The sequence below is a fragment of the Amphiura filiformis genome, chromosome 13 (genome assembly GCF_039555335.1).
Source record: "Amphiura filiformis chromosome 13, Afil_fr2py, whole genome shotgun sequence".
NCBI classification, from domain to species: domain Eukaryota; kingdom Metazoa; phylum Echinodermata; class Ophiuroidea; order Amphilepidida; family Amphiuridae; genus Amphiura; species Amphiura filiformis.
The window spans coordinates 51,008,914-51,297,271 of NC_092640.1; the positions used below are offsets into that span (position 1 = coordinate 51,008,914).

A 288,358-nucleotide genomic window follows, 5' to 3' on the forward strand; every position below is an offset into this window, starting at 1 on the left:
ACGAAAAAGGAGCGCTCCGAAATTGCGGTTATCGCGACTGGACCTTTTTCAGAGCCTAGGAGAAGCGTTAAAAATCAGCTTCACAGGACGAACCGGATAGTGAAACTTCCAGGGGGTACACAATAACTTATTTGGAAGGAACTTCGGAGCAGCTTCGCCGAGCATTCAAAACAGCAGGTGTTCCCACAGCCTTCAAACCATACCGCACACCGGCAAACACTTGTGTCACCGAAAGATAATGTGAGGGCGCCCATGCAAATTTTGGAAATTCTGCTGTCTTTGTAAAAAGTATAGGCAAAACTGATTTTCGGCCAAAATTCTACGAACATGTGATGACTGAATGTTTTCCTAAATACAAAAGGCAATGACTATTTTAGCCTATTAGCCTAACTGTTAAGTAAAAAGTCAGTTGTTCTTGAATCATTTTACAAGAGCGAAATGAAAATCATGGATTTTACTATAGAGACCAATGGTGGGCCTCACCACCGCCCTCTATGGTCTTCCTTTATGGTCGGTTCTATTCCCGGGTAAGGTGCTGGGGTAAAAATATTTTCACTAAATTCAGCGCAAAGGATGGATCTTCGATTAGCTTAGGTTGTTAGGGCGTAAGCGAGTGAGTTGTATTATTGCATATGCGCAGTGCTTTTGGGTGCGTTCACGTCTCGTTTGTTCATTTGTCTTGAGGGTTGATGCATTTATATATATTGCTCGTATTTTCATACAAAATATTTAGTGACAATATTGGTAGAACTAGCAAATGTCACGGAATATTCGCTTCTTGTATGAAATAAGGAAATGCGTATTATAAAATACTTGTTACTCAAGAAATGTTTGCACTGAAATATTAATGTGTCTAATATATTCCTCCTCCGGCTCGTGCATAAGACGCATCATCTGTCTCTGTACGCCTACATTGTTTTGTACAATTTTACTATCAATAAGTAATGCGCATTTATTAACCTACAATTATTATGCCAATATTTATACAGTAAGCCAAAGAATTAAGGTACCAGTTATCCTAAATAAAGACAAATATGTCAAATTTAAAACAAGCAGCCAATACCTTTACTCTTTAGCTCTGATTTAAGACCTTTGTTGAAATTGGTTGAGAATTAAAGAAACGGAGATCGCAAACCTAATGAAGAAACGAAATCAAAAGTTGCACTTTTGTGTTCTAATCAATGAAAGCACGACGCTAGTTGTAACGTGCTAATCAATGGAAGCGCAGCGCTAGTTCTCTTGTTCACCAACGCTTTGTGTACAAATCGATAGGGCATTTAATGCAGCAAACTGCAACTTTTAAATTGGTATCTTCCTTGGGTTTTGGGATCGCCGTGTCTTTATTTCTTGAACAATTTCAACGAATGAAGTCTTGAATTAGAGCTAAAAGATGCAGCTATTGGCTGCTGGTTCCAAATATGACATATCCTTCTTTGTTTAGGATATACAGGAGGTGGACATAACTGGTACCTTAATTTTTTGGCTTACTGTAGTTGTCCATTAAACATATAGAATTGTACAATGGTGTCATCATGAATAAAGTGTTTACATGCATGGGATACAATATAATTAGCTGACATTATATAGTCAAAAGAATGTGAAGACCTGAGCGCAAGAAGACTGTAAGTCCACTTTTGACGAAATTCAGTTACAGGTGGTTTTTGGATGAAGACAAACATTTTGACATTTTTTCACATTTGGCCCCCTCCCCATAGGGTCACGTGAGGGATCAAGAGTGGTCAAAAAAATAAAAAGTTGTCCAATGTCGTCAAGAGACATGTCAAATTACTCGTCTCATCACAACGATTACGAATATATATAATTTATCATACATTTTGAGCTCAGTTAGAGGGTCACTTCCGGTTAAAGGTCAACTGAGGTCAAATTTTAAAACAACCTTCAAATTCAACAAACAAGGTGTCAAAATGTTCGTCTTTGCACATAGATTACCAATATAGATTACCAAATATTTCCAACATCTGCATTCAGTTGTGAGTTATAAGCTTTTGTTTCAATCCAAGCGATCCAAAAATGATAAATCGATCAATATCGATCAATATTACAAATATTTGCTTGGTTGATATACAAAATGATTCTTCTAACCTATACCCATGAACCTGAGAAGTATCAATAATATGGCTTTTTGGTTTCCAAATTATCTTATTTTAAAAAGTTTAAACGATCTCAAAATGCCAAATGAGGACTTACGGTCTTCTTGCGCTCAGGTCTTCATGTGTACATAATTATCATATCTTAAGATATTAACACGAGTGACGTAAGTGGTTATTGTACGGTAAATGTATGAATATTTATACATCGTTCGTTGTTTTAGCATTTCATATTCAACTAACATAATAGGCATAGACATAATTATCATCCTATTTCAACACACTGATTCTAAGGCACACCCGTACGATTAGCTCGCCCTCGATGAGGAGGCGAAAATCTTTCCCGCCTCTTGCTTAAATTTAGCACTAGAATGGACAATGAGGCGGCAATTCAATTTATAATAGCGCCACCAATTTTGTCATTAATAGATACATTTTATATCCGAAAAGCTTTAAAATGCTATAAAAGTGAATAATTTTGTAAAAGATGGGAAATTAAAGTTGAGAATGACTCAAAAGCATCTGTATACATATACATTAGCTTGATATCACTTTTAGCTGTTTAATAAATGATCCCATCAAACAACCGTGACAAGGTTTGTTTTTCTGCATATTTAGTATGGGAGTGCGAAAAGTCTCTGAGCATTTTTTTTGCTCTGAAGTTTTTTCCCAGTAATTTTATTTTTCCCAGCCAATGACATAATGGTCCTCCGCCACATTATTTGCAATGGCAGATTTATTTACCTCTCCGGTTACTGTAGGTTTCTGCTGTGCTCTGGTGCAAGACAGAGAGCATAACAGAAACGGAACACACATAAAAGAAGCGATTTGGATACGGAAAAAGGTGGACAACACACTAAACCGAGACGAAGGAAACTACTTCTTGTCGCATATCTATGACCAGCTCCTAAAGCCTAATATATCACCACCAACGTCAGGCTCCAACAAGAAGCAGACGAGTAGGATTGGAAGATTAGGTCAGTCAGTATCTTATTTTACCCAATATTCACTTGGATTTGTTTCCAAATTTAACAAATGATCTGAATATAATATGTACTTGTTACTACAATAATAAACACAACACGTAAAGCAACCACTCCCTTCATTACGAATAATGTTAAAACTGAAATACCAAAAAGAAACCCACTTAGTTTTGTTTTGCAAATTTTGATGCCTCATAAACCAAACGTTGTCGCCGTGGTGACCACTGACCACTTGAATGAAAAAGATCATGATTCCGAAGTTGCACCAAAACCCACTGAAAAATAATGTTGATTTTGTTAGTTCATAGAGTGTCTGGTCGTCACTGGTCACCGTAGGGCATCCTTGTCCAGTCATGTAGAGAATGCAGTGGTACACTGGCTTGAGTAACTTAGTGGTGCAACATTGGAATAATTTTATCCATCTATTTCATTCAAATAGTTATCATGGCTAAAAATGTTAAGCTATACAGACAAATGTGGTATCAAAATTTGCAGAACTAAAATGGATTTAATTTTGCCCTTAAACTTTATTGATGCATACAATTTGAGGTACGTTTTGTCTCGTAATTAAGGGCCGTGATTACTTACATCATGAAAGACCGCGTGATCCTCGAATAACGCTACTGATGTTGTGTGTGAAATTATTGATTAGCTCCAAACAAAGGATTTGAACCGGTATCCTTCACCGTAATCATGGCGCAGTGCAGTCCATTCAATCAAATGTTGTCATCAATCTATTTGATCGTAGTGTATTTGTTATATGTGCGAGACGAAATGTCGCGGTAGATTACAATCGTGATTTTGTAGTCCGCCATATTTACGGTATGATACGTCATATGCACAACCTCTATATATGGGACTAAAATTGTACCGCCTAGATCATGTTACATCAAGATCACACTTTATTATATAATTATATTATAATCCGCGGATTACTCACTCCCCAAGGTGCTTAGTTACCAAAACATTTCGGGAGTTTAGGACAAACAGGTCCTATCTGCAATAGCTGCCAGATGTTATATTTTGAGATGGTGCACGATATAGAATGCAGAAATTGTCAAATGTCTATAGGGCAGCTATTGTAGATAGGGAGTTCTTTCAGGAGAGAAGAAATCTCACTGCATTATAATATCATCATAGGACAATGGCTGTGTTGAGTTAATTATCTCCTCCCATGGCTGGACCAGGAAATCCAGATGCACGTGACCGTATTCAGTACATGTGCCCTGTCGTTTACTGCGGCAGACAACTTTTCGGTTTGTTTAATTTCAAATGGATACGGTCAATATTCGAAAGATTTACTTAATAGAAAGAGGAAATTAAATTAGATTACTAAATTACATGTATGTTGGCATCGTGATGTGTACAGTTTCCCATTACATGATCACATGCTGCTGTACAGGTCAAAAGTCATACTGTTCTAAAACTGGTTATGTACAATCCTCTCCAAGGCTATGAAGACAAAGAAGGGACAACCACAGGGATTAATGGATAATAGACACTTTAAACTGTGAGGTATGAGGATCGATGAACTGTGTATACTTTGATGCATCGCTGAGATTCATAAAGCTGAATTTAAACTCCATCGCTGAGCGACGAGCGATTGGTATTTAACCAATGAGGTAGCGCGCGTTTCCCAACGCAACAAAATGCACTTTACCTCAGCGATGTAGTATAAACTCAGCTCATTAAAGTTAGAGATAACTATTACATAGTCTATATACCTTTCTCGAGTCAGTAATTTAGATATTGTTTTTATTTTATCTCAGTATAATGAGAAGTATATAAAAGTATACATTAAATATAAGGAAATGATGCAAGGAATCCAACTAGCATAGCGGATTCCTGCAAAAAGTAACAGTAAGTTGCTGAGAATTTTTCAAAATTTGATTTTCTTTACTGACTCTAGGAAGGTATACGGACTATAGAAAAGCAGGTGCCGTTTCATGGTGCTCACGTGACACCTAAAGTATATCCTTATTGATTCGGTTGTGATAAATTTTGTAACAACTGAGATACATTTTTACTCTTGCCTCAACCCAACCTCTCTATAAGTATGCTTCGTAAGGAATAACATTAGAATATTACACTCTTCATCAGATGATGCATTACTGTCATGCTTTTCTCCGCAACGATGTTCAACAACAAGTGTCATCAACATAAAGATCCCGTAGGCGGATGGCCAACAACAGTTTTAGATCGCGGTTTTCTCCATAATAGCGTGAGCAGGTGGTACATATGGTGGTGGTGGTTTAGATCGGAGCCTCTTCCACACATTATAACGCTTCGGCATCAAAGTATACAGAAATGGATTCACCATGCTGTTGAGATACGTTAACAACTGTGAGATTAAACCAAAAAGCCCATTTTCATCATATGATACACGTGGAGGGAGATACTTAAAGAGATAGCTATGAAGCCAATATGGGATGAAGCAACATAACCAGACGGTAACGATCAGAAACACAATCTTGAAGGCTTTTCGAGATGAGGTCTTCAGCTGCAACGTGTCAGGGTTACCACTCTCGCGAATACGAATGTTCCCACCAAAAATATGAGTGAACATTTTGATGTAAACAGCTATCATCAAAATCGAAGGAATGAAGAATGTAATCACGGAAATAGCAGCGTAGTAGTTATCTAAGGCTTTGATACCCAACTGAAACTTGCAGGCCGTCTTGGTGACCGTTAATGTCGATGATATTCGTACTGCCACGGCCTCTGCCTTCATGAAGATTATGGGTGGTAAGGCAATCACAAAAGCCGTGACCCAAACTATGATACTGATATTACGAGCTACACTGACGTTACGGCATCGTAAAGATGTCATTGGGTACGTTATAACCAGATATCTGCAATGAAAGAGTGGGGAAATATTTTATTAATAACTTAACTTTTAGCCTCCAGGAAAACCAAGAGGTCCACCACTTCGGTTTTAACTTTTTCTTCCTTTTACCTGATTTACACTTAGTATTTAAGAATTCTCGAATGTATTATGGTAAAGGGGGCACAGTACATGTCTGACTGATCTAAACAATGAGGTAAAACAACGAGTACCCACATCACCATGTTTCTTTGTCACTCATGGAGTGCCACCTCCTGATTATTTTGCCCGGTGCATAATGAAATAATCCAGAGGATGTGCACTATTTTGCTCTCAGTGAGCAGGTGAAGTTGATACTCTTTGTCGTCCCTCTGGTTGTACCCGTTGTTCATACGGGTCTTAGACGGGCCTTAGAGCTAAAAAATAATCAATGCCGTTGTTGCGTTGCGCATCCAGTTGGTTCAAATAGCGGATACTCGTTTCGCACACGTCATATCACACTGCTAAGAATCAATAAGGAACAGGAACTTTCTCAAATATTTAAGAATTGTAGCCCGATAAATGGATACGTAAACGAGAAAAAGCCTAGGATGTGTGGCAGTTGAGTTACTTTTGGGCAAGACCCGGGAAATAAAGGATACATTTATTAGACGAATAAAGTAAGAAATGAGCTTTGACATTAGGACCTGCTTCAACGAAATAAGTATAAAGCCGCAAGTTGGTAGTTTCGAGACAACCTGCCTGACTGAAAAGATTTTCTTCGTTTGTCGCGCAGCTGTGCACGTCAGGGTTTTGTGAATGGCCCATTGTGCCCCATTCACAAATGGAATACAGACAAACTTTTGGCTTGAACAGGTGAGTGTGAATTAACAAAGAACACCAGCGTAATAGCCAGGGGTTTCGAAACTACTAACTTGCGACTGTACTCTCATTTCTTGGTAACACTAGGTCACATTTACCTCTCTATTGTCATGACAGTGAGCGTGTACGCACTGGCGTGTAACGTTATGAAATCTAAGCCGAGATATACGGTACGGCACCCAATTTCACCAAACCTGCAGAATATAAATAATAATTACAGAATGAAAATAATAACATTATTAACAACAACATGATACAAATATTGTGGCTGTCCAGTGTGAAAACAGACTTTATACTGGCGTACACTATCATACCTTTTGTAATTATATATTTGTCATACAGCCAAAAAAAAAAAAAAAAAAATAAACAGAACCCTCATTGCGCCATTCTCATATTTCTGCAAAGTTAATCAAATATAATTTGGTATGCGAAGAAACCTTTTTTTGTTAGCTTTAATAAACCGAAAGAAATATTTCAATCGGCTAAAAACTCTTGAAGATCTGCTCTTTTATAGAAATGTACCCGTTTTTCACTCTGTCCACGGAGGAAGTTTGGCTACTTCAAAGATTGAAATGGAGTACGCGTTTAAAAATAAGGAACTTTATTTAGGTAATGGGCTTTACCGGTGGGCCTATGGGCCATGGATTGTGTTAAATGTCATTAACTTGTCGGCAAAATGTATGTGGGATGGGACTTCTATTGCTATACTTGCAATCAAACTTATTTTTTCTTGGTTATTTATGCCTTTTTGTTTTATTATGTATCTTACTTTCTTACTTGTTTCTTGCTTTCTTTTTATTTACAACATGTCGTTTTCTCTTTTGGGGATAAATGGTAGCCTGATAAAGCCTGTTTGGTATGTCCTTTGTTCTCCAACTTCTTCTCATGGCAATATTGCACTTAATTTCAAACCCAGAACTGAAGCTGGTAGACGCTCATTCTTATTCAGAGGGGCTAAGGCCTGGAATTCACCTGAAATCACCTCTCCCAATTAGCACAGCAACTTTCAAAACAATATACAACTCTCAATTTTATGATTCTTTGTAGTCTTTAAATTTGTTTCATATTTTGGCTTCATTCGTTTATTTTGCAAAACAAGATTTGTTTGAGTTGTATTTATACTATCATGCTAGGCCTTACTACTATTGTGTGCCATCAGTTTCCATATTGAATTATTTGTATTTGACATTAAATGAATTATTTAGTTTGTATTTTGGTGCAATCGATAGTTTTGAATAATATTAATGTTTTATAGCTATGCTGGTTCATAGGTTGATTTTTTGTAGTGTTTTACCTTTTAAGTAGTTTTAATGCTTATTGGGTCCCATATATTATTTGATCCTTTATTCTATATGCTATGCCTATGTATGTAGTATTAATAGTATTTTAAACATGTTGTTAAGGGATCCAAAATGAACGTTTATTGCGTTTCGACAGTATTTTTTGTGGGACATGAGAGCACCTCAGACCTATCGAATTGCATTCTGAATACGAAGCATGTCTTTCTGATATCAAATAATTTTCATTTTTTTAAATCACAATATAATACAAATTTTATGACAAATTATAAAAATTTGATATTTTTCAAATTTTTGATATATAACAGTCCTCGAAGTAAATTATATAAATCTAATGATATATTCTTTAAGTGTATGTAGCAGGGAGGAAAAGCCGACGGTCAATTGAACATTTTGACCTTTCATATTGAAGATATGGATTTTTTTCCCAAAAGACCTAATTTTTTTGGTGTTTTGGGAAAAAAATCCATATCTTCAATACGAAAGGTCAAATTATTCAATTGATCGTCGGCTTTTCATCCCACCTACATACACTTTAAGTATAAATCATCAGATTTATAAAGTTTACTTCAAGTACTGTTAAATATCAAAAATATCCATTTTAATGATTTGCCATAAAATGTGTATTAAATTGCGAATTTCAAAAATCAAAATTATTTGATATCAGAATGACATTCTTCGTATTCAGAATGCAATTCGATATGTCTGATGTGCTCTAATGTCCCAAAATAAATACTGTCCAAACGTTCATACCCCAGCCCTTAAGTTATATTGTAATTTGATTTATTTTGTAAGCATTGTATTTATCTAAATTTGCAATATTATCGTGTATTTGAATGTATGTATTTTTAAAACCTTATTAATTGTGTTATGTAAATGTTGTATTGATCCCTGGACCTCAAGGAAGAACAGATGATTAATTGTGTTTTCAACTGATTGAGTGTCCCAGGTTAAAGAAGAAATAAAACAAAACAAACAAACAAAAGTGAGTTAACAGTGCTGCTTTTTTTTTTTGCCCTCTACCTGGTTGTCTCCTTTACGAATACAGGTTTCAGCCCTGGTCCTCATTGCATCAATTGCATTGCGTACCCTCCTTGTGCGCCTTATACTTACGAATGCAGCAGTAATACGGTTGTGAAGATGTTGGAGGCTAGCTAGTGATCCTCGCTCATAGTGAATGCGTTCCAAAGCCTAATGCTATTATCTATCCATGTAATTAACCGTGTGTATCGTTTTAATCGTTGATGTAGCCAAACCTCATCCGTGGACAGAGTGAAAAACGGGAACATTTCTTAAAGAGGGCATATCTTCAAAACATTTGAGCCGATTGAAACATTATTGTTTTGGTTTATTAAAACTAACGATTTAAGGTTTCTTTACATACCAAAATACATTTGATAAACGTTTCAGAAATAGGAGAAAAAGAGGGCACAATGGGGGTTCTGTTTTTATTGGGACACCCTGTAGTTCGGTCCGCCCTTATGTCCGGTTTGCTCTAAGCATATTTATCACTATAGTTAAAGCCCCGTCAGCCTTTGCCCTCAGGATTACTTGCTATGAATGTTCTTAAGGCATACACGCTGTAAACATTCTCCAGCCATTTTAGTTTTCTTGTAGTGTGGACAGACGTGTGTCTTGAGGAATTTAAAGAACCACAAACTTCAGAGAAGTTAAAAATGGCGTCCAAAAAAACCGACTATGGCTTGTTCAAGGAGAGAGAAATTGCTAGATAATGGAGGAAGAATGCCTTAACCCAATAGAGAAATATTGTGGTCTATTCTAAAAGAATGGTTTTTTAAAACTCCTTATTGCAAAATCGTAAGACCACTAATACAGATAGAGTCCAGAGTGCATGGCAAAGTCTAGACAAGAATAAGGAATTTCTTGTGCCATTAGTCGACGGTAAATGGGGAAAGCGTGCTTCGGAGGTGACCATGGTGATTGACCACCAAGGATACTATGACTTCAAATAAATTTGTTTAACATCTCTACTAATGTAAGAACATAACAATAACAAATAGCCTTGAAATGCACTGTGTGTGTTTCATTTTAAACACGTTATAAATACTTTTTGGAAGGGGCAGGAACGAACTTATTGCACACGGTATACATCGCTATACCATAGTAATAAGATAATTTTTTTATATATCGCACTGCACTACAAGCAGGTTGCACTCATCGCCTGTGTATGTCTGCACTCATAGATTGAATACGATACCGCTCTTTTCAAAGATACTAATCGTACAGGTGCAAGTGATCAGTGATCAGTATGATATGGTTCAATGCAGATGTACCATGCCAGAGCCTTTAACACCCAAGAGGTAATCCTGTCGGTACCGCGATCCTTTGGGGGGATTAGTCATTTTTGTTTCTTTTTAGCAATATGTTCTGACAATTTATACAGTTCAGCAAATTACTTCAGCGGTGTTCGCCTGCTCTGTCTGATTATCGCGTAAAAAGAGCTACAATGCTGGCCATAAATGTTGGGACGGTTTTGATAGGGTTATGTAAATAAGCCCCCACTCCCCCGGTCAATGTTGAATCCAACGTTTTTGGTCACGCGCGCCTAGTGGCACCCAACATTGATTGGTGGGGAAGGGGGAGGGTTGGGGTGTTAGAAAAGGGTTTAGGCTTGACACTGAAGAAACCCCACTTTATCACGTTAAAAATAACGGAAATACAGCCATAATATAGTGTACGTTTTCCATAAGTGTCCCAACACATTTTGGCCATGGTTGTATTTGAAAAGTTGAAAAAAATCATCTAATTTCAGTTTTTTGCTTATAACTCCAAAAGTAACAAAGATATTGACGCCAAATTTGGAACCGTAAATGTTTTTATCATTGTGCTTTACTACAAAAAATTTGAAATTTAGGGACTGGTCACTTAAAAAATCAGAAAACCATATTTTTGGCCCTTTTAAGTTCACTTATCATCACTGTAACTGTCAAAAGTGAGTTTGAAATGTGTAAATTATTGTTTTCACCTAAAGTATCTTGTATTTACTCCATAGAAGAAAATAAAAGTAAACACAACATCTCTTGATTAGAAAACAAACAAAGAATGGAACCCGTGCAGACTTTGTTTTTAATTTAAAAGAACGCGGTCTACCTCAATTATAAGAGTACATCATTATCATCATCGTACATATTATACATATTGCATAGGCCTGGGCTTAATTTAATACTATTATTTACAAAACACATCCGTATGCCAGTTAACGCATCATAAAAGAATTCCTCCACAATCACTCAAGCAAGTCCTTCTTTGAGTCTCGTTCCAAAAGTAAAACTAATCATGAAATTATTTAAATACATTTTATGGACTTTGAATTGTAGGATGCGCATATTGTTGACGGTATTCCAACGGTAATCCATACACAAATGAATGCTAACCCATCGATAAACCATTGCTATAAAGTCTGATCACAGTCCATCTCTTTTATTCTAAGAATACGGTGGTATACCGTGAATTTATGGCTTTATGTTCTACAAATCGACACAATATTTTCACATCAATATGGATTACCGATATGATCATTTCAGAAATTCAATTTTTAGCACAATATTGTCAATTCAAATAACGTGATTAATAATGACACTTGTCAATGGACAAAACCAAACGAAAACCACTGGTCTTAAATAGCTCAATTGGTTAGCGCGCCGTTGACGGCGCAGGTTCGACTCCGCCCCGTGTTTTTTTTCCTATTTGTTAATTGTTATAATTATTTCATGACAATTTTCTACCAAATAACTTTGCAGACCAACTGTTGCCAAACTCTTTTTTTTTTTTCATCTAAAATGCAAAATGACACTACTCCCTACACGAGCACCACAAAACACCCTCCCATATACACCACACACATCCACCCCCCCCACACACACACACACACAAACAAACAAACACCGCCCCGCCCAAGCCACATACACACTACAGGACGGCCATACGTTTAAAATTCACGAATCACATAGGCATGATAGGGTATGCAAATGAATAGCCAAATGATGTTTACTATCTTCTGAAGATCAAATTCTGATTTAGGATTTATGTATAATAATTATAATAATTATGTTTTGATGTGCTATGTTACTTTTCAAAAGTAAGTTTCTATGAAAGCACTTTTAATAAATTCCAGTCATAAATGTAATTTAAGCATATTCCTGCCAACTATATTATATTTACACGAATGATACGTTACAAATACCACAGTTTTGATGCAAATTATTAAAGTTTGTTATTTTTACTAAAAATCATTATTTTTTATTAAATTTAAGTTTTTTTTTTTCCAAAGTCAATTTTTTAAAATACTTCAATCAATTCCTGTCAACAAATATCATGTATTTCAGGCGACTAAATCCGTACTCTTTCAAAATACAACGCCATTTTAAGCGAAATACGTAGTTCGCATAGGCTAAAAATGCACAACACGCACTGTAAAATACATGATATTGGGTATAAAAAGTGACCGTACCCTTATATCACGTGATGAAAAATCCAATATTTTCATATGAGTGACAAGATAAATAGTTTCTGCCTTTTCATGTAAAATTTGACGAAAATCCAAGCTATGGTTGAAGAGATATGGGCAAAAACACATCTTAAAATTTGGTTTTTTTTTTTTTTTTAGACAATGCTGGCCATAAATGTTGGGACGGTTTTGATAGGGTTATGTAAATAAGCCCCCACCCCCCGGTCAATGTTGAATCCAACGTTTTTGGTCACGCGCGCCTAGTGGCACCCAACATTGATTGGTGGGGAAGGGGAGGGTTGGGGTGTTAGAAAAGGGTTTAGGCTTGACACTGAAGAAACCCCACTTTATCACGTTAAAAATAACGGAAATACAGCCATAATATAGTGTACGTTTTCCATAAGTGTCCCAACACATTTTGGCCATGGTTGTATTTGAAAAGTTGAAAAAAAAATCATCTAATTTCAGTTTTTTGCTTATAACTCCAAAAGTAACAAAGATATTGACGCCAAATTTGGAACCGTAAATGTTTTTATCATTGTGCTTTACTACAAAAAAATTTGAAATTTAGGGACTGGTCACTTAAAAAAATCAGAAAACCATATTTTTGGCCCTTTTTAAGTTCACTTATCATCACTGTAACTGTCAAAAAGTGAGTTTGAAATGTGTAAATTATTGTTTTCACCTAAAGTATCTTGTATTTACTCCATAGAAGAAAATAAAAGTAAACACAACATCTCTTGATTAGAAAACAAACAAAGAATGGAACCCGTGCAGACTTTGTTTTTAATTTAAAAGAACGCGGTCTACCTCAATTATAAGAGTACATCATTATCATCATCGTACATATTATACATATTGCATAGGCCTGGGCTTAATTTAATACTATTATTTACAAAACACATCCGTATGCCAGTTAACGCATCATAAAAGAATTCCTCCACAATCACTCAAGCAAGTCCTTCTTTGAGTCTCGTTCCAAAAGTAAAACTAATCATGAAATTATTTAAATACATTTTATGGACTTTGAATTGTAGGATGCGCATATTGTTGACGGTATTCCAACGGTAATCCATACACAAATGAATGCTAACCCATCGATAAACCATTGCTATAAAGTCTGATCACAGTCCATCTCTTTTATTCTAAGAATACGGTGGTATACCGTGAATTTATGGCTTTATGTTCTACAAATCGACACAATATTTTCACATCAATATGGATTACCGATATGATCATTTCAGAAATTCAATTTTAGCACAATATTGTCAATTCAAATAACGTGATTAATAATGACACTTGTCAATGGACAAAACCAAACGAAAACCACTGGTCTTAAATAGCTCAATTGGTTAGGCGCCGTTGATTTGGCGCAGGTTCGACTCCGCCCCGTGTTTTTTTTTTCCTATTTGTTAATTGTTATAATTATTTCATGACAATTTTCTACCAAATAACTTTGCAGACCAACTGTTGCCAAACTCTTTTTTTTTTTTTTTCTAAAATGCAAAATGACACTACTCCCTACACGAGCACCACAAAACACCCTCCCATATACACCACACACATACACACACACACAAACAAACAAACACCGCCCCGCCCAAGCCACATACACACTACAGGACGGCCATACGTTTAAAATTCACGAATCACATAGGCATGATAGGGTATGCAAATGAATAGCCAAATGATGTTTACTATCTTCTGAAGATCAAATTCTGATTTAGGATTTATGTATAATAATTATAATAATTATGTTTTGATGTGCTATGTTACTTTTCAAAAGTAAGTTTCTATGAAAGCACTTTAATAAATTCCAGTCATAAATGTAATTTAAGCATATTCCTGCCAACTATATTATATTTACACGAATGATACGTTACAAATACCACAGTTTTGATGCAAATTATTAAAGTTTGTTATTTTTACTAAAAATCATTATTTTTTATTAAATTTAAGTTTTTTTTTTCCAAAGTCAATTTTTTAAAATACTTCAATCAATTCCTGTCAACAAATATCATGTATTTCAGGCGACTAAATCCGTACTCTTTCAAAATACAACGCCATTTTAAGCGAAATACGTAGTTCGCATAGGCTAAAAATGCACAACACGCACTGTAAAATACATGATATTGGGTATAAAAAGTGACCGTACCCTTATATCACGTGATGAAAAATCCAATATTTTCATATGAGTGACAAGATAAATAGTTTCTGCCTTTTCATGTAAAATTTGACGAAAATCCAAGCTATGGTTGAAGAGATATGGGCAAAAACACATCTTAAAATTTGGTTTTTTTATACCTTTCAGACAATGCTGGCCATAAATGTTGGGACGGTTTTGATAGGGTTATGTAAATAAGCCCCCACTCCCCCGGTCAATGTTGAATCCAACGTTTTTGGTCACGCGCGCCTAGTGGCACCCAACATTGATTGGTGGGGAAGGGGGAGGGTTGGGGTGTTAGAAAAGGGTTTAGGCTTGACACTGAAGAAACCCCACTTTATCACGTTAAAAATAACGGAAATACAGCCATAATATAGTGTACGTTTTCCATAAGTGTCCCAACACATTTTGGCCATGGTTGTATTTAAAAAAAAAAAAAAAAAATCATCTAATTTCAGTTTTTTGCTTATAACTCCAAAAGTAACAAAGATATTGACGCCAAATTTGGAACCGTAAATGTTTTTATCATTGTGCTTTACTACAAAAAAATTTGAAATTTAGGGACTGGTCACTTAAAAAAATCAGAAAACCATATTTTTGGCCCTTTTTAAGTTCACTTATCATCACTGTAACTGTCAAAAAGTGAGTTTGAAATGTGTAAATTATTGTTTTCACCTAAAGTATCTTGTATTTACTCCATAGAAGAAAATAAAAGTAAACACAACATCTCTTGATTAGAAAACAAACAAAGAATGGAACCCGTGCAGACTTTGTTTTTAATTTAAAAGAACGCGGTCTACCTCAATTATAGTAGGGATGACCAATGAACCATCAACTTGATTAGAACGCTCCCATAGACATGCAGGGAGCTCAACTGTGCACTGCTTGCACAGACATTTCTAAATTGATCTCATTCTTTTATTTTTCAATATTTTTCTGTAACAATTGGGGAAGTGAATGCCAATTATATTTTGTAACTATCTTGCAAATTACAGCAACACAACTTATTTCATTTTTCTGTAAGTGCGAGTCAAAATTGGTCCATCGCCACAGTTTGTTTAATTGCCAGTGGCTGAGTTCAAAATGTGAGGCACAAAATATTCATGTCAATAATTTCAGGTGAAAAACGTAGTTTACTGAGCTGTAATTTGGCAGAGTTGCCAGTAATACCTCTATCATACCCTCTGTAAAAAGGAAAAAAATTGAACAAGTAGATCTCGAGTTACAAATTAAATCACCAGCTTCCCTTTAGAATTTCCATACTCCTTTCGAATCTGAACATAAATGTGAAGTTTCGTGCTTATTCGATGTATTTTTCACCTGATTTCAACCCTAAACATTTTCTTATATTTAGGCCTATACCATCTACAACTTGCTGCTGGCTATACCTTGTTTAGAACTTTCAAAAGAAGTACCTGAATGTGCAGACATAACTGTTTCAAAATAGCCCGCGAAAGTCATGCAGGTGACTCTGAGGTCATGCATTGAATTGGTTTGAATGAAGAATACTATGGGAACCAGCACCTTTTGTTAGAAGTCACACATGAGCATGATGAGTGAAGTGGATTTAACCTCTATTGTTGTGAATGAGTCAATGACCTTCAATGACACTGAAGATTTTGTTTGCATACACCTACTAATTGGTCATATTAAACCCAATAACATTGAAATTTTTGGTTGTGAAAAAAAAAGTTCACCTGGACTTAGTGCAATTTTGATTTTGTGCCCTATCGGCCATCTTGGATGATTTTTGGCAAATGTTCTCTAAATGCATGATTTCAATGCCTCAGTTTGAAAAAATAATTTATGCCATTGACTAGTAAAGTGCCATTTCACAAGAAACCCTTTGATACTTTCACAATATGCTTGTTTCATGTTTGCATATATGTTAAAATAAAGAAATATATAAAGGTAAATATATGCTTATGCCAATTTTGCTCCCAATTGCTATTTTTGGACCTTGTCATTTTATTTCGTTCCAATGACCGGTCAGAATGGGAAACTTTGAAAATTCATAATTCGAAAAGTTTTTGTCCGATTTTGACCATTTAACCACCAAAATACTTCTGTTGATGAGTTCTATCCAGAAAACGATCTTTTGTAGCAATAGGGGCAACATGAAATTTTGATGGTTATCCCTAATTATAGTAACAGAGTACATCATTATCATCATCGTACATATTATACATATTGCATAGGCCTGGGCTTAATTTAATACTATTATTTACAAAACACATCCGTATGCCAGTTAACGCATCATAAAAGAATTCCTCCACAATCACTCAAGCAAGTCCTTCTTTGAGTCTCGTTCCAAAAGTAAAACTAATCATGAAATTATTTAAATACATTTTATGGACTTTGAATTGTAGGATGCGCATATTGTTGACGGTATTCCAACGGTAATCCATACACAAATGAATGCTAACCCATCGATAAACCATTGCTATAAAGTCTGATCACAGTCCATCTCTTTTATTCTAAGAATACGGTGGTATACCGTGAATTTATGGCTTTATGTTCTACAAATCGACACAATATTTTCACATCAATATGGATTACCGATATGATCATTTCAGAAATTCAATTTTTAGCACAATATTGTCAATTCAAATAACGTGATTAATAATGACACTTGTTTTTATCATTGTGCTTTACTACAAAAAAATTTGAAATTTAGGGACTGGTCACTTAAAAAAATCAGAAAACCATATTTTTGGCCCTTTTTAAGTTCACTTATCATCACTGTAACTGTCAAAAAGTGAGTTTGAAATGTGTAAATTATTGTTTTCACCTAAAGTATCTTGTATTTACTCCATAGAAGAAAATAAAAGTAAACACAACATCTCTTGATTAGAAAACAAACAAAGAATGGAACCCGTGCAGACTTTGTTTTTAATTTAAAAGAACGCGGTCTACCTCAATTATAGTAGGGATGACCAATGAACCATCAACTTGATTAGAACGCTCCCATAGACATGCAGGGAGCTCAACTGTGCACTGCTTGCACAGACATTTCTAAATTGATCTCATTCTTTTATTTTTCAATATTTTTCTGTAACAATTGGGGAAGTGAATGCCAATTATATTTTGTAACTATCTTGCAAATTACAGCAACACAACTTATTTCATTTTTCTGTAAGTGCGAGTCAAAATTGGTCCATCGCCACAGTTTGTTTAATTGCCAGTGGCTGAGTTCAGCACTGCTCAAGAATGGCACAAAATATTCATGTCAATAATTTCAGGTGAAAAACGTAGTTTACTGAGCTGTAATTTGGCAGAGTTGCCAGTAATACCTCTATCATACCCTCTGTAAAAAGGAAAAAAAATTGAACAAGTAGATCTCGAGTTACAAATTAAATCACCAGCTTCCCTTTAGAATTTCCATACTCCTTTCGAATCTGAACATAAATGTGAAGTTTCGTGCTTATTCGATGTATTTTTCACCTGATTTCAACCCTAAACATTTTCTTATATTTAGGCCTATACCATCTACAACTTGCTGCTGGCTATACCTTGTTTAGAACTTTCAAAAGAAGTACCTGAATGTGCAGACATAACTGTTTCAAAATAGCCCGCGAAAGTCATGCAGGTGACTCCGAGGTCATGCATTGAATTGGTTTGAATGAAGAATACTATGGGAACCAGCACCTTTGTTAGAAGTCACACATGAGCATGATGAGTGAAGTGGATTTAACCTCTATTGTTGTGAATGAGTCAATGACCTTCAATGACACTGAAGATTTTGTTTGCATACACCTACTAATTGGTCATATTAAACCCAATAACATTGAAATTTTTGGTTGTGAAAAAAAAAGTTCACCTGGACTTAGTGCAATTTTGATTTTGTGCCCTATCGGCCATCTTGGATGATTTTTGGCAAATGTTCTCTAAATGCATGATTTCAATGCCTCAGTTTGAAAAAATAATTTATGCCATTGACTAGTAAAGTGCCATTTCACAAGAAACCCCTTTAATACTTTCACAATATGCTTGTTTCATGTTTGCATATATGTTAAAATAAAGAAATATATAAAGGTAAATATATGCTTATGCCAATTTTGCTCCCAATTGCTATTTTTGGACCTTGTCATTTTATTTCGTTCCAATGACCGGTCAGAATGGGAAACTTTGAAAATTCATAATTCGAAAAGTTTTTGTCCGATTTTGACCATTTAACCACCAAAATACTTCTGTTGATGAGTTCTATCCAGAAAACAATCTTTTGTAGCAATAGGGGCAACATGAAATTTTGATGGTTATCCCTAATTATAGTAACAGAGTACATCATTATCATCATCGTACATATTATACATATTGCATAGGCCTGGGCTTAATTTAATACTATTATTTACAAAACACATCCGTATGCCAGTTAACGCATCATAAAAGAATTCCTCCACAATCACTCAAGCAAGTCCTTCTTTGAGTCTCGTTCCAAAAGTAAAACTAATCATGAAATTATTTAAATACATTTTATGGACTTTGAATTGTAGGATGCGCATATTGTTGACGGTATTCCAACGGTAATCCATACACAAATGAATGCTAACCCATCGATAAACCATTGCTATAAAGTCTGATCACAGTCCATCTCTTTTATTCTAAGAATACGGTGGTATACCGTGAATTTATGGCTTTATGTTCTACAAATCGACACAATATTTTCACATCAATATGGATTACCGATATGATCATTTCAGAAATTCAATTTTTAGCACAATATTGTCAATTCAAATAACGTGATTAATAATGACACTTGTCAATGGACAAAACCAAACGAAAACCACTGGTCTTAAATAGCTCAATTGGTTAGCGCGCCGTTGACGGCGCAGGTTCGACTCCGCCCCGTGTTTTTTTTCCTATTTGTTAATTGTTATGATTATTTCATGACAATTTTCTACCAAATAACTTTGCAGACCAACTGTTGCCAAACTCTTTTTTTTTTTCATCTAAAATGCAAAATGACACTACTCCCTACACGAGCACCACAAAACACCCTCCCATATACACCACACACATCCACCCCCCCACACACACACACACAAACAAACAAACACCGCCCCGCCCAAGCCACATACACACTACAGGACGGCCATACGTTTAAAATTCACGAATCACATAGGCATGATAGGGTATGCAAATGAATAGCCAAATGATGTTTACTATCTTCTGAAGATCAAATTCTGATTTAGGATTTATGTATAATAATTATAATAATTATGTTTTGATGTGCTATGTTACTTTTCAAAAGTAAGTTTCTATGAAAGCACTTTAATAAATTCCAGTCATAAATGTAATTTAAGCATATTCCTGCCAACTATATTATATTTACACGAATGATACGTTACAAATACCACAGTTTTGATGCAAAGTATTAAAGTTTGTTATTTTTACTAAAAATCATTATTTTTTATTAAATTTAAGTTTTTTTTTTCCAAAGTCAATTTTTTAAAATACTTCAATCAATTCCTGTCAACAAATATCATGTATTTCAGGCGACTAAATCCGTACTCTTTCAAAATACAACGCCATTTTAAGCGAAATACGTAGTTCGCATAGGCTAAAAATGCACAACACGCACTGTAAAATACATGATATTGGGTATAAAAAGTGACCGTACCCTTATATCACGTGATGAAAAATCCAATATTTTCATATGAGTGACAAGATAAATAGTTTCTGCCTTTTCATGTAAAATTTGACGAAAATCCAAGCTATGGTTGAAGAGATATGGGCAAAAACACATCTTAAAATTTGGTTTTTATACCTTTCAGACAATGCTGGCCATAAATGTTGGGACGGTTTTGATAGGGTTATGTAAATAAGCCCCCACTCCCCGGTCAATGTTGAATCCAACGTTTTTGGTCACGCGCGCCTAGTGGCACCCAACATTGATTGGTGGGGAAGGGGAGGTTGGGGTGTTAGAAAAGGGTTTAGGCTTGACACTGAAGAAACCCCACTTTATCACGTTAAAAATAACGGAAATACAGCCATAATATAGTGTACGTTTTCCATAAGTGTCCCAACACATTTTGGCCATGGTTGTATTTGAAAAGTTGAAAAAAAAATCATCTAATTTCAGTTTTTTGCTTATAACTCCAAAAGTAACAAAGATATTGACGCCAAATTTGGAACCGTAAATGTTTTTATCATTGTGCTTTACTACAAAAAAATTTGAAATTTAGGGACTGGTCACTTAAAAAAATCAGAAAACCATATTTTTGGCCCTTTTTAAGTTCACTTATCATCACTGTAACTGTCAAAAAGTGAGTTTGAAATGTGTAAATTATTGTTTTCACCTAAAGTATCTTGTATTTACTCCATAGAAGAAAATAAAAGTAAACACAACATCTCTTGATTAGAAAACAAACAAAGAATGGAACCCGTGCAGACTTTGTTTTTAATTTAAAAGAACGCGGTCTACCTCAATTATAGTAGGGATGACCAATGAACCATCAACTTGATTAGAACGCTCCCATAGACATGCAGGGAGCTCAACTGTGCACTGCTTGCACAGACATTTCTAAATTGATCTCATTCTTTTATTTTTCAATATTTTTCTGTAACAATTGGGGAAGTGAATGCCAATTATATTTTGTAACTATCTTGCAAATTACAGCAACACAACTTATTTCATTTTTCTGTAAGTGCGAGTCAAAATTGGTCCATCGCCACAGTTTGTTTAATTGCCAGTGGCTGAGTTCAGCACTGCTCAAGAATGGCACAAAATATTCATGTCAATAATTTCAGGTGAAAAACGTAGTTTACTGAGCTGTAATTTGGCAGAGTTGCCAGTAATACCTCTATCATACCCTCTGTAAAAAGGAAAAAAAATTGAACAAGTAGATCTCGAGTTACAAATTAAATCACCAGCTTCCCTTTAGAATTTCCATACTCCTTTCGAATCTGAACATAAATGTGAAGTTTCGTGCTTATTCGATGTATTTTTCACCTGATTTCAACCCTAAACATTTTCTTATATTTAGGCCTATACCATCTACAACTTGCTGCTGGCTATACCTTGTTTAGAACTTTCAAAAGAAGTACCTGAATGTGCAGACATAACTGTTTCAAAATAGTGCGCGAAAGTCATGCAGGTGACTCCGAGGTCATGCATTGAATTGGTTTGAATGAAGAATACTATGGGAACCAGCACCTTTTGTTAGAAGTCACACATGAGCATGATGAGTGAAGTGGATTTAACCTCTATTGTTGTGAATGAGTCAATGACCTTCAATGACACTGAAGATTTTGTTTGCATACACCTACTAATTGGTCATATTAAACCCAATAACATTGAAATTTTTGGTTGTGAAAAAAAAAAAAGTTCACCTGGACTTAGTGCAATTTTGATTTTGTGCCCTATCGGCCATCTTGGATGATTTTTGGCAAATGTTCTCTAAATGCATGATTTCAATGCCTCAGTTTGAAAAAATAATTTATGCCATTGACTAGTAAAGTGCCATTTCACAAGAAACCCCTTTGATACTTTCACAATATGCTTGTTTCATGTTTGCATATATGTTAAAATAAAGAAATATATAAAGGTAAATATATGCTTATGCCAATTTTGCTCCCAATTGCTATTTTTGGACCTTGTCATTTTATTTCGTTCCAATGACCGGTCAGAATGGGAAACTTTGAAAATTCATAATTCGAAAAGTTTTTGTCCGATTTTGACCATTTAACCACCAAAATACTTCTGTTGATGAGTTCTATCCAGAAAACAATCTTTTGTAGCAATAGGGGCAACATGAAATTTTGATGGTTATCCTAATTATAGTAACAGAGTACATCATTATCATCATCGTACATATTATACATATTGCATAGGCCTGGGCTTAATTTAATACTATTATTTACAAAACACATCCGTATGCCAGTTAACGCATCATAAAAGAATTCCTCCACAATCACTCAAGCAAGTCCTTCTTTGAGTCTCGTTCCAAAAGTAAAACTAATCATGAAATTATTTAAATACATTTTATGGACTTTGAATTGTAGGATGCGCATATTGTTGACGGTATTCCAACGGTAATCCATACACAAATGAATGCTAACCCATCGATAAACCATTGCTATAAAGTCTGATCACAGTCCATCTCTTTTATTCTAAGAATACGGTGGTATACCGTGAATTTATGGCTTTATGTTCTACAAATCGACACAATATTTTCACATCAATATGGATTACCGATATGATCATTTCAGAAATTCAATTTTAGCACAATATTGTCAATTCAAATAACGTGATTAATAATGACACTTGTCAATGGACAAAACCAAACGAAAACCACTGGTCTTAAATAGCTCAATTGGTTAGCGCGCCGTTGACGGCGCAGGTTCGACTCCGCCCCGTGTTTTTTTTTCCTATTTGTTAATTGTTATGATTATTTCATGACAATTTTCTACCAAATAACTTTGCAGACCAACTGTTGCCAAACTCTTTTTTTTTTTCATCTAAAATGCAAAATGACACTACTCCCTACACGAGCACCACAAAACACCCTCCCATATACACCACACACATCCACCCCCCCACACACACACACACAAACAAACAAACACCGCCCCGCCCAAGCCACATACACACTACAGGACGGCCATACGTTTAAAATTCACGAATCACATAGGCATGATAGGGTATGCAAATGAATAGCCAAATGATGTTTACTATCTTCTGAAGATCAAATTCTGATTTAGGATTTATGTATAATAATTATAATAATTATGTTTTGATGTGCTATGTTACTTTTCAAAAGTAAGTTTCTATGAAAGCACTTTAATAAATTCCAGTCATAAATGTAATTTAAGCATATTCCTGCCAACTATATTATATTTACACGAATGATACGTTACAAATACCACAGTTTTGATGCAAAGTATTAAAGTTTGTTATTTTTACTAAAAATCATTATTTTTTATTAAATTTAAGTTTTTTTTTCCAAAGTCAATTTTTAAAATACTTCAATCAATTCCTGTCAACAAATATCATGTATTTCAGGCGACTAAATCCGTACTCTTTCAAAATACAACGCCATTTTAAGCGAAATACGTAGTTCGCATAGGCTAAAAATGCACAACACGCACTGTAAAATACATGATATTGGGTATAAAAAGTGACCGTACCCTTATATCACGTGATGAAAAATCCAATATTTTCATATGAGTGACAAGATAAATAGTTTCTGCCTTTTCATGTAAAATTTGACGAAAATCCAAGCTATGGTTGAAGAGATATGGGCAAAAACACATCTTAAAATTTGGTTTTTTATACCTTTCAGACAATGCTGGCCATAAATGTTGGGACGGTTTTGATAGGGTTATGTAAATAAGCCCCCACTCCCCGGTCAATGTTGAATCCAACGTTTTTGGTCACGCGCCTAGTGGCACCCAACATTGATTGGTGGGGAAGGGGAGGGTTGGGGTGTTAGAAAAGGGTTTAGGCTTGACACTGAAGAAACCCCCACTTTATCACGTTAAAAATAACGGAAATACAGCCATAATATAGTGTACGTTTTCCATAAGTGTCCCAACACATTTTGGCCATGGTTGTATTTGAAAAGTTGAAAAAAAAATCATCTAATTTCAGTTTTTGCTTATAACTCCAAAAGTAACAAAGATATTGACGCCAAATTTGGAACCGTAAATGTTTTTATCATTGTGCTTTACTACAAAAAAATTTGAAATTTAGGGACTGGTCACTTAAAAAAATCAGAAAACCATATTTTTGGCCCTTTTTAAGTTCACTTATCATCACTGTAACTGTCAAAAGTGAGTTTGAAATGTGTAAATTATTGTTTTCACCTAAAGTATCTTGTATTTACTCCATAGAAGAAAATAAAAGTAAACACAACATCTCTTGATTAGAAAACAAACAAAGAATGGAACCCGTGCAGACTTTGTTTTTAATTTAAAAGAACGCGGTCTACCTCAATTATAGTAGGGATGACCAATGAACCATCAACTTGATTAGAACGCTCCCATAGACATGCAGGGAGCTCAACTGTGCACTGCTTGCACAGACATTTCTAAATTGATCTCATTCTTTTATTTTTCAATATTTTTTTTTTACATTTTGGGAAGTGAATGCCAATTATATTTTGTAACTATCTTGCAAATTACAGCAACACAACTTATTTCATTTTTCTGTAAGTGCGAGTCAAAATTGGTCCATCGCCACAGTTTGTTTAATTGCCAGTGGCTGAGTTCAGCACTGCTCAAGAATGGCACAAAATATTCATGTCAATAATTTCAGGTGAAAAACGTAGTTTACTGAGCTGTAATTTGGCAGAGTTGCCAGTAATACCTCTATCATACCCTCTGTAAAAAGGAAAAAAAATTGAACAAGTAGATCTCGAGTTACAAATTAAATCACCAGCTTCCCTTTAGAATTTCCATACTCCTTTCGAATCTGAACATAAATGTGAAGTTTCGTGCTTATTCGATGTATTTTTCACCTGATTTCAACCCTAAACATTTTCTTATATTTAGGCCTATACCATCTACAACTTGCTGCTGGCTATACCTTGTTTAGAACTTTCAAAAGAAGTACCTGAATGTGCAGACATAACTGTTTCAAAATAGCCCGCGAAAGTCATGCAGGTGACTCGAGGTCATGCATTGAATTGGTTTGAATGAAGAATACTATGGGAACCAGCACCTTTTGTTAGAAGTCACACATGAGCATGATGAGTGAAGTGGATTTAACCTCTATTGTTGTGAATGAGTCAATGACCTTCAATGACACTGAAGATTTTGTTTGCATACACCTACTAATTGGTCATATTAAACCCAATAACATTGAAATTTTTAAAAAAAAAAAAAAAAAAGTTCACCTGGACTTAGTGCAATTTTGATTTTGTGCCCTATCGGCCATCTTGGATGATTTTTGGCAAATGTTCTCTAAATGCATGATTTCAATGCCTCAGTTTGAAAAAATAATTTATGCCATTGACTAGTAAAGTGCCATTTCACAAGAAACCCTTTGATACTTTCACAATATGCTTGTTTCATGTTTGCATATATGTTAAAATAAAGAAATATATAAAGGTAAATATATGCTTATGCCAATTTTGCTCCCAATTGCTATTTTTGGACCTTGTCATTTTATTTCGTTCCAATGACCGGTCAGAATGGGAAACTTTGAAAATTCATAATTCGAAAAGTTTTTGTCCGATTTTGACCATTTAACCACCAAAATACTTCTGTTGATGAGTTCTATCCAGAAAACAATCTTTTGTAGCAATAGGGGCAACATGAAATTTTGATGGTTATCCCTAATTATAGTAACAGAGTACATCATTATCATCATCGTACATATTATACATATTGCATAGGCCTGGGCTTAATTTAATACTATTATTTACAAAACACATCCGTATGCCAGTTAACGCATCATAAAAGAATTCCTCCACAATCACTCAAGCAAGTCCTTCTTTGAGTCTCGTTCCAAAAGTAAAACTAATCATGAAATTATTTAAATACATTTTATGGACTTTGAATTGTAGGATGCGCATATTGTTGACGGTATTCCAACGGTAATCCATACACAAATGAATGCTAACCCATCGATAAACCATTGCTATAAAGTCTGATCACAGTCCATCTCTTTTATTCTAAGAATACGGTGGTATACCGTGAATTTATGGCTTTATGTTCTACAAATCGACACAATATTTTCACATCAATATGGATTACCGATATGATCATTTCAGAAATTCAATTTTTAGCACAATATTGTCAATTCAAATAACGTGATTAATAATGACACTTGTCAATGGACAAAACCAAACGAAAACCACTGGTCTTAAATAGCTCAATTGGTTAGCGCGCCGTTGACGGCTGCAGGTTCGACTCCGCCCGTGTTTTTTTTCCTATTTGTTAATTGTTATGATTATTTCATGACAATTTTCTACCAAATAACTTTGCAGACCAACTGTTGCCAAACTCTTTTTTTTTTTTTCATCTAAAATGCAAAATGACACTACTCCCTACACGAGCACCACAAAACACCCTCCCATATACACCACACACATCCACCCCCCCACACACACACACACAAACAAACAAACACCGCCCCGCCCAAGCCACATACACACTACAGGACGGCCATACGTTTAAAATTCACGAATCACATAGGCATGATAGGGTATGCAAATGAATAGCCAAATGATGTTTACTATCTTCTGAAGATCAAATTCTGATTTAGGATTTATGTATAATAATTATAATAATTATGTTTTGATGTGCTATGTTACTTTTCAAAAGTAAGTTTCTATGAAAGCACTTTAATAAATTCCAGTCATAAATGTAATTTAAGCATATTCCTGCCAACTATATTATATTTACACGAATGATACGTTACAAATACCACAGTTTTGATGCAAAGTATTAAAGTTTGTTATTTTACTAAAAATCATTATTTTTATTAAATTTAAGTTTTTTTTTCCAAAGTCAATTTTTAAAATACTTCAATCAATTCCTGTCAACAAATATCATGTATTTCAGGCGACTAAATCCGTACTCTTTCAAAATACAACGCCATTTTAAGCGAAATACGTAGTTCGCATAGGCTAAAAATGCACAACACGCACTGTAAAATACATGATATTGGGTATAAAAAGTGACCGTACCCTTATATCACGTGATGAAAAATCCAATATTTTCATATGGTGACAAGATAAATAGTTTCTGCCTTTTCATGTAAAATTTGACGAAAATCAAGCTATGGTTGAAGAGATATGGGCAAAAACACATCTTAAAATTTGGTTTTTATACCTTTCAGACAATGCTGGCCATAAATGTTGGGACGGTTTTGATAGGGTTATGTAAATAAGCCCCCACTCCCCCTGTCAATGTTGAATCCAACGTTTTTGGTCACGCGCGCCTAGTGGCACCCAACATTGATTGGTGGGGAAGGGGAGGGTTGGGGTGTTAGAAAAGGGTTTAGGCTTGACACTGAAGAAACCCCACTTTATCACGTTAAAAATAACGGAAATACAGCCATAATATAGTGTACGTTTTCCATAAGTGTCCCAACACATTTTGGCCATGGTTGTATTTGAAAAGTTGAAAAAAAAAATCATCTAATTTCAGTTTTTTGCTTATAACTCCAAAAGTAACAAAGATATTGACGCCAAATTTGGAACCGTAAATGTTTTTATCATTGTGCTTTACTACAAAAAATTTGAAATTTAGGGACTGGTCACTTAAAAAAATCAGAAAACCATATTTTTGGCCCTTTTTAAGTTCACTTATCATCACTGTAACTGTCAAAAAGTGAGTTTGAAATGTGTAAATTATTGTTTTCACCTAAAGTATCTTGTATTTACTCCATAGAAGAAAATAAAAGTAAACACAACATCTCTTGATTAGAAAACAAACAAAGAATGGAACCCGTGCAGACTTTGTTTTAATTTAAAAGAACGCGGTCTACCTCAATTATAGTAGGGATGACCAATGAACCATCAACTTGATTAGAACGCTCCCATAGACATGCAGGGAGCTCAACTGTGCACTGCTTGCACAGACATTTCTAAATTGATCTCATTCTTTTATTTTTCAATATTTTTCTGTAACAATTGGGGAAGTGAATGCCAATTATATTTTGTAACTATCTTGCAAATTACAGCAACACAACTTATTTCATTTTTCTGTAAGTGCGAGTCAAAATTGGTCCATCGCCACAGTTTGTTTAATTGCCAGTGGCTGAGTTCAGCACTGCTCAAGAATGGCACAAAATATTCATGTCAATAATTTCAGGTGAAAAACGTAGTTTACTGAGCTGTAATTTGGCAGAGTTGCCAGTAATACCTCTATCATACCCTCTGTAAAAAGGAAAAAAAATTGAACAAGTAGATCTCGAGTTACAAATTAAATCACCAGCTTCCCTTTAGAATTTCCATACTCCTTTCGAATCTGAACATAAATGTGAAGTTTCGTGCTTATTCGATGTATTTTTCACCTGATTTCAACCCTAAACATTTTCTTATATTTAGGCCTATACCATCTACAACTTGCTGCTGGCTATACCTTGTTTAGAACTTTCAAAAGAAGTACCTGAATGTGCAGACATAACTGTTTCAAAATAGCCCGCGAAAGTCATGCAGGTGACTCGAGGTCATGCATTGAATTGGTTTGAATGAAGAATACTATGGGAACCAGCACCTTTTGTTAGAAGTCACACATGAGCATGATGAGTGAAGTGGATTTAACCTCTATTGTTGTGAATGAGTCAATGACCTTCAATGACACTGAAGATTTTGTTTGCATACACCTACTAATTGGTCATATTAAACCCAATAACATTGAAATTTTTGGTTGTGAAAAAAAAAAGTTCACCTGGACTTAGTGCAATTTTGATTTTGTGCCCTATCGGCCATCTTGGATGATTTTTGGCAAATGTTCTCTAAATGCATGATTTCAATGCCTCAGTTTGAAAAAATAATTTATGCCATTGACTAGTAAAGTGCCATTTCACAAGAAACCCTTTGATACTTTCACAATATGCTTGTTTCATGTTTGCATATATGTTAAAATAAAGAAATATATAAAGGTAAATATATGCTTATGCCAATTTTGCTCCCAATTGCTATTTTGGACCTTGTCATTTTATTTCGTTCCAATGACCGGTCAGAATGGGAAACTTTGAAAATTCATAATTCGAAAAGTTTTTGTCCGATTTTGACCATTTAACCACCAAAATACTTCTGTTGATGAGTTCTATCCAGAAAACAATCTTTTGTAGCAATAGGGCAACATGAAATTTTGATGGTTATCCCTAATTATAGTAACAGAGTACATCATTATCATCATCGTACATATTATACATATTGCATAGGCCTGGGCTTAATTTAATACTATTATTTACAAAACACATCCGTATGCCAGTTAACGCATCATAAAAGAATTCCTCCACAATCACTCAAGCAAGTCCTTCTTTGAGTCTCGTTCCAAAAGTAAAACTAATCATGAAATTATTTAAATACATTTTATGGACTTTGAATTGTAGGATGCGCATATTGTTGACGGTATTCCAACGGTAATCCATACACAAATGAATGCTAACCCATCGATAAACCATTGCTATAAAGTCTGATCACAGTCCATCTCTTTTATTCTAAGAATACGGTGGTATACCGTGAATTTATGGCTTTATGTTCTACAAATCGACACAATATTTTCACATCAATATGGATTACCGATATGATCATTTCAGAAATTCAATTTTTAGCACAATATTGTCAATTCAAATAACGTGATTAATAATGACACTTGTCAATGGACAAAACCAAACGAAAACCACTGGTCTTAAATAGCTCAATTGGTTAGCGCGCCGTTGACGGCGCAGGTTCGACTCCGCCCCGTGTTTTTTTTCCTATTTGTTAATTGTTATGATTATTTCATGACAATTTTCTACCAAATAACTTTGCAGACCAACTGTTGCCAAACTCTTTTTTTTTTTCATCTAAAATGCAAAATGACACTACTCCCTACACGAGCACCACAAAACACCCTCCCATATACACCACACACATCCACCCCCCCACACACACACACACAAACAAACAAACACCGCCCTGCCCAAGCCACATACACACTACAGGACGGCCATACGTTTAAAATTCACGAATCACATAGGCATGATAGGGTATGCAAATGAATAGCCAAATGATGTTTACTATCTTCTGAAGATCAAATTCTGATTTAGGATTTATGTATAATAATTATAATAATTATGTTTTGATGTGCTATGTTACTTTTCAAAAGTAAGTTTCTATGAAAGCACTTTAATAAATTCCAGTCATAAATGTAATTTAAGCATATTCCTGCCAACTATATTATATTTACACGAATGATACGTTACAAATACCACAGTTTTGATGCAAAGTATTAAAGTTTGTTATTTTTACTAAAATCATTATTTTTATTAAATTTAAGTTTTTTTTCCAAAGTCAATTTTTAAAATACTTCAATCAATTCCTGTCAACAAATATCATGTATTTCAGGCGACTAAATCCGTACTCTTTCAAAATACAACGCCATTTTAAGCGAAATACGTAGTTCGCATAGGCTAAAAATGCACAACACGCACTGTAAAATACATGATATTGGGTATAAAAAGTGACCGTACCCTTATATCACGTGATGAAAAATCCAATATTTTCATATGAGTGACAAGATAAATAGTTTCTGCCTTTTCATGTAAAATTTGACGAAAATCCAAGCTATGGTTGAAGAGATATGGGCAAAAACACATCTTAAAATTTGGTTATTTTATACCTTTCAGACAATGCTGGCCATAAATGTTGGGACGGTTTTGATAGGGTTATGTAAATAAGCCCCCACTCCCCCGGTCAATGTTGAATCCAACGTTTTTGGTCACGCGCGCCTAGTGGCACCCAACATTGATTGGTGGGGAAGGGGGAGGGTTGGGGTGTTAGAAAAGGGTTTAGGCTTGACACTGAAGAAACCCCCACTTTATCACGTTAAAAATAACGGAAATACAGCCATAATATAGTGTACGTTTTCCATAAGTGTCCCAACACATTTTGGCCATGGTTGTAGGTCACGCGTAGCTACACAGCTTGACCAGCGAATAAGGTGCCGATGTGATGATGACATGAATCAATTAGCCAATCAGAACCTAACTGCCGTATATGCCATAAACTGCACCAAATGGCAGACCGCTGAAGTTCTCTGCTGAAAACTATATAGGCGGAATATCAGGCCTCTTGTCATGATGGATTGGCACTTCTGTGTGAATGAAACTATTTAGGAACCGTAACACTTGTAACAGAGAGGACCTGATGCAAAAATAAAAATTCACTTATTTTTTTCATGCCCCCCCCTTCTGACCTAAAGTTATTTTCAGCCCCCCCTTTTTTTTTTTTGGCCACGGAAAATGAACGTCAACCCCATTGAAAATAGTGTAAACTAAAAAAAAAAAAAATGTCCATTGTCCCCCTTTGCATCAGCCCCCCTTTACAAGTGTGTGTGAACGGTCCCTTACAAAGATGTACGGCCGAACAATGAATGGATACCTTTTAGACATTGAAAGCGTTTTTGCAATAAGAGAATTATAAACCTCCTACAAATCGTTTGACGATAACAAATTTGTAATTATGAAGAAGGAAGCGGCCTATAATGATTCACCCTAGCAGGGTGTAAGACAATGAGGGACATAATTACAATAAGCGAGGATCGGAAATAATGCCCGAGAAATTGTGATTAAATGACACTTTTCGGGCTAGAGCAAACTGACACGTGAAAATTTTGAGAGAAAAAAAAATTAGGACTAAACTGGGATTGAACCCGGTAGCTGATGGATTACCGGTCCAGAGTTTTAACCACTGTACTACTTGAGTTCACACTTGGTACCCCAGCATTCCCGCAACCTCAACTGAAGTCCCCGTGATAACTATATATACTGCAATATTCAAGCTTAATTCAGTGATTAAATCGAATGTGTAAACAAAATGAAATTGTGCAGAAATTTCCAAAAAAAGATGGCTAAGTCATCAGATTAAAAAAAGTTATAAGATTAAAAAGTTGGCAGAAAAAACAACGAGAAAAATAGTAGCATTGACAAAGTTGAAGCCCCATGTAGCTAATTTCTCTACTTAAGTAGAGAAATTACAGATTCATATAACATTATGTGTTTAATACGTGGCGTTTGCAGTGGTAGAGTGGTAGAGACATTTTGGATACAGCATAAAGCCGAATAGCTATTAAAACGCGTTTTGAGGGATATATCGATTGTTTCAGAACATGCAAGTATTGCAAATATTTCGTGTACATTCACTTCTATAATATACATTTCAAATGAGTGCTCACGAATGTTCTAAATTTTTAGAAGGACCAATGGAATGGTACCAAGATTTTCAAACACCGTTTACTCAGAACAGCAATTTTGCGTATTCGGCACTCTGCCGTGTTCATAACGATATGCTGGATCGGAAAGAAACGATGCAAATTGTGATTAAATGATGTTTGCTCGAGCCCATATATATTGTGCCTCACATTGTCTTTTAAAAGCATATAGGCCGCCTTATTCGTCATTATGTAATATTATACAGTGAGAGAGTTGCCTTGGGAATTTTTTTTTTATCTTTGCATATTTTTATTACACAAATATATATCAATACAAGATTTATATTACAGAACACTGGATTATTTTTTAACCTTGGGACTTTAGTTGAAATTTTTTTACACTCACAATTTTTATATGTCAGTTCGCTGAAGCCCCCTCCCACAAACATCATTTAATAAAATTGTGTTTACGTTTTAGTTCTTTGTTTTAGTAACAAGCAACAATTAAAGTTTTAACTTACTTCCATTCCCGATCGTAATTTGCCCATGCCCAAAAAATCGCCCCGAAGATGTAAAGCAGATCTGCTGAAGCCAAATTGGCAATATAAGTGCTGATAGTATTCTGAGCCATATTCGAGGAGTTACATACAGTGATTCCCAAGACCAATGCATTCGCTGGTAAACCGACGATGATGATTAGCAAGTATCCACATAGTAAAATAGTCCTGTACCAAGTTGGTGCACCACCACCACCACCACCACCATCGGGGTTGGAATCAGACGCGAGAGGATCATCGGTGATGTTGATCATATCCAGGAACGAAGATGGCGAAGCCATGGTTAAATTCACTGCTTCTTCAATTGAACTTGAATAATGTCCCTCTGAATACAAAGAATACTCCGTAAATTCGGTTGTAAACATGCTGCTATGAGTATTGTAGTTGGTCTCGACAGAATCTCAGGTACACTTTTCGCCGTGCTGATAACTTGCTGGTTTGCATACACACACGGCGTATCTATAAATGACAAGGGCAGAAAAAGTACAACGTTGAAAAGTGTAGGATGTTGATACCTTATAATGGCACTTTTTGTGTCATTATTTGAAAAGCGTGTTCAAACATTCAGGTTTAATGTTACAATGTTGACGCTAACAACTAAAACACGTGGGTTGTTCACCTCTTTACAAGCAGCAAATACATATATGCGAATTTATATTAAGGGTACACGTTTATATAATAATTGAATCACCAGCGAACAGTGATCGGGCGATTTACTGTCACTGATGGTACTCTCTACCAATGAAATGCGTCGTATTTTACAACATGGAGTAATGGTGACGACTGAGCTCTATTATAATTGGTTAATTTGTCGCTCTAATCGTACCACAATATTAGTGCGAGATACAGTGATCATCTAAAACATTGGCTCAGTTGAAATCTTTTGTAATGCCTAACAACAGTTTTTGTTTATTCCTTGAGCTCATTTTTATAGCGAAGTAGTTTTTGGCCTACCACATTACCCATAGGGTTACTGATCAAACTTCGAGGATTTGGATTTCTAAGTCTGCAATTTTGTTCCTCAAAATTTATATTTATATTTGATTAGTGATTTCTATTTTTCCTTAATGTGAACCAAAAATACCCTTTTGTATGATTAATTGCTACGATGTTTGACCTTTGTTTCGTGTTTATTATGTCATTACATGACATTATATGACATTAATTATAGCGCCATATAATTGACAATGTTTGATGCTTATTTTGGTATCACTGGGTAAAGGAAAAAAGCGCAGTGATTTATATCATAGACTCTCAAGCCTTAGTACAGGAAATTACTAACCACTGCCAAAAACACACCATAGTAAACCATTCAGCAACAATCAGTGATTGGCAAGCTAGAAGCGCACTCTCTATATACATACAATAATAAGTTATTAATAACTTCCATCGCAGCCAGGATCAGAAGACCCATAGCTATCCATTGGTACCAAATACGAGTAGAACGGCATTTAAGGGGATGGTAACCAAATAATTATACAGTAAGCCAAAGAATTAAGGTACCAGTTATGTTCGCCCCTGTATATCCTAAACCAAGGCAAATATGTCAAAATTACAACAAGCAGCCATTACCTGTACTCTTTAGCCATGATTTAAGACCTCATTTGTTGATATTGGTTGAGAATTAAAGAAACGGTGATCTAAAACCTAAGAAATAAACGAAATCAAAAGTTGCAATTTTGTGTTCTAATCAATGAAAGCACGACGCTAGTTTTATTGTGCTAATCAATGGAAGCACGACATTAGTTTTCTTGTTCGAGAACGCTTTGTGTACAAATCAATAGGGCTTGCAATGGACCAAACTGCATTTTTTAAATTGGCATCTTCCTTGAGTTTTTGGATGTCGTGCCTTTATTTCTTGAACGATTCGAGCTAAAAGACGAAGACTGCTGGTTGCAATTATGACATATCTGTCTTTGTTTAGGATTCACAAAGGTAAACATGGTACCTTAATATTTTGGCTTACTGTAGAACAGCATAGCGGATTGGTATAATATTATACAACACCCCCTTTGGTTGGTATAGCTCGGGCCCACATACAGCATGTAGGTCATTCGTGAATTAGTATGGACATTAGTAAGATCTAGTTGACACTTGATTTTGATTGGCCAGTTAATTTTGACCAACGTCATCGATATCCTCTGTAACTTTATCACCAATTGAACAATAACAGAACAACATAAATCGACTGTGAAGGACGCTATGGTAAGTAAAGCTTGCAATCAAACCTATCAGTACTTGTCAGTAAGACCCTGGTTAAAAGTTGTTTACAAATGAAGCTGAATACTATTTTCTCTATCCAGGCAGCAGTAGATTCCCGCCATTTCCGTCACAGCCGGACTGATGATTTCTATAATTCCCTTCTTGTCTAATTCCTAAGGTTATGGTCCACCTAACCAAATGATGTCCCCAGTTAAATTGTTTTTAGTTTGTTTTCTGTTTTAGGCGACGTAAAAAACCCGTCTTATGTGCGGATGGACTTTTCAAGTATGGTCGGTCGGTCGGGATTTTTTTTCTTTGGGCTATGATAGCCCTAAAATATCACCGAAAGCTTGAAAATGTTTTTTCTGTAAACATTTTGTGAAAACGTCGTGATTTTTTTTTTGTCAAAATTTTTCATTCAAAATCTGTACATTGTAGTAAAAAAACCCACTAATTTTACATAATTTGACGAAAAAAGATGTATGCACTTTTATCGTTAATTGTTGTGTATTTGTCTTTTTGGATTATTTTAAATATTTCTTTTTTCGTCAACGGGATGTTGGAGACCCATTTTAAAGTAGATCGCTATTAGGGAATCTGCCAGGGACCTCTATGTGTTGCCTTGTCTGCTTGCTTTTTGTATGTTTGCTTGATTATCAATAAATCAAATCAATCAAATCAAAATTAGGCATAATTATTTTATACTTTCATAAAAATAAAAACGATGTGAGAGTTATAGTTTATTTTATCGGGATACTCTATATAAACACAGACAATGACGCACACAAGGGACCAATTATTGCTTGCTCCTGACAACACTTTATATAAACTACTAACATACCCCTTAACATTTGTATTAGCATTCAGACTATAAAAATGACTACCATGATTACTATTTTCTTTCTGTAAAATCAAATGAAGGCATGAGAAGGGTAAGAAAATCCTACTTGAAGCAGTTTTACCCCCGGGGGTTCTTCCTGGTTGAAGCTATACGGGGATGTGCCACGGTTTTGGGGTACCTTTTCAGCGATTTTGGTATATCGATGGGTGGGTTTTCAGTGGATACCAATGCGCCCAATTGGGCGCATTTGGGCAAAAATGCCATTAAAGCGCCCAATTATGGCAAATTTGGGTGCTTTTTGGGTGCTTTTTCTTGAAAATTGGTATACTGATGGGTAGCAAAAACAGCAAAAAGTAGGTATAGAGAAAGTCACCATCCGAAAGTCTGCGTGGCACACCCCCGTACAAATTTTTTCGAAGAACCCCCCCCCCGGAGTTTTACATCCATTATTTTGTAACTCTCACATTTCTGTTCTGTCTGAGGTACCTACTTGACACAAAATGCCCCTTCACATCCCGGGTTCATAGCCCATGGAAATGATTACCTAAATAAACTATAACTCTCAACTTCAAGGGTCTGTCTGAGGTTCCCACTTGACACAAAATGCCCCTTCATATCCCGGGCTCATACTCATCCCGGGGTCATCTACTGTTGGAACACTGGGTAAAACATTATAAGTGCATTTGAGTCATACTTTAATAATACATGGACTTCTTTTTACTTCATGTATTTTTTTTTTATTAATTGCAACAACAAAAAAGTCCTAGATATTATAATCGAATTAATATAAAATATTTTTGGACCCAAGAATTGTTTTTGTTATGCGGTCCGAAAATGTTTCGGCCAAAAAACCCGTTTTTGTTTGGATTTTCTCCACAAATGAGCATTTTGGCCATAATTTGACTTCGCAGATAAATTTATCAAGTTTTACCCATTCTAAATATGTATACTTTTATACACTTTAGACCAATAATTTAGCAGTCATGAGGACCAAATGTTGACATAACTCCAGGGTCAAGATCACACTTAATTACTAGTATTATCTTATGTATATGCAAACGATCTTTAAATAAACAGCGCCCTCAATGTTCCATTGTTCCATTTAGACATGTTAGATGTTACATATTTTGTACATCAAAACACACGTGTTGATCAATCGAGGCATACACAATGATATCCCAGCAAACACAAAAACGTTTTAAAAACGTTTTTAATAAGTTATATTTTTGCTTTTGGTTTAGATAAAAACGTTTTAATAACATTAAAATGTCGGGTTATATAAAGGTCATGAAAACGTTTTAAAACGTTTTGTATAAAAACACACTACAACAATATTTAAAAAATGTTTTTAAAAATGTTATTGTAAACTATTTTTTGCCATATATTTTGACAACACTTAAATAACATTATGTTAAAATATTTGCACCCTGCAAGCACAGAAATGTTCTTAAAATATTTCTTTCAAAACGTTTTAATAACATTTAAATGTCGGGTTATATAAAGGTCATGAAAACGTTTTTAAAACGTTATTGCAAATATTTTGGGCAAACATTTTTCGCAAAATATTTTTCAACCCCAAAATAACATTCTGTTTAGAATGTTTCGTATCAAGTTTTCAAAAATGTTTTTGGAATGTTATTAAAACGTTTTTATGCCCTTTATATAACCCGACATTTAAACGTTTTCTGTAAAACATTTTTATTTTTTGAGCAGTAGATTATCAGAAAATGATTTTTAATGTTATGAAAACGTTTTATACCCTTAATATACCCTTTATATAACCCGACATTTAAGCGTTTTCTGACAACCTTTTATAACCTTTTGGGAATGATGTCGAAAACGTGTTGTGTTTGCTGGGATACGTCGCTAAATGCTATTTTATTAAGAACTGAATAATATATTTAACCCAAACAAAACAACAGCAACAAACATGACAAACGTTTGAGCTTTAGTTCATTTATGACTTCGAGATATTTTACCATATTCAGAAGGACCAAATTACGTATTATTTTTAATATTATATTTCAATATTAATGTCTTCATAAAGTCATTTTCCAAAACTCAAGTTAACTACGGTATTCACTATGCCTTACAATGGAAAATGTGTGCTAAGCGATTGTCATTCAAGGGTAATTCCTATTTACCTTGCAAATTTAATACATTTTGTGTAATACTATTTATACAGCAATCAATATAAAATGATAATAAATACTTGATGATGCTAATAAAATACGACTTCATATTTATTTGCTCTGTAATGTGCCTCTGGTGTATTCAATAAAGTAAGTATACTGCAATGTAATAATATTTATAGTTAGTTCGTGATTCAGTCGCACTAGCAATGAGCGATAGTCCCTGACCAATGATATATTTGTTACCTTTCACGCCATATGCATCAATTCAGTTAGAAGTCGTAAGCAAAGATATTTAAAAATCTTTCTGATGACTTACAATGTAGCCGGTAAATCGTGAAAAATTATTCATTTTTATCAGAATCCTTCATTTTATACTTCAAATATTGTCATTTGTAAATTTAAAATGTGATGTTCAACTGAATACAGATTCATTAGGAAACGAATTTTGAGAAAACCTTCTGTTAATAAAAAACTATGCTGAGCCACCAGCCTGGGTGGCTCACGCTCCAGTAATTTCAGATGATTGAGCTCAGCAATACATCAAAGAATGTCTTCTAATTCATGAAAACAAATAGATAATCAGCTTATCGGATTAAAAGCTTAGAGGGAAGGTCTTGCTGCTCAGCGAGTGTTTGTAATCAGAAGGTTTTCTCCAAATTCATTCTCTAATGTTGTACACTCTTAAACGATCTACTGTCAACATTGCATTTTTTTCGATTCGTTTGCATTATTTTGTAAAGTTTGTCCTCTACCCATGAAAAACAATTTGAAATATCAGGCCAGCATCCCATATGGGGCAAGGGGCAAGACTTTTCACAGGAGGGGCAGCTGCCTCTTTCGCCCCTACACTACTGTTCCGATTTTACCCCCCTCTTATCTACAGACACGATAGAGAGGATTATTGTAATTTGTAGTGTTATTTTATATTTTGTACACACTTCGTTTTTGAGTTGATATACCACATTTCGACTGTTCAGTGTTACAAGTGGATAAGTGCAATAACTGCCCTGTGAACATTTGGTAATTTGCACACATTATATTGGGCTATTCCCAAATTCATGCTACTTATTATTAGCTTTTGACAAAATAATGAATATACAATGATACATATGGCAGCCTTTGGCAAAATATCGCCTTTTGAATCTGAACTTATCACATATATATATTGAGTCAATTTGATTTGCCTCCGGCATCTCCGGTAGAATGTGCAATTATTATAAAGCAATTAAAATCATGTCGTTCAATAAAAATCATTGCATTTTACAAGTATGAATTGTGTTTAACTTCCTTTTTTTGGTTACCTTATATATATGTTTGTCGTCTGGTAACTAATTATTACTTCTACCTGATTTAATCAATTTATCAATAATGTTTATACATTCTGTAATTTACAATAAGGTTACTGTTAGAGGCAGCCCGTCACCCTTGCTTTGTAACTCACTAGGAGTGTTTAGTCGTCGCATAGGAGTCGCCAGCCTCAGGCCTGCCGGCTCTGCGGCCTTGGATGTTTTTTGTTGATGGGTCATATGTGTGTTTGGGGGTGGGTGGGGGTGCTGTGACAGTACAAAATATGACTGCTGTCGGATAGACATGCTCAATGGTGGTGAGGTCAAAGTTTCCACCACGAATGGCCAACCGATTTCTAAATGAGAGAAAAAACTTATAGAAATAAAAGTGGATATGTTAAACAAAGGAAAGTTATAAAAAGAATAAAAGATTCATGTTGCTTAATTATCAGACTTTCAATGGTCTTTATTATATCCCAGGTCAAAGTTCCAGTTAAACTGGTTTGATATCAATTGGGAATTTTGAACTGGGATTGAACGCATTGCTACACATATTTTGCACATTAATAGCGATTGTACGATTCTAGCTCTCCTACGAATAATAATAATAATAATAATAATAATAATAATAATAATAATAATAATAATAATAATAATAATAATAATAATAATAATAATAATAATAATAATAATGTGAATTTCTAATGCGCACATCTCCACCAAATCAATGGCGCTCAAGGTGCGTACAGAGATTAACTTAAACTACATAGTAAAAATTAATTTACATTACAACTTAATCTACACATGAATAACAATCAATAGGTGAACAAAATATGGTGATGCACATCAGTAAAATGCTTCTTTCATTAAATGAGTTTTTAAAGAACTTTTAAACTGTGTTAAAGATGTACTTAGTTTAATGTGGGTTGGCAGAGTATTCCAGAAACGTGGTGAAGCAATTGAAAAAGCCCTGTCCCCCCATGAATGTTTTGAACGGGGTTCGCAGAGAAGCGATTTGTCACTGGAACGGAGCATACGAGGAGGGTTATAATGGTTGGAGGAGACATTTGATATATTCTGGTGCAAGATCCCCATTGCGTCTCACCAATCTAAAAATCCTGTATAATTTTTAACCAATCTTTGCCTGTCACCTTAGCCGATATTTCTACCTTAAGGGGGTACTACACCCCTGCCCAATTGTGTGCCTATTTTTGCATTTTTCTCAAAAATTATAGCACATGCGTGACAAGTAAGATATGTATATTATAGGGGCAAGGACTGGGCAAGGACTACAACTACTGCACTGGAAATTTTATTTCAGCACAGACAACAGTTGTGGAGTTACAGTCAAAAATGAGGGAAAACCAATATTTGATGATTAAATCAATAACTACTTGCCTTGAGTTGCTGAATTTTCAGTGCAGTAGTTGTAGTCTTTGCCCCTATAATATGCATATCTTACCTGTCACCAATGCGCTATAATTTTTGAGAAAAATGTAAAAATAGGCAAAAAATTGGCCAGGGGTGTAGTACCCCCTTAAAGCTAACAGTTCTTAAATTTAGTTAGTTCATATGAGTTCTGCTATCCTCCAAACAAAAACAAACAAAGTAAGCTGCTACACCCGCTCTGCTTAAAGTGCTATATGTAGCATATTATTGTCTTTTACCTGTAGAGGCAGAATGATTCAAACTATCTACCTAGTGTACAATAGGGGCCTATCTGCTGTGTTATTCACCGCTCTACGGGCTAGCCATGGGCTTCAACATTTTAAAAAGACCATGTTTTGAGATATTTTCTCATAATATCAAGAGCTAACTAGAGAACAATTGAGCCAATACTAGGTTTGTTTGTACTCATTTTAATGCATTTTACATGCTGATTCCAAATGTGGTCAAGAAAATGAATTAATTTCTGAAATTTTTGAATATTTTTAAAAATTTGGAATCTGTCGTCTGCAATCGACACCCGAGTGGAGGAGGTTAAATGTAGATACAGTATTTTGACTTTACAGTGAACTGATTCAAGAACACCTCTTTCCAAAGTAAGAAGGCAGTATCTGTTTTATAACATGTTTGTAGATACTACATTGTTACTTTGGAGTGCAGGGTATTGGAACCTGTCAGATCTTATTTAGAACAGTAAATAGATGACGCTCCAAACACTCCTCTAATTTGTACTCCAATCATGGTCTTAAATCCCATATGAACACATTTACCCGATCCCTGGGACGGCACACTTACTAAACAGAAAGTGTATTTTCATTCCCCTTTGTCAGATTTATAAAGCCTATCATCTAGATCTTATACACTCGCATCTTTATGTACACTGTTCTTGAACTCCAATAGGCTTCCACATGTACAAATGAACTTTTAAGTATGTTGGGTACAAAAACCCGTACTCCACAAGTTAAGGTCAACTTTTGAGCTATGCTCGTACAATGGAGGTTATTGAACTACGCCATCGGCAGATGAGATCGTTCTGGCCCACGGTATTTCTTAACATAACCCTTTGCGTTGTGAATATTGGTGCATGCTGCAGAAACCATGAACTATGTATAAACTTTATCCAAAAGTCTCATGCTTGAAATAATTCGTACAAAATTGCATTTCTAAGAATTTACCAAGTTCCAAATTTTCAAAAATTCAAATATTTCAGAATTCTACATTTTCATGATCATATTTGGAATCAACATGAACAATGCATTAAAATGAGTACAAACAAACCTAGTATTGGTTCAATGATGCTTATGATTGCGCTTGATATTTGGAGAAAATATATCAAAACTTTACTCAAAAATTTACTATGCCTGTATGCTCACCGTTTGGTCTGTAGTTCTTCAGACAAAGGCTTGTTGAACAATGTCAAAGTTAAGTTTAGGTGTGATACAGCCTATACACCATGTACACGAAGCTAGTTTCCGGCCGAGTTCCCTGCGCTATATATAGTCTTGTTTACCATTGACTAACATAAATGTAGGTCTTCACTTCTAGAGGTGACAAAACAGTGTCATCACAAACTCCTAAAAGCTCTTGACATCAAAACCCGACCTATTAAACTCGTATTGTATCATAACTTGTAGAAACTACTAAGTGTTAGTAAAAATATTTGTAGATTTGACATGATCCTGATGATAATTTATCTCCAATTGCAAAAGAGAGTGTCAAATTTGAAAGGCGTGTATTTAATTAACATTGGACCTAGCCTATTATGTTGCATGCGGTGTGCATTTCAACGGCACGCTATACTAAGTAGGCTACGGAGGCTTTCAGTCATAAAGGGTAATTCTAATACATTATTTTTTGTTGGGGTAGGGGTGGCCTAGTTCATGGAATATTTCAAAATCGCTGTAAATGAAATCCTTTATTTAACTTTAAACAATATTATTGTAAGGCTAATTCTTAAGCATTTGAGAATGTTCTTGCATCTTTTAGTACCGTCTGATATAACACGATATCACACACTTTAGCGTATGCGTGTCGATCATCGATGCGATACTCGTACGCGCTATTTGAACCAATAGCGAGCACGAGAACGCATAGCAACAACAGGACTGATCGATTTTTAGCCCTAGGTAATTCCTTGTAAAATGTAGGGTTTAATTTGATTAAAATTTGGCATATTCATGATTAATATATTTATTTGAATTGTAGTGTTTAAGAATTAGAACAAAGGTATTGTTTTTAGCCGCTGTCGTGCATCTATCGTTTCATATAACACGCGACATCATTATTTCTGGCGTAAACTCAGCTTCGCCTCATTGTTTTACTTAAAATAATGATGTCGCCCGTCTTATATGAGACGATAGATGCACTCCAGCGGTATTAAACAATACCTTTATTCTTTATGTATAAATGATTTGCGGCTGATAATAGCTATATTATGTTATCACCCATGATACTTGTATATAAAATATTGTCATCAGTGAGAAAAAATTTCGAAAATTATCACGTTTTTCTGCTGCCATTACATGATTACTGGTCGACAGTCCGAAAGGTCATAAAACACAATATCCGAAAACACAATATCTTAGTTTTAAACCCTAGCTATTATTCTAACTCTAAACTTCACCCTAACCTATAACCTAAGCTCTAATCCTAACCTAACTATAACCTTTAACCTTATAACCATAACCCAATTAAACCTATACCACAACTCTAATCCGAACACTAACCAAACTTTATTCCCAATACTATAGACCACTTGGCATCACTGTTTATCAACAAAGGCGAGGGACTCGTCTATCGATATGCTCGAACGAGCCGCTACACTGTTCAATGGCTTTCCTGTACTATATGAAATGTGGCGGGCGATTTAAAATGCACGTGCCCTTAGCAGACTAAGATGCGTACGCACACTGCAGGGCAAAGAACAATGGAAATTGCCATAATGCGCGCGCATACTGCCGGGCAATGACGTCACATGCCAAGTGGTCTATACCTAACCTATGCTAAAACCCTATCCTAACATAATGCCCTAAACCTTAACTCCATCCTTTCGGCTAAGGGAGGACAGCCAAAATGGTTCACTGAACTCAGCTCAGCCAACTAGCGCATTCTAGCGAAGGAGTACCCGGCTTTTTACTAAGCCCAAACCGATCAAATCCTGTAGGAAACTCTCGAAAGGCTTCGCTGAATACCATCGTTGAACAAAAATCGATCAAAGCTGTTTTACGACCATGCTTGAATTGACAATCCCACTTAAAAATTGACCGCAGACAACGACCCGAGACATGCTTGTTTAATGACCACTTGAACATTTGATGAGTGGGTCGTTATGTGCTTACTTAACACTATAAATTGTTTATGGTTGTGTCATCGACCCGTGTTTATAATCCTGGTGATTTGCCCAAGGCTCTGATACATAACAGCAAACTGCTGGATAATGTTCGCTTCTTAGTATCGAAGGCTCTAGTGAATGGCGCTCATTAAAATACCACTAATTTTGGTTATAATGAAGCTATTCGGTCTTAAATCGATCTTTCAAATAGCTATTTGTGCTGAATATGTGCGAAAATTTTGACTTTCATTGCTTGGAGGGGCACAGAATGACTTGGTCAATTCAGCACCCCCTTAGGTGGTGCCCAGAGCACGCGCCCCCTTGTTATTCCACTGTTTATTTTGCCCCACTGACCAAGAAAGTTAGCTACGCCCCTGCTACACACCATGTACACCTGATAATGAAATTGCTTGAAAACGAGGTGAGATATACATTGCATCGTAGTGTGTCTGATCTTCATTATCTAAATCAATATACTTTTGAAAAATAACACTTTGATGTTTTGCAAAACTTCATTCTGCATATCATATACTTTGAAAAATTGCTTGATTTATTGTTGTTAATGAGTTTTACAAAAGTGTTGTTTTTGAGGCCTCTTTACAACATAACTCAAGAACCATAGGACCTACAAAAGTATACCTGTGATGTTTGAATTCTTCTATACTCGCTATGAAATGATCAATGCGATTTGTGCCATTTCGCAAGATGCTGCGAACTACCAAATCGCAACAGTTTAAACTAGTTGCCGACCTTAAGCCCTATCGAAAACAAGTTTCTATTTTTAAGAACTGCCTTTAATTTTGACAAACTTTTTCAGTCATATAGGCTACCGAGCTCGCCGGACATGTCAAAACACGGAGTGATACTCGCAACACGCCGACTCGACGGCGTGACTTTCTCATATCGGGCTATTTTTAGAAATATCATACAACATTAGAGTTGATTGTTAGTGTCTGTGCCGAACGACTTGTTGATTGCGGGAAAGCTTTGGAACATGATTAATGAAATTGTCTTTGCAAAAAGGCACGTCTATGCTATATTGCGTGACAAGCATAATGCGTCTTATTAGAGATCTCTAAAAAAATCAACATTTTTGCCAGCTTTAATATATGGAATGTATGCCCATTTGGAAGCATGCGTGCAACGGGGTTCACGATCACGTTTCAAATCAACTCGCACTAGCACATGAATATTCCAACATGTAGATACCATGATAGTTCACTAATTGCCCGCTAGAATTTCAAATTGCCTAGATATTTAAAAAAAATGAGTATGAGGAAAAGTTAACAATGTTTCAATTTACCTAAAGATACAAGAGCAACTTGTTCGTGTGTCTTTTTGTGCAAGCAAAAGCCGCAACACGATTTGCGCGGAGCGTTTACAATATAGGCCGCATCTGTCTGATCTAGTTCAAATTTTCGTCCAACATTTTTAGACAAAGCTTCTAACGGCCTTAAAATTGATCTAAATACGCTAATCTTTTACCTGGCTAATGTTTCAATTTACAAAAAGACACACGGGCAACTTGTTCGTGTGTCATTTTGTGCAAGAAAAAGCCGTAACACGATTTGCGCGGAGCGTTTACAATAGAGGCCGCATCTGTCTGATCTAGTTAAAATTTTCGTGCAACATTTTTAGACAAAGCTTCTAACGGTGTTAAAATTGATCTAAATACGCTAATCTTTTACCTGGCTGATGTTTCAATCTACAAAAAGACACACGGACAACTTGTTCGTGTGTCCTTTTTGTGCAAGCAAAAGCCGCAAAACGATTTGCCCGGAGCGTTAACAATAGAGACCGCATCTGTCTGCTCCAGTTTTCGTGCAACATGTTTAGACAAAGCTTCTAACGGTGTTAAAATTTATCTTATAATACGCTATTTTATTTTCATTTTACCTGGCTGTCAAATCTGAACAAAAGTGACGTGAGTTGAAATAATTTAGGTCGAAAAATACATTTTTGTGTCATTTTACAATTCTTACCAAAAATGTCGATATCAAAATACCTATAACTCTGAAGGTAAAGAAGCTTTATATTTGCTGTGGAGAATAGATGTCACATGCATATTTGTGTTTTATATGCCTATAATTGAGTGATTTTTGTCCAATTTTAACCAAAAAAGTAAAGGTTACATGGCAAGTCATGATACAAATGACAATTGAGTAAAATGTCAACGAAATGCTGACCATGCACTCGCACCTGTATGATAAGTATATTTGAAAAGAGCGGTATTGTATTCAATCTATTATTGCATACATACAGAGGTGATGAGTGCAATTTGCCTGCAGGCATGGCGATCTATTGCTATGGTAGTAAATCTCATCACTTATACGATGAATCATGCATCAGTTGCCAACACGAAGTACATGTATCTAATCAGAGCCATTGAGTACATGTTTATACCGGGGTATGTTAGGATGGGGTTGTTGGTTTGGTGGGGTGGGTGCAAATGGGGTACGTGTATTTGCGTTAAAAATCACACCATTCAAGATTCTTCGATTAAAAATAACTGTGACTCCAAATACTAATTTCCCGCAGCTGTTTTACAACACATTGCCTATTGTTATTTTTAATGGGACCTAATATGAAATTTATGTTGGAGAAGATATAAATGCAAAACAATTTATTTGACACAAACTTGGTAATAGTTTGCAAATCGTTACGGAAGATCACCAACATAATATCACATTTCGATTTGGATTTGGAAGATACCTTCTCTTAAATAACAGTATTGCGAACCACCAGCATACATAACTCGATGTAGAGAGTCTTTCCTATTCAGAGGAAATATTGTAATTACACACTTTATTGCCTTTTAACAATAACCATTGACACTAGCACATATCAGAGAAGATGTAAGAAAAGGAGGGAGAACATAATTATATCCTTGAGATAATCCCGTAGGTAATCCTGTTGCACCTATCCATAGTCCTTTATTCTCAAGTGGTGGGTTAACCAACAATTAACAATGAGAGGACATTCCTGTACCTCGCACACCGACATCGCCTGGCTAATAATTATTTGATGCAGCAGAGATATTAAAATAAATACACGGGATCGATACACATGAATTGCTATGCACGATTTTGATATCAGACGAAAATCTTCGGATACCGGGTTGGAAAATGATGAATATCTCCCGTAAATGATTTTTTCTTAAGAAACTAGATGTGGTCTCATACACTTGTAAATACGTGTTGAACAGATATGATAGTCGTTAGTTTGCGCTTTGAGAGTGTAGCTTGCGTCTTGAGCTGAAAAAGTAACCAAAATTCAAGATTTTAAATAGCGCAGCGTAGAACCTCGTGGAGGTAGTCTCAGGCCAGACTATATGTGGCTATCACGAACATACAGGATCGACGAGTGTCGGACCGACTGACACAAACTGGCTGTGTAGGAGACTGTCGTAGAGACAGTCTATAAGCATATGACAATGGCGAATGTATGCTCGCTGACCGTACAGAGGTCAGTCACAGGCTAATGTCATTAGCCTTAGTCGGATGTCCTTCAGCCCACTATGCATTTAAAAACTATTCAACAGGTGGGAATACAATGGCCATCCGTGGCTGTGGATTCAACCTACCATGGCATTTTCTGCCATGAAGATATCGGGCCGATGACACTGTGCCTCGTTCAGTTGGGGATGATTTGAAGTGACCGCCAATTATGACTATTTGATATTTAATACCAGCAATGTGAAAAAAAAGAAGAAATAATGTAGTGCTAAAATAATGTACCCTTTTACGGAAGGAGCAAAGTTTAACAAGTTATAACTCCGCTTCTGCAGTACGAATGTCAGCGGCGAATGTCAGGTTAATATTTCCCAGTCTTTAAAAAAATTTGCAGGCAGAGGTGGGAATCGATCTCGGTACCTCCCGGTTAAACAGCACTGTGCAAAACCACTAAGCCAACTAAAAATCTGTTGTGAGATGTGTGACATTAATCTTTGATATTGCTTAATGAAACAAATTGCGGAATTAAATCAGTAATAAAAGAAGTAGATTCTTATAGCGGTCAAATTGGATAAAAGGGAAATATTTGTCCCTGCTCTAAAGAAAATATAGGTTAGAAAATTATCAAATAAATTTAAATTAAAAATTGAGATTTTATATTTATTTCTTTCACGAGGCGGCATTATCACAGACAAACACTGTATAAGCTAAAAACTCGATCCGCATCACTATGCTTTCATAGCTCAATGGTAGAGCATCAGACTGCTGATATAAATATCGTTGGTTCGAGTCCTCCTGCCAGCAATGGTTATATTTATGATTTTAATGCTACGCTAAAATTTGTTCAATTTTTTTCGTTTATTTATTTATTTATTTATTTATTTATTTATTTATTTATTTATTTATTTATTTATTTATTTATTTATTTATTTATTTATTTATTTATTTATTTATTTGTTTTGTTTATTTATGTAAATAATTTGATATATTTGAAAGAGGTATTTGAGCAATTCGAAATTTTGATTTTATAATCCTATGGGGTCATTTTGAACCCCCACCCCCTCCCAAATTGCCAAACGCACAACACCTTTGAGTTTGCATCATGCATAATGATCAGTACGTCCATGTCATCATCATAAAAAAAAAATCATTTTATGTATACCTGACGCCGACAACTAGACTAGGCCTACTATAAAAAAATAGTATCACATCTTTCCTGCTCAATCAAAATAATACTTGCAAATAGATCATAGTTTACTAATCTAAACCTGTAATATATAGACCTGTAATATCACCTGTAATATAGGTGATCATTGTTTACATGGTTTGTTATGGTTGGGATTAGTGTGCGATCTCTGTAATGTAATGTAAATGAAGCATATTGATATGCAGGAAGAATCGATCAGGGCGCTAGCTTTATTGTCCTGTGAGATGTAGGGCCTAGTGCGAACTGTCCGAGCTGATTGTTCATAATCTATTAGGGAAAGATAAACACTATTCAAAATATCAATAGATAAGAAGAAAGGGATTTAGAGATTTGTAATTGAGTCATGCATGATTTAACAGAAGGTTCTTTCCAAAACCCAAACGTAATGAGGTTATAATATTTCAAATTGAATGTAATTATGATAAGGAAAAAGTGCAACATTTGTGACAGAAACATGGCATACATTAATAGTCAGATTAATGTTTTGGGAGCAGAGAAGCAATGATAGATCACAGTCGTGACTAACGATAACCTTTGACCTCTTTAGTCATGTTGTTGGTGTAAAATAACCCTTCCCCCAAGTCACGATTTGGCATTGTTTTTACAACAATTAACCACCACCCGGAGCTTTTGTTATTTAACTATATATTATGAAGTTATTTGTTAAACTATACCAAGCTCTAATTCTAGACCTATATAATAATGGTGTTTGTTTGAAAGCTGAATAGTATGCTGCAGTGCCTAATATTTTAAGAAAAAGTCTTGTTTTGATGGGCCAGATATCACTTTCTCTCATGAAATTCATTTTGATCTATGATGTTAAAAATTCAATTTCTTGATTTATAACGATCATGACGACGACGACGATGTTGATGATAATGATAACGACAACGACTATGTTAATGTTGAGGATGATAATGATGTTGATCATGATTGGTTGATACACTCAATTATCCAAGAACCACAATACTTTTGAAACATTAAGTGTTTCCTTTAAATATTTTCCTGTAATACATTTCCATAAAGACCACGCACGACTTTGTTTAAATTATAAATTTAAATCCAGTGTCTGTCTAGACTGCTCTGCATTCCTTTTTTAAACAATTCATACCATTCCATGCAATACACACCCCCAGTGACTGCCCTGCCCAGATAAAACATTTGTTGGATCAGAACAGGAATGGTGGATTTTCCATGGTCAGAGGGATTAGAGGGATGATAAATTAAAATGGTCTACTACAGTAGACTAGTGTCTGTCATGTATTTACTTTAAGGAGACTCCACTGCCTGGTTCCACTGGCACATGCTTTGATTACTTGTCCATGTATGTTCCCTTGATTTAACAAATGAAGTGGTCAGCGATACCTTAAAGTACTTTCATTCATTCAGTAATTTCACGTTATGGAAAGTCAATGTAGCTGAATTTTGTGGATTGATCCATTCCACTGAAGACATGGCGCTATCGGATTTCAAACGATGCTTTTTTAATCCAGTTTTAATTCAGTATTAATGTATAATGTTATATAAAAGTGGAGGAATCTATGACTGGGGGTAAGTAATGGATGATCAAAAATGTTATGCATATTAATTACCTAATTTGCATACTTAATTAGCGCACATCACGCAAAACAAGAAAAACATAGCCCTACAATTAAAGATCGCAGAAAGTTGAAGTGTCAAATGAAAGATTTTGAAAGATCTAGAGAATGGACCTACGTTAAAAACACTCAAACTACGGAGGGGTATAATGTCTAGAAACAGTCTACTCTAGCTGGTAGTTTAAGATTAGGGTCTTTAAAATACTGTTTTTATTTTAAGTATACGTATACTTTTTTCTGCGTAGTATTCATACTCTTGTTCCTGATCCCCCGATCTTTATCATCAACAGGAGCATTTTGAAAATAAAACTATACTAGGATTTGTATCCTATATTGTGGATTTTGAGTTCGTACTAGGCAGCACACCACTAAATCCTTCCGCATTTGGTGTAACCCTTGATAGTCCCGGTAAACATAGGTCGGTAGTGCAAACAAGTGGGTGTCCCTTGGGAGCAAGATGAGTAGCCATGATTGTTTATTATAATTAAATTAAAAGATATGCAATTGGTAAATGTTCAGAATATCACAAAATGATGCATCTTGATCTGGTCAAAAGTTTGGCTCCCAAAACTAATCCGCGTACGGACATGGTAAGGAGGCATTCGTGCAAGCTGAAAATAAGGGTGGCGCTGTTCAGGTCCCCGTAGCTTAAAAGTTAGTCTCAACTTGTGTCATAAAACCCATTTTAAATTAAATTTTAATCTTTATTTAAGACATTGGTGCTACCAAAATATGAAAAATGGTTTTACATGGGGTAGAAAAACAAACTTACTTTCATGTATATTTACACGTATTTCAATGGGAGTTTATTTAGTGGTGTGCGCCCACTATATGGATTCATAGCAGCGTCTAGCCTTGCTTGTATATTGTGGATTTTGAGTTCGCATTTATATGGATTCATAGCGGCGTCGAGACTACCCTCGTGTATATCAACTTACAGTGAAGAAAACTGGGTCACTCAGATTCCTAACATTCGGATAAAAATGTTACAAATACCAGGTCGTTCAGTGTGTGCATTAATCAACTCATGCATGTTTTATGATCAGTGTCTCTTCCATGCTGTATGTAATAAATGAATTGCCCTTATATTTACCGACATATATACAGCAATTTGAAAACAAAGAGACTCTTTGGAAATGCTTGGTATGTATATAGAATTATTTAAAGCCATGTTGTAACATTTCCATAAAAAATAGATTAGTATTTCTTTTTCATAAAATGTTAGCTTTTACTGTCAGATATGTCCACGGTTAAGTTTGAGCTGAACAAGTGAGGTAAAGAAAAGAGAATTGGAATTTACAACCATTAACGATCCTTTGATGTGTGTATGAGTGTTCCGCAATTTCTTTCTGCCACCATAATGGGCCGCAATCCTAACCGTATAGTCCGAGTGTTAGGGGCTAGGATTAGGGTTAGGGTTATAATATGTTCACGGTTTAGGGTTTAGGGTTAGAGTTAGGATTAAAGGTAGGGTTACGGTAAGGGTTACAGGGTTTAGCTCGCAGCGCAAGGGTGGGGGGGGGGGGGGTACAAACCCCATTCTTTTAGGGTTAATGAAAAATAAAATAAAAAGATGAATAACTGATCGAATCTTGTAAGTCATGTCACAATTGACCTTTTCGGTAAATCCCATAAGCCTTTGCGAGTACACCTAAGAACTCGTCATTCTGCGTCACGCCGCTGTGCGCCAATGCGCACATCGTTTATCGAACATCGTTACTGCGCATTGCAAGTCGGCGTGACGTAAAATGACGAGTTCTCAGGTGTACTCGCAAAGGGTTATGGGATTTACCGAAAAGGTGAATCCGGAATATCATGTAGACTCCGAAACCACGTGTTCAAACTTTTAAATTGGTTTGTGATTTCGTGTGGATGATTGTTATACTCACAAACTGTCACATTCAAATAATAACATAAGAAGATCCACCTAATTTTTAGAGTTGTGTTATAAAGGATCAATAACTATACAATCGGTCATTTTAGATACGCTACACACCTCTTAACAAATCTGTGCTATTTTACCAACGTAATAGCTGAAGGAAGCGTGTTCAGACGGCTATAGAATTCTCAAGGATCTGCTTTTTCCACATGACTTCATACAAGTATAAAATCCTCGAGTTTTGCTATGCCTGATGACATCAGCTTTGGAATTAAGCTCACGGTGACCTATCTAGTAGCGCGCCGAATTGAACCATATTAAATACAATCAAGGTTATAGGTTAAGCGCAGCACTCCAGATGGCTTGTTCACACGACAGTAGCACTCAAGGACCATCCGAGAATCCCCTAAATTTCTTGGGGATAGATTTGGGGACGAACTACGAGATTGTAATCCTCAAGACAGTTCACATGGCGGATCCCACCAAGTGTTTACTCCAAAAGCCATCCGTGTGGACATGGGGGAGGAGGGTAATAACTCATTTAGTCATACGAAGACAGAAAACATGCTTTCGGCAAGACACCTATGACCAATATCCTCCGTTGAATGAAAGTTACTTCCTGGATAGCTGGACTGAATATACCCTAGTTACTGAAGAGAAATGGAGCAAAACCACAAATTGCTCACAACTTTTTAAACTTATTCATTGTATTTCTATTCTACGTGCATACTGAATTATACGGCCGAGCACACAAGGTCATTTAAATTAAGAGCCGCGGCGGATCCAATGTTTCAGCTATAGTTATTCGCTAAATATTTAGGCCAAAACGGTAAAACCTACTTATTAGCTAGCTTTACATTACCCAATCATTCTTGTATATTACAGTCATTCGTGGAAAAAGTAATATTTAATAGTATTTTTAGAATCATACGTTTTTCAACAAACATTTTTATAGTGTTGTTTACAGGTACCAAACGATAACTGGGTCATTCGGCGTACTTTTTAACTTCACCTCTAAAGCTGTGATTTATTAATGTTGATAATGATTAAAGCCGTGAATCGTGCATCATTTATAATGTTAACGTTTGAACTAGACTTGAACTTAAAGATAATTAGCAAGGGAATCACATTCATTTGATATTGAAATTCACCATTAAAGCCATATTGTAACATTTCTTTAAAAAATAAATTAGTATTCATTTTCAATAAAACATTAGCATTTACTGTCAGATATGTCCCCTTTTAATTTTGAACCAAAAAAGTGAGGTAAAGCAAAGAAAATGGGAATTTACTACTAGCGCCCATGCATATTACTCCGGCATTTGTAATATGGTACGATCCTCTGGCGTGTGTGTGGGCGTGTTTGTGCCCCGCACGCCGTGTACGCAGGGGTGTGTTGACATCGCATACGCGTTCGACTAATATTTATATCGTAATAATAAAACGACGGTTCCGGCGGTTTATTCAAAATCTCGGATTTTGACAAAACTACGGCACCTAAAGTCTTGATTTTTGCAGAGAATCTTTGTTTACTAAAGTCCATTACAATCGTGTAAAAACCTGAATTAAAAATGTTTTTGAGGGCGTTCTCCTCAGCAAATGTTATAATATGGCTTTAAAAGTAAAAACATTGGGCTATTTCCGAAAAAAGATGCACACCCCCTGTAAAGGAGTTCGGATTTCAGGACTTTTTGTCTATGGTGATTGTCGGAAATCCAGACTTTTGAAGTGTCCAATTGTATAAAAAACCCAGCAGAAAAATAGTTAAAAACCGGAAATCCTCAATTTGAGAGATCATTTTGGATATTTCCGTGATTTTTCATTCATCTAATTACATTTCCAAGCTTTTTCAAGTGACATTGGCAACTGGAATTCCAGTCGTTTTCAGAAAGCAAACCTAGAAATCAAGACTTCTTTTTTATTGAAAGTTACTCCTCTATAGGGTGTGCACTTATTTTCTGGAATAACACATTAGTTACATGACTCTGAATAGGTTTCAACTTTGTTAACGGTGCTGTTTTACTTGTTTTTTGTTTTAATCCTGAAATTATCCTGAACTTTTAGCAATTTATTTTAATGCTTTTACACATTCGCTGGGATCATTAAACAGCTGGTCCTACGCAGGGGTGTGTTCGTTGAATGCACAAAACTTGAAATGGAGTGTGCCGAATACACATGTTCGGTAGTGGTCCAATATTACGTGTGTTCGTATTGTCCTGAATATTTCCTTAGTTTGTACCTTATTCTTTCGTTTATCATTATGCTACAGGTCTGTGGGAGAGTCGCTGGTGCTAACGATGGATGCATTACTGGCGAACATGGGAGGGTTGACGCTTGCATGATTATTATCGCGATACCTGTCACAACGCATAGAGAAACGAACGGAAATCGGACGAAAACGGTCATTTTCGTTGCACGTACGTTCCTGTGAGGCACCGACTCCAAATCTTCTGCCGGAGAGGTGATTTCACCGAATAAAATATTTGCGTATACGGCGATGTACGCCCGGGATGTACGTTGACCCAGTTCGTCTATGTCGTCTATGTGAGTGTGACAGAGGCATTATATACCCAATGTACTGACATATGAAACTACAGTAATGGGGCAGTGTGACACCCATTATTCCATAGAGGAGACCTATTCAATGAGTGTAAAGTATTATTGCAGATATCGCATCTATTGTAAGTCTATTCAGCGAAATCAGCGAAGAAGACTTTCTTGATTCTTCTCGCAGTTCATTCCAAGTGGCCTATATTCATATCGAGTCCCGGACCGAGTATAGTAATGAGTTGGTACGAACTGAACACAAAATGACATTAATGTTCTTTTTTGTCAAAATAAAGTGGCCATTTTAGTGAGTGTGTTTTACATTAGGTGGTTTTTACATTTATAGTCATGGATTTATGTGTGATAATATGATTGCAATTTCAATACCCAGGAGTGTAAAAATGATAATCATTAGTGACACCAGCATGTTGTTTTGAACATCACGTGCGAGAACATCATGCATCATCATCATCAATTCAACGACAGCATTAAGGTGGTACTGAAAATCGCATTTTTGTAGAATTTATAGCCGATGATCAATTTTGCCTACACTTTTGTACATAGCCAGAATTTCCCAAATTTGCAGGGGCGCCCTCACATTATGACGTCATAGCGACATTATGTGGGGAATGTTTGTACTTATTGTGATATCACTAGATAGAAGAGACCCACAGCTATACTTTACTACCAAATGTAGCGGTATGTGGCGTTTATAATTGAAAATTAGGGGGGGGGGTGCAAGAATCCCCTTCTTCGTAGTCCGTGTTACAAAATATGGCCCAGTATATCTAGGTTAACATGAGTCGTAAGAGTTACCCGTCCTTCGGAGGTAACTAACTAACTATCTAGATAACTAACTTTTTATTAACTAACTATCAAATTATTATTTCTCAATATTTCTTAAGTCGCAAAATACAAATTCTTGAAAAGAATATTAATCAAAATGTACACCCTAGAAAAAAAGTTAATTCTCACCGTGAGTGGCAATTGAATGTCTTATTCCGGGAGGATTTAAATGAGTTCAAAATAGCAATTCAGATATTTGACACGCCAATGTAATTTTTTTGAAATTGACTGTCACTGCAGCTGCATCACACAAGAAGCAAACAAAAAGTAGCGAAATTAGAATTTTCTTTTGTCAAACAGGTGTATTTGATTTTAATTAAAGACGGCTTAGTCCGATTGCCTACTTTCTGTTACAGACAGGTCCGTCACTATTATTTAGATCAAGGAAGGGCCTGATATATGGAAGCTGTTTGACCTGTTAACCCCGTTAGTATAGCAGGTAGATGGCTATAAGAAACCCATCAACACGTTAAACTCAAATCTTGCAATCAGAGGGCGAGGTGGCCGAGCGGTTAAGACGTTGCGCTGTCGGCTGGACGATTACGATCGGAGAGGGTTCGAGCCTTGGGCTTGCCTTGGTGAGAATTTTCTTCCTCTCCCAAAATGTTCCTAGTAAAGGGTCGGAAATCCTATAATTGTTTCTTCTCACCCCAGACTTTTTTCTTCTCACCCCCATATACACTGCTTAGCACGTGTAGATATAGGTAGTGTTACATGTGCCACGCCTCGTGGTTCGGAAGTCACGTACAGCCGTTGGTCTCAAACCATGTGTACGTTAAGTGTCAGACCTATTTGAAAAGAAAAGGGGAACCATCCCCGGTTCTGATATCTGCAATCAATCCTAGGTTCCAGCATCGTGCATAGGTAAACTGTGCACGTTAAGCCCGTGGTGCAACAATGCTCAATAATGAGGTGTGCACGTATATAGGAAGAAGAAGATAGTACAGATCAAAATATACCTGATGCTAGTTTCATACTTTCTGCCGTTTCGAGCGGCGTGACGCTTCATCATCGCTTGAACTTGTCTGCAAGCGGAGAGGCACACCGCTGAGCGGCAGCGGCACGAATATGAAAGCCACTGTTGCCGCTCAGCATCGTTACAAAATCGTATTTTGTTCTCATACGTCAGAACGGCACCGCTTCGAGTTAATCTCCCAGCGGTGCTGCCGCCGCGGCAAAGCGGTGGCGTGATCGATATGAATCCAACTAAAGGCAGCGTAAGAGTGAATGACGTCACTCTCCAAATATGGTCAACACACTTCAGCGGGGTCTTCAACTTTGTTTACAAATATTGAACAGCGTACTTTGGCGATGCCGTGTTGTGTGCCTGGTTGTGTGGTGAGTATAGCAATAACTTTCCACGTAATTTGTGTGTTAATTTATGACCAAAGTCGCCAGATTGCTACGGATTTGTGTTGTCAGTTCTGGTAAGATCAAGAAGATCGTAGTACTTTTGTTTACCAATGTTTACGAACTGAACTTATTTAGACAGCGTGTGAGTGAGTATTAAAGCACGGTAAGCTTAAGCTTACTCAACTCAATACAATTTGTGTATACACATTAACATTGTACACGTGAAAATTCGATGGTTTGGTGCCCACAGTCATGCAGTAATTCCGAAAGTACTGCTTTTTAATCAATTCTATGACTTTTATAAAATCTAGAGTGGTAAAATCCTAAAGTACATGCATATGCATATAACTGGAACCCATGTCCCAAGTTTTTGGCACATTCTCAATCTTTTATTATCGTAAAAAAACAAAAACAAAAAAAACAAAAAAACGCATCGAATGCGTAACTATCGTGTGCAAATTTGAAGCTAGAATTCTCGAGTACATTAATAAGGCGTAGCTCATGGCCGTTGGTTTATCTGGCTGTCGGTAAACAAAGGGCGTTGGTGAAAAAAAAATTGTCAACAATAGACAAGTTTTGTGTGTACTGCTTATGCAGAGTGATGAAATAAAGAGTACCGTATTCATTCTAATAAGCACCCAGGACGCTTAACAAAGTCATTATGGGTGGGCGCTTATTTTTTACATGGTTTTATTTATACCCAATTTTTTCCTAACGGGCGTTTATTAGAGACAAATTTACATGTTATAAAAGGGTCCTGAGACGTTCCAGTAGCAGGGGGTAATTTTTTTAAACAGTGAATGCCGCCACGGCCGCTACAAACAAATATTGGACCTTTCTTTCATCTAAGTTTTTGAAATCACCCAGAAGTAAAGCGCTATATCAATGAAATTATGTCATTGTAATCACTGGTCCTTATGTATATTATGGTACCATGATCAAACTGTCATCTTTTTTGGAATTGCTATCTTCAGTAGACATGTCTTACTACCTACATTGTACAGTAGAATTGCTATCATGCTAAGCCATCTACAGTAGACAGCAAGTTATATGCTGTGCTACATACATATCTTCAGTAGGCAACACATGATATGCTTTCTTTCTTCAGTAGACAGGAAGCTGGTATGCCTTGCTATCTACAATAGATAGCAAGTTGTACACCTTGCTATCTTCAATAGACAGCAACTTGTATACCTTACTATCTTCACTCTTCAGTAGACAGCAAGTTGTACAGTGTATGTCTTGCTTCTTACAGTAGAGTTAGGGATTCAATCATGTTTCATCGTTGTTCATCACCGATTAACAACGATGTGTCCGCGTCGTCTGCGTGGTTTACTCGCGAGTTGTTAATCGGTCTTAATACACACCTATGACGTCGCGCTATTGTTTTACCGCTCCATTATTTTCCACGAATGGAGCGATGATTATAATAACACGCCATTCGTAAATGCCTTTCTCTTTTTTCTGAAAAGCAAATACTTTTCAGGGAAAAAGTACTGGCATTTACGAATGTAATGTTAATAACAATTGCACTTTCGAAAAGCATGTATTTGCGTAAAGTGCAGTATTGTTATCATCACTTCATTCATGCAAAACAATGATACGAAAAACAACAAAACTATGATTTTCATTAATACAATAAATTAAGGAAGCGGATAGCAACATTTGCACATTATTGTTATGGGACATGAGAGCACATCAGACATATCGAATTACATGCTGAATACGAGGATTGTCCTTCTGATATAAAAAAAAAATAATAATTTTGATTTTGTGAAATTCGTGATATAATACAAATTTTATGGCAAATTATTAAAATGTCATATTTTTTAATTTACCAGCCCTCGAAGTAAACTTTATAAATCTAATAAATGATATGTAATGAAACTGTAGGCCTATGTAGGCCTAGCTGGGATGAAAAGCCGAATTGAAAATTTTGACCTTTCATATTGAACATAAACATTTTGTCCAAAAAGACCTACATTTTTAGTGTTTTGAGAAAAAAAATCTGTAATAATGAAGGTCAAAATTTTCATATGATGGACAGCTGTTCATCCCAACTTCATAATCTTTAGGTGCATATCGTTAGATTTATACAATTTACTTTTTTACAATTTACAATTTTTAATAATTTGCCATAAAATGTGTAATGTATATATCGCGAATTTAATAAAATCAGAATTATTTGATATCAGAAGGACATTCCTCGTGTTCAAAATCCAATTCGATGTGTCTGATTTGCTCTCAGGTCCCTCAAATATATTATATAGGCCTACACGTGAAAACGTCGCTATCCGAGCCCTTAAACATAAATTTACAATGCAATCTGTGAAAAGTAAGGCAAGATCAAAACGGGCAGGTTAAAAGTTGTATATACTTATTATGCAAGATGTGTTTTACCCTCACTTTGGTGGAAAATGCTTATTTAGGCTTAACTTAGTAAGCCCGTAACTTTAAATTATTTGGACCTTTCTTTCTACGCTTAGTGTTTTTATATCATTTTTTTTTTTGTTCTTTATATTTTTATACGTTTTCAGTGGCTTGGGACCAACGTTTAATTTGTTACATTTTGGGCAACATTGCTACATAATACACATTATGTATCATGTATTTAGGCCTATGTATCTGTTTATTTTTAAATCGTTTGCTTTGGGCATGTTTAATAATGATAAAAGCCACAGTAGGTCTATTTTCGGTATAATCTTTATTTCACTTTAGTACATCTGATGTTTCATCTGATAGTATTTTGGCATGTTTGAATATTTACTTACATCGATCAGTAGGCCTATCCGATAATTAAATATTATAATGTTAGGGACGCTCCAGTTGATTTCGGGAGGGGACTGGAAGTTGAGCTTTTATTTCGCGTAGGAAGCGGCGAAGTTTGTTTGTTGTTTTTTTGCCGCCGAAGTTCAGGGACATAATAGGCCTAGGTAAAATGGGTTGCAATAAGGCCAACCAAATAAAACAAAGTTTACACATTTAAAATTTTCGTACCTTACTTCGGCTTAAAGTAGAATCATACCTGATTTAGGTCCTTGCTGCGAATCAACGATATATATCCTCGGAATGATTCCATCACAAATTATAATTACTAGTATCCAAGATAAATAAATAGTGTCCATAATTGCAAGGTTGTCCAAAATCGAACACTCGATTCATAGAGAAGAATATCATTGCTCATGATAGCGGCAGGTCTACCTTTCTTGAGGTACAAAACTGCAATGATCTGCATTTAACTATTTCATATTAACCTATGACCAGTTTGCCAATTTTCTTTATTATGCAAAATACAGACCTAAACGCAACTACTTCAATCATGTCAATAGTTAACACATTAGAAGTGGGCATAAAGAACTATTGATTGTACTTCTAATCACTTTAATGATTTTACGAATCTACGTTTATTCAATTTGGGTAACAAACATTTTAGATCTTTATAATTCAAGAACGTGGTTACGGATGATTTAAACTAAACACCTGGATCGTGATATGATGGGTAATTCTATAGAAATTTTACATAAAGCTGAGTCCGTGTATTTTTCACCTGCAACTAGTACGATCATTCTATTAGTGTATTTGATAGTGTATTCAGTGTGAGCAATTGATCAATTTGTAAAGAGCATCAAATTTCAATAACACTCCATTCGTGGAAAATAATGGAGCGGTAAAACAATAGCGCGACGTCATAAGTGTGTATTAAGTCGGTTAATGGCCACGGATTAGAACGTGAGTGGCTAAGAATGGCCTAGGGCCTCCGGCCCACGGCCATTCTTAGCCACTCACGTTCTAATCCTTGGCCATTATCCTATACATAAACAACGGTGAAACAACGGCGAAAACAAGCTAAATATCGTCTAATTCACATGATTCTTCCCATTCGGAATATCCGTTTGTCATTGCCACTCAACCTTACAAGATGATCAGTGATTTCTCTGTTGATATTGATATCAGCAATAAAACTAAAAGTGGTAAAGTTAGCTGCTACTTTCATAACAATGAACATTACGAAAGTGTTTACACATAAGTTCCAAAATGATGAATTTTATGCACTCACACGTAACACGTACGCGCAACCTGGTGTATACGGTACTGGAAAAGTGTGGATTCATCACGGATTAATAACGCTTGGCTTCTGTACAAAGGTACAGGAAGAGTTGTTGAAAACAAGAGGTATGCTTTGTTATTATGAGTAGATACTATGCCAAGTTGTATGCCTACTCTTGCTATCTACAGTATGTATACAACAAGATGTATGCATTGCTATTATCAGTAGATGGCAAGTTGTATGCCTGCCCTTGCTATCTACAGTATACAACAAGTTTTTTATTTTATTTTTATTAAGTTTTTATTTTTAGTAGCTAACATGTTATATGTTTGTAAATAGTCAGAAGACAGCAAGCTGGTAAGCAATTAAGTTGTACACCTTACTATCTTCAGCAAACAGCAATGTGTATGCTTTGCTATCTTCAGTTTGTATGCCTTGCTATCTTCAGTAGACAGTAAGTTGTATACCTTGCTGTCTTTGCAGTTGATTGCAAGTTGTATGCAACAAAATCTGTGCTTGCTTGCTTCAGTAGACAAGTTGCCTGTAGATTGCCGATACATGTAGCAAGGCATCTAGAACTTCCTGTGTACGAAAAATCAAGTATAGAATGTGAGCTAATATGTTGTCTACCAAAGATACATGTAGCAAAATAACAAACAACTTGCTGTCAGGGAGGTAAATAACATGTTAACTGGGTGGGCAAATGCCCACCCAGTAAATTATTTTGCCCACCCAGTAAATTCAACTTGCCCATTGCCCAAAAGTGCCCACCCAGTAAATTATTTTGCCCACAACAAATTGGACACCATAATAATAATCAAAAAACTAGTACCAACGTTCATTTTGAAAGTGATGACAGTAAATGTATCTTTTCTTAACATTTGCCAATTTATTCATTTACCATGTTTACATCTTCGGAGTACTAATGATCACACAGTACAAAATGGTATATAAGAAGCCAAAAATTAATATAATTTTGAGCAATTTCCACACAAAACCTGAAAAGATTCTTATCATGCTTTAATATGAGCCCATAAATTTGAATATTCTTGAATAAGGTGTGTTTTTAATAGACTTGGAACATTATAATTATTTGAAACTTTGAATCTAACTTTACTACTTTTTCCTGCCTAGGTGTAATGGTGAGTGAAAATTTAGTGTAAGATTTTTAAATGTCCAAAGTGAAATATAATATGATATACAATTTGTCTTGAATGTTGCAACATATGCTAATAAGATGCATTTAGGCCAAAAAAAAAAAAAAAATGCTTGCTTGCCCTCAACAACCGACCGATCCTAATTTTGGAAATCAGAAAAAAGGGTTTGTTTTTCTATTTACTGTACAAAAGAAAATTTTTGCATTCTGAAGATGAAAAAAATGTATTTTAGAGCTTGTGTTCAACATTTTAGTTCTTTGTAATGTTAGTTGATTCATTTTGAAAACAAAATTGTCTGATTTTTCATATTTTGAGCCTTGATTAATACAAACAGTAGAGTTTGCTAGTAATTAAAAAAAAGAAGATATCCCGACCGACCGACCCAATTGTTAAAATTCATTTGAGGGCAAGGAAATAATTTCTTTCTTGGCCTTATGGAGAGGGTAAAGTCCACTTTTTACATCAAAGCCAACTTCCACGCAAAACCAGGTCTACATTTCCGAAAATCCAAAGGCCTTTATGAAATTAATTATCGCTGCCCACCCAGTAAATGATTTTCCCTAATTTGAGGGCAAAAATAAATTAAATTGCCCAGTGCCCACCCAGTAAATTATCCTTATTTACCTCCCTGCTTGCTGTCTACTTTACATAGCAAGACATACAAATTGGACAAACTCCAAAAGTCTGCATGAGATATACTTTTTAATGTAAAACTTACCATTTCTGTTCTTGAGAACAAATATCATGTATTTAAAGAATTTTGTTGCTGTGCAACATGTCATATTTAAAAACTGCAATATGTTTGATATATAACTTATGTACCTTGATTCTTAATTTACAGAGACAGAATTGTCACCACAGTGTTATGTTGAAGGGGGTGTTAGTGCCTACATCATTGTACATAGGAACAATTGATGTGGTCCTCATGATGAAGGAAAGTGTTATGGTCCATTTTCCAAAATTTAATGGCGCAGATGTTATCATTATGGAGGTGAAACAGGAGGTAAGTGAAGATTCTATGGAATATCTATAGCATTTTTCAGTATTCAGCCTAAAACTAATACCCCCATAAAAATGATGATGCGTATTGGATGAATAGGGGAAGTGGCATATCTGGTTGCATACCAGATATTCATGAGAAATAAATATTTACATCGAATAACCAGGGGCGTAGCAAGTGCTTCAGGGCTCATGCATGGACAAGGAGCAGTGCGGGTCCTTTAACATCTGCTTTATCAGCCCTAACCCTCTTTATTTTTGCTATTACTTGGGGCCCCTGAACCCTCAGGGCCCATGGACTTTGTCCACCCTATCCACCCGCTTGCTACGCCCCTGCAAATAACTCAATTGAGAATGAACACATACATGTATGAATGGCATAAGGACCTTCTTGGAAAAAACTGCATTAAGGGGTACTACACCCTGGCCAATTTTGTGCCTATTTTTGCATTTTTCTCAAAATTATATCGCATTGGTGACAAGTAAGATATGTATTTTATATGGGCAAAGACTACAACTAGTGCACTGAAAATTCAGCAACTCAAGGCAAGTAGTTATTGATTTATTGATCAAATATTGGTTTTCCCTCATTTTTTTGACTGTAACCCCACAAATGTTGTCTGTACTGAAATAAAATTTCCAGTGCAGTAGTTGTAGTCCTTGCCCCTATAATATACATATCTTACTTGTCACCAATGCACTATAATTTATGAGAAAATGCAAAAATAGGCACAAAATTGTGCAGGGATGTAGTACCCTCTTAACATAATCATAAATCCATTTCTTTCTATTAACCACTAAACCAAATTCAAACAAATTTCGGAACAAATTGTGCTACATATTTTATTTTTTAATTGTGTGATTTTAATGTTGACTTTTAGAGTACAAAATAAAGCATCATTTTATTTTTTATTGGGACACATTGTGTATTTGTGTGGCAATGTTTGTACTTTGTTGAGGTTAAGAAATTCTATGATATATTGCATTTGTATTTTTCTTATTTTGACAAAATGAAATGGTGTTTTGTTTTTATCTGCCCTAGGAAGTTGACTCTTTCCAATTAGAGATGTTATTTCTCTTAACCTGGACATGGATAAGAATAGCTTCATGGTGCTGATATGAGTGGATGACTGTGTGTGGAAGTTGTTCACAAGATGAAAAAAATTAATATATAGGCCTACATGTGGAGGTTGAAAATACTAATGTTCTTCCAGGCAGAGTGAAAGGAGGTAGGCTATCTTTGTTTGACTTATTTTGGTTTTACCTCATTTGGTAGTGATATCAGAGAGCTTGAGAGTGCTTACATGGCAAGTGCTATCGCCCTTTTACCTATGCGCTGTAAGAGTGTAGGTAGCACACACAATTTAGTACTGTGACAGCACACCTAAGAGTGAAAACCATTATTAAGAGGAATCTATGATACCCTTGTATGATAAATCGGTTTCGCTTCGTTATTCCGAAGGGTCGTTATTCCGAAGGTTCATTACTCCGAATTAACGATAAGGTTCGTTATTCCGAAGGACCGTTATTCCGAAGGGTCATTACTCCGAATTTACAACAAGGTTCGGTATTCCGAAGGGTCGTTATTCCGAAGGGTCGTTATTCCGAAGGGTCATTACTCGAATTTAAAACAGGGCTCGTTATTCCGAATTTACAACTAGCCTCGTTATTCCGAATTTAAAACCAGGCTCGTTATTCCGAATTTAAAACAAGGCTCGTTATTCCGAAGGGTCATTACGCCGAGCTTAAAACAGGGCTCGTTATTCCGAATTTACAACTAGGCTCATTATTCCGAATTTAAAACCAGGCTCGTTATTCCGAATTTAAAGCAAGGCTCGTTATTCCGAAGGGTCATTACTCCGAATTTAAAACAGGGCTCGTTATTCCGAATTTACAACTAGGCTCGTTATTCAGAATTTAAAATAAGGCTCGTTATTCCGAATTTAAAACTAGGCTCGTTATTCCGAAGGGTCATACTTCCGAATTTAAAACCACGCTCGTTATTCCGAATTTAAAACAAGGGTCGTTATTCCGAAGGGTCATTACTCCGAATTTAAAACCAGGCTCGTTATTCCGAATTTAAAACCATGCTCGTTATTCCGAATTTAAAACAAGGGTCGTTATTCCGAAGGGTCATTACTCGAATTTAAAGCAAGGTTCGATATTCCGAATTTAAAATAAGGCTCGTTATTCCGAATTTAAAACAAGGGTCGTTATTCCGAAGGGTCATTACTCGAATTTAAAACCAGGCTCGTTATTCCGAATTTAAAACCATGCTCGTTATTCCGAATTTAAAACAAGGGTCGTTATTCCGAAGGGTCATTACTCGAATTTAAAGCAAGGTTCGATATTCCGAATTGAAAATAAGGCTCGTTATTCCGAATTTAAAACAAGGGTCGTTATTCCGAAGGGTCATTACTCCGAATTTAAAACCAGGCTCGTTATTCCGAATTTAAAACAAGGGTCGATATTCCGAAGGGTCATTACTCCGAATTTATATTAAGGTTCATTATTCCGAAGGGTCGTTACTCCGAATTTAATATGAGACTCGTTATTCCGAAGGGTCATTACTCCGAATTAAAAAGTAGGCTCGTTATTCCGAATTTAAAACTAGGTTCGTTATTCCGAATTTAAAACAAGGGTCGTTATTCCGAAGGGTCATTACTCCGAATTTCGGAGTATGACCCTTCGAAATGAACCCTTCGGAATAACGAACCTGGTTGTAAATTCGATTCAATAGGGTTCGTTATTCCGAAGGGTCATTACTCCGAAATGACAATAATGGGCCTTATAGGTAAAAAAGAAAGAAAGAAACAAAGAAACAAAGAAAGAAAGAAAGAAAGAAGAGGAATGGAGAGAGAGAGAGAGATAAAAATATAGACAAAATGAAAGGATATAAAGAGAGGAATAAAAGAAAGAACGAAGAAAGGGGAGGGCGAGAGAGAGAAGAGAGACAAAGAAAGACAAATAGAAAAAAGACAAAAAGCAGACAATAAATAAAGAAAGTAATAAAAGAAAGTAATAAAAGAAAGTATTAAAAGAAAGAAGGAAAGAAAGAAAGAAAGAGACAGACAGAAAAAAGAATCAAAGAAAAAAATGACGAAAGTCAGAAAGGCAGGCAGACAGACAAAACATAAAAAAATACAAAATTAAAAAAAATTACGGATAGAGAGAGAGAGAGAGAGGAAGACAGACAGAAATATAAAAAGAAAGAAAGACATACAGACACACAGACACAGAAAGAAAGAAAGAACGAAAGAAAGAAAAAAAGAAAGAATGAGAAGAAAGAAAATAAGTAAGCAAGTAAATAAGAAAGAAAGAAAAAAAAAGAATGGCCAAAACTTGCAAAAAATATAGTCAGTCAAATATTAAAAAGTAACACAGAAAGCTCATAAACAGTACCACACAACTTAAGTTATAATGAATCATTCAACACATTTTTTGTCTCATTTGATATGATGACACATTTCAGTGAAGTGCACTTGTGAGCAATGACACCCAATGCCTTTAATTTCTTATACTTATAATTGCAAAATCTGGCCTTATTAGGCCTACAGTCAGAAATATTTTTTGTTACATAATAATTAGTTTTGAGATGAAAAAAATGAAACATTTATCACTTATTTACAAATGCAAATTGAATCACAAAACATGGCTTGGCTATTTGCAATAATAAAAAAGATACAAAAACAAAATTTTCTGTAATAAAATAGGTTTAATAACCAGTTTAACTACAAGTTTGTCAAAATTGCCTCATAAAAACAATAAAATACAAAAGAAATTGCATACGTGCATTAGTAAAGGAATGATTAGTCTCGGTCCCAGCCGGTTTGTGCTCCTCCGTCACTTTGTTTAGTGACGGAGGAGCACAAACCGGCTGGTACTGAGACAAAGGAATGATAAGTGGTTTCAATTTTGCGTTATCTTGTCCACGTCTATGACCATAATGAGAACCGAATATCCGATATCTTTCAAATAAAAAAGCCAATTGAAGCTGCAATTTCAAAGAAATTAAATATGAGAAAACCCGAATATGACTTAATTATAGGTTAATACATGCGTATCACTTGTTGGGAGTGAAATTATACAAAATAATGCACGCGTACTGAGATGTTGATGCGTCTAATGCACGAGCCTCGAAGAGGGAGTGCATTAGACGCATCAACATCTCAGTACAAGTGCATTATTTTGTACAATTCTCGAGCAACAAGTGATACGCATTTATTAACCTATTTCACTACACGAGAAAAAAAATCCTGTTACTTTTTCACTGCGAGTACTACGCGGAGTGCGCGCCCGTGCAATTATACAACATTTATGCACGGCTAGTAATTTACTAAAGCTGGTTTCATACTTTCTGCCGCTTGCCGCTGAGCGGCATGACGCTTCATCATGCCGCTTGTACTTTTCTGCAAGCGGAGCGGCACACCGCTAAGCGGCAGCGGCATGACTCTGAAAGCTACTCTTGCCGCTCAGCACCGCTCCAAAATCGTATTTTGTTCTCATACGTCAGAGCGGCACCGCTCCGAGTTGACTTGAATTCAACTCCCAGCGGTGCTGCCGCCGCGGCAAAGCGGTGGAGTAATCGATATATCGGCTTGCCGCTGGTCACCGCTATCGTTTTTAGTGAGATTGCGCAGTGAAGTAAAATCATCTTCAGAGCGGCAAAGCGGCAAGCGGCAGGAAAGTATGAAACCAGCATTACGGAGGCTTTGATTGGTTCTCACTATCTAGGAGTGTAGGCCTATACAATATCATCATTTCGCCATTTGCCCACTTCAGTGCCCCCTTTGTTTTTGGGGTTTTTTTGTTTCTTTGCATTCCGTACCCATTCAAATCTTCGAGGTGTAACTTTTCATTAATCTCCTAATCTATACAATGAAAATTGAGTTTCTGCATGACTATTCCGACACGCCTTAAGGTTATTATGATGTTGCGATTATAAAATTTGAAAACAAAATTTGATTAGCAAGCTAGCCAGAGCTGCATCATCTTTTCTTCCATAATATAGTACATGAAAATACAATGCGTTTGGTGAATTGTAATTCATTATGGAAATATAATAGACATATTAATATTGAATAGCAAAAACTTGTTGCATCGAATATTCGACGTGGACCAAAAAGTGACACTAACAATACCAAATCCTTTTATCTAAAAACATTGAAAATCTCACCGTATTATCAAACTTTTGATAACATTTTCAAACATATTTTCTCATTTTTAAATAGGCCTATATCACATTCTCAAAGATCATAGTTTGCCAATACCATGTTCCTGGTTTTGAGGGAGCGATTGACATATTTTGATACAGTTTTCTTATAATTGACACCCTTCCTGACGTTGATGACGTTTTGGGCGCTTTGGCTCGGCTAACTCTAATCAGCCGGAATCAGTGGACCGGAAAATTCAGGGCAACTTTCATTGCATCAAAAAATGCGTCATTAAAGGGAAAAACCCCGGGAAAAACATATCAAGTACTGAGTAAAATGAAATCATTTACTAAGATATATTATTACTGACTTTTCCTTGGTCTCACATGAAATTTCTTAACATATCCAAACTGAATGTAGAACGTAGCCTTTAAAGTGTAGGCCTATACCGGGGCCTATACGAGGGATCCAACATGAAAGCTTACATCGGCTTTGCCATTTCAAGCAGCTTTTGATGACATAATGGTAATCTAGCTGAAACTTAACCAGGTATTTTCTTGTTTTGAAAGGTCCAGTAGTTCTAGTGACAGAATTTAAACTTCTGAAGTCCAAAATCAAATATCTACAGTTGGTAAACATCATTAGCAAACATTCCTGACTTGAATATCTAAAAGTTGATATCCATGGTTTAAAAAGGGCACCTGAGTTTGAGAATAATTGTACAAGTGTGCTCTTTTCAAATATGTATTTGGATTTCCTTTACGATAATACATGTGAGAGATATAAAGGCTCGAAATGGTAAAGAGACTTTCGAGATAACCTATACTTAGAATGTCATGTACGTAGAACTATAATAAAAAGGGTTATGCAAGGGCCAGAAAGAACCATTTTAGGCATGAGAAGCCAGGTTCTGTTAAAGCCAGAAGGAACCATTTTGAGTTCTTGCAATTTCCTAGAACCCCTAGTTGTCCTGTATGTAGAACCCCTACAACCTGTTTGTTTCTAAGATTGTGTCATCAGTTGATTAATAGGCCTACTCTGTCTTCGTGTTCATGGATTTCAACCCTAAAAGTTCAGTGAGAGCACTCAACTTTTGAATAGACGGGTATAATGTGCCTGTCAAGAGTTATCTTATAACTGGCACCCATCCTGACGTTGATGGCGTTTTGGGCGTATTTGGCTCGACTAACTCCAATCAGCTGGAATTAGCGGACCGGAAAACTGCCAGCGAGATAGCTAGATCTCACACCACTCTTCGCCATACATAGGCCTACATTCTCCCAGCCACATTTCCCTAACATAATATGAAATGAAAAAAAAGGGAAATTTAGTTCGGCAGAGGCGCCATCCAGTTTTCCGGTCCGCTAATTCCGGCTGATTGGAATTAGCCGAATAATAAGAAAAGACCCCTTTTTTAAAGTCAATATGCTAGATGAGACCCTCCTTCTTTTTTACATTCTACCCAATTTTATCATAAAAATGCCATGAAGTAATTAATGAAGAAACTTAAAATCAAACTATTGGCATCTATATTTCTATTGCAAATTTGCAAAAATTAAAACTTTTGAAATTTGTTCCATATTTATTGAAATTTCTCTACCCGATAACTCCCTTTTTCAAGTCTTATACCCAATAAACCCATTTTGTCAAAAATTTACACGCAATTACCCTTTTTTCATTTTTATAATACCCAATAAACCCTTTTAATCACCATTTATTACCGACAGGCCCCTACTACCCAACGCCTGTCGGCACTATACCCCAACCACCCCCCGAGTTCAGTAGGGCATACATGTTTAGAAAATGAACGCTTTTCCAGTTTTTTGGCCACATAGGGGCCAAAACTTACTTTATGGCCAATTTTGTCAATAACGAAGCATTTTAGACAGTGCAAACAAATCCTTCTTTGACTTGCTTTTGCATGACGAGCAATTTGAGACCATTTGCGTTGAAATCGGAGCATTTTTAATTTTTGGCCCCTGTGTGGCCAAAAAAACTGACCACCGCCCAAAATTTGACCTTTTTGCTTATAACTCAAGAACGGTAAGTCGCAGGTAGGTCAAACTATACTTTTTCTGAATCCTTGCAATGAGAGGAATAATTTGTTAACCAGATTTGAGCAAATTTGAAATTTGACCACTGTGTTGACCTTTAACCTTGAATATGGCCGGAGTGCCGGGACATATTTTTGTTAACATCTTGAATGTGTTATAGGGAATTATAAGCGAAAACAAACATTTAAATAGGAATCTATTCTTTATGCAAATCACACATTATTGCTTTAAATGTGTTTATCGTTAGAGCCATAGACCTAGGGGCTATAGTTAGCCCTTAGTGTTTTTGAGTATTTACGTGACTGTTTAATTTACTGTTTAATTTGGTTAATTTAGTCTTTACCTCATGTACCTTAACTGTAATCATGGTAACCTTTAAAGGTATTACAAAGTAAACGTATTGAAGTGTTTAAACAAGTATTTAAAACCCAAACATTTTAATTTTCGGTGCATTAATGGGGAACGCTATTATTATACCAATTCATGTTTAACAAAAATCTAACTCCATACTTTTTTATCGTTCATTAAAAAAAGTTAGGTTTCTAGCATGTTTCGTTTTGTACCTTTACTCTGTTGAAATCCCGACATCTAAAAACCCAAGATGGCCGCCAATTAAATATGCAAATTAGGTTATTTTTGTATTTTTCGCTTTTATTTAACCAAAGTATTAATTAATTAGTTAATTGATTAATTAGTTTCTTTTTCTTTCTTTCTTTCTTTCTTTCTTTCTTTCTTTCTTTCTTTCTTTTTCTTTCTTTCTTTCTTTCTTTCTTTCTTTCTTTCTTTCTTTCTTTCTTTCTTTCTTTCTTTCTTTCTTTCTTTCTTTCTTTCTTTCTTTCTTTCTTTCTTTCTTTCTTTCTTTCTTTCTTTCTTCCTTTCTTTCTTTCTTTCTTTTGTATTGGTTTTTTTACCTATAAGACCCATTATTGTCATTTCGGAGTAATGACCCTTCGGAATAACGAACCCTATTGAATCGAATTTACAACCAGGTTCGTTATTCCGAAGGGTCAATACTCCGAAGGGTCATTACTCCAAAATTCGGAGTAATGACCCTTCGGAATAACGACCCTTGTTTTAAATTCGGAATAACGAGCATGGTTTTAAATTCGGAATAACGAGCCTGGATTTAAATTCGGAGTAATGACCCTTCGGAATAACGAGCCTTGTTTTAAATTCGGAATAACGAGCATGGTTTTAAATTCGGAATAACGAGCCTGGTTTTAAATTCGAGTAATGACCCTTCGGAATAACGACCCTTGTTTTAAATTCGGAATAACGACCCTTGTTTTAAATTCGGAATATCGAACCTTGCTTTAAATTCGGAGTAATGACCCTTCGGAATAACAACCCTTGTTTTAAATTCGGAATAACGACCCTTGTTTTCAATTCGGAATATCGAACCTTGCTTTAAATTCGGAGTAATGATCCTTCGGAATAACGAGCATGGTTTTAAATTCGGAATAACGAACCTAGTTTTAAATTCGGAATAACGAGCCTACTTTTTAATTCGGAGTAATGACCCTTCGGAATAATTAGTCTCATATTAAATTCGGAGTAACGACCCTTCGGAATAATGAACCTTAATATAAATTCGGAGTAATGACCCTTCGGAATAACGACCCTTGTTTTAAATTCGGAATAACGAGCCTGGTTTTAAATTCGGAGTAATGACCCTTCGGAATAACGACCCTTGTTTTAAATTCGGAATAACGAGCCTTATTTTCAATTCGGAATATCGAACCTTGCTTTAAATTCGGAGTAATGACCCTTCGGAATAACGACCCTTGTTTTAAATTCGGAATAACGAGCATGGTTTTAAATTCGGAATATCGAACCTTGCTTTAAATTCGGAGTAATGACCCTTCGGAATAACGACCCTTGTTTTAAATTCGGAATAACGAGCCTTATTTTAAATTCGGAATATCGAACCTTGCTTTAAATTCGAGTAATGACCCTTCGGAATAACGACCCTTGTTTTAAATTCGGAATAACGAGCGTGGTTTTAAATTCGGAGTAATGACCCTTCGGAATAACGAGCCTAGTTTTAAATTCGGAATAACGAGCCTTATTTTAAATTCGGAATAATGAGCCTACTTGTAAATTCGGAATAACGAGCCCTGTTTTAAATTCGGAGTAATGACCCTTCGGAATAACGAGCCTAGTTTTAAATTCGGAATAACGAGCCTTATTTTAAATTCGGAATAATGAGCCTACTTGTAAATTCGGAATAACGAGCCCTGTTTTAAATTCGGAGTAATGACCCTTCGGAATAACGAGCCTTGTTTTAAATTCGGAATAACGAGCCTTGTTTTAAATTCGGAATAACGAGCCTAGTTGTAAATTCGGAATAACGAGCCCTGTTTTAAATTCAGAGTAATGACCCTTCGGAATAACGACCCTTCGGAATAACGACCCTTCGGAATAATGACCCTTCGGAGTAATGACCCTTCGGAATAGTGAACCTTCGGAGTAATGACCCTTCGGAATAATGAGCCTTGTTGTAAATTCGGAGTAATGACCCTTCGGAATAACGGTCCTTCGGAATAACGACATGACCCCGATAAATCATTGTGTTTCAAAAGAGGGAAAATGCCATGGAACTTAAAGTACGGCAATGCATTAGAAAAGGCTGAAAACCCAACTATTAGGCCCTGAATCATATTTAATCCTCATTTAGGCCTAGGAATTAGATTGTCTATGAAAAATGAGCATGATCTGACTTTTTATGAAGATTTGGCTAAGCTTTCAAAATGTGTGACATTTCAGAAATGAGAAACACCATGCTATTTTCAATCTTATGTAAGCTGTATGGCATATAGGGCGATCTAGTCGGCAATATCCTGCAAAAAGTCACTGGACTCTCTGTTTCCTCTGCACAAGCTGTCTTTATCTGACCTTCAGCTTGCAGAAAGTGTAAGTTTTAAAGAGCTGAGTCGCTCTCATGTCAAGAAAATTATTTTTTCCCGGACCCTGTTTGTACAGAATGCCAATGGAGACTATTTACCAATGTGCACCCCTCTTGTAGTGGGCAGGAATTATTTGTTTTTTGTAATGTTGTGTGTTTAGCGCATGCAATACATAGTGCACTTTGTGTTGGTGCTGTATGTACATCATGCTATTCTATATCAATCCACAATGTTATAAGTCTTGACTATTACCAGCTGAACAAAGTATACCAAATTGTAAGGTGAAACAAATCAAATGATATTGAGAACTTTGTGGTTGTGAAATCAGTAGCTTCAGTAAATTATACATATATAATAGTTATATTTCCCCTGAAGAAAGCCAGTAGGGTATGATGAAGGCATGTGTTAAGGTATGAGGAAGACATGATTCAAGCAGAATAGATAGCTGTACTTGTCGCATATGCATATGTATGGAGGAATCCTGTGGTTGCCTGCTCTTCAGCCTAAGGATGTCAACTTGTAAAATAGGCTGAAAAATAAAATAATATTCAAATCCAATTGTAATCATTATCAAGTGTGTGAAAATATTGTATCAAACACAAAATAATGATAAAATTGGATGCTTTATGCCCAATATTTATTGATCTCGTTATGAGTTTTAATTTTAAAATATTAGATTCGACTACGTCTCGTCCAATATTCTAAAACTCGGCTCGACCAATAAATATGGGCTCAAATGATCCAATTTTATATCAAACCTGGGCATAGCTGCACTATATAATATAGGGTGCTCACTATTTATATCTTTGGATGACCTATTTTGGATATGCTGTCCCAATTTTTTTAAATCGTCAACAACGAGTGTTCCTTTTCTTCTTGCAGCTGTGACTGCCTACTTGGATTGAATGAGGAATTGTAGCCAGTTGGTAAAGACAAAGGAGAGGGCAAATAATGAAGAGCCAAATTTTCAATGGAAAAAAGCTTTAAAAACAAGAAATACAACCTACTTCCAGTTCGAATCCAAGATGATGGTGTCTACAACAAGAGTTGACAAGCAGCAAGTCATCGGTAAATACTACATCATTTATGCAAGAATGTGATTCTACTATAATTTGGCAATGGACTGGATGGAAATTGAAGTTTTGTCCATGTAATTTAGCATTATCAAATACATTGTATGCGGCAAATGCCAGTTTTAAGCTTGTTCTCATGACATGGCATGTAAATATTTGCATTTCGGTCACTTTTTCAGGGAAAAAAATATGGGGGGTATTTTAGAGCTGATGGGGTATTTATTAGGAACAAGACAGTATTTATAAGAAACAAGACTTAATTGGATGGAGGTTACTGTATGGGATAAGGAAACATAAGGAATCATCAATTTTTGTCTTTTAAAGCAAAATATCTAAAGAAAAATAGGTAACAATTGATGAACAAAATAAGATTGAATAAATTCTTTTTATTACAGTAAGCCTTTTGAGAGCATTGATCATGAATCTGGATCTGGATTGGTATATCCCAGCACTGATGATAATAGTGGTTCTACAACATCTGCTACTGATCCCAATGAAGTTCAAATGGGAAATGGAGAGAGGTAAATTGAAAGATGTTTGTCAATCCAGTTTAACATGAAAAAGTGGTCATATTTGTAAATTTGGACCTTGTAGGATATTGTTATCATTGGGGAGAGGGTGCATTTTTAGTCTAGTCATGCTTTCTGTAACACTCATGTTAGATACTGTTTTCTGCCCACCAACGTTTTTTATAGTATTTTACGGTTATTAACGCTTCAGAGACACACATTCACAAAACAATATTTAAAATCCATATAAAAAAATTTGACTGCTTAACTAAGAGATATTACAAGCATGCAATTAAATAATACATACATTTGATGTGTATTCCAATTAGACCATTGGCATTTGTTCAGTTACATTCACTCAGTTTCGTCTTTTATTCTCTACAGTGGAGAAGAATCAGTAACACAAATGGAAGGACAGGAATGCTGAGGCATTCATTATGTGGTTGGATGTGTTGCTGTGAAAAAGGTCCTAACTGTGAAACATGGACTTGCATGCTATGGAGCATGAAAAAAACCTGCCGTAAATCACAAAATTTGACGCATATATGGGGATCGCCATTGGGGTGCCGAGAACCACCAGCAAAGCAACATTTGCTGCTTAACTAAAAGATATTACATCGCATCACAAGCACCCTGACTTTGTGTCGGCAACAGGTACAGTACACGTTCATGGAGTCACGGTCATGATGACGATGCCTGAATAGACATTTCCAAGTCTTATATACTAGAATCAGCAGGACATAATTGAGAGCAGTAAACAGTATTTTCTTTGTATTCTTGGAACTTCAGGTTATGCATATATATACATGCATACAAAGCATACAACTTACTGCCTACTGAAGAGAGCAAATCATACAACCTGTACTAATGATAGCAATGCATTACTTTTAATACTGCCTACTGTAGATAGCAATGCATACAACTTACTGTCTACTGTAGATAGCAATGCATGCAACTTACTGTCTACTATAGATAGCAATGCATACAACATGTGCTGTAGATAGCAATAAATAAATAAAATAAATTCTGGTGTTTTATATAGCCTCTTTTCCCAGATCTCAGAGGATCAAAGCGCTGTAAGTTCGCTGCCATGGTTAATCATCACAATCAGATCGCATCAATTAGGCTGGTTGCAGCTGAACTTGGCGCAAACCTATCCGCACTTGAACTGTAACATCCACCAATTATCTATGCAGCTCCCCAAATTCCATTGGGTGAAGGAAGTTTTTGATAACCAAGCAACTAATCACCGATTTTGAAAGCGGGAGGAAACCAGAGATCCTGGTGAAAACCTACGAGAGCAAGCATGGAATCGGGATAAACCAAGTGCACATGAGTCCTTGGGCTGCGCAGGAGCTTGAACCAGGACCTTAGTGGTGCAAGGTGAGGGAATAACCGCTGCTCCAACTTGCAATGCATACAACTTGAACTTACTGTCTACTGTAGATACCAATGCATACAACTTGCTGTCTACTGAAGAAAGCAATGCATTCAACTTACTGTCTACTGTGGATAGCAATGCATAGAACCTGCAGTCTACTGTAGATAACAATGCATACAACTTTCTGTGTACTGAAGACAGCAATGCATACTTCTTGCTGTCTACTGTATACAACTTACTCTCTACTGTAGATAGCAGTACAGACAACTTGCTGTCTACTGTAGATAGCAATGCATACAAATTGATGTCTACTGTATACAACTTATTGTGCAACGTATACAACTGTCTACTGAAGATAGCAATGTATACAACCTACTGTCTACTGTAGATACCAATGCATACAACTTGCTGTCTACTGTAGATAGCAATGCATACAACTTACTGTCTACTGAAGATAACAATGTATACAACTTGCTGTGTACTGTAGATAGCAATGTATACAATCTACTGTCTACTGAAGATAGCAATGTATACAACTTGCTGTGTACTGTAGATAGCAATGTATACAATCTACTGTCTACTGAAGATAGCAATGTATACAACTTGCTGTCTACTGTATAGCATTGTATATATCCTACTGTCTACTGAAGATAGCAATGTATGTAACCTACTGTCTACTGAAGATAGCAATGTACATAACCTACTGTCTACTGTAGATAGCAATACATACAATTTACTGTCTACTGAAGATAACAATGTATACAACTTGCTGGGTACTGTAGATAGCGATGTATACAATCAACTGTCTACTGAAGATAGCAATGTATGCAACCTACTGTCTACTATAGATAGCAATACATACAATTTACTGTCTACTGTAGATATAGTGTTGGTCTACTGTATATAGCATTGTATACAACCTACTGTCTACTGTAGATAGCAATGTATACAACCTTCTGTCTACAGAAGATAGCAATGTATACAACCTACTGTCAACTGAAGATAGCAATGTACATAACCTACTGTCTACTATAGATAGCAATATATACAATTTACTGTCTACTGTAGATAGTAATGCATACAACCCACTGTCTACTGTTGATATCAATGTATACAACTTGCTGTCTACTGTAGATAGCAATGTACACAACTTACTGTCTACTGTAGATATCAATACAACTTGTTGTCTACTGTAGATAGCAATGTATACAACCTACTGGCTACTGAAGATAACAATGTATACAACCTACTGTCTACTGTAAATAGCAATACATACAATTTACAGTCTACTGTAGATAGCAATGCATACGACCTACTGTCTACTGAAGATAGTAGTGTATACAACTTGCTGTCTACTGGAGATATCAATGTACACAACCTGCTGTCTACTATAGATAGCAATACATACAATTTATTGTCTACTGTAGATAGCAATGCATACAAATTGATGTCTACTGTATACAACTTACTGTCTACTAACGATAGCAATGTATACAACCTACTGTCTACTGAAGATAGCAATGTACATAACCTATTGTCTACTATAGATAGCAATACATACAACTTGTTGTCTACTGTAGATAGCAATGCATACAAATTGATGTATACTGTATACAACTTACTGTCTACTGTAGATAGCAATGTATACAACTTACTGTCAACTGTAGATAGCAATACAGACAACTTACTGTCTACTGTAGATAGCAATGCATACAACTTACTGCCTACTGTAGATATGAATGCATACGACTTGCTGTCTCCTGTATATAGCAATACATACAACTTGCTGTCTACTGCATACAACTTACTGCCTACTAATATAGATAGCAATGCATAGAAACTGCTGTCTACTGTAGATAGCAATGCATACAACTTACTGTCTACTGAAGATAGCAATGCATACAACTTACTGTCTACTGAAGATAGCAATGTATACAACTTGCTGTGTACTGGAGATAGCAATGTATGCAACCTACTGTCTACTATAGATAGCAATACATACAATTTACTGTCTACTGTAGATCTAGTGTTGGTCTACTGTATATAGCATTGTATACAACCTACTGTCTACTGTAGATAGTATACAAATATATACTGCCATGAGAAGTTCTGGTTAAAACTATGGGCCCGAGGTGAGATCAATAGTACTATTATTAGTAATAGTATTAATTGATCTCAACGAGGGACCATAGTTTTAACCAGAACTTCGAATAAAGGCAGTATATATTTGTTTTATATACTTCATTAATATGTTCTTTGTTAATTGATTTGTTAAAAGAAAATCATTTGACATTTTGACTCTCCCGCTTCTATCTTGAGTGAACAGCACGACCAATTTAAGCACAACCTACCCTTCAAAAAATCGAATAGCCTAAAATCGGGCTAACCAATTACAGCAGCGCGAAATGACGCTATGGCAGTTTCGCGTGCGTGAACTGTTCCGTCGCATCGAATGCGCGCACGCGGAAGGCATGGTCAAAAGTACTATTTACGGCTTGGAGGTACTATTTACGGCTTATCCGGGACATTAAAAATACTATTTACGGCTTAGAGGTACTATTTACGGATAGCAGTACTGATGGTAGAACTATTTTTGGTCATGTGATCCGCTTTTAACCAATCAATGAACAAGAATATATTAATGAAGTATATAACAATGTATACAACCTTCTGTCTACAGAAGATAGCAATGTATACAACCTACTGTCAACTGAAGATAGCAATGTACATAACCTACTGTCTACTATAGATAGCAATATATACAATTTACTGTCTACTGTAGATAGTAATGCATACAACCCACTGTCTACTGTTGATATCAATGTATACAACTTGCTGTCTACTGTAGATAGCAATGTACACAACTTACTGTCTACTGTAGATATCAATACAACTTGTTGTCTACTGTAGATAGCAATGTATACAACCTACTAGCTACTGAAGATAGCAATGTATACAACCTACTGTCTACTGTAAATAGCAATACATACAATTTACAGTCTACTGTAGATAGCAATGCATACAACCTACTGTCTACTCAAAGATAGTAGTGTATACAACTTGCTGTCTACTGGAGATATCAATGTAGACAACCTGCCCTCTAAGCGTGTCTACTATAGATAGCAATATATACAATTTACTGTCTACTGTTGATATTAATGCATGCAACCTACTGTCTGCTGTTGATAGCAATGTATACAACTTGCTGTCTACTGTATATATCAATACTACTGTAGATAGCAATGCATACAACATACTGTCTACTGTAGATAGCAATGTATACAACTTGTTGTCTACTGTAGATAGCAATGTATACAACCTACTGTCTACTGAAGATAACAATGTACACAACCTACTGTAGATAGCAATACATTCCAACCTCTTTTATTCCAAGCACTGTCCGGATAAGTGAAAATCTGGATAAGTGAATTGCATGTAATTCTGCATTGACTGTCCCAAGTACTGAAATTGTGACAACAAAAGATTGTTTTAACATGGAGGAAACTAATAAACACTAAAAGATGGCTTTAGAGTGCTCTATGCGACATAGATGTCATTCAAAAATCATCAAAAACATGTTTTCCTGTGAAGATTTCACAGCCAGATAACAGATAGATCCATATAAAAGAGATCCGGATAAGAGAGGTTGGACTATACATACAAACTACTGTCTACTGAAGATAGCAACGTATACAACCAACTGTTTACTGGAGATAGCAATGCATAGAATTGGCTGTTTACTGTAGATAGCAATGTATATAACTTGCTGTCTACTGTATACAACTTGCTGTCTGCTGTAGATAGCAATACATACAGCTTGCTGTCTACTGTAGATACAAAATGCATGCAACTTGCTGTCTAGTGTACTACCATATATGTCAACACTTTTATAGGTCATTTGCAAGTTCATTTGAAGTCATATAACATATACCATATTTTAAATTCATTTTTACTGAGCAAAGGGTTTGTGGGTGATGCAAGGTAATACGCAATAATGATCACAGTGGATCGGGTGAAGTGGGATACTGGGTATGGGTGACCATTTATTGTGTGATACTGGAATTCACTTAAATTGAGGCAAGTTAGTGTATGCGATCCAAATCTGACCCCGGGTGGGGAAAGTCATTAAGGTAACCACACAAAAGATAATCTCCCGGCCCCTCCTCACATGTCTGAGGGTAGGGGTCATAATTGAGCTCCCTTATAGTGCAACATAATGCATAAATGAATACTCTATGTTCTGTACCATTTAATGATCACAATTAATACCCCTACCCTCAGAGAAATGAGGAGGGGGCTGGGTGGTCATCTTTTGTACGGTTACATTAATGACTTTCTCCACCCCCAATGTGTGACTTTACCTTGACGTTGGTGACGTTTGAAAAATGGCTTCAAAATAGAAATTTTGCCTCCATTTTCCTCCCTCCCTTCACGATGTGGGTGATGGCAGAAATTTGTAATCAGTGAATTTTGTATGCAGCTTAGGGAACAAGTGATGTAATGAAAGATCAAGCACAATTATCAATAATAATATCATCATATCCAATGTTTTCAAAAATGCGCTGATATGCATCTGATGCTTTAATTCTTTTGAGGAGTATATTTCACGATCAGAGGGAAGGGGCAGTCACAGGACTAATTCCCCATTTTTCTTATTCAGATGGTATTAGAAGGAAGATCATACTTTTCTCATTACCCCAGTAAAATTGAACATCTGAGATATGTTTTGTTTAGATGATGTGAACAAAAATATGGTGGATTGTGGTTGAAGTATGTATGGTGCATTGGTATACATATTTTTGCTTGTTTGGAAACATCGTTTTAATGGTAGGCATCATATCATGTATGATAGAAAACATAACATAAAAAATCAAACCTTGCCCCTTTAAAGTCATAAGGGGTGAAATATTGGATTCTCATGAAACTAGGATGTATATTATGTGCTCCCAAGTTTTTGAAGTCGGATATCTGAGGTCAAATAAGGCTATTTTTTTAAATGGAACTATATAGCATGGGGGAGTTAGCGCCGCGGTAGTTCCCTCGCTTTGCACCACTTAGGTCCCGGGTTCAAGCTCCGGCGTGGCCCAAGGACTCATGTGCACTTGGTTTATTCCGATTCCATGCTCGCTCTCGCAGGTTTTCTCCGGGATCCCCGGTTTCCTCGTGCTTTCAAAAAATTGGTGATATTTGTTTGGTTATCAAAAACTTCCTTCACCCAATGGAATTTGTGCAGCCGGAATAGCGCAAACCTATCCGCACTTAGATTGTAACATCCACCATTGTGCAGCCGGAATAGCGCAAACCTATCCGCACTTAGATTGTAACATCCACCATTTATCTGTGCAGCTCCCCAATGCCTAGTTGATGCAATCTGATTGTGATGATTTACAGTGGCAGCGAAATTACAGCGCTTTGCACACTCCGTGATCTGTGGTAAGGCGCTATATAAATACCGAAATTTATTTTATTTATTTATAGCAGAAATTATTGTAGAAATTTTGTTAGGGTATGTTTTTTATAGAAATCTTGCTAGGGGTATGTTTTTATAGAAATGTGGTACCGCTAGACAGTAGGGGTTACCTCCAGTAACCCCAAATCTAGCATGGCTCTCCAGAAAATCTTTGTAGACTAGAAGAGGTGAATTTGATATCCAAGGGAATGCTAAATTTGTGTTGACCAGTTTTTGTAATTTTATAGGAATGTGTTGACTACCCTGAGTGACCCAACACATAAAAATTTGTTTTCTTGTTAAAGCCATTTTGTAACAATTCCATGAAAATATATTAGTATTTCTTTTCTATAAAATGTTAGCTTTTACTGTCAGATATATGTCCTTTTAATTTTGAGCCGAACAACTGAGGTGATCAAAGCAAAGAATCTTCCATTTTGACAAAACTGCAACACCTAAAGTCTTGAATTTTGCATGGTAGGTTAGTTTACAAAAGTACATTACAATCGTATAAAAAACAGAATTAAAAAAAATATTGAGGGCATCCTCAGCAACTGTTACAATATGGCTGCAATTATGTGGGCTGCCAATACTACTTGGCTAAACCAAAAAGATGGGATTTACTTGGTTGTCAATTGCTTAATTTTGCAGGAGAAAATATTGAAAAAGCTAGGCCAGTAAATTTTTACTGGGCCAGTAGCTTTATAATCTCACTGGCCCAGAGGGATAGTATAATACAGAAATCAAAGTCATTTTGTAAATATTTAATTTAAGATATTACTCTTGCCTGTATTTCTTGTTTTCTGAAATTCTGACCAATTGTCGGTACCAAGGTGTAGAACATTGCGTTGTCAGAAAAGCCCTCTGGTGTACATGGCCAATATGTGGAATAAAAAGACTCCTAGTTTTTAGCTTTTTAATTATTTTACAAGGCTATTGGCATTTTCACTCCCATCTCCACCAAATTTTATAAACATTATTATGTGCAATATATTTTCTGTTTCTCTCATTTAATATGATCTTAATATTCATTTATGAAAGTATGTGTGTGCCGAGAAGGAGTTTGAGTATGTAGTCACTAGTGCATGAGTAGAAAAAGAGTTTGAATAAGTGGTGTGTAAGGTCAGTGGGTGTGATCTTGTGGTAGTGATAGTTTATGAGTGGATATGGGATGCAGAGGTGTGTGTGGGGGTGTACATGTGGATGAATGGGTGAAAATGAATGTGTGGATGTTTTACTATGTAATTTGCCTTTTTCTTCATGTTTTTGCTGTATTTATATGTACATTGTATTTTAGCATTTATACTTATGTATTTTAATATTTTATATGTGTGTACTTTTGTAAAATTGTTGCATTTCAGTTTTTATACTGCTATGACAATTGTGTAATTTTTTCAATTCGCTGTAAGCATGTTATATAAATTCTCTGTTTGTTGGACAAAAGTGGAAACTAAAATTACTGTATAAATGTAAAATTAGCTGTTTTGGTCAAAATGTAGATTTGTCTAAAAATGAAAAATGTGTGAAGTAAATTACCAATGAATTGCACTTTATTTAATGATTTTTGTGATTTTCAGAGAAAGGAAATAAATCCGCCTGACTGACCCTCCATACTTGAAGGGTTTGTTTGTTTGCCTGTAGAACAGGTTTTTTCCATCACCTGATGGTATTGTTATTTTTTTTTTTTTTGGATTTGTTTGCAATGAAATAAAAGCTCGGTTTGGGCATGAAATGCAAAAAACAGACCCTGGTTTTCAGTTTATAATACTTTTAAAATGGACAATAAGTGTGTTTTTTCATCAATTAATCGTGAAACAGGCTAATTACTTGTAGTTCACAAATTTCATTCAGTATTTCAGCCAACCTTATGGCATGGGGAAGTGCTTTTATCTGGGAAGATTAACTTGCATTGAATTTTATTTGTTTAATTATGTGTGTAATATGTGACCGTACAGCACGAATGAGCCGTAAATGTCCTCAATTGTATTCTGAGTTACAGTGTAAAATGGGCATGAAGGTCGTATTCATAGGTACCTCAATTTGGTGCTACGTGTACCTCATTTAATTAGATGCACGTAGCACCAAATTGAAATACCTATGAATATGACCTTCATGCCCATTTTACACTGTAACTCAGAATACAATTGAGGACATTTACGGCTCATTCGTGCTGTACGGTCACATATGGGGTACGTGGTTCTAATCAACATGATGATATAAACTGAAAATGTTCAAACAGTAAAGATGCACATATCATTTGCAATGAACAAGAAATTTTGTTTGGGGAAAAAAAGTATAACAAACTTTCAATCGGCTGAAAACAAGAAAATCGAAATTGAGTGGAAATTGATGTAGCATCATACAATATAAAGCAATAAGAGTTCAGAAGTAAGCACAGCGGATTGTGGCAGGTTAAATGTAATCATTCCTCTCTCTTTCCCCCACATTAGAGGGGAACCTCCCGCCCCCTCCCCTGCCATCATTTATCATCTGTCGTTATAGACGAATCCAATTTCACGCATTCCTGCTCCTCAATGGCAGCCATTAGCCGCAACGGGTACCCAACTATCCCACCTAGAATGTGGGATGATGCGGCCTTGAAGGGTATTATAAACCGCATTCTATCACCGTGTTACACGTAGACAAAAGAATGATGACAGTTTACAACACAAAAGAATCCAACATTGAATTTTAAGCGGGTTTAATCCACCCAATTGGGTACTCACAACGCCTGTTTGGTGCATGCGGGTATATGGCTGACCAAATCCTGACCATGACTTGGGTTGTTGGATTCGTCTATTTGATAACGATGTCAGCAACAGTAAACCTAGGCCTCATGCTAAACAAGCCTGACTATATATGATTGACAAAATTGTCAGATTTTATTTTATATCTGTCACTAGTTTGCAGTGCAAACTTAAACAAATCAGGCAAAACAGGTGTGTCATTTATCGGTATGACATTTTCATTTATATTGATACTACCATATTTTAAAGCCATAATGTGTGATTTGCATACAGAATAGGATTCCTATTTAAATGTTAGTTTTCACTGATCACATTGTCCCCTTTTAATTTTGAGCCAAACAAATGAGGTAAAACGAAGAAAATTGCTATTTTCCAGCGCCTTCAATGCGTGTATTAGCTCGCTGATTGAATTATTATCATGAATATTGGCATAGCTTCACACAGCTAGGACGAACAAGCAAATAGTGATATGCACACAGTTTATACGTCAAGATGTAAGACGAATAGCGATATGCAAACAGTTTATAAGATTCAATACACATGCAAGCGATATGTTTAGCCACCACTCGATTGGTGAACTCTAAATAAATCTCCGGTTTTATATTATAAAAACTTATTCATAACCTCATTAATATACGCAGCAAAGTGCGATCCAATCACAGAGAATAACTTTTAAATACGCGGACGCAAATGCAGGTCATTGAAAAAGTATAATGACCGCGTCTCGTGACGTAGCTAAAAGTACGCTCTACAATGACCGCGTTACGTGATGTGTTACGCGTTCGAACAATTTACACTGGCTGCCGTATTTGGACTAGACTAATTCCAATCAGCCGTCTACACTTCGCATGTACTGTCATGCTTCGTAGTGACGACTGATTATCTTACAGCCCAAATCATGACGGACTTCTGAAAACTATTCAATGCGACTTTGGTTATGCACCGTAGCGCGACTGACTAGCGGCGCCCTTGTACTGCGTCGCTGTACCGCGCCGCTGTGACAAGATCGCGCTCTGAACTTCTAAAAACAACAAACTCGGTCAAAAGGTCAATTTGGACACAACTGCGCACGCTCTATGCCACAGGAATCCTGTTGCAAAATCCGTCACTTTTTTTCCACGTAGTTTTCTCAGTCGTCAATCCAGACGGTTGAAGACTAAGGGCAGCAGTCTATATTTGGACATCGCATGATTGTGTGCTAGTATGATTGGTCGCTAGCCGTATTTCCTTAATGAGCTAATCGATATTTTACAGGGAAAACGACAGATAAAGTTAAGAGTTCTGTTTTCAAATTAAAAGAAGAAAATGCGACGTAAATTGATTTAAAAAAAGTGAAAAGTGTCGTTGCTTATTACTAACTTGCAGTAATAAACTGAAAGTAAACAACATCTATTTAGTTAGAGGATGATAGGGGGAGCCTACAGACTTTGGAAGAAAAAAAAATCACAGCTGTTTGGTAATCTCGGAATACAGGGTGTCCCAAAGTATGTTAGAATTTTTTACAATTCGTCATATTTTGAACTGAAACATTTCATTTTCCAACCTTTTTTAGTGACAATTTTGTTATAAAAATTGCCAAATTAACAGGAGTTTTTTCTCGTGTATAAAATAGGTTAATAAATGCGTATCACTTGGTGCTAGAGAAATTGTACAAAATAAAGTACTTGTACTGAGATGTTGATGCATCTAATGCAATCTCTCCTTCAGGGCGAGTGTATCATAGATGCATCAATATCTCAGTATGTGTGCATTATTTTGTACAATTTCACTCCCAACAAGTGAAACATGTTTATTATTATTATTAACCTATAATTCACATCTGTAGCAGTCAGAACAAGGAAATCTTTGCTCTACAATTAATTGCAAATTACACATTTGTAATTATTTTTAACCACAAAATATGATTTGAAAACACAGTAGGTAAGCAATGTATGAATATATGGTCGGATAGTTCAAACAGGTTTTCATATTCATGTAAACTAATATTTAACAGTTTGCATTGGAGACACCCTATGGCTCTTTCTACAACTTAAGAACAAGTGCTTAAACATTCGAAATTTAGCTAAATTTGTAGTTTACTACAATGCAACTGGCAAGGTATTCCCGGTACGCGGTAGGTGGTATGGTGCAATTCATTACTTGGGGACTGTGTCACGAACCCGTGCCATTTCTCGTAGAGTGATGAGATTTGTAGGATTGCAACTGTTTACAATAATTGATTAGAAATATAAGTTTCACGTTATATCAATTTTGACAATACTTTTATGTGCTCAGCACTGCATTATTCACTGAAATGTTCCTTGTTTACAAACAACTGTATCTCCCGGCAAATGACAAGTGACGGACAGCCCGTATGCTGCATGCTACATTTGCAGCTCGTATCAACTCTGACCATATTTGGAAATGACGTCATTCACTCTTACGCTGCCTTTAGTTGGATTCGATCGATATATTGGTTTCCCACTGGTCACCGCTAGCGTTTCTGGTGCGACTGCGCAGTGAAGTACAACTTATACTTAGAGACAGCCCGTCACCTATTTCACTTCTTTACTTTTTACCCTAATAAAATAAAATAGAACAGATAAAATCAGCCATTTCAGATCATGTTGCAAGGGATAACCACGTTATAGACTGGGAAGAATCTAAGATCCTTGGACGGGAGCATGACAGAAGATCTAGAGAAGTTCGGGAAGCAATGGAGATAAGGAGACGGGGCACTAAGACCCTAAACAGAGAGGAGGGCACATACCTCTTAAGTCACGTCTACGATCCACTTTTGAAGTCTGCAAAAGAGACTAAGCAACTCCGGAAACTACTGAAACTTGTTTCCCGGGAAAGTGGATCAGATGACCATATCAGTCATACCTGATGAAGCCCTCCGACGAGTAGGACGAAATATTGTAGTGAGTACCAAATATTCACTTGGTTTTGTCAAACTAAAATCCAAAATGTCTATTTACTGAACAAACCTGATGAATCTATTCAACAGATTATATTCTTTCCAAATAACAATTGTCTATGTACGGTGATATTGTGAATATTCAAATATGGTATTAAGGGATCTGGAATGAGCGTTTTGAGCGTTTCGACGCTATTTTTGTGGGACATGAGATGCATTCTGAATACCAAGAATGTCTTTCTTAGATCAAATAATTTTCATTTTTTGAAATTCACGATATAATACAAATTTTATGACAAATTATTAAAATTTGATATTTTTCACACTTTAAGTATAAGTCATCAGATTTATAAAGTTTACTTCGAGTACTGTTAAATATCAAAAATATCAATTTGTAGTCATTTGCCATAAAATGTGTATTACATTGCGAATTTAAAATATCAAAATTATTTGATATCAGAAGGACATTCTTCGTATTCAGAATGCAATTCGATATGTCTGATGTGCTCTAATGTCCCACAATAAATACTGTCCAAACGTTCATACCCCACCTCTTAAGGCATGTAGCTGTTACGGTGACACTCTCCGTCGAGTTTTTCGATAAATTCATTAATTTCTCAAAAAGTAAAAATAGCAGTTTAACAAATAATAGTTCAAATGAAAGCCATTATTGGGGCATAATTATCGTATCATTAAAATAGGTCTGACACCAATTAAAACATGTGTTTTGATGTCCCAAGTTCATAGTAAAATATGCTCACGCTCTTTTTTACAGATGGCCTGGAATTTCATATTTCGGTTGCAGCGATTGCCCAAAAATAAGTGGTATGCTTATGAAAAGCGTTTCCGCTTGGAATGTAGATAGTTTTTGTTGCTATTACTGTTCGCGATTTTAATTTATGCATTCTTTAGCCGACAATTTTCAATGCATTTTACACACTCAAAATGTCGCTCGCGTAAATACTGATATTTTAAACAATATCCGTTTTTTAAACGAAACTACTGTCCACATTAGTTCCCAACACTTTGATGAAAACATAGATACCAAATCAGACTGCATGTGACGAACATATTTTAAATTAGAATTGAACGAACCAGCGTATGCCCTATGAAAATGCTGTTTCGTAATAAATCGCGTTGTGATAAAAAGAGGGAATTTTGGACATCCTTTTGGCTGTTATTTATACCAAGGAAATGCGTGACCTACCCCAAACTTCTCATGTAGCCTTGACTTAATGTCCATGACTGTTTGATATTATTGAATTTAGACGATTTGAACTATTTACTTACATTTAACCCGATGTTTGACCAGAGAATGTTGTATTATATTCCAAAGATGGCGACAGCTACAGACTCACTTTAAACCAGTAAAAAGGACACGTTTCTGCTCAGATATTTCAGAGTTTGAGACCATATATTCACGGTTTTCCTATTACAATTCAAACCTATGACAAATTTGGCTGGTTTGCGATATGCGATTTTTCAACCTGATGTGGTAGTGATGTCAGTACAGTGAGCATTTAATTGGGCAAAGCCAAATAATTACTAGCGTTCGGTCAAAGCGCTGGTGTACACATGCACACGCTTAATACGCCACATAGATGCGCGAGCGAAACAGCTGCTTCAACGCGTTGACGTTGACTGCCACATCAGGGTGAAAAATGGTAGGCCTACATGTATGACTATAAAACCTCAAACACGCCCCTCGATAAAGGTTGGCAAATGAAGGAGGCGGCAGTTTAGCGAATATGCGAGTGCAAACGCCGCCCTAACCGTGGAAGGTTTCCGCATACCGAATATAGGTTTATATCATGGCCTCTAGGCCTCATGGTTTATTTTTCGAAAAGAAAGCATAATCAATTGAGAAGGGAATGGATATTGCCATAATAATATCAAAGTTAATACTTGTCGTCCATAACAAGAAGGAATGCATCACGATTGTATAATATCCAGCTTTGGTATTTCATTTGATTACACTAAACATATGAAGCTTTATCTTTACTAGATTTATGCACTGAACATTTGCAGACCAGGCCTTCTACATGTAGTGAGCACCACATTAGATTGTGTTTACAAGAAATATTTATAAAATAAATAAATAACATGAATCCATATAAGATTTATATAGTGCACCAGAGGATACAAAGCGCTGTAATTTCGCTGCTACTAGTGAATTATCAGAATCAGATATCATCAACTATGCCGATTGTAGCCGATTAGATTGTAACATCCACTTATTATCTCAGCAGTTCCCCAAAGTCCATTGAATGAAGAAAGATGTGAGCGGTATGAATTAATAAGTGTCGCCTCCTAGAAATATCCTAGATCACCAGCTTGGATGATAAAATATTATCTAGAAACACGCATCTGTTTTTCAAGGTCTCCCTTTCATCTATTGACCTTAAAGAAAGGATTAAAATTATTGCATAGAGTCCATGACCTGACGCAACGCATTATTAATGAGCAGCTATTAGGGACAGTCATGATGTTATGGTTGAGCGAGCAACGTATGACCAATACACAGGTCAATGGCCTGATTGCGATCTGGCGGGTTTTTTAAAAGCACGGTCCCTGAACTACGGTGTACCATGAGGGACATGCAAACTTAAAATAATTTTTCACAAACTCAAATATTTTTTTGGAAACTTAAATGATTTTCTACAAACTCAAATATTTTTTTACAAACTCTAATAAATTTTTAAAATCTCAAATAACTTTCTACAAACTCAAATAATTTTTTACAAACTTGATATATTTTTTTGCAAACTTTCGACTTTCACGAGAGAGCAAGACTCCCAGCGAGACCCAGGCTATCGAGATTGAGTCTATGCGCGATGCGATATGTTTTCTTTTTTTAAAGAAGGGTCTTAGACCGCTCGGCCACACGACTTGTTGGTATCCATCTTGAATTTTTTTTACATATAATCACAACCTCAACATAGGCTTACCACGTGGCAAGCAAAGGCAGAAAACATACCATATTTTGGAATTTTATTTGCTTAAAAACATTAATGTGTATTAATAGCGCCCAATTGTTGTTAAGGAGGCTGTGTACTCTCAGACATGCATGTAGTAAAAGTGCAATAACTTTGTAATTATTCGCACAAGACATATAAAAGTATACATTTTTATGAAGGCAAGACATCAATAACTCTTAATATAAATACAGATTTGGGGTAAAAACAACAATTCTGAAGAAAATCACACAAAAGTGAGTTTTTGGCAATATTTGTTAGGTACATCATAACAAAAAAACACTCTTTCCAAAATATTTTATTTTGTTTTTAGCTCAATCTTGAGGCTCCATTCCAAAAACGTTTTTTTTTTTTTTTTTTATATCAATTGGCCTTATATTTTGAGATATTGACCATATAAGACATCAAATTGAACTGTTTCAAATTCACAAACGCCTATTTGCACAAAATGATGCCTAAAATCGGAAATAGACCAAAATAGAAAAAAATGAGAAAACCGTTTCTTGAGTCAATCGTGCTTTTTACGATGATCATATTTGCTTACCTAGATGCTGTATTTATTGAGTTATCGTGTACCTAGATCGTCATTTTACCGAAAAAATGAACATTGAAATAATGGCCGTTGAAGTTTAAAGTGGTAACATTTTGCACTTTCATCGAATTTCACAATGTCTAGAGTACACATCCGCGTTAAGAGGCGCACCATTTGATTTCCAAGGGGCATGGGAGTTTTTTGAAAAATAACTTCGCCCACTAGTGAGACGAAAAAACAACTTCGCCCACTAGTGAGATGGAATTTTTTTTGCCTCACTGGTGAGTAAAACAAATTTCTCCCACCCAACTTTGTATAAAGGTATACATTATAATTGAAAAATAAATAAATAAATAAAAAAAGGCGGTGAAAATAAATCCTCCCTTTGGAGGCGATAAAAAATACAAAAAAATTCTGCCTGACCCAAACTCCCATGCACCCTGAGAATCTAATGGTGCGTCCCCTGCGTGATCTAAATACAGAAATCCGACAATAAATGGGCCTCTACATGCACAATACATTATATTAAAGTTTGCAACAACAAAAATTAAAGTTTGTAATAATTATTTGAGTTTGTAAAAAAATAATTTGAGTTTGTAAAAATTATCAAAGTTTGCAAAATTATTTTAAGTTAGCATGTTCCTCATGGTACACCGTACTGAACATAACATATCCGTGGGCATATGACCGAAATTGCCTAGCAATTGACGTCTCATGTCAACACAGTCTATAGTGTGATTAGAACATTATTGTCTGGTGATCATTATAGTATGATCAGTACGAAAAATCCAGATTTTCAAAAATTAAAAGAACCACTTTTTAGCGGGAATTTTCGTAAGTTACACAGCTGAAGTTATGAAAGGGTTGAAAGACTACAATATTATGGCATAAACAAGAATATATTCGATTGGTCTTTATTCCTATAGGCTGTACCCTTAATACGAGAGACCTTTTCTGCGTGCCGACAAACCGCGAGACCTTTTCTGCCCATAATCCTATAATTTTGTACCTGGTCTGATTTTTATATACACAATTACGGGTGGGGAATTGTTGTAGCATTAAAGATAAGCGTAGTTTTTTTATATATATTTATATGGAAAACTCGCCTCGAAAAAAGAGTACTTCCCATGAATTGATGGGAAGTGGAAGGCAAAGTATGGACAGATTTGGAAGGGTCGGTGGTTTTGGTTGATTAAATAATCATAGTCTGCATTAATAAAATTTGGTTCACCTCAAATTTGGTAGTGTGTATTTCGCTGACCGTTTTATCGAATCGCGAGCGTGAAGTTAATTGCGCAGAGCGTACTTGCACACATACAAGGGCGGTTTGTCGACACGTTTGCGGCGCAACCGCTATCCACAGACCCGAGGACTGTCTGAAGTCGATATCTCTATAGCACTATATAGGAATGCGAAAATCAGCAATGTAAAACTAGGCTATAGAACCAGGCTACGTACTACGCGATTCGTTATATTATCTTTCATTTCATTTAATAATACTAGTCTCCGCGCGTACAAGGGCGGTTTTTGACACGCTTGCGGCGCAACCAGTATCCACAGACCCGAGGACCGTCTAGTCTGAAGACGATATCTCTATTGCACTATATAGGAATGCACAAATCAGCAATGTAAAACTAGGCTATAGAACCAGGCCACATACTACGCGATTCGTTATATTATCCTTCATTTCATTAATACTAGTCTCGACTATAAACTGATACTCCTTACATCACATTCGCCTAGGGGCTAAGGAATGGGCATGTTTCAGAAATGTAGATACATTTCGGCTTTATATAATCGTATGTTCAATTGTGCAATACCTGTCTGTTCTCCAGGCTAAACGATGTCTCTTTGACCCTTTTAAGGAGCATGTTCGGATATATCCAGATCCGGCATTCCAAACATGTTTATGTTATACTCGTGTTTATCTCTCGGTTGGCGTGTTCGTCATACAAACTATACCTTTCAACCAAACAAACAAAATCAACAACAAACACCACAACAAACACATCGTCAGAGTTCATTCGCCTAAAGTGGAGAATATTCGACTAGTTGAGGTAGTAGTGTCTATACCCTCGCGTTTATCCATAAGTTGGTCTGAATTGGGTTATTCCAGAAAATAAGTACACCCCAGCCATAGTGAATAATTTATCAAAAAAAGAAATGTCCGGATATCCAGTTCGCTTTCTGAAAACGACCAGAATTCCAGTTGCCAGTGTTACTTGAAATGGCATGGAAATGCAATTAAAGAATGAAACATTATGGAAATGTCCAATGAGCTCTCAAACTGAGGATTGCTGATTGGCAATTGCTATTTTTCTGCTAGAATTTTTAGCCTTTGGACACTTTAAAAGTATGAGATTCTAACAATCACGACTGGTTAAAAATTCCGGAAATTCGAACTCCTGTATAAGGGGTGTATATTTTAGAAGAGTCCATTAAATTGCTAGAGGATGGCATAAGATTGAAGTGTGTTCTGCCTTCACAATTCAGCCTGGGCACGTAGGAGAGCATGATACGCAATTAGAGCCAAGAGGCGCTGTATATATTTCAGGAAGAACGTTTCCTGCAATTGTCGTACAAGTGAGGCAAGTAGGTTACGGTAACCGGTATATTTTACTTTGGAGGTGTCGATAGGTGGAGAACAATATAAATTCTTTAACTGGCACATGTATCTTACAGGGAATTACCACGCTTTGAAAACACAGATGTTGAAATTAGAGTAAGCGGGCATATTGGATGGCCTAGGGAAAGCTAGGACATGCAGAGTAGAGAGAGTTCAGGAAGGAATGGAGTTTTGTATAACGAAACTTTCAATTCTGGTTATTGGAACATATTTTGTAGTGTTGGTTAACCCCATGAGAACTACCTGCCTATTGGTCAAAAAGAAGTTTTCATTATCAATTGAACCAATCAGCAACATTGTTAAAATAATTTCACCACGCAAAAAATGGGGTGAACTATTTGCAAAGCTCCATTCTGATTGGTGATTAAAATGAAGATATCATGTAATTGACCAATCAGAGGCAATGTAAGATCGGCAGGTAGTGCTCAGGGGGTTAATATAATATAATGTTGGTTTAACAAGGCAAACAGAAAATGTAAAACCTGATGAGAAACTGTATATCCATTTGTTCGCCTGAATTGTTTAAAAAAGTAAGATCTATTACAATATTTTCCGCCGGAATGAGGGATCGAGTAACCATATCAAGTTTACTGATTTCACGCGCCACCTTCCCTCTATCTAAGCGTGATATAATGAAACCGAACCATTAGGCGTATCCTTGAAACAAATCTTAAACTTGTCAAGTTTCAAATATAGATATCATCCATAAAATATCATAAAACGTGTTTTTTTTTCAATATATTTTGTTATGAAATATAGCGTGTTGACCTAGCAAAGGAAATCGACTGTGAATTTTGAAGATAAACTAGGCTTATTTGTGAGATACTCTTATTATATTTTTCTCATGCGGAGCTAAATATAACATAATATTTTCATTTTGTGACGGTTCCATTGTACATCGAACCGGAACATCCAATACTGACTGATTTTGCTTGATCGCATCACATTAATATTACTCACACATTTCCTTTTATGTACGTTTTTGGCGATGACACAGTTTGACAATGTTTATATCAATAATAATAGGTTCGACAAACATTGACTGAAATGAATCATGTTTCATTTGTTTTGTTCATCAACGTTAGTTTAGACATTTTACATTTTCAGTATGAAAAATGATCACTTTTGGTTTATAAAAACATGCATGATCTAGTACCGTAAAAAGTTTGTTGAACTTTTTTATTTTTTCCTTTTAGTTTCCAAATATCTGTAGAACAGCTATTTGTAAATCAAAAGAAAAGTTGAACAAGGCTAACAAACTACATGTAAAAAGTCGCTCTTCTCTGAGCAACTCGTTAACAGGCACATGATGCTTATTGACGAGTTTTTACGGTATGATGTTTGAAAGTCGTTCTTCGAGTTGGATATGCCGGCTATTTAGTTGAAGCCCATACACCCTATATGACAGACATGATTTTAATTTCCCACACAAGGAGTGTAGATTTCAAATGGATTCACCTATTTTGGTAACCCGGTCTAACATTCACATTCTCTGTGGGGAAGATTAAGGTTATGTCTTCCATTGGGGTGTATAACACGATAACACGAGTAAAACTGGCGCGTGTCTGATTAATTCACACGTTTTAGATTTTGTGATTAACTACAGTTATAATTAAACAAATTTCACGGCCCCAAAAATTTCGTGCAATTTTGCACGATGGCCTCATACAAAGTCTTCAAAAACGTCAATATTTGATTTTATAATTAAAAAAAACACACCATAATTTCTCATTGAGCAAGATCAGTTGACAAAAGGAAGTTTCGGAAATTGTAAAAATAAATAAATAAATAAATAAATAAATAAATAAATAAATAAATAAATAAATAAATAAATAAATAAATAAATATATAAATAAATAAGTAAATACTTGGATGCAGAGTGCTCGCTGCATTAAAGCCGAGCTAACGAGTAGAACTTGTGGAACGAAAGTTGTAACTTTAAGTTTCACGCTGATGCGATCATACTCAGTTATCTGATGAGCGCATTAGCGTGAACAACTCTAGTTCTACTCTTAAATAAAAAATGAATAAATAAATAAATAAATAAGTGAATCAATAAAAAAAATATAAAGATATAAATAAATAAATAAATAAATAAATAAACGAATAAATAAATAAATAAATAAATAAATAAATAAATAAATAAATAAATAAATATAAATATATATAAGTCGTATAAATATATATATTATAAATTGAAAATAAGTTTACAAATAACTATTAGTCATGAATAAATGAATGCTAAATACAGTAGATATTTTATGACAGGGATAAAAATAAAAATACATTAAAACACATCAGAGGCCGGACTTGAACCGGCGACCAGCCAATACAAGCAAGGCGTTATAACCAACACTAAGCAACAGACGCACAGTAGAGAAGAAAGAATATTGATATCTACAGGTATTGGGTTCCAAACTTCCAATAATTATGATGTTCGTTACATTCCTACCGGAAGGTATAGTCACATACCTAGCAGAGGGTATCACAGTAGTAAGTATGCATTCCAGGACATCGCCACTTCCGGTTTAGGGGTCAAAGGTCAACCGGAAATACCGCCATTTTGAAATGTCAACCGGAAGTGTGCCGCCATTTTGAAAGGTCAACCGGAAATACCGCCATTTTGAAAATTAAAAAATTGTAAAAAATTCCCAAAAAATTCAAAAAAAATTTCAAAAAAATTTCAAAATCAAAAAAAAAATTTCGAAAAAAAATTTCAAAAAAAAAAAAAAAAAAAATTCTTGCGCGATCGACGCAGTTTACGACGCAATTTACGCATTTTGACGCAATCTATAACGCTTTGACGCATTTCGTTGCGTAATCGACGCAATTAGTTGTGCTTTGACACAAATTATGACGCAATGATGCATTTTGGACGCAATTCGTTACGTTTTGACGTATTTCACGACGCATTGAAGCATTTTTTACGCGATTCGTTACGCTTTGACGCATTTCACGACGCATGGACGCATTTTGACGAGATTTGTTACTCTTTGACGCATTTTGTTACGCAATCGACGCATTTTGCCGCATTTGTGCATTTTGTTGTATATTTGGTGGTGATGGGAGGGGAGAGGAGAACCGGTTCTAACCGGTTTTATCCGGTTCTATATATAGCATTACTCCGCTTATTTCACAGCTCGTTGGCTCATTTCCCTGATCATTTACTCATTTACATGCTCATTGACATGCTCATCGACTCATTTCACTCATCATTGACTCATTTCACAGCTCATTTGCTCAATTCACCGCTCATTTGCTCATTTCACCGCTCATTTACTCATTTCACTGCTCATTGACTCATTTCACTGCTCATTTGCTCATTTCATTGCTCATTTGCTCATTTCCCCGCTCATTTGCTCATTTCACTGCTCATTTGCTCATTTTACTGCTCATTTCACTGCTCATTTTAAATTAGGGAAAAAAGTCTTATTTTTAAAAAAATTCGGTGTTTCTAGAAAAAACACCCCCTGAGGATCATTTTTGGCCAAAGTTCACTTCCGGGTCAAAGTTCACTTTTTTCAAAATTTTTCAAACATTTTTTTTAATTTTCAAAATGGCGGTATTTCCGGTTGACCTTTCAAAATGGCGGCATTTTCGGTTGACCTTTCAAAATGGCGGCACACTTCCGGTTGACCTTTCAAAATGGCGGTATTTCCGGTTGACCTTTGACCCCCAAACCGGAAGTGGCGATGTCCTGGAATGCATACTTACTACTTATCACAACTGCATATTTGTAACAAATACACTAAAACTTGTTTATTTAATGTTGATCATTTTCATAAAAAATGTAATCAGATCTAGATTGACGTAACTACCGCAGGTAAAATACACTGAATTGTAAACACTAGAGGGCAGTATTTCAAACATAGATTACTCGTCCTTTGTATAAATCATAAAGGATTAGTTACATTCAATCTATATCGTCTTGAGCTGGAAACTAAATCTTTCTGTCAGCGTCACCGGATTTTTATCGTCATTCTTTGGGGTTTGTTGCTATGTTCTACTACGTGCTTTCAAAAATGGCTTATATTCACAAGCTCATGTTTTTCAAGCGATTTTAGATTTTTGGTCTAGTAATGGCCACTCCAGTTGAAATCCATACGCCCCCTATGAAAGACATATCCTTATTCTTCCACACAGGGAGTGTGTACTTCAATAGAATCACCCCTTTAAGTAGTCTGATTTAAAATTCACACTCACTGACTGTGTCGGAGATTAAGGTTATGTCTTCCATAGGGGAGGTATAGCCCAATTCAGATCCCTAAAGATTTGCAACGACTTGTTCTCTTCTATAAAAGAGACGCTGATATGAGACAGTCATATGCCATTGGTGTTACACAGTAAATTACAATAGCAATATTTTTTCCTCTATAGAATCAAATAATGTTTTTTACAACAAGAAATCGCGCGTGTTTTGACAATCTCAAATCTCGGGAATCTAGCAATAATACAGGGTTAGTAAAAAAGTGAAATTGTGCAAAGAGTCCATTTTTATTTTATCACCAGGTTGAACTTTTAAAACGTTATGTGCATGATATATTCATTAGTAACCTTAGTAAGTAAAGTAATTAGCACTTACAGTTCTCTTTGTATGCCACATTTGATAGCGACACCCAATATTAAAGTTTGTCCACGAGACATCTAAATTTTGAATGCAAGCACACTCTATGTAAGGTAAATTTGGAACAAGTGCCATTTTCTTAACCTCATTGGCACTGAAGTGGAATGGAGTGCCCAAAGTTTTATTGTCCCTGGTCTTGTATAAGTAGAAGAAATATTACTTTGTTGTTATTTTCATATTTACCTTTACATTAAAAATTGTCATTCTCCATAAAAGAAACATACATATTTGTGGGCGGGTTATTCAAATGTCGAAAAGAAATGCGTGTTGTTGGACATATTGCAGGGAATTGAAAAATTGGAGTTAGAGGTACGAACGTTAAGTTAGAATTGGCTTGTTTTTACTTTTACTGGAGGATACTTCTGGGCGGTGCATATATATTTAAATAGAACAAGTCATATGTTGTATCTCGTAAGAAAGGGAGTAGAAACCAGGAAACATAAAATCGTTTTAAAAACGTTTTAAATAAGTTATATTTTGGCTTTTGGTTTAGGTAAAAAAGTTTTGATAACATTAAAATGTCGGGTTATATAAAGGTCATGATAACGTTTTAAAACGTGTTTTATGAAAACACACTATAACAATATTTTTAAATGTTTTCCAAAAATGTTATTGTAAACTATTTTTGCAAACATTTTTGCCAAATATTGTATCAATACTTCAATAACATTATGTTAAAATATTTGAACCCAGCAAACACAGAAATGTTCTTAAAATGTCTTTTTCAAAACCTTTTAATAACATTTGAATGTCGGGTTATATAAAGGTCATGAAAACGTTTTTAAAACGTTATTGCAAATATTTTGGGCAAACATTTTTCGCAAAATATTTTTTCAACCTCAAACTAACATTCTGTTTGGAATGTTTTATATCAAGTTTTCAAGAATGTTTTTGGAATGTTATTAAAACGTTTTTACACCCTTTATATAACCCGACATTTAGACGTTTTTTGTAAAACATTGTTGTTTGCTGAGCAGTAGATTATCAAAAAATGTTTTTTAAGGTTATGAAAACGTTTTATACACTTAATATACCCTTTATATAACCCGACATTTAAACGTTTTCTGACAGACTTTTATAACCTTTCGCGAATGATGTCGAAAACGTTTTGTGTTTGCTGGGAAGGAGGGACAGCTCCCAATGGGACATCTTGTATTTCTGCTTGACCCTCTCCCAGTGATAATTTACGTTTTCAGGCCCTTTTTGCTTATTTTTGTCAATAATTTGTAGTTTATGATGTCGGTTTAACAAGGCAATAAAAGGTCTTTGGAGAAAATGAAACCTAAGGTTAGTGAGAAACTGTGCATCCATTTGTCCGTCTGAATTGATCGAAAAAGTAAGATGTATTACAATATTTTCCGCCGGAATGAGGGATCGAATAACCATTTCAAGTTTACTGATTCACTCGCCACGTATAGCTACCAAACAACACTTTTTTCTAAACGCAATATGATGAAACCAAACCATTAGGCTTATCCTTCAATCAAATCTTGAACATCTCCAAGTTTCAAACATAGATAACATGCATAAAATATGTAAAAATGTGTTTGTGCTATTTTGTTATGAATTATAGTGTGTTTACCAAGCAAAGGAAATTGGTTGTGAATTTTGAAGATAAACTAAGCTTACTTGTGAGATATTCTTATTATATTTTTTCTCATGCAGAGCTAAACATAACATCGAAGTGATATAAATATTGTCATATATACATCACATCGCAACATTCAATTTACAATAATGTTCAGTCGTTTCCTGTCTTTTATGTTTTGGCTTATTTTGTTTTTGGATATCACCAAATTTGACGACACTGTTTATTTCAATAATACGTAGAGGTTTGACAAACATTGAGCTGAAATGAATCATATTTCAGCAACATTAGTTTATATATTTTACATTTTCGGTATGTAAAATGATCAGTAACGGTTTATATAAACATGATAAACATGATCTGGTATGATTATGTCAGGAAGTCGTTCGCTAGATGGGTGAGGTAGCCGCCCTTCTTCGGATATTATTGTGGGATAAAACGAGCCTGACAAATTTACACATTTTTGGATCTTGTGATTAAATGTGCGGTTATAATTAGGCTTAACCCTATATTTCATGACCCATAGTTTTTGACCAATGTTGCCAGATAGCTTTAAACAAAATCTTCAAAATGTCAAAATATTTGTGTGTGTGTGTGATTTTTAGCTTCATTCTATTTATAGCTCCACTATTGTTGGGGTCACATACATTGGAGTTGCCATAATATTTTGCAAGGGACCCTAAAATCATAATAGAAAAACAAATAAAGCAATATTCCTCTTTAGCCGTGTTTTGGGCCCCAAAAAGGTACAATTACGACATTGTAATCGCCTCTCGCGCATTGGTCAATGAAATAGCAAAACACACCTTCATTTGGGGCTAAAACAGTGTAAAATTTAAATTTGTCGCGCTTTGTGTGCTCAAAAATAGCCTCAGTAAAAGCGGAACAAAATATGTTCGTCCTCGATACCCTAAATATTAACAAACAATCTGATAATCCTCTTCATACAATTATATAACAAACTGAAATGAAAACCGAATCTCCTTGCTATAAATGTTAGATTTCTAACAAAGGGTAGAAACAAAGATATCGATAACTTTATCAGTCAAGAGCTTAGGCAGGATATTAGGAAACCGCATGACCGAAACCAAAACCAAAACTAAAACTCAATATTTGAAATGATAGAGGGATGAGAAGAAAAACAAAATTAAGGCACTAGTAATAAATGAATATTTAAAATAGATAAATAAATGTTTCAGATCCAAAGTTATTTAAACTTTATTATTAAATTTTGGATGTTTTCATAATTTTAGATTGACGTAAATATCGCAGATGAAAGGCAAATATTACATACCAGTTGGTAGACTAAGCCATAATCGATTTATGATCAATAAAACATGTTATTAAAGACTGTTCAGAAACACTTGTTAGGAGGGACCTGATTAAAAAAAGGGGGTTAAAAGATTTGACCCTCCTAACGGGGGAGGGGCTGAAAAAAATGACCACAAATTATCTTGGAAAAATTGAGTTTATATGCTTTTCTATGGTGTTGATCCATAATTTTCATGTCAAAAAAAGGGGGGGGGGCTGAATTCGTTGAGATCTGAAAAGGAGGGCCCCGAAAAAGTTTCGCGATGATTTTTTTGCATCAGCCCCCCTCACACCTAACAAGTGTCCGTGAACGGTCCCTTAATCATGATGAACGCATTCAGTTGAACTAGAAATTATACTGATGTTTACCACAAGGTATTCAATAAATGAATGCAACACCTATAGGCATAATTATAACGAGGGCTCACTTGCTGAACAATTCTCATTTTGTATCTACCTGTGCAATATTGGTCACGAAATCCGAGTAAAAATATCACTTGGGAAGCTAACGAACAGGGGGAGTACGGTGACTGAAAAGATTAAATTTGAAAATTTATCGATTGTACATATATTGATACATACAAATACGAGTTTTATGCATAAATGTAATAGCCAGAGTATATGGGCGGCCATGAGGGCCAAAAGGGTCTCAAAATCACACACGGGTCTCAAAAGTACAATAAGGTCTCAAAAACACACGAAGGTCTCAGAAATAAACACATAATCAGGTCTCAAACGTATAATAAGGTCTCAAAAACACATAAAGGTCTCAGAAATAAACACACAATAAGGTCTCAAAAGTATAATAAGGTCTCAAAAACAGAGAAAGGTCTCAGAAACAAACACACAACAAGGTCTCAATAGTACAAGGTCTCAAAAATAGAGAAAGGTCTCAAATACAGAGAAAGGTCTCAAAAACAGAAAGGTCTCAAAAAACAGAGAAAGGTCTCAAAAACAGAGAAAGGTCTCAAAAACAGAAAAAGGTCTCAAAAACACGTTATGGTCTCAAAAACACGTTATGGTCTCAAAAACACGTTATGGTCTCAAAAACACGTTATGGTCTCAAAACACGTTATGGTCTCAAAAATACGTTATGGTCTCAAAAACACATTATGGTCTCAAAACACGTTATGGTCTCAAAAACACGTTATGGTCTCAAAAAACAGAGAAAGGTCTCAAAAACAGAGAAAGGTCTCAAAAACAGGGAAAGGTCTCAAATACAGAGAAAGGTCTCAAACACAGAATGGTCTCAAAAACAGAGAAATGTCTCAAAAATAGAGAAAGGTCTCAGAGACATATACCTCAGAGACATAGACGGCACATAACGGTCGGTTGACTTTGTAATACCTGATTTGAGACCCAACCAGGTTTCTGCGACATGAACGCGTTTTGCCACCCTTTTTAGCACACACGGCCGCCCATAGTATTCCTCGGCGTTGACCCTTTTGACCCCGGCGGCCGCGCCGTGAGTGCCAAAAGGGTCTCAAAAGTACGTCTTGGTCTCAAAAACACATCTTGGTCTCAAAAACACGTCTAGGTCTCAAATCAGGTATTACAACCGACCGTATATACCGCAAACAGTACTGCAACATCCGCTTGCAGTCCCGCATGAGGAACTGCAATATTTTAGTGTATTTCCGTATGGGGAACTGCAATATGTTTGGTGTATTTCCGCATGGGGAAATGCAATTTTGTTACATTTCCGAATTGGATGTATTAATCAAAAGTTTAAGTCAAATGGCTACGTGCTTTGACATGCAGTTAAAAGGGCATTTCGTGATCCACAGCTTCATCCCCCAAAAAAAAAAAAAAAAAAGTTGAGATTTTTATACCATTGGGAACTTTTGGCTACATAATGTTTATGTACTAAATATTTCTTGCAGATTAATTCATTTAGCAAAAATATCGTGACATGAAACCGGTACCGGTATACCAGATCGAAATTACAACAGTGGCCTATGGAGCAGTGTAATACACATAATCATGCATAACTCGCAAACGCAAAATCGGATTGAAATTTTGTGAATAAGCTTTTTCGTGGATATCTACTGAAAATGTCATAAAAAGGATGCTAGGATCACATGCTAAATTAAGGGACCGCTCATTATTAATGCGGGAGGGGGGGGGGCGGGAAAATGTTGAGCTTTATGGGTGAAAAATACCTACCCCCTATTGCGATGAATCAATGTCATGTAACCCCCCTATTGAATCAAACAAAATCACATAACCCCCCCCGCTTCAAGCAAACTTAAATATTAATTAATTTAGTCACAGAGATTGGGATTTTGACATTGGGGTGATGGGGTGGGAAACAATTTCTTGAAGTCATATAGGGAATCCAGCTCTTTTTAGCGACAAAATAAGTGTATTGTACAAATGCGCGCGAAGCGCGAGGAAATGTTTGCAATTTTGAAGCTGAATTGATGAAATATGATGCAAAAGTGGAATAAATTCGCGCGAAGCGCACAAAATTTGCAATTTTGTGACTAAAATTACCAAATAATTATGAGGTTAATATGGTCAGAAACCCACATAGGCCTACAGGTGATTGTATGGACCATCTCCCTGGCCAAATAGGAGGGAATTTAACCCACACCCATCCCCACGGATCTACCCCTATGCCAATAGATCTAGGCCTACTTTTGATCTTGAAATTTATAGGTGTGTGCTTGGAGGTGGGGTGGTCAAAATGTGGTGAGGAGTGAGAGGTGTGTGTAGCATATGGCAGTGGCGTAGATTTCTTTTTTGACATTGTGGGGATGGGGTAGGAAAAAGAAAATATTTCTTGAACTTGGTATAGTGAATCCAGCACATTTTGGCTGTTGACAATGTTTATAACTACAAAATGTGCGTGAAGCGCGCACATTTTTGCCCCAATTGAAGCTAAAATGGTGACATATGGTGCAAAATGGGAACAATTTTGTTCAAGTCAAGTTAGACAATTATGTATGGTATGATTGATATTGTTACTGTATGCAAGACCTTCCAGGATTCTTGGTATTAAAAAAATATAGTGAATGACTATTCAATTTCACATGACCCCCCTATCAGGAAAAATAAAATCACATCACCCCCCTGTTTGTCAAAGTGAAAATCACATAACCCCCCTACATTTTTTCCCGCCCCCCTCCCACATTAATAATGAGCGGTCCCTAAGTTACTAAGCTCGTCACAATATAGGCTCTATCATACTTATTGGGTTAGATGGTTTGTTAATATCTACGCCACATTTCGCCATACTGCATTTTAGAAACGCTTGCTGTTAGAATAATAAACATTTTAATTGTAATTATTGCACATTCTAGGGAAGCGTGGTTATCTTTTTAAAAATAACCGAGTGAGAGGGTTTTCAAGAAAATATTTTCCTGTCAAAACTGAAGCATCCTCTGTATAAAAGAAAATATGAATATTAACTGCACATCATATATAACGATTCGTGATACCCAATTGTGGCACATTTGATGTCGTTTTATGAGGCAGAGAATTTTATTTCAATTTTATATACGCCAAAATATTTTTTAATTGAGCGAGAATGGCGATAGAAAAAACATTGAAAATTCCATGTATAAATTACATTAGACCCAACCAATGATAACTGTTTCGTTTTTATGGTAATCTAATCTTTTATTTCCTGAAATAAAATTAGGGGTCTAATGTGGATTAATTGTGTAATTGATGAAAACATCGACGTGTATAAAAGAAGCTACAAGAAAAATGGTAGGCCACGCCACATTGATAACCTATGCTTTTAGTATACGGCGAGTTCGTAGCGCACGTGTGAATCAAAATCGATTATACTATATTGTGCGTGTATAGCCTCATTCCTATTTCTGTATTATAAAACACGCAGTTATCAACAATTGAGCGCTATTAATACACATTAATGTTTTTAAACAAATAAAATTCCAAAATATGGTACGTTTTCTGTATTTGCTTGTCACACGTGGTATGTTTAAGTAATGAAGTTGCGATTATATTTTTAAATTTTCATCATGACACCATCAAGCCTTGATAGCCGAGCGGTCTAAGGCGCTGGTGTCGGACTGACGGGGTTTCGGACTGGGGTCTACACAGAGAGCTATACAAGGTTTGAGAAGTGTTCTTAGTCAATTTTGGGGTGCTGATTCAGAATCTATGATTTTTAGGAATAAATTCAGTACAAACAGAATTATTAGCTCTAAATCATAAGTGCTTTATATAAATGACAAGAAGTAATGCTCTTTAGCTGTAAGTTTAGAGGGCTTGTCACAGTTCCCTCAGGCCCGTAGTACGCAGGATTTTTTTGGAGATGCTGATTTTGAGAAAGTGCACTTTTTTCAGGGGGGGGGGGTGATATAGTGAAAAGTGGAATTTTCACCTTTTTTGACCAAAAAAGCGTAAAAACCTGATTTTTTTGCTTGCTATGCTCACAAAAATGTGATATTTTGGTACTTTGTGTATACTTGTTCAAATTTGGGGGTGAATGTGTGGTCGCACCCCTCCCCACTCCCCCATGTACAGGCCTGAGTTCCCAAGGTCAAAAGAACTAAAATTTTCACTTTCATGGCTGCTTTGTTATGATTCTTGTAATTCCTTGTTGATATTCCTTAAATCAATTAAAAAGTGACAGACAAACAACCCAACTTTTAATGTTAATTATGCATATTCAAAATAATACAGGCACTGCTAGTAAAATTTGATAATTTTAAACAACAAATTTATTAATAATTCTAAAATGTAACACATGCTTTAGGTTTTACAACTTGTGTATTTTTGTTTGAATCATACATGTATACTGACCACATGTTGGAATACTTGTGTGTGTTTAGAAAAATAAATTGACTATAAATAAGAATACAATTTAACATGTATCTATGTGTTTGTTTTCATGGTGACTGGTGTAAGGGCTGATCAATATTAGACAAGTTAATTGTTGAGCTTTTTTAATGGCAAGGGGTGAAACAAGAATAAACACCCAAATTTATAAGGAAAACAATTTTAAGCAAAATATGTCGATGTTTTTGAGCTGAAAACAATTCATAAATATTGCCTCAAAATATTCTCTTTGTGATGCTTTTTATCTTTCACATTTACCCCTTGCACAAAGAAGACTTTTTTTCTGTGGTGTAAAACAGGCATTGATTTTTGCCAAAAACGGAGGGTTTCAGTGAAGTTTTGTTTTGATGAGGGAGGTGCAAGTTGTTTTGAAAATGTCCAAATTAGTGAATGCAATGCCTGCTGCTGAATTCAATAAAACTCAATTTTGAATAAGATTCATCCTCCACAGTGATATACCAACATGGATATGGGGTGGACCCGAGTGATCCCATGTTCCAAATACCTGGACAAAATTGATAAATCTTCTCAATAGACCCATTTCATACTAAATTTCTATTCAATTCATTTACACCTCTAGGCGCCTGAACTTGTCAGGGGTGGTGCAATAAATTGTACCCCCGGGGCCGGGGTGGTGAATTATAGGATGGTGATTTTTTGGCATGTCAAAGGGGGGAGCATTTTTTGGCAGGTCGAAAGGGCGGGTCAAGTAATTTTTGGCAGGTCGAAAGGGTGTGGGAGGGTGGGAGCAAGCAATTTTTGGCACATATATTTTGGGCAACGTTTCTATATTACACCCTAAAAGGTGTAGGAAAATGTTAAGAACGTGTTCAAATATGCAAAATTTCTTTTCAATCGCATTATATGATAAGACTTTTTAAGTCCAACTTGTAATTTTGTAAGAAATTTGGACAAAAGTTTTGGCCAAATCTAACACAAATTGTCTTAGTTTTTACAAGCAATTTGAGAAACATTTTGGCTGCAGTGATGCAAAGTTGGTCTATTTTCCAAAAGAAATTAAGAAAATTTTGAAAACAAAATGACCCATCCATAGGCCTATATACCGAAATTCCCCATGCGGAAATACACCAAAAACTTTGCAGTTCCCCATGCGGAACTGCACATCCCGACTTGCATCACCGCATGCGGAAATGCAAGTTGGGATATGTAGTTCCTCATGCGGAAGTGCGTGACGGAATGTGTAGTTTCGCCTGCTGATGTGTGCAGTATAGTACTGCATGCGGTACTGCACATATAACGGTCGGTTGTAATACCTGGTTTGAGACCTTGACGTATTTTTGAGACCATAACGTGTTTTTGAGACCATAGCGTGTTTTTGAGACCATAATGTGTTTTTGAGACCATAACGTGTTTTTGAGACCATAACGTGTTTTTGAGACCATAATGTGTTTTTGAGACCATAACGTGTTTTTGAGACCATAACGTGTTTTGAGACCATAACGTGTTTTTGAGACCATAACGTGTTTTTGAGACCATAACGTGTTTTTGAGACCATAACGTGTTTTTGAGACCTTAACGTGTTTTGAGACCTTTTTCTGTTTTTGAGACCTTTCCTGTTTTTCTCTGTTTTTGAGACCTTTCTCTGTTTTGAGACCTTTCTCTGTTTTTGAGACCTTTCTCTGTTTTTGAGACCTTTCTCTGTTTTTGAGACCTTTCTCTGTTTTTGAGACCTTTCTCTGTTTTTGAGACCTTTCTCTGTTTTTGAGACCTTTCTCTGTTTTTGAGACCTTTCTCTGTTTTTGAGACCTTTCTCTGTTTTTGAGACCTTTCTCTGTTTTTGAGACCTTTCTCTTTTTTGAGACCTTTCTCTGTGTTTGAGACTTTTCTCTGTTTTAAGACCTTTCTCTGTTTTTGAGACCTTTCTCTGTTTTTGATACCTTTCTCTGTATTTGAGACCTTTCTCTGTATTTGAGACCTTTCTCTGTTTTTGAGACCTTTCTCTGTATTTGAGACCTTTCTCTGTATTTGAGACCTCTCTGTTTTTGAGACCTTTCTCTGTTTTTGAGACCTTTCTCTGTATTTGAGACCTTTCCCTGTTTCTGAGACCTTATTATACTATTGAGACATTGTTGTGTGTTTGTTTCTGAGACCTTTCTCTGTTTTTGAGACCGTATTGTGCTATTGAGACATAACTGTGTGTTTATTTCTGAGACCTTTGTGTGTTTTTGAGACCTTATTGTACTTTTGAGACCCTTGTGTAGTTTTGAGACCCTTTTGGCCCTCACGGCCGCCCATAATAGTATGCACAATGGGCAAGTGGACTACGGGGAAGTATAACCAATGGGCATCGCAAACATAGCCATCCTTTGTATAAATCTGAAAGGGTTATTTATCTTCAAACTATTTCTCCTCGACAAAATGTTCCGTTCATTTGAGTTGCTATCCATTTGTTGCTTCATTCTACTTCCGTCCTTTCAAAAATGTCTAATATCCACAAAGTCATGTTTTTCAAGAGATATCAGATTTCTGGTCTAGAAATTCAAGAGCCCTAAAAGATTTGCAAGACATGTTCTTTTGAATAAAAGAGATTACGATTCAGTCACGTGTCATCGGTGTAACACAGGAAGTTACTGTTTGCCATATTTTTATGTATCTACATGATACTTCTATAGTCTATACCACTAGAAGTGGCGCGTGTTTTGACAATCTTTCAAATCTCGGGAATCCAGCAATAATAACAAAGGCAGTTTGCTTGTTCATGTTTGTTAGTGTTGTTTTTGTACGATGTTGGGGCTAATTATTAAAGCAATTACTGCGTACATGGGTGGACTAAATTTTCTTCGAGGGCGGGGGGGGCATTTTTTAACTTGACCGTATTAGAGTTTTCTTATAATTGACCCCTTCCAGCCGTTGATGGCGTTCTGGCTCGTCTAACTCCAATCATCAGGCCGGAATTAGCGAAGCGAAAAACTGGGATCGAGGACGATTGCGCAGCCTACACCATGTACACCAACGGCACGACGGGTCCAATTATAGGAAAATTTGTATCGGGTAGTCTATTCCCAACTAACCCGGACAATGATGGCATATTTGTGCTCGATTCAGCAATTTTGTCTACTCGATATTCTTAAGAATAATTTGATGATGAAGAATGAAAAACAAATGTCAATACCTACCTACAAGGTTATTAATTTTTTCAATGTTTTCAATGGCAAACAAAATTAGAGAGTGTCAGAAAACACAGTAAAGTATGCTTTTACGCTTAAGCTTTACATCAACTTCAGTAATTTACGCCCACCAAAACTTTAAAGTAACGTTTTTCAGCAACTAAATACCATAGTCAGCATACTTAAACAAGATTTTAAGTAAGCTTTTAACTTAAGGGGGTACTACACCCCTGTGGTAAATGTGTGACTAGTTTTGCATTTTTCTCAAAAAATAATAAAACACTGGTAACGAAAGTTATGTATATTATTGGGGCAAGGAATCCAATTACTTCGCTGAAATTTCAGTGACTCAAGACAAGTGGTTTGGTATATATGATAGGAAATGAGGTACATCCTAGCGGTACCTTATTTGTTATCATAAATAACGAATCGCTTGTCTTGGGTCACTGAAATTCCAGTATAGTAATTGTATTTCTTGCCCTATAAATATACATAACTTTTGTTACCACTGTGTTATTAGTTTTTCAGAGAAATGCAAAAATAGACACACATTTATCGAGGGGTGTAGTACCCCCTTAAGGGGCCGAACCATCTCCCTTTTTGGAATAATAAATAAATAAATAAATGTATTAACCAGACCAACAAAAAAAATAATAAAAAAAAATGCGCAAGATCATGGAAAATTGAGAAAAAATTCATCAATTACATAGATATAAAAAAATGCTATGCTTTTACTAAGTTAAAACCTGATCAAGGATTTTCATGCATACGCACACAAATTATGAAAACCGTATACATAAACGTCTGATCGACACTAGGAGTAGATATGTTAAGGGAAGAGATGTCGATTTTATGCAGGTACGTGTCTTGCAAATGGGACAGTGCCATCAATGACCGTGATTAAAAAGAACAAAATATGCTTTCCCGCCTGGTTTCGAATCAAGACCAAGAGCTTGTTTCCAAGATATGGTACTGGATAATTGCATTCAATATACATCAAGGTTTTAAACTGTTGCGATTTGGTAGTTCACAGCATCTTGCGAATGGTAGTGATATTTGGCCAAAATTGCATTAATCATTTCATAGCGAGTGTGTAGAAGAATTCAAACAGATATACGTGTACCAACACCCTATTATGGAAGACATGATTTTAATCTCCCACACAGGGGGTGTAGATCTGAAATGGAGTCACCCAGTGACAGCAAAAGTAAAGTATGTATTATGTTATTGAATGCAACACACCTACGGACAATTATTAATTATAAATGAGTGCTCACTTGCTGAACAATTCTGATTTACAGGTACCAATATGGATCGCGAAAGACTCAGTAATTGGGAAGCTAACAAACAGAGGGAGTACGGTGACTGAAAAGATCAGATGTGAAAATCTATCGATTGAGTTGTATGCTTAACTTTAATAGCCAGAGTATGCCCAACGGGTAAGTGGACGACATAAAAAGTCTACGACTCTAACCAGTGGGCATCTCAAACATATGCTACATCTTTTGTATAAATCAGAAAAGGTTATTTATTTCGATCTATTTCTTCTCGACAAACCGTTCCGTTTCCGTCACCTGAGTTTTATTTGAATTGTCATTTTAGCCATTTGTTGCTACGTTCTACTTCAGTCCTTTCTAAAATGTGGCCGTAAACTACGAATCAGCCGTAAAGTTGGCCCGGTCAATTTTGATTTATTTCGTGTTTCGTGAAAATATATATCATAAGCTTTAAAATGGTATACCATTTTGACTTCAAACGATAGCCAGAAGCGAGATTATGGTTTGTTGAACTCTGCTCCTTCAACAAAATGGTGCCTTTTTTTGGTTCTACACGTGTCTCACCCACAAATCAACAAGGTTCAGGAATGTCCTTTCATTGTTAATTGCTGGTTATACATACGCAGACAAAATACAATGTTTTAAGGATTTAAGGATTCTATAGTAATGGGTAGAAGCTTATCATCCTCTTCAGCAATAGGATTATTGATTTGGTTTAAACAGTGTAAATGAGATACATGTCGCACCAAATTGAGGTACCTATTAATACGACCTTCACGCACTTTACGGCTCATTCGTAGTGTATGGCCACCAATGTCTAATATCCACAAACTCATATTCTTCAAGAGATATCATATTTCTGGTCTTAAAACTCAGAACCCTTTGCAGAGACATGCTCTCTTCAATAAAAGAGATAACGATGCACCAATTTGTCATCGCAGTGGGTTACTGTTAGCCATATTTTTTCCTCTATAGAACTTCTATACCATTCGTGCTTTGCCAATCTTTCAAATCCCGGGAATCTGTTGATGGTGAGAAAGAATTAAGGCAATGAATTGTTTCAATTTTTTCGAATATCAAACAAAATTTGCAAACAAAAGATATGACATGTTTGTTGTTGACTTGATAACACGTTTCATAAAAAAAATGCTCACAAAGAAAATATGATTTAAGGAGGCTGTAAACCTGTATAGTCTGCGAAACACATTTAATGAGAGTGTCATATAGGAGTGCCGAACCCTCTTACTTTTTGGAACAGTATATTAAAAAAAAAACGCAGTCATTTATAATGCGCTACGCACAGGCATAACGAATAGACGTTGATCCACAAGCCTCAGCACACTCTACAGGTGACCACTATGGCTCCACATCATTATATAAAGCATTTAACAACAACTCAAGGACTTTGCAGCTTCAAAAAGCGCACACCCTAGACATTTCACAAATAACCTTCGATCAGCTCTCCGAGTTTCGTACGGGTTACAACGAGACAATTAGCAGCAAGTTCCTTGTCCAGGGGAATTTCAAGCTGACTCAATTTTTCCACGTGAGCGTACGAACCCGCAACGCCTTATCGATCTAGCTCAAAAGAGGGCCTTTGTGTGTTTTGTTTTATTCTTCTTCTTCTTCTTCTAATTCTAGAGACTCCATTCCGGGGAAATAAAAACTTCTCCAAAATTGTTCTTATTACACTCTTTCTCTTTGACTGTTGTGAATTATTAAGAACATACAGCACTTGACAAGTGTAGCTATCCTTCTATATCTGAACGTCCCTTTAAAAAAAATAAACTAAACTAAACTAAACTGAAATGAACTGAACCAATCGTTTGTGTTTGGGCATAATAAACAAGTTATTTTGGAACCTAATGTTTGTTTCCGCGAGGTTTATATTTCACCCTTACTGTTAGACAATTTCATTAAGGGGTACTACACCCATGTGGTAAATTTGTGTCTATTTTTGCATTTTTCTCAAAAAATACTTACACACTTTTGTTACCACTGTGTTCTTAGTTTTTGGGAAAAATGCAAAAATAGACACAAATTTATCGAGGGGTGTAGTACCACCTTAACCATATCACATTCATCTGACAATGAGATCTATTTTTGGATTGTAAGAACGTGTTTGTTTGCCGAAAATCATTAATAGATATGCTTTGAAGACATACAACGAATTGCAAACTGGCATGTGATGAAAGCGGAATCACGTCTCTATGATCACGTACAAAATAATCGATATTAATGTTGTAACCAGACCAAAAAAAACCTCAACAGATTTGCATTTGCAAGATCATGAAAATTGAGAAAAAATAAATCAATTTAAAAGCACGAATAAAAAAATGCTATGCTTTTACTAACTTAAAACCCGAACAAGGATTTTCATGCACACACACACAAATTATGAAAACCGTATTCATAAACGTGTGATCGACACTAGGAGTAGACATGTTAGGGGAAGAGATGTCGATTTTATGCAGGTACGTGTCTTGCAAATAAGACAGTGCCATCAATGACCGTGATTAAAAAGAACAACATATGCTTCACCGCCGGTTTTCGAACCAGGACCAAGAGCTCCCAAGACGGTGAAAGACAACTGGGTGATCCGCTATGGCTTTCGATCTGGTATTGGATAATTGCATTTAATATTTATAAGTACATTAATACTCGTTTCTACTACATATATGTATAGAGTTTGAACTGATAAATCACATTGTTGTAATAATAAAAGGGGCTATAGCTTGTCGGAAAAACACAACAGTCTTGTATACTATCATAACTATCTGCAAGAAAACTGGGATAATTACAACTAAATATGTAAAACTCATGAATTCATGAGTAAGCTACCAGAGGCATTATCTTCCTGACTATGATATTTAGTTGTTGAAAACGTTACTTAAAAAGATTTTCACTGACTATAACAGCATCCCCCTTAACTGAATATTAGACGCATTCATTCAAGTTCCCTTTTTTAAATTAATATTACTATACTTTAATAATAAATTTGTGTGAAGAGCTTTTCTAAGACTCAAACATGTTTCCCCCAATCAATTTACAGCGGTAACTAACCAAAATGCAGAAAGAAGAACCACGCATCGGCATGTCATTGTTTCCAATTTAATTTAATATAAAAGTGTGCAATGCGCCAGTGCTCACCAAGCTAAAACCAAGACATACTCAAACAAACATTTAGCACACGAGATCATTGATTGGTTAGTTTGTAAAGTTTGAGTGTTTCGATGTTCCATTGTACGATGCAAAAACATCTTTGCTTGCTTTTACCCAAAATGACTAGAATCACATGTTTATAATAAGCATATGATGTAGTTATTCTGCTCTCAGGAGTATAACATTGCTTGTTAACAATATCTATTCTGTAGATAATACGGGAACATTTCGTTACTGTTATTTATATTTTTACATGCATGTTTGATAACAGTCCCACAATCTAAATTCACAGTCACACCTGCAATTATTGTTTACACCAAACTAATGCATCCTCTATTTCAGTTTTCCTGAGGTATAATCAAGTTGTAACTTCGAATCATAAAAGTCAGACGTTTTATAATTAGAGTCATACCATGATGTTTGATAGGTCCCAGGTGTATGATATGATATATCTGACTTTTTAACTTTGTTTTCATGGTTTTTGCTATGTAGCAATGAAGATTTAAACCAGGTTTTCTTAACCCAGGGCTGAAAGTATAGCGTTTTTAGAGAAAGGTGTTTGTATATCATACTTTTTATTACGGAATAAAGTGCACGATATATTAGTATTACCGGTATATTAGTACTAATAAATACGTATATAATCTTCGATCAATGATGAACCTTGCCTCACCCTAACCCTAATCCTAACCATAACCCCCTAACCTTAAACCATAACCATAATCCACAACCCTAGCCCCTAACCCAAACCTTAACCCCTAACCCTAAGACCCTAACCCTAACCCTATGACCCTATAACCCTAACAATAATGAGCCTTGCCTCGGACTATGCGGTTAGTGATATATAGCGGCCCATTATGATTGTAGAAATAAATTAAGCGGCCCGGACCACCTGACACAATTGAAGCGCATTCGCCGCTGCCAAGAGACGTGAACATCTTTAGTTTATTGATGTTCTGCACCACACTATTTTCTTCAGATATCATATAGTCCAGGGCCTTACGTCACAAAAACACCTCCCGTAGGACTACCATGTTTATTTTGGTTTTTGAACTAAAATACAATCTACACGAACCAATTAATGAAATGAACCATGTTGTCAATTTGTTCGATGGGATATGAGGGTCAAATCCAAGATCAAAAATAAAAATATATACAAATGGTCCGATCAAATCGCTCCATAGGTGATAGGGTTTTTTGTAGTAGAACCTAGGCTTTTGAGCACTCACCCTCATCCCTTCAGACCCATTCTCTTGTCATTTAAGAATGTTATAGTCACATCTGTTTCCAAAATAATATTTAGTTTTCTTTTGTTTTATGTATTATATATATGTTTTTCCTGCCCTAGGATAGTATGCAGTTGGATTCTTAATATGAAAAGTAGCGCAATAGAATACACATGATAGTGCAAATGTCTTCGTATCCATGCAGACAAAATTATACATATTAATGCTTTGATACGACGAGCAAAGCATTATTATGAAGCCTAAATACGAGAAAGAGCTCTGGGCCTTCTTGACACAATTTGCACATGACAGTGCATATTTCATAAAAGAAGGTAACACGACTAGCAAAGCTTTCGAAATCCTATAAATCGACGGTAACCGTTGAGAACCAGAAAGTCGTAACTCACAATGAAACAAATTGTGACTTACGGCTTTCTACATGTATCACTCACTACTTAACCATCGGATTATGAAGCGTAAAATACGAGCGAGAGCTCTGGGCTTTCTTAATTGTAATCAACTCGGTACCAACTGTGTTAAACTTGAATATATATTAGTATTCTAGTGAGAAGTGTGCCTAAATATGCACCCAGAGCTATTGATAATTATTACCTAATTATCGATGAAACAGTATGAATGGATAACTTTAATATTAATGACCAATTTATGACAACTGAGAACTAACGCAATCTGGGAATGAAAATAAGAGAAATGCCAGAGGATAAGGCGGCTCTATGGTAAGAAGTTACTTCACTAACAATTTACTTCCTGTTGATACATGCATTAATTGTAACAATTGGTAAATGTATAATGGCCTTAGTATCATCTTACCCGGCAGAAATAACTAGATCTACATCTAAGATTTGTTACCATGTTTGCTATCTATGGTATATCTATGGTAATCGCTCGATTCGTGCAAAATAATGGAGTAATACAGCAATAGCGAGACATCCGAGACGTGTGTTAAGTCGGTTAATGGTCGCGGATTAGAACATTCGAGGATGGCATTGTCGCTTTGCGTTGCGACAATTCTTATCCACGAGTAAGAAAAAAATCGGTGTTTATATAGCGCCTTACCACAGATCACGGAATGTTCAAAGCGCTGTAATTTCGCTGCCATGGTGCATCATCACAAGCAGATCGCATCAACTAGGCATTGTGCAACCAGAATAGCGCAAACCTATGCGCACTTAGATTGTAACATCCGCCATTTATCTGTGCAGCTCCCCAAATTCCATTGGGTGAAGGATGTTTTTGATAACCAAACAACTAATCACCGATTTTTTTGAAAGCAGGAGGAAACCGGAGATCCAGGAGAAAACCTGCGAGAGCGAGCATGGAATCGGGGTAAACCAAGTGCACATGAGTCCGTGGGCCGCGCCGGGGCTTGAACCCGGTACCTCAGTGGTGCAAAGCGAGGGAACTACCGCTACGCTAACTCGCCCTCCCTATTCTAATCCTTGTCCATTATCTTTCATGGCTTTGCCATGTTTGCGATCCTTATGAGTGCAGTGGCTTGACCAACTCATGAGAAAGCCTTCCCAAGGCGAACCTTATGAAAAGTGAGCAAGCAAGTTAAACTATTTGGACTTGTCAACAAATTAATATTGAAGTTATGTACACTTTTGCCATTGTTACCATGGTTACCTTTACCAGTCCAGTTTTTGTGATCATGATGACTATACGAGTAGATCAATGATTTTTGTTTGTTTGCGAGTTTGGGGTGGAGTATGCGAGAAGCATTGCCTACAGGATTGTCACGCAATGAAAACAAACAAACAAAAATGGGCAGATCGTTCAAACACCCGAGCATTACTGTACCTGGCTTGTGGGGCAGATACAGTGAATGACAAATACCTCACAGCCAGTTTCAATAACGTATAACTATCATACACCATGTCTTGGGCATCACAAGAGAGAACTGTAAGAATGAGTCACTAAATAGACATTATACATTGTATTTTCACACATTGTCACAAAATACGTATAATTAATGATTTGATTCAGACAAATGTGAAATACAGCACGAATGAGTTGTAAATGTCCTCAATTGTATTCTGAGTTACAGTGTAAAATGGGCATGAAGGTCGTATTCATAGGTACCTCAATTTGGTGCTACGTGTACCTCATTTAATGAGATACACGTAGCACCAAATTGAAATACCTATGAATATGACCTTCATGCCCATTTTACACTGTAACTCAGAATACAATTGAGGACATTTACGGCTCATTCGTGCTGTACGGTCACAAATATTACTTGAAAGCATTTTTAACTCTACTTATATCCGTCCATGCCTTAACAAGTATTCCAATCTATGGTTCAAATTTACACTACTTTCCTAAGCTAAAGACTTTAGCCAAAAAGATATTAACATTAGCTTTATCACCTAAAGAGTCAGAATGACCCAATTTTTAAATGGGGTATCCGATGTTAATGCCAAGAATGTCGACATTAATTTGATATTTATTTTACCTTTATCTAACAATACTTAAACAGAACCAATTGACATTAAGAGAGTTTCTGCTAAGAACTGGAAAAGGAACAATGAAAATACTTCGAACGCAAATGGCAATTTCTTTCACCTTCAGCTGAATCATGTGCCTAGCAGCACAGTATAGCGCACTGTACCGATTCCAGCCAACATTGATAAATGTTATATTATATAGTGCGCACAAAACAAAAATGATACAGTTACACTTAAGGGGGTACTACATCCCTGTGGTAAGTTTGTAACAATTTTGGCATTTTTCTCACAAAATAATAACACACTGGTAACAAAAGTTATGTATAATATTGGGGCAAGGAATCCACTTACTACACTGAAATTTCAGTGACTCAAGACAAGCGGTTCAGTATATATGATAGGAAATGAGGTACATCCTAGCGGTACCATATTTTTTATCATAAATAACGAACCGCTTGTCTTTGGTCACTGAAATTCCAGTGCAGTAAGTGGATTCCTTGCCCCTATAATATACATAACTTTTGTTACCACTGTATTATTAGTTTTTGAGAAAAATGCAAAAATAGAAACAAATTTATCGAGGGGTGTAGTAACCCCTTAAAACAAAAATAACAATTTACAGACACTAAACCTAAATGACCAAATAATAAAGTAACATGAAGAGCTTATTTCCAAACCGTGTTAAGTCCATAACCACATAAGGTTTGTAATTGGGGCCCACTTTTTAAATAATTATGATGTTTTGCATTTGACCTTTGGAATTGCATAAGGTTTTCCTGCCCAGCGACTCTATAATAGCAGGTTATTCATATTTCTAGTCTAGAAAAACAGTACTCACTGGTCCAGTAAAACACTCACTGTGGACGTTTCGAAGTGTAGAAAGAGAACTTCTAATCGTCAATAGTAATTACTGTTTTACTGGACCAGAAATACGCCTTGAGAATAATCTGCTATTATAAAATCCTGATGAACATGTTCAGTGCCGGTGTAGCTGAATATCTACTATCATGTAGTGTTTTAGAAAATTCAAATTCTCAAAGCTCTATCTCAAAATATCTATATATTGCAATTTAAATTGTCTCTTGAAAGTCACAAACATGTTGCTGCAGCAACTGCAATGAAAGTTTTCGTGACAGCACACCTGTGGATGAAAGTCAATATATGCGAGGTAGAAATCGGTTACACACGGCATCGATGATTCCGTGAAGGAAGTGGTGGAGTGGGGTACTCAATTGTAAACGCCGACTGCCACCAAAAGGATCACATATCGTTATGAATTGGGCATAGTGACGAATCGGGAATTTTGAGCAAATTGTTTGGGTATGCTTCTGATTATGTTTCAGATGATGTTTCATGTCCACCAACAATTGTGCCGTAGTATATCGGAAGCAGAGACTTTTGGGCAGGATCGTAGATGGAGTAATAGCAAAAAATCTGCCCGGGGTGATTTGATCACAATTTGGGTTGTTGCAAATTTGTGATGTTATTATAATGTTAAAATATGTCTGATAGTTTCAGACTGGAATATAACTGGCATCTTGTATTTTTTAAACATTTCTTCAAGGTAATTCCTACTCTCAATATTGTCAATGATATTTTTAAAGGCCGATATCTCAATTTCCAATTTTATAATACCATAACTTACGAACTCAATATCTTCGCTTAGGATTGTCCGATTTTCACTTTCAAAACGGCGTTGTGGAGCAAAATATCGCGATAAGATATACGTAAACACGTTAAAATTGATAACCTGCCCAAAAGTGTCTGCTTTTCGTTAATGGAGCATCTTAGTTCACGATATAGTTATTAAAATTTGGATTTGGACGAACCGTGAACTGCCATTGATGAATTTGACAAAGAGACGAATCCTGTAGTTATCTGTACAAAGGAAGTTGATCTACTGTATAGTACAGCTGAACATCCGGATATATAAAATGTCATACACCATGTACACTGTTTTATCATACCACTAAGGGAAACATCAAAGAACACCGCTAACCTGGTATATTTTCGTATCTAGTCAGTGAGTGCGTATTTACGCTTTATATCTAGTCAGTGAGAGCGTATTTCGCAAGCCCGATACGCGTGTACGGCGAGGTACGCGTATAAAGGCGATTCGCGTAAACCGGGCGCGTAAAATGCACGCAATCTGTAATACGCGGAACAGTCATCTATTTTTTGTAATGTTTTTCCTATTTAGCAATTAAAATGTTTAAAAACGTAATTATTTCAATATTTAGAATGACTTAGTGGTATGATAAATTCGTTATTAGGTTCAGCGTCGGTATGGTATGGGAAATTATCGTGCGCTCAGTGTCATACTGGGTTCAGCCTTCGGCTTCACCCAGTATGACACTACGCGCACGATAATTTCCCGTACCATACCTCCGCTTCACCTAACAACTAATAATATTTGATACGCATACATTGTATTTGATACCAATGTGATATGATCAAAAGCCCCAAATAAAGGGTGAGTGCTATGGTTATACGAATATAAGATTGCGAATTCGACCTCTTTACCATGCTTACATCGCGCGCGGTTGAGACTTCTTGGATTTGTCATAAAGCCGAAAGGCTGCAAATACCCCCTTTTCATGGCTATCAATTTATAGTGACTAGCCAATGATATTGCTTGTACCAGGTTGCGCAAAATAGTACATTCATGTTTATTGGTTATATAGAAACAAATCGCTTGTAGTATAATATATAGGCTGTTATTTCAGCTCCAGGCTCAATGCGTGGTAGTAAAGTGTCTACTTAATCAAGAACATGATAAGAACATAAACAATGTGTGCTTGTCTGCAATGTATTTTGATCAAGGGACGCACCATCAGATACGAAGGGGGAGATTGTGTAATTGGGGTCGTCACAAATTATTCCTCTTATTTACTCCTCAGTGACAGACGTTTTGTTTTGTTTTAATCGTAAAGATCTCAATTTACAACAATTTATTTTAATTCGTTTAGTATATATAAGTCCACATTTTTATCATTTTTATTTTTCGCGTGCCGCCAAAAAAAATTCTTTTGGAGGGAATTTATTTACCCATGTGAAAGCCCATGTCTTGGCTACAGATATACGACCACAATCTCAAGACTGTAGCAATAGAGTAAAGCAAATTAAGCAAATTGTCTTGAGTGTCTTGTTTTCTTGGGTAATTATCTGTAACATGTACCAGCTAATTACATCATCCTGGTACTTTCCCAGCAGTCACGTGATCAGAAACATGTGGTGGGCGGACTTGCCCGAATGGCGGATACTCCCGTCAGTCTGCCATAGATTTGTTGTTGATATGACTGAAAATCTGTGAAATAGAGTTAATCAAGCGTTGTCGCTAACAGAATAACTTTTCATGAAAAAAATGCGCACAAAATACTTTCAAGAGTGAAGCTAAAATATTATACAGACGGCGAGACATTTTTTTTTTCGAAAAACGAATTGCACCTGCATCTAATATTCTACGCCCGGAACCCAAGTTAATGATTATTATAGTCTTATAAACCTAAGGGCCTTTTGTATCTTTTTGGTTTCGGTTCCTCTACTGTTCAGAAACGAAAATGCAAGGGATAATGTAAGTTGATCTGTAATTTGAATTCATTTTTAGTTTAAAGTACCAATCAGCTTAATATTTCAACAGAGGTAGATGCCTCCTGTCAAATAAGGCTGGGTATCAAGAATACCCCTATTGTGTGACACTCCGGTGTGTTTAGTGGTCTAGCGCCCCTCTCGCTTTTATGTCCTCACATAGGCCCAACCTATTATCAGATTACAAATTTCAATTGTAAGGGACCGTTCACAAACACTTGTTGGGGGGTGATGCAAAGGGGGGCTGAAAAGATTTAACCCTCCTAAGTGGGGGGGCCCTTAAACAAATGACCACACATTTTCCTAGGAAAATTGAGTTTATATACTTTTCTATGGGGTTTACCCATAATTTTCATGTACAAAAAAAAGGGGGCGAAAAATTCTCGCGATGAAATATTTTTGCATCAGGCCGCCCCTATCAAGTGTTTGTGAACGGTCCCTAACGCCAAAGAATGAAATCAATCAGATACGATTCAACGCAATTCTTTGGTGTTGCATATTACCACACACTCAAGTTTTAAGGTGTATTTTGGGACGAAAATAATTCCCCGTTTCATCCCTATAATCATATTACCGATTTTTGCGCGATTGCACGAACAAGTATACCTATATACCTAAAAATACCCAATACTTCTCGGCAACACCCCGGGCAACACTAATTAGTGTACATTTCGATGCTAGTCTATTTCACGAGCCACTCCCGCATAGGCGGAAGTGCATATACACCAAACTCATGTCAATCGAAGCCGTACAACTTATTGCGAATTGAGGACCGTAACATTTTGACACTTCTTTTGTCTAGATTAGCAGAAACCCTCTCATCTCAAGGTTACTTCGTTTAACGTTTTAGTGAGCATCAACAAAAGACAAAATGATTATATACACGTACCATGTTAACACTTCAAAATAACAATGAGATCTGAAACCGAAAACTGAAACAGGAACCGAAACCAAAAAGATAAAAAGATCCTAAGTAAATGTTGGAAAGAATTAAGAGTTAATCAACCCAATAGTGTTACATATAGCCGGCGCACAACTCAATTAAAAACAAACACCTCCCACTTTGTTAATTTTGTGCAGGATGCGTTCACACATTACATACTTATTAAGTACCTGTACCCATTTAATTACGCCAGTATTTCACTCGCAGCAAAAATTAAGATAAAAAAGGTTGTGAATCTTAAAGCAATAATTATTCTCTATGGGATATCGAATGTGAACTAACAATAGATAATTATGCAAAATTTTACCGTAGGCCGATTGAGATAAAAGCCTTATTGAATCAGTCTGGTTGTCGATATTGAATAAAGTCTGGGCAGTAGAAATATTATACACTTCCCAGAAAGCATTTCTTATTTTAAATTTTGGTACTGATTTGCTTTATAATTCAACATGGTTGATGGCGCTAAAATACCTCAATGAATGGAGCACATCCGGATCTTGCCAAATATGTGACCCCTCGGCACAACTGAGCCCGGATGTCGCCAGTGCCACTATTGAGATATGCTCCATCGAACTTAACAATAAACAATAGGAAACAAAGGATTTATTGACTGTTTTATTGATTTTTCACTACTTAAATGTCAAGTACTATAGACATGATATACATCATTTTAAAGCTAATTTCAAGCAGAATATTTTGGTTGAATATCTCAAAAATGATGATTGGCGACTTCAGGGCTCAGTTGTGCCGAGGGGTCACATATGTTCATTTCTTGACTATCGACTCAAATTTAGCCTGTCTATTCTCAACATGAAACCAAAGCCGGAACATGTAGAAAGTAATTGGAGTATCATTTACTGTAATGAGGTGATGCATCATTTTGCAAAGGATTCTGGGAAGGTTAAAGGATGTTCTCTACATTCTGGGGTTAACCTAGATATGTTGCTCCAGAGTAAATGACAAAATTTAAAGGGATTTTCCGCGATTCCGCTAGAAAATGAAATATGAGTACAAATCTACTCTCGTATTACCTGACATTTTTGTTATCGGTGCACTAAAATGTTCCAATAAGCCCTCATATGACCTGGGCTATTCGTGCATCTTGGGGATATAATTATAGAGAATAAAGGTATTGTTTTGTTTTAGCAGCTGTAGTGCATATATCGTCTCCTATAACACGGGCGACATCACTGTTTATAGTAAATGAACCAGGAGATACACTTAACTTCAATTCAAATAAAAAAAATATCATAAGTATGGTTTGGTAAGCCCTAGCGAAGATTATAATATGAAATTCGCCGTATTTGATCGATTTCCGAGGGCGCACTTACATTATGCAGCCATTGCGATATTACTAAATGGATGTTGATACTTTTAGTATTACATGATAGAGAAAACCTATTATAGGTATATATTATTCATTGATACCAAATAGATCAGTATATGACCTTTATTATAGAACTTCATGTCTAATATATCAGGAGCTTGGAAACTTTAATAGTAGTTGGATACTATATATGTGAACCGGCAGCACAAATGAGCCGTAAATTCCCTAAATTGTATTCTGAGTTACGGTGTAAAATGTGAACGAAGGTCATATTCATCGGTAACTTAAGCTGGCCCGACATCCGTCTCATTTTCGATAGTCAAAAACTAATCAATAATCCTATTGTTAAAGTGGATAATAAGCTTCTACCTTAGATGGCTATAGAACTTTTAATAGCTCTGGTCTTTGTTTGCTTATATTGCTAAATCCTGTTCAAGTGGTGGGTTACCAGGCATTGTATTTTGTACAGGTATGCATAACCAACAATTAACAATGAGAGAACTTTCTTAAACCAGGCCTCGTTGACTTGGGGATGATTTGAAATGACCGCCAATTATGATTGTTTGATATTTATTGCCAACAATGTGGAAAAAGAGACACATGTAAAAACGTAAAAAGCTATAATTTTGTTGAAGGAGCAAAGTTTAACAAACCATAACCCCGCTTCTGGATATCGTTTGAAGTCAAATGATATACCATTTTTAAGTTTATGATGTTTATTTTTAAACACGAAATAAAACAAAATTGACCGGGGAGGAATTTACGGCTCATTCGCCGTGGACGGTCACATATATCAGGAGCTTGGAAACTTGAATAGTAGTTGGATACTATGTCTAATTAGCTAACTGTTGTAAATTGGTCGAATCGTGGTATCCTGTTATGTGAATAGTAATGACCTCTGTCGATATTTGTTGTGGTTTAAAATTTGACGCGAGCTTGACGAGGAATTTAAATATCACAGTTACACCTTGGCAAGTCTTTTTGTTCCTGAGTTATGATTCAAAATATGTCGAAACGAAACATCTTTATAAAACGATTCTCAAGAACGACAATACATTTTTCAAAGTGCATGTTTCGCATTCCGTACCCATTCAAATCTTCAAGGTGTAACTTTTTACTAACACACTAATCTAAACAATGATTTTTTTAGTTGAACGACCATGTCTACTCTTACCAGCCTTAAATCAATCGATGTTTTAAACTCTTAATATACGATTTCGATCACATTTAAATTTGAGTATTTCGGATCGTTTTAAACCAACTAAAATGAAATGAAAAAAAAAACCCAACTTATTGTCTTAGACTCTTACCAGCGGTGTTCAATGGGGGATTTAACTTTAATTCAAATCTGCTCTGTCCTTGATTTATATGAATCAAATTTCGTGTTTAATGAAATAAAAGGAAGGAAAACTTATTATCTTAGCCGCTGGTGTTTAATAGGGATTTAAAGTCATAATTAGAGAGTTATGCGATACATAAGCACAAACTTCACCGTCTAGAGGATTATAGAGGATTATGTATACAAAACCACTCTGCCAGTAAAGCTTCTAGAAGTTGAAGTGAACGCGAAAATCTATACTGAGTCGTAAATTATGAACGAAAGTACGTCAATTAATAGTTGTTTCCATATTTAATCATAGACTACAAAATTACCTCCTATTATCTAGTTAAAGTATACCAAATATTCGAAATCTTATTTTGGTTTGGGTAAAAAACACGCCATAAAATTATGTTGTTAAAAATTAGAGATTGAATCAGTTGAATATATTTTTCTTTTCTAAACGTCCGCCTTATTTTACACTTTGCTCCTTACGAGTTCACTCATCTTTATTCAAACGAAGCGCCCAAGCTAGAATCTATTGACTTAAAGTATCACCAATAACCCACTTGACCAAACAAAAGGGAAAAAGTATAATGCAGTCCAGGGATACAGTCGCCTATACACATGTCCTTCTTTTGATCGCCCATTGAAACACATGTACCGAGTTAAAGCGACAAGACGCTGTTGGAAGTAAATCTGAGCAAGAAATTCAATAGAAATATTTGAAGTTGCCGTAGAAGTTAAAGTACATTTTCAAACTTTATATCGCAAATTCTCTACATTGTATTATGACTTTAATACAAACGTTCTGTATTTTGGTTGAATCCGATCACACGTTTATAAATTATAATTAGGCAAAAAAATAGGTTTGAAAATCAACATTTCGTATACTATGAGCTTTATATGTTAAATTTACAGCCCGTCTCAGAAAAATTGTGCACGTGAAAAGCGTCCTCTTTGGCAATTAGAAAAACCGTTGTGACATGATGCTTACATCAACGTCAAGGGCGTAATCTGAGCTCTCAACTGCCGTTTGTTCTGTTCACTTTGCTTGTTTTAATCTCAAGGTATGTTTAGTTAACGACGAAAGGGTAAAATCACAATTGTGCCACTTTTACTAGGGAATATCGAAAACGTTTTGTGTTTGGCGCGGCAGTATCGCCACCAATTTGATTGAGTAATAATGTTTCTTTTAAACACAATCATGCCATTGACCTAGCCCTTTAAATTGTTGAAATAGCTTGGAGTTGATTGACCCTTTTAAATTATTGATAACACGTTGCACTATCACTGAATGCATGTTTATTTATAAATACAGATTAATACATTAAAGGTATGTCATGTAGGTGTAGGTGATTGTACATCAATAAATAGAAAATCTGGTCAAGCGCTCTCGCAATTTTGCCGGTTCTGCTTTTAAGAAAAATGGTCAAACCCTGCATTATAGATTGCGATGCGCAGAAATATCTATGATTGTCGCTCAAACTTGGATTGGTCATGACTAGCACTGTTTATCATTCAAGTTTATCACAGATGTGATATATAGATCAAGTATGTTTTTAATAATTTTAAACACACCTTTTGTCATATTTGTTATTTTTTCTGTCCATAAACTCTTTAGCATGATTTTTCACAGAAAGAAAGTTAATTCTAAACATCATAGACTTCGAGGTCCAGTTGTAAATAGTAATGTTTTTCCGCCACTAAGAACTGAATTGCACCTATTACGAAAAATTCACGTTCTCCTAAGACGAGTTCTGTATTTGGGAACCGTGGTACAGCTTACACGCAAGTAACTTGCTTGGTCATTTCAAAAGGTACGAACGTCCTGTAATTGAAAAAAAACACACGACCTGGTTGAAGAGGCAATATAACTGGTACTCGTTTGACATAATTATTATTTCATCCTTAAAATTTCATCCGATTTTACCGCAAAGTCTAACTCTGCTCCCTATTCCCCACTGATACGCCTACGGAACAATGTCACTATGTAATAGATGTCGTTATCACCGCGAAATATTAACCCTAGGACCTCGAAGGCGAGGGAGGTACCACCCCCTTTGATTTTTTTATCCATCATTAAAAAACACAGGTGTTTACGCTAAAAAACCGTAGGCTAATTGTAGATCAATCCTTAGCGCTCATTATACGAGTAGTGATACAATTTTACCCAAGCACCATACCTGGGGTAGGACCGGCCGTCATTGGTTTCTACAGTAAAATGAAAGAATTTCATTTCGCTCTATTGCAAGAGCTACTGACTTTTTACTTGTGAGTTAGGTTAAAACAGTCATTTCATTTTATATTGAGTAAAACACTTGGTGACAATCTCATGTTTGTAGAATTTTTAGCTGAAAATCAATTTTGCCTATACATTTAATTGTACATAGCCAGAATTACCCAAATTTGCAAGGGCGCCCATAAATTATGACGTCATAGCGACATTATGTGTGGAATGTTTGTACTTATTTCAGTATAACGGGATAGTAGACCCATATAATAGCTACCCAATATAACGATATATGACGTTTATAAGGCCAAGTAAACAATAAAACATGTTTCACGTCCGGGTTTTCGAAAAAAGGAGGAAGAGGGGGCTTTTTATTTTCTATTTTTTATCGCAAAATTGGTGTAAATACCCATACTTAGAGCTGTTTTAGCGTATACAATAATGCCTGGAAAAAGGAGGAGGCCCTTTTTTATTTGTTGTTCTGAGAGTTACACCCCCTCTAATGATCACAAAACCTTCCTAAAGTGTTTCTGGTATCTTAACAAGGCTATAGAATGCATCCCAACTTCCTAGACATATTTTTTGAAAAGTTATAACTGAATTTCAAAAAATAAAAATATATTTGAGGAAACCTCAAAAAAGGAAGCGGGAGGGGACGTGAAACATGTTTATTTTTTTATTTGGCCTAATCGAAAATTGCAACAACACCCTCTTCGTAGTCCGTGTTATAAAATATGGCTCAGTAGTTCTGATGGGGTTAAGGAGGAATTAATTTTACATCATGTATATCATCTCCAAACCTCTTGATACTGCAATAACAGTCTAATAGACAACATAATATCGTTGATCGCATGGATACTTAAACATTATTGTCATGTTTATTATCTTCAATTGATGATTTCTAGGTGTATTATTACACTAAAGATAAAAGGATTGAATGAGATACGAAATTGCCGTCATTGTTTCCGTGAAATTGGCTTAATATTGTTGATTGTTGATAAATTGTTATTACTATTTGTCATGTTTATTCCCATTACAAATAGCAATATCTTCAATTTCTGATTGCTTCATTATACTGAAGATAAAGGGATTGAATTAGAGACATAATTTGCTGCTGTTATTGCATTGAAACGTGGGTGAACTTAATTAAGTGTTCAGCGGATGTTATAAACTGTTCAACAACTCTTAGGATGTAACCGTTGTTAATCCGTGATGAATCCACACTTTTGCAGTAGCGAATAGACGAATCCAAGGAGCCAAGTCATGGTCAGGATTTGGTCGGACATCTTTGGGTACCCGCTAGCACCAACCTGGTGTTTTGAGCGTCCAATTGTGCAAATAAAAGCCGCCTAACACCTAGAGAAGATGCAAAGAATAATAGCTAATATTATATAATGGAGATAATTCCGCAGGTAATCCCGTTGCATCTATTCATACATAGTCCTTTTGTTCGCAAGTATACATCAATACATAGATACCGCGTGTAGTTAATCCGATTATTATGTCACTTCAACAGCGAATTGACCATGCTGTGTGTTTTGTCGAAGGGAACTGTATTGTGTTATTCTTTTGTCTACCTGTGTTTTCGCGGAAGGTGTAAAACGGGTGATGGAATGCAGTTTAATATTTCCGCCAAGGCCGAATCATTTCACATTTTGAGTGCATTGTAGCCGACGGCTACCCAACTCAAGGCTAGTCAGGTGTAGGAATGCGTGAATTTGGATTCCTCTATACGCGAACGCAGTGAGCATGTATTATACGTCATACTTGGAACCTATGCGCCCATAGATGAGTTGACCTCAATGGTTATCAACAAAGGCAAGGGACTGGTATATCTTAATGCTTGAGTGAACACCGTTCAACCACTAAACTGTTCAATAGTCTTATTGTGATGTGGCGGGAGTTTTAAAAACACGAACACTAAACAAAATATGATGCGTGCGCATACTGCCAGGCAAAAAACAAAACAATGGAAAATGTGATAATGCGTGCGCATACTGCCAGGCATTGACGTTAGAAGTCAACTCATCTATACACGCTAACATGTTTATTTTGGGGCTAAGCATTGCAGTTTTATTCAGTATTTTAATCCTGATCATCAGTGAGAGAAATCGCCGATCTTCTTCTAGGGTTGAGTGGCAATGACTAACTGACATTCCTCATGACAAACAACTGGGCACACTTAAAAAAACCCAATATTTCAGAATGGATTGCAACATGTTTTCAAAAACGTGTTTGAATGCTATTAAAATAATTTATACATATTACACTCTTATAGCGCTGATGGGTTGGCGCCAAAATTAAGTTTCCTTATAGTGATACCTTGCAAATGCTGAAGCTCGTGAGAATAAAGTCGAAACGTGTCAAAGCTAATTTGCCAAAATTTCACTCATTTGTATTTGCTCTTCTTCTCTTCATCAAATTTAATTTCGATCACTTTATCTTCACATTTCGTCAATACGTTATTGTTAATTAGCCACACACAAGTTGGGAACGAGTTAACATTTTTACTGAAATCCAGTTTCATCGTAGTTGCTTTTCTAGTTATATCAATAACAAGAGAATAATTGAAGAGCAGAGTAATCAAATAACATGGTTCTGAATATATCAATCGACGTGATCATATGTCTTTTTATACTTATTTCCAAACATATATAAATGATGTAGGATAGCAACAATTGTATATATTTAATTGTATACAATAAATTTGACTTCGATTTTGTCATGTCTCTTCACACGATGTTCAGTGGCGTACCGTGGCCGCCCCAACCCCGGGGGGCTGAAGAAGAAACAATTTTGCCGCCCATTCCTTAACAGCCCGAAAAGGTTGACCCAATTTTTTTCACGGTCGTTTGAAAAAGTGAAGAGCAAAAAAAAAAAAAAAAAAAAAAGAAACAAAGGATTTTAGGCGCTAGCGTCCCAAAAGCAACCTTTTTTCAAAATTTTTTATGCTTTTTCAATTTTGGGCGCCCTTTTTTCGCCAGCGTTAGCTGGCTATCTAATTCGGAGATCGTATTTGTTTGCTAAAGAGATTACGGGGTAGGGGGCCTACTAGCATTGGTTTGAATTACTTTGCGGAACTTTTTATGGTGAAAATATATAATAGACCTGTTATTGGATTTGTAAGAAAAAGAAAGTATGTTTTGCCGTTTCAACGAATGAAAACGAGTGAGAATTTCAAAAGTTATGGTTTGAAGGAAATATGACATTAAAAGTTCATGCCAGGCCTATAATAGTTTCCACAGCATATCAACGAAAGAAAATTATAGAATCCTTGTTATCAGGCGTTCTTAGATTTACATTTGCAGACCTCCTGGAGATCAGCACAGCATGTGATGTGAGTGTATTGATAACATGATTAAAACCTTTATGGACGTAAAAGTCAAATTAAAAATATCCTATAGGCCTATCCTGTATCGTTTTATGGATAAAAATGACTCAAAATGTCATTTATGAAATAATTTATATCTTAAACATCAGTTTTGTCTTTTCAACGGGAAAAATTCGATGCAATTTCAGGGCCTATTTTTGATATGGGTATAAATGTAGGCCTATTATAATTGAACAATATCAGTCTTTATACATTTTATAATGTGCTATATTAAGTATAAATTGCGAATTAATATAAAATTAATGTCCATGTATAAGGCAAGTAGGATGGCATTTTTTAGCCAATTAACTGCATTTCTTTATATTAATAATGAGCTAAGGGTAGCCTAAAAGGCAGAAAAGACAAAAAGACAGAACTGTCATGTGGACTGTCATGAAACATGATGGATCATAAAAAGAGTGATCTAAAAATGCCACCACCCAAACTAATTACAAGGCATCTTCTGCATTGAAGCTGGCTTTCCTTTAAAGGAATTTTATCTTTGCTAATTCGTTATGCCGCCCCCTTCGTTTTTGCCGCCCCTTCATCTTCCGCCGCCCCTTCGTTTTTGCCGCCCCCTACTTTGACCCCGGGGGGCTGGCGCCCCCAAAGCCCCCCCCAAATACGCACATGATGTTGGTTAACTACTTTGTATGGCAAACTATCAACTCATACTCCACTAGCTAACAGCCCTTCGAATATGACTAGACCAATGAGTTAGCTTGTACTTGATCCTGAAAGTATAACACTCACGTAAGATTGAAGGGATTTAAGCAAATCGCAAAGGCGTGTATTTTAAGATTCTGACTGAATGCGTTGTCGATCCTACCTAATTAAAAACATGGCAAGAACATAAACACTTTGTGCTTATATGGAATGATTAATGAAGAGATAACAATTTACGCCCGGAACCCCCGAGTGCAGTAACGATTCTTCAAAAGGTTTGTTTATCACATATATAATTCTGCACAAAAATGCCTTAAGAATTAAATTTACTTGTACCAATTTTAATAATCAAGCTTCTCTCATAGCAAAATTATGATAAGGAAGAGTTATTATTCTTTATGCTACAAACAGACTGTGTTGAAATAATCGGTACCCATCAGTTTCCAGAGAGCAGGCCGTTTAAAATTAATTTTGGTTCTAGTCCAGAGGATGTGCATAAATCGATGAGGAAGGGATTGTTTTCTTCATTGTAAATTACCATTGTTTAGAGTTTTCCGGTTTTTTCAACAGTGCTCGAGGAAAGGAGGAGCCCCCTTATTTATCAAATGTGATATTCTGATGGATAAACCTCACATAGAACCACAAAAAGACTTGAAAGTGATCCCTGCTCTCTAATAAAACTAGTTTATATATATGAAGTTTTCTAAAATATTCCAAAGTCTAAATATTTTTGGCAAAATGGAAGTTCAATAGGAATTCCAGAGACTTTATGTTGAAGACGTGACTTATTATAAAAATTAGAATTTTATATCAGGAGCTGGTTATGACGTCCCATAAAGATAAAGTATTACACAACTATTAGATCATTTCAAATCAAGATTCTGAAAAGTTCAGAAAATCAGGTCGGTGAGCGGTTTTTATTTCGTAAGCTAGGGGGTCAAATTGGCGGACAGGAAATGTCATGAATCACGGTACCCTTTTAAGCGAAAATTCAGCTTAGTTTTCCAATATCAACATGGGGTTATTACATACAATATTTTCCTAACATTGGGACATCATAATGTGTCAGTAATGGAAAGAAAGTGCAAATTTTCGTTATTGGGCATTGTCTGCACTTTAGATTTGGAAAAATGGACGTAAACATCAATCTCTTGCACGACCCATACCCCACGCTCGATCGTGTCTTTCATGCAGAGGCAGAACGTATTGATGCAGCAGTATCGCAGCCAATTTGATTGAGTGATAGAAAGTTTATTTTCAGTAGATGCCATTGACCCTATATTATCTGAAACTTGCTGAAATAGCAACTCAAAGTTGACTGACTTTTTATGAATTATAATTGCTGATAACACGTTTCACTATCACCGAAGTCCTGTTTTATTATAAACGCAGAATATTGATACAATTACGGTGCATTCGGTGTGTGTGATGTTTGTTGCAGGCGTGTATAATCAGCTTTGTCATTCCGAGAGGCAAAATCCCGGTAAATATGCCCTGGTTGCGGTAGTCATTGTATAGCTCGGTTGTAGCCAAGATTTTCAACAAAACGATTCTCAACAGGATCAGGTCTGAAGTAGACAAAGTTCGTGGCTGTGTACTCTCAGACATGCATGTAGTAAAAGTGCAATAACTTTGTAATTATTCGCGCAAGACATATAAAAGTATACATTTTTATGACGGCAAGACATCAATAAATCTTAATATCAATACAGATTTGGGGTAAAAACAACAATTATGAAGAAAATCACAAAAAGTGAGTTTTTGGCAATATTTGTTAGGTACATCATAACAAAAAACACTCTTTCCAAAATATTTTATTTTGTTTTTAGCTCAATCTTGAGGCTCCATTCCAAAAACGGTTTTTTATTTTTTGATATTGGCCTTATTTTTTGAGATATTGACCATATAAGGCATCAAATTGAACTTTTAAAATTCACAAACGCCTATTTGCACAAAATGATGCCTAAAATCAGAAATAGACCAAAATATAAAAAAATGAGAAAACCGTTTCTTGAGTCGATCATGCTTTTTACGATGATCATATTTGCTTACCTATAGATGCTGTATTTATTGAGTTATCGTGTACCTAAATCGTCATTTTACCGAGAAAATGAACATTGAAATAATGGCCGTTAAAGTTTAAAGTGGTCACAATTTGCCCTTTCATCGAATCTCGCAGGAGAATGCGGCAGTTTTCGTTTTTTGACGTTATATTATGTGAACATCGGGTAAATCCACAACCCGTTGAGAAGTTTAAGCGAAATCCATTCATAACTTGATATTCAAATCGAGGAAAAGAACTTGAAAAAACCCACATTTTATCAGCTAAAACGGAGCCATTTGACCACTTGAAATTAGTGTTTCCAAAGGATGCGCCACGCATGCAGATAAGCGTCGCGTATGTGTAGCGTATCTGTGCGTTAACAAATTGCGCGATACGCAGCGCGATGCGTTGTTGCGCGCGTGTCACCCCGCTGATACAACAAAGATTTTCTCTCTTTTAAAATTGCAAACACGAATGAAATAGTGAAATAAAATCCATAAAATAGCGCAGTTGGAGTTTATAAATCTGGATTTTCTTTCCTTGTATTTATAAAAAACATAACAAAGTAACAAATATCAAAAAAGCTCAATTTTGCGAAAGAAACAACGTCTTGAGTACACAGCCGCGTTAAGATGAACCAGAATGGTTTCAGGGTTGGCCGAACAACAGTAAGCCACATACTGGCCCTCAGGAGGATAAGCTGCTGTGAACCACTGATCGGCCCGTGTGGTGGTCTTTTATAATTCCTGGGTACCTATATAAGTTCTTGACCTGTGTCACTGCTCATGTGTTATTGTTCATTCTAGTATTTTAAAAAATCATGTTAAAGGCACTATCACAGATTATGATAAAACAGCAACTTTTTTAAAATGTAGAAGGATGTGCATGTTAACATACTCTGTAATTGATAAGACAAAAAGTGATCGATCGAATGTGGATACAATTTGACATTTTAATTGTAGGTTTCTGTCGTTTATAGCCCCATTATAACGTAGCTGGGTGTTTTTAGCTCTGCTGTTTTCAATTTTGCACATGGAATTTTGATAATTCTATAGAGTTATTCCTCACTTTGGAACTATTCTTATATATTTCTAACAATGCTTTCTGGTTGATCACGAGCATTTTATAACCAATTCAACATAACGCTTGGGAAGCCAATTAAAATCAATTATATCCACACACATGTTGCCATCTGCATCCAAACTGTGTCGTCTGGAATAGTAAGCTAAGCGAAAGATGCCTATGTGTGTTAATTATGCGGTTTCTGTGCCAGAGTCTTTTTATACAATCAGATAAATTCAGTGTAGACTCACAATTATACAGAGATATTGTTTTAGGGATTATTGTAATATTTATTTGATGAGGAGGTCGTTCTCAGTGTTTTATAAAATTCTTATTTTTACACGATTGTAATGAATTTTAGTAAACTAACATTCCCTGCAAAAATTGAGGCTTAAGGTGCTGTATTTGCATCAAACAATGCGATTTTCAATAAAACGTATATGGCATAAAACGTACATGGCATATACGGGATGGTCATAACACATCAGAATGAAAGACCTCAATCACGATTGAAGGGAGTGTCACGCATTGGCGACATAGGCAAAATTAGTCCGTATACCTTCCTCCAGTCAGTAAAGCAAAATCAATGAGATTTTATCAAAAACAGTTCATTTTTGCAGGAATCTGTTATGCTAGTTGGATTCATTGCATCATTTTCTTTCTGAAAATGTATACTTTTATATACTTCTCATCATTACATTTAGAGATACAATAAGAAACAATATCCAAATTAATGACTCGGGAAAGGTATACAGACTATAGCGATAAACTATGTTTTGCCTCATTTAGTCGGCTCAAAATTAAAGTCGGATATATCTGACAGTAAATGCTAACATTTTGTAGAAAAGAAATACAAATCTTTCTTTTTAAAATGTTACAAACGTTGTTCAAGAAATCGCAACATAACAACGCATTACGTCATATCACCTGTTTATAAAATGGTTTGTTGACAATAAGTTTGAAATGCATGAGCCAAGAGAAACACATTTACTGCGTAAAAGACGATCTGCCTCGGACACAATTATATACATGGATTTATTTGAATACAGTGGGATTTATTCTGCGTCCCCAGCTGAAAACCTATACTGAACTTCATTTAGGTCTAACGATCAGTGCTGTCGACAATAATGTACAACAACACAAAAATGGAAATCGAGCACCCAATGGAAACAAACGAAAAGAAATTAAAGTAAAAGAAACTAAATTTTCCTTCATGTTTACCGATGCTGGCCTGGCCTGGACTAAAGTTGGGGAGACGAAGAAAATCACCTTCTTACTGTACAGTGGTAGAGGTCCCACGTTCTGCTTCGAATGCATATTACAGCATATCATCAGCTGTTTTGGAATAAGAGTAATTCATTGTGGGGGAGGGTAGTTAGTTATTGGTAGGGTTTTCTTTTTTCTTTTTCTTTTTTTGGCGTTAACATCTCTCTCGATTATTGAATTGCATTTTCACCCCCGAAGCGCTAAATCTCGGAAACCTCGGAAACAGTTCCGATCAAGATAACACGTGGCTATTGGTACACTCTGTCCTGTGCACGGTGGGAAGACAGACTTGCAAGTATTTTATAGTTCCTGTTTAAGTAAGAAACTTTAAGAGATTAGCAGAACGTTCATATTTGCAAAATATTTCAGCTCAAAATAGGAAAACCCTGGAGCAAACAAATTTACGTTCATCAAACCAGGGAAGTAAGTTTCACTGATCACACTACACTAAATTTTATTTTAAGTGGGATGACTGATGTTAGTGTCATGAGTGTTGACATAAAGGTTGTCTATATTTCGCCAAATTTGGCATCAAGTGAGTGTCTCCTGAGTCCTGGTTAACTTAAAATATCAAAAGGAGGTCATGAAGCACTTCAAATGTAAACATGGATCGTCTGTATTGGTGAACCACGGGTCTATCACTGTATCGATCCCTGTCTATCACAATATGAACCACAAGAGCCTCGTCCAAATGGCAAAGTCCAATAACCTCAATTACACAATCATAGTGCAAAATTTGACCTCAAGTTGCAGAGTATGAGTTTTTGTACCTCAAATCTTCAAAGGTCATTCAATTTATGTACAAATGTATTAGGGTTTAAGAACTGTTCCCCTGATAGTTGTGCATGTTGTGGATCACAGTGTCAGCTCATATATCAATGTTAGATCCCTTCAGACAAGGTGCTTGCAGACGATTCAACTTTTAAGGCAAAACTTAAGCAGTAGTGAAATAAACTAAGCTGGTTATTGCGTGCTTTAATGCATATACCCATAACGATTTTAATATTTGGATGTAAAAATATAAATGTTTGAACATTTCAAATTTACGTTCCGCATTGAAGAGGTTAAATATACAGCCTATCAAAAATGGTGCAACAAAACTGGGCTGATTGACTCCCATAGGTTTTGTTGTGACGCAATTGTTATCGATTCCATGCTATAGCGGAATTTTTCAGTTTTCCAATGCTATTCTTTCACCCAATTTGGTGCTGTCATTGGGGAAATATATCATTTTATTTGGAATCGTCTAAAAGCCATTTTGTGCCTCATTACTGATTACAAATCTATTTTGTTCCACTTTACTATACTCAAAACAGGTGAAAACTAATTTCCAAAAGAGTGCATTATTTCAATAATTTAAGGGGGTTTCTTTTTCACCATCTGCAAATAATCTGCATTTTTTTTTCAATATAGTTTCTCTTCATATCTTCTCAATAATTGAAAAGTGAGCATTGATTCGATGATTCATAATACGATGCACCGCCAACGGTTGCTCTTGCCAGACAAAATTTGACCACTATTTATACCCACTATTGGATGGATATTCAAGCAAGTGTGATAATAATATGTGATCAATTATAGATAGAAAATTGTACAAAAAAATTATTATTTACATGTATTATTATTATTGTACAATTAATATTGTCATTAGTATTCTTACGTATTGCCAAAATTGCCCATCCCAAACCATCTCCAAATGGAATAATACAACAAGTATTCGAAATTTGAATATTTGAGCGATTGCATGGTTTTAATAAACAGTTGCAGCATCACGTCACTATATCTTGGAGCAAATCGGCCGTTTTATGGTTGTACCATTTTTATCGGTACAAGCTGCACGTGCCGAATTGTTACATTTATGCAGTATTTCAGAGAACAAGTAAGTCCAATTCGTGTAGATTCCTCTCCAAAATATCTAGTATTACCCCAACTAGGATCTCAAACATGTCCATCTGTCAGTACGCGGTTCTATAACCCCAGTAGCCTTCTACATGCATGACCTGACCTTTGAGTGTGTTGGGTATATACAAAAACTCATACTTCACAATTTGTGGTTTTTAAATGGAGGTCATTGAGCTATTTGGGATGAGGTCATCGTGGATCATAGTGAAAACGTATGTAATCACACAATGAAGATTTATTACAAGATGTATTGTACCAACTTCTATTGTAATGATCTTGATTTGCATCTTGAAACAATCTAATCCACGATGGACGAGGATTATACACAGACCGGAAGATTTTATTGATACTAAGAAATCGCTTGGCGATAGTAGGACAAGGGTATGAATGCAATTTCTGATTCAATGCGTGGTAGAGAGCCTACTTAATCAAGAATAAGAAAAGAACATAAACAATGTGTGCTTGTCTGGAATGTCTTTGATATGATGACGTCATATAACCTCTTACGCACGGATTCTGAGTGCTGCAACCAAGCTAATTTTAACCAAAATTATTTTGACATAAATATGAGATCTTACAACGTTGAACTTCTCTGTTCTTGTTCAAAATATCAGGGTGTGAGTGACCTCTATCGAAAAAAAAGGAACTTTGTTCAAAAAAGAGGAAAAAGAGAAAAAGCACTGAAATATGCTCAAAATGGGCTGAAAATGAAAGAAAAAGCTAAAATTTTACCTCAAAGAAATTTCCAAAAAGAGTAATTCAGCTTAAAAGAGGAGATTTCACACCCCTTAAATATGCATACAAAGTAATTAAAACAAATACAAATAAAGTCTGCACAAAAAGTAACTCAGCTGTTATAAATATGCCTATAGATTCAGAACTAATAATTGTTTTCACAATATTTCAACATAGAGAGAAGGGTGATTATTTACACGCATCTTGATACCCCATTCGTCAAATGTCGTTCAATATTAAGAACATAGTAGTGCTTTTACAGAAAAATACCCGAATTAAAAGTTGCAGTTTACAGCGATCAATGGTTATAATGCCAGCACTGTAAACACCTAAAGCCCGCCATTATTTTTGCGCTTTACTTCAAATCAATACAAATAACTGCAACTTTATTGTGGTATTTTTCTTTCAAAACACTGCTGTATTGTCAATATTGAACAAAAATGGAGAAATGGGGTCTCAAAATGCGCGTAAATAAATCATCCTTCTTTTTATGTTAAAATATTGTGAAAACAATTATTAGTTCTGAATCTATAGGCGTATTTATAACAGCTGAGTTCCTGGTCAGTCTTAAGACACAAAGTTGTATGTCATAAATCGTATGTGATGCATAATAGACAGATTCATGTCAATGCGTGTTATATAATCCGTAATTTCTCTCAGCAAGATAAGAACGGGTTATGATTAGAAGCTATTATTAATACTAGTGCTATAAATAGGATATTGTGGAATTTGAGATACATTATTATAGTACCGTAAGATGATTCAGATAAACACGTTCTCCTATCATGTCTATTGATGACACTAGTTGTCGAAATTGTTTGTAGGAAGGGGTGAACGTTGCAATTTATTGCCCCTAGACAAATGACACCGTTTTATTTAAGTGGATTATAGGAGTAAAGTGTGTGCACAAAGTAGCAATGTAGCAAAGCGTGTAAATGGGTTATTCCAGAAATTGATGGCGCGGCTTAAGGCATGTAAGTTTGTACCATATTTTTATGGGAATTCCCAGACCAAATTTTTATCAAAAAATTACTAAAAAAATGAGAATTCCCATGTCATCTTTATGGTTGTGAAAATAATGATTTTTTTTTTTTTTTTTTGGGGGGATTCCCAGAGCAAAATATGGTGACAAATTTGGGAATCCCCTGTCTTCTTGGGGGGGGGGAGTTCCTTTAATTTCTGGAATATCCCAATGACACTGACCAGATAGCTTTTGAAAGGAATACTTACATTTCACAGTATGCAATGCGATAGAACAATATTCTATGAATCATTATAGCCAAATAACGTTTTAAATATTCTTTACTGGCAGGTTTTGATATTTTTATGAATTGATTGTCGTATTAATGGTAGCACACAGCCTCCTGTACATATCAGCGCTGAAAGCATGGTACCATGTATTGTCCCTTAAATCACCGGCCATTGATTCACTACGAAACAGTGAGATTTTTGGTTGCAATTAAATTAAATTAGGTACATGTGTCGGGTTTTTTTTATAATTTTTTGTTGTAATATGAAGATAACATATGTGACCGTACAGCACGAATGAGCCGTAAATGTCCTCAATTGTATTCTGAGTTACAGTGTAAAATGGGCATGAAGGTCGTATTCATAGGTACCTCAATTTGGTGCTACGTGTACCTCATTTAATGAGATACACGTAGCACCAAATTGAAATACCTATGAATATGACCTTCATGCCCATTTTTTACACTGTAACTCAGAATACAATTGAGGACATTTACGGCTCATTCGTGCTGTACGGTCACATATTCAAATCAATATTAATTGTGATATTTTGGCCTAAATACATTTTTAGCAAAATACGGCTTTCAAAAGGAATGGATACGTGCAGTTAGCCAATACCGACAAGTGTCTCATTATTACGTAGTCAATTCACCACACACGGTGAATGGGAGATGTCCTCATTTTTTTCTAATGTTATGAGTATAGGATATTCAATAAGAATATCTGGTGCGATCCACAAAAATCCAGATTTTGATACATATGAAATAAAAGATCATCTAATAGAGTCAAAAACATGCATTAACTCAATTGCTCAATATTCCCGATTCGACACTCTGCTGAATTCATAACGATGTTCTTGAAAACAGTAGTGCTGACAGGTAGGGGATTTTTAATGCTTTCCTAAATTGTTATTGTGCCACTGGGATCAGATCAAGTCGTTGGTAAGTTGCCTAGGTCGTTTATTCCATTCTAAAGTTGTTCCATTTTCCCAAAAGGAGCTGACAAGAAAACCTGAGTCTACAAAGGGACCTGTCAAATAGTGATAGGGATTAAGATAATATTTACGGTATTTAAACGAAAAATGAAGCAATATTAGTACATGATAAGAAGGTGTGTTCTTGAAAACAGTTGCGCTTAGAGATATGGGATTTCCAATTCTTTCCTAAATTGCATTGTGCCACTGGGCTCAGTTCAAGTTTTGGTAATTTGTCTCATTAGGTAACAACGCGTTTGTAAATTATTCCATTTCCCAAAAGGAGCTGTCAATCAAACCTGGGTCTACAAAGCCGTAACAAAGGGACCTGTCCAACACATTCAGAGTTTCACAAAAGTAGCTACAATTTTACAATTGGAATGGTTTACGTATCGATATAAGCACTTGAATGAGTCCTCCCGTGGGCCATGTCTAGCAAGTATGGAATAGCAATGAGTTGATATGTTTACAAAATATCGCTCAACAATACGACAAATTTTAACTGGGCCAATAATAATACATTTAATGGAAACAAAATGTGTTCCTCAAACTCTTGATGATAGTACTGGCACTGATGTTATTTAATATTGTAATGTCATGAAATTTGGAGTTTAGATGAGGCGTTTGTCCGTATAATATAACATAACTCGGTATGAATTCCTATCTAAACATAAAAAACACTAGATGTTAGGGAAAAAAATACAATAATTTTAATGGTTCTGTTTCCTCTATAAACCAAAAACTGAAAGTAGCATTATGTATTATGCAGTACCACTTATTTTAATTAAGTTTATCATCCGTGGGAGAAGAATTACCAAAGCGTGTTCCGCTCTCCAAAGATAATGTGGCTTTTGTGTTATGATTAGTTCTTTTGTAGTAAACGGCTTCATTATAGTTAATAGTAAAATGTTGATTGGAAAGAAATGGTAAAGATGCAGCATCTCCGTCACCATGGATACAAAATATTATCACCATGGAAACAAAACAACATCACTGGGCAGGGAAAACCTCATAATGTACTTTTTGCCCTTGAACATGGATGGAGCAAACCATTCAATAAAGTTTACAGCGATCAATGGGTTTTAAGCAAGCATTGTGGCACGTAACACTCTCTATTTATCTTCGCGCTGACTTCAAATCAATACAAATAGCTGCAACTTTTAAATTCGGGTAATTTTCTTTAAAAACACTGCTGTGATGTTAATATTGAACGAAATCGGACAAATGGGGTATCAAAATGCGCGTAAATAAATCGTCCTTCTTTCTATGTTAAAATATTGTGGAAACAATTATTAGTTCTGAAGCTATAGGCGTATTTATAACAGCTGAGTTACTTTTTGTGCAGAGTTTAGAATTAGTTTCTGCACATTTTGACATTTGTAGCTATTGACTAAATATTGACGTCACAGCGTACATTTAAACCAATGTATCCCAAAGTTTGAACGTTGCAGTAAATTGTATTGAATTTGTATTCAGTATAATGGAAGGAAATCTGTGTAATGATATCTGAGTGTTTTTCTATTGTATGTAAGTGCAACTTTCAAATCTGGACCTCATTACATTAAATTGACCGGTGTTTTATTGTTTTCTGGGCTATCGTAACAATTAAGATGTCAAAATGCGCAGAGATAAATTCTGCTTCCAACGCATTTTACAGATTTCTAATACAATAGCCCCTTTTTGAATAATGGCCATTATTTAAGGGGGGGGGGGTAGTTATTTAATCTATTTCAATTCATTGTTATCTTGCAAACGAACGTATGTTGAAGGACAATCAAATGTATGTGAATGTCTGGTGGAAATATATTATCGATTTGATGTCATCAAACATTCGATAGAAGTAAAACATTAATGGAACATGTTGCATCGAATATTTTACATCCATTAAAAAGTTTGTCGCGGCCTTAAGGACGAATCGTCTCTTCACTTTTTAGACAAATCAAATTCTGATGATGAAACTCAATGTTATCCAGACCTAACAAATTCAACACTAGTAATAGATTATTATGTGACACCCTGTATGCGCGTGTCATGTAGCCCTTGATCAAATTTGAGTGTGTTCTGCAACTTGCATCGGCAACATTAGGATCATTATATGGAGCAGTTACAGAGTTTGCGAAATGGGACTTAAAAGCACAATAAATCAACGTCTAGAATATTATAGAATTAAAGCCTATGGAAGTCGAAGTGAACGCAAAAATCTATAGAGGGACGTGAAAACAATAGTTTACATATTTCCTCACAGACTACAAAGTCACCCCTTATGTGTTATCTAATTTAAAGACCCATTATTGAAAATCTATTTTGGTTTGGGTAAAAAACACGCCAATGAAACTACTAATTGAATAAGGTTCAAATAATGTCTGTTCCAAACGTCAAGCCTGGTATATACTTTTGAGTGCGCTCATGATGTACAAAAATTCAGTTTGCGAAATGAAATATTTTGATAATTTCAACGGCAAGGGGATTAATATAAGGGGATTAAATTTGAAAAGTATAAAATGATTTGAAACAATTGTACTATACATCAAAATGTGTTGCTTTTAGGGCGCTTCACTTTTCAAACCACCGAAAAAAAATGGGTCAACCTTTTCGGGCTGTGGAGGAAGGGGCGGCAAAATTGAATTTTCTTCAGCCCCCCGGAGTAGGAGCGGCCACGGTACCCCACTGCTCCACTCGCTAACACGCGATGATGACTAAGCCAATGAGTAAGCTTGTACTTGGTCGCGGAACTAGCACAAACGGGTTTATTGATAAAAATAAATCGCTTGGTGATAGTGGGACAAGAGTATCAGTTACATATCTGATTCAATACGTGGTAGAGAGCCTACCTAATCAAGAACATGATAAGAACATAAACAATGTGTGCTTGTCTGCAATGTCTTTTGATATATTGACGTCATCTAACCTCCTATACACGGATCCTGAGTGCAACAACCAAACTTAAAATGATTAATATAAACAATTACCAAGTACAAACATGCCCAGCGATGAGCCAGTCTTAAGATACATTGGTATTTTTCACATGAGCAAATTTATGTCCATGGGTATTATTTCGTTATGAACACGGCAGAGTGCCGAATACACAAACTTGCTGTTCTGAGTAAAATGTATATAATAGAAGTGAATGTGCACGAATTATTGGCAATACTTGCATGCTCTGAAATAATCGATATATCCTCAAAACGCGTTTTAGCAGCTATTCGGCTTTATGCTTTATCCAAAATGTCTCTACCACTGCGTAGAGAGAGGTCGAATACGCATTCAACTACTACTAGTAAACCATAGCACGCATTCTTGATTCGGGGCTTTTGTGTAGAAATTACTGGTTGTCCTAAGGCTATGTAGACTTAACTTGCTATATAAGTTATAAATAGTCATTCCTGTAATATTTAGCAAAAACTCGAGGATTTTGAAGCAAAAATAACAATATATTGGCCTATATTTTGCGTACAATTTTCCGGGATTTTCCAATTTCACAGGCGCGCACTCACATTATTAAACCACAGCAATATCATGCGGGAAATGTTTGTACTTATTTTGGTATCACTGGATAGAAGATACCTACAGCTATACCTTGGTATCAAATATATTAGTATAGGGCATGTAATATAGAACATTCGGGGTTTCCCGCTATACAATACTATACAGTTAAGTATACGATTCGTCTCTCTGCCGAATTCATTTATCGCACTTAGGCGCGATTCGTCCAAATCAAAATTTCAATAACTACGTCGGTGAGTAAGATTTACCATTAATTTTTGGTGGAAATAAAAGATAACCTGAAACATAATCATAAGCATACAAAAACTAAATTTGCTCAAAATTCTCGATTCGTCACTCTGCCGAGTTCATAACGAATTATAATCAATCATTTCTCTCATGAAACACAGATAAGAACGGGCTACGGATGCTATAAATAGGATGTTATGGAATTTCAGATATACACTATTATAGTACCGTAGGATAATTCAAGTAAAAACGTTCCCCTATCCTGAGACTAGTTACTATAGTCTCCGCCCTATCATGACTATCGATGGAAACTAGTTGTCGAAATCGGTTGCACTCTGGGGTTAACATGGAAATGTATTACCCTAAGGCAAATGACACCATTTTTGTAAGTGGGTTTTATAGGAGGTGAGGTGTGAACCAAGGGGTTGAGCATAACGGCGGTGACGAAACGTAGATGAAATTATATAGATCATATAAAGAGCTTGTTTCCAAACCATGTTAAGTCCACAACCACGTGTTCCTCGTTTACTTGTGCGATAAAATCACAATTACTTTGACAAGTTTGACATTAGCAACAATGAGTTGTACCATCAACAAGCCATTATTTTCCACAACATTGCTGCTTAACAGTCTCAATCTTTGCGTACGCAAGACGAACAAGGGTGCCGGAGAATGGGCCTTTTCAGTGGCTGCTTCTTACAAATGAAACTCAATCCCCCTAATCATCCGTAGTGCCCAAACTGTCCATAGTGCAGTTATACTGCACAGCAAACATGATTCGACTTTTGCAGTACTTAAACCTGGTTAACCGGAAATTACTCCAGCAAAATCAATCGATAAAGTCTAGCCAGCCCGCGCCCATCCTCCACATTGAATGGTGGACTGCACTTATGCCCAAATATGGCACTTGCCAATCAATAATCACCCACTTGAAAGTTATGCACAGATATGGGAGTTGTTTTTGCTGTTATTTGTTACTTACATATCAGGGAGGTACGAACATTTGCAGATGCCCCACCTGCTCAGTTTTTAGCCTACATGTAATATATACATTATTCTTGATTGACAAGTACAAATATTATCCGTCAAGTGGTTTAGCTTTAATGCCCTTCGGAAGAGAGCGGTCCACAAGTGTCACTTGTGTAGTCACTAAAAGTTGCATTGGATTTACACATGGAATTTTACAGGCCAGGCCTTACTAAAACACCAAAGTGCAAATATTTCCAAACATCTAAATTATAGCTAAAAAATTAGGACATGTTACAAAACTATATTGGCCGGTTATTTTTTACACAGTGACGTTGACTAGGCAATGCCCTATACCTTCACATTCTATATCCTATAACATTCACTGTTTGTAGAGGTCACGCGTCAATGGTGAGAGCACTGTGTATTGTGTATAGGAAAATGAACAGTAACTGCAGTATGCGCCGGGTTCAAATCCCTTCTCAAAACATACCTTCTCTCATGATGTTGCTTTTGTTTGTTTTTGGTTTTTCTGAGTTTCTACGCTTTGTATCCTCTGGCATAAGGCGCATTACAAATGCCGTGTTACTTACTTACTGTTACTTATTACTAATAATATGCAGACTATTGTTCTCATCTAGGAACCAAAGGCCTCACACATTATTATTACTGTGCATCCATCCACTGTCTCCTTTTAATGGTGCATCCAACTGAAATTAATATATCTATAGCATCACAATCCATTGCGATATCGCACAAAAGACCGTCGGCTTTTCATCCCAGCTACATACACTTTAAGTACATAATATCATTACATTTATAAAATTTACTTCGAGGACTGTTAAATATCAAAAATACCAATTTTAATAATTGGCCATAAAATATGTATTACGCTCGTATATCGCGAATTTCAAGAAAATCAAAAATATCTGACATCAGAAGGCCCTTCTTTGTATTCACAATGCAATTCGATATGTCTAATGTGCGCTCATGTCCCACAAAAAACCTGTCCAAACGTTGCTACCAGAACCTTTAAAGCACCCAATATGGGCAAATTGGTATACTGATAGGCTGCAAAAAAGTCAATCATCCAAAGTTCTCAAATACGGTGACTTAGTGCCATGGTACAACAAATGAAAGTTTGAAATAAAAACCAAATCGGATTTTGTTCTTTGCGAATTTATACCAAAAAATAAATACATTTTCAATGTTTTCGAATGATAAAACAAATTCTTACCTTGTATTTATCTCTCTTTCCAGCGATTTCCTGAGAATCCAAATATCAAAACACGCCTTACTTGCAGCTTCGGAAAACGTGCCTGTATTTGGTAATCAATGTTAAAGATATGAAATAATTACCGAAAGTGTAAAAAATAATAACTTACAAACTTAAGAGAATGAGGGTACCTAATTATGTTAAATTTGATTGATCTGATTATTGAGGCCCATCTCATATTGGGGCCCATCAATCAAACATTATTATTGTAAGTTTGAATTTGAATAAATATTTTTACTACCGCAATGAATGATAATCTTCACAAACGTAAGACTTTAACCTTTATTTATTGGCAGGATTTGTTCTACAAAGTTCTCCACTGATTATTGAGTCCCATCTCATATTGAGGCCCATCAATCAAACATTCTTATTCTAAGTTTAAATTTCTTATTCTAAGTTTGAATTTAAATTGCCTCATCCAGCGGTTTGAAATCTAATAAGAAAGGTTTTCAGTGTCCCACAGAACAGTACACGACTTCCGCTCTGTTGAACACCAAACCTCAGGATTTTCTGCATTTGCCTAAATGCAATATGTCTTGGGCCTAAAATGAGAAAAATATGAGCTTTCACCTGAAATTTGTATTTAATGGAGTTAGGAAGAAGGATGGGGCTGTCAACTTTACTCATTAGGTAAGCATTGACAAGTTATTCCATTTCCCGTTGGAGCTGTCAATCAAACCTGAGTCTACAAAGGGTCTGTCAATCATATTTAGATTTCACAAAAGAATTACATAATATCACTATATTCAATTTTTTACAATTGGAATGGTTTACGCATTGATCCGAGCATTTCTATGAATCCTCCCGTGGGCCCTATCTAGCGAATATATGAGTTATATATTGCATGCATCGTTAAATATCGTTAAACAATACAACACATTGGAAATGAGCCACTGATAAATAATTTATTGGAAATAAAAATCGCTTCCTCACACCTCTTGATAATAGTGTAATAGATATAGTAATGTTGTAATGTCATGATATTTGTAACATGTATTACCTTTGCATCTTTGCATATAACAACATATTCAAGAAAGAAGAGTGATACTATACTGAAAGGGATACACAAATTCTGTCATTGTTACCATGAAACACGAGGGAACTTATACCGATGCAAATGATAGCCACCCTTAGATGAATCTTCGTATTTATTTAGCTTCAAACCTGATTATTCTATTCAATGACAAAATTATTTGCTTTTATTAAGAACAATTTGAAATCGTTAAAAATCAAAATTGATGGTGAAAATAAGTTGAAATGTAGGTTACTCAAGGATTTTAACAAAACATACCGGTTAGAATGGTTTTATACTGCCTCTAATCAAAACTCAAAAGAATATAGTTTTTCTGCATTTCTTGACTATAGTATGCTCCTATTGTTACGATAATAACCAAAATAATCTACTTTGATTGAAAAAAAAAATGGTATAATATGGAAATCCGATTATGTATTGTAAAACCCGCATGACGAAACTTATAGGAAAGTAGGCCAGTCAAGATATGTTAACAAGAGTAGCCTGCAAGAAAAGTATTGGATCTTAACTTCCGAAGAGAAATAATGCGTTAGAGATGGAGGACTGTTTGATTTAGAAAAATCCACAAAGTCTATAGGAGGAAGTCATTTGAGACGGGTAGAAAGGGAGCATGACTTAGCGGAAAATTGTGAGCTTTCACCTGAAATTTGTATTTAATGGAGCTAGGGAGAAGGATGGGGCTGTCAACTTTACTCATTAGGTAAGCATTGACAATTTGTTCCATTTCCGTAGGAGCTGTCAATCAAACCTGAGTCTACAAAGGGTCTGTCAATCATATTTAGAATTTCACAAAAGAGTTATATAATATCACTATATTCAATTGGAATGGTTTACGCATTGATCCGAGCATTTCTATGAATCCTCCCGTGGGCCCTATCTAGCGAATATATGAGTTATATATTGCATGCATCGTTAAATATCGTTAAACAATACAACACATTGGAAATGAGCCACTGATAAATAATTTATTGGAAATAAAATCGCTTCCTCACACCTCTTGATAATACCGTAAAACCTCGTCTACAAGCATATAGTGTTTTTGATGAAAGCTAAGTTCATACGAAACTAGCGTAAATATGCCAAAACAAAAGATAGGTCTTACAATAATACTTGTTCGTATATGCTCGGATCTGTCATATATTTCCTCAAACTCCATAATGGCACCTGGATTTATTAAACTTTCATCAGAAGCACTCTATATGCTTGTAGACGAGGTTTTACGGTAGTGTAATAGATATGCTATTCTATTCAATGACAAAATTATTTGCTTTTATTACGAACAATTTGAAATCGTTAAAAATCAGATTATCCATTGATGGTGAAAATAAGTTGAAAGGTAGGTTACTCAAGAAATTTTAACAAAACATAGCGGTTAGAATGGTTTTATACTGCCTCTAATCAAAACTCAAAAGAATATAGTTTATTCTTGACTAAAGTATGCCCCTATTGTTACGATAATAACCAAAATAATCTACTTTGATTGAAAAAAAAAAATGGTATAATATGGAAATCCGATTATGTATTGTAAAACCCGCATGACGAAACTTATAGGAAAGTAGGCCAGTCAAGGCATGTTGACAAGAGCAGCCTGCAAGCAAAGTATTGGATCCGAACTTCCGAAGAGAAATAATGCGTTAGAGATGGAGGACTGTTTGATTTAGAAAAATCCATAAAGTCTATAGGAGGAAGTCATTTGAGACGGGTAGAAAGGGAGCATGACTTAGTCGACACTAAAATCAATTGCCTCTGGCACACACTATATAGGAAGAATTGTAAGGGTTCACAATGTGCTAAAAAGTATTAGTACACAAAAATCCTTATTTTGAAACTAAACCATACTTGAGCAAATTAAACCTGTACATTATGACACCACACTGTGACCTCAAATACAACATTAAAAGCATTTGATTCAAAACGTGTTTTTTTTTTGCAGTTGGACAAGAATTTGAGAAATTGCTGTAAACACAAAGTTAAGTGTCGCCACAATACAGTTAGCAACCTGGACAACCGATTCTTTTGTTATGCAAGACTCACTCAGTCATTTAATGAGGCAATACAAACGATCGAATTTGGTGTTGAAATGAGCTAAATTTGGAGTTACACCTTTTCAATGTAAAATTAATTTTCTCGGCCAAATAAAAAGCAATCATTTTCATTTTTTCAGTAAATGTCAGGTCAAATTGTAGTGCTTGATACTGTATTTTTTTTTAAATCCTAGTGTTAAACTTAGGCTTGAAATTCAGTCATTTCGTGTAAGATTTTCGATTTTGATAGGCTTAAACTCTGCCCGCGAGCCTTTTTTTGGATCAACCTTTTAGCTTTTCAAAGTAATATAGTTCGCTAATGAAGGATTTTTCCCAACTTTCTAACGCACATCACCGTGAGCGATATATCATAGTTTTGTCAGAATTTCCGTTTTGATTTCACCATTTTTTCCTCCCGCCTGAAATTTTTCAAAATCAACGCGTGAAATCTAAGGCTAATACTAGCATTGTGGATCGATATCCCTGGGTTTAATAGGAATACCGGCATGGCTACAGTTTTGCCAGAACTTCAATATAGCAACGAAATTCCCAGGCCTAATAGCGCTCCTACTGATCACAGCGGCGTAGCTGGGATTTTTTCCAAGGGGGGCAAGCCTGTATGGGGCGGGGGCCCAAATCCACCAAATTTCCCTGCACTTGGGGGGGGTCAGGGGCCCAAATAGACAATTTTGCCAGGCTTATTGAATATAATCGTATGGTATTGCATATCGCATCGATTCTCCATCTCTCTGCCCCTCTTCTCCCTCTCTCCAAGTCTGAAGGGTGTAATGAAAATGGCAACCCGCGATGGGGGGGGTAGGTCATACAAAATTCACCTGGAGATAGGAGGGACAGAAGATTAAAATCCCGTATAATAACACGCTAATTTTTCTAGGTTTGGACCGTGGATTTTCCCATGGACCTCAAGCGTGCGTCTCTTAATACGGACTAACCTAGGTAAACAAACAAACAGACAGACAAAATGGTTTTCATAATCATGGAATCCATATAAATTGAAATTGCAGCCTATCATGGGAGCAAATTTTTAAAATTCACCTCATTTACCAGAAAACCCAATTGGGGATTTGGGCTACTAAATCGCTGGTCGGGCAATATTTGCTTTTCAATGGAAAATTGCCCTGGATTACAACAATGAAAATATCGACTATTTCTGTTGGTTGCTCACGAGATAAAAGTACTGAGTTTGACATTTTCGGAGCATGAAGGGAAAAAGGGTAAAATAAAAACGGAAATTCTGACAAAACTATAATATATAGACCCACACGATGTGCTTTACAGAGGTGGAAAATATCTTTCTTTAGCAAACTATATTAGTTTGAGACGCTAAAAAATCAATTCAGTAAAAAGCTCGCGGGCGAACTCAAGGCCTATAAAAATCAAAAATATCACACTAAAAGACACAATTTGATGCTTAATTTTAACACCCGGATTTTAAAAAAATGTTTATCCAAGCACCAAGTTTTTAACTGACATTACTGAAGAAAAAAAAAAATTGCTTTATATTTGACCGAGAAAATTAATTTCATAGCAAAAAGGTGTATCTCTGAATTGTGCTGATTTTAACATGTATCGATCGACTTTTAGCGCGACTAAGCATTTCTAAAGAATCGGTTGTCCAGGTGGCTGACTGAATACAGCTTTCAAATACACATAAATTTGTGGCCCAAACGCAAGGAAGAAATGACAGACAGAAATGTAAATCATTCATACCTATATATCTATCATCTCCAATTCACTCTGATCAAATAAGTAGTGAAGATCTATACTCTGTAGCCTTTGGTGTTCAAGCTTTATAGGAGTGGGTGATATAAATTTATGATTAAACTAGAGGCAAATGGTGGTCATAGACCACAAACCTAGCTGGGGCATGTTGGTGTTGTGAAGGTATCTGACCCCTGCAAACTGTTCCAAAAATGTTCCCCTGTCATGAGGTTTGTTGTCACCGAGTTTTGAGTCATGTACTCCTCACAGATGTCCAGAAATTGCAATTCTAAGATTTGACCCAGATGACCTTTGACCAGACCCCTGCAAGTTGTTCCATAATTCACCCCTGGTCATGAGTTGACACCGAGTTTGAACACTGTTATACCTCTTACAGATGTCCAGATAACGCAATTCTAAGATTTGGCCCCAGAATGATGTCTTTTGAGCTGACCCATGCAAAATGTTCCAATATGTTCCCCAGGTCATGAGGTTGTCACCGAGATTGAGCCCCGTACCCCTTACAGATGTCCAGATATTGAAATTCGAAGATTTGACCCCAGCTGACCTTTGACCTTCCCCCTGCAAAATGTTCCAACTTGTTCCCCTGGTCATGAGGTTGTCGCCGAGATTGAGCCCCGCACCCTTACAGATGTCCAGATATTGAAATTCGAAGATTTGACCCCAGCTGACCTTTGACCTGATCCATGCAAAATATTCCAAAATGTTACTCTTCTCATCAAGTTTATTGTCACAGAAAATGCAGCAAATTCTAAGATTTGACATGACCCCTGCAAAATGTTCCCCTGGTTGTGAGGTTTGTTGTCACTGAGTTTGAGCCCCATAAATACCCCTTAGGGGGCTATCATTTTCTTTGGAAGGAGGATTCCAAATTATACAGGGGGTCATAAATTTTCGGAAAGAAAAATACGGGGGGGCATAATACTTTTGATGACCAAAATGTAGGGAGTCACAAGATGACCACAGATAGTGTGTTTATTTTATTCAAAACTAGCGGGAGCTAGTAGAGTAAACAGGAGCATTTAGTAAACGGGAGTGGTTAATAAAGATGTTGAACGGTGATGATAAACATTGTGTCTTGGACTAAAACATGAATAGGAATTATTATTATTACCCAGGTATACTTCTGGTTTACCATGTGCACCCTGTGTTTTAGGGTTAGGGTTTGGTTAGGGGGATGTCATTTTCTTCGTCGGGGGGGTGTCGGTGACCGGAGTAAAAAATTTTATGACCCTCCTGTCGCGGGCACAATTTTGTTTAGACCCCCCTATCTTGGGTCGAAAATTTTTATGAAAAAATTATAACCCCCTATAATTGGTCTAAAAATTCTATGACCCCCACTCCCCAGTATATTCATGACCCCCCTTCCAAAGAAAATGACAGCCCCCTTATAATTTAAATTTAAATTAGGGTTAGGATTAGGGTTAGGTTTATAAACGGTGAGTGATTAGGGTTAGGGTTATAATTGGGGTTGCTTAGGGTTAGGGTTATACTTGTGCGCAGGGTCTACCAGAATTATTCAATATTCATGAATAGTCCTTGTAACTATCACTAAATAGAATTAAATTAATTAAACTATGATCAGTCTTACCTTGTTAGTACTAGCTAGTATTTCTCATTCAAGATCACCATGATTACAGAAAACAGCAAATGAGTGATAACCATGATAACAATAAAATGTACTGGTACCATTAACTGTACACATTTATAAACATTTATCATACCACGATGCACTGACCAATTCATCTAACACTGAAACCTTTTGGAAATGCAGTTTTAACTTGTTGTAGGGCATAATGTTGTGCAATAGAAATGATTTACAATATTATTTGTATACCCTGACCAATTGACCCCCAAAACAGCTCAAATGTTACAGTCCATGACATATATACTACATCAAATGTAATGTGGCACCACATTAGTGCTGCCGCATGCACAGTATAATACCCAGTGGACTCGGAGGTATCATGAAAGGTTCCTGCACTTCTTTTACAGTTTCCAAAAAAATACTAGACTTTTAAAGGCTTTTATACTATTTTCCCCAACTTCATAAACAAAAAAAAAAGGTAGGAAAACAAATGAATTCATGTCCCGCATTCATGTAGGCCTATTCCATTTGCAAGCTATTTTTGTGTTGCGCATAATCTTAAACCATGTTTAATTTCCCTGTAAAATACAAGAACACCATTATTGTTAATGTTTTAAACCACACAAATTAGGAACTGGGATTCAAATATAAAACTTAATGCAAGATGTTTTTAATCAAACAAAATAAGATACATACTCTAAGATATAAGTATAAAACAAAAAACCCTAACATCAGAAGACAAGAATATCCCTCAACAATCATTTACTTAAACAAAACATAGAGCCTGTAAACAAATGCTAGTTCGAGTTTGATATTAACTGCCATGATAATGGCACTGAAAGAATTAAAGTTCCTACTGCAAAGGAAACACATCTGATAGTTTCCTACACCGGTATTAACATTGGAATTACTAATCAAGCCAAAAACACATTCATTACAAAGAAAGAGGCCAGAGAACACTTTCATTAATACAAAGAAAGAGGTCGGACATAACCATACAGAAATAAATGCTAAACATTTTAAAGCCTGGCTCATTAATCCCCTGTTTCCAAACATACCACCAAAGTCTGTAAAATACGAGTGCAAAATCAAAATCAAAAGATATAAGCCAGAGCCTAATACTAGTACTTTTAATAGTAAACGTAATATTAAACCCATAAATTTATACTAAAATTACTGTTAAGAAGTGCCTTTAACACACCTGCATGGTTCATATCAAAATCAAATTTCTATTAAAAAACCTATATAAATATACCATTACTGCTTCTCATATTCTGTCAGTTTCAATACATATTAAACAAACTCTGTGTATCCATACCTTCAGCATCACTCACAGGGGATGAGATTTCAAACCCCAGTAACTAAATTTCCACTGAATCTACCCATGCTCTTCCACACTCAAATCAACCCATGTCACAAAAACCAGGCTACAACCACAAACTACAACAATACTAAAATTGAAACACATATCACCAACTAGGTAATTAGCTCGCAAAACTCTTGTCACCATGTCAATCCCTCAATAATACTATAGTAAACACCTATCACAATCACCAACATTCTGCAACCATATGCTGCAACAACCTTGCAATTCCAACTAACTGCATCCAAAATCATATTAGCCATCAATCCTCCCACATATACATTCCCTGGGCTTGCAGAAACAACAGGTCATTAATTACCTTTTCAACTAATTAAGTGCCTTAGGTTAAATAACAAATTACAGTAACAAACTAACAAACACATTCATTCCTAAAAAAAAACAATGATTCAAAAAGGCCAAACCATATCTTCACTAGTCAAATAATTCTTACATAGCATCAAGTCAGGGTTTCATACTCAAAGGGTAACAAAAAAAACATGTGCAATTTCACTTAGTTGCCAGCGGAAGAAAACGGGAAGATTACAGTGGTTTGTTGCCAGCAGAAGAACCCGAACGATTACAATACCTAGCTGGGGGGTGTAAACCCCCCAGCTAGGTAATCATGATTACAATTTCTTTATGATTTTGTACCCGTCAATCTGTGTCAAGACAGTAATCTTCTTTAAGGTTTGCACAGCTTAAAAACCTCATACAGCCAGATTATTTTCAATCAAATGTGGGCTAAAGTTAATAAGAATAAGTTTTCAGCCCTATTAACTGTTCATAAAAGACAGTTCTGCCCAATCATGTCGGAAAATATCATCGACTCGCTAGTGCCAACTTATAGGGGTGGGTTTTAAACTAAACTTCAAGGTATAGGATATGAGGTTATTGTTCTTTGAGTTTATTGTGGCCACATTAGATTATTTAGATTTATTTATAGCAGAGTCACCTGGAAACTTTTCAGAACGTGTTTGGTTTTACATCAATGTCTGGGATATGATGTTATTGCTCTTTGAGTTTATTGTGGCCATAACATATTGTTTTGATAGAGTGTCATTGACTTCATACAAGGTAACCTTGAAACTTATCAGATTGTTTGGTTTATTTCAAGGTCTGGGATATGATATACCTCTTTGGGTTTATTGTGGCCAAAATAGATTATTTTGATAGAGAGTCATCGACTTCTGACAGGGCCACCTAGAAACTTATCAGAATGTTTGGTTTATTTCAACGTCTGGGATATGATATTATACCTCTTTGGGTTTATTGTGGCGAAAATAGATTATTTTGATAGAGAGTCATCGACTTCTGTCAGGGTCACCTAGAAACTGTTAAGAACGTGTTTGGTTTATTTCAAGGTTTGGGATATGATGTTATAGCTCTTTGCGTTTAATTGTGGCCACAAAAGATTTTTTTTATTGGGTGTCATCGACTTCTGACAGGGCCACCTAGAAATTTTTCAGAACGCGTTAGGTTTTACAGAAACCGATCAACGCTCCTTATGATAATGATAACCATTATGAACAATTGAAGAATCTGAGTTGCATTTACAGCGGAATATGCACATTCTTATCAATTAAACACACAGAGGAGACTTAATCAAAATCGAGCTTTTCTACGTCTAAATATAATACATTTAGACATAATTACATTCAACTGATGAGTTTATTATGCCCTTGCACATTTTGTCAATATGAAACATTGTCAGAAATGCATCATTAGCAGCATTGTATTTTAGGCAATACTGGAAAGTCATTGATGTTCAAAACTAAATCAACTTTATAAATATAAACAACAGTGGCTTTTTCCGACGGGAATAAGCAAACTATGATGCAATTTTTTTCAGTTTCGCCGTCGAGCGATGATTAAAGGAGGAAATAGGAAAAGTGATCCCGCTAAGTTAATCATCGCTCGACGGCCAAACTGAAAAAATTGCATCATAGTTTTATAAATATAATTATAATGTACTTAAAATGTATGTTGCTGAGCGAAAAATCCTACCATTATTTTAAAATTTGACCTATGGGAGATATACATATATATAAAAAGCTGTGCATCTTCAACAGGAAACGTCCAAATATATAATACTAAAACATACAAAAATATGCCTTAAGGGATGGGGTATGAACGTTTGGACAGTATTTATTGTGGGACATTAGAGCACATCAGACATATCGAATTGCATTCTGAATACGAAGAATGTCCTTCTGATATCAAATAATTTTGATTTTTGAAATTCGCAATGTAATACACATTTTATGGCAAATGATTAAAAATTGATATTTTTGAAATATAACAGTCATCGAAGTAAACTTTATAAATCTGATGATATGCACTTAAATTAAGTCTTTTTGAGGAAAAAATCCATATCTTCAATATGAAAGGTCAAAATTTTCAATTGATCGTCGGCTTTTCCTCCCAGCTACATACACTTTAAGAATATATCATTAGATTTATAAAATTTACTTCGAGGATTGTTATATATCAAAATTGTGAAAAATATCAAATTTTAATAATTTGTCATAAAATTTGTATTATATCGTGAATTTCAAAAATGAAAATTATTTGATATCAGAAAGACATTCTTCGTATTCAGAATGCAATTCGATATGTCTGATGTGCTCTCATGTCCCACAAAAAATACTGTCGAAACGCTCATTCCAGATCCCTTAAGACTGACTCGACACTTGACATATTTGTATTTGGTTGAATTACCTTTTATGCAGAACTCATAATTACGACAAAATAGTATGAAATTGTTTATTGCTGCACTGAAGATCCGTACATTAGTGCATTGGAGTTTAAATGAAGTCATCATATCAAAAGACATTCCAGACAGGCATACTTTGTTTATATTTTTATCATGTTCTTGATTGAAGTAGGCTCTCTACCACGCATTGAATCAGTGATTGAACTCATACTCTAGTACCACTCTCGCCAAGTGATTTGTTTTAATCTATAAACTCGATTGTATTACTTTCCGCATACAAGTGCATAAGTTAACTTATTGGTTATCATCGCGGGTTAGCGAGTGGAGTATGAGTTCAGTTTCATATAAATAATGATCTTCATAAAACATACAGAGCTGGATTTCAGTGAAAATGTTAAACCGTTACCAAAATTGCTAATATTTGACAGGGGACAAATATAAATTCAAGTATTGAAAAGACGTGAAGAGAAAGATATTGAAATTCGTAGATAATTAAGACCCTCTCAAATAACTGAAATAATGAACTCTTTTGAAATTTGCTTTGATCTTTTTGATTTTATTCTCATTAGCTTCAGCACTATACAATGTCACTAAGAAATAGTACGTTATCGTAATGCAGTCAAATGGCAAAAAACTTGAATTTGAAATGTTTTAAAACTCATATTTTTTATGGTAACATAATTATCATAATCGTTATGTACATAATGCTTCAAAAGCACGCCGGCAAAAACCAGCTTACTTTACTTCAACAAGTCCTGAGCTTTTCCTTACAAATGTGAAAAATTTAGACATATTAAAAGCATAAGCATAACGGGGCTTTAAATTTAGTGACTTATAGAAATCGTCTGCAAGTATATGCGTAGAGTGAGTATTTACATTGATATATGAGCTGATAGGCTGGAATCGATACAATGGCAGGCACATGTTTCTACAAAGCGAAACAAAATAGTCATGTTTGTAATACATTCGAAGTGTGTCATGACCTCCCTTTTCACAAGTTAACCAGAACTCAGGAGACACTTCGATGATGTCAATTTTGGCAAAATATAGACAACATTTATGTCAACGCTCATGACTCTCACATCAGTAATCCCACTTAAAATAATGATTAGAGCATTCTGACTCTTGGTGTGATGAACGCAGGATTTGTTTTCCTCCAGGGTTTGCTATGTTTGGGCTGACCTTGTTTACACATTTGAACAACTGCTAATATCTCGAATGTTTCTTACTCGGGGCCGCTGAGAGATGTCGCAAAAAAAAACCCCACCTTACTTTGAGAATAAAGAATACTGGAAGAACCCACTGAGACGTAATTTAGAGACAATAACCTGAGCTATTAAAAAATAGAGGAGTATTGTCATGCCGCAACAAGCTTACGAGGGTCGGTCAGTATATGTAATGAGTGTTGACCTTTGACCCAATATATTGAATAGTTGGATGGAATTTTCTTTATGATCACATAAAGACTGTACCTTTGTCTTTTAAAGCACACATGTGTAAATGATAACAGCATTAGCATCAAATCACTGAAAGGATTCGGATTCAACGTACTTCAAGGAATATTTTCCGATTGATTTGACGCTAATGATAGCATTAACATCAAATCAATCGACGGCCATTTGGTTATGCCGTCTCTCTCTGCCCATCATGCCATCAATTTTGAGCTTACAATTCCTGATGGTTTGGGGATCTTAAATACGTACATTTCTTTTTTTCTGTTAAAGCTAAATTATAATTAAATGATATCAATGAACGATGGATGTGTCTGATGTATGCATGTGATGAGGCAAAAATTATTATCGATCGAATGATGAGGCATAAATCATTATTGATCGAATAAGGATAAACTTTGACATTTTAGTTGCAGGTCTCTGCTGGCAGCCCTACAGACATTAATAATAGGAACACGTAATTGAATACATCTGAGTGTTTTACTTTGGTATACAATTTATTTTATGATTATATAGAAATATTTCTATTGTTTAAACTATTCCTGCATATTTCTTATAATATTTAGGTTTTTTGTTGTTAAATAACGATAGCTTTGGGCGCATTGAAAATTAAATATGATGCATGGGAAGCAAATTGAATTAAATTATATTTAACACAACGTCTGGAATTGTAAGCTCAAAAGGGAACTCAATTCGTAATACCGCAAAGAATTACCGATATGTGTTAGTTAATGGGGTTTCTGTGAAAAATCTTATCCTATCATCCATTAACACAATAATAGACCCACAATTGTAAAGGGATAGTGAGAAGAATGCTATCATATGCTTTAATGAAAGTGAGTTCAGTATCACCTTTTAATGTATGGTTCGAAATATGTATGTTCAGGTTTCTGATTTTTAATAAGTTGGGGATGAGGCTGTAGATCACAAAGTGCCCCTTTAATTGGATGACTATAATCCAAAGGGTCAATAACGTCTTTATAAACCATAATCCTTATTCTAACCCAAACCAATAAGAACTAATCTTGGCCATAAACATAAACATAACCCCAACCTTGACTATAATGTGAACCTAACCCTAGCCTAACCCGATAAATATAATTAACCCTAATGCTAACCATACCCTAAAATGCCATCAACACTAACTTTTGGAGAAAGGCCAAAAATCAAATTTATTTGATATCAGAAGGACATTCCTCGTATTCAGAATTCAGTTCGATATTTTTGATGTGCTCTTATCTCCCATAAAAATATTGTCCAAACATTCATACTAGAGCCCTTAAGCAAGAAATATTTGAGAAATTATCAGTTGTTCAAATGTGTAAACATTTAAAACTAAATGAAGCAAAACCCTGGAGCAAAACAAATCCCGCGTTCATAACACTTAAGAGTCTGGATGCTCTAATAATGATTTAAGTGGGATGACTGATGTTAGTGTCATGAGTGTTGACATAAAGTTTGTCTATAGTTTGCTAAAGTTGACATCAAGTGAGTGTCTCCCGAGTCCTGGTTAACTTATGAAAAGGAGGTCATGAAACTCTTTGAATATATTACAAGCGTGACTATATTCCTTCGCCTATATAGTAGAAACATGAATTTAGCACAGTATCGATTCCCGCGTATCAGCTCCTATATCAATGTTTATACTTCAGACATATGCTTGCAGACGATTTGTATAAGTCACTAAAATAGAACCTTTCAACTTTCAATTTTACTATGTTTACATTTTTTTCAATTTGGAAGGAAAAGATCAAGAAGTATTGAAATAAAGTAAGCTGGTTAGTGCTGTCGTTGCTTTTAATGCATATGCACATAAAGATTTTGATATTCAATCTTTTCGACATTTCAAATTCTAGTTCCGCTTTGACGAGGCTAAATATTCAACATACTGTGCCACAAAACTGGGCTGATTGACTCCCATACGTTTTTTGGTGACGCAATTGTTACCAATTCCATGCTACAGTAGAATTTTTAGCTTTTCAATGCCTTTGTTTCATCCAATTTGACGGTGTCGTTGGTGAGATATGTCATTTTATGTGGAATCGTTTAAAAGCTATTCTGTGCCACTTTACTGATTGAAAAATCCATTCTTTGCCACTTGACTGTATTACAATAACGTATTATAAACATCTCAAAAAAAGTAACTAACCTCCCTTAAATAATGCCCATTATTCAAAAAGGGGCTATTGTATTACAAATATGTCAAATGCGTTGGAAGCAGAATTTATTTTGCGCATTTTGACACCTCATTTGATATGATTGCCCAGAAAACACCGGTCAATTTAATGTAGTGAGGTCCAGATTTGAAAGTTGCACTTACATACAAATTTTTACAATACAAAAACACTCAGATATCATTACACAGATTTCCTTCCTTTACACTGAATACAAAATCAATACAATTTACTGCAACTTTCAAATCTTGGGTTACATTGATTTAAATGTACGCTGTGACGTCAATATTTAGTCAATTGCTACAAATGATGTGTTTTAAAAAATGTGCAGAAATAAATTCTGCTTCCAACGCATTTTACAGGTTTGTAATACAATCACCCGTTTTTGAATAATGGTCATTATTTAAGGGGGATTAGTTACTTTTTTGAGATGTTTATCTTAATGACACTGTGTAATGCTGTGTAAGCTCATGATGATAAAATCAAAACACTGTGGATACCATCTTTACTTATTTTAAAAATATAGATATAAAATAATTAGGATAGTGACATTTGTAGCAATTAATCATAATGTTGACCCCGATGCAGACATGTCTTTCCGCGCGATGTTGGTTATCTTTAAATATCAAACTAAATTTATACTCCACTCGCAAACACGCGATCATGAATAAACCAATTAGTAAGCTTGTACTTGGTCGCAGAAAATAGCACAGACGAGTTTATTGATCAAAAGAAATCGCTGGGCGATAGTGGGACAAGAGTATAAGTTCCATTTCTGATTCAATGCGTGGTAGAGAGCCTACCTAATCAAGAACATGATAAGAACATAAACAATGTGTGCTTGTCTGGACGGTCTTTTGATATGATGACGTCATCTAACCCGGGCATCTAACCTCTTATGCATGGATCCTCAGTGCAACAACAAAAATTAAAAATGTTTAATTTAAACAAGTACCAAGTACAAACATTCCCAGGGATGAGTTAAGATACTTGGTATTTTACACATGGGCAGATTCATGTCCCTGCGTGGGCTATGGTTAAAACTATTATTGAATATTAATACTATAAATAGGATATTGTGGAATTGGATGCTAAAGATGAAAAACGTTCTCTTATCATGGTCTTTTATTGATGAATCCAGTTGTCAAAATTGGTTGCACTCTGGGAATTTATTTTACACCTAAAGGCAAATGACACCATTTATTTAAATGGTGTTTATAGGAGGTAAGTGGGGTTGAGTATAACGGTGCTGACGAAACGTAGATAACAGTGTGCCCAACTAGCTGATGAAATACGTACAATTCCCTCACAATTTGCAGTAGCAGTGGAAAAAATACAATTCTAGGAAAAATAAAGTTAAAATAACGTTGGTAGGCCTATGACCTTAATATTTTTTATTGGAATGAAACAGAGCAACGTGACTTGGGAAACAATGCAGTGTAGACGGTAGGTCGTGTGTCTCGAGCTCGCCACCAAAAAAAAAAGGTGGCGACGTTACATTTTGCCAAAGTCGACTCAAAACAAATGATGATATCTCTGTCAAGCAAGAAGGTATTGTCATGCTTGTGGTCTCATTTTATTGCTAAATAAAATGCACTTTCAACCCTGTAAAAAGAAATACTTGAACTTTTGTAATACTGACACTGTGCTTCATAGAATTCAGAATGGACAGGGTGGCGGTGGTGGGGGATGTGGTGGTGGGGGATGTGGTACACACAAACTCTATGGGATTGGTATTTTTAGTGCGTAATCTGCTTCTGTAAAGGCTATAAATTGGATTTGGACTCTATTTAGCGTCTAAAACACTCATGGCCTTACAGCTAAACAATTCTACTAATTGTTTTTAATAATTTATGATTGGTTTAGTCTAGAAAATACAAACTTTTCCATACAAAACTACCCGTTGTCATATTAAACACTCTAGTAAGTAATGCAGATGTCTTCAAAATCTAAAAGTTACTGTAACTTATCCTATCATAGTCAAAGTATAGATTTTCAGAAGGGAAATTTGACGAGGAATCTAAATATGGACATATTTTTTTCTGTATGGGTTAGGGGGAAATGTTTAGGTTCAAAATATGTTGAATTGTAAAAAAAAATCTAACATACTTTGGGACACCCTATATTCCTAGATTACCAAACAGCTGTGATTTTGGTTTCTTCCAAAGTCAGTTGGCTCCCCTGTCCTCTAACCAAATGAATGTTGTTTACTTCCAGTTTATTACTGTAAGTTGGTAATAAGCAATACATTGAGTGACCCATTTTTATCAAAATCTTTTTATTCCACCCTGTATAACTTGCAGGTCACCCTGTATAATGAGTTGAAATGTATATATTTGAATTGCTTATGCCTTCAGCTTTCCAAAAATGTATACTTTTGCTAGTTTAGGGTTGATGATTGTCGAGATAATCTAATTAGAAACCCGGTTGGTGTAAAAATTCATAATATTTGTCATGTAACGCTAAGGGTGGCGAGTGCAGGACACACGGCCGGTACGGTATGCTGAGGGGGCAAAACAACAACCAATTGAAGGCATTGAAGTAGGTAAAGTTCGTAACGACCAAATCCATTGCCATACGTGTTAAACCTACAAAAGCAGCAGGGATCAATGGAAATACAAAAGTGCAATAGATCAGGTGACGAAAATCATGGTGCACATAGGTAGACACGATAAACCAAACAACCTATGTTGGCACAAAAACAAGCTAAGTTCGATGGCCAAAAAATGTCCAATTGCAGAGCCCACAGGAGTGTCAGGAAAACAATACAAAAGTACACTCGAAGTGAATATCACTATAGGCACAAAAATAGACAAACAAAGTCAAACAGACAAAAATAAATAACGTTTCGAGCAGATAACAGACAGTCACAGACTGGTAAAATATATAACGTAGTGAACTTGCTTTCAAAAGATAGCTTATTTTGCTCTGAGCTTGTTGTCGATGTCTTGTTTGCTACTGAGTTCTATTTGAATTTGCCTTCAGTTTTGATGAGGGTACCTATAGACCACTTGGCATTTGACGTCATTGCCCGGCAGTATGCGCGCGCATTATGGCAATTTCCATTGTTCTTTGCCCTGCAGTGTGCGTACGCATCGTAGTTTGCTAAGGGCACGTGCATTTTAAATCGCCCGCCACATTTCATATAGTACAGGAAAGCCATTTAACAGTGTAGCGGCTCGTTCGAGCATATCGATAGACGAGTCCCTCGCCTTTGTTGATAAACAGTGATGTCAAGTGGTCTATAGATTGATATGATAAACACTCTGATTGAAATTGTCCATGCCTGTACCCCCTAAGCGTACTCGAACTCAGCTGACGCCGGTTCAGCGTTAAGACCTGACGACAATGATCATCTTATGCGCGAAGTTTCTTAGTGTACGCGAGCGCTATTTGCGCTATTTTGAGTTTGCTCACACGGTACCTGACTTAGCGTCGATCCCCATAGGCAACATGCCATGATTCCGTGGTATGAGGGTACCTAATAGCTGACTTACTTGTGAATGTCTGTGATGTCGTTGTTATGAAACATGAAAGAACTCAATTAAGTGTTCAACTATTCGATGATAGTGATTAGGACGAGATCCAGTCTGAGAAATACCCTTTAAAACATGTTAACCCTTAAAATGATGCCCTTGAATTGAGATAACTTTGGGCGCATCGGAAGTAAATACTACATTACGCATGGAAAGCCAGCAGGGAATATTATGTTCAACAGACTTTGCCTTCTGTATCCAACATCAAAATGTATCGTCCAATAGTAGAAGCCATAATGACGTACACGTTATATCTACCTGTAATTTGCCGCAGAGCATTGCAAATATGTGTCAATCGGTACGGTTTCCGTGCAATCTAAGAAATAAAGGTTCTAAATAGTTCCTTTGTTGTCCTCTCAGGAGAACCCTCCTTCTTGAACCTCCCCTTCCCCTCAAAAAAGGTTAGAACCTTTTTAGAGGTTAGAACCTTTTAGAACCTTTATTTCTTAGAGTATGTGCCTACTTTCTTACCACCCAATAACGTAATGCATGCCTAAAAGTTTACAGGAACAATAAGAAGTATGCAAAGTTTATAACCATAATCATCTACTTCGGTTGAGAAAAAAATGGAAATGGATAACACCCTCATGGTAAAATGTACTTGAAAAGTACTCTAGTCAAGATATTTCAACGATTATAGGATAGGTTTATGTATCGATCGGCGGGTGATAATTCTTTGGAACTCTCAAGAATACATATTTTTCTGCGTTTCTGGACTAAAGAAAGTTCAAATTGTTTTAACAATAAAAGTTAAATTGTTTTAACTTAAAAGTTCATAACCAAAACAAGCTGCCTAGATTTAATATACATGTATAATTCATATAATTTGCAATGCGATAAAAAAAACCGTGTTGGAACTTCTGGTCAAATTAGCCGGATGGCTGTTACACAAGATTGCTCAGGACAGTGTTTTAACAATATCAATTGAAAACAGCACATAACCACCATAGACTTTCGGAGACTTTACTTCTGGACTGAGCAAGAGCGAGGGTAGCGAATCTGCTGCTAAACATACGAATGGGACACCTAAACATGAAGTAAGAAATACTGGTAATCATATAAATGTGTTAAAGCAGGACGTTGGACTGGACCTGGGATTAATGCATGACAGGAGGATATTCACAGGGAGACAAAACCCTACAAAATCCATAAAAAACACAAGTAAAGTAGGCCTATAAAAAGTAATATATATTATAATAATTGAATGCATGAAATATGAGTGCACTGAGTTAAGTGTTTAGTGGATGTTATTAACTATTAATTAAGGGGCTGTGTAATAATTATGAGGCAGAGGGGGTAAAACTCTGAACGGCCCGCCAAAAATCGCTTCCCACTCTCAGCCTGCCTAAAATCTCTTGCCCTCTCTCGGCCGGTCAAAAAGTCTTTGCCCCCCCCCCTTAGGCCTACACATGCCAATTTTTTTGGATCCCAATTTGCAAATTTGCATATTAAAGCGTTTCTGTACTTTTTTCTTAAGCTTTTAGAGAGTTTTATTTAAAAGGCGCCCCATAAATGTGTTCCAAAAATCGCTTGCCCCCTCGCCCCCCCTCGGTTTGCCCCCCCCCCCATTTGACCCTCCCCCAGGTTGCACAGCCCCTAAGCTGAAGTCTAATTAAATGATATCAAAATAATGAACGATGGACTCGTCTAAGAAATATCAAATTTGTAAAATTTCACAGATTTGATAACACAGCAACTCTTTAAAATGTAGAAGGATGCATGTTATCATACTCAGGCAGAAATTATCGAGCGAATTAAGGATACAATTTGACATTTTAGTTGGCGATCTCTAGACTGTTGGTAGCCCTACGGACACTTATAATACATGTAGGAACACGTATTTGAGTGTAGCTGAGTGTTTTTAGTCCTGCTGTTTTCACTTTTGTATACAATTTGCTTTATAATTCTATAGAATTACATAACTTGCCTTCTGTATCCAAAAAGGGAAGTACATTCGTAATCCGAAAATAGGGAATGGTACGTGGATGTATTAGAAATAGTTAAGCTTGATTCAGTGTCTTTCGTGTAAAAATCCCGATTTTCTAATAAAGTTCCGGAACCTGAACTTTATTCCCCAACATATAGAGTGCACAACTTATAAGTTCCCCCCTACATACTTTTTAGAATAAATCGAAAAATACTTGACGAAATGCAACCATGTAAAAAGGTATCGGTAGCCGTATTTGTTTTACACATGTGGACCAAATTATAGCGTCACACATCATTGCGTTCAGTCACAATGGGTTATTATGTAAAAGAAAAGACCGTTTTTAACAGTGTTAAAAGTTGCATCTGAGTCCATAGGAGTCAACTCTCAAACAATACAGTAGGCCAGGAATATTCATGTGTTTGTTAAAGAAAAACTCAATCTTTGGTTTTCAAAAGCAAAGCAGTTGTTTAAATCTTTTCTTTTTAAATGATAAATGGCTGAATTAGGCAGGATATGTACTGCAGTGAGAAAAGACCACACATCGCCAGTTCATCACTTAAGAAAAGTCACGTTTTAATCATGCCACGTTTGTCCGATTTCCTTCGCGGTCGAGCAATATGTTTGCTGGATAAAAATGTACCAGTGAAAGAAATTGCTCGTCGTATGGGAGTTGTGCCTAATGCAATTCGAAAATTGAAAACAAAATTTCAGGTGACAGGAGAAGTAAAAAATCAGCCAAGAGCACCTCGTTGACGTGTCACGTCTGTTCGTCAGAAGATATCAATAGTAAATTTGGTTGAAACCAGGAACGGATCCGGACTTTCGTAGACAGCATGCGCTGACGTTGTAATGCACTTGTTAACAGTGTAGGAGGACACATTTCCTACTGCACATCTTAGACGTTAAGTTTTATTTCCATTACAAACTCATGAACAGGCCTGACATACTGTATTGTTTGCAATTTGACTCCTATGGACTCAGGTGCAACTTTTAAAACTGCCTATTTTTTTTACATAATGAACCATTGTGACCAAACGCAATCATGTGTGACACTACAAATTGGTCCAGATTTGTAAAACAAATATGGTTACTCATATCTTTTTACCATTTTACATTTCGTTAAATAATTTTTGTTTTATTTCAAAAAGTATTAGGGGGAACTTATAAGTTGTGCACTCTATAGTTCGATTCAACAGCAGGTAAGCTCATCGCTGCGCACACAATCGCTGCGCTCTTATTTTTAACAAATTATAGATAGGTTCTTTCAGTATTCTTTTAAATCTCAAAATAAAGCAATGTTTATTTCGTTAGATCTGATTTTTTTTGTCGGCGAAATCACTCACCCCCTTTAAGCTAGAAATTTTCAAGAAATTAGCAGTTGTTCCTATCATGGAAGTATTTCCATGTTCTAGTGTGTAAACATTTAAAACCAAATATTTTCAAGAAATTAGCAGTTGTTCCTATCATGGAAGTATTTCCATGTTCTAGTGTGTAAACATTTAAAACCAAATGAAGCAATCCCCTGGAGCAAAAGAAATTCCTCGTTCATAACAGTGCTCTAATAATTGAATACATGAATACAAAAAGCCACCTAAGTCCATAGGAAGTGATTTTGAGAGAAAAACCTGTGTATCATTTTAATTCCTTCAGTTAGATTTACCTGGTTAATATGGTAAGTTTTACGTGCAAATGAGTGGGTTAACCTGTATTAGCTATGACGATTAGCATTTCAGGGACTTCGTGGGGTTCATTTTAAATTTTGGACTTAGGTGGTTTTTTGAATCATATACAAAGACAACAATGTTAGAATGAGATTACCACTAGTAAGATAATACAAAATAAAGCACACAGGTATGTATAATGTTGATAAGCATTCTGCCATGTAATATAAACCACACACTTTCCTTTATTAAACCCAATTTTTTGTTCAAAAGTCACTCTCTAGCAATGAATGTGTTACAAGTGGACTTTTTATACATACTGGATTTCAATCAATGTGTTACAAGACTCAAATCATGGAATTGGGTGATTCTTTCATACATGCTATTTTTCACATGCTTAATAGACACAGAGAATGAATTTGAGTTGTTCTTTCATACATATGACAGGCCTATGTATAGCAACAATTTCCCATGCTTAACTCAATTTGGCCGAAGTATGGACTTAGGTGGCTTTTGTATTCATATATTCAATTATATAAGTGGGATGACTGATGTAAGTATCATACGTGTTGACATAAAGTTTGTCTATATTTTGTATATTTTGCTAATGTTGACATCAAGTGAGTGCCTCCCGAGTCCTGGTTAACTTATGAAAAGGAGGTCATGAAACACTTGGAATGTATTACAAACATGGCTATTTTCTTTCGTTTATAAATGTTGTAGAAACATGTGTCTGGCATTGTATCGATTCCCGCGTATCAGCTCCTATATCAATGTTTATACTTGCTTGCAGACGATCTGTATAAGTCACTAAATGTAGAGCATATAGTATTTTACTATGTTTAAATCTACCCAATTTTGAAGGACAAACTTATGTTGTATTGAAATAAGCTGGTTTTTGCCAGTGCTGTAATGCATATGCACATGAAGATTTAAATATTTGGCCGTAAAATATGAATGTTTAAAACACTTCAGACATTTGCTTGCAAAAGTATTGTATAAGTGACTAAATTTGGAAACTATATTATTTTACTATGTTTAAATGTACCCAATTCTGAAGGAGACACTCAAGAAGTATTGAAATAAGCTGGTTAGATCGGAAGATGTTAAATAGTGGGTGCCAATGGTGCCTGGCCAAAATTATTGGGGCCCAATGGTACTTTTCCATAGCCACCAAAATTGTTGGGGGCGGCCCCGGATCCGGAGTCACTGTGTTTGATATTTGAAATATAGTTCCGCGTTGAGAAGGCTAAATATATAGCATGTCAAAATGGTGCAACAAACAAAACTGAGCTGATTGACTCCCATAAGCTTTAGTGTGACGCAATTGTTATAGATTTCATGCTTTAGCTTTGTCAGCTTTTCCATACTTTTGTTTCATCCAATTTGATGTTGTCTTTGGTGAAAATGTATGGAATCTTCTACAGTAAGCCAAAGAATTAAGGTACTATATAGATGTGTTCACCCCTGTGTATCCTGAATAAAGATTATGTCAAAATAACATTACGTTAAGACATTATTTGTTGAAATTGTTTGAGAATTAAAGAAACGGTGATTTAAATCTATATTGCACTTTTGTGTTCTAATCAATGGAAGCACGACGCTATTTTTTCGTGCTATTCAATGAAAGCACGGCACTAGTTATCTTGTTCGCGATCGCTTTGTGTACAAATCAATAGGGCATAGAATGGGGCAAACTGCAACTTTTAAATTTGCTTCTTCCTTGCCTTGTCTTTATTTCTTGAACAATTTCCTCGAATGTCTTAAATTTGAGCTAAAAGATTATGGCATATATCTGCCTTTATATAGAATATACAGGGGGTGAACGTGACTGGTACCTTAATTTATTGGCTTACTGTAATAGCCATTTTGTGCCACATTGCCGATTGCACACTGTCCATTTTGTGCCACTTTACAGCATTACGGCAATGTATTTTCTCTAGTGACACTGTGCAATTCTAAAGCTCATGAAGATTTAAAAAATAAAAACAGTTGAAAGCGGTTTCTACTTCATCATCTGATCTGCATTTAGCAAACTTAATCAATTTCTCTTTATATGGTCTAAATACTTGATCATGTGCATATCAATTGGCCCACATTAAAACAAATTTGGTAACGGTTTCACTAAAAGCCAGCTCTATTTTTGACTTGTACGGAGGCTGATCGTTTTGGATGCCGGTGATTGCTTGATGTCAGTCAGGGGTTCCAAGGGTTTGAATGCACTTGAAGTGTAGATGTGAATTTAATTTGGGGGCGGACTGAGGTCAAATGGCAGACTTGATTTGTTATTCATTTACAAACTTTTAGACAAAGTTCGGTTTGTCCATATCAGTATCTGAAAAAGCTCAATTTAGCGTATTTCGTGTAAAAAATCCTGATTATCATATGTAGTTCCGGATCCGGAATTTTATTCTACAGCACAATTTAACAGAAGCTAATCTCGGCGCTCACAATATTTCTCTTATAATTTTAATACTACAGATTCTTGTTGTGGCTACATTGGACTAGTCCAGAAATAAAATAAAAGGCACACCCTTAAAGAAGACACGGGATTCCCAAAATGTTTAACAATTGTTTGCTCTGGGAATCCCCCCACTAAAAAAATTGTCATTATTTTCACAATCCTAACACGCGAAAAAGACACCTTTTTATTTTAGGCTTGGGAATTCCTAAAATTTTGGCAAAAATGTGCGTGTCTTCTTTAGGGACACTGGGAATTCCCAATCTTTTAATCATTTTATTGTCAAAATGGGAATTCCCATTTTTTGGTCTGGGAATTCCCAAAAATATATGATACAAACTTACATGTCTTCTAATAGGGGTGCCAATAATTTCTGGAATAACCCATTACGGCTCGGTATTTTTTTTTCAGTATTCTTTAATCTCAAAATAAGGCAATGTTTATTTCATTTGTATTTTTTTGCGAAACCTCTCAGTCCCTAAACTTCTGAGAAATTAGCAGTTGTTCAAATGTGTAAATATTTTGACTTTTTGTAGCGAACAAATCAAATCCTGCGCTCATCACCCTAAAGAGTCAAAAGGCAATATCGTTTGATTTTGTTTTTGCAAAATCTCTCAGAGCCCCTTTATAAGTAAGAAACTTTGGACAAATCAGCAGTTTTTCAAATGTGTATATATTGCAATACAAACTTAGCAAAACACTTTAGCAAAACAAATCCTGCATTCATCACAGTCAGAATGCTCTAATAATTATTTAAATCGGTTGACTGGTGATAGTGAAATGAGTGTTGACATAAAGGTTGTCTATATTTTGCTAAAACCAACTGACAAGTCACTCAATTTAGAGTCTTATAAATTATAATTTTACAATGTTTATCTTTTTCCAATTTTGAAGGAAAGTATCTAAATAAAATAAGCTGCCAGAGTTGCTTTTAAGGCATATATCCACATAAAGATTTTGATATTTTGACGTAAAAATATATATCTTTCCGCATTTCAAATTCAAGTTCCGCTTTGAAGAGTTTAATACAACCTGTCAAAAAATGGTACAACCAAACTGGCTGATTGACTTCCATTAAGTTTTATTGCGATGCAAATTATGCTAGAGCTAAATTGTTCAGCTTTCCAATACCTTTGTTCATCCAATTTCGGTGTTATCTTTGGGGAGACACATTATTATGTGGAATCATCTAAAACCATTACTGATTACAAAATCCATCCTGTGCTATTTAACTTAACGTATTATTTCACTGTGCAATGCTGAAGTTTATGAGAATAAAATCAAAACAGATGAAAGCAAATGTTCAAAACAGTAAATTGTTTTTCATTTCTCTGAGAGGGTTTTCTCTTCGTCACCTGATAATAATCTGCATTTTCCAACCACCCATTACATCTTCACAACCCTTGAAAATGTGAATGTTAATGTGCTCCAACCAGTTACAATTTTGGTAACGGTTTAACATTTTTACAGAATTTTATCACCGCTATTTATCTAAATAAAGATCATTGTATGATTGTATTTTTATTGTTCTTGGTTATAATTGTTTTAAAATTATTAAAAAGTACATATTTTTACTCACAACAAAGTATATTGTATAATTGTGTTTTTCTATTCTCATAATTCTTACGCATTGTCCACATATAAAATGCTATATCTCATCACCAACAATAAAACAGCAAATAATTATTTGAAATTGCCATTATACTATTGCGTCAATTTCTGTCATTTTTTTGCTATTATTATCCTAGAAACAATAGTTTGTGTCCTAAATTGAAGCAAAAGTTAACTGACACATAATGTGCGTGTCTTGTACATTTGATCAAATTTTTAAATTAAAAGTGTTTTCTGCAACTTGCACTGGTAATATTAGAATTAATTATGTTTATGGTTACGCGACAATGAAATAAGATCAATCCCGTCAAAGTTGATTTCCAAGTATACAATTGAAAATTTTATTGTAAGAACCATTAGAACAAATATAACGACACTGATCATGTTTATCTACACCGTAAATAGCATCTTTACTTATTTCAAACATATAGATATAATCTAATTAGGATAATAACATTTGTAGCAATTAATTATATACAACGTTGTCCTCGAGTTTGACATGTCTCTCCGCGCGATGTTGGTTAACTTTGAATATCACACTATAAACTTTTTTTAAACTCCAGTCGCAAACACACGATCATCATTCAACCAATGGGTAAGCTTGTACTTGGTCGCAGAAAGTAATACAATCGAGTTTATTGATTGAAACAAATCGCTTGGCGAGAGTAGAACAAAAGTATGAGTTGAGTTTCTGCGTGGCAGAGAGCCTAGTTAATCAAAAACATGATAAGAACATAAACAATGTATGCCTGTCTGGAATGTCTTTTGATATGATGACGTCATTCTAATCATATATGCACGGATCCTGAGTGCAACAACAGGACTTATTTTAAACAAAATTATTTTGACATAAAGATTTTGAATTTTGAATTTCTCTGGTCTGATTTATAATTTACATAAAAATAATTCAAACAATGCAAATATACCAAATGTCCGGTTAGCCGCAAGACGCATGTTTGTTAGACATAGTAGTACATATACATGGTCAGATTCATGCCCATGCGTGTCCTGTGCACAGTACACATACTATAAACAGTCATACAGTGCGCAAAAGAATTAGGGTACCAGTTATGTTCACCCCTTTATATCCTAAATAGTAGCGTAGCCGGTGGGGTGGGGGCAGGGATCTGGTCCTGACAAAAAATGAATATAGAGTATATATAAGGGCAAGGAAAAGAAATTTTATGTCCAAATTAAAACAAGCAGCCAATTAACGAATCTGTGATATAAAACCCAAGAAAGAAACGAAATCAAAACTTTTGTTGAGTGGTTGTGTTCTGAAAAGCACGACGCTAGTTCTCTTGTTCGAGAACGCTTTGTGTACAAATCAGTAGGGTATGCAATGCAGCAAAATGCAACTTTTGAATTTGCATCTTCCTTGTGTTAAATGGATCGTCTTTTTTATTTATTATATGTGTCTTTATTTCTTGAACGTAGATACGAACTGGATATGATCTATTATTATATATTAGTGCTATAAATAGCATATTATGGAATTTGAGAGTTTATGAGATTACATTATTATAACACCGTAGGATGATTCAGATAAACACTTTACCATCATCATGACCAAGAAACTAGTTATCGGAATTGGTTGCACTCTGGGGTGAACGTGGCAATGCATTATACCCTATAGGCAAATGACACCATTTATTTAAGCGGTTTATATTAAGGGTTGAGTGTATGTATGTGTGTGTTTGGGGGGGGCTAAACATAACCGTGGTGAAAAAGCGTATACTGAAAATGACCAGCTAGCTTTTGAAATAAATACGTTTTTTAATTCGTAGTCCCGGTTCGTAGTAACCAATCCGAAACAAAAAACGCAATTCTAGGAATAACAGTATTCAAATAATGAAGGGTATGGCTTTAACCTTTCTTTATTGGTAGGATTAGTTCTACAATAACATAGTTTTCGCCAATGTAGTGCCATGATTGAAGGTGTACGAGGACGTTTGCAGGCTTGGGGGTAATTTGTCCAGCGATCCTCATGCCCACCCCGGGCCCGATGCACCCCACTTAAATACGGCACCCTACCCCAAACATGCGTCTGAACACCCGTACAAAATATGTGTACAACATGACTACAAAACTTTAAGAACTCCGAAAATCAATTGTCAGTATCTTTTTTTCGGCATTTTCTGTTGTTTATGTCGTTTCTCTCATTTCTACATTGTCTTTTTCACCTGTCGTTAGTACTAGCATAAAGCCTATAATATGTTCTTTAAAAAGCTGTGCAGACAGATAGGGCATTTTTTGCCACCGGGTCCGGTTCAAATCTTTTGAAATTGAACTCATTAGGTAACAACGTGTTTGCAAGCTCTCCGATTTTCCCTAAAAGAGCTGTAAATCAAAACTGAGTTTACAAAGGGACCTGTCAAACACATTTAGAATTTCACAAAAGGAGATACACAATACGTGTAATATGTTCCATATTCCGTTTCCAAAAATTGTTGGAATAGTTCAGGCATCGATCCATGCATTTCAATAGATCCCCCGTGGGCCCTGTCTAGCAAGTACGGAATAAAAATATGAGGTACATATTAATATGTTGCAAAAATCGTTAAATAATACGATAGATTGGAACTGAGCCACTGATAATAAATTTATTGGGAACAAAATTCGTTTCCTCAAACCCTCTAGATAATACGTGCTGTCACTGCTATTATGTAATGTTGTAATGTCATGAAATGTTATTTAGTGCTTTTGCATATAACAATATATTCATGAAAGAACAATGATTATAAAAGAGACGTATAAATTGCTGAAATGTCATGAAATTTGTAAAATACTAAGATATTTTATTTAGTTTCTTTGCATAACAATGTGAAAGAACAATGCTGATAAAAGATTGAATTGGAGACGTATACATTGCTGTAGTTGTTACCATGTATGAAACATGAGGGTACTCAACTAAGTGTTCAGCGGATGTTGTAAACTATTCGATGATAGTAATTGGGACGAAATCAGTCTGAGAAATGTCCCTTAAATCATGTTAACCCTTAAAATGATGCCCTTGAATTGAGATAGCTTTGGGCGCATCGGAAGTACTACATTACGCATGGAAAGCCAACAGGGAATATTACATTCAACAGATTTTGCCTTCTGTATCGAACATCAAAATTTATCGTCTAGTAGTAAGCTTACAGGTGTCTGCTAGTAATAAGCCATAAGGCGTGATATACATCTTCCTGTATTTTGCCGCAAAGCAATTGCCAAAAATGTGTCAATTAATGCGGTTCCGTATGCTTATGTCACACTTTCTTACCATCCAATAAGCACAATTTCTACCCAAAAGTTTACAGGGGCAGTAAGAAGTATGCAAAGTTCCAAGTTATAAGTTGATAACCAAAATCACTTGCTTTGATAAAGAAAAATTGGTACATGTAATTGCTAAAGATAAGATAAGATAAGATTATCCATTGTAACGCCCTCGTGATGGAAACTACTTGAATGTTATTATTGTGCCGCTGGGTTTAGTTAAAGTCAATGGTAATTTGCCTGATTAGGTAACAGAGCGTTTATTCCATTCCAAATTTATTCCATTTCCCCAAAAGAAGCAGTCAAGCAAACCATTAGTCTACAAAGGGCCCTGTCAAACCTGTCAAACAGTGACAGCTATTAAGATAAACTTTACGTTAGATAAACAGGAAAATGAAGTAATATTACAGGATAACATTTATTTATAACATTCGGCCGAAGCCATACGAGGTTAAATTTTCAGCAACATCCGATTTGCATAAATGATACACCGACATATTCCTCTCAATATGGGCATTTTTAAAATGTATACTTTTAACTATTATTAACTTTCAATTTTTTTTTAATCCAATTGTTTAAATCTGAGCCATGGTTTTAGTGGAAAAAGTAGTTAAGTACAACATACTGATTATTGATTATAGAAAATCAATAAATGACAAATCGTTGATTAATAGCTACATTTAGTACAATATCCATATCAAGTCATAAAAGCAAGTTTTATACCAAAATCTAAGTTTGTAGTCAATAGAAAAAAGTCCAAACTTTAAACCCATTTTTCTCAAAACTGTTATTTTGGCACTTTTAAGTAGTTAAAACTACTTTATCCACTAAAGGCGTCCGTCTGTTATGCTGAGGGATTTCCTACGTTGTTTTGTACCAAAGGAAGCTGTCAAATCTCTAGATGATAGTCTATATTAGACTGTCACTGTTATTAATATGTAATGTTGTAATGTCGTGAAATTTGTAAAATACTAACACATTTTATGTCACTGGACAATATCAACAATTATTCATCTTTTTCTGCTTTTTGTGGTAATTTTACATTTCTGTATACTGCACATTTGTGCAAATTAAGAGCGCTATTTATATATATGTGACCCGGCAGCACAAATGAGCCGTAAATTCCCTAAATTGTATTCTGAGTTATGGTGTAAAATGTGTACGAAGGTCATATTCATCGGTAACTTAAGCTGGCCCGACATCCGTCTTATTTCGATAGTCAAAAACCAATCAATAATCCTATTGTTGAAGTGGATAATAAGCTTCTACCTTAGATGGCTATAGAACTTTTAATAGCTCTGGTCTTTGTTTGCTTATATTGCTAATCCTGTTCAAGTGGTGGGTTACCAGGCATTGTATTTTGTACAGGTATGCATAACCAACAATTAACAATGAGAGAACTTTCTTAAACCTCGTTGACTTGGGGATGATTTGAAATGACCGCCAATTATGACTGTTTGATATTTATTGCCAACAATGTGGAAAAAGAGACACATGTAAAAACGTAAAAAGCTATAATTTTGTTGAAGGAGCAAAGTTTAATAAACCATAACCCCGCTTCTGGATATCGTTTGAAGTCAAAAGATATACCATTTTTAAGTTTATGATGTTTATTTTTTAAACACGAAATAAAACAAAATTGACCGGGGGAGGAATTTACGGCTCATTCGCCGTGGACGGTCACATATTTTAGAAGATAAATTGGCCAAACAGTATGAATTATACCTTACATTTCACGATAAAAGGTATTTTTTTTGCAAAATTTCCTTGCCATTTGTTAGTCTTTGACTGACGTTCTAATACCGTTATACAATTGTCTACCCCTTATAACGATGCAAACAAGATTTAAGATTAATAGATAAACAGGGCCATCATTGTTCAACTTTGCTTAACAATGACCACAGTTTTACATGCTGTCAAACAATCGTGACGTATTTCCGTTACAAATAACAATATACCAAAAAAGAACAATGATTATAAAAGAAGATTGAATTGGGGACGTTAAAATTGCTGCTATTGTTACCACGAAACACGAGAGAACTCAATTAAGTGTCTAGTGGATGTTATAAACTATTCGACAATAGTGATTGGGATCAGTCTGAGAAATGTCCTTTAAATCATGTTAACCCTTAAAATGATGCCCTTGAATTGAGATAGCTTTGGGCACCTCGGAGATACTACATTACGCATAGAAAGCCAACACGGAATATTATATTTAACAGATTTTGCCTTCTGCATCAAAAATCAAAATGTAGCGTCTAGTAGTAAGCCTGTGGGATTCTGCTAGTAATAAACCATAAAGGCGTGAAGTACATCTTCCTGTATTTTGCCGCAAATCATTGCCAAAATGTGTCAATTAATGCGGTTTCAACATGCCCTTGTCATACTTTCTTACCATCCAATAAGCACAATTTTACAGGGAAAGTACCAAGTATGCAAGGTCCAATTGATAAATAATATCTTCTTAATAACATCTTGATTTTCTTCTATTATGCTTAACTTCAGAAAAAATTGTTTGAAGATTAGATTTTCCATTGTAACAACATCCTTCTGAAAGAAATAAGTTGAAATGTAGGTTGTTCAAAAAATTTAACAAAAACATACCGGGTTAACGTTGGTTTTATATGGTGTCTAATGGCTGCAAACAAAATTCTCAAGAATAGTTTTTTCTAAATTTCTCGACTAAAGTTTCATAACCAAAACAATCTGAATATGAGAAAGTTCTTAGCACAAGTCTCCACATACATAAATGACAGCCATTGGAAAAAATTTCACTGACCATCCAGGATTTGAACCTGTGACCTTCGGATCACCGGACCGATGCTCTACCAACTGAGCTAATGAGTCAGATGGAGAAGAGCAGTGATGTTATTATCTATAGGCCTTCAGTTCAATACCCGCCCTCTATCATCTTCTCATCCAAGAAGTTTTAAGAGAGAGGTTTGGAAATTATCTTTGGTTGAAAACAAAGTTGTGGTTTGGAAATGCGATTTTGTTAGGGATCATGTCACAAAATGCACGCAAATCTGTGTGCAATTCTGGTGGCAATATTGCACACAGCCTGCAAGCACTGATAAAAATATCCGCGTGCAATTGGGCTTTGTATCAAACCCACTGTAGGCTGCAATTATCTGGCCCAGTATGGTCTTTTTCCCAAAGGTAATCTGGAGTTGGAGGAGGAACTTGACCTTATACTTAACCCTCCCCATAAAAATATATTCCCAGTGCACATTCTCAGATTTGGCTGGCAAAGTTTATAAACAGTTTGCCTATGTTTTACAATAATATTATAGGGTCTATGATTTTACAACAGATGTGATATAATGTTATAATATAAATTTTGTTACAAAATAGAAAATGTGTGAATTATGCATTTTATTCTTTATACTATCCCACCTAAACAGTCTTTTTGAGTTAGGTATTCCTTATTATGTATTGCACTTGGACATAAACTATATTTTATTACAATAGCAATGCATTCATTAACATGAATTTGAGAATGATTTTCTTTTAATGCACAAGTGATACACAAAAATAAACAAGAGTCTTCCACTCTTCGAAGGTAAGACAATAGTATATATTTGGGTAAATTTTAATGTATCAACCAAATAAGTCTTATTCTTTAAAGTCAACAGAGGCAGCACTTAATTAATTTTTAATTAGTTTTTTAATTAATAGGTTATAATTATAGAGGCACGGGCACTGAAACATTTCAACATCCCATTATGATTGTCAAGCAATATGTGTTCTCTGTTGATTAATATTTTATTTCAAATACTGACGGCTAACTTACAGTTCCCATGTAAATACAGCCAAATTAAAAAAATTGTCACTATAGTTGCATGAGTTTATGGCAAAATGATTTATATAATAATTTTCTATACACTTTCCTTCGAAGGTTGATGCCAAATTTGATATCAAAAGCTTAATCATCGTGAGCATTAGGAACCGTTGTTTGGAAATTCGTACAATACCACATTGTCTTCAACATTGACTGGTATTAAAACCATTGCAATACTAATGAATAATAACACAAAATGCTATAAATATAAAGGAAACAATTTCATAAATATAAAATAGGACATGGTCTATTGTACAGTATAGAGAGCTGTGCAAAAATTTGAGTGTCAAATATTATCCATCATTAGTTTTATTGGTAACTATTGTAGGTCAAGTATGATACTGTATGGAACCAAATTGCTGCCAATTAAAGTACCAATATCTGGACATATCATGGTTTTGGAATAAGTTTAATGCCATTTGTGCCTTATTATTTTAAAATGACTGAACACAAATCAAGAAAAACATTACGAAACTACATTTCAAGTATTAAAAAACTGTTAACAAAATACCAAAACATTTTTGCCGTTTAGCATTATGCAAATATGTTTCCTCTAGTTTAATCAAAACTTACTCAATATGATTTTTGTTTTCTGGATCAAAATTCAAAGCGGCCAGCGAGGCGCACCAGATAGGACTGGTGGATTTTGTAATGTCAGAGACGGGTTGTTATGGTCCCATATATACTAGGCTAATGCTAAACAAGTGCTAATTAGTAGAGGCATATTCACATAAATATGTAATAAAATGGAATGGCAGAAGAAAATTATGAGAATGACAACATCACCACAAGCATGTGTCAAATATCACTGATTTGTGTTGCACTGACTGTGAACTCCCTGAGGTAATTACTACGCTATTAGCATGGTTAGGGCAGAGACCAGTTCACAGTCATCAACAGGTCAACCTCCTCCAGCGTGCCAGTGCTAGGTCGCAATTTCCAGTGCAAGATGTTATTGCCTGCATGCAAATAGCATTATCCGTGTGTGCAATTTTGCACTCTAGCCAGCAAAATTGCACACAGAAACTGCGTGCATATTGTGACATGACCCCTTATGTAACACCCTCATGATGAAACTTATGTAATTGACAAGTAGGTTAGCCAAGCAATTTTAACAAAACACTGAATGATTTTATACGATTGCTCACTAAATTATTGTTTCTGAACTTCCGAAGAAAAACAGTCCTACTGCGTTAGTTGTAGAGATGGTGGACTGTTTGATTCAGAAAAAACATCTATATATTTGTTTATTTTCCAATCGAAGCTACGAACTCTATAAACGGCAGGAAGTCATAAAGGCGTTCGAAGTGGAGCATTAAGTAGCGGTGTTTGTACTCAACTATTGAGACAAATAAAGCTAAGACAAAAAGTAACGTTTTCACAATAGTTTAACGTAAAAAGAAGGATGATTTATTAACACAGATTGTTATACCCAATTTGTACAATTAACAACAGGCAGTGTTTTGAAAGAAAAAATACCCGAATTTAAAGGTTGCAGCTATTTGTATTGATTTGAAGTAACCGCAAAGATAATGGAGGGCCCTACGTGCTACATGTATAGTGCTGGCATAATAACTATTGATCGCTGTTAACTGCTACTTTTAAATTCGGGTATTTTTCTTTAAAAGCACTACTGTGTGTTGTTAATTTTGAACGACACTTGACAACTTTGGTATCAAAATGCGCGTAAATAAATCATCCTTCTCTCTATGTTGAAACATTGTGAAAACAATTATTAGCTCCGAAGCTATAGGCGTATTTATAAACAGCTCTGTTACTTTTTGTGCAGTCTTAATAAAGATATATCAAGGCTTAATAAAAGGTGTGTCATTTTCTTTCGATGTGCATTATTTTTCTGAGGATGGGGGGGGGGGACGTCAAAAACTTCCGTTGTGATATATTATTGGTCTTAATTCTAAAACAGGAAGCCCTATGGAAATATAAATGCTATATTGTCTTTCTTGACCGTTTTCCTATAAGATGAATGTATTGTATTAACAATTGCACTGCAGGTTTTTAGTTCAGTGGCGGCTGAAATTAGATAAGTAAGGCTCCTGCTAACCCACTCGCCTCAAGATATAACAATCATTGCTTTAAATATGGTAAAGGCTTCCGAGTCTGATTGGTTACCTACGTATCCACGGGATCAAAATGTAAACAGGCGTACTTAGGGACGCACCATTTGATTTGGGGAATAGATGAGGGACGCACCATTTTCTCCAGGGGAGGGGGTGGGGGTCAGGCAATTTTAATGTATACCTCTATACAGAGTTGGGTAGGGGATTTTGTTATACTCATCACTGAGGTGTGTTTTTTTTTCCATTTCATAGTTGGCGAAGTTTTTCTTTTGTTTTTTACTTTAAAATATTCCCATACACGCCCTTGAAAATTAAATGGTACGCCCTTAGGACAATACATGGCAGCAATAGGCCTAAGCACCCATTTTGAGATTGGTTTTTATAAGCAGTATTGTTCTTTAAGTTTATTAAAATCGGACAAACATCTCTAGGGGCTGTGGAATTATTCGATGTTTACGTAATATGAGGGAGAAACACGAGAGCTGTCGTATTCTCTTGTGAGTTGCGATCCAGAAACGGTTTTCTCATTGTTTTCATTGTTTGGTCCATTTCCGATTTTAGGCATCATTTTGTGCAGATTGGCGTGTGTTTGAATTTTAAAAAGCTCATTTTGTTGATGGTCAATATCTCTATATATTATGATGTTCCAAAAATAAGTTTAATACTAAAATGTCACTCGCTTTATGTAATTTGTAATCTACCAAAAAAACCGTTGACAACGTAAAGAAATCAGCAAGTTTAAAAAAACCCACCTCGGCTCACTTTTTGAAACTTGGTCCCATTTGTAAAAGATACTGATTTAAACTTTATCATATTTATATAAATTTAAAACATTTCCAGTAGTGTTATATGTATCTTTAATGTGCAAATGCGATTTTAATTTGTAAGCTTTCTGAAACGGCTTGAAAGGTTATTATCTTGTTCTTGCATGGTAAACCAATATCCTATTGTGTTTTGTTTTATAATAATCATGATTAATGATTAAATTAAACGAATAACAAGTAGGCTTGTAATCTTGTTGGAAACGCTGTATTCTGTTGAAATAAAATAAAAACAGTGATTTGGTGTTGGTGTTCAAAATGGGACCAAGTTTCAAAAAGTGAGCCGAGGTGGGTTTTTTAAACTTGCTGATTTCTTTACGTTGTCAACGTTTTTTTGGTAGATTTCTTTTCTTTTTATGAATGTAGCCAATCAGCTCCAAGCTTGGAAAGTCATCAAGTTACGAAGTGCTCCATAAAACGAATAAAACGAAAAATAGATGTTTGAGATTGCTATTCTTGATTCATGACAATAAAAAATAAATTAAACAAAACTTTATCAGTCGTTTACTTTGTAAAACTTGCTCGGCACGCGTGACTGTAATGTTAATATACATTTTAATACACGTAAATATGTTAAGAAAATGTAAATATGAACAACACACACCCAATGTTAACAATGCCAGAGAGACACAGAGAGTAAGTCCGATTTAGGCCTACTTCAAGTCGGAACTGGTTAATGCGCATATATTTAAGCCTATACTACGGAAGCGTCTAAATGCCCCGACTAGGCAAGATAATCGTGTTTTAATGTTTGTGGTTCTTTGTAGCCCTGCGGGGCAATTTACTTGGCTATCCGAATTTCGCGGTTTGTGGTTCTTTGCATAGACCTTCGGGGCAACCTAGTTGGATATTCCTATTAAGCGGCGGTTGTCGGCGATCTTTCGTGGTTTGTTGTTTTCAGCAAGCCCTGCCCTCTATCAGGAGCTAATTTATAGTTTAAGCTTGTTGGATATCCAAATTTCGCGGTTTGTGGTTCTTTGTATCCCTGCGGGGCAATCTAGTTGCATATCCAACTTTCGCGGTTTGTGGTTCTTTATAGCCCTGCGGGCAATCTAGTTGGATATCAATATTGAGCGGCAGTTGTTGCTGATCTTTCGCGGTTTGTGGTCTTAATTTGTTGGATATCCATATTTCATGGCTTGTGGTTCTTTATAATCGATAGGCCTGCGGGCAATCTAGTTGGATATCCAAATTTCGCGGTTTGTAGTTCTTTGTAGCCCTGCGGGGCAATCTAGTTGGATATCCCTATTAAGCGGCTGTTATCGGCGATCTTTTGTGGTTTGTGGTTTGAATTTACCTCATCAAACCCTGCCCTCTATCGGGAGCTAATGTATAGTTTAAGCTTGTTGGATATCCATATTTCGTGGTTTGTTGTTCTTTGAAGCCCTGTGGGGCAATAGTTGCATATCCAAATTTCGCGGTTTGTGGTTCTTTATAGCCCTGCGGGGCAATCGAGTTGGATATCAATATTGAGCGGCAGTTGTTGGCGATCTTTCGCGGTTTGTGGTCTCAATTTGTTGGATATCCATATTTCGCGGTTTGTGGTTCTTTATAATCGATAGGCCTACGGGCAATCTGGTTGGATATCCAAATTTCGCGGTTTGTGGTTATTTGTAGCCCTGCGGGGCAATCTAGTTGGATATCCATATTAAAAGGCGGTTGTCGGCGATCTTTCGCGGTTTGTGATTTGAATTTATCTTATCAAGCGCAGCCCTCTATCGGGAGCTAATTTATAATGTAAACTTGTTGGATATATCCATATTTCGTGGTGTGTGATTCTTTGTAGCCCTGCGGGCAATGTAGTTGGATATCCAAATTCGCGGTTTGTGGTTCTTTATAGTCCTGTGGGGAAATCTAGTTGGATATCAATATCTAGCGGCAGTTGTTGGTGATCTTTCGCGGTTTGTGATTTTAATTTGTGACAATTTATAATATTTATTCCAAATATAATTTCAGTCTGAGCTGTGAACAGAGCCACTGATAAATTGTTTGTTTGATGAAAAAAATAATATCACCATACCAATGGGTGTTCAAAATGGTGTTATTCTTGATTTATGACAATAAATTGGTTAATAAAACATTGAAAAAAAAAGGTGGTGGGAAGTTTCGAACTTGAGCAAAAAGTCATAAATGGATTAGAAGTCCATGGCCTTAACCGCTTCACCACGGGGACGTCTCGATATAAAGACGTGTAAAAGTGGAGTATTTATTAATATGAATGTATGCTGTGGTCCGGAAAGAAAAAAAGAATTGTGAAAAACTTGATTTTTTGGCGAATGGGATCCAGAATTTGTATGGAGGGTATCCAGGAAAATGCTAGGGTATATTTGGAAGTGAATCTCAAAAGGTAGTGCGACAGTGACAGCCATGTATGGCTGTAGCAGTGTCGAAAGATTCTGGATATCAGTATGATTAGCTATGATTTGCCACTAATTTTGGCTATAAAATACCGCGTGAAATGAAGCAAGAATGTTTGTTTATTATCAAACAATCGGATTGACTGTAAGATTGGTGTAACATTTTGAATTAATGAGTTATTAAAATATTACACTTTGGACAGTAAATAAGATTTAGCATGGTTTTAGATATATTTTGTACCCAGCGAAAAATATCATAGAACAATAGCGTTTTGTTTCGTGTAAATTTAGTCCCGCGGTGCATCTGTTTATTCTTCTTTATCAGTCGTTTTTTTAAAACTTGCTGGTCAAGCTACCGCGTGACTCTAATTGTTTACCAAATATCTATAGATTTCTTGATGTCTTGCTTAAACAAAAGTATACGTTCCTTTTATGTCTGAGCGTCTGTGAATAGTAAAGAAGATAAAACACACTACATACATGTATGAGAGTGCACTGCCGCCCTATAGCACGTACTATGTGCAAGACACTCATCTATTGTTATAAGAACTTTAATTTTTTACTTTTTCTTGCAGTTGGACAAGAAACTCTAAAATGGGTTGCATACAATACTACTTTCAAATACACCTAAATTTGTGACCCACCCAAAAGGAAGGACTGGCAGACAGAAATGTAAATCATTCATACCTATATATCACTTTCTCCAAATCCACTCTAATTAAATAGGCAGTGGAGTTCTATACTAAAAGCCTTTGGTGTTAAAGCTTAGGAGCGTATGATTTAGTTATTATTAAATTATGATTTGTATTTTTTATGGTTTTCTTATCCGCCAATGTGTGTCACAACAGTTACCTACATTTAAGTTTGCACAGCTTAAAAAGGAAAGCGGATATGTTGTAAAGGCAGATTATTGAGCTAAATGTGGGCTAAAGTTAACGAAAATACAAGTTTTCAGCTTTATTAACAGTTGTACGCCATCATGTTGGCAAATAATCAGTAATATGACTCGCGGATGCCAAATAAAATAGAGGTTGGGTTTGAACAAACTTCAAGGGCTGTCATGTGCCTATAGTTTTTTTATTTGTTTTTTGTTCATTGTGGTCATCAACAGATTATTCTTATCGAGTGTCGTCAACTTCCGACACGGTCACCTGGGAACTTCAGACCGTGTTTGGTTTTACAGCAACTGACCGAGGATCCTTATCAGAGAACTATATATATGAACGAAAGAAGGGTATGAGTTACATTTATAGAGGAAATATGATATGCACAATCTAATCCAACCGAGACATCTAAAATGTCCAGGTCTTTTTATGGATTTACTTTGACCCAAGTCAGTACAATTCATTTTATAACCAAAATTGAAAGGTTTTCTACATCTAGGCATAATTCACATATACATGAATAGGGGTACAATGGTTGTAACTAAGACGCTCGCATTTACTTTTAAATATCCAGCTAAATGACTGTGGGTAGTTATAGGTTACGATCCTTGCATTCACTTTTGCGAAACCGATTTTTTACTCTCTTAACCCGGGTAAGGCCGGTAATAAAACATCGACGATGTAGGGGTTGGTGACTTAATATTTTAAAACGGACAGATTTTGTGATTTTTCCACGTTATCCGCGCGCTTATTTCGTACGTGCAGAATCTTCAATACTGGCAACTGGCTAAATAAGCTTCGTCATAGGAGAGTGATTTTAAATATATAGACGATCACGACGTTTGGAATTCGTAACTTCTCAGACTGAAAATTTTGAGCACTCGTTTTCCAGGTAATAGATTAAGGTTAGTCTTAACCCAGGAATTATGGAAACATTAGGCCAAAATTGAGCATTTTGGCCCAAATTTGACCGCACAGATGAATTTATCAAGTCATTGCCATTCTAAATTCTCCTATGTATACTTTTATATACTTTAGACCAACAATTTAGCCGTTATGAGGCCCGAAAGTTTCCATAATTCCTGGGTTAAGACTAACCTTAAAATAATCGCGTCTGATCTGAACAATTTGAATCTATGTGAGACTGCCCATTATTGTTAATGAATGATCATTTTTATTGGTAAAACTTGAATAGTATAATCAAAGACATAATCAAAAAGACTAGTTACTGTTAATCAAAGTCCTGCGATCCTTGATTGGCTAGTAGCGCATGAAAGGAAGATTGGTTTATCTGGTGCCGATCGAGAAAAAGGAATCGCACAGAATGGAGAAAAAATACGGCGTTGGGGATTTTTAGCAAAAAATAGTTTATTTTCATATGAAAATGTACATAATTTATTATGCTGGGAACCAAACTCTGCATATGTGCGAAAAAGAGCCACACAAGAACCGCGTAAAAAATACATTGCGATCAACGTCCGGGCAGTGTTGCCGTCTCATGTCTGTTATGCTTTTGATATTGGCGGTTGCCGCAATGTAATGACGTGGGCCACCATCGTCTTGAATAGTATGACATATATCAGTCGTTATACTGAAGATTAAATTTGGTCAAAATCAAACCAGTTTGAGGTCAAAAACATGATTTGAAACTATTGTGGTCGCAAAACTGGCCAAAACTGTAAAAATAGAATTACATTTTCCAAGTTGCACTTACGTTTAGCTTTGACTGGAAATAAAACCAGTGTGCCTCATATTGATCGGTGACAAAGTTTGATAGGTTATTCAATTTAAAATGCATTCATCCCCTTATGGAAGACATATCCTTAATCTTCCACACAGGGCGTGTGAATTTCAGAAGGGGTTAACTATATGGATGATTCCATATGAAATGTACACCCCTGTGTGGATCACGTCTTTCTTGGAGTGTGTATGAATTTTAACTGGTATAGCCCAATGTATGACATAATCAGACTTCATCATGTTCATACTTGGATTAACTTAAGTTTGATCAGATTCCAAGCTCCTTTGAGATCAAAAACACGATTTGAAAATATTGCGGTCGCATTGTGGGCCAACACGTGCAAAAAGAGACACAATTGGCCCGGGGTATTTGGCAAAATTCGTTTTATTTAAAATAAGTAAAGCAGTAAACCCAGTCAATTGTCTTACCACTTTTGAGATCAAAAACATGATTTGAAAATGTTACGGTCGCATTGTTGGCCAAAGCATGCAAAAAGAGACATGTATTGGCACAGGGTGTTGGCAACATTCGTCACATTTAAAATTACTAAAGCAGTAAACCCAGTAAATTGTATGACCACTTTTGAGATCAAAACATGATTAGAAAACATTGTGGTCGCATTGTTGGCCAAAGCATGCAAAAGGAGACATATATTGGCCCGGGGTATTGGCTAATTTCGTTAAATATTGTGGTCGCAATATTAGGCCTAGAAGGCACAAAAAGAAACATGTTGGCTCGAGGTATTGGCAAAACGTTTACGTTTAAAGTTAAACCAGTAAATCATCTTACACGTATCTTTAAATACATTTTATAGCACCCATCATCCAATTACATGGTAAATGTGGAAATTCACTTTTTCGGGCGGCAGTAATATTTACAGTGCAAACAATGTCCTACCTCACATTGAGGCTCGCCTCCCAAACATTCTATCTCCAAGCTTTGAGTTTAAATTGCTCCTGCGATTTATATTTTAGAAGCAAAATTGTGTATCTTAAAGTCATCCATAAACAGTAGACTACATCCGGAGCAGTTACCACCCACGGCTGTTGGATGTATATAGAATTGGCTTCATTATTAACTTAATGCAAACTAAAGATGGCGCTATTTATCCTAAATCATATTTCTTTATTTGCAAGGGGTAGGTGATTAATACCGCCATTAAAACAGCTGGAATAGTGGTAACAAGCAACAAGGACATTTTATAAACATATTTGATCAAACAATAAAAGGAATTATTTGTATTAAAAGCTTGAAAGGGTAATTTCCAGTAACTAAATAGCGCCACCAATTTTGGCATTAATAGATACACTTTACATCCGAAAAAGCTTTAAGAAATACTATAAAAGTGATTAATTGTGTAAAAGAAGGGAAATTAAAGTTGAGAACGACTCAAAAACATCTGTATACATTAGCACGATATCACGTTTAGCTGTTTAAGCCTAAAATTTGGTTATACATGATGTTTTGTTTGAAAATCTAATAAATGATCCTATCAAACAACCGTGCACCTACCTACGGTTCATACAGCCTAATTGAAACATACAGGTCTAACATTTCATTGGGTTTATGAGCTTTCACTTGATACAGAAATCTGCCTTTGATGGGGTAAAATGGGGAGGGGGACGAGACTGTTAATCTGTTCAGGCACAAAGCTCGATGTTACCTTCATATAAAGCTTAAGTACATGTTTGTTTCCCGTATGCTGCTCGTGTATCGTTTTATGGAGCAATATTATTACATTTTGTTTTCTATTTGATAAATCCAAATAGAATGACATTTTCAAGCAAATATTATGAAACACTCAAACATTCCTACCGATTTTGTTTATAAGCAAAATATTTGAAAGCACTCAATATCCTCAAAATCAATTAAAAAATGTCCTTAAACTATACATTTTTATATCCAACAAACCTATTGTCTTCCCATACATTTATTACATAATACAATTATTAAGAACACATTTCAAACTGGGGTTTTCAGGCAACAGACGGAAACACACTTGTTTTGCTTTAGCCTAATGCCTACTTAACAACCACATAGACGACGAAGACAAGACAGTAAGAAGGTCTAGAAGTCCAGAATTACTACTAAACGTTTTTCTAAAAGTCGTTATTAGATTAGAAATTAAGCATTGCTTAAACCCTCGTGGAATACAACAGTAACCATCATGGTTCACTCATTTCTTCGGTTTCGCTTATTGAATTTGAGGAAATAAATTCACTGTTTCTAGACCAAGGAGAATAAATTTTATTTTAAGTGCACCAATCGTTCATGGAGTGCGTATCTCTATTGGCAATATACCAATACATAAAATGCAAAAACGGATGTTCTTTCACTTAAAAAGTAAAAAGGAGTTTGAACACTTCATACAATAATAATAGACATTATTTTAAAAAGAAGCTTTCATTTAAATAGACCTTCGAGCATTTTTAAAAAAAGAATAGGCTTTTAGGCTTTGCGTATTGTATTGTTATGTTCCTGAATATTGTACCCGGGGGGGGGGGGCACTCAACGTTAGAAGTGATGGGTATGTGCCTACCGGTGTCGCGGAGTAGGGACCTATCGGTAACAACGCGTTATTTAAAAAAAAAAAATAAAAGGGGGTCATTGGGTATAAACAAAATAAAAGGGGGTCATTGGGTATAATATTTTGAAAAAAGGGGGTCATTGAGTATAAGATTTCAAAAAAAGGGTCATCGGGTAGAAAATTTTGAAAAAATGGAGCAAAATGTGGAAAGTTTCGGCATAATTTTGAAAAAATGGAGCAAAATTTGAAAGTGTCGGCATTATTTTGTCGCATTTTGATGATGCTCTTCTAGAAAATCTAGAAAAAAGGGGGTCATTGGGTAGCCACAACCAAAAAAGGTGGTCATTGGGTAGCCGCAACTAAAAAAAAAGGGGGTCATCGGGTATAGTCGACTTCAAAAGAGGGGCCCTATTGACAGGCACATACCGTCACTTCCAAAGTTGAGTGCCCCCCCCGGGATTGTACTCAATATCCTATGAAAATCAATCTATTGTTTTCCTTAAACTACACATTTTCATATCTATTTTACTCCGCACTAAATTCAAGTGATATGAAGCATTGTGTTACCATACATACAGATTCTAGAATTATATTATTAAAAACTCATTTCGTAATGGGGTTTTCAGGCAACAGACGCGGATAAACTAGTATTGTTCTAGCCTAAACCTGAATTTATACTTCATCACTAAGCGAGGAGCGATTGATATTTGACCAATGGGGTAGCGTACTCTTGCCAATGCAACAAAAAAAGCTCATTGGCTAAAACCCAATCGCTATCGCTCAGCAATGTAAATAAATAAGCTTAATGAGTACTCAAGAACACCATAGACAACCGAGACAAAACAGTATTAGTGCTAGTTTTGCGGAATTACTACTTAATTTATTAGATTGGAAATTAAACATAGCTTTAACCCTCGTGGAATCCTTTTTAAAGAGCACCCATCTTTCGCGGAGTAGATATCATACAATAATAATAGACAATATTAAAAGCTTCTCTTGAAATGTTGGCAGGTTTGAAATGGGATATATTCCATTCAAAATCCATACACATCTGATGAAAGATATGACCTTTATTTTCCACACTGGTAGTATGAACTTTAAATGGTGTTATTTGAATGGGTGACTCCCTGAATGTACACCCCTGTGTGGAGATTAAGGGCACGTTTTCAATAGAGAGTGTATGGATTTCAACTGGAATGGCCCAATGTGTCATTGATGTGACATAATCGGTTTTCATACTTGGATTAATTTAAGGTTGGTCAAATTCCAACCACTTTTGAGATGGAATACATGATTTGAAAATATTGTGGTCGCATATTTGGCCACCGCATGCAATAAGAGACATGTATTTGCCCGGGGTATCGGCAAATGGTCGCAATGTTGGCTTAGAACATGCAAAAAGAGACATATTGGTCCTATATTGAAACATACAGGTCTAACATTTCATTGGGTTTATGAGAAAAATATGAGCTTTCACTTGAGACCAAACTCTGCCTTTTGATGGGGGTAAAATAGGGAGGGGATGAGACTGTCAATCTGATTAGGCATAGAGCTCGATGTTACCTTCGTATAAGGCTAAAATACTGTTTTTTTTAATTTGAGAAATCCAAAAAGAATGACATTTTCAAGCAAAAATTATGAAACATTAACATTGTTCCAGACTTTGCTTATAAGCTAAATATTTGATAGTACTCAATAATTTATGAAAATCAATCAACATATTTCCTTAAACTAGAAATGTTATATCAAACCTACTCCGAACTGAATTCAAGTGATTTGTGTTACCATACATGCAGATTCTAAAATCAAATTATTAAGAACACATTGGGGTTTTTAGGCAACAGACGGAAACAAACTTGTTTTGTTTTAGCCTAATACAGTAAGGAGTTCTAGAGTTCCAGAATTACCACTTAACGTATTTCTAAAAGGCTTTGTTAGATTATACATAATATATTAATCATTGCTTAAACCCTCGTAGCATATAATAGTGATAAGCATCATGGTTCACCGACTCATTTCTTCGGTTTCACTTATTGAATTTAAGGAAATAAATTCATTGTTTTTAGACTAAGGAGAATACAATCCTTTTTAAAGATTACCCATTTTTCTCTGTTGGCGATATACCATTACATAGAATGAAAAAAGGATGTTCTTACCTTAAACAGTTTTTCATAAAATGATAATAGAAATTTTTAAATATTTTAAGTTTCTCTTGAAATGTTTGCAAGTTTGAAATGAGATATTTCATTTCAAATCCATACACCTCTAATAGAAGACATGACCCTAATCTTCCACACAGGTAGTGTGAATTTCAAATCGTGTTACCTTAACAGGTGACGCATATCCATATGAAATGTGTGGGAGATTAAGGTCACGTTTTCCACAGGAAATTTGGTCAAATTCCAACCACTTTCGAGATCGAATACATGATGTGAAAATCTTGTGGTCGCATTGTCCCGGGGTATTGGCAAATTCGTTGCATTTAAAGTAAGTAAGGTTCATATAGTAAATTATCTTGTCACTTTTGAGATGATAAAAAACATGATTAAAAATATCGTGGTCGCAATGTTGGCCAAAACGTGCAAAAAGAGACACGTATTGGCAAAATTCAGTACATAAAGTAGTAAACCCAGTAAATTGTCTTACCACGTTTGAGATCAAAACATGATTAGAAAATATCGTGGTCGCAATTTTGGCTTAGAACGTACATTATTTGGCCCGGGGTATTGGCAAAATGACTTAAAATCGTGGTCCCAATGTTGGTCTAGAACGTGCAAAAAGAAACATGTTGTCCCGGGGTATTGGCAAAATTCGTTACGTTTAAAGTAAAACCAGGAAATCATCTTACACACATCTTTATACGACTATAGCAGTATAATAGCACCCATCCTCCCATTACAGATATGGTAAATGTGGAATTTCACTTTTTAGGGCGGCAGTAATATTTGCATTACAAACATTTTCCTACCTCACATTGAGGCTCGCCTCCCAAACATTCTTATTCCAAGCTTTGAGTTTAAATTGCTCCTGCGATTTATATTCTAGAAGCAAAATTGCATATCTTAGGCACAACATCTTTTTTCTCCTATAGCGATATCGGTGCCCGAAGAGGTACCGATGGCACTTTTTATCGTACCCTTTTGTACAGTGCATGTGTTTTCTATTTAAATGATAAACAATAACATTTTATTATGCTTGTTACAATTTATTACATCTCCAGGGAGTGATGTTAAGAATCATCGGTACCCAACCACTGACAGTACTATAGGACCAAATTCGATGTGGTGCCTTAGCCATGCACCCATAAACAGTAAACTGCATCCGAAGCGGCTACCGCCAAACTACAATATTTTTGTTCAAACCGCCTAGTATTAAAACATACAGGTCTGACATTTCATTGGATTTATGATGAGAATAATATGAGCTTTCACTTGAGACCAAAATCTCCCTGTTGATGGGGTAAAATGGGTAGGGGATAAAATTGTCAATTTGGTCATAATTACCTTCCTATAAGGCTAGATTGCTTGTGTGTCGTTTTGGGGGTACAGGACGTGTCGGACTAACGCCCTGACCCGTTTTGGGTGTCAATTGCACCACATTTCGTTTTTATTTTGAGAAATCCAGACAGATGATATTTTAAAGCAAATTTATGAAACATTCATTTAAAAAACATTCTTACAGATTTTGTTTATAAGCAAAATATTTGAAAGCACTCAAAAGCCTATGAAAATCAATACATTATTTACGGCTAAAATACATGTTTGTTTCGCGTATCGTTTTGATGGTTTTTTGAGAAATTCTGAAAGAATGACATTTTCAAGCAAATTTATGAAACATTCATTTAAAAAACATTCTTACAGATTTTGTTTATAAGCAAAATATTTGAAAGCACTCAAAAGCCTATGAAAATCAATACATTATTTACGGCTAAAATACATGTTTGTTTCGCGTATCGTTTTGATGGTTTTTTGAGAAATTCTGAAAGAATGACATTTTCAAGCAAATTATGAAACATTCCTTTTTACAGATTTTGTTTATAAGCAAAATATATGAAAGCATTCAATAGCCTATGAAAATCAATACATTATTTTCCTTAAACTATATATTTCCATATCTAACTTGTTTCGCACTAAATTCAATTGATTTGAGGTATTGGGTTACCATACTTCTAGATTCTAAATTTAAATGATTAAAAACGGATTTCGCATTGAGGTTTTCAGGCAACCGACGGAAAGAACCTTGTTTTAGCCTAATGCCTACTCAAGAACAACATAGACGACGAAGACAAAACAGTAAGAAGTTCTAGAGTTTCAGAATTACTACTTAAAGTCTTTCTAAATGGCTTTATTAGATTAGAAATTGAACATTGCTTAAATCCTCGTGGAATACAACAGTGATAACCATCATGGTTCACCGACTCATTTCTTTGGTTTCACTTATTGAATTTGAGGAAATAAATTCACTGTTTTTAGACCAAGGAGAATGACATTCCTTTTAAGTGCGCCCATCTTTCATGGAGTGCGTATCTCTATTGGCAATGTACCAATACATAAAATGAAAACCGGATGATCTTTCACTTAAACAAGTAAAAAGGAGTTTGAACACTTTATACAATAATAATATACATTATCTTGAAAAGAAGCTTCTCTTTAAATAGACCATCGAGCAATTTTAATAGCTTAAAAAAAGAACAGCCTGTGAGCTTTTAGGCATTACAATATTGTAGTGTTATGTTTATGAATACATACTTAACGTACGTACTATCAGCAGTGATTTACTAAATCATGTACAATACAAAATCAGATTTTTGTATTATTTCTACTGTACAGGGTGTATCAAAATGATTGTTACCCGTCAATATCCAGTAGGCATTGCCAAGACTGTCACATTAATGCCGCATAAGAACCACCATACTCGTATAATTATGTAATACAAGGTCATACAACTATGAAATATAGACGCTTCAAGAGGATCTAATGTTGAATTTGAGAGAAGCAAGTAAAAAGGAGTTTGAACACTTTATACAATAATGATATACATTATCTTGAAAAGAAGCTTCTCTTTAAATAGACCATCGAGCAATTTTAATAGCTTAAAAAAGAACAGCCTGTGAGCTTTTAGGCATTACAATATTGTAGTGTTATGTTTATGAATACATACTTAACGTACGTACTATCAGCAGTGATTTACTAAATCATGTACAATACAAAATCAGATTTTTGTATTATTTCTACTGTACAGGGTGTATCAAAATGATTGTTACCCGTCAATATCCAGTGAGCATTGCCAAGACTGTCACATTAATGCCGCATAAGAACCACCATACTCGTATAATTATGTAATACAAGGTCATACAACTATGAAATATAGTCGCTTCAAGAGGATCTAATGTTGAATTTGAGAGAAGCAAGCGTTTCACTAGGCAACAAAGCTGATGGGCACCAATCATTTTGATACTCCCTGTATAATATCCACCTAATTTCTAAAAAGAATTGAACAATAATGGAACTGTTAATACAAATACTCATAAAAACATACAGCTCATGATGTACAGTCTTTGTCTTTAAAAGGGGCAATTTAAATAAATGAAGAATAATGGAACGTTATTTCTGATTTTGAACAATTGTTTGCTGATTGTTTTGCCGCCTTTGGACACTAAAAGACTGGATTGTCAACAATCATGATGGACATAAAGTCCGTAAATCCGAACTCCTCTATCACATCTATAGGTAGTGTGTATCTATATGTTCCGGAATAACCAAATAACCGGGCCAATGCTGTTATGATGGCGATTACATTAGAACAACTATGAGCAACTATCCCCAAGAAGGTGCTCCTGGTCATGAAACTATGCAAAAACGCCTGGGGCATTTTTAGGTTCCAAATGCAGGGGCAAACCTGCCCTTGCCCCACTCCTGTGAACCCCATAATTATTTACAGATCTTTTGAAATTTTTTTTTAATAAACTCCAGTTAAGTTCTTTTTTCTCCTGAACTTTACACAAGTTCAATCCAGGTTTAAGGGAAAGCGGGCTAGGCAAGAACGATGTTTACGAAATGATTATAATATTTACCAGTCAACATCGGGTTGTTATTTTTCACTTACAAAGTGTTTGGGCTTTAAACATATCTCATAATTTAAAGAACATATTAAAAGTTAGCTTGTTATTTTTCATACATAAAGTTCTTAAATACAGGGTGAGTCAAAAAAAGTGCAATAGAGAAAAGAATCCATTTTAACTTAAGAACCGAGTTGAACTTTTTAGGTTTGAAAACATTTTATATATGGTATATCCATCAGTGACCTTGTGTGAAAAAAATGAGGAATTAACATTAACCGTTTTGTTTTTATGACACATTTTATAGCTCTACCCAAATTTAATGTTTGTCCACGAGACATCTAAAATTTGAATGTCAGCCCACTCTGTGTAAGGTAGATTTGGAACAGCTGCCATTTTCTCATTGGCATTGGCATTAAAATAAAATGGAGCACCCAAAGTGTTATTGCCCTTGGTCCTGTTTAAGGAGAAGAAACATTATTTGTTGTTATTTTCATTTTTCCTTTACTTTAAAGATGTTTATTCTCTATCAAAAACATACAAATTTGTAGGCGGGTTTTTCAAATGTCAAATTGAAATGGAGTGAATTACAAAATATCCAGTAAGTTGGACATATTGGGATTAAAAAAACTGGAGCTGGAGTCGAGTGAGGTATGAAGGACTTAAAGTAATGTTAGAAAGTTTGTTTGAACAGAAAAAAAGAAATTAAAATAACGCAAAAATCAACCTTATTTAAGTTAAAGTCAGTTTCAGATATGGTGCCTTTATCGCGCACTGTTTGCTCTCATTCAAAATACATGGTACCTCGTGGACAAATAACGAAATTGGGTATCGCAGCAAAAGGACTCATCAAAATTAAACGGTAGTTGCGATTCACTTCATATTTTCACAGAAGGTGGCTATTGAGTGTAGCATTTATAGAATCTTTCAATATTGGGAAAGTTCGATTTGGTTCTTACATAAATATCGATTCTTTGCTCTATTGCAGTTTTTTTGACTCACCCTGTATTAAACATTTCCCATCTTTTACAATATTATTACGACCGAGCTTGACATCACTTTATATTATTTAAAAATCTAATTTTGACGCATTTCAAATTCACTCGAACAATGTTTTACATACAACCTAAGTTCTTACTATGATTACCTAGACAGAGAAACAACATTCAGTCCAAGACCACGAAGAACATCAATAATGTAGTACCAACAAAAACAACACTAATGTGGAATAATTAGTGGACTACCTGTATTCCAATTGAAATTCATCACCCCTATGGAAGACATGACCTTAATTTTCCATAAATTTCAAATGGAGTCACCCATTCAGGTAACCTCTTCTGAAATTCACACTCCTTGCTTGTTTGGAAGATCAAGGTCATGTCTTCCATAGGGTTATATGGAATTCAACTGGAATAACCCAATATCGCCCGAACATCCATACTCAAGTATAACGGAAAATACCCCTTATACATGTAATTATGGTAATGTTATTTTCTTTTCGTGGATTTACATAATAATGATGTCACATGGTTATTTCATGGCATATAAAACTGAGTCATTCTAAGTAGTCCGACGAGTATGACCTTTTTTCTAAGTTACCAGACTATCAGTTCAGATTTTGATCACTATCTCACATGGCGCAAGAAAGACGGACCGTGAAAGTCCGGTGACCGCACCGCCCGAACAGGAGGGGCGGTTAGTTGATTTGTGTGGTTAATCTGTCTTGAGCGATCAGAGTCAGAGTATAGTGGGTATACTAAGAAAAAAACATAGTTAAGTTGAACAATTATGGCGCTATTTATCTTAAATCGTATTTGCATCTTTACATTGGGTAGACACTTGGATAGAACATCTGATTTAAAAACAAAAGACCCAACTATATGGCGAGGGAGTTTTCAAAATTACTTTTTGTCGTAAAATATAAGGAATAATTCATATTATTCGACTGATTTAAATTTAAAATAATGTAAATAGCGCCCTCAATGTTTACACAAATGTGCAGTTGTAGGGTTTTGAAAAGTAATACTTATAATTTAAAAATTATAATTTAGTTTGCTTAGCTTTGATAGAGTCTGAAAGCTTGAAATCACATCGAAATCAGTGAAACATAACACCATTTAACTCAATTAATTGTGGAATTAAACGAAGCTGAGGTTGTGTAATTCGCGACGGGTTTTAAATATTTAAAATTAATGAACTGAAATAACTTAATGAAGAATGATAACGTGGAGTTAACAGCGAAAACTCAGTTCTTAAGAAAACGCAAATATATGCTATCGGTGGAGTACTTTTTAGTACTAGTTTCATAAGATATTGTATGCAATTTAATCTAGTATAGTCGATTTAACGTTTCATATCTGAAAAGTTATCTGTGTTTACCAATCATGGATTGTAATTCAAGACATTTTTAGATTAGTAACAAAATGCAAAGATTCGCAATAAATCCTTGCTATTAATCGGTGTATTTACCTAATGTTACAAACTATTCCCAAAGAAAACGTGACTCTCTTTAAATGGGAAAGTGTCATATAACATGGGGCCTACGCACATGTTATAATAAATATTGTTGTAATAAAATGTCATTTTGAGATGCACTGTGGCCAGTTTGACATTTTCAGCTGTCATAGATCCATATCATGTTATCACTGTAAGAAGCGTCGGTACACGCCGTTATCGCATTGCTTTTTGCAGGACTGGCATGGTGTGAAAGGAACCCATACCATAGTACATCGTGAGGTTTGTGTAAGAATAATCTATCTATGATAGCTGCCAGGTATCATATGAAGACCTGAGCGCAAGAAGACTTACAGGTGGTTTTGATGCACACCACTCTTCGCCATACATACATTCTCCCAGCCACATTTCCCTAACATAATATGAAATTTAAAAAAATAAAAGAAATTTATTTTGTCAGAGGCGGGGTTCGAACCCACGCTGCACTGAGCCGCTATAATGTACTCCTATACAAATTTGACATAACACCAGCGCGTTAGACCGCTCGGCTATCAGGCTTGATGGTGTCATGATGAAAATTTAAAAATATAATCGCAACTTCATTACTTCAACATACCAAGTGACAAGCAAAGACAGAAAACGTACCATATTTTGGAATTTTATTTGTTTAAAAACATTATTGTGTATTAATAGCGCTCAATTGTTGATAACTACGTGTTTTATACAGAAATAGGACAATAAATGAGGCTATACACGCACAATAGTATATCGATTTTGATTCACACGTGCGCTACGAACTCACCGTATACTAAAAGCATAGATTATCAATGTGGCGTGACCTACCATTTTTCTTGTAGCTTCTTTTATACACGTCGATGTTTTCATCAATTATACAATTAATCTACATTAGACCCATAATTTTATTTCAGGAAATAAAAGATTAGATTACAATAAAAACGAAACAGTAATCATTTGTGGGGTCTAATGTAATTTATACATGGAATTTTCAACGTTTTTTCTATCGCCATTCTCGCTCAATGAAAAAATATTTTGGCGTATATAAAATTGAAATAAAATTCTCTGCCTCATAAACGACATCAAATGCGCCACAATTAGGTATCACGAATCGTTATATATGATGTGCAGTTAATATTCATATTTTCTTTTATACAGAGGATGCTTCAGTTTTGACAGGAAAAATGTTTTCTTGAAAACCCTCTCACTCGGTTATTTTAAAACGGTAACCACGCTTCCCTAGAATGTGCAATGAATTAGCATTAACATTTTTCTTATTCTAACAGCAAGCGTTTCTAAAATGCAGTATGGCAAAATGTGGTGTAGTTTTGATGTTATTGGATGCAGACAAAAATGTTGACATTTTTTTTTACATTTGGCGCCTTTCCCATAGGGGTCACGTGAGGGGTCAAGATGGGTCACAAATGTCAAATTACTCATCTCATCACAACGATTACAAAATTTATAATTTATCATACATTTTGAGCTCGGTTAATGAGCTAGAGAGTCACTTCCGGTTAAGGTCAACTGAGGTCAAATATTAAAACAACCTTCAATGTATAATAACAATTTAAAAATTTTTTTAAATGTATTATGATGTATGTGTTAGAATATTTATTTCAAGAGTGTGTTTGCATCCAAGAGACTTTGTGTGCCTCCACACTGGGAAGCAAGATCCGGATTGCAATCATGGAATGCGGATCAATGTGATTTTTTTCTTGTGCGTGACAATGCTCACAAACGACATTGGGTCATAGACGCCCACGCACCCCAACACGATGTAGCGTACTTACAAAACGGCGCTCACTGTGCGGGTTTAAATGCGGATCCATGTACTGTGTAGATACTTACTAAACTCAATTAACCAATAAAGTATCGAAACGATTATAGATGGTCAGATTTATCGGGAACTGAAATATATAGCAAACACTTACTTAATGTATATAAAGCGCAGCTTTCTCCTGCGCATTTTGATACCTCTTGTGTTGCTCTACGATATCATTTGGTCGAGTTTTTTAATATGGGCGTTTTGGCTTCAAGTCGGAGTTTGAAAGTTGCACTTAGCTCCTATTCAAGCCAAATGCGTTCTTCGTGTACACACACAAAAAAAAATCAAGAAAAAGGACACCGATGTGCTCTGTTTACTTAACCATGAACATTACTTTATTTTACTCCTTCGACTTCCAACTTCAAAGCAAAGCTAACAAGGCAATTAAGCCCGACACCACCTTAGAAGGCCTTCGGCGCATCTTGCGCAGGAAATGGCGAGACACTGACCAAGGAAAGATAAGACACCTTGTTCAGAGCATGCGACAACGAATCCAGGCAGTGATAGACAGTGATGGTGGGCACACCAAGTATTGAGATGTCAGCAGAAAGAGTTCATGAGATAAGTCAGAGATAAGTAAAGGGTAGCAAGTATTGAAGTTGGAAGTCGAAGGAGTAAAATAAAGTAAAGTTCATGGTTAATTAAACAGAGCACATCGGTGTCCTTTGTCTTGATGGTGAGTGGGGTGTGTGTGTGTGTGGGGGGGGGGGTGTACCCGATGAACGCGTTTGGCTTGAATAGGAGCTAAGTGCAACTTTCAAAATCCGACTTGAAGCCACGCAAGCGCCCATAACTCGACCAAATGATATATATGCGCTTTATATACATTAAATAAGTTTTTGCTATATATTTCAGTTCCCGATAAATCTGACCATCTATAATCGTTTCGATACTTTATTGGTTGAGTTTATACGGTGTACGGAAAGTAAATAAGTTATGCTAATATGAGATATGCTAACGTATTTCAGTTACCATCTTAGATTGTGTGGTAATGGTACATGTACAAACATATTGCCTCCAGTAATGCATTTCCCATACAGCACAGGGGGGGGTATTATTGGATGCGAATCCCAGGAGTGCGCATTGATGCGTGTTGATACAGATCATGCTTATAACATGCGACTCTAGCCTTAAGGGGGTACTACACCCCTGGCCAATTTTGTGCCTATTTTTGCATTTTTCTCAAAAATTATAGCGCATTGGTGACAGGTAAGATATGTATATTATAGGGGCAAAGACTAAAACTACTGCACTGACAATTCAGCAACTCAAGGCAAGTAGTTATTGATGTATTGATCAAATATTGGTTTTCCCTCATTTTTGACTGTAACTCCACAACTGTTGTCTGTGTTGAAATAAAATTTCCAGTGCAGTAGTTGTAGTCCTTGCCCCTATACTATACATATCTTACTTGACACCAATGCTCTAAAATGTTTGAGAAAAATGCAAAAATAGGCACAAAATTGGGCAGGGGTGTAGTACCCCCTTAACAGATTGTTGTAACCATGAACTAGTTACTTCTATTTTGAATTTAGCAACTCAGAAACAACCTAGGCTCAAAGAAGATTATCACCACATCACCATGATAGTGCGGTATCGTGTTTTTGCAAAATAACTAAAACTGGTTCCAACAAAAATACTCTGCAAATCCCTTAAGGAATTAAAATACTGAACAATTATAATGGCCAGAGGTAGGGTGGAGTTGCTCATTATTGGCAACAACACCGAACCGATAAATCAAACATTACTGTAAGGTTGAATATGTTAGCTGTAGCATGTATGATAAATAAGAGTTGCATCAATCCAAACTTCTGAGAGCATATACGGCGCTTTAAATATCGCAACCAATCTCCATCAAATCAGACGCTTAACTTTATAGAATAACACACACAAAAACACCCAGAAGCATTGTTATGCAGAATAAGAAAACTGAAGTAAACTCCTTACATGCCTGAGATGTAATATATATCATGTACTAAGGTGATAGCAATTTTATACAGAAAAGATATCGGTTTGAAAAGGCAAGGTATTGATTTTCTAGGGAATTACATTCAGTACATCTACACCTAGAAATAGGCCATGCTCGTTACTTCAAAGACTCTAGTTCCCAACAATCACAAAGTTTAAGGTCGCAATAATTAGGTTTGGGATCAAACCTTCGTAACTACCATAAATAATCATAACCAATACCGTGGAAAATATCATAGTACACTACTGTGTAGGTATGGTAATAACGAATTAGATGTAATGATACAGCCAATTGTTTCGTACTTTTAGACACATTGAAGATTTAGAGGGGCAATCCGATATCCTAACCTCATCCCTCGATATGAACGAAAACTTTCGTTTATATACATTACTTGCCTTAACTCTAGAACCGCAAGACAAATGGAAATATAAATGCGATATTGGCTTCCTTGACTCATCTCATACAAGGTCATTGTATCAATAGTGATAAGTATACTGCTTCAGTTTGTTTGAGTCAAATGGCTAAAACTGGAAAAATGGCTCCGCCATTCAACTTAAGATAGTTCTTTCAGCGAAACCATGTATCTCAATATTCGCAACAACACCAAAATAGTAAATCAAACAGTACGGGAAGGTTGAATAGCTTAGCTGTAATATGCATGGTAAATAAGAGGAGTTACATCAATCCAAACTTCTCGGAGCACATGGGACTTTGCACATCACAAGCAATCAAAAAGAGGAATCTGAACCTCTCAATCAAATCTGACGCTTCACTTTATAGAGTAACACACACAAAAACAGCCAGAAGAATTGTTATGCAGAATTAAAAAAATGAAGTAAATTCCTGACATGTCTGAGATGAGTTATACATGTATTTCATGTACCAAGACGATAGCAATTTATACAGTATGAAATGGCAGATGAAGATCTTGTGATTTGAACAATAGTAACCTAAGATAATATTGATTTTCTAGGGAATTACTTTCAGTACAGCTACATCTATAAATAGGCCATGCTCATTATTTCAAAGGCTCTAGTTTCCAACAATCACAAAAGTTGGTTCGCAGTAATTAGGTTAATCTTTGGATTTGGGATCAGACCTTTGTAAAGTCTAGAATAGTCATAACTAGTACCGTAGAAAATATCATTGGACACTACTTTGTAGGTATGGTAATTACGAATTTAAATTTAATGATGTAGCGAAAAATCAATGTAAACACCTTTACCATGTTTACTGTTTTGTACTTTTAAGCACATCGCAAAATTTGACACTCCGATATCCACACCCACATCCCTCAACTTACTGAAAAAAGTTGAGGTTCTAATACCATCAGAAACTCATTACATTCATTTCTTCATTTGATCAGATTCGGGCAGTTCACAACCACTAGAAGAAGTTGTGGATGAGAAAACGGACATTTTGGTGGAAAATGGCCAAAATGGAAAGAACTTAAATTTTCTCATTCTTTTGGATGAGAAAATAATGATGTTTGTTTTGAGCTCACATGGGATTACCAATTCTCATCGGTTTTAATAAGACAATAACGATTGACACACACACCATGGAGTATTTCATCCTAAAGAATGAGAACATTTTAATTCTTTTTGGTCGTTTCTCACCAAAATGTCCGTTTTCTCATTCAAAACTTCCTCTTGTGAACAAAGATATCGTCCAATATGTATACTGCCAACAGCCAGACATTAGTAAATGGAGAACTCTAATACATGTAAGCTTAGAACTCGTTAATTCAATGTCCGAATGAACTGAAATTTGTGAAAATGCCCTTTTTTAATGGATATCTATTGAAATACACTAAAACGACTAGTATCACCAATGCACCTTCAATAGCATACGATATTATTATTAATCCACATTCTTGCAGAAACAGCAGAATCAATTTTGGGTTTCATTGGTGTTTTAAGGTTTGACACTATTTTAAAGTGTTGGGATTTGGTGGTTCACAGCTTCTTGCGAATGGTAGTCAGCTTTGGCAAAAGTCGCATTGCTAATTTCATAGCGAGTGTGTAGAAGAATTCAAATATAGCTGAAATAGATATACTTTTGTAGGTCCTGTGGCTCTTGAGTTATGTTGTAGGAGGGCTGAAACACCTACAACACTTACATAAACGTACATAATTCATTAACAACGACAAATCAAGCAAGGTTTGAAAGTATATGGTTTGTAGAATGAACTTTTGCAAAACATCAAAGTGTTATTTTTCAATAATATATTGATTTACATAATGAAAATCGATATTGCTTTGGCTGGTTCGACCAACAGTACCTTTTCTACCCTAGTCTTGAGTAATTGTGCTAATTGTGCTAATAACAAAAAGCTTGCCTAAATAATAATCAATAATCTTGACTAGCCTGCTTTTAACCAATCAGCAGGACTGAAGAACTGAGCGCAAGAAGACCGCAAGTCCACTTGGCCCCTCCACATGTATACACTAAAGTTACGTATAGCTTCTTAGGGTTTTATAATGATTGATACAATGTTCTATGAAAGGTTGTGAAGGGTTTGTTTTGGCCCTGAACATGTATAAAACATTACCAAACTATACGAAACTTTACGCAACTTTAGTGTATACATGTTGAAGGGCCAAGTGGACTTACGGTCTTATAAAATTTGCGCTCAAACGGTAATAAAAATCGGCCATGGTTTGTAAATACTGTTCTCAACTGGTTGGTAGTTGTTTTGACTTTATTCTCATGAGCTTAAGCATCAATGACAAGCTGTCACTAAGCAATAACACATCATATTGCAATGGGTTTTTGAAGATTGCTTATAAAAATTACATACAGTCTGCGTGTCTCTCAGTGGCGTAGATTCTTTTTTGACACCGGATGTTGGGGTTAGAAAAAAATTCTCGAAGTATGTGAATTTTGCCATTTTGAAGCTTAACTGATTAAATAAGATGTAATAGTGGAATAAATTCGCGCGAAGCGTGCCAAAACTGCACTTTTGGGGCTAAAATGGCCAAATATAAGGTTAATTTGGTCAGAAACCCACATACAGGCGTCAACATGGGGGGGATGTGATTGTATGAACCATCCCCCCTGGCGAAATATTAGACCCCCCCCCACCCCCGGGATCTACAAAATGCAAAGATTGGCAATAAATCCTTGATATTAATCGGTGTATTTACCTAATGTTAAAAACTATTCTCAAAGAAATTGAGTTACAGGTGGTTTTGATGTTATTGGATGAAAACAAAAATTTAGACAATTTTTTTGACCTTTGGTCACCTCCCCACAGGGGTCACGTGAGGGGTCAAGAGGGTCAAAAATGAAAAATGTCGTCAAGAGACATGTCAAATTACTCGTCTCAGCACAACGATTACGAAAATATATAATTTATCATACACTTTGAGCTCGGTTAATGATTAGAGGGTCATTTCCGGTTAAAGGTCAACTGAGGTCAAATGTTAAAACAACCTTCAAATTCAACAAACAAGGTGTCAAATTCTCGTCTTTGCACATAGATTACCAATATGTAAAAATATTTCCAAAATCTGCATTCAGTTTTAAGTAATAAGCCTTTGTTTCAATCTGAGCACAAGAAGACCGTAAGTCCAAAAATGGTAAATCAATCAATATCGATCAATGTTACAGATATTTACTTGTTTGATATACAAAATGATTCTTCTTGCCTATACCCGTGTACCTGAGAAGTATCAATAATATGGCTTTTTTTTTTTGGTTTCCAAATTATCGTATTTTAAAAAGTTTAAAGGGGTACTACACCCTCGATAAAATGTGTGTCTATTTTGCATTTTTCTCAAAACTAATAACACAGTGGTAACAAAGTTATGTATATTATAGGGGAAAGGACTCCAATTACTACACTGGAATTTCACTGACCCAAGACAAGCGGTTCGTTATTTATGAAAATAAATAAGGTACCGCTAGGATGTACCTTATTTCCTATCATATATACTGAACCGCTTGTCTTGAGTCACTGAAATTTCAGTGTAGTAATTGGATTCCTTGCCCCAATAATATACATAACTGTTTTTTACCAGTGTGTTATTATTTTTTGAGAAAAATGCAAAAAAATAGTCACAAATTAACCACAAGGGTGTAGTACCCCCTTAATAATATATGGACTTATAGTCTTCTTGCGCTCAGGTCTTCATATGTACAATACAAATTAAAAACTTGGTAAATATATATAGAGAAGCTATTGCAGATGTGGTCTCCTTGCATATACGAACCCCTCGACTTATTCGTGGCATTTTATTCACATTATAATGTTAGTTTAGAGTATTTAGTTCAAAAGTATGTTTGCACTGTGGAGACATTGGGGAAGTAAGATCCGGATTGCACTCATGGGATGCTGATCAATGTGCGTGACAATGCTCACAAACGACATTAGGTACTGGGCGCCACGCACTTTAACGCGATGTAGCGTACTTATATAAAGGCACTCACTGCGCGGTTATAAACGCGGATCCATGTGCCGTGTAGATAGACTAATTCCAATCAGCCGTCTACACTTCGCATGTACTGTGTATGCTTCGTAGTGACGACTGATTATCTTACAGCCAATATCATGACGGACTTCTGAAACTATTCAATGCGACTTCAGTTGTGCGCCGTAGCGCGACTGACTAGCGGCGCCCGCGTACCGCGTCGCTGTACCGCGCCGCTGTGACAAGATCGCGCTCTGAACTTCTAAAAACAACAAACTCGGTCATAAGGTCAATTTGGACACAACTGCGCATGCTCTATGCCACAGGAATCCTGTTGCAAAATCCGTCACTTTTTTTCCACGTAGTTTTCTCAGTCGTCAATCCAGACGGTTGACGACTGAGGGCAGCAGTCTACCGTGTAGATTGGATACGAATCCCAGGAGCTCGCATTGATGCGTGTTGAAGCAGATTATACCCTATATAACATGCCACTTAACAGTTTGTTTTAACCATAAACTAGTTTTCTTCTATTTTGAATTTAGCTATTCAGAAACAAGTTGTATAGACTCAAAGAAGATTGTCACCACATTACCATATTGCGGTATCGTATTTGTGCAAAAGACCCTAAAACTGGTTTCCAGAACAACAACAAAAAAAAACTGTGCAAATTGTGCCATCTGATCTAAAATACTAAACAATAAAATAACTGCCAACGGTAGGGTAGAATTCTTTCAGCCTTACCATGTACTTTACCATTGGCAACAACGCCGAATTGATTAATCAAATAATACTGGAAGGTTGAATATGTTAACTGTAGAATGCATAGTCGCATCAATTCAAACTTCTGTGCGCATATAGGGCTTTTCACATCGCAACCAATCAAATATTGGCATTTGAACATCTCAATCAAACCAGACGTTTATCTTTATAACATACACAAAAAAAACCAACCAGGAGCATTGTTATGCAGAATAAGAAAACTGAAGTAAACTCATGGCATGTCTGAGATGTGTTATATTTCATGCACCATGATGATAGCAATTGTATACAAAAACGATCGGTCTGAAAAGGCAGATGCAAATCTTGTGATTTGAATAATTAGTAACCCAATATATATTCATTTTCAAGGGAATTACTTTCAGTTTCAGTACTTCGACTTCAAGAAATAGGCCATGCTCATATATTTCAAAGGCTCTAATTTCCAACAACGACACATTAAGATCTCAATAATTAGGTTAATCTTTGAATTGGGATCAAAAACATCATTGTACACAACACCCCGTGAGTACACACTACTGGTACGTATGGTAATGCATGATTTTTCTCGGGAGGTAAAATAAACCCTCCTAAAACTTTTGTTTTCCATATTATCGGCCTTTACTCTAGAATCCCAAGACCGATGGAAATATAAATGTTATATTGGCTTCTTTGATTCATCTCATTATAAGATCAATGCATGTATTAATAGTGAGAAGTATTACTACTCCAGTTTGTTTTAGTGTAATGGCTAAAACTGGAAAATATGGCTCCTGCCATTCAACTTTTATCAAAATACTAAACGATTACAACGTTCGGCAGTAGAGTTCCTTCAGCGAAACAATGTATCTCAATATTGGCAACAATACCGAACTGATATTAATCACACAGTACTGGGAGGTTGAATAGCTTAAGGGATCTGGAATGAGCGTTTTGAGCGTTTCGAGTTACTTCGAGTACTGTTAAATATCAAAAATATCAATTTTTAATCATTTGCCATAAAACGATTACAACGTTCGACAGTAAAGTTCCTTCAGCGAAACAATGTATCTCAATATTGGCAACAATACCGAACTGATAAATCACACAGTACTGGGAGGTTGATAGCTTAAGGGATCTGGAATGAGCGTTTTGAGCGTTTCGAGTTACTTCGAGTACTGTTAAATATCAAAAATATCAATTTTTAATCATTTGCCATAAAATGTGTATTACATTGCGAATTTCAAAAATCAAAATTATTTGATATCAGAAGGACATTCTTCGTATTCAGAATGCAATTCGATATGTCTGATGTGCTCTAATGTCCCACAATAAATACTGTCCAAACGTTCATACCCCACCCTTAACTGGAGTATGCATGGTAATAAGAGTTACATCAATCCAAACGTCTGTGAGCACATGGGGCTTTTCACATCGCAACCAATGAAATATTGGCGTTTGAACCTCAGTCTGAAAAGGCAGATGGAAATCTTGTCATTTGAACAATAGTAACCTAAGATAATATTGATTTTCTAGGGAATTACTTTCAGTACAGCTACACCTAGAAATAGGCCATGCTTATTATTTCAAAAGCTCTAGTTTCAAACAATCACAAATTTGAGTTCGCAATAATTAGGTTGATCCTGGGATTACGATCAAAACTTCGTAACTTCCAGGAATATTCATAACCAGTACCGTGGAAAATATCATTGTACACTACTGTGTAGGTATGGTAATAACGAATGAAAATGATGCAGTGAAAAATCAACGTAAAGACTCTTTATTGTTTCGTACTTTTAAGCACATGGCAGATTTAAAGGGGCACTTAATACTCCGATATGCACAACCTCGTCTATCCAATTACTCCTAAAAACATTGAGATTCTTATCCCATCAGAAACATCATTGCATAAATGTATTTCATTGCAGTTTATTTTTTCATGTTCGGTATCGTCCAATATGTGACCATCCACCACAACTGAGCCCGGATGTCTCCAGTGCCACTATTGAGATATGCTCCATTGAACTTAACAATAAACAATAGGAAAAAAACGATTTATTGACTGTTTTATTGATTTTTCACTACTTAAATGTCAAGTACTATAGACATGATATACATCATTTTAAAGCTAATTTCAAGCAGAATATTTTGGTTGAATATCTCAAAAATTATGATTGGCGACTTCAGGGCTCAGTTGTGCTGGATGGTCACTTATGAGGTTTCATTATCACCACGTATGTATGATTCTCGGAAGGTAAAAATAACCCCAAAACCTTCGTTTCCTATATTATGGGCCTTAACTTTAGAACCACAAGACCAATGGAAATATAAATGAAATATTGGCTTATTGGATATTGAATATTGGATGGTCACATATGTATACTGCCGACAGCCAGACAATAGTAAATGTGGATCTATAATACATGCAATGCCCGAATGAACTGAAATTTTGCAAATGCCTTTTTTTTCATGAATATCTGTTATACAAACCCTGAAACGGCTAGAATCACCAATGCACCTTTATTAGCGTACGATAACGCATATTATCAATCCACATTCTTGCAAAAACAGCAGAATCAGTTTTGGATTTAACTAGTTACAATTATGGATAACCGACATAATATCACTGACATTAGTGCTTTTCCTTGAGTAATTGTGCTTATTGTCTGTCTTAGTAACAAAAACATTGCCTAAAATAATATTCAATAATCTTTTTTTTTTGTAACCAATCAGCCGGTATATTCAGACGGTAATAACAATCGACCGTGGTTTGTAACTACTGTTCTCAGCTGGTTGGTAGTTGTTTTGACTTTATTCTCATGAGCTTAAGCATCAATGTCAAGCTGTCACTAAGCAATAACACATCATATTGCTGTGGGTTTTGAAGATTGCCCTTTTTTGAAGATTGGCCTTCTACTTACATCACACACAATCAAAAAGAGGAATATAAATCTCCCAATCAAATCTGACGCTTAACTTTACAGAATAAAGACAAAAAAAGATATTGTTATACATGCAATTGTAATGCATGGTTTTTCTCGGGAGGTACAAACAAATATTCCAAAGCTTTCGTTTTCTATATTATCGGCCTTAACTCTGAAACCGCAAGACCAATGGAAATATAAATGCGACATTGGCATCCTTGGCTCATTTCATATAAGATCAATGTAGTAATACTTAGGAGTATATACTACTGCAGTTGGTTTTAGTTTAACGGTTAAAATTGAAAAATGGATTCGGGCCATTCAACTCGGCTACTAAATAATGACACGTTCGACGGATGAATTGTCAAAAAGTGGCTGAAAAGAACAAAAAAACCGGTAACTTTTCCAAAACGTGTGTGTGTGTGTGTGTGGGGGGCACGTCCTTTCTGTCCCCAGGATTGACGCCCATGCCATCAACACCGCACTGATAAATCAAACAGTACCGGAAGAATGAATACCTTAGCTATGGCATGCATGGTAAATAAGAATTTCTTCAATCCAAACTTTTGGGAGCACATGGGACTTTACACATCACAACCAATCACAAAGTGGCATTTGAACCTCTCAATCAAATCAGACGCTTAACGTAAAAGAGTAACACACACAAAAACACCAGAAGCATTGTCATGCAGAATAAAAAAAAATCTCCTGACATGCCTGGGATGAGTTATATGTCATGCATCAAGAAAATTCTTGCATCAAGAAAAGATCGGTCTGAAAAGGCAGATGAAAATCTTGTGATTTGAATAATTAGTAACCCAATATATATTGATTTTCAAGGGAATTACTTTCAGTGCAGCTACATCTAGAAATAGGCCATGCCTATTATTCAAAGGCTCTAGTTTCCAAAAATCACAAAATTGAGTTCGCAATAATTAGGTTAATTCTGGGATTAGGATCAAAACTTCGTAACGTCCACAAATAATCATAACCAGTACCGTGGAAAATATCATTGTACACTACTGTGTAGGTATGGTAATAACGAATGAAAATGTAACGATGCAGCGATAAATCAACGTAAAGACTCTTTATTGTTTTGTACTTTAAAGCACGTGGCATATTTAAAGGGGCACTTACTTACTCCGATATACACAGCCTCATCCCTCCAATTACTCCCCAAAACGTTTAGATTCTTATCTAATCATAAACTTCATTATATTCATTTTTCTTTGCATAGTTTATACTGCCGACAGCCTGACATTAGTAAATGTGGAACTCGTATACATGCAATTATGTTTAACTGGTGAATTCAATGTCTGAATCAACTGATATTTTTGCAAATGAACTTTTTTCATGGATATCTATTGAACCACACACTAAAACGGCTAGAATCACCAAAGCACCTTTAATATCGTACGATAACGCATATTATCAATCCAATCCGCATTCTAGCAGAAACAGCAGAATCAATTTTGGATTTAATTAGTTACAATTATGGATTACCCGATCACTGAAATTGATGTTTTTCTTGAGTAAGTGTGCTAAAAATTTACCTTATTAATAATATACCGTGTGTCATAAGTCTGTTCCTCCCCCATAAGAAAACCACTTCCACATGCTTTAAATTAAACTTACACAACTAATTTGATATTAATTTGTTACTGGTTATTGTTTTAGATTAATTTAAATGTCAATTTATTTGAAGTTGTTGCCTCTTTATGGTCGATAACCTCCGAAGGTATACACACCTCGGTTATTGTTGTTTTTCCATTGAAATCCGAGGTTTGCAGACCTTTGAATCCGTCAAAACATACAAAATTAGCTCTAAAAATCTAGAACAACGGCCGACATATTTTTTCTTTGCAATGCGCCTTTGGATTCATTGCAGCTAGTAGCCCAAAGGCAAATAAACAGAGGGGGTACTTCCATATTGACGCTACGCTCCATGGGAAGTCGGAATATAGGCGGAACGGACTTTCGACACACGGTATAATTTTGCCTAAATAATAATCAATAGTCTTCTTGCAACCAATCAGCAGGTATATTCAAATGGTAATAAGAACTGCCATGGTTTATAAAATACTGTACTCAGCTACACTCTAAATTACAAGGATTTAAAAATAAATCCTTTTGGTTGCAATTAGCGACAAAGTAATGTTAGAAATTAATCAATGTTAAAATTAATCTTATAGGTTTGAATTTTAAATCTTAAAGATTTAATTGTAAAGCTGTAAGCTCTAATACTTGATTGGTCTCTAATTACAATTTCTTGGTATTTATATTAAACCCTTGAAATTTAGCTGGTAGCTGTTTTGACTTTATTCGCATGACCTAAACTATTTAATGTCAAACTGTCAATTTTACACAGAAAAGATCGGTCTGAAAAGGCAAATGGAAATCTTGTGATTTGAATAATTAGCAGCCTAAGATAATATTGATTTTCTAGAGAATTGCTTTACCGAATCTGCAGTAAAGGCTATGTTCAGAAACTTTAGGTAGTCTGAAGATTCTGACTGCATAAAAAATCTCAAAATTTTGGAGTATGTTGACAGGATAAAGCTCTGGGAATTGTTCTCTTGTCAGTAATGAAGTACTCTGTATTTGCGATGTGCTTAAAAGTACAAAACATTAAGGGTTTTACGTACATTTTCTACTGCATCATTAAATGCTAATTGTGTCAATACCTATAAAGTAGTTCAATGATCTTTTTGAACGGAACAGGTGATGATAATTTGTGGTTGTTACGAAGTTTTGAACCCAACTACAGTATGACCTAATTTTGTGTAAACTCAAATTTGTGATTGTATGAAACCAGGGGCTTTAAAATGGGCTATTCCAGGCGACACGTGACGTTCGAGGCTGGCGAAAATACAATGCTGACAGTCACATTCAAAATACACGGTTAGCAGTTTTAAATTGAAAAACAACATACTTACAGTGTGGTACATTGTCGTATGCCAACGGTTTTAGAGTACGATAATTTTGCTTTGATACCACATAACAAATTTAGAATTGTTTGGGACGATTTCGTGATTATGTGTTAATCCAATGGCGACGTCAAAAATGACGATATCGCATCCACTACCACCTGGGCTATTCCGACAAATAAGTACACGCCACCTTTCTGAAAATGATGTTACTAGAATGAGCTATTCAAAACAATAGATGTACACCACAATAGATTAGTTCGAATATCCGGACTTTTTGACCAAGTATGACTGCTGAAAATCTATACTTTCAATGAGTCTAGACACACCACCCCCCACATCCCCACCCACACAAACACACACAATTGACAACTGGAATTCCAGTCGTTTTCTTCCTGAAAACTTTGAAATCCAGACACCTCATTTATTGACAATTTACTCCTAACTAGGAAATGTGCACAAATAGCCCAATAAGCTTGGAAAAGCAACTAATGAATATAAAATCATATAGTTACTAAAATGATCTTTTGGACACTTTAAAAGACTGGATTTCCAACAATTATGGATGAAAAAAAATCCAGAAATCCCAACTCATCTCTAAGGATGTGCAAGTATTTTCTGGAATAGTCTAATAACGAACATGGGCTATTTTTAGAAGTAGAAGTACTGAAAGTAATTTCCTAGATTACAGATGTAAATCAATACGGTTACTAATTATCCGTATCACATGATTTCCATCTGCCTTTCTAGATCGATCTTTGCTACGTACAGTTGCTATCTTCTTGGTGCATAAAATGCTATGCATCCCAGGCATTTGATTAATATTTATGCAAGACAGACAATTAGCACAATTACTCAAGGAAAAGCACCAATTTCAGAGATATTATGTTGGTAATCCATACCTGTAACTAATTAAATCCAAAACTGATTCTGCTGTTTCTGCAAGAATGATGATTAATGTGTTATCGTACACTATTAAAGGGGCATTGGTTTTTTTTTTTGGTTTTTTGTTGTTTTTGGTTGATTTGTTATACCTTAAAATGAGGCCACTAGAATCACACAATGTACCTTTATTCCCGCCCAAAAAGCATATTAATGCGGATGTTATTGTGTGTCTGGACAAAATAGTGAATCAGCAAATGAAATATTCAATTAATCAATCAATCAATCAATCAATCAATCAATCAATCAATACATCAATCAATTAATCAAACAGCCAAATAAAACAATCGATTAATTCAAAAATCAATCAATCAATCAATCAATCAGGAAAAAAAAATCAAGCCAATTTATTAAAAAAAATATGAAGTGACATAATTACGGAATAAAGAACGACTTTAAAAAAAAGACGCATAGATAAACAATAACGGGACACTGCCTATTTTTACATTTCATTAAAAGAACAATTGCCTATTGTAATAACATTCAATACAAAGCTTAAAAGAACGAGAACTGCCCTGAGGCATATCTGTCGTACGAATATTACAGTGCCATGCGTTATAACATACCAATGTTGAGTCAATATAGAGAGAATGATGGGGAGATATGAACATGATAAATGAAGTTCAAACGTTCACCTATATTTATTCTATGATGAAGTCGTTGCAATAAAGTTGTATACTCCGCATTGCCAAGTTTTATCCATCCTTTTTATATTCATGATTAAGAATTTCCTCAGAACTTAACGGTATACTAAGCATTAATGTAATTTTAACGCAGTATTAAAAACTGATTAACATAAAATAATTAAAAAAACGAAAGCATGAAAATGGGCCTGTCTTTTGGACTCCAAGTTGCGCAGTTTAACCTTGGAGACTATTTTAGTTGAGGCAATGTTCAGCTATGATCGAGTGCCCCAGAGAGGAATTTTGAATATAGCATCTCCCCGGACCCGTCATAGCAAATAGTTCAGAAGATTTTTTTTTTCCAAATGCACAGAAGCACTCACGCAAGTTTAATGCTATGTTATGTATAGTTTATACAGAGTGCGTGGAATTATGTTTACTATATTTCATTGTTTTTGGCTAATTCTTAATTCTTAACATAAAGAACTTTTAAAATTAAAATTGGGCTCTTTATATTCCAGAAAATGGTTGCCCAGAAAACACAAAACGTTTTACAAAAATGTTTTAATGTCGATTTGCATAAAAGGTATAAATATGTTAATAGCATTCAGAAAACATTTGTCAAACATTCTAACATAAGGTTAATAAAGTGTAGACAAAATATTTTACAGAAATGTTTGCCCAAAAGTATTTTACAATAACATTATTTTTGACAACATTTTTCAATTCTTCTTGTATTGTGTTGTTTGTTTTTTTCATTCAAAATATTTTAATCATGTTATCATGACATTAATAATCCGGCATTTAAAAACATTTTGACCAAAACCAAAATACGTTTATAGCATGTCTATGTAACGTTTTAAAAGCCATTATGTGTTTGCTGGGTGCATATTCCCTATAGAGTTTCCATACTTATGATTCAGTCATAATTGTTGGAAATAATGGATTTCAAAATGTCTAAAGCGAAGAAATCAAAAGGGTAGTTCAACATTAGAAATATGAGAGGCAAATCCGTGTTTTTATTCATTTAATTGAATTTCCAAGATTTTCCAGTTTACATTGGAAATTATAATGTCAGTCGTTGTCAGAAAGCAAACTTGGATCCAGACATTTCTTTTTTGGAAAGGTTACGCCTCTATAAGAGAATCAGATGTGCATTTAGTTTCCGGAATAACCCATTGTCATGATATGGTTAAGACACTGTGCACTAACAAGTCATCTTCCACAGTTACTTTAAAGTTGTGCGATAAGAAGAAATTGCGATATCACTGAAGTTATCTGCAATTTTTTGTCGAGTCAATTTGGAGTCGATGCATGGAGTCAATTTGTCAACATGGAATCACTCATAATAGTCTATTTTAATTTTGTGTGTACCTGACAAACAAAAAGTTACACAAACGCTATATTCTCATATTGGATTTATGTTTAATCAAAACCATTAACTGTTCACTAATATACTAATTTAATATTTCAATCATTATTTAAACGTGTGTAAGTACTTTGAACTGAAAATAAGTAACCGTTTCGTATGTCACTCGCAAAGGGTATTGTAAATTTAAATAAATGTCTTCAAAACAAAGTAAAGACAAATTACACAAACAGTAGAAAACGTGATAGCCTATCACAAATTGACAAATGAAATAATTTAAAAGCTATTGTACATTTTGTACGTCCTATATATAAATACCAACATGATTCTGCATCAGCACACAATAGCCCATTGACGAAAGAAATGCTTTGAATATCAATTTCCAAGCACTTTTATTTGTATTCGCCCTGCACATCGTCATCATCCCTATATCTTCGTGTTAAAAATTGCCGTGATAGTACAGCGAATCCTCTCGTTTTTTAACAGCTATGCATCGCGATTTTGTTCGAGATAGGCCGAGCGACTCAGGCTAAGCATACCATGACTATCATATGAGATACCACAGCGTTTCTATATTCTACACATTATTACGATTTGTGCATGCTCTAGTACCCCATATGATGTTTCTATTACAAGAAAAAAATTTGTTTTCAGGTAAAACCAGGGTTTTGTTTCCAGTACACTCACTCGAAAAGCAGTACACTAATTAGCAGGGCCTTGCAGCTTGCTGTGGATATCTTTTACTGCATTTTTAATGTAAAAAATTTGAAATCCAACGTAAAAATTGAGATATATTTAATTTTGAGAATGACAATTATACTTTATAGGTATAAAGGAACGCGTTTAGCCCATTTAGTTAAGTTCCGGGTGCACGTCCTATAACACAATGCATAATGTATAACTTTCTTTATCTGTATCAATAATAGAATATTGATTTCAACGGAGTATTGAGCTATATGGAAACAAATATCTATAATACAGGGTGTTGACACTGTGCCCTGTATGAGAAATCGCGTTCACCATAGATCAGTAATGCTCCGACACTTCTTTCAACACGATGTCCCAAAATAAAGTCAACATTCTACAACATACTGGTATGCATGTGTGATGAAAAGAATATTGATCACTATGCACTACTCACCTGGTAAATACAGCGAGTATTTTCAAGGCAACCTCCTAGTAATGTTGATATTTGGGTATCCAAGATGGTATTATAAAATGTAGCAAGAGCAAGCGTCATCTATCCTTTCCTCATCCGCTGCGGTATATAACCTGCTTCTGCCGATAACATTTCTCAAGATTTTTACGATAGAATAAGCTGTCCTGCAACATTACCAGACGATTAATGTTGTGCCAACACTTGAATTTGTCAATTTAAACGACGCTGTCTGCTGCCAACTCCAGCTAGCGGTGTTTCTATTCCAATAATGTGGGTCTGTTTTTTGTTCTATATTTTTGTGTTTTTGCTTCGACTTATATTTTCCTTGAAGCAACGTACCATTTACACCAGTATTGACTTAGTCAATGTCAAGCCTTAGAATACGAGTACGATTTCGGTGCAATTTTAATTTTGTAATTCGTTGCCAATAATTTGCCTTGAAATCTTGAGCCCACTGAGAACTAAACTGCCTTTCTTACAGTGTTTTTGATTAATCAATTACGTGACTACAGATTTTAAATATTTGCTACCGGATTTTTCAGTCCCATCACCATCCTTGCCTTACAGCTGATTGGTTCAATAAATTATATTAGTCTTCTTGTAACCAATCAGCCGATATCAAGAGTATTAAATTCAAAGTAATAGATATAGGTAAGTATTTTGTAACACACTATTCTCAGCTGGCTGCTAGCTGTTTTGACTTCATTCTCTTGAGCTTCCGCATGAATATAATATCAAATTGTACACAATTGTATATCGAAATGACATACAGCGCGTCTCTGAAGAAAAAAGTTCCGTTCGAATTTTTCTTTTTGAGTATTTTATTGCCACGAGAAACAGAACGGAACGGTGTATGTTATTGAGTTACAAAACACGCGTCTCTCTCTAATTACTTAGAGAGATTGCGATTCCTAAACTCCGTGATCGTACGAACGTCTCTCTATAATTATATTCAAGTTATTGAAGATTCTGCACGAACAAAATGAACGTATGAACAACACAGAAAATGCTCAAAATGTGTCCGTTTTACAATATACAGCATTTCTCAAAAAAGTGTGCAAGTAGAATACTGTTGCGACAACGGCAAGGCAGCAGCACTTTCAAATACCGTTTGTTTCATTCATTTTGGTGTCGACAATCCAGAGATATGCTCAAACACAGATGTATGAAAACTCTTTTGTGTCACTTTTTAGAAATTTGAATTGAATGTTATATCCAAATACCTGTACAGTCTGTTTCAAAAAATTGTGCAAGTGAAAAAGCGTCCTCTTTAGCAATTTAAAAAATACTGTTCTGACGTTGCATAATCATTTCTTATCAATGTTCTTTTATGCAAAATGGAACTTTATGACCTTAATCTGAACCATTTTGTTGTTTTTAACGCCACCCTCAAGGACAGTACCACCACCAGATCATCTGCTGACCCCTATTGTTGATTCCCAAACGATGCAAAACCGAATCTTACAGGGCATCGTTTTTCAACCGTATCGTTCCCCTTTGGAATCAACTTCCTCTCACAATTAGAATCACTGTCAACATGTCCTCTTTTGAGAGCCAGCTCTCTGAGTGGTACAAGAACAAACTAGAGGAGAGTTTTGATCCGTACAACACATGCTCTTGGGTTACATGTTGCCAGTGTTCTGGTTGTAGGCTTGTGTAGGGTTTTTTTTCAAATTTTTGGGAGGGGAGGGGTGTCCTCATTGTTTTGATCCTTGGTGGGACTGTCCTAGAGGTGCTTTGCACCTATTAGTCCTTGCCTTTCACTGGTGCAAAATTTTATCTATACTTCCTTTTTTTTTGTATGTACTTTTGGATATTCATGTGCAATATATTTTGATGTTATATTATAATTATTGTATACACCAGTGATAAAGTGTAATAAATAAATAAAATTATTAAATGAATATGTAACAATTGCTCAGTAAAATTTCAAACGTATTATGATATCGTTATGAATTCGGCAGAGTGAAGAATCGAGAATTTTGAGCAAATTGAGTTTTTGTATGCTTATGGTTATGTTTCAGGTTATCTTTTATTTCCACCAAAAATTAATAGTAAATCTTATACTCACCGACGTAGTTATTGAAATTTTGATTTGGACGAATCGCGCCTAAGTGCGATAATTGAATTCGGCAGAGAGACGAATCGTATACTTAGCTGTACAAATTATGTTGATCTATAGTACTGTATAGTACTATATTAAATGTTCTATACTGATATATTTGATACCAACGTATATGGCAAGTTAAACGGCCCATTACGTATTGCGACAACGCGTTTCTTTCGAAAGCAACGCGTTGCTAAGCCAGCCAATAGATATAGAGCTTTTAGCAACACGTTGCTTTCCCCAAAGCAACGCGTTGCTTTCGCCTTCTGAAAGCAACGCATTGCTTTCGCAAACAACACGTTGTTGTCATTCTTTACGTCTTGTTGCGACAACCAATCACAGCGACTCTTACAAGATACACACAAGCATGCAAGAAACTCTTTATAAGCTTATTTATTGTTCTCATAATATCTGTGAACTTTTACGCCTGAAATGGATTTCGTTTTATTAATATTGTTGCTCAAGGAATTTCTCAGACTGAGTATTTAGGTCTACAATTGAGTGTACAATTATAGTGTGATACACGCAAAACACAAAACATGTAGCAACTAGTACCACTAAGGCGGGATGGACATAACCAACAGCTCTTCAAAGCGCCGATATGATTGGCTAATCAAAAACTCGGCTTGGGCGCCCCTGAATTGAGTATGTAAGCAACGCGTTGCTCTGGGAAAGCAACGCGTTGCTTCTGAAAGCAACGCGTTGCTAAAAGCTCTATTTATATTGGCTGGCTTAGCAACGCGTTGCTTTGGCGAAATCAACGCGTTGTCGCAATACGTAATGGGGCTTTTGGCTTGCCATAAACGTATAGCTGTAGGTATGTTCTATCCAGTGATACCAAAATAAGTACAAACATTCCCCACATGATATTGCTGTGGTTTAATAATGTGAGTGCACCCCGTGAAATTAGAAAAACCCGGAAAATAATACGCAAAATATAGGCCAATATTGTTATTTCTGCTTTAAAATCCTCGAGTTTTTGTTATATGTTACAGGGATGACTATATTTATAACTTATATAGCAAGTTAAGTCTACATAGCCTAAGGACAACTAGTAGTTTCTACACAAAAGCCCCAAATCAAGAATTGCGTGCTATGGTTTACACGTAGTTGAATGCGTATTCGACCTCTCTCTGCGCAATGGTAGAGACATTTTGGATACAGCATAAAGCCGAATAGCTGTTAGAACGCGTTTTGAGGGATATATCGATTGTTTCAGAACAAGCAAGTATTGCAAATATTTCGTGTACGTTCACTTCTATAATATACATTTCAAATGAGTGCTCACGAATGTACTACATGTAAATTTTTAGAAGGACCAATGGAATGGTACCAAGATTTTCAAACGCCGTTTACCCAGAACAGCAATTTTGCGTATTAGACACTCTGCCGTGTTCATAACGATATGCAATATTTCGTTGACATGATTTTAATTTGACAACAGAGTGTGCATTATTTGTTTGCCTTTAAGATTGTCTTGTGTGACAAAGAGTACATGTACTTACCATGATAAAATCATGTGTTTATTTACCATGATAGAATCATTGACATGTGTTTAATTTTACAGCAGAATGTGAAATATTTATGTATATTTTATTCTGTCTCAAGTGGAAAAAGAGAATCTCTACACCTGTATCATGATAAAACGGTAAAAACAGTAAAACATTTTTGTATGGTTGTGTAATCGATACATTCTTTTGATTTCACGAAGATGTTATCATTGATTTACATGTACACCCCTCTTCACCAGGCTAGTAAAAGTGGAAAAATTGTGATTTCACTCCTTCGTTGTTTACTAAACATATCTCGAGATTAAAATAAGCAAATTGAACAGAAAAAACGGCATTTGAAAACGAAAACGTTGATGTAAACATCACGTCAAAACAGTATTTTCAAATTCCCAAAGAGGGCGCATTTCACTTGCATTTTTTTAGACAGGCAGTATTAAAGGTATTAACGATGTTGAAAATGCGAAGAAAAGTCGAAATATTGACATGATCCATGAGCGCATAGAGGACGTTGAAACGCGTTTCATGTAACGTGACTAATGTACAGAAAAGGGCTATATATTTTAAGGTAACATGCTATCAATATATTTTTTTATTAAAAAATACATGACCCCACTTGTATCTGTCACCCGTTATACCTTAGCAACAGTGACTGTTAAAACAAATAAACGTCAGCTGATCGCTACTATGAATCAAGAAAATGCAGCACTGTGCAATTTCGTGGGGTCTGACAGTGTAGAGTGAACTCATTGATGCGAAGTATGTCAGATATTTTTTTGAGTTTTGAAAATAGACGTAACAATATTTTTTTATTACAACGTTTCTAAACATTGAATTGACGTGTAACAACTTGAAAACTAAATCTTATTATTTTAGGCCATTCCATGAATCATAAAGAATATGCGTGAATCATTATTGTCTACTTCAGGCACAAATTATTGAATTCATGGAAAGGATGCAAGATCGTAAAAATCGTAAATTTCAAAAATTGTATAAAAGCTGTCTTATCATACCAATTCATAAATTTATTTTGATTGGTTAAGACAGATCGAGAGGGAGCATAACTCAGCAATGCACGCATTCAAATACTGACACAAACAAAGCTGGCATACAAGAGAGGAATGCTATGTATTCTCAAAAGCAGATCCCAAGGCTTGATATAAGGGGTGTCATTATGTGCGTGATTTTTCTCGGGAGTGGAAACCACCCCAAATCTTTTGACTATATTATCTGCCTTAAACCCCCTGAACACTACCTGCCGATCTAACATTGCCTCTGATTGGTCAATTACGTGATATCTTCTCTTTAATCACCAATCAGAAAGGAGCTTTGCAAATAATTCACCCCAATTTTGCGTGGTGAAATTATTCTAACAATATTGCTGATTGGTCCAATTGATAATGAAAACTTCTTTTTGGCCAATCTCAGGGGTTAACTTTAGAACCTATGGAAATATCAATGTGAGTATTGGTTTTCTTGACTCATACCTTATAAGATCAATGTATTCTTATTAGCTAAATGGCTAACACTGGAAATATACGGTTCCTGTCATGTCTGTCTGACGGTAGAGTTATTTGAGAAACATTATGTATCTCAATAGGGGCAACAACATTGAATTTATCAATCAAACAGTGCTGGAAGGTTGAATATCTTAGCAGTAGTATGCATGGTACATAAAATTGCATCAATCAAAACTTCTGAGAGCACGTCGGCCTTTCTTTACATCACAAACAATAAAATATATAGAAGAATATGCGAAATTATGGAGTAAAAATACAATAAAATACATAAGAAAATAGACATCACAATACTTCATAACTTTAGAACCATGCTAGACCTTTGCTGTTTTCAGTATATTATAGCCAAATGTGTGTATAAGGTAATGATGCTTGTAACTAAATTTTCAAAATTGCCTCCTTTGCCCCCCCATGGACCAGATCATGTCACCAATCCAATCTGACGCTTAACTTTAAAGAATAAAGACAAAAAAAACAAAGACATTGTTACACAGGATGAAAAACAAGTGAACTGACATGCCTAACCTGAGATGAGTAGCATTCCATGCACCAATAAGGTAGTAATTTTGCATTGGCGTAGATCCCGGGGGATGGGGGGATTTATCCCCCAATATTTTGCCAGGGGATGGTCCATACAATCATCCCCCAATGTTGACGCCTGATAATGGGTTTCTGACCAAATTAACCTCATATTTGCCCATTTTAGCCCCAAAAGTGCAAATTTTCGCGCGCATTTAATCTACTTTTACACCATATTTCATCAGTTTAGCTTCAAAATAGCAAACATTTTCGCGCGCTTCGCGCGCATTTATATCATAAACTAATTTGGTCGCCAAAGGGTGCTGGATTGACTATACTTCAAGATTTTTTTCCAACTTCATCCCCCCAATGTCAAAAAGAAATCTACGCCACTGTAATTTTATGGAGGAAGATCGATCTCGAAAAGCAGATTGTGATTTGAATAGTAACATATTTAGCTAGCACCCATAATCTAAGGAATTACTTTCAGTACGTCTACTTCTATTGGCCATGGTCATTATTTCAAAAACTCCGCTTTCCAACAATCACAGAATTGAGTTCACTCAAAATTAGGTCAATACTGAGGTTGGTTGCAAAACTTCGTGACGCCAAGAAATAAATCATTATCAGTATCGTGCAAAAAGATCAACGTACTACTGTAGGTATTATGGTAATGACACAATGTAATAATGCAGCAGAAATGCGCAGTACTTTATTAATGACAACAGAAAAATTCCCCAAGGTGAAACACTATATTTAAGGGGCATTTCGATATATACAGCCTTATCCTCGCCACATACTCCACAAATGTTGAGATTTTTTTATACCGTAAGAATCTTCAGGCTAATATTTCTGTGTATAGCCTTTCTGACAGATTCTGACATTAACAAAGATATTGTGTATTTTGTAATTTTGACCTGTCGAAACCGATAATTACATTACAGTGGTGTTTAGGTATTAAACTGTACTGATGCATGTAACTCGCAAATTCAATACCCGAATCAGCTTAACTTTTGGAAATGACATTTTCTCTTTAGTACCCTAAAGTGAGGACGCTAGAATCGCACAATGCACCTTAGCGTACAATAAAGTATACTAATGGGCATGTTTGCAGAAACAACATAATCAATGTTGTATTTCATTAGCTATATTGGCAATGTCTAATACTCATGCCGAAGATGGTGATGTATATGGTTCAAAGCTTTCCCGACACAATATCGATAAAATTATTGCTAAGGTAATTATGCCAATTATCTCTAAAACAATTGTTACGTTTTGGTATATAAAAGTTGTTTATCGTATGTTTGACAAAGAAGTAAATCAGTGAATGAATGAATGAATGAATGAATGAATGAATGAATGAATGAATGAATGAATGAATGAATGAATGAATGAATGAATGTATGAATGAATGCATGAATGATTGAATGAACGAATGAACGAATGAATGAATGAATGAATGAATGAATGAATGAATGAATGAATTAATTAATTAATGAATGAATAAATGAATGAATCAATCAATCAATCAATCAAGCAATCAATAAATCAATCGATCAATCAATCAATAAATCTAGAAACCAACTAGTAATTAAATAATCACAGACCGATCGGAAAATGGACAAATAAATAAAAAATATTATGAAAAGACAGATTTACGGAACAAAGAAAAGATTTTAAAATGACCCATTAATAAAAATTGCACTATATTGTTTTATTTCGTTAAATGAATAGTCCATTGTAGTAATATTCACTACAAAGCTTGAAAGGAAGGACACTCAGCATCACGAGGTATGACCATAATACGAATGTTTCATAGAGCATAACAATAATTATATTGCCATGCATTATCATACACCAATATCAAGCATGTCAAGTCAATATTGAGATGGAGCGAGGAAGAGATATGAACATGATGAATCAAGTTCAAACGTTCACCTATATATATTAATTTTATTCCATGAACATTGCAATAACGTTGTATACTCGCGCATTAAGTAATATCTATCCTTTTTTTTTATATCCAAGATTAAAACTGTCCCCAGAAGTTAAACAATATACTATTCGTAAGCTCACCGCAAGTTCGGTTGTAACGTAAATGCCTTTTCGCGTTTGCGTTGCAAGCGTGTCGATAAAGCGCCCTCGTACGCGTGCGTGTACGCTCTGTGAGATTAACTTTACGCCGCGATGTGATACTACTCGCCTAGCAAAATGCGCACTTATGTCACCAAACTTGAGGTGAACCATTGTATTAGCATAATGTACATATTTTATGTAGTTTTAACGTAGATACCAATAATATGTTCATAAATGATTAATTTTAAAACAGTTTTAAACTTAAAACAAAAGCATGACCAATGGGGCGTTTTTTTTGTTTTTTTGTATCCCTAGTTGCGCGGTTTTACGTAGGAGACTCTTTGGGGCGCCCTCTACGGAGGGGCCCAATATTGACTTGGAATTCTGGCATTTCACAATACGATGCGCTGTCGCTGATCTTTGCTCTTGTTAATCCAATTTTTGACCTTCAGTGTCGACATCGCCATTCTAGCCACCATTGGATTTTCACGCGAGTGTGATAATAATAATGTTAAAAACAGCTCCACGAAGGATTCCGTGTGATAAATAGATAGAAACTGGATATACTATAATTTTTAATTACTGTTTTACTGGGCATTCGCGTGTAACATCATTATAATTATTGACATTTAAACACGCAATGGCGGCTTATTTGTGACCAGTGAATGCGAAATTGCGTGCGGGTGCTTGGTGATATCTACTTCCGGGTCTGGCTTGTTGACCAAATTTCCCACAATTCAACGCGCTATGACGACTGTCGCATTTAAACCGAATGAGGTGCATAGATTGCGAAATGCGAGATTTTTCTTCAATTTTTGGTTTTGCTAGATTTACTTTGCGTTGGTTTTGTTTAAAAGTCCGCGCTTAGAATAGATAACGCAATTGACTTGGGTTTGATTTTATTACTGTTTACTTATGTGCACTGAATGCCAGTAAAGTTTCAATATACAGCAGGAACTTAAGCTTAAACTACGAAATTAATGAACGCAAAATGCCATTTTTGAACTCAATCAGATAAAAGCACCGTGTATTGCATGCTGATCCGCCGGAGCTAATGTTTAGAATTTCTTATTCATAACAGTCAATTCAGCTCATGAATAGTCAGCATAAAAATAACCTGATGAAAAATAAATCTGATATCTTCTGCAAGCTTAATTTTGTTTAGACCATGTTTTCATAATTCATATATCCATTGCGCGATTGGATATTATTTCCGTTGATATTACTACGGCCGTTGACCTCTAATCGCTTGGCGTCAGTTTGGTTGTTTTCCATGCAACATGCCATTACATAAACTTCATTTGCATTGCTGGTTTGACGTAAAACATTGTTATCTAAATGTTTATATTCAAATCTTTTTCAATATTTATTAAATAAAAAGTCACTAAATAACACTGGCTCAGATTCTTTATTCTTGACTTATTTACCAATGCAATCACTCATAAGAAATAAATACTCATGGCAAACAATTGATAAGAATTAAATATGCAAAGCTATATTCTGAATAGATTAATTCTGCACCCCACATGATATACCATACTTGTTTAACAATAGTGACAGAAAAGGTAACCTGAGTTTTTTGAAAACAATCATAATCTTTCTTTGTTTACTATGCTAATGCTACAATTGTTTTAATGTGGTAAATGCTATCGAAGTGGTTATATTTCAAGATATTTCAGCACATCACATCAAAACTCCCGTTGGATGCCTCATTCCTTTTTAAAGGAATTTTGTTAATTAAGGCAATGTTCAATCTGTGACACTCGGTTGAACTTTTCAACCGAGTGTCGCAGAGACAGAGAGGAATTTTGAATCCACCATCTCCATGGATTCATCATAGCAGAATAGCTTTATTTTCAAATCATTCAAAGAAAAGAAGCACTCAAGCACGTGTAATGCTATGATGTTATTGTTCTCTTGCAACCAAAAACATTATACATTGTGAGTTTAATATATTTTACTGTTTTGATTTTTTCTTGGCTAACACCTGCTGAGTCTTAACATAAGAAAAACCTTAATTGGGCATAGAGGTGTTTGGATTTCAGACTTTTTGTCCAGTCATTGTTGAAAATCAACACTTCAATGTCATGAATGTCCAGAGGAGAAAAAAAAATAGCAGAAAAAATGTTCAAAATCAGGCATTTTCAATTTGAGAGGCTAATTTGACCAATTCCGTTATTTTGTATTAATGTTTATTTGCATTTCTAAATTTTCGAAAAGTGACTCCTCTATTACAAGGAGATGTAACCCCATGTGTAAAGACAATATGTACTATAGATAAGGTATTTTACGCCGAAAGTTTGCGTTTAAATGAAGAGGCGGTTCAATTAAAGTTATCAGCCCATTTGCAAGCCAAAAATGCATTAACTGCATGGTGTCAATTTGTTGACATGGAATCGTGCATAAATGGGAGTGGTTTTGTGACAACCAGCTGACCTTACACTAACACAACATTCTCAGATCGGATTTATGTTTTTATGACACAAACTCTTTCAGAAACGTGTACAAGTACTTTGAACCGAAAAAATGTAACACTTGTAACAAATGTATGTCAATTATACTGAAAAGTCAACTTACGGAAAAGGTAGTGTAAATTGACACGTTTCTTCAAAACCGACAGAATTACAGTTAAGACGTTAAAACAGTAGACAACGTGCTAACCTATTACAAACTGACGAATGAAATGATTTGGATGCTGTCAAATATTTGAAAGATTTGCTTTTTCAAAGTCGGGTACATCTCATTTGAACCTATCCTATACACAACATGAAAACCAGAATCCCACATGAGATCTGTACAGTAAACCTCGATTTTTGATTTGAAAATCTATACACGATGCGAAAACTGTTTAACGTCATTATAAATAAACTAGAAATTGCACATTGACGATAAAATGATTTGGATGCTGTTAAAATAATGTGGTTTTTTCAGAGTTAGGTAGAATAAATATTTTAACCAACCCGTACACATACCCCACAACATCTATATAATCCTTCGACGCATCTTCGATAAAAGAAATGTGCAGGATTGACAGTAATGCAGTGATTCCTCTGATCCCAGGATCTGACGTTGCCATGGATACCATTAATTTGAAATCTACGAGATGCTGACCGGTTTCAGGGTCATAATACATATAAACAAATATGATTCTACATCGGCAGAAAATAGACAACATACTAGCATATTACATATTAACGAAAGAAATGTTTTGAATATCAACTTCGAAGCAATTTTATTTGTATACTCGCCCTGTTTAAAATAACTGAGAAACTCGTATTTTCCAGTAGATTTTTCCATTTAAATGCAACGCGATGCGCAACCTTTTTAATATCCCAAAAAATAAACCAACATTATATATACAACATTCATGTGTAATGAAAAAAAAAAAAAAAAATTAACTATGCGCAGTACTCACCAGTAAATAAAGCGGATGACTTCAACGCCACCTCCTAGTGATGTTAATGTTTCCAAGCTTCAACTATAAAATGTAGCAAGAGCAAGCTTTGTGTAACCTTTCCTCATCCGCTGCGGTATATAACCTGCTTCTGCCGATAACATTTCTCAAGATTTTTACGATGGAATAAGCTGTCCTGCAACATTACCAGACGATTAATGTTGTGCCAACACTTGAATTTGTCAATTTAAACGATGCTGTCTGCTGCCAACTCCAGCCAGCGGTGTTTCTATTCAAATAATGTGGTTTTGTTTTTGTTCTCTATTTTTGTGTTTTTCTTCGTCTTACATTATCCTTGAGGCAATAGAAATGCATTCACGCCAGCATTGATTTAGTTCATGTCAAATTTAAGCCGTACTATGCGATTTCTGTCCAATTTCAATGTTGTTATTCTTTGCCTAAAAATGTGACAGATGTTACCAATATAACGGAAAAATGCTTAGAATGTCATGTTTTGAAAATAAAATCAATAAATAATTTAGATATCACATAGCACATTCATATATATGTATGTTTAAAACAATTAACCATATGGTAGAGTTATACGAACTAAGGTGTGCTGCATACCTTTTATTCGACGTAAAATATTCGTAACATAAAAATAAAATTAGGGTAGGTCGGTCGGCATTTTAAACGGTAAATTGCGTATGATAAAGGCCTTGTAACATTTTAGTTTCCTTTTTTAAACCTTTATTTATTTATTTATTTATATTTTGTTTATTTATTTATCAATCTTTTTTATTTTGCAAATAAATAAGAAAAAGTCTAAGGGCGGACATATTTATAAGGTCAGTCGGGTGACCCCAATCAAACAATTTTTAGGTCGTATTTGATGACGTAAAATGCATAAATAATACTATCATTGTTTCAATATTAAATCAGATGTGTAATAAACGAGAACAGCACTATTGGGCGCAGCCCGTCACTCAGAAGAACCGGTAGTCAGAAGACCCGCTATTCAGAAAACCCACTATTCAGAAGGCCAGCTAGTCAGAATGTTCCGAGTAGCAGGCCTTCTGATTAACTGACTTCCTGAATAGCGGGATTTTGTTGTATTTTATGTAAAAGTCCCGCAACTCAGATATTTTTCTTTCTGACTTTTTTATAGCGGGTTTTCTGGCCAGCGGGCTGTATCAGTAATAATTGGTATAATATATAAAATGCTATAATATTAAGGGGGTACTACACCCATTGCATTTTTTTTGCATTTTTTTGCATTTTGTGAAGAAATGAGAAAAAGAAATTGGACAAAGTGGTATGCAAAATGAAGGGGCAAATCTTCTCGTTCAATTGGTGGCATCAGTATCAATGACGCGTACATACTTCTAATGGTATAAAGCCAAAAAGTGGTACATCACTGATGTTTTAAATTCACTTCATTTTGGAAAGCTTACTATCAACGGATTTCGTTAAAATTTTGGATATGTGTTGCTAATACATTAGGGAAATAATGTTGATATGTAAAATGGGAATACGTGGTCTCTGATTACTTTTATGACTTCATGAACTTGGTGCTCCACAACTATCAAAAAACGAACCGGTTAAAATGCTTCTATTTTCAATGTTGAGCTATATTTTGTATTTTGAACTTGCGACACTATTTCACTGAAACTTAAATAAGCCATAGGTAACAGGTTACCACAACCACACTACAGCAATGTTGAAAAAGATTGTATTTTTGTCACCTATACCACCATATTAGGTAGTTTTCCGTAAGCTTAATTTTTGTGATTTTGGTAACTATTTTATATTTATTTGCCCAATCTATCTCAACTAGGCAATCTAAATTGTACACACCATTTACATCCCAAGGTATTTTAGTATATCCACCTCACACATTTCCATTATATATCCAGTAACAGACAAAATATGAAAATTGATGCCTCATTATGACATGTATGATATCACAGACTATCACATGTATTCAAAATTGATGCCTGAATTTGACCTGAACCAATTGACCTATAACCTGACTTTTGATGACCTTATAGCCTTTTTAAATCTCTTTTCCTAACAACACATTATAAAAGATACATACATGGTGTAGTATTAAATTGTCTATGTGGAAGAGATTAGGCGTATTTAATTTATTCAGTGTTATAATCAGTGAGTACATTTCTATAGATAGTATAACAAAGGATTTAATGTATTCTATTCATGTATTCTACTTGGACATGTTCAATAGAATAAATTATGGTTTGTTATGAAACACGCATCTCAGTTACTAGGATACAGTAAACAATATATAGGGCTAAAATGACTTACTAAAATGGTTTAAAAACACTTTGTATGTAGATATATTTTATAAGTTCATGACATGAGGTGATGAACATATTTATGTACTTTATAAATTTGCAAGAAAAAAAAGAAGAGGGGTACTGATGAAAATCAGGGTATTATTCCCCCTTAACCACTCTCTTGTTTATGATTACATTCCTTAATGCACTCCGTCTTTTACATAAAAAATCATTTCCGCGTTACTCACGCACAGTCGCACACGCTGGCGTACATCGCGCAGTGTACGCAAAAAATCGTCACGCTATGTCAGGTTGTGTTCATTTAATTGACATTTCAACTGTAGTCGACTATTAACCGGATGTCGACTGCAGACGACAGACGACAAGGTCAAAATAAAAACAGTTCAAATATTTCAGAATTGTTCATTTTCATGACCATATTTGGAATCAAATTGCATTAATATGAGTACAAACAATCTCTCTATTGGTTCAGTGGTTCTTGAGACAGTTCTTGATATTTTGAGACATATCTCAACACTTGAACTTTTTGATGTTGATGCCTATGGCTAGCATCCAGAGCATTGAAATGCTGAAGTCTCGCAACAATACATTTCACTGTGTATTTTTGTGTTAGGATTTTGGTCAAATACATTTCAAATCCCTTATTGTCGGTCTGTTGCAAAGTGCGTGAAATTAATGTCAAAAATAGAACATTTTGGGAAAGTTACAAATTGATTTTGATTGATAAGGCCTTTTGCAAAACCATGTGAACATTTTTTTTTTAATTTTCTCTTAGGTACAAAATTCATGAAATATATATTTTTTATGATTTTCGCTCAAATGCAAAAATGAAATGCATATAAAGTACTTAGAAAACCTTCAGGGAAATCTACTTACACGCATTGAATCATTTGGAACAAAGGGAGGGGAATTAATGTGAAATTTATCATAAAAATAGAACATGGAAAGTTACAAATGATTTTTAACACGGTCAGGCCTCGTTTGCGTGTTAGCAAGCTATGTGACATAAATTTCTAATGTTCTCTTAGGCATACAATTCATGAAATACACATTTTTTATGATTTTCGCTCAAATAGAACAAATGAAATGCGCTAAAAGTACTTATACAATTTACAGGGAACGCATTAAGAGCACGAATCAAAATGGAATATAAGGAGGGGAAACCCCTTTCAATATTGTAAATGCAAAAGTAGTAACAATCTTACTTAATTTAAAAAGGTTATAATTCAAAGTTACATAATTTTGTTGAAATCATTCCAAATAAAGTGTGATTTTAAAACGATTGAACATGCTGTTGAGTGTGGGATTAAATCGTTATGAACACGGCAGAGTGCCGAATACGCAAAAATTGCTGTTCTGAGTAACTGGCATTTTAAAATTTTTGGCACCATTCTATTGGTCATTCTAAAAATTTAGAACATTCGTGAGCACTCATTTGAAATGTGTATTATAGAAGTGAATGTACACGAATTATTGGCAATACTTGCATGTTCTGAAATAATCGATATATCCCTCAAAACGCGTTTTAACAGCTATTCGGCTTTATGCTGTATCCAAAATGTCTCTACCACTGCGCAGAGAGGTCGAATACGCATTGAACTACGTGTAAACCATAGCACGCATTCTTGATTTGAGGCTTTTCCGTAGAAATTACTGGTTGTCTTAAGGCTATGTAGACTTAACTTGCTATATAAGTTATAAATAGTCATCCTTGTAATATTTAGCAAAAACTCAAGGATTTTAAAGCATAAATAACAATATTGGCCTATATTTTGCGTATGATTTTCCGGGATTTTCCAATTTTACGGGCGCGCACTCACATTATTAAACCACAGCAATATCATGTGGGGAATGTTTGTACTTATGTTGGTATCACTGAATAGAAGATACCTACAGCTATACGTTGTTATCAAATATATTAGTATAGGACATGTAATATAGAAAATTCGGGGTTTCCCGCTATACAATACTATAGATCAACATGATTTTTACAGCTAAGTATACGATTCGTCTCTCTGCCGAATTCATTTATCGCACTTAGGCGCGATTCGTCCAAATCAAAATTTCAATAACTACGTCGGTAAGTAAAATTTACCATTAATTTTTGGTTGAAATAAAAGATAACCTGAAACATAATCATAAGCATACAAAAACTCAAAATTGCTCAAAATTCTCGATTCGTCACTTTGCCGAATTCATAACGAAATGTTTGACGGATTAAAAAGTTTTGGTCAAAAAGGGTAAATTTATTTTTATGAAAGTAAATCCTCAGTCAAAATCAGAAATTGCGGGAGACCGGATGTAGGTCCTCCCAAAGTACTAATCTGTTAATTAGGTAATATTGAATTAATTTGAAACTTGCATGCATCGCTGCAAAAAAAGCTGTTAACATTAACGGTATCCAATCCACTAAAGAGCAATAAAAGTAATATTTTGATGCTAAAATGATGTTTATAGTGGTTTTTGGTCACGTTTAATTTTGGTGGCAAACTGAAATGACGTCATCAGGGCTCCTGTAGGTTCAAAATCAATTTAAGCGTCGCAATGTTTTTGTCGAGTCTACGATTTACTTTTGCAAACATAGATTTGCATGCTTAAGGTTATACGAAGAAACGTATAAAAAACGTATAAAAGACGTATAAAGTTGTTCTCTAAAACAGAGTTTTCTCAGTAATCAAATATCGCAGCGAGTGAAATGTTGGTGCATTGGATGTAGCTTAACATTTTTGTGTGTGTTATATACAAATTTTTAGAATAAATTTGAAAATCCTTCGTTTAAAGCATTTTTACGTACTATGTTCACAAGATCAAAAACACGTTCCATGACGGTTTTTTCAAATGTGCGCCCCGTATAAATTCACGCCGAGTGATTGTTTTCTTCTTTTTCGTATTGTACTACAAATAGATCAAAGAAATAATGTTGCCATGGGGAAGAACCAAATACAGTACCGATTAAATTTTAAAAGCCCGTTTTTGGGGGAAATTTTGGAGAATTTGCTTGAGAAAAAGCTGGTTTGTGAAATTATCGATATCTTGATTACAGGACGTTAATTTAGACATCTGAATACCTACATTATTTCTCAACATTCTGCCAATTGCTATTCCATTTGATTTTCACTCCAAATTGAAGCTAGTTTTGCAAAAACGAGGTTTTTCTACATCAGGTTCGTCCAAAATTTCAGCGCCGACATGCGTGTTTATTCTAAGAGCCATTATGCGGACGCAATTGTAATCTCGTCATTGCGTCAAATTATAATTATATATCCCCTTCGAGGACAATCAATTGCGTTAGCTGATGTGTAGCCGAGCGGATAGAGCGTTGGACTTTGAATCTAATATGATTAATTTTTGTGGGTTCGAGTCCCCGTGTGGCTGAAATTTCGGGTTTTTTTCCTCTTTTCTCATTTTTACTTCTGTTCTTCCCTCTTTTCTTTCTCCTTTTCTTTTTTCCATTTCTTTTTTATTCACTATTTCTTTATTCTTTCTTGCTCCTTTCTTTTATAGTTTTTGTATATTTGATTGATTCGCTGACTACAGTGATTGATTGTTTTTCACTTTATATAATTCAGAAATTAGTAGGCCTGCTAAGTCTGTCTTGTTGAATATTCCCAAATTCGATTTACAAATAATTGCTTTGTGATGTTGTTGTTGATGTTATTTATTTATTTCATCAAAGATATCAAAGCTCTATCAACACATTTTCTAGACGGTGGCGTATCTTCATGGGGCGGGCATAGGGGCCAGAGGAAGTGCCCCCAATCGATTTTAAAATTGATAAAATCCTTATGAAAATTGCCAAAACGGCTTGTGCCCCCCTCCCCCGCACGCATCACGAGCTCCAAGCAAGAGCTGAGCCAAGTTTCATGTCTTGACCGTGGATCGATATTCTATTATAATTATTAAAGTAGTCTTATACCTCCCGGTACGCTTGTTCATTTTCTGCATGGCTGTTTCTGTTATGAACTTACGCCCCTCTGAAATCAAGCGCATGAAAAACCTTTCGGCTAACCTTAATATTCATATTTAGAGCCTGCAGCTGGGGCCTGGGGATACAGGAACATCGTATAGTCCATAAGGAACCAGTCAGATATGAGAACATCCTTGGCCAGACGCTAATTACAACTTCAGCTGTCAGAAATAGAGCAGGTGCAGCAACTGGCGGAGTTGGCATCGTTCTCAGTTCTAGTGCAAAAAGCTCACTAGCTAGCGTGACACAACACACAGACCGTATCCTGGCTGCCAACTTTCAGGGTAACCCAGCAACAACAGTAATAGTTACCTATTGTCCAACTAACGTGGACAATGAAGACAACATTGAAGCACACTATGACAACTTAAGAAGAGCCATTGATTCCATCCCAGCTCACAATGTCCTTGTTATAGTAGGAGACTTCAATGGTAGAGTTGGAACTGGAGATGTAAATTATACCTATCATGACACAACCAACAGAAATGGAAAGTATATGGTAGATTTGGCAATAGAGAAAAACCTCATAATTGCTAATACCTACTTCCGAAAGAGGAATGGAAAGCTGTGGACGTACATGAGGCCCTACGGGAAGCAAATATCAACTGGACTATGTTCTGATTCGGAAAAAGTGGAAGAACAGCTTGCTGAACGCTGAAGCGTATAGCACCTTTTCCAGCATAGGATCTGATCATAGGATCGTTACTGCAAGGATCAGGCTAAGTCTAAGAAAGAGCAAGGCTTTGTCAAGAAAGAAACACTACGACTGGAGGGTACTGTGTTCAAACAACAAGTTACAGCAGCAATACGCAATTGAGGTACGCAACAGATTCCAGCCTCTAGAAGACATCAATGAAAATGCAACCGAGCGATATGAGAGATTCATAAGCGCCACTGCAGAAGCAACAGAGAAGATCATCCCTGTTGGAAAGAAAATCAGGAAGGCGTGCTTCTCAAGTGATCACAGAGTAACAACAGCAAGACAGAAAATCAAGAAGGCTTATGAGACATATCAAGAATGCACAACCGAAGACAACAGGCTCAGTTATAATCAGGCTAAGTCTGATCTAGCAGGAGCCTATAATCAGGCAATAGAGGATGATCTCAACATCAAGCTGAGAGAAGTTGAAATGGCTCATGACAACTGTAAACACAGTCAGAGTTGGAGACTGATTAACGACATTACAGGAAGAAAATCGTCAATGAGGGGCCAGCTGAAAGGAGACACTCAGATGGAAAGGGTTAGCAACTGGTATCATCACTTCAAAGACCTACTAGGAAGTTGCCCAGATATAGAGGGAGAAGATGATACGATAGAGCCCATCACAGATGATCTCACGATTGAGGTTGGTCCTTTTAGCCATGAAGAATACACAAAGGCAAAGACAGCAATAGCAGAAGGAAAGAGTAGTGGAGAAGACGGCATCCCACCAGAAGTCTTAAAGAGATGTGACCTGGATGACCTGGTGCTAGGATTTTGCAACGATGCATTGCTGAAAGAAATAATGCCTGATCAGTGGTCTATTCTTAACATAATCCCAATACCTAAGTCAGGAGACCTAAGCCAAGGAGGTAATTACCGTGGCATCAGCCTTTCCTCAATAGTGGCCAAAACCTTCAATAGGTTGATACTCAACAGGATAAGACCCAAAGTTGACGTACTTCTGAGAAACAACCAGAATGGCTTCAGAGTGGGAAGAACTACTGTCAGCCACATACTGGCTCTTAGAAGGATACTAGAAGGAGTGAAGGCCAAAAATCTACCAGCCATTATAACATTCATTGACTTCCGAAAAGCCTTCGACACTATTCACCGAGGCAAGATGCTACAAATCCTCAGAGCCTATGGGATACCAAAACAACTTGTGGATGCCATTGGCAGGACGTACAAGAAAACCAGAGCCAAAGTGATCCCTGATGGTGAAACTGAGCTGTTTGACATCGTAGCTGGCGTTCTACAAGGAGATACTCTTGCCCCGTATTTGTTTGTGATAGTGCTTGACTATGCCTTGAGAATGGCTATAGATGGCAAGGAAGAAGCGCTAGGATTCCAGCTTGAAAGGCGAAAAAGCAGACGAGTTGGGCCAGAAGTGGTAACCGACCTGGACTTCGCTGATGACATCGCCCTATTGTCAGAAGAAATAAAACAAGCTCAGGAACTGCTACAAAGGGTAGAAGCATCAGTCGGAAGAGTCGGCTTAAAGATGAATGCCACCAAGACAAAGTTCATGTCCTTTAACCAAGAACAGCAAGTTAACATCTGCACAAATAATGGTACAAAGCTAGATGAGGTGAAAGACTTCAAATATCTAGGAGCATGGATGGCTAGCACTGAGCATGATGTCAAAACACGCAAGGCAGCCGCTTGGAGAGCATGCAACAGCCTAAGTAAGATCTGGAAGTCTGCTCTACCAAAGAGTTTCAAACTGCGGGTCTTCAGTGCAACAGTTGAGTCTGTGTTAACGTACGGATGTGAAGCCTGGACCATAACTCCCAAACTAGCCAAAGAGCTGGATGGCTGTTACACCCGTATGCTAAGGGCAGTGTACAACATCCATTGGAAACAGCACATAACCAACAAAGAGTTGTATGGAGACCTCCCAAGGCTCTCAGAGAAGATCAGAGAAAGGAGAACACGCTTCGCTGGCCACTGCTTCAGGAGCAAGAGTGAACCTGTCGCCAACCTGATAAACTGGGCACCCAAACATGGTACAAGAAACCCTGGTAGACCACCCCTTACATATGTAGATGTACTCAAGCAAGACACTGGACTGGAAGCATCTGACCTGGGAACGGCGATGCAGGACAGGAGGATATGGAGAGCTGTCGTGGTTCGGGAAAACCACCCGAAATAAGCAAGTAAGCAAGCTCAATAGGTGCTGTATCATCTGTATAGTCTGTACTTTGTGGTGAAATTTCTGACTGTTTCTCCGAATTTGGTGTCATGTCATGAAACACCCACCTGCCACATTCTTTTTAATATTTTCAGCCTAAGTAACAAACAGTTGAGGTGACAAAATGCATCCTTATCTGGGTCCTTTTTCAATCTCAACTACCTCTTGTCTAGACCCGAATGAGTCGACTCGACATTCAAATGACTCGAACTCAAACTCGACTCGAGAAAAGAAGAAAGAAAGAAAAAAAAAAAAAGAAAGAAAGAACGAAAGAAAGAAAGAAAGAAAGAAAGAAAGAAAGAAAGAAAGAAAGAAAGAACGAAAGAAAGAACGAACGAAAGAAAAAAAGAAAGTGTTAGAAAGAACGAAAGAAAGAAAGAAAGAAAGAAAGAAAGAAAGAAAGAAAGAAAGAAAGAAAGAAAGAAAGAAAGAATGAAAGAAAGAAAGAAAGAAAGAAAGAAACAAAGAAACAAACAAACAAAGAAAGAAAGAAAGAAAGAAAGAAAATGATTGATGGCAGTTCTTATCACCAGGCCAATTCTAACACTTTATTCTTCCACTTAATCTTGAAAATAGAGAGACTAATATTTCGCAATAAGTAATAAATGCGCGTGTGATAGGTAAATAATAGCTCAAGTGTAAACTATAGTAATTGACAGGTTCAAATGAAGCTTAATACTGTATACAATGTATGTGATGTATCCATCAATGAGTAATTTTTGGCTAAATCATGAATTTTAAATCAAAATTGACACTTTTGTGATAACATTATTATTTGTATATAGCCATTGTATATTTTTTGTGCATGACCCTGTGAGATCTTGAGGTTGGTAACACGTCGCACAATCGCTGTGTCCACAAAGACACAAAATATGTTTTTGCCATAAAAACCCTTAACGTTAATACTATTAACGTTACATTGGTTTTTTTTTAATCTTTTGTGCTTATGGGGTGGGTATTAGGTGCAGTGTCGATGGGGGTGCGTGTATATAGGATCAGGTGTGTATTCTCCCATGCTAAATGTAAATCTCGGTATTGGAAAAAAAAATCGGCAAAAGAATAATGTCCAAGTACTGTGGTTCTTTAATAGAAATGAAAGCCATTGCCCCTGTTATACTCTTTAATGCAAACGAAACAGGTTTTACTTAAAAAACAATCAATTATTCAATGCAAAGCTTTGCCTTTATATTATTTTTTAAATAGAAAAATATGAAAAAGCGAATGTTTGTAAAGAGTGTTTCAGAACATATTTAATACAAGTACCAGAACGGCTAGGTTTGTAATTTAGAAGAGTACATTAGTTTTATAAATCCGCATACATCTTATATTAATACTTAATAAAATCACCTTATTTGAAATCAATGCTGTGGACATACACAAAAAGTATTGAAAAACGAATGTTTGTAAAGAGTGTTTTAGAACAAATTTAATCAAAATAGCAAAACGGCTAGGTTTAAACTTGGTGCATTAGGTACGTCTTGCGTCTTAATAAAATCAACTTATTTCAAATTAATGATGTGGTGAGAACAATATACGCCACGGGCATGAAATATCAATAATGTTATTGTAGCGCATATCGAGACAACTGCAAAATGTTTTGTTTGATTTTGCGATCACTAATAAAAAGAAATAAAAGGCATTTATGTACCATGAAAAAAAATGAAGACTCAATCCATCAAAAGCTTAAAATGATGAAAATACTAAATAATTAAATTAACGACTTTTTGCTAATGTCTAGATATAAAGACTTGGTTCTAACAGAACTGAAGAAGTGAGATCTCAATTGTGATAATTTCTTTTATATGAATGTTGAAAAGCCTTTAAAGCTGTATATTCTAAAGTGGTGATTCAATCTATTCAACCGATCAAAGATGTGTTTTTTTCATAGAATTCATGAAGGATAGTTAATATGACCTTCAAAATTATAACAGAAATAGTGTGTGGATTCTTGACCTTTAGTGATGTACTTTTTTAGTTTTCCTTCTCCTGAAGGGATTGAGAGTCGGGTTGTCTATATTTCTTTTATTTATTTGACAAACAACAAGTTGATATATCCAACAAACACAACACGTTTTCGACATCATTCGCAAAAGGTTACAAAAGGTTGCCAGAAAACGTTTAAATGTATGGTTATATAAATGACATATATTGTGCATAAAACGTTTTCCTAACATTCAAAAACAGTTGTTGTTTACATACTGTAAATATTCTAACGTAATGTTATTTAAGTGTTGACAAAATATTTGGCAAAAATTGTTTGTAAAAAATATTTAACGATAACATTTTGAAAACAATTGAAAATATTGTTGTAGTGTGTTTTCATACAAAACGTTTTAAAACGTTTCCATGACCTTTATATAACTCGACATGTGATGTTATTAAAACGTTTTTATCAAAACCAAAACCCAAAATATAACATGTTGAAAACGTTTTCAACAAATTTTGTGTTTTCTGTATACCTGTGACAAAATTATGGAGGGTGTGGTATTCATTATGATGTTCCCTGCAATAAAGGATAGACACCTTCAAGGTGGCTCCATATAAGACCGATTCCTGGTTACTCGGTTGCGTAAGGTAATTTCATGAGATCAGTTCTATCGTGGACAACGCTATGTAGGTTAATATGGTGTACGTCGATTTTGCTAAAGCTTTCGATAAAGTATCTTACAAGCTCCTCATTCAGCATTTGTTCTGTTGACTGGCTTCCATTCTGATCATAATCCGAATAAGATCTCTACTTCATAAATAAAATGCTTTTCATTTCTTGATGATCGCAAAATGGTAGAAGGGCTAGGTTTGATCTTGAAAGAGTGCATGAGTACTTCAATCCGTAATCATTAATGTCCATGCATTGTTTCACTAATGTTGTGGTCGGAAAGACACGGATGGTGCAACCGGTTGGATGTAACAAACAATGATCTTACTACATTATTAACCGCAGCTCGTATGTTATCGTTAGATTTTGCGATCAATTACGAAGTTTTATTTATAATGGATAAAAGAAAATGGTATATCGACCCATTACACGCTTAAAACTTTAAAATAAAGAACAAGTCAATTTAAAGCCATGTTGTAACATATTCATAAGAAACATAATTGTATATTGTGTCCCTCCAATCAATGCCCGAGCCGCTTTCCCCTCCCAGGGTGACTCAAGCTACGCCACTGAAGTTGAGTCCATCAGTAGTAAGCCTAAACAGTACGTATATCCGAGATGACTTCAATGAAAGTCGTCTCTTGCAAAGTTGATGAAATGAATGTAAAAAATAGACGATTTTAGGAAAGCTACAAATTGATTTTCAAAACGGTCTATATTTTGAGCAAACTATGTGAAAAAATGTTTAAATTTTCACTATCAAATTCATGAAATGTATCTTTTATATACAAACGAGAAATACTTCAATATCTGAAGGGAAAATGTACGAGAGCACAAATAAAATTTAGAATAGGTAGTGAAGCCTCTTTTCATTTGGTAAAATGCTTTTAACTATAAATGTATACACTATACAAAGTATAACAATCTTACCAAGATTAATTTAAAAAGGTTATACCACAAAGTTACACCCGCGTGGTGAGAGTTAAAGTTGTATATTATTATAAATAATTCAACATGTTCAACCGATCAAAGATGTGTTTAATATAATTCACGAAGGATAGTTTATATGACCTTGAAAATTGATAAAGGAAATAGTGTGTGGATTCTTGACCTTTAGTGATGTACTTTTTAGTTTGCCATCTCCTGAAGAAATTAATAGTCGGATCATTATAATGTTAAAATAGGCAAAAAATGGGGTTAATGCCGGTCAAAAAAAAAAAAAAAAAAAAAGAACAAAAAGAAACGCTAATTGCAAAAGTTTGTAAATTTTGTCTCGGTATTTCGAACCGGGGACCCATCTTCCCCCTTCACACATTATGATTGTTACAGTAGGTCACTGACCCTAATGAATGGTGAATACGGTCGAAGTATTATATTGTTGTCCTTTAATAGAAAATAAGAACCATTACTCCTGTTATACACCTTAATGCAAACGAAACAGGTTTTAATAAGAACATTTCGTAAAAAACAACCAAATATTCAATGCAAAGCATTGTATTTGTATTCCTTTTTAAATAAAAAAAAATATGAAAAAGCGAATGTTTGTAAATAGTGTTTCAGAACAAATTTAATAAAATTAACAGAACGGCTAGGTTTGAAATTGAGAAGAGTACATTACTTTTATAAATCCGCATACATCTTGTATTAATACTTAATAAAATCAACTTATTTGAAACTAATGCTGTGGACATACACAAAAGGTATTGAAAAACGAATGTTTGTAACAAGTGTTTTAGAACAAATTTAATCAAAATAGCAGAACGGTTAGGTTTAAACTTGAGAAGAGCGCATTAGATACGTCTTGCATCTTAATAAAATCAACTTATTTCAAATTAATGATGTGGTGAGAACAATATACGCCAGGGGCATGAAATATCAATAATGTTATTGTAGCGCATATCGAGACAACTTCAAAATGTTTTGTTTGAATTTGCGATCACTAAAAAAAGAAATAAAAGGCATTAATGTACCATGAAAGAAAATGAAGACTCAATCCATCAAAAGCTTAAAATGATGAAAATACTAAATAATTAAATTAACGACTTTTTGCTAATGTCTAGATATAAAGACTTGGCTCTAACAGAACTGAAGAAGTGAGATCTCAATTGTGATAATTTCTTTTATATGAATGTTGAAAAGCCTTTAAAGTTGTATATTCTAAAGTGGTGATTCAATCTATTCAACCGATCAAAGATGTGGTTTTTTTTCATAGAATTCATGAAGGATAGTTAATATGACCTTCAAAATTATAAAAGAAATAGTGTGTGGATTCTTGACCTTTAGTGATGTACTTTTTTAGTTTTCCTTCTCCTGAAGGGATTGAGAGTCGGGTTGTCTATATTTCTTTTATTTATTTGACAAACAACAAGTTGATATACCCAACAAATACAACACGTTTTCGACATCATTCGCAAACAGTTACAAAAGGTTGCCAGAAAGCGTTTAAATGTCGAGTTATATAAAGGACATATAATATAAAGGGTATAAAACATTTTCCTAGCATTCAAAAACATTTGTTGTTTACGTACTGTAAATATTCTAACGTAATGTTATTTAAGGGATGGGATCATTAAAGTAGCGTTCTCCGAAAGGTTTTTCGATAAATTCATTAATTTCTCAAAAAGTAAAAATCTCAGTTTAATAAATAACGGTTAAAATGAAAGCCATTATTGGGGGCCTAATTATCGTATCATTATAATAGGTCTGGCACCAATGCAAGCATTTGTTTCGGTGTCCCAAATTCATAGTAAAATATGCTGACGCTATTTTTTACAAATCGCCTGGAATTGCATATTTAGGTTTCAGCGATTGCTAAAAAAAGACGGGTATATTTCTGAAAAGCGTTTCCGCTTGGAATGTAGATGCCTATTGTGGAGCTTAATGTCCGTGATTTTAATTTATAAGCTCTTTCATTGACAATTTGCAACGTCTTTTGCACACCATGCGGGTCGCCTGCTTGAATCCCGATATTTTAAAAATTATGGTTTTTTTAACCAAACAACCAGCAAAAAGAGTTCTCTAAACTGTCCTCTAACCGCAGATAACATTAGATCCGAAGCTCTCAGGTTCAAATCCTGGATGGTCAGTGAAATTGTCTCACGGGCTGTCATTATGTATGTGAAGACTTGTGTTAAAAACCTTTATCAAAATTAAATATAATTTGTTGTTTAATCAGCAGAGAAAATTGAATGCGAACTTCTTTGATGTATTTATTATCGTTTATGAATAATAGGGGTCCAAGAATTTACCCTTGTGGTACATCTCAACTTAAAACGTAAAATTTAATAACATAATTCCTTTACAATTTTTTCAATTGTTGACGCACTATCATCGTGGCGACAACTTGCTGTTGTATCTTGATAGGTTTCATATAAAATGTCAATCCACTTGTTGAAAGTACACGTACACGTCTGGTTCACTAATGCCCGGTTAACGGTATTATGTTTAATGAAATGTTAATCCGAAAAGAAATTGGTTTGAGTTATTTAGAAAGGTAAATGTAAATTCATTTAATTGGCATTATTTGTTATTATCTACAGCTCCATGAAAGTACACACCAGGTTCACTAATGTCATTAAGTTTGTGGTAATATCTTTAAACAATGTTAATCAGAATGCAAAATCGAATACAAACTCTGCAAAAATACATAAATGCACACAGGTGCTTACAATTGCAAGAAATTAATTTCTATAAAATGTACTAAATAATAATAATAATTTTTGGATTTACTTAAAAAGGTAGATTTTCATTTAAAATGCCAATCCATTTTATTGAATTATCATTTTGACAACTCGATGAAAGTACAGAGCTACATAGAAAAGTTAATCATTAAAATTAAAAAAATGCATACAAAACTCTGTATTAAATGTTGCATGAAATACACACGGCGCATGTGTCCCTACTAGTTAGCCTCTCAGCCACGCGCAATTGGGAAATGGTGTTCACTTTATGTTTAAAGTCCCCCCTGACTGTTCTGGATCCGCCACTTTAAATACTAAGATGTTTAGTCCATATTATTAATAAATTACGTTTATAGTACCCAAATGATTTGATGTGCTTTTGGAGCGTCTGTGTGTTTAGTTTAGTGTTGTAAACTGTCATCATTCTTTTGTCTACGTGTAACACGGGTGATAGAATGCAGTTTAAAATACCCTCCAAGGTCGCATCATTTCACATTTTAGGTGAGATGGAGCCGACGGGGACCCAGCTATAGCTGCCATTGAGGTGTAGGAATGCGTCCCTTTAATCACAAATTCTTGATGGCTTCAAATGCAAGTGATAAAGGCAATGTTGAATGGCAGTTTCAATTCAAGTTATAACAATAAGGGGTCCTCCCGTCCACCACTTCCCAAAAAAAAAATGAAATAAATAAATAAATAAATAAACACATTTTTTTCCTTTTTGAAACTTTAGAAAAATAGGGCTACAATGATTTGGCCATTTCTGACTCTGTAAGGGGTATCCCACGCAGTCGTTTTTCATCATCATCAGTCAACTGCGGAGCAGGCGACTACAGTACAAGCTTTCTCCAACTCCTGCGATCTTGGGCTAGGGAAACAATTTTGTTTGGCTGCAGCATCGCTTCAGTATCGCCATGGAGGTGCTGGACATACTGCAAGTACAGTGTGCATGGCCGTCTTAAGGCTTAATTTCTTTCGGCAACACTAATGGGCCGCAATATATCACTAACCACATAGTCCGAGGCAAGATGCATTATTGTTAAGGTTAGATCCTTAGGGTTATGGTTAGGGGTAGGGGTTGGGGTAGGGTTAGGGTTAGGGTTAGGGTTAGGGTAATCAATAAGTATGATAAACAAATACCTTTCTGCACAGTGGAATAGGCATTAGACGATAGATCCATATATTGTGGGTTCGAACCCCAGGTAAACCGTTGTAGAATTTTAATTCTAATTATTTTCTTTTTATTTTATTAAGTAAGAGGAAATAATAATGGTAATAAACTCGTGTTATATCTAGCCTCATATACTTACATGTATGTACTATATATTATCGTATTGCGGCCCATAATGGTTGCAGAAAGACATTACGCGTCCTGAAGTCCCCTTCCCATGTGGTTGAATATAAAGGGCATATTTTTTCACAGGCTCATCATCTGTAAGACGCAGTATATCCAAGAAATTTGAGTTGATGAGTCTTGGCTCTGGCAACCAGTGGAGTGGTGTTGGTCAGATTGTAGATTTGGAATCCGATGCACACGCTTGATGTTTAACATGACTCTGTGCAAGATGTTGCAAAGGCATTGATCTTTTTTTCATGTCCTTAGTTGATTGCTCAAGACTCGCACCCATACAGAAAGACAGTAACACAAGTTGTCTCAAACACCCTACCCTCAAATGTGCCCTTATAAAGGAAATACGAAATGTCCTATCTCACCATCAGCATTTACACAATCGGGTCACACATTGACGCTGTTACGTTTTACACAATATAATTATAATTGAACTTATTTCTGAACACAGAAGAGATACGTTTACAGCAAACACAACATTTGCCACAATTTGCTATCAAGAGTTAAATAAATTACGCTAGATATACCAATTATATTCTATTTTTGTCATTTTGAATACGTGTACCAAAGAAAATCATGTTACTATGAGAATATAATTTAACTCCGTCTTTGTTCTCTTTTCTTTTTCAACATGTTATTGTTGTTTTAATGGACAGAAATTTAAACGCCATCAGTCAACCAGGGTCCGACTTTAGTAAGGAGGGCAGTATAGAAAACAACTTCACGGAGCGAGTGGAGTGTTAAGGAGGACAAAAGAAACTACATCGAAAAGAAGTGTTTGGAAATGGAAAGATGTAAGGGTGACTCAAAAATAGCTTTTGGTATTGCCAAATAACTTACTAAGAAGTGGACCCCAGGATGGACGTTATAAATGATGAGAAAAGTAACACTCTTACCGAAAGTGAAGACATCAAGAGGCGATGGGTTCAGGATAGTTTCCAGCTGTTTGAGGCTGTTATTTTTTAAATTATGAGAATATAATTTAACTCCGTGTTTGTTCTCTTTTCTGTTTCAACATGTTGTTTATGGACAGAAATCTAAACGTCATCAGTCAACCAGGGTCCGACTTCAGTAACGAGGGCAGTATAGACAACAACTACATGGAGTGGGTGGAATGGGGATGTGTATAGTAATCTAAAATACGCACTGAAACCACATTACGCAGAGCGAGGTTCTTTACAATAATGGTCGTATTGAAGATTTTCCACGTATCTAAATAATGCCCGGACTAAGCTAAAATAAATTAGTTAGTTCAAAATAGTTTCAATCCAAATGAATAGGTGACACCTATCTGGTAGGTACTTATAGTCTGAGTCAGTTCAATATGAGAAGGAAACGTGACCCAACCTTTACTATAGCTCAAACACCTTGTCCAAGATCATGTTCCATCTATCTGTTGTATTTTGTTACACTACATGGAAAGTGTAACTATTAATATGGTTCTTTTTTGGTAAGAAATCATTATAATAAAGCTTCATGTGCTATCTCATTGATGACCTGTGTGTGTGTACAACAAAAGATATAAATAATAAATAAATTTTGATTTATATAGTGCCTTTTTCCAGATCTAATAGGACTCAAAGCGCTGTAATTTCGCTGCCATGGTGAATCATAACAATCAGATCGCATCAACTAGGCCGCGGCCGGTTGCAGCGCAAACCTATCCGCACTTGGATTGTAACATCCACCAATTAACTGTGCAGCTCCCCAAATTCCATTGGGTGAAGGAAGTTTTTGATAACCAAACAACTAATCACCGATTTTTGAAAGCAGGAGAAAACCTGCGAGAGTGAGCATGGAATCGGCATAAACCAATTGTACATATGGTCGAATCCAACCAAAAGTGTCCACGGGCCAAAAATTAATGTCCGAAATAAAGATGTCTCCACAATTTTTTCCTTTTGCCCATTGATTGATGACATATTGGCCTTATAGGAACCAAAAGTGCCATTACTAATCTTGAAAAATAAATCCAGGACGTGTGATAGTAAATGTGTTATCAAAACCCAATGTTACCTACGAATACCACTAGGATGCTTTCACTATCACAATACTAATCAGCCTAAAACAAATGGAATATTCCCATTAACGCTTTTTTCGTGTAATGTAGACCACAGGGTGTCAGGAAAATGCTAGCTCAACCAGGAAATATTTGTTTTTATTTTAATAACGCGATCAATATGATCTTAGTCAATTTATGCTAGTTTATTTTTGAAAATGAAGTTTAGGTCAGTTTCTGTATTTTATTTATCAAATGAGTATGAATCAATTTACACATTGTATAAGAACGAGTATGATATATGTTTTCAAGAATATTAGGAATTATACGCATACACCTAACGCTTTATACAATGAAAAGGTGAAGAAACCCGGGTATTCGTAGGTAACATGAGCGATTTAACAATATCTATATTGAGTTTATAGGTTTAAATTTTGCTATTATGGTAATGAATTAATAAAATGATAGTTTTTAGATCTCTTTCAGATGGTACGTCCAAATGAATAAATGCTATTACCTTAGATCAAAAAAATTTTGATGCTTTTAGCAAGATTTTGACCACTTCACTTTGATATACAAGTAGTTAATCAGCAATTTTACATAATAAATAATTGTTGAATGAATCCGTATATGGGTAATAATAGTGTCCTGGGGTACCGCTTAAAGTTTTTGATAATTAATTTCCATTGGTAGGGACACTTCATTACACATGTCATGTATTATGCTGTATTCGTAAGTAACATTTCAGTATTTGTAGGTAAGAATTAGACTTTTGGTGGATATCGCAATCAAAACTTCATTTTATAAAGCACTTTGAATGTATTATTTTCTTTATGTGCGTTTATTGATACTTTAGACTCTATCATGTATTAATAATGTCGGTTCACAGCGGTTGAAAGAGGATTGAAGTAAGAAACAAAGGCACTAAAGTGACTTTAATTTCGCTTAATTGCACACAAATCGCTTAAAACCGTTATTGCAGACTTGTGAAGTCCATCTTGGAGTCAGTTACGTCTTGTGGCCTTTCGTTTGAGGGCAACTACAATTAGCTTTATACCAGGGTCCATCAATGTGTTGTCTAGATCATGAGACAATGAGAACAGTCGTTTTTCCATGGTATACGTAGGTAACCTTAGCGAAAACGTCAAAAGTTACCTTCGAATAAATCAATTTGGACACAAATTACTCAGAAACCAGAAGGTCGGTAAACATTTAAAATGAAGCACACATGACAGTTGACAAATCCAAGTATTTATCCCCTTCTAATCTTCTTTGAATCTGATTTTTCTTTCAAATGAGCAGACTGTCGTCTATTTCAGTACATGTTTTTCACCAATTAAGCCGTATTCAGTTTTGCATGGTGGGCATGTATGTGAATTCGCAACTTTCATTGACATATGATTTGATAGCAAACATACAGGCCTTCGTTATGTACCAATATGGGCATTGGCATGAATGGCGGTGTTTCACAATACTGTCATGATGTCAAAGTGTATTCGTAGGTAACATTCGGTTACCGAAATTTACCTACGAATACTTGCTTTTATTGTTGACATCTCAGAAACATTTAAACGCAGGTTATTGAAACTTGGTAGAAATAAAGAGTGTATTACCCTGCACCTATTGCTTAACTATTGTTTACTATTCTCTCACTTTGTGGAAATGGCACAGCTTTTAACATGTATTCGGAGGTAATGCATATTTTTTACCAAACCTACCTTTGTGCCATTTAGAATTTCTGGCAGCTAAACACAATAATAAAGATGTCCGAATGCAATGCATTTCAGTATTGGACATATCAAAGCTTGTATCAATTGCGCATTTATTAGTGATTTCCATTTTTAAAGATATATCTAGTGCTATGAAAAATTGTATTCGTAGGTAATGTAAAAAAATACCACTCAAAAAATTATCACAAAAAATTCATAATTATGTACAAATATGTGAAAAATTGAACAGGCAATCTTTGAATACACACCTTTCAGGAAATCAATTTAGATTCAATCCAATGACTTCTTTTCATAACTGATTTAGATGTTTTTAAAAATACTTTAAGAAATATTTTGAAAAAATGGGTAAAAATAGCATGTTTTGGTGTCTCTGTGTCTAAGTTTTTCACAGAAGGGGGTCTTATTATATATGGCGCGAAGCGTATGATCAAGGCGAATAAACACAATACAAAAACGAATGCCAATTGATTAATACTTTTAAGTTATGGCCCTGAACATGCCGTGCACACTTTTCGTTGGATTCGACCATATAGTTCTTGGGCACGGCCGGGGCTTGAACCCGGGACCTTAGTGGTGCAAGGCGAGGGAACTACCGCTGCGCAGACTCGCTCGCTCAAGATATTGCGATGTACATCTCAGTGACACAAATTTGCCCGCCATGACTGTTTCCCCCTCAAAAAAACAAGAAACTATCATTTTGAAAATAACGCCATGACATGTGCACGTAGTGGTTACTAATTACCGATTTTTTTTTTTTTTACAACCGATTTCGTATTCGGGAGAGCACAAAAAGCAATTAATTTGAAGCGGCTTTTTTATAGTCAAGTCATGGCGGGCAAGTTTGTACCAAAGTTGTACATGTCAATATCTTTTGTTGTACATGAAACCTTCTCCATATCTCTGCAAAGATGCATTAGCTGTTTTGACCCAATTCATGCATTCTTTTCTTGCTTCTTCAAACTTGTCATAATCACTCTGAGACTGTTTTGGACCACTGCTTAGAGAGTGTTTTCTTTGCTTTGATGGGTTCCTTCACTGTGTCATTCCACCATGCTGTTCTTTTCTTACGGTTTTGAACAAGCTCCACCCCTGTGCCTTTCTGGTCTGAAATATTGCCATACGTTTCTGTGTCGTCTCTATTTCAATATTTCTGCCCTTCAATATTTCTGCCAGTCTGGTCAGGATGGATCAAATCTATTTCTTGACAGAATTAATTTGCGTCAATGGGAAATCCTGGTTTTGATATCAAATTAAAAAGAACCAAGACCAATGTGAAGGGTGTAATCATTTAACTTCATTTAGAAATTATCATTAAGGCTCGTATCATTTCATTTTCTTTTTCAAGAAAAAATGTCATGCCTCCACCCTGTTAAGGGTTCCAATATAAGACACATGGTCACATATAACCTGTTTTATTTTATTATCACGCGAATTGCCCCGTGTTACCTTACGGTGAGCAGAATTATATTTAAATGAGGACGAGTGACGTAGGGTCTATACGGGAATTCCCCGTGATTTTATCCCTAGAAACACATCACTTAGTATTCATGTCATGGCGCGGCCAAGGATAATAGAAATCAGTATATGACAATTCCTAATTATCATATGTCCAATTCTTATTTCAGTAATACATTGTTATTAATTGATGTCGTAACCTTGCTAGAGGGCACTAATAATATCTTCAGACAGTGCTTGACTGGAATTCTATATTGGATTAGATGAGCAATTGAATAGCTGTTATGTTAAATGATCGGTTTCCAACAGTATATACAATTTCGTTATAAAATAATGGGTGGTGCAATAAGTATGCGTACCCCATGGGTGGTAATTATAGAGGAGGGGGCTCTGATTTTGGCCGGCAAAGGTGGGGGGGTTGCAAGCATTTTGGCAGATCGAAAAGGGTGGTAATTTTGTATATGTCGGGGGGGGGGGGTCCAGCGGTTTTTGGCAGACCAATCTGGCGAATTCACCACCACCGGTACTCAAGATATTGCACAGCCCTTAAATATAGGCCTTTAACCGTTCAATCTATTGTATGCAAATTTTAAGTTTGCACATGCCTTTTAAATATCTAAAGAGCCGAGCTCGGGTGAAATGTCTATATATGCCATGTATCCACATTGTCCATCCATGGCTTCTATGCCATGGATGGACCATGGAAGAAAGAGATGAGAAGGAACCACAACGACTTCGATCGGCCAAGTTTTAATCCGCTTATCTATTGACGCATGAAAAGAAAAGCTATCAATGGTACTTACTTTCATGTATGATCCATTTACCGCGATCGATGCTTGGCGAAAAAAATAAAAAAAAAAAAACTATAACAAACCCATCCAAGAACAAACAAACGCTACCCAGAAGTAAGATTATGGAATTTCACTGATGCTCTGAACATGTATAGTAGCTTTGTTTTGGGATCTACAGTCAAACTGTTTTCTTGATCGTGTTGTGTAGAAAATGTCCTTTAAAAAATCGAAAAGGTCATCAAAATCGGCCGTTTTTTTGCTGAGTTTCATCTTTAGCAAATAAGGTAAGATTTTGGTGACTTTTTCGATGAAAAATAGATGCAAAATGTTCTTAAATAATGTACAATGTTCCGGTTGAGTCCGGTACATGAAACCTGTTTAATTTAATAGTTTATATGTGTATAATCGTAACTAGCTAACTCGTTTCAGTGCCAAAGACTGCCAACTCTGAGAAAAAAGTCATCAAAGTTCGGGAAAATTGGGCGAAATGGAAGAAAAAGATGTAGGCCATCAATGACCGATGATCACGTCACCAGAGAAAATCCTATAGAGTGCTTGCACGGAAGGTCATTAGTTCAAATCATCCTTCAGACACGCTCCAGAAGACATGCAAATACATGGGGTACAATACCAATCACCTATTTAACGCGGGGTATTGATCAAAGTAAATCCTCATGAATAACAATGTCAATTAAATGTCGGTAAAGGGAGTGGACAAAGTGAATGCGTTCGTTGTGGTTCCTTCTTATCTCTTTCTTCCATGGATGGACAATGAGGATAGTTTGCGTAACCTTCGTGGTGTATTAGACCCACACGCTCGACGGCAACCTTTAAGTAGGCAATGTTTCAAGTCTGAAAACCGCAATCAGTGGGACTTTACTCAACTGCTTTACCATCTTCTTTATAATCCAGTTTTACAACTGTTACCTCGTGAGAAGATAAAAACGGACAATATGAGAGTTACGAGGAATACACTGTCGCATTTGGCACTAAGATATTGTCAAGTAGACAAAAGTGGATTTCGTGATTGAATCGCATGCGTGAAAGAAAGCAGAGACTGTTCTGCATTTGAGTTCTTAACCGGATCAGTTTCGCGTTAAAAAGACCATGTACCTGTAAGCCTTTGCTAAGGTATTTTTTTATATTTATATTTTGTATAATACTAGTATCATGTCCCGGGTATCATGTACGATTGTAATTTCACTTAGCGTGCTTAGTATGCCCAAGATTACTGATTGGGTAAATAAAAGTATAACCTCATCATGTAACATGTATAAAGCAAGCAAAGTTCTGCAACAACCTTGCGATTCACATTCAGATTCAAAATTTAAAACGTCGTTAGATCCTTCCAAATTTTATTTCCCCCATAGTGTTAAATCGTGTGACATTGCAACAATAGGCAGACGGGGAAAAGATCTGATAAAATCTATGAGCTACATCAAGAAAGGTGGATTGGATATTTTTGGACCACAAGGTGTCGGGAAAACCGCTTTCGCGTTAGAATTGGGTAAACAATTGCAAATCGACGGATATGCTGTAGCATACGCCAATTTATATCGGAAACGTATATTGACATCCTACCAAACAATTATTCTATCCTCTCTAGGAATTCAACATGGTAGCAAAAATGGGTCAAGACTTTTTAGTATATTTGCAGACAAACGCGTTCTTCTCATTCTTGATAATGTTGACGCGTTGCTTGAATCTGACCAAGTGTTTGTACCAAATCTTGTTTTGGCTTTAAACTATCGTAATATAACAGTATTAACCACATCAAGAAGAGGATGGTCTTTCAATTACAGTGTAGAATTTACTGTAAATGCTGTAAAATCAAATACAATTTTCTGTGCGCCAATTCGCGCTTTTGCTGCTGCATGAATACTACAGAAGCGAAAACAATGTTACGATCAGTAAATAAAGATATCCCAGAATCTAAATGCATTGCTTTAGCACAAGTAACAAATGGCAATTAACTGGTACTGAACATAATGGCTCAGCAGTTGAAAGGCAGATCGTATACAAAAGCGTATCAAGTTTGAAGATATTGCTGAAAATACAACTTCGCTATCCACCATTCTCCAAACTGAGCTTACAGTCTCAGATTAAGTTTCTACAAATAGGTTTGGAAGAGTCATTCACGTATGATGAAAGTGTTACCACAGAGAACCTATTCTTGAGAGGGCACTCTATTCACGTGGTTTCTTTTCCAACGCTAAAAGATCACGAATTTTGGTGGTTTGCAAATGAAAAGTGTCCGCACTATCGATTGATTACGTAACTGTTATGAATAATTTATTAGGTTTTTCAATGCAATCGCCTCGACCCATTAATACATATTATCTGTATTATCAAAGTACTTGGAATAGCAATCCGATGAGTTCACTGAACTACGCCCTAATACTGATGGAGTTTTAATGGCGTTAATCCTCTCCATACACAGATGAACAAATACAATAGATGAAGGTCAACACGTATGACCTCCTATGTGACATGTTATATGTGATGTACAAAAACCTGAATATCATAAAGATCAGTATTCGTTTGTGCATATGAACTGCACGTTTACGTTGCTAAATATTACTCATTATATATTATGACAAATATTGGTATTATGACAATACGATATATACATTGTATATAAAACGACTAATAGATCCTGCTATCATGGCGTCAGGTCAATGTTCATCATATCCCGTATGTTTCTTGAAATTCACTCATATATGAGACACATTTCTGTGCCCATTTTATAGGTGCACAAGTAGAGCCGTGTTGTTTTTAATTTTAATTTCTTTTTAATGAAAGAATTAAGGTTTACCACTGCACGGGGTCCACAAGGGTGATACTACTAATTTTAATGCTATATTTTCAAAACAAATACGTCTTCCCGGTTGGCTCTATAGCGATTTCACAGAAAAGGTATTTCTAGTACAATGCAGCTTCGGACTCTAGCTGAGAGCGTAGCCTAAGTCATTATAGACTCCAATAATGGCTCTCCATACACAAATGAACAAACACAAAGGAGGGTAGTCTCCTCCGTGGCCAGCTTGATTTCGATGGAGCGAAACCATATTGGCTGCGGAGGAGACGGGTAATTTTGCCATGCAAATGAGCTGAGTGTCGTAGCCCTGGTGTTACCCATTTAATTGACCTTGGTTGCTTAACAAATTCAACAAGCACTTCAGTCTTATAAATAAGCAAATTCTTTATCCCGATGGCAAATCTTTAGTTATGTTTAGCGCCCTTCCAATTACAGTATGTTTTGGCCTTACAAGTCTCATCCTGACTGATATGATGGAAAAGCCAAGAAACGCCCAGCATACAACACTTATCTCGTTTTTCAATACTCTGTTTTGGTTGTATTTCCCGCAGTGTTTTTATATTTACTTTACACAATATGGATACATTGTGGGCAAGCGAATTTTAATCTACATACCTACCATCTGACCACACACCCATTTGCAGTAATTTTTAGTTTATGCGTTCTGTTGTTGCTCGAGATGGTTTGCAACGATGATGACTTACAGTGGAAAGAACGAATCAAACATTGGGTTGTTTTGAATGTCAGATTGTTGGTTACATTCAATTTTATTGTAAGTGTAATTTACAGAGTAATTTAATTATGTATGGCCTATAATACTATAGTTTGTCCAATACAAGATGGGATATGACCTATGCCAAACATGCCAAATACACGGGTCTTACACGATAATGGAGAAAGTGTCACCTTGCCAACTCAGGATATTACGGTATTGGTACGATATTGGTACAGGAGATAGATGGAACATGATCTTGGACAAGGTGTTTGAGCTATAGTAAAGGCTGGGTCACGTTTCCTTCTCATATACGACTGACTCAGACTATAAGTACCTACCAGATAGATGTCTCCTTTTCATTTGGATTGAAAATATTTTGAACTCATTTAGTAGTGCTAATAAGACCAGTTGTCTTGATGATTAAATGTGTAGTGTATTATTCCTAAAGTTAGCTCGGCCTGCTATTGTTGGTAGATTGGCTTGCATTTTAAACCTGAAGAGGCCAAGGTTCCACCCTTACTTATGTGTGATCATGTCGACGACACAAATAATTCCAAGCCTATTTCTATTCTGCATATGGTCAGTAAAACAATTCAAAATACAGTGCATATCCCACCAAGCACAAAAAATGTTCTTAAAACGTTTATTCAAAACCTTTTAATAACATTTAAATGTCGGGTTATATAAAAATCATGGATGTGTTTTTATAACGTTATTGTAAAATATTTCGGGCAAAAATTTTTGCAAAATATTTTGTCAACGATTTAGTAACTTTCTGTTAGAATATTTGGCATCACGTTTTCAAAATGTTTTATGAATGTTATTAAAACGTGTGTATACCATTTATATAAACCGACATTTAAACCTTTTCGGTAAAATGTTAATGTGCTTGCTGGGTAATCATGGAGGTGTGTAGCGATAAATATAGGGTTTGAAAGTGATATGAGAATATGAGGTATGAGTTTGCTTTTGATTCGGATTTATCCAATATATTTAAGAAATAAAGGGTAATGCATTATCTTTTACACCCAAATAATGTGTCCGAGGCAGTAAAAACGTAAATAATGGGTGAGGCGCAGCCGAACCCATTATTTAAACGTTTTTACTGCCGAGGGCACATTATTTGCGTGTAAAGGATAATGCTGCACCCTTTATTTCTATTCTATTACCAGAAAATAGTGCGATTTAAAGAGAAAATATCATTTTTTGGCACAACAATTTTAAGTTGTTTACTTCAAGGTGGAGCGCATACGCGTAAGTGACAGCGAGTATCGCGGAAATATTGCACGCGTAACCAAGCGTAATGCTGTGCGTAGAATGTGTTACAGCGCTTGACCCATTATTGCAGAATAATGGGCTCTCACGTGACGCGTTTTAACAAATCACAGTGCGCGATTTTGAATAATGGGTCGTGGAGGTAATAGAATTGCTCATAATTGTGTGCCATAATGTTAGGTTTCCAATATAAGTACTACTTTGTAATGGTTTGTTCTTAACATTTCATTCGTTTAAAGTCCCATTCAGTGATTCCAACGCAAGTCCTAAACATTTAAATTTTGAAAACTATACCCTTGTGAAAATTTTGCTTTTACCCTTTGACGTAAATTGGGCTTCGTAGTTATACGGTCTTAAGTTTTTGCTGTTTTATAAAGAAATTATAAGTACATTTGATTTTGATTGAAATTATAATGTACATTTGATTTTGAACTTAGATTTTCGGCAAATTATTTTAATTAGAATAGTTCTGCGATTTGATCCAACCAATTAAATCAATAAAATACTGTGGATAAAAAAAGTAAACTAAAAGTTCATAATGTTACACGATCAAGCGGAAAAGGCTGATTGATTTTGAGTTTATTGGCAAAATATGCTCATCCTATTCTTTTGTTTCTTTATTGTTTTCAATAACTGTTGAATTGAATCAAACATGATAAGGGGCGCACCATTTGATTTCCAGGGGAGGTATGGTAGTTTTTTTGAAGAAATATATTTCGCCCCACAGATGAGTAAAAAATTCCACTACCCAACTCTGGTATAAAGGTATACATGACATCAACATTGAGAATAAAGATTTTAATCAACATAATCAGATGGTACGTCTTTAACGGTAAATTCTAGAAATTGAATATTTTGGACTTGATCGTATCACAAATTATTTTTACTACAAATATACTAAAATGGGCAATTGCAGAAAATAAGTGCACACTCATACAGAAGAGTAACTTTTAAATTATTTTTACAACAAACATACTAAAATGGGCGATTGCAGAAAATAAGTGCACACTCATTCAGAGGAGTAACTTTTAAATAAAACAAATGTCTGGATTTCCAAATTTGCTTCCGAGAAAGGCTGGAATTCCAGTTCCCAATGTTAACTTGAAAAAGCTTGGAAATGCAAATAGATGAATGAAAATCATGAGCCTCTCAAATTAAGGATTTCCGATCGGAACTATTTTTCTTCTGGGTATTTTCGCCTTTGGCAATGTTTGGTCACTTTATTAAAGTCTTGATTTCCAACAATCATGATTGGACAAAGAGTCCGGTAATACGAACTCCTCTACAAGGGGCGTGCATCAAGTTTCTGGAATAGCCCAATATGCTTGGGATGTAAACATTTCAGCATCTGGATACTATGGAAGTTAGTTGTAGAAATATCCACCTTTATCATGTATATCACTCATGAATAAAATATCTTAATATTGAATAAAAAGAGAACAGAGCAATGAGTGAAAAGAAGTCAATGTTGATCTAAATTGTACTCAAATTGAGTAAACATTTAATCGCTATTGAGTTCCATTTTTGTTCTGTTTTTGTTTTCTTTCCTCAACATTGAGTAATTTTTACTATTTTTGTTTAAAGCGTATGTGTCAGATTGAGCCATAGTCACACTTTTTTTGTGAGAGAACTATTGTTCCCTGTATATTGAGGATTCTTTTTACTAAATTTAAGCCCAATCGGGCATACTTTAACGTTTGACCCCTTATGCCCTTTGACCTCGGGTTGATTGTGTTCATACCCGTCTCATATGAAGGATTACACATACCAAGTTTAAACCAAGTAGGGCGAATTTTTAAATTTAGCCCCTAGATGACCTTTGATCTCAATGACTTCAATCTTATTATTTTGTACATATATTACCCGCATATCAAGGATTTCACCCACTAAGTTTGAATCCGATCGGACAGCATTTAAAATTTGAAACCGCACGACCTTTGATCTCCGATGACGTTTAAAACCGCCCCTTAAACAGCGTGTGCGATATTGATTCGATAATATGGTCCAGGACCATATGGTTCATAATATTTATCGGGGCAAAATCGCACAGAAGCCACGTCCGCGTCCGCGGTACCGAAGTGGATCGATGCAACGACAGCGCGGTAAATGCATCCGGATACATTTTAGTATACTAGATTGATGATATTGTCACCATGTTTTTGTTGCCCTTTTCCTCGACCAAAATCGTTCGCGATTGTGTCGTCACGCAAAGTACCACCCACAGTTTACAGCATTGAATACAGACATGTTTTTTCTCGATTATTTTTCCAATTATAGACTTGAGCGCAAGAAGACCGTAAGTCCACTTGGCCCTTTCAACATGTATACTGCTGCATCAGAATCTTGGAATTGTCGAAATTCTGGTATTCCGACAGTTCAGGTTTCTGACGCAGCCTGTCAAAAACTTGGAATTGTCAGAATTCTAGCATTACGACAGCGCCCTCTGTTGTAATTTTGGAATTTCGACAGTTCCATGTTTTTGACAGGCTGCGTCAGAAACCTGGAACTGTCGAAATTCTGGAATTTTCGACAGAGGGCGCTGTCAAAATCTTGGAATGGTGCCTATGCGTGTCATTTGTAACGAAAACAGGTCTTCAATTGTGGCTGACACCCCCCCCCCCCATTTCATGAAAAACACTTGACCACATTGTTAAAACATGTAGGCCTACTAAAATTTTAAGCAACGCGGCTTACCAGGTGAATCAAATAATTATTGTTGGTTACAATTTAGTTCAATGTCTTGTTAAATTTTCTTGTTCGATTGTTGCTTAAATTTTAATACATGTTTTAACAGTGTAAATTTTACACTATACAAATGAGTGACGAATACTGATAATAACGAGGAATTTTAATCGAGAACAATCGTAAAAATTCCATAGTGCATAGAGGTACACCACTTCCGATTCCAGAAAACTACAGCACTATTTTGTGGGATTGTGCCATTCTTGTGGCTATCATATAAAAATCTCAATCCTATATCAAAATTATTATTTAATTGAAACAACGTAAAGACTTGTACAAACACATTAAATAAATCATTATTGAAAAATTAAATTGAAATATACAATAGTAATTTTTCGTAGGATTATTAAAGAGTAATCATAGCCTATACTAATGCTAAAAATATGAAATTCTTAGACTTTAAATCTTTGAATTTTGTGACTGCCATTGTTTTGCATATTTTTGACCGTACCCTTACGAAAATGCAATCACCAAAAAAAGCTTGCGCAGACTTGCGGCAAGCATGTACACGCTTGCTGCAAGCTTGTGCAAGTAACAGCGAAGCATGCACAACCTTGCGCAAGCACTATGCAAACTGCACACACTGCAAGCATTGAGCTTGCGGATGCATGCAAGTGCTTGCGAAAGGTTGCGCAAGCACTTGCAAACTGCACACACTGCAAGCATTAAGCTTGCAAAACCAGCTGCATGCATCCTGTGACCAAATTATACTTGACTAGGATTTGCCTGTTTGGCAAAACATGACATTATTATTTGCATCTAAAAAGCAATGCTGTATTTTCTGGTAGTTCAACAATTTGTGTGTTGTTTTTGAAAATCCATGATGTGTATATGAAAAGGGTTACAACTCGTCCAAAAAATAGCAATACATGTATACATCATTGATTTCATTTATGCTCATCCACCGCAACTTCCTCACCCGCACTGTCTGGGCCACTATTGCAAAGTTATTGGCGCCATCAACGACCGTCATATCATGCTGAACTATAAATAGAGCGGGGAAATCCAACATAACCGGAAGTATCAACAGCTGCATAAAAAGGGTTAAAAACTCATTATACGTCTTGCGAATTTTCCCTTTTTTTTAAAAATAATTTAGTTTATTCTGCTTTATTCTGTTCTGAGATCCAGGTGCAGATGCTACTGATCAAGGTATGTAACACGGGGTATGTAAAAATGCCCGGGTAAAATGTTATTTAGGCTACTGACTCCGGATAATATGTTACGTGTCATGTCAAAACCAGACACTTTGGGGCAGGATCGTAAATGGAGAAATAGCCAAAAATCTGCCCGCGATGCCCACAAGATACACTGCACGATTTAGGGAATGGAATCCAAACACAGCACGAAAACACAGCAGAATAATAGAATACACAGCACTATAATGTAATACATAAGAATTTAAAAAATCTTTGCTGTGTTTGCAAACACAGCACTCAAACACAGCACTATAATATAATATATAAGAATGAAAAATTTCATGCTTTGTTTGCAAACACAGCACTCAAACAAAGCACTATAATATAATACATAAGAATGAAAAATTCCATGCTTTGTTTGCAAACACAGCACTCAAACACAGCACTATAATATAATACATAAGAATGAAAAAATTCCATGCTTTGTTTGCAAACACAGCACTCAAACACAGCACTATAATATACTACATAAGAATGAAAAATTTCATGCTTTGTTTGCAAACACAGCACTCAAACACAGCACTATAATATAATACATAAGAATGAAAAAAATTCAGTGCTGTGTTTGCAAACACAGCACAATAATATAATACATAAGAATGAAAATATTCCATGCTGTGTTTGCAAACACAGCACTCAAACACAGCACTATAATATAATACATAAGAATGAAAAAAAATTCCGTGCTTTGTTTGCAAACACAGCACTCAAACACAGCATTATAATATAATACATAAGAATAAAAAAATTCCGTGCTGTGTTTGCAAACACAGCACTCAAACACAGCACTATAATAAATACATAAGAATGAAAAATTCCATGCTTTGTTTGCAAACACAGCACTCAAACACAGCACTATAATATAATACATAAGAATGAAAATATTCCATGCTGTGTTTGCAAACACAGCACTCAAACACAGCACTATAATATAATACATAAGAATGAAAAAAATTCCGTGCTTTGTTTGCAAACACAGCACTCAAACACAGCATTATGATATAATACATAAGAATGAAAAATTTCATGCTTTGTTTGCAAACACAGCACTCAAACACAGCACTATAATATAATACATAAGAATGAAAAAACAGCACAATAATATAATACATAAGAATGAAAATATTCCATGCTGTGTTTGCAAACACAGCACTCAAACACAGCACTATAATATAATACATAAGAATGAAAAAATTCCGTGCTTTGTTTGCAAGCACAGCACTCAAACACAGCATTATAATATAATACATAAGAATGAAAAAATTTCATGCTTTGTTTTCAAACACAGCACTCAAACACAGCACTATAATATAATACATAAGAATGAAAAAATTGAGTGCTGTGTTTGCAAACACAACACTCAAACACAGCACTATAATATAATACATAAGAATAAAAAAATTCCGTGCTGTGTTTGCAAACACAGCACTCAAACACAGCACTATAATAAAATACGTAAGAATGAAAAAATTCCATGCTTTGTTTGCAAACACAGCACTCAAACACAACACTATAATATAATACATAAGAATGAAAAATTTCATGCTGTGTTTGCAAACACAGCACTCAAACACAGCACTATAATATAATACATAAGAATGAAAACATTCCATGCTGTGTTTGCAAACACAGCACTCAAACACAGCACTATAATATAATACATAAGAATGGAAAATCTCATGCTGTGTTTGCAAACACAGCACTCAAACACAGCACTATAATATAATACATAAGAATGAAAAAATGTCATGCTTTGTTTTCAAACACAGCACTCAAACACAGCACTATAATAAAATACATAAGAATGAAAAAATTCCATGCTTTGTTTGCAAACACAGCACTCAAACACAGCACTATAATATAATACATAAGAATGAAAATATTCCATGCTTTGTTTGCAAACACAGCACTCAAACACAGCATTATAATATAATACATAAGAATGAAAAAAATCCATGCTTTGTTTTCAAACACAGCACTCAAACACAGCACTATAATATAATACATAAGAATGAAAAAATTCAGTGCTGTGTTTGCAAACACAGAACTCAAACACAGCACTATAATATAATACATAAGAATGAAAGAATTCAGTGCTGTGTTTGCAAACACAGCACAATAATATAATACATAAGAATGAAAATATTCCATGCTGTGTTTGCAAACACAGCACTCAAACACAGCACTATAATATAATACATAAGAATGAAAAATTCCATGCTTTGTTTGCAAACACAGCACTCAAACACAGCACTATAATATAATACATAAGAATGAAAATATTCCATGCTGTGTTTGCAAACACAGCACTCAAACACAGCACTATAATATAATACATAAGAATGAAAAAATTCCGTGCTTTGTTTGCAAACACAGCACTCAAACACAGCATTATGATATAATACATAAGAATGAAAAATTTCATGCTTTGTTTGCAAACACAGCACTCAAACACAGCACTATAATATAATACATAAGAATGAAAAAAATTCAGTGCTGTGTTTGCAAACACAGCACTCAAACACAGCACAATAATATAATACATAAGAATGAAAAAATTCCGTGCTTTGTTTGCAAACACAGCACTCAAACACAGCACTATAATATAATACATAAGAATGAAAAAATTCAGTGCTGTGTTTGCAAACACAGCACTCAAACACAGCACAATAATATAATACATAGAATCAAAATATTCCATGCTGTGTTTGCAAACACAGCACTCAAACACAGCACTATTATATAATACGTAAGAATGAAAAAATTCCGTGCTTTGTTTGCAAACACAGCACTCAAACACAGCAATATAATATAATACATAAGAATGAAAAAATTTCATGCTTTGTTTTCAAACACAGCACTCAAACACAGCACTATAATATAATACATAAGAATGAAAAAATTCCGTGCTTTTTTTGCAAACACAGCACTCAAAAACACCATTAAACTATAATACATAAGAATAAAAAAAAATCCGTGCTGTGTTTGCAAACACAGCACTCAAACACAGCACTATAATAAAATACATAAGAATAAAAAAATTCCGTGCTTTGTTTGCAAACACAGCACTCAAACACAGCACTATAATATAATACATAAGAATGAAAAATTTCATGCTGTGTTTGCAAACACAGCACTCAAACACAGCACTAAAATATAATACATAAGAATGAAAATATTCCATGCTGTGTTTGCAAACAGAGCACTCAAACACAGCACTATAATATAATACATAAGAATGAAAAATTTCATGCTTTGTTTTCAAACACAGCACTCAAACACAGCACTATAATATAATACATAAGAATGAAAAAATTCAGTGCTGTGTTTGCAAACACAGCACTCAAACACAGCACTATAATATAATACATAAGAATAAACAAATTCCGTGCTGTGTTTGCAAACACAGCACTCAAACACAGCACTTTAATAAAATACATAAGAATGAAAAAATTCCGTGCTTTGTTTGCAAACACAGCACTCAAACACAGCATTATAATATAATACATAAGAATGAAAAAATTCAGTGCTGTGTTTGCAAACACAGCACTCAAACACAGCACAATAATATAATACATAAGAATGAAAATATTCCATGCTGTGTTTGCAAACACTAACACTCAAACACAGCACCATACATAAGAATGAAAATATTCTATACTGTGTTTGCAAACATTAAGATGATGTATTCTAATCAAAATTATTATTAGATTATTATTATTAGATGACGTATTAAGATGATGTCGATTAATTAATTAATTAACTATAATTAATTAATTAATTCTCCCTTATATTTGTTTTCATGTACCTCGTATCATGCTTGACACGATAAGGTCTTGCTTTTTATTTATTTTGCCCCTTATGTTCTTCTTTATTTTATTTTTAGTTCAATAATTAATTTTGTAGTGGGGGCATGCTCCCTGATATTGTTTTCACGTTCCTCTTATCATACTTGACAAGATAGGGCTTGCTTATTTTTTTGTAAATTTATTTCGGCCCTTGTGTTTTTCTTTATTTTATTTTTAATTAAACAATTAAACAATTAAATAATTAATTTTGTAGCGGTGTCATGCTCCCTTATATTTTTTATGTTCTTCGTATCATGCTTGACAAGATAATGTTTTGCTTTTCATTTATTTCACCCCTTATGTTTTTCTTTGTTTTATTCTTAATTAAATAATTAATTTTGTAGTGGGAGAAATGCTGCCCTATTGTTTTTTTCATGTTCTTCTTATCAGGCTTGACAAGATAAGGTCTTGATTTGTATTTATTTCGCCCCTTGTGTTTTCCTTTTTATTTTATTTTTAATTAAGTGATTAATTAATTAATTATTAGAGGGTTCTGCTCCATTATATTTTTTTCATGTTCCTGGTATCATGCTTGACAAGATATGGTCTTGCTTTTATTCTATTTCGCCCCTTATGTTTTTCTTTATTTTATTTTTAATCATTTAATTAACTCATTTTGTAGTGGGGGAAATGTTCCCTTATATATTTTTTTTTCATGTTCCTCGTATCATGCTTGGCAAAATAAAGTCTTGCTTTTTATTTATTTCGGCCCTTATGTTTTTCTCTATTTTATTTTTAATTAAATGATTAATTAATTTTGTAGTGGGAGCATGCTTCCTTATACTTTTTATGTTCTTCATATCATGCTTGACAAGATAATGTTTTGCGTTTTATTTATTTCGCCCCTTATGTTTTTCTATATTTTATTCTTAATTAAATAATTAATTTTGTAGTATGAGAATTCTCCCTTGGTGTTTTTTTTATGTTCCTCTTATCATGCTTGACAAGGTAAGGTCTTGCTTTTTATTTATTTCGGCCCTTGTGTTTTTCTTTATTTTATTTTTAATCAATGAATAAATGAATGAATGAATGAATGAATGAATGAATGAATGAATGAATGAATGAATGAATGAATGAATGAATGAATTAATTAATTAATGAATTAATTAATTTTGTGGTGGGGGAAATGTTCCCTTATATATTTTTTTCATGTTCCTCCTATCATGCTTGACAAGATAAGGTCTTGCTTTTTATTTATTTCGCCCTTATGTTTTTCTTTATTTCATTTTTAATTAAATAATTAATTTTGTAGTGGGAGAAATGCTCCCATATTTTATTCATGTTCTTCGTATCATGCTTGACAAGATAAGGTCTTGCTTTGTATTTATTTCGCCCCTTGTGTTTTCCTTTATTTTATTTTTAATTAAATGATCAATGAATTAATTTTTAGAGGAGTTCTGCTCCATTATATTTTTTTCATGTTCCTCGTATCATGCTTGACAAGATATGGTCTTGCTTTTAGTCTATTTTGCCCCTTATATTTTTCTTTATTTTATTTTTAATCAATTATTTAATTCATTTTGTAATGGGGAAATGGTCACTCATATATTTTTTTCATGTTCCTCGTATCATGCTTGGCAAAATAAGGTCTTGCTTTTTATTTATTTTGGCCATTATGTTTTTCTTTATTTTATTTTTAATTAAATTATTAACTAATTTTGTAGTGGGAGCATGCTCCCTTATATATTTCATGTTTTTCATATCATGCTTGACAAGATAATGTTTTGCGTTTTATTTATTTCGCTCTTGTTTTTCTTTATTTTATTCTTGATTAAATAATTAATTTTGTAGTATGAGAAATCTCCCTTGTTTTTTTTTTTTTTTTTTTTTCATGTTCTTCTTATCATGATTGACAAGATAAGGTTATTTTTTTTCTTCCCTTGTGTTTTTCTTTATTTTATTTTTTAATTAAATGATTAAGTAAATAATTTTGTAGTGGGGTTCTGCTCTATTATATTTTTTCCTGTTACTCGTATCATGCTTGACAAGATAAGGTCTTGCTTTTATTTATTTCGCCCTTATGTTTTTCTTTATTTTATTTTATCCAATGAATGAATGAATGAATGAATGAATGAATGAATGAATGAATGAATGAATGAATGAATGAATGAATGAATTAATGAATTAATTAATTAATTAATTAATTTTTTAATGGGGGGAATGTTCCCTTATATTTTTTCATGTTCCTCGTATCATACTTGACAAGATAAGGTCTTGCTTTTTATTTATTTCGCCCTTATGTTTTTCTTTATTTTATTTTTAATTAAATGATTAATTAATAATTTTTTTCGAGGGGTTCTGCTCCATTATATTTTTTTCATGTTCCTCGTATCATGCTTGACAAGATAAGGTCTTGCTTTTAATTTATTTCGCCCCTTATGTTTTTCTTTATTTTATTTTTAATCAATTAATTAATTCATTTTGTAGTGGGGAAATGTTCCCTTATACATGTATATTTTTTTCATGTTCCTCGTATCATGCTTGACAAAATAAGGTCTTGCTTTTTATTTATTTCGCCCTTGTGTTTTTCTTTATTTTATTTTAAATGTTGGGCTTGTCCCTTCTATTTTCTATGTTCTTCATGTCATGCTTGACAAGATAATGTCTTGCGTTTTACTTATTTCGTCCCTTATGTTTTTCTTTATTTTGTTCTTAATTAAATAATTAATTTTGTAGTAGGATAAATCTCCCTTGTATTTTTTTCATGTTCCTCGTATCATGCTTGACAAGATAAGGTCTTACTTTTTATTTATTTCGTCCCTTATGTTTAGCTTAATTTTATTTTTGATTAAATTATTGATTAATTTTGTATTGTGGGACATGCTCCCTTATATTTGTTAGCATGTTCCTTTTCAGCTACCAGGTAGGCCTATGCAGAAATGTAAAAGTCTGAACTTCACTTGAACCACAGATATTGGAACACAGTTGCCACTCTGTAACATAAAATAAACTTTTAACTTTTAACTAGCCATCGTTACCATGGTTACCGAGCATTGGTTAGCAGGCATACAGTCCGACAATGTACTGGGAGCTAGGAGAATGGTTCAGAGATCACATCTTTTTCAACTACACCAAGTACTAAAGTAGGCCACTATCAGGACATTATTATTTGTATTTTTGCTCATGTTCTCTGTCATCTTTTACTTAGCTATCAGGACTTACCTAAAATTAAGAAAAGTATTACTTACCTCAGTAACAAATAAAGTGCCCTATTCTTTAAATTAATTGATTTGAAGAATATGGCACTTTATTTAATACCTCGCTATACTAGTATACAGGGTGTAACAATAAAATTTATACAATTGCATTTTGACTTCTCAGGAAAAAACTAAAAGAGTTATGGAACAAATGTTATATGCAATACATTCAGTAATATCTTGGCTAGAAGAAGACGTTTAGTTGGTTTCTTTACTAGCTTGGGTTTAAAAGTTATGTGCGATTAATTAAATCGACCAGAAAACGCGTTGGGCCACTTTTGCCATGTTTGCGCATATCAAGTTTGAACCGCGTAGATGCTAATCGGGCATGAAACATCAAAGAACGGACACGAAAGAATTACAAGTTGTGTTTCTGCATATAATTAACATAATAATATGATATTTCTTTAAAATCTATAAATGAAGTCATGAAATTTCTTTCAAATTATCTGATAAATAAAGTAATTTCTCATATCCCTTAGATATATCATTGGTAAAACTGAGAATAGTTTTTGCATCCATAACTACAAAACAATAAAATTTTGAAATTAAGTTCAGCTGGGCTTCTAGCTGTTCTGGGATGATCACTATTGCCAGCATTTAACAAATTCTAGATACTTCTCATAGTTATATGTAATTGTATGCCTTCTTGGAGTTGGAAAATGAGCTATAAACAATCGTATGGTTTCTGCTTGACCCCATGTGCTACCGAATGTCACAACCATAAAAATATGCTCTTCCAACGTGAATTGGGGTTGAAGTTGTTGAGCTGCAGCCACGATTTCTAGTAGATGAGGTCGTTATGTCAGTGCTTAGTTGTGACTTTCAAAAACTCAAGGAGATATTCTATTATGTAACCATTTCGACCAGTTCGAATACCCCATTGTTTAAAACTACCTAAGAGCATCGTCCAACTGGTCCATGGTTCAACTCTATCACTCAGTCACTTTTGTAACACTTAGACAAAAGTGGCCCAAGCGGTTTTAAGACTAGGTTACATAATTGGCCATATCTTCACTTTTATACCATCGATTTTATTGGAACAAAGTTTATCTGGTGGCTAAAGAAATTATCTTGATAGAAATATAAATATCAAACCAAAAAATAAGCGGCATACTTGTTTCATCCTATTTTCAAAATTGTACAAATTTTATTGTTACACCCTGTACAATGTAGATATAATGTACCTCAGACTTCTAGTTCACAGTACTATATCCATGTACTTAGGCTTGCTAAGTAGAGCACTATCCAAATTTTGTAAATCTGAAACGTATCGTAATCCAAACTTCTGAAATGTAGGCCTATCGTAGCAGGTGAAATATTTGGAATGGTGGAAGCACAGAGTCCATGCATCGTACATGTACATCAACAACGTTTACGCGGATGGTTCAAAGGGATTTCGTCAGACGCTCCGAATCCGATGAGGGCGACATTTGCTGTGTTTTGGTGCTGTGTTCGTAAACACAGCAAATTTTTCTGTCCCTAAATCGTGCAGCACATGGCCCACAATTTGGGTTTGTTGCAAATTTGTGATGTTATTAATGTTAAAAATATTGTCTGATAGTGTCAGACCAGAATATAATGGCATCTTGTATCTTTTGAGACATTTTTCAAGGTAATTCCTACTCTCAATATTATGTCAATAATTACATTTAAAGGCCGATATCTCAATTTCTAATTTTATAATACCATAACTTACAAACTCAATATCTTCGCTTAGGAATGTCCGATTTCATTGGGGAAAACAGCGTTGTTGAGCAAATTATCTCTATATTTAAGATATGTAAAAACCTCAAAATTGCCAACCTGCCCAAAAGTGTCTGCTTTTGACATGACACGTCACATATTACGCCGGTTGTTGTCTCATTGTAACATTTCGATAAACAAATAATATATTAGTACCAAGAGGAGAAGGGTAGGGGAAGGTTGTTACAAAATTTACATATTATGCTGACATCAACGAGTGAAATGATTCGTTTCTTCTTATGTTGCATCTTGACAATACCATATTATCTATCACAGGGAATTATTAAGGCCAATGGAACTCGATTATTAGTTTCCGATTGGATGTCTGATAAAAAGAACGAGGTCGCTATTTCATTATTCATTATTCGGTATCTTTTCATTATCCATTATGTCAACTTAAAAATCAATGATTTTATGAACAGCTTTCTTCAAATTTAGGTACCCCACCAGTACTAAAGTATATTGTTGATGAAAGACCATCTCAAAACAGGTATTAATGCTTAGATCATCTTTACAGACATAAAAAAAGACACAGGCTCAATACATATGCGTTGCCATCACCGAGCAGAAATCCACGGGAAAGGGTACTTTTTCACGCATAGTCGCGGACCGCGAATATGTATGTTTCATGCTATTTTTGGAAAAGGGGTATACTTTTAGCGACAGCAAGTCACACAAGGCAGCAGATGAATAATATTGGATTTATCAATGTTAACAATACAGCCTGTCTCAAAAAAATTGTGCAAGTGAAAAGCGCCCTCTTTGGCAATTAGAATTAGAAATTTGGCAATTTTTGTGACATTATGCTTACATCAACGTCAAGGACGCAGTCTTAGCTCTCAAATGCCGTTTGTTCTGTTCAATTTGCTTGTTGCAATCTCGAGATATGTTTATTTAACAACGAAAGGGTAAAATCACAATTGTGCCACTTTTACTAGGGAAGAGAGCTGTACATGCAAAATCAATGTTATAGCTGATGTTGATGCGTCTTATGCACTCTCCCTTCGGGGCTCGTGCATTAGACGCATTATTCGCATCAACATTAGCGCGCGTGCATTATTTTGTCTAATTTCTCTCCCTACTAGTAATATAATTTACTTATAAGGTACGTATGCACAAAAGAGTTAGACCGGGTCTAAGTGGAATTTGGTACCATGAGAAAGTACATTTTCCCTTTACATTTGCTTTAAGTTATTTTGTATTATTTTTGAAAGTTGCATTAAAATCTTTAGAATTCAAGTTGCTAGCTACTCTAGGAAGGAAATAAGAGTAAAGGACCATTCCTGGTGGAACTTAATTCCAGTTAGACCAGGTCTAACTTTAGACCCTCTCTAACTCTTTTGTGCATACGGACTTTAGTGTACAATATTTGTTTGTCTTTTCACATGTCTTGAGTGACTACCCAGCAAACACAAAACGTTTTCGACATCATTCGCAAAAGGTTATAAAAGGTTGTCAGAACTCAACTTAAAAACATTTTTTGATAATCTACTGCTCAGCAAACAAAAACGTTTTACAGAAAACGTTTAAATGTCGGGTTATATAAAGGGTATAAAAACGTTTTAATAACGTTCCAAAAGCATTCTTGAAAACTTTATACAAAACATTCTAAACAGAATATTATTCTGGGGTTGAAAAAATATTTTGCGAAAATGTTTGCCCAAAATATTTTCAATAACGTTTTAAAAACGTTTTCATGACCTTTATATAACCCGACATTTAAATGTTATTAAAAGGTTTTGAAAAAAAACATTTTAAGAACATTTCTGTGTTTCCTGGGTTCAAATATTTTAACATAATTTTATTTAAGTATTGACACAATATTTGGCAAAAATGTTTGCAAAAATATAATAGTTTACAATAACATTTTTTGAAAACATTTAAAAATATTGTTGTAGTGTGTTTCCATACAAAACGTTTTAAAACGTTATCATGACCTTTATATAACCCGACATTTTAATGTTATTAAAACGTTTTTACCTAAACCAAAAGCCAAAATATAACTTATTTAAAACGTTTTTAAAACGTTTTTGTGTTTAGTGGGTAAGAGAACAGCATTTACCATGATAAAATCATTGACGTGCACATGTATTTAATTTTACAGCAGAATGTGAGATATTTATTTATCCTTTCTATGGAAAAAGAGAATCATTATTCCTGCATCAAAAAAAAAAGTAAAAAAAAAATGTATTGTGTAATTGATGCATTCTTTTGATTTCACGAAGGAACTCTTGATAAACTTGATGCTTCGTCGTTAACTAAGCATATCTCGAGATTAAAACAAGCAAATTGAACAGAACAAACGGTATTTGAGAGCTAAGACTACGCCCTTGACGTTGATGTAAGCATCATGTCACAACGGTATTTTCTAATTGCCAAAGAGGGCGCTTTTAACTTGCACAACTTTTTTGAGACAGGTTGTATAATTGTTTTAGTGCAATTAATCCATGAAAGTGGCTGTTTAAACTTCTTTTTATGGTAGGTCAGTGAAAAGGGTGTCTAAAGGCAACTGGTTAGTGAAAAGGGTCCCCATTTCACAAGCTGCTCAGTGATCATGGTTGGTAATTCACCTGCTCCAGGTCAGTGTTTAGGGTGTGAAATTTGAGGACCTGCTTGATCATGACAACACATAAAAGCATATAAGTGGCCCCGGGCATTAGACCCACTCTTCACTGGGAGCAGAATTTGAGAAAAGGCCATCACATATCAATGTAGCAACTGTTGCATGTCACCATGTGGGTATTAGTTGTCACACTTCAGTAACTATCCCCGGTGTGACATGCAACAGTTGGTACAAATTTATATCTGATATGAAAATTTAATAGGATGATCATTAAATAAAGTTGCTGGTTTTTTTTTACATCCAACTGTCCAACTTTTATCAGATCCAACTGTTCTAGCTATATCGTATTTTGCTGTTGTTTTGAAACTTAACATGCTTAACTTAACCATGTTGCAGACTTGTACCCGAGTCCAGCTTGTCCGAGTCCGAGCCGAGCCGAGTCCATTAGTATCCGAGTCCGAGCCAAGTCCGAGTCATTTTGTGTCCGAGTCCGGACTCGAGTCCAAGTGCAGGGGTGCCGAGTCCGAGCCAAGTCCGAGTCCACTACACACTTACTTCAAAGAGACCCATACCCGTGAACAGGTTACTCCTGAAGGTAAAAACTACATGTATCAGACCACCTGTATCAGACAGCAGTCATGTGGGGGTATTGGGGTGTATGAGTGTGTGTGTGGCACACTACATGTAAACTCACAGTTAACGTGCGCCCAGGGACTGGAGAAGTGCCACTAGGCTCAGTAGGCTGTTCAGCATACATGTAAATGAATTACAATGTATTCAAATACATTATAGAAAAATAACATTCGTTATCGTTATCATCATCATCATCATCATCATCATTATCATCATCGTCACAATAATAACAATAATACAGAAATTCACCTTTAATTCTAAACATATTTTCAAAATTAGCCCACACGGCAGTGAGTAGTGAGCACACACTAACTACAGACATCCTATAGCCCTATGGATGAGTACCATACGGGGTGGGAGCTAAGATGTGTGGTCCAGTCAGTGTGCACGTTTCTCTCTTTCAAGAGCTTAATTGATTGGAAAGTTCCATGAAAGAAGTCTTAGATATTTTACAAATATTTAATACAATTATGCATTTAATTATTTATCGATTATTTCATTAATGATAACAATAATATGATTCTGCTAAGTGACAGATAAATCTAAATAATTTGGTGGATATGTAGGATATATGACAGATCACATATTTGACAGCCCCCCCAATTAATTTGGAAAATGGCCAAATAACATGAATAAGGAAAGTCGACAAATTTGACTCTATTTTGACATTTTTAGATAATCATTTCATATTTTACATGAATTTAATTGGACTGGACTCGGACCGGACTCGGCTTTGAGTCCGAGTCCGAGCCGAGCCGAGCCGAGCCGAGTCTTTTTGTGTCCGAGTCCAAGCCAAGTCCGAGTCCAACAAAAAGGGGACTCGAAGGATACATCACTGCCATGTTGTATTTTAAATATACACGTATACTAATTATTCTGTATCATATCTTTCTTTTCAGGATCACTTACTGAGAATAATTTGACGAATAATCCACGCCTTCATGTGCTTCCTCTGTATGTGCAAAAATGTGCATCTGCTTACGCATGCTAGGACATGACGGTGCTTTGAAATAAGAGCTATTTTCACAGGGTTAAAGAACCATAATCAAGCACGTTGATTCAGGCTCTCCAGGATCTGTGATCCAGGCTAGCTACTCTTGAGAATCAGGTGAACTCCAGGCTAAGCCACTTCAACACTCTGCAGATTTTTAATGAGCACTGCATAAGGACTATGTCAAATACAAGTCTTCAGGGCCGGAAAAACACAACGAAGAGGCCCGAGCGCACATACATGTCCTGTAGCAAATAATTAGAAACAATAACAGCTTTGAGTTGAGTGCAATAGCTTGCAGCCATGACATAGCCTATTCGGCAACAAAATTATACAACTAGGGTATGTCCTAAGTTTTCAAACATCTTCATGCAAGCAGGAGCAGGAATGACCATCTTTGTAGATGGGTGAGACACGCCCTAACTTCCTAAAGTACCCGTATCCAGGCTAAGATTCCGGATTTAAGCCAGAGGCTTAGCTAGATGCTCATGACCATCAGCAAGTCTTTTTTGCCTATATTTTTGGTTAGCATCGTTAACTATAATAGTATTGAACTTCATGATTGCATGCTAATAATCACAGGTGCTAAAAACGGGTGCACATTGTCCCGATTGTGCTGACAGTGGGTGCTTACTCCTGTTACTGACTCACGGGTTCATTCTAAGTTAGATCACCATGAATTACTGTACCTGCTTAATGTATATTCTTTCGTATATTGTGACTGTATATATATCGCAGGTGTTTAAGAGACAATGGGACATGCGTTATCCTTCTATGCCATGGATGGACAATGACGATAGTTTGCACAATCTTTTTAGTTTGGTACAATCATTTCCAAATGCACGGCATGCACGGCACCGTTTGTCAACACTTGTCAAGTCTGGAGACCGCGATAAATGGGACTTTACTACTCTTATTTACCTTCTACTTTATAATCCGGCTTTACAACTTTTACCTACTACGAAGATGAAAGCTGCGCTTGACAAGCTGAGAACAATAAGAAATGCATTGGCACATACGACACCAAGTTATCAAATAGACAAAAGTGAATTGTGTAAACAAGTAAACATAATTGTAGCTTGTCTAAACGACATTGGGCATAACGGTGACCAAACAGCATGTGTGAAAGAATGCTGGGACTGTTACCAATCAACTGTCTTTACGTGTACCTTAAATATCCCCTTACGATTTTTGAAACATATAACACGTGTTATCATTGTGTCGGTTGCTTTGATAATGGTTTTATCATTTTTCACAATTAAGTCCTATGAATTTAAAGCTAGCAAATTTCTGCAATACCCTTGCGAATTACATGTCGACTCAAAATTTCAACCGTCGTTAGATCCTTCCCGATTTTATTTCCCTCATAGTAATAAATCACGGGACATTGCAACATTAGGCCTACGCGAAAAAGATCTGGTAGAAGCTATGAGCAACGTCAAGAAAGGTATTACACTGGATATTTGTGGACCACGAGGTGTCGGGACAACATCTTTTGCGTTAGAATTGGGTAAACAATTCCAACTTAGTGGATATGCTGTAGCATATGCCAACTTATATCGTAAAGGTGTATTGGCATCCAAACAAACAATTCTATCGTCCTTAGGAGTAAAACATGATGGCCGACGAATTCTTAGTCTAGTAACAGACAAACGCGTTCTTCTCATTCTTGACAATGTTGACGCATTGATTGAATCTGATCAATCATTTCTAAGAAATCTCGTTTCTGATTTAAATTGTCGTCATATAACTGTAATAACTACGTCAAGAAGGGGTTGGTCTTTCAATAACAGTGTTGGTCAAATACTATCTGTTCGCCGTGTCGTACTTTTACCGCTGAATACTACAGAAGCGACAACAATGTTACGATCAATAAACAAAGATATCTCAGAATCTCAATGCACTACTTTAGCCCAAGTAACAAATGGCAATCCACTGTTGCTGAACATCATTGCTCGGCAGTTGAAAGTAAGATCGTATATTGCTGATGAAGTCATACAAGATATACAAAAGCGTGTAAAGTTTGAAGACGTCGCGGAAAATACAACTTCGCTATCCACCATCCTCTGGGTATTATTCTCTAAACTGAACCCACATTCGCAGATTAGGTTTCTACAAATAGGTCTTGAAGAAGCATTCGTATTCGATGAAAGCGTTATCCAGTTAGTTGAACTTGGTTTCTTAACAAATTACTCAATAAGTGCTAGCATCGGCGATATCAACATTCATCACGACTTTCATATGCAGCCTGTTTTGAGGGAGTTTGCTGAACAAATTAACCCATTGCTCATTAATGTATGTTCATCATTTCAAGTAAGCAAGGTTCTGAAATACTCTTGCGATTCTCATTCAGATTCACAATTCAAAACGTTCTTAGATCCTTCAGGGTTTTATTTCCCCCATAGTGTTAAATCGCGTGACATTGCAACAATAGGCATACGCGAAAAGGACTTGATAGAATGTATGAGCTACATCAAGACAGGTATTACACTGGACATTGTTGGACCACAAGGTGTCGGGAAAACCTCTTTCGCGTTAGAATTGGGTAAACAAGTGCAACTCGGTGAATATGCTGTAGCATATGCGAGTTTATATCGGAAAGGTGTATTGACATCCTACCAAACAATTCTTTCGTCTCTTGGAGTAAAATATGGCAGCAACGGTCCGTCACGACTTCTTAGTCTAGTTACAGAAAAACGCGTTCTTCTCATTCTTGACAATGTTGACGAGTTGATTGAATCTGATCATATATTTCTACGAAATCTCGTTTGGTATTTGAATTGTGGTAATATAACGTTATTAACCACATCAAGAAAAGGTTGGTCTTTTAGTTACCATGATTATAGGGCAGATCAAAAACCATCGCCTATCCACCAGTTCGCACTTTTACCGTTGAATACTACAGAAGCAACAACAATGTTACGATCAGTGAACAAAGATATCTCAGAATCTCAATGCGCTACTTTAGCCCAAGTAACAAATGGCAATCCCCTGTTGCTGAACATCATTGCTCAGCAGTTGAAAGTCAGATCGTATATTGCTGATGAAGTCATACATGATATACAAAAGCGCATCAAGTTTGAAGATATTGCTGAAAATACAACTTCGCTATCCACCATTCTCTGGGTATTATTCTCCAAACTGAGCTTACAGTCTCAGATTAAGTTTCTACAAATAGGTTTGGAAGAATCATTCACGTATGATGAAAGTGTTACTCATTTACTTGACCTTGGTTTCTTAACAAATTCAACAAGCGCTGGTATCAGGGATTATATCATTCATATGCAACCTGCTTTGAAAGAATTTGCTGAGCAATTTAATATGTACTATTTAACAGAACTTGAATCATTATTAAAACTGTACCTATTACCATTTTGTATCATACTCGGCTTAACTGTTAATCTGTTCGGAAGAATCCTGCTGGACGACTTTCCAAATTCTGTACCGCTTTTTTACATATTTCAATGTTTATATGTCGTGTATACTGGATGTTCTTGTTGTATTTTGTTACACTACATGCACTTCAGTCTTATAAATAAGCAAATTCTTTATCCCGATGGCAAATCTTTAGTTATGTTTAGCGCCCTTCCAATTACAGTATGTTTTGGCCTTACAAGTCTTATCCTGACTGATATGATGGAAAAGCCAAAAAACGCCCAGCATACAACAGTTACCTCGTTTTTCAATACTCTGTTTTTGGTTGCATTTCCCGCAGTGTTTTTATATTTACTTTACGCAATATGGATACATTGTGGGCAAGCGAATTTTAATGTACATACCTACCATCTGACCACACACCCATTTGCAGTAATGTTTAGTTTATGCGTTCTGTTGTTGCTCGAGATGGTTTGCAACGATGATGACTTGGAAAAAAAGTGGAAAGACCGATTCAAACATTGGGTTGTTTTGAATGTCAGATTGTTGGTTACTTTCAATTTTATTGTAAGTGTAATTTACAGAGTAATTTAATTATGTATGGCTAATAATACTATAGTCTGTCCAATACAAGATGGGATATGACCTATACGCATATCAAATCCTTTGTCAACCTTTAGACAAGAACTGTCCAGCACGAAATGTCCCATTGCAATTCATCCACAAAAGTTGCCAAAATGGGGTCATTTTTTTTTAATTCAACACAGCATGAACATTTTGGATTGTATAGGCCTCACCTGGTACCAAAATGGAGCTAAGAATATTCTCCATGCTGCTAGACTATTTATAAGTCCACAGGTTATTTTGTTAAGTCGCGTGAAATTTTTAAGTGCCAAGTTTTTTACTTCTTTTCTGTGAGTTTACTGTGTCAGTGCACTGTTTTGACCAAAAGTTAACTCTTTCTTCTATCCGTACGTGGACTAGCGCCATCCATTTTAACTCACCAGTCCCAGGAGTATTCTTGTACTATTTCTGGAACTAACAATGTCAAATACATCATGATAGGTCAAATATCAGGGTCGCGAATCTAAATTATAGTAAAAGTTTTGGTGGAACTACTAGCTACTCGCTGAATTTTCAGTGACTAGCAGCTACTAGCCTCCAACACATGCATTCGCAACGCGCATGCGTTGTATGCAGAAACAGATGACTGCAGACATAGGTTAGTAGCTGTTAGTGGATTGGTGTAATATGAGCTTGCATGTAAGCTGCACTGGACTCTCGTTCATTCAAGGTTATGAGCTTCACTATACATTGTACATGCATTTTGCTAAATAACTTAAGTTGACATTTTCAATAAAAGGATTTGCCAAACATGCCAAATGCACGGATCTTACACAATAATGGAGAAAGTTTCACCTTGCCAACTCATGATAGAACTTATGATGTTGGTACACGAGATAGATGGAACATGGTTTTGGACAAGGTGTTTGAGGTATAGTAAAGGTTGGGTCGTGTTTCCATCTCATATTGGACTGACTCAGAACATAAGTACCTACCAGATAGATTTGGATTGAAAATATTCTGAACTCACAAAGTGAGTGCTAAGACCAGTGGTCTTGATGATTAAATGTGTAGTGTATTATTCCTAATGTTAGCTCGTCCTGCTATTGTTGGTAGATTAGCTTACATTTTAAACCTGAAGAGGCCAAGGTTCCACCCTTGCTTATGTGTGATCATCTCGACGACACAAATATTTCCAGGCCTGTTTCTATTCTGCCTATGGTCAGTAAAACAATTCAAAATACAGTGCATATCCCACCAAGCACAAAAATGTTCTTAAAACGTTTATTCAAAACCTTTTAATAACATTTAAATGTTGGGTTATATAAAAATCATGGATGTGTTTTTATAACGTTATCCTTACTGTAAAATATTTTGGGCACACATTTTGGCAAAATATTTTGTCAACGATTTAGTAACAATCTGTTAGAATATTTTGCATCACGTTTTCTAAAATGTTTTATGAATGTTATTAAAACGTTTGTATACCATTTATATACCCCGACATTTAAACTTTTTCGGTAAAACGTTAATATTTGCTTGCTGGGTAATCATGGAGGTGTGTAGCGATAGATGTAGGGTTTGAAGGTGATATGAGAATATGAGGTATGAGTTTGATTTTGATTCGGATTTATGCAAGATATGTCCTCATAATTGTGTGCCATAATTTAAATGTTAGGTTTCCAATATTAGTACTACTTTGTAATGGTTTGTTCTTAACATGTTACTTGTTTAAAGTCCCGTTCAGTGATCCCAACGCAAGTCCAAAACATTTAAATTTTGACAATTATGCCCATGTGCAATTTTGTTTTTACCCTTTGACCTATTTCGATCTATATCTCATGAATTGGGCATTCTAGAGATATACGACCATTGAATTTTTGTCCCCTTTAGGACACAAAGACTTTAAACTTTGATTTAAGCATTTTTAAACTTTACCCCCTTGTGTGACCTTTATAACTCAATTTGCTCAAGGTTGCCATTTCGGCTGATTCTGATTCTAAACTTCCCTGGTTGTCACTTAAAAGAAAATAATTGCAGTAGTACTCAACTTCACGCTTATACTGAAATTTGCCTCGACTATTTAAGTAAAATTGGTATACTATATTGTGGTTTATATGTTTATGCTTTATATATCACTCATTGAACCTATAATGCTTTTTAAATGTTATTTTAGATGTATGGGCTATACCATGGGTAAATATGAAGTAATAAAATGGTACTACCTGCTAAGAATTAACAAAGCTGATACTGCGACATGAGCAGTGGTGTAAACCAACTTGATCATGATCGAGTGATTTCTAGGGGGCATAGCAGTTTGGTTCTGGTGGAATTTTTATTTAACTGCCAAAAGCGGCGATTATGTTTCCGTCTCCGGAAATCAAATGGTGCGCCCATTCGAGGCCAGTATTTTTGCTCTATTAAAACAAACACCTGTATAAACTGACCGGTCATTTGGCAGGCTATGTTGGTATAATGGTGGCATGGATCCCGACTGAAGAGAAGGATATTGCGCCACCTCCTCTGGGTACATAACTGGACATTTGAACTTCAAAAACGGGCTTCATAGTTATACGGTCTTAAGTTTTTGATGTTTTACATTATTACATGTATAAAGACATTATAAGAAATGAATGTACAGTTTGATTTTGAACTTATAGATTTACGGCAAATTATTTTGTAAATAAGAATAATTCTGCGATTTGATCCAACCAATCAAATCAATAAAATACTGTAGATAAAATCACCATGATAAACTAAAAGTTCATAATGTTACACGATCAAGCGGAATGGGCTGATTGATTTTGAGTTATTGGCAAAAATATGCTCCTATTCTTTTGTTTCTTATTGTTTTCAATAACTGATGAATTGAATAAGGGCGCACCATTTGATTTCCAGGGGAGGTATGGTGGTTTTTTGAAGAAAGATATTTCGCCCCACATATGAGTAAACAAAAACCCACTACCCAACTCTGGTATAAAGGTATACATGACATCAAACTTGAGAAAAAAAATTTTAATCAAAATAATCAAATGGTACGTCTTTAACGGTAAATTCTAGAAATTGAATATTTTGAACTTGATCGTATCACAAATTATTTTTACAACAAACATACTAAAATGTGCGATTGCAGAAAATAAGTTTACACTCATACAGAGTAGTATCTTTTAAATCAAACAAATGTCTGGATTTCCACATTTGCTTTCGAAAAAAGACTGGAATTCCAGTTGCCAATATTACTCGAGAGAGCTTGGAAACGCAAATAGATGAATGAAAATCACGGAATTTTACAAAATGAGCCTCTCAAATTGAGGATTTCCGATCGGAACTAATTTTCTTCTGGATATCTTCGTCTTTAGACACTTCATATCACGGCCAGTGAACGCAAACAGGGAGTCCTGGGACCTGTACTACTTGCCATATCTGGTTGGAGACGGGATGGTAAGAGTGAAGGGCGATGTGGATCAGATAATATCTCGTATGCTTCGGCCACTGGACAGCTGTGAGAAGAAAAACTCCAATGTTAAACCATTCTGTAGGAGTTGCGACCACATATATTATAGAGCAACAAAAAACTATGACAGCAAACCTACAGGTGTAGCTACAGGGGGAGTAGGAATGGTGCTAAGTGCAAATGCAAAGGCTTCACTGGCTGGTGTGGTTACACATACAGAAAGAATATTGGTTGCCAACTTTCAAGGAAACCCTGCAACTACTGTTATTGTTACCTATTGTCCCACCAATGTGGAAGACGAAGACAAAGTAGAAGATCACTATGACAACTTGAGGAGAACTATAGACTCCATCCCTGCGCATAATGTCTTGATGGTTATAGGAGATTTCAATGGCAGAATTGGAACAGAGGATGCAAAGTTCACCTACCATGACATAACTAATAGGAATGGGAAGTTCTTGGTTGATCTGGCAATTGAAAATAACCCGATTTGTGCTAACACTTCTTTTAGGAAGAGGAAAGGAAAGCTGTGGACTTTCTGCAGCCCAGCAGGAAGCAAGTACCAACTGGATTATATCCTTCTTCGCAAAAAGTGGAGAAACAGCCTACTAAATGCAGAAGCATACAATACCTTCTCAAGTGTAGGATCAGATCATAGAATTGTGACATCAAGGATCAGACTCAGCCTGAGAAAGACCAAGACCCTGCCTAGAGGGAAGAACCATGACTGGAAAACACTCTGCATAGACTCCAAGCTTCAGGAGCTATATACTGTTAAAGTACACAACAGGTTGTTTCAACCCTTGGAGGAAGTGGAGGAAACAGCTACTGAGAGGTATGAAAGATTCATAAAAGCCAACAGGGAAGCAGCAGAAAATGTGATACCAGAAGAATGGGAAGGTGCGGCTTTCAAGTGATATCAGAGTGACGAGAGCAAGAGATGACATCAGAGAAACCTATGATGCGTACCAGTTGGATGCAACTGAGGAAAACAGACACAGATATAAGGAAGCCAAGGCAAACTTAGAGGAAGCACATAATACTGCTACCGAAGAAGATCTAAGTAAAAGGCTAAGAGCAGTTGAGGAAGCGCATGACAACTGCAAGCATGGACAAAGCTTGAAGCTAATTAATGAAATAACTGGAAAGAAAACATCAATGAAAGGTCAGCTGAAGGGAGACACACAGAATGAAAGGATTAACAACTGGTTCACCCACTTTAAAGATCTTCTAGGTAGCCCTCCAGAAATAGATGGAGAAGATGAGGATATTGTACCGGTGGCCAAGGATCTAAACATCAATGTGGCACCATTTAGTCAACAGGATCAGGCCTGAAGTAGACAAAGTGCTTAGGATCAACCAGAATGGTTTCAGGGTAGGCCGAACAACAGTAAGCCACATACTGGCCCTAAGGAGGATCATTGCAGGAGTGAAGGCTAAAAACCTGCCTGCAATAATAACTTTCATAGACTTCAGGAAAGCCTTTGATACCATTCATAGAGGAAAGATGCTGCAAATTCTCAAAGCCTATGGAATCCCTAATCAACTTGTGGAAGGTATAGCAAGAATGTATGAAGATACCAAGGCGAAAGTAGTTTCTCCAGATGGAGAAACTGATCTGTTTGATAAACTTGCTGGTGTACCGCAAGGAGACACTCTTGCCCCATACCTCTTTGTGGTGGTTTTGGACTACGCATTGAGGGAGGCAGTCGAAGGCAGAGAAGAGCAGATTGGATTCCAGCTGGAAAAGAGAAGAAGCAGACGAATAGGACCTGAAGTGCTAACAGATTTAGACTTTGCAGACGACATAGCCCTACTTTCAGAGGAAATCCACCAAGCACAAGAGCTACTGCAAAGGGTTGAATCATATGTTGGAAAAGTTGGCCTCAAAATGAATGCTTCAAAAACAAAGTTCATGTCTTTCAACATAGTCAAGAGATATCTATGCAGACAAACAATGGCACCAAACTAGAAGAGGTGAGTGACTTCAAGTATCTGGGTGCATGGATGGCTAGCACGGAAAAAGACGTAAAAACACGCAAAGCAGCTGCATGGAGAGCATGTAACAGCCTCAACAAAATCTGGAGGTCAACTCTCCCAAGGAAATTCAAGACTCGTTTATTTTCTACTACCGTCGAATCTGTACTAACCTATGGATGTGAAGCATGGACCATGTCTCCCAGACTATGTAAAGAACTTGATGGTTGCTACACAAGAATGCTTAGAGCAGTTTACAACATCAATTGGAAGCAGCACATCACAAACAAAGAGCTGTATGGTGACCTACCGAAACTTTCGCTGGGCATGCATACAGAAGCAAACATGAGCCTGTAGCCAAGCTGATCCATTGGACACCAAAACATGGAAACAGAAAACCTGGCAGACCCCCCTCTAACATACGTGGATGTATTGAAACAGGACACTGGACTGGATGTTATGGATCTGGGGAACGACCGTGCATAGGTTTGGCGTGCTGTTGTAGTTCGCGGACACCACTCATCTTAAACAAGTAAGCAAGACACTTTATTAAAGTCTGGATTTCCAACAATCATGACTCGACTGGACAAAAAATCCGGAAATCCGAACTCCTCTACAGGGCAGGGTGTGCATCAATTTTCTGGAATAGCCCAATATGCTTGGGATGCAAACATTTCAGCAGCTGGATACTATGGAAGTTACTAGATCTGATGTCCACCTTTTTCATGTATATCACTCATGAATAAAAATAACTCAATGATGAGTAAAAAGAGAACAGAGCAATGAGTGAATAGAAGTAAATGTTGATCGTACTCAAATTGAGTAAAAATTTAAGGGGGTACTACACCCTGCCCAATGTTGTGCCTATTTTTGCATTTTTCTCACAAATTAAAGCGCATTGGTGACAAGTAAGATATGTATATTAAAGGGGCAAGGACTACAATTACTGCACTGGAAATTTCATTTCAGCACAGACAACAAGTTGTGGAGTTACAGTCAAAAATGAGAGAAACCAATATTTGATCAATAAATCAATAACTACTTGCCTTGAGTTGTTGAATTTCCAGTGCAGTAGTTGTAGTCCTTGCCCCTATAATATACATTATTTTACTTGTCACCAATGTGCTATAATTTTTGAGAAAAATGCAAAAAAATGCAAAAAATTGGGCAGGGGTGTAGTACCCCCTTAATGAGTTCCATTTTTGTTCTGTTTTTGTTTTCTTTACTCAACATTGAGTGATTTTCTATTTTTTATTTAAAGTGTATGTGTCAGATTGAGCCATAGTCACACTTTTTTGTGAGAGAACTATTGTACGTAATACAACACATAGGTTGTTTAAGATATTTTTAATTAAACAAACAAACAAAAATATTCTGTCTCTATCAATTATGTTTATTGTTGAGAGCCTCATCATATAACTAGGACTACTGCAGCTATGAGAGCACCAGCAACATGATAGCGTATAATGATTGCCCCTGAATCACATTCTTGCATTTTTGACATGTTCCCGATATATTGACACATCAATCTGATATTTCGGATATGGATAGGTATCGGGAAAAGCATGTTCTTCGTCTGGTTTTCAAGGTCATCGGAGGTCAAGGTCAAATGTCGTGGATTTTAAACTTTGTCCGATCGGGCTCAAACTTGGTGGATGGAATCATTGACGCCAACGCGAAACAAAATCGAGGTCAACCAAGGTCAAAGGTCATTACGGAGGGGTCAAATTTCAAACTTTGCCCGATCGGGCTCAAACTTTGTGTGTGGAATCTTTGATACGAGGGGAATATATGCGCGAAACGATCTTCAATATGACAGGAACATGTCAAAAAGTCAAAATGGTTATCAGGGGTCAAACAGCATTGCTACCCCGGTATCAGTTACTCTCACACCCAGGCTGTCACAGCTACGGGTGAACTAGTTTACTAAATTTAAGCCCAATCGGGCACACTTTAACGTTTGACCTCGGGTTGATTTTGTTCATGCTCCTCTCATATGAATGATTACATCCACCAAGCTTAAACCCAATAGGGCGAATTTTAAAATTTAGCCCCTAGATGAGCTTTAATCTCAATGACCTCAATTTTATTATTTTGGACATTCGTTCGCGATTGTGTCGTCACGCAAAGTACCATCCACAGTTTACACCATTGAATACAGATGTGTTTTTTCTCGACTATTTTTCCAATTGAAGACCTGAGCGCAAGTCCACTTGACCCTTTCAACATGTATACACTATTAAGTTGCGTATAGTTTCGTATAGTTTGGTGATGTTTTATACATGTTAAGGGGGCCAAAACAAATCTTTCACTTAACCTTTCATGATGTTTTCACCCTGGAACACGCATTAAACATTACAAAACCCTAAGAAACTATACGTAACTTTAGTGTATACATGTTGAGGGGCCAAGTGGACTTACGGTCTTCTTGCGCACAGTTCTTCAATTGGGGATGAAACACACCCCCCAAATTTCATGAAAAACACTTGACCACATAGTTAAAACATGTACTAAAATTTTAAGCAACGAGGATTACCAGGTGAATCAAACAATTATTGTTGGTTACAATTCTATATCCAAATTATTTAATTGAAACAACTTAAAGACTTGTACAAACACATTAAATAAATCATTATTGATAAATTAACTTGAAATAATATAGTAGTAATTTTTAGTAAGATTATTAAAGAGTAATCGTAGCCTATACTAATGCTTAAAATATGGAATTCTTAGACTTTAAATCTTTAAATTTTGTGACTGCCATTGTTTTGCATTTTTTGAGCGTAGTGGCCAAATTATAAAATGATTTGACCAAGATTTGCCTGTTTCGCAAAACATGAAGTTATTATTTGCATCTAAAAAAGCAATGCTGTATTTTTTGGAATCGGGTGTAGTTTAGCAATTTGTGCGTTAAATTTGTTTTTGAAAATCCATGATGTATAAATGAAAAGGGTTACAGCTCGTCCAAAAAATAGCAATTCATGTATATCGTACATCATTGGTTTCATTTATGCTAATCCACCGCAACTTCCTCACCCGCACTGTCTGGGCCACTATTGCAAAGTGATTGGCGCCATCAACGACCGTCATATCATGCCGAGCTATAAATAGAACGGGGAAATCCAACATAACCGGAAATATCAACAGCTGCATAAAAAGGGTTAAAAACTCATTATACGTCTTGCGAATTTACATTTTTTTAAAAATAATTTAGTTTATTCTGCTTTATTCTGTTCTGAGATCCTGGTGCAGATGCTAGACTGATCGAGGTATGTAACACGGGATATGTAAAAATGCCCGGGTAAAATGTTACATAGGCTATATAGGCTATATGTATACCGGGGGATAATATTACGCCGGTTGTTGGTTGTCACATATTTGTAACATTTCGATAAACAATAATATATAATTATTAGTAGAGGAGAAGGGGAGGGGAAGGTTGTTACAGAATTTACATTTTATGCAACATGAACGAGTGAAATGTTTCGTTTCTTCTTTATGTTGCATCTTATAATACCATGTTATCTATCACAGGGAACTATTAAAGGAAAGGTGACCTGATATATTTGGAAAATCAAATTCTTTAAAACTTACGTATAACATAAAATGTCATCCCTTTCAAGCTCTCATGCAAAATGAACATGTAAATGTTTTTTGTAAATGTGATGCGATCAAGCAAAATCAGTCGGAACTCGGCCATAATAAATTTTCAGTTTCCTACAGGATAGTAAAAAGCATTTACAAAGCTGGATTTTACAGAAAACCCCATTGAAATTGAATAACCAGTTCCAAAGATATGAGCAATTTAAGGCTACATGCTCTTTTTGGTTGAAATTTTTGGCGGGAAATAATCCCGCCAAAACATTAAAGTAATCTTTTCCCACAACTAAATATCATAGTCAGGAAATTAATGATGCATCTGGTAGCTTAGATCATAACTTTCATTGCACTTAGTTGCAATTATCCCAGAAAATTCTTGATTTGTTTTTACAGAGTCTTGAATTGTCGATGTTTTTGCTCAAAAAACATCACTCGGTGTATTTTGAAACTCGAGGCATTAACTCTTCTCAAATTAGCCCCAAATCATAATTTATTATATGCATGTGTAGCAAACACCAATGGGAATAATTGGACGTTGTTTGCGGAGCCTAAATTTGGTTTGATTTTATTTCACAATAATTCTAAGGTGAGAATTTTGACCTGACATTTACTTTTTGGATTTCAAATTTAAATTTATTGATATACATATTTTGAATAAATAAAGAGTACGCTTACCTTTCTGCAACACTTCCCGGTATCATTAAGCATCTGCTGATAACCAACATTTTAGCTGAAAACAGTCCTTCCTATCATTTTTGAACAAAATATGGTTCAAAAGTCCGTACGCTGCGTGTATAAACTAGCACAGCGAGATAACGAACAGAGCTATTTACGGTGGGGTATCTATTGTAAGCTATTAAGGTAGGTAGTGGCGTAGCTAGGGGTGGGCAGGGTGGGCGGCTCGCCCACCCTGGAAAAATCTGGGGGGAAATTTTGGAGCGAGAAGGGAAAAAAAGAGAAAGGAAAGTGGGAAAGAAAAATGAAAAGAAGGGAAAAAGAAGGGGAAAAGAAAGGAAAGAAGAGAAAAAGAAAGGAAAGAAGGAAAAAAGAAAGAAGGGGAAAAGAAAGAAGAGAAAAGAAAGAGGGAATGGGCTTAGAAAGGGTCAAGAGGGAAGGAAAAGCAACAGGGAGGAAACCTGAATAAATTAAAAAAAAAGAGGGAAATGAAAAAACAAAAGGGAAGCCTAAGAAGGATGAGGGAAGGATAGGGAAAGGGGAACGAAAGAGGGAAAAAACAACTTGCATGTTTATTGTGGGGAAGCAATTCATGCACAGGGGAAGGAGTGTAAGAAAGGGAAGAAATTGAAAATATGAAGAAGGACATGGAATTTAAGGAAGTGGTTTGAGGGGAAGTAATTTAAGTGAGTGTAATGTAAGGGGGAAGGAATTAGACAAAGGGGAAGAAATTGAAGAACATGAAGAAGACGGAAAGAGAAAGAATGGAAACTTAGGAACATAAAGCGGAAGTAATTGGAAAGTAATTTAATGGAAGGGGGAAGGAATGAGAGAAAGGGGAAGAAATTGAAGAATGTAAAGAAGAAGGAAAGAGAACGAAGGGATGAAGGGGGAACTAATTTAAGTGAATGTAATGTAATAGTGAATGTATAACAACTTGTTAAATCAACTCAAGAATATCAATAATATTGTTTTATTGTATTGTTCTTACATTATAATTCTAAAAACAAAACTTGACATTTTTTACATGGCAAAATTTTCACATAAAAACGTTACAAATGTATGCAAGGAGGCTTCTCCTCATGGTATAAAAATGCCCAAAACCCATGAGCTTCCGGGGGCTTTGCCCCCTGGACCCCCACCAAGGGCCCTAAAGCGGGCCCCTGGACCGCACGCCAGTTGTCGCTTAATCGTTCTATTTATTTATTAACTTGGGGGAAAATTTTGGAGCCTTGCCCACCCTGGCAAAGAGGTCTGGCTACGCCCCTGAAGGTAGGCCTATAGTATATCTTCCCGCAAGTGACAAGATGTGTCAAGCAGGGCGGTATATTCAAACGCTATTGTCTGGATCATTGAGTATCGATTGAGCACGTATACATGCAGCACGGATGTGTGTGGTCCTCCCAGGTTTTGACATAAATTACAAATGACGTCGTGAATGACCCAGCGTTTTCATTTTATTATTACTAAATTAATCGTCGTTTATCACGAGTGCTAAGAGTTGTACCAGTTCAATTCATCAAAATTAATTTGTATTAAATGAAAAACAAACAGACAAGTAGAGTCATATGTCTTTCTATGACCGTATTCCTACCAAAATCAAAATCAAAATGATTTTCAATACACTAGAAACGTGTTGATATGTATATCTTTGAAAATCGCCGAATGTTAACCACAGTCACCGTGGCACAGCATAGGCATCTTTAGCATTCAGTGAAATTGGCAGTGGTTCGAACCCCGGTGAAAATTTTAGTATTTTTTATTCTTTTTACTAATGCGCTGTGCCGTTTTACAAACACGCCCCTGAATGAAACTCATGGGCATGTACCCTTAAGAGTTTCCAAAACAAGAGGAAACAAAAGGAAAAACTTTCTTTGTTTGGCTATATCTCAAAATCAATATTTCCGAGTTCCGACTGATTTGGCTTGATCGCATCACAAATGTGACTTATTCCTAATGGAATTACCGACATTTATACAGCGTGATATTGGTAGTCTACAGTGTTTTTATTAATGATAATCAATCATCATGGTCATGTAATGTACTGATTTCAAGTGATTTCTCATAAACATATTGAAATTAGAAGTTCCAACTCAGTGTATTTCCGAAGATATCATCAAAAAACTGCCTAATTAGTCTCAAATATGGTATACCATACTTGAGACTAATTAGGCAGTTTTTTGATGATTTCTTCGGAAATATACCGATTTGGAACCACACATTTCAATATGTATTATAAGAAAAATATGAGCTTTCATCTGATATCAAAGTCAGCATTTTGATGAGGTAAAGTGGGGGATGAGATTGTCAATCAGGTTACCCACCTTTAAATAAGTCCTATTAAAGGAGTTTTTCGTGATCCTAGCATCCTCTTTTGTTGACATTTTTCAGTAGATATCCATTCAAAAACCTTTCCCCAAAATTTCAGTTGATTCCGAATTTGCGTTTGCGAGTTGTGAACGATTATGTTGTTACGAGTCGTACTTGACTCAAGGCCAAAATCACCTTTTACCAGAACTCACACGAATGCACAACACAAATATACTGTTTGATTAAGCTAACAAAATCTAAGTCTTTAATTGAAAGCACGTTATGATTGGTATAATATATGACAACAAATGCACATACACAATAAACAAATATAATCACTCTTTATCTATTTAGTACTTAGCCAGCATTCTTCTTCTTGGTGATCATAATGTTCTGGACGACTGATGTAATATATCCTTATTCACTTGTCCTGCGAAAATCAGCGAAGTCCAGTGTACACTTGAGTTTATAAATATCCTTGCGTATGAAATCCTCACACAAAAATGGCGTTGCTTTCTCCAAACCGTTATCTCCTTGCGCTGCTTTCTCCAAACTTAACTCCTTGTGCTGCTTTGGCGCTATTTCCACCTTTCACACAATATCTTCAG

General features: G+C 35.6%; 2 protein-coding genes and 1 long non-coding RNA gene across 5 annotated transcripts; 2 read left to right on the top strand and 1 right to left on the bottom strand.

The window, feature by feature from the left end:
• Positions 1-2,677: 2,677 nt before the first annotated feature.
• On the bottom strand, positions 2,678-227,494 carry LOC140168494 (urotensin-2 receptor-like). 2 transcript variants are annotated; one of them, XM_072191894.1, is made up of 5 exons: positions 227,312-227,494; positions 145,918-145,999; positions 33,042-33,536; positions 6,875-6,970; positions 2,678-5,943 (listed from the first exon to the last, which is right to left on the bottom strand). In XM_072191894.1, the coding sequence occupies exons 3-5, from the start codon at positions 33,440-33,442 to the stop codon at positions 5,286-5,288; spliced, it is 1,155 nt and encodes a 384-aa protein (XP_072047995.1). In that variant the 5' UTR covers positions 33,443-33,536; positions 145,918-145,999; positions 227,312-227,494; the 3' UTR covers positions 2,678-5,285. The 2 variants fall into 2 exon arrangements, with proteins under 2 accessions (XP_072047995.1, XP_072047996.1); XM_072191895.1 differs by lacking the exon at positions 227,312-227,494 and adding an exon at positions 216,152-216,290.
• Positions 57,052-75,956, top strand: LOC140168493 (uncharacterized). Of its 2 annotated transcripts, none has more exons than XR_011861213.1 (6): positions 57,052-57,274; positions 63,247-63,408; positions 64,447-64,633; positions 74,400-74,585; positions 74,986-75,111; positions 75,484-75,956. It is a non-coding gene; the product is annotated as an uncharacterized lncRNA (long non-coding RNA). The 2 variants fall into 2 exon arrangements; XR_011861214.1 differs by having other exon boundaries at positions 57,052-57,185.
• A 4,609-nt stretch (positions 227,495-232,103) lies between the features above and the next one.
• On the top strand, positions 232,104-236,573 carry LOC140167754 (uncharacterized). Its single transcript, XM_072191046.1, has 4 exons — positions 232,104-232,123; positions 233,636-234,026; positions 234,208-235,668; positions 236,565-236,573. The coding sequence occupies exons 1-4, from the start codon at positions 232,104-232,106 to the stop codon at positions 236,571-236,573; spliced, it is 1,881 nt and encodes a 626-aa protein (XP_072047147.1).
• Positions 236,574-288,358: the final 51,785 nt, after the last annotated feature.

Bases quoted from the DNA above. Each gene is read 5' to 3' on its own strand.
- LOC140168494 (XM_072191894.1), bottom strand. From the start codon at position 33,442: ATGTTTACAACCGAATTTACGGAGTATTCTTTGTATTCAGAGGGACAT. The intron at 6,971-33,041 runs GTAAGTTAAAAC...TATATTCTGCAG, and splicing joins AATTACGATCGGGAATGGAA to GTTTGGTGAAATTGGGTGCC. The intron at 5,944-6,874 runs GTAAATGTGACC...CTTTCATTGCAG, and splicing joins ACTGTCATGACAATAGAGAG to ATATCTGGTTATAACGTACC.
- LOC140167754 (XM_072191046.1), top strand. From the start codon at position 232,104: ATGACGTCATCAGGGCTCCT. The intron at 232,124-233,635 runs GTAGGTTCAAAA...ATTCATATTTAG, and splicing joins ATGACGTCATCAGGGCTCCT to AGCCTGCAGCTGGGGCCTGG. The intron at 234,027-234,207 runs GTAAATTATACC...ATTCGGAAAAAG, and splicing joins GTAGAGTTGGAACTGGAGAT to TGGAAGAACAGCTTGCTGAA.